We start from the raw sequence: 288,358 nt of genomic DNA on the forward strand, positions 1-288,358 counted from the left end.
ACTCCCCAGTCTGGTAGAGGTAGAGGACATTCCCCCCTCTGGGGTGGATGCCCCACTAACCTGGGAGTGGTTTGGGGAGCTCCCCCTCAGCACCCAGGGGAGAGGGCTCTGCAGACTCCAGGGGAAGGCCCCTCTAACTTGGGTGTTGGAGGAGAGCTCCACCCCCTCCACACCCAGGGGAGAGGGCAATCCCCCTTCCAGGGGCTAGTCCCCTCTAACCTGGGTGTCCAGGGGAGTTCCCCAGTGCAACCAGGGCACAGGGGAACTCCTGATTCCAAGGAGGCTGAGTCTCTAAACTGGGTGTCCAGGGGAGCTGCCTTGTGCACCTACCGCAGAGGGGCACTCCCCACTCTAACCCTAACCATAACCCTCCTTTGGGAGGCCTCTGGAAGCTGGGTGTTGGAGTAGGCGGTTGAGCTCCCCCTCCACCCCTCACCCAGGGCAGAGGGCACTCCCCCCTCCACAGGGGAAGCTTCACCAACCTGGCTGTCAGGGTGGGGGGTGGAGCTCCCGCCCCCACTCCGCACCTAGGGTAGAGTGCACTCCACCCTAGGGGGGGTGGCCCCTCCGACCTCTTTGTGAGGGGGGGTGGGAGCTCCACCTCAGCACCCAGTAGACAGTGCATTCCCTCCTGGGGTGGAGGCCCCTCTAACCTCGGTTTCGGGGGGGGGGATCTCCCCTGCACACCTGGGGAAGAGGGCTGTCCCGACTCAAAGGGGGAGGCCCCTCTAACCTGGGTGTGTGGGGGGGAGCTCCTGCCTCCATACCCAGGGGAGAGGGCACTACCCCCTGGGGGGGTGAGACCTCTCCATGCTGGGTGTTGGGGTGGGGGGAGGAGCTCCTGCCCCTAACACCTCACCTAGGGGAGAGGGCACTCCCCAGTCTGGTAGAGGTAGAGGACATTCCCCCCTCTGCGGTGGATGCCACACTAACCTGGGTGTGGGTGTGGGAGCTCCCCCTCCGCACCCAGGGGAGAGGGCTCTCCTGACTCCAGAGGAAGGCCCCTCTAACTTTGGTGTTGGAGGGGAGCTCCCCCACCTCCACACCAAGGGGAGAGGGCACTCCCCCCTCCAGGGGCTAGTCCCCTCTAACCTGGGTGTCCAGGGGAGTTCCCCAGTGCAACCAGGGCACAGGGAAACTCCTGTCTCCAAGTAGGCGGAGCCTCTAACCTGGGTGTCCAGGGGAGCTGCCTTGTGCACCTACCACAGAGGGACACTCCCCACTCTAACCCTAATCTTAACCCTCCTTGGGGAGGACTGTGGAAGCTGGGTGTTGGAGTAGGGGGTTGAGCTCCCCCTCCACCCCTCACCCAGGGCAGAGGGCACTCCCCCCTCCAGGGGCTAGTCCCCTCTAACCTGGGTGTCCAGGGGAGTTTCCTAGTGCACCCAGGACACAGGGGAACTCCTGTCTCCATGTAGGCGGAGCCTCTAACCTGGGTGTCCAGGGGAGCTGCCTTGTGCACCTACCGCAGAGGGGCACTCCCCACACTAAACCAAACCTTAACCCTCCTTGTGGAGGACTGTGGAAGCTGGGAGTTGGAGAAGGGGGTTGAGCTCCCCCTCCACCCCTCACCCAGGGCAGAGGGCACTCCCCCCTCTGCAGGGGAAGCTTCACCAACCTGGGTGTCAGGGTGGGGGTTGGAGCTCCCACCACCACTGGGCACCTAGGGGAGTGGGCACTCCACCCTAGGGGGGGTGGCCTCTCCGACCTGTTTGTGAGGGGTGGGAGCTCCACCTCAGCACCCAGTAGAGAGTGCATTCCCTCCTGTGGTGGAGGCCCCTTTAACCTCGGTTTGGGGGGCGAGCTCCCCTCCACACCTGGGCAGAAGGCTCTCCCATCTCAAGGGGGGAGGCCCCTCTAACCTGGGTGTGTGAGGGGGAGCTCCTGCCTCTGTACCCAGGGGAGAGGGCACTACCCCCGGGGGGTGAGGCCTCTCCATGCTGGGTGTTGGGGTGGGGAGAGGAGCTCCCGCCCCTAACCCCTCACCTAGGGGAGAGGGCACTCCCCAGTCTGGTAGAGGTAGAGGACATTCCCCCCTCTGGGGTGGATGCCCCACTAACCTGGGTGTGGATGGCGGAGCTCCCCCTCCGCACCCAGGGGAGAGGGCTCTCCGGACTCCAGGGGAAGGCCCCTCTAACTTGGGTGTTGGAGGGGAGCTCCCGCCACTTCCACACCCAGGAGAGAGGGCACACCCCCCTCCAGGTGCTAGTCCCCTCTAAGCTGTTGGTCCAGGGGAGTTCCCCAGTGCACCCAGGGCACAGGGGAACTCCCCTCTCCAGGGGGGAGGAGCCTCTAACCTGGGTGGCTGGGGGAGCTCCCTTGTGCACCCACCACAGAGGGGCACTCCCCACTCTATTCCTGACCTTAACCCTCCTTGGGGAGGACTCTGGAAGCTGGGTGTTGGAGTAGGGGTTTGAGCTCCCCCTCCACCCCTCTCCCAGGGCAGAGGTCACTCCCCCCTCCGCAGGGGAAGCTTCACCAACCTGGCTGTCAGGGTGGGGGGTGGAGCTCTTGCCCCCACTGGGCACCTAGGGGAGAGTGCACTCCACCCTAGGGGGGGTGGCCGCTCCGACCAGGGTTTGAGGGGGGGTGGGAGCTCCACCTCAGCACCCAATAGAGAGGGCATTCCCTCCTGTGTGGAGGCCCCTCTAACCTCGGTTTCCGGGGGGAGCTCCCCTCCACACCTGGGGAAGAGGGCTCTCCCATCTAAGGGGGGAGGCCCTTCTAACCCGGGTGTGTGTGGGGGAGCTCCCGCCTCCATACCCAGGGGAGAGGGCACTACCCCCTGGGGGGGTGAGGCCTCTCCATGCTGGGTGTTGTGGTGGGGGGAGGAGCTCCCGCCCCTAACCCCTCACCTAGGGGAGAGGGCACTCCCCAGTCTGGTAGAGGTAGAGGACATTCCCCCTTCTGGGGTGGATGCCCCACTAACCTGGGTGTGGGTGGGGGAGCTCCCCCTCCGCTCCCAACGGATAGGGCTCTCTCGACTCCAGGGGAGGGCCCCTCTAACTTGGGCGTTGGAGGGGAGCCCCCCCCCTCCACACCCAGGGGAGAGGGAAGTCCCCCCTCCAGGGACTAGTCCCCTCTAACCTGGGTGTTGTGGGCAGTTCCCCAGTGCACCCAGGGCACAGGGGAACTCCCCTCTCCAGGGGGGAGGAGCCTCTAACCTGGGTGTCTGGGGGAGCTCCCTTGTGCACCCACCACAGAGGGGCACTCCCCACTCTAACCCTAACCTTAACCCTCCTGGGGGAGGCCTCTGGAAGCTGGGTGTTGGAGTAGGGGGTTGAGCTCTCCCTACACCCCTCACCCAGGGCAGAGGGCACTCCCCCCTTCCCAGGGGAGGCTTCACCAACCTGGGTGTCAGGGTGGGGGGTGGAGCTCCCGCCCCCACTCAGGACCTATGGGAGAGGGCACTCCACCCTAGGGGGGAAGCCCCTCTGAGCTGGATGTGAGGGGGGGTGGGAGGTCCAATCAGCACCCAGGAGAGAGGGCATTCCCTCCTGGCGTAGAGGCCCCTGTAACCTGGGTTTGGGGGGAGAGCTCCCCTACCACCTGGTAAGAGGGCTCTCTGGACTCAAGGGGGGAGGCCCCTCTAACCTGGGTGTGGGGGGGGAGTTCCCACCTCCCCACCCAGGGAAGAGGGCACTACCCCCTGGGGGGTTGAGGCCTCTCCTTGCTGGGTGTTTGGGTGGGGGGAGGAGCTCCCGCCCCTAACCCCTCACCTAGGGGAGAGGGCACTCCCCAGTCTGGTAGAGGTAGAGGACATTCCCCCTTCTGGGGTGGAGGCCCCACTAACCTGGGTGTGGGTGGGGGAGCTCCCCCTCCGCTCCCAGGGGAGAGGGCACTCCCCCCTCCAGGGTCTAGTCCCCTCTAACCTGGGTGTCTGGCGGAGTTCCCCAGTGCACCCAGGGCACAGGGGAACTCCTGTCTCCAAGGAGGCGGAGACTCTAACCTGGGTGTCCAGGGGAGCTGCCTTGTTCACCTACAACAGAGGGGCACTCCCCACTCTAACCCTAACCTTAACCCTCCTGGCGGAGGCCTCTGGAAGCTGGGTGTTGGAGTAGGCGGTTGAGCTCCCCCTCCACCCCTCACCCAGGGCAGAGGGCACTCCCCCCTCCACAGGGGAAGCTTCACCAACCTGGCTGTCAGGGTGGGGGGTGGAGCTCCCGCCCCCACTGGGCACCTAGGGGAGAGTGCACTCCACCCTAGGGGGGGAGGCCTCTCGGACCTAGGTGCGAGGGGGGGTGGGAGGTCCACCTAAGCACCCAGGAGAGAGGGCATTCCGTCTTGGTGTGGAGGCCCCTGTAACCTGCATTTGGGGGGGGAGCTCCCCTCCACACCTGGGGAAGAGGGCTCCCCCGACTCAAGGGGGGAGGCCCCACTAACCTGGGTGTGTGGGGGGAGGTCACCCCTCTGCACACAAGGGAGAGGGCAATACCCCCTGGGGGGTGAGGCCTCTCCATCCTGCCTGTTGGGGTGGGAGGAGGAGCTCCCAGCCCCACCCGGCACCTAGAGGAGTGTGCACTCCACCCTAGGGGGGGTGGCTGCTCCTACCAGGGTGTGAGGGGGGGTGGGAGCTCCACCTCAGCACCCAATAGAGAGGACATTCCCTCCTGGGGTGGAGGCCCCTCTAACCTCGGTTTCGGGGGGGGAGCTCCCCTCCACACCTGGGGAAGGGGGCTCTCCCGTCTAAGGGGGGAGGCCCTTCTAACCCCGGTGTGTGTGGGGGAGCTTCCGCCTCCATACTCAGGGGAGAGGGCACTACCCCCTGGGAGGGTGAGGCCTCTCCATGCTGGGTATTGAGGTGGGGGGAGGAGCTCCCGCCCCTAACCCGTCACCTAGGGGAGAGGGCACTCCCCAGTCTGGTAGAGGTAGAGGACATTTCCCCTTCTGGGGTGGATGCCCCACTAACCTGGGTGTGGGTGGGGGAGCTCCCCCTCCGCTCCCAGGGGAGAGGGCACTCCCCCCTCCAGGGGCTAGTCCCCTCTAACCTGGTTGTCTGGCGGAGTTCCCAAGTGCACCCAGGGCACAGGGGAACTCCCCTCTCCAGGGGGGAGGAGCCTCTAACCTGGGTGTCTGGGGGAGCTCCCTTGTGCACCCACCACAGAGGTGCACTCTCCACTCTAACCCTAACCTTAACCCTCCTGGGGGAGGCCTCTGGAAGCTGGGTGTTGGAGTAGGCGGTTGAGCTCCCCCTCCACCCCTCACCCAGGGCAGAGGGCACTCCCCCCTCCACAGGGGCAGCTTCACCAACCTGGCTGTCAGGGTGGGGGGTGGAGCTCTGGCCCCCACTGGGCACCTAGGGGAGAGTGCACTCCACCCTAGGGGGGGAGGCCTCTCGGACCTGGGTGCGAGGGGGGGTGGGAGGTCCACCTAAGCACCCAGGAGAGAGGGCATTCCGTCTTGGTGTGGAGGCCCCTGTAACCTGCATTTGGGGGGGGAGCTCCCCTCCACACCTGGGGAAGAGGGCTCCCCCGACTCAAGGGGGGAGGCCCCACTAACCTGGGTGTGTGGGGGGAGCTCACCCCTCTGCACACAAGGGAGAGGGCAATACCCCCTGGGGGGGTGAGGCCTCTCCATCCTGCCTGTTGGGGTGGGAGGAGGAGCTCCCAGCCCCACCCGGCACCTAGAGGAGTGTGCACTCCACCCTAGGGGGGGTGGCTGCTCCTACCAGGGTGTGAGGGGGGGTGGGAGCTCCACCTCAGCACCCAATAGAGAGGACATTCCCTCCTGGGGTGGAGGCCCCTCTAACCTCGGTTTCGGGGGGGGAGCTCCCCTCCACACCTGGGGAAGGGGGCTCTCCCGTCTAAGGGGGGAGGCCCTTCTAACCCCGGTGTGTGTGGGGGAGCTTCCGCCTCCATACTCAGGGGAGAGGGCACTACCCCCTGGGAGGGTGAGGCCTCTCCATGCTGGGTATTGAGGTGGGGGGAGGAGCTCCCGCCCCTAACCCCTCACCTAGGGGAGAGGGCACTCCCCAGTCTGGTAGAGGTAGAGGACATTTCCCCTTCTGGGGTGGATGCCCCACTAACCTGGGTGTGGGTGGGGGAGCTCCCCCTCCGCTCCCAGGGGAGAGGGCACTCCCCCCTCCAGGGGCTAGTCCCCTCTAACCTGGGTGTCTGGCGGAGTTCCCAAGTGCACCCAGGGCACAGGGGAACTCCCCTCTCCAGGGGGGAGGAGCCTCTAACCTGGGTGTCTGGGGGAGCTCCCTTGTGCACCCACCACAGAGGTGCACTCTCCACTCTAACCCTAACCTTAACCCTCCTTGGGCAGGCCTCTGGAAGCTGGGTGTTGGAGTAGGGGGTTGAGCTCCCCCTCCACCCCTCACCCAGGGCAGAGGGCACTCCCCCCTCCGCAGGGGTGGCTTCACCAACCTGGGTGTCAGGGTGGGGGGTGGAGCTCCCGCCCCCACTCAGGACCTATGGGAGAGGGCACTCCACCCTAGGGGGGAAGCCCCTCTGAGCTGGATGTGAGGGGGGGTGGGAGGTCCAATCAGCACCCAGGAGAGAGGGCATTCCCCCCTGGCGTGGAGGCCCCTCTAACCTCGGTTTGTGGGGAGAGCTCCCCTACCACCTGGTAAGAGGGCTCTCCCGACTCAAGGGGGGAGGCCCCTCTAACCTGGGTGTGGGGGGGGAGCTCCCGCCTCCCCACCCAGGGAAGAGGGCACTACCCCCTGGGGGAATGAGGCCTCTCCTTGCTGGGTGTTGTGGTGGGGGGAGGAGCTCCCGCCCCTAACCCCTCACCTAGGGGAGAGGGCACTCCCCAGTCTCGTAGAGGTAGAGGACATTCCCCCTTCTGGGGTGGATGCCCCACTAACCTGGGTGTGGGTGGGGGAGCTCCCCCTCCGCTCCCAGGGGAGAGGGCACTCCCCCCTCCAGGGGCTAGTCCCCTCTAACCGGGGTGTCTGGTGGAGTTCCCCAGTGCACCCAGGGCACAGGGGAACTCCCCTCTCCAGGGGGGATGAGCCTCTAACCTGGGTGTCTGGGGGAGCTCCCTTTTGCACCCACCACAGAGGTGCACTCCCCACTCTAACCCTAACCTTAACCCTCCTTGGGCAGGCCTCTGGAAGCTGGGTGTTGGAGTAGGGGGTTGAGCTCCCCCTCCACCCCTCACCCAGGGCAGAGGGCACTCCCCCCTCTGCAGGGGTGGCTTCACCAACTTGGGTGTAGGGGTGGGGGGTGGAGCTCTCGCCCCCACTCCGCACCTAGGGGAGAGTGCACTCTACCCTAGGGGTGGTGGCCCCTCCGACCTGGGTGTGTGGGGGGGTGGGAACTCCACCTCCGCACCCAGTAGAGAGGGCATTCCCTCCTGGGGTGGAAGCCCCTCTAAGCTCGGTTTGGGGGGGAGCTCCCCTCCACACCTGGGGAAGAGGGCTCTCCCGACTCAAGGGGGGAGGCCCCTCTCACCTGGGTGTGTGGGAGGGAGCTGCCCCCTCCGCAACCAGGGGAGAGGGCACTATCCCCTGGGGGGGGCTTCCATCCTGGGTATTGGGGTGGAGGGAGGAGCTCCCGCCCATAACCCCTCACCTAGGGGAGAGGACAATCCCCAGTCTGGTAGAAGTAGAGGACTTTCCCCCTTCTGGGTGGATGCCCCACTAACCTGGGTGTGGGTGGGGGAGCTCCCCATCCGCACCCAGGGGAGTGGGCTCTCCTGACTCCAGGGGAAGGCCCCTCTAACTTGGGTGTTGGAGGGGAGCTCCCCCCCCTCCACACCCAGGGGAGAGGGCACTCCCCCCTCCAGGGGCTACTCCCCTCTAACCTGGGTGTAGGGGGGAGTTCCCCAGTGCACCCCGGGCACAGGGGAACTCCCCTCTCCAGGGGGGAGGAGCCTCTAACCTGGGTGTCCAGGGGAGCTCCCTTGTGCACCCACAACAGAGGGGCACTCCCCACACTAGTCCTGACCTTAACCCTCCTGGGGGAGGCCTCTGGAAGCTGGGTGTTGGAGTAGGGGCTTGAGCTCTCCCTCCACCCCTCACCCTGGACAGAGGGCACTCCAACCTCCATAGGGGTGGCTTCACCCACTTGGGTGTAGGGCTGGGGGGTGGAGCTACCGCCCTCACTTTACACCTAGGGGAGAGGGCACTCCACCCTAGGAGGGGAGGCCACTCCAACCTGGGTGAGACGGTGGGTGGGAGCTCCACCTCAGCACCCAGGTGAGAGGGCATTCCCTCTTGGGGTGGAGGCCCCTGTAACCTGCGTTTGGGGGGGGGAGCTCCCCTCCACAGCTGGGAAAGAGGGCTCTCCCGACTCAAGGAGGGAGGCCCCACTAACCTGGGTGTGTGGGGGGGAGCTCCCCCCTCTGCACACAAGGGAGAGGGCAATAAACCCTGGGGGGTGTGAGGCCTCTCCATCCTGGGTGTTGGGGTGGGAGGAGGAGCTCCCAGCCCCACTGGGCACCTAGGGGAGTGTGCACTCCACCCTAGGGGGCGTGGCCGCTCTGACCAGGGTGTGAGGGGGGGTGGGAGCTCCACCTCAGCACCCAATAGAGACGGCATTCCCTCCTGGGGTGGAGGCCCCTCTAACCTCGGTTTCGGGGGGGAGCTCCCCTCCACACCTGGGGAAGAGGGCTCTCCCGTCTAAGGGGGGAGGCCCTTCTAACCCGGGTGTGTGAGGGGGAGCTCCCGCTTCCATACCCAGGGGAGAGGGCACTACCCCCTGGGGGGGTGAGGCCTCTCCATGCTGGGTGTTGGGGTGGGGGGAGGAGCTCCCGCCCCTAACCCCTCACCTAGGGGAGAGGGCACTCCCCAGTCTCGTAGAGGTAGAGGACATTCCCCCTTCTGGGGTGGATGCCCCACTAACCTGGGTGTGGGTGGGGGAGCTCCCCCTCCGCTCCCAGGGGAGAGGGCACTCCCCCCTCCAGGGGCTAGTCCCCTCTAACCTGTGTGTCCAGGGGAGTTCCCCAGTGCACCCAGGGCACAGGGGAACTCCCCTCTCCAGGGGGGAGGAGCCTCTAACCTGGGTGTCCAGGGGAGCTGCCTTGTGCACCTACCTCAGAGGGGCACTCCCCACTCTAACCCTAACCTTAACCCTCCTGGGGGAGGCCTCTGGAAGCTGGGTGTTGGAGTAGGCGGTTGAGCTCCCCCTCCACCCCTCACCCAGGGCAGAGGGCACTCCCCCCTCTGCAGGGGAAGCTTCACCAACCTGGCTGTCAGGGTGGGGGGTGGAACTCCCGCCCCCACTGGGCACCTAGGGGAGAGTGCACTCCACCCTAGGGGGGGTGGCCCCTCCGACCTGTTTGTGAGGGGGGGTGGGAGCTCCACCTCCGCACCCAGTAGAGAGTGCATTCCCTCCTGGGGTGGAGGCCCCTCTAACCTCGGTTTGGGGGGGGAGCTCCCCTGCACACCTGGGGAAGAGGGCTCTCCCGACTCAAAGGGCGAGGCCCCTCTAAACTGGGTGTGTGAGGGGGAGCTCCTGCCTCCGTACCCAAGGGAGAGGGCACTACCCCCTGGGGGGGTGAGGCCTCTCCATGCTGGGTGTTGGGGTGGGGGGAGGAGCTCCCGCCCCTAACCCCTCACCTAGGGGAGAGGGCACTCCCCAGTCTGGTAGAGGTAGAGGACATTCCCCCCTCTGGGGTGGATGCCCCACTAACCTGGGTGTGGGTGGGGGAGCTCCCCCTCCGCACCCAGGGGAGAGGGCTCTCCGGACTCCAGGGGAAGGCCCCTCTAACTTGGGTGTTGGAGGGGAGCTCCCCCCCCTTCCACACCCAGGGGAGAGGGCACACCCCCCTCCAGGTGCTAGTCCCCTCTAACCTGGGTGTTGTGGGCAGTTCCCCAGTGCACCCAGGACACAGGGGAACTCCCCTCTCCAGGGGGGAGGAGCCTCTAACCTGGGTGTCTGGGGGAGCTCCCTTGTGCACCTACCACAGAGGGGCACTCCCCACTCTATTCCTGACCTTAACCCTCCTTGGGGAGGACTCTGGAAGCTGGGTGTTGGAGTAGGGGGTTGAGCTCCCCCTCCACCCCTCTCCCAGGGCAGAGGTCACTCCCCTCTCCGCAGGGGAAGCTTCAACATCCTGGGTGTCAGGGTGGGGGGTGGAGCTCCCAGCCCCACTGGGACCTAGGGGAGAGTGCACTCCACCCTAGGGGGGGAGGCCTCTCGGACCTGGGTGCGAGGGGGGGTGGGAGGTCCACCTAAGTACCCAGGAGAGAGGGCATTCCCTCTTGGTCTGGAGGCCCCTGTAACCTGCATTTGGGGGGGAGCTCCCCTACACACCTGGGGAAGAGGGCTCCCCCGACTCAAGGGGGGAGGCCCCACTAACCTGGGTGTGTGGGGGGAGCTCACCCCTCTGCACACAAGGGAGAGGGCAATACCCCCTTGGGGGTGAGGCCTCTCCATCCTGCGTGTTGGGGTGGGGCGAGGAGCTCCCGCCCCTAACCCCTCACCTAGGGGAGAGGGCACTCCCCAGTCTGGTAGAGGTAGAGGACATTCCCCCCTCTGGGGTGGATGCCCCACTAACCTGGGAGTGGGTGGGGGAGCTCCCCCTCGGCACCCAGGGGAGAGGGCTCTCCTGACTCCAGGGGAAGGCCCCTCTAACTTGGGTGTTGGAGGGGAGCTCCCCCCCTCCACACCCAGGGGAGAGGGCACTCCCCCCTCCAGGGGCTAGTCCCCTCTAACCTAGGTGTCTGGGGGAGTTCCCCAGTTCACCCAGGGCACAGGGGAACTCCTGTCTCCAAGGAGGCAGAGTCTCTAACCTGGGTGTCCAGGGGAGCTGCCTTGTGCACCTACCTCAGAGGGGCACTCCCCACTCTAACCCTAACCTTAACCCTCCTGGGGGAGGCCTCTGGAAGCTGGGTGTTGGAGTAGGCGGTTGAGCTCCCCCTCCACCCCTCACCCAGGGCAGAGGGCACTCCCCCCTCCGCAGGGGAAGCTTCACCAACCTGGGTGTCAGGGTGGGGGGTGGAGCTCCCGTCCCCACTGGGCACCTAGGGGAGAGTGCACTCCACCCTAGGGGGGGTGGCCCCTCCGACCTGTTTGTGAGGGGGGGTGGGAGCTCCACCTCAGCACCCAGTAGAGAGTGCATTCCCTCCTGCGGTGGAGGCCCCTCTAACCTCGGTTTGGGGGTGGGAGCTCCCCTGCACACCTGGGGAAGAGGGCTCTCCTGACTCAAAGGGGGAGGCCCCTCTAACCTGGGTGTGTGAGGGGGAGCTCCTGCCTCCGTACCCAGGGGAGAGGGCACTACCCCCTGGGGGGGTGAGGCCTCTCCATGCTGGGTGTTGGGGTGGGGGGAGGAGCTCCCGCCCCTAACCCCTCCCCTAGGGGAGAGGGCACTCCCCAGTCTGGTAGAGGTAGAGGACATTCCCCCCTCTGGGGTGGATGCCCCACTAACCTGGGTGTGGGTGGGGGAGCTCCCCCTCCGCACCCAGGGGAGAGGGCTCTCCGGACTCCAGGGGAAGGCCCCTCTAACTTGGGTGTTGGAGGGGAGCTCCCCCCCCTTCCACACCCAGGGGAGAGGGCACACCTCACTCCAGGTGGTAGTCCCTTCTAACCTGGGTGTTGTGGGCAGTTCCCCAGTGCACCCAGGGCACAGGGGAACTCCCCTCTCCAGGCGGGAGGAGCCTCTAACCTGGGTGTCCAGGGGAGCTCCCTTGTGCACCCACAACAGAGGGGCACTCCCCACACTAGTCCTGACCTTAACCCTCCTGGGGGAGGCCTCTGGAAGCTGGGTGTTGGAGTAGGGGGTTGAGCTCCCCCTCCACCCCTCTCCCAGGGCAGAGGTCACTCCCCCCTCTGCAGGGGAAGCTTCACCAACCTGGGTGTCAAGGTGGGGGTTGGAGCTCCCGCCACCACTGGGCACCTAGGGGAGAGGGCACTCCACCCTAGGGGGGGTGGCCTCTCCGACCTGTTTGTGAGGGGTGGGAGCTCCACCTCAGCACCCAGTAGAGAGTGCATTCCCTCCTGTGGTGGAGGCCCCTTTAACCTCGTTTTGGGGGGGGAGCTCCCCTCCACACCTGGGCAGAAGGCTCTCCCATCTCAAGGGGGGAGGCCCCTCTAACCTTGGTGTGTGAGGGGGAGCTCCTGCCTCGGTACCCAGGGGAGAGGGCACTACCCCCTGGGGGTGTGAGGCCTCTCCATGCTGGGTGTTGGGGTGGGGGGAGGAGCTCCCGCCCCTAACCCCTCACCTAGGGGAGAGGGTACTCCCCAGTCTGGTAGAGGTAGAGGACATTCCCCCCTCTGGGGTGGATGCCCCACTAACCTGGGTGTGGGTGGGGGAGCTCCCCCTCCGCACCCAGGGGAGAGGGCACTCCCCCCTCCAGGGGCTAGTTCCCTCTAACCTGGGTGTCTGGCGGAGTTCCCCAGTGCACCCAGGGCACAGGGGAACTCTCCTCTCCAGGGGGGAGGAGCCTCTAACCTGGGTGTCTGGGGGAGCTCCCTTGTGCACCCACCACAGAGGTGCACTCCCCACTCTAACCCTAACCTTAACCCTCCTTGGGCAGGCCTCTGGAAGCTGGGTGTTGGAGTAGGGGGTTGAGCTCCCCCTCCACCCCTCACCCAGGGCAGAGGGCACTCCCCCCTCCGCAGGGGTGGCTTCACCAACCTGGGTGTCAGGGTGGGGGGTGGAGCTCCCGCCCCCACTCAGGACCTATGGGAGAGGGCACTCCACCCTAGGGGGGAAGCCCCTCTGAGCTGGATGTGAGGGGGGGTGGGAGGTCCAATCAGCACCCAGGAGAGAGGGCATTCCCTCCTGGCGTGGAGGCCCCTGTAACCTCGGTTTGGGGGGAGAGCTCCCTACCACCTGGTAAGAGGGCTCTCCCGACTCAAGGGGGGAGGCCCCTCTAACCTGGGTGTGGGGGGGGAGCTCCCGCCTCCCCACCCAGGGAAGAGGGCACTACCCCCTGGGGGAATGAGGCCTCTCCTTGCTGGGTGTTTGGGTGGGGGGAGGAGCTCCCGCCCCTAACCCCTCACCTAGGGGAGAGGGCACTCCCCAGTCTGGTAGAGGTAGAGGACATTCCCCCTTCTGGGGTGGATGCCCCACTAACCTGGGTGTGGGTGGGGGAGCTCCCCCTCCGCACCCAGGGGAGAGGGCTCTCCTGACTCCAGGGGAAGGCCCCTCTAACTTGGGTGTTGGAGGGGAGCTCCCCCCCTTCCACACCCAGGGTAGAGGTCACACCCCCCTCCAGGTGCTAGTCCCCTCTAAGCTGTTTGTCCGGGGGAGTTCCCCAGTGCACCCAGGGCACAGGGGAACTCCCCTCTCCAGGGGGGAGCAGCCTCTAACCTGGGTGGCTGGGGGAGCTCCCTTGTGCAGCCACCACAGAGGGGCACTCCCCACTCTATTCCTGACCTTAACCCTCCTGGGGGAGGACTCTGGAAGCTGGGTGTTGGAGTAGGCGGTTGAGCTCCCCCTCCACCCCTCTCCCAGGGCAGAGGTCACTCCCCCCTCCGCATGGGAAGCTTCACCATCCTGGGTGTCAGGGTGGGGGGTGGAGCTCCCAGCCCCACTCGGCACCTAGGGGAGAGTGCACTCCACCCTAGGGGGGGTGGCCGCTCCGACCAGGGTGTGAGGGGGGGTGGGAGCTCCACCTCAGCACCCAATAGAGAGGGCATTCCCTCCTGGGGTGGAGGCCCCTCTAACCTCTGTTTCGGGGGGGAGCTCCCCTCCACACCTGGGGAAGAGGGCTCTCCCGTCTAAGGGGGGAGGCCCTTCTTACCCGGGTGTGTGTGGGGGAGCTCCCGCCTCCATACCCAGGGGAGAGGGCACTACCCCCTGGGGGGATGAGGCCTCTCCATGCTGGGTGTTGGGGTGGGGGGAGGAGCTCCCGCCCCTAACCCCTCACCTAGGGGAGAGGGCACTCCCCAGTCTGGTAGAGGTAGAGGACATTCCCCCTTCTGGGGTGGATGCCCCACTAACCTGGGTGTGGGTGGGGGAGCTCCCCCTCCGCTCCCAGGGGAGAGGGCAGTCCCCCCTCCAGGGGCTAGTCCCCTCTAACCTGGGTGTCTGGGGGAGTTCCCCAGTGCACCCAGGGCACAGGTGAACTCCCCTCTCCAGGGGGGAGGAGCTTCTAACCTGGGTGTCTGGGGGAGCTCCCTTGTGCACCCACCACAGAGGTGCACTCCCCACTCTAACCCTAACCTTAACCCTCCTGGGGCAGGCCTCTGGAAGCTGGGTGTTGGAGTAGGGGGTTGAGCTCCCCCTCCACCCCTCACCCAGGGCAGAGGGCACTCCCCCCTCCGCAGGGGTGGCTTCACCAACCTGGGTGTCAGGGTGGGGGGTGGAGCTCTCGCCCCCACTCTGCACCTAGGGGAGAGTGCACTCCACCCTAGGGGTTGTGGCCCCTCCGACCTGGGTGTGAGGGGGGGTGGGAGCTCCACCTCCGCACCCAGTAGAGAGGGCATTCCCTCCTTGGGTGGAAGCCCCTCTAAGCCTTGGAAGATTATGAATCTTGCAATTCTTAATCCCTGTTAGTCAAAACATCAATTTTGCCACAGAACCATTTATGTATAATAATCAGTAACCATTTACCCTATTATCTCCCACCTGAAATAGTCCACAGTGGCTAACCAGCAGTAAAAAGCAAAATCATAACCTTCTAGCACATCATCAAAGAGCTTTGTCAAAAAACTTTTTAAAGATGCCCTACTAGCCTGAACTATCACAAATGATTCCTGGCTATCCAAAGCACTCACTGTCCTGACCTCTATTACCCTCTCTACCCCAGACCATCCTCTCTGCCTTCTCCATGCTACTGGGATCTCTCTCTTACTTTGATGTGGCTGCATTTTATATTATGGTTAGCTTTCTAGCCAGTGTTTTCCTTTTAATTTCTTTGGATATAGTGAACTACTTTTGAGTTGAGGAGTCAAAGGATTGAGGATTCTGAAGGAACCCTTCCCTACCACGCAATAGGAAAGTGAGAATAGGCTTCATTTTTATTTTTTGTCTTGATAAGACTTAATTCAAATTCTTTCATTCATGGAATACTATGTTTTACCCTTTCTTATCTAAAGACAGAAATAACACACACCACAGGCTGAAACCTGTCTATATACTGCAGGAGGTAGTCTGACATCTTGCTAGAAAGCTAACCATAATATAAAATGAAGCCAAATCAAAATAAGTGACTCAGGCTTGTTTACTACATAACAGCATGATCATCTAAAGAAGACAAATTTATTTCAATATTCACTTTAATAAAATTTTATAAACTTTTATAAAGCTGATGCTGTTCACTTAAGTTTGTAATTCTGAAATTAAGTAAGTTTAAATTTTAAAATAACTCTAATCCAGTTAGAAAAATAAAAGACACATCGAGTTCTAGTCTTTGACACAATTTATCTGTACCAAATAAATTACTTAAGTTGATGAATTAATTTTCCTATTTGTAGTTGAAGAAAATATGTGTGTATGTGTGTGTGTGTGTGTGTGTGTGTATACACACACTCTAAGGTTTTAATTTAGTAATAGAAACTGGACAGTCTGAATGAAGATTCAAGTAAAGAAAGCTGATGGAATTATTTCAAAGGACAAGTTATTGGAAATACATAAAAATGAATTTAAATAATCTTTGCCTTTTAACAAGAACCACAGAAAAGCCCCAATTTATATCTAGAGAGTCTTGTGTGAGATGCCTAATTGTTTTTTAAAAAGAGCACATTTTAAGAGGAAAACATAAATAATCCTAACATAATGCTAGTGATAAATAAAACAAAACATATAATCCAAACTGAATCATCAAGGAGTCTTCAAACTGAAGTTTGAAGTTTCCAGGACTGAGAAACTGTTGAACACTGACAGCGACAGTTCAACTTTCCAGCAAGATTTATTTTATTTTTTGATTCACTAATCTCTCTACCATATTTAGATATATTTCATATGTGGTGCTGAGAATTAAACCCAGTGTCTCACACAGGCCAGGCAAGTGCTCCACCACTGAGCCACAGCCACAGCCCCTAGATATATTTCTTATTTCTCAATATTTCATTGTAAAAATAACTTTCTGTTCTATACCTACTCTTAAATTATGATTCTGAAACATAATTAGATATTAATCTGATCTTGGTGGAGAAAGGGTGGTTTTTCAACTTTTTAAAAACATGCTACATAAGAGGAAAGTACAGGGTGAAAAATCACTCAGGTAAAATGAAAAGATATGTACCTAAACTATGTCATTTCTCTGTTAAACTATCATTACACTTTTCTTCACTGGAAACCAAAAACAATACATAATTTGAAATGAAATTTTAGAATCTTTAATGTGCCTACATAGTTACCAACTGATAGCCAACAGTATTCCTCAAGACAACAGAGTTCACAAGTAAAACTTTGAGAGTCACGTTTGGCACCTTTGTGTCCAAGAAACATGCTACTCTTTATCTTAAAGATCTCAGCAGAACGGAAATGAAGTAGGGACATTACAGTCACTAATGCTGCATACAGACCAAACCACCTCTGCACTTGCAAATCACCTGAAGAGCTGGTGGTAGAAGGCTGCTGGCCCCCCAGTGGCCACTTTCTCTAGAGGCCAGCTGTGCTCATCACAATGTATCTATATCCAACTCTTGGCAGATCCCCTTCACCTGGAAGTCCCTTTGTTACTCTGAAGCCTATAAGAGGTTTGCATTTCTTTCCTTTAATTATCTGTTATTTTTTAATTAAACAGTTGTTACACTGGTCTAAATATGTAATATACATGTACCATTTAGCCGTCTCTGGAGTGCTTCTTCTTCTAGGGTAATAATATAAATTTGCTCATCCAGGTCTTCAAGAATCTAAATTTAAAGACAAAACTATTCAATTATATAACATTACAAAGTTCTTGTTTATTGACTATTTAAGCTACTTGGTCTATTATTTCAGATAATATATTCACTCAAATAACTAAGAACCCAAAATAAAATGTCCAAACTATTTTATTTATAAATTAAGCATGTTTTATAGACGTTGTATTTATTTTCTACAATTTAGTGTATAAATAAACACATCAAAACTTTATTCTCACAAAATCTACATTCATATAAATTGGATATTGTTAAACTAAAAACATCTGCAGTTTTCTCGATGGCAAACAAATGTATGAATTTTAAAGAGTCAAAAAGCTAAATATAGCAAATATGTCTTCATGCCAAAGCTGTTATTTTAAAGCCGGAAGGAATGATCATCTAGTCCAACACTTGTCCTCCCATTTATATTTACTGACAGAATTTCTAGTTCAAGGAGTCTATAAACTACATCAGTAACATGCAGAACCTTCCATTTATGTCATGTCTATACATTAAAAACACTCCATGAATATTGAACACTGATGATATCAAAATCATCTGACTTAGTATTGGGAATAATATTAGCAAATTATATTTTTATATTGTGTACATCGCAAGTATGAATATGTAACAAATTCCACCATTATGTACAACTATAATATACCCAAAAAAATGTAGAAAAAATATGAAAATAAAGTCAATATTTTTTATCATCTCATTTGGACATGACCATTGCCAATATGTGCATATATAGAAATATACTGATCCTGTTAATCTATACAATGTTAATAATTATAATCTTTTAAAAATTTTGAGACCAAAACAAATCATCCAACAGACAGAACCCTAGAGAAATGGGTGTTTTTACTCACTATGAAGCCATACAATAGTAAGAAAAGAACCTCACTCATCAATTACTGATTGTATGGCATATTACCTGCACTGTCTTAAAAACTGATAAAACCTAATGCTTCCAGTTCTGCCTTTGCTAACATAACCATCCTTCTATGAAAGGGGAAAACATGAAAGAAACCCAGAGCTGGTATCAATGTTCTCTATCATTCAAACTCAAAACTACTTACTCAATCATGAGGGGTTGGTGAACAAAGTGCAATAGTGGAAACTGTGTGCCCTTTCAGCTGCCTAATATGATATTCCTAAATCACTCAATCCCTATCACACCTGGAATTTTAATAGTTTATGTTATATTCATGTAAAGCAATCCAAAAATCCCCAGTCTTTCAATAAGTACTTATGGTCCTAGAACTAAGCTAATCAGTGGGTGAACATACCATTTCTTCCCCCAGGAAGCCTAAACCTGAAGGGGGCAACAAATAAATAATTAGGATCAATTAATGACGAATAAATAAATAATGACAATGAATGACTGTCCTATGAGGGATAAGGAATGGGAAGAAGGGGAGGAAGTCTTCTCCAGATAACCAACAGTGAGGCCTATCCAGGGAGACAATACTTAACCTGAGACAAGTGGCACATGCCAGAAAGTGTGATGGTCCTAAGGGAGCAACAGAGTGGCCCTCTGACAGAACCAGTTGGATAACAAATCAGAGGTGCCTACACAAGTGGACAGGGGTATACCTGTATGGATCATGACAGGAAGGCTCTCTCCTATCAAAGCGTTTCATCAGTTTCTACTGTTTCGATTAGAACTGACCACTTCTGCTTGTTTTACTTGCAAATTACTGAATGTTACGTACCATCACAGGTGCTGAATGAGTGACAGCATTAGCAGGACAGAGGTTCATATGTCAAGTGCCCATGAGCATCATACCCTTGATTTCTACAAAACCATAAAAACACTCCCACCATCACCATTTTATACTCCAAAAAAACAATGGCTTCCCAAGAAATGCTCTCTGCCTTCAAAGCCTTTGCTCTACTATGTACTAGTACGAGGGCTTAAATATGGGTCAGACATAGTCTTTGACCTCAAATGGTAGAAGAGGTCAAATGAATTCAAAAAGTAATTATAGGATTAAAATCAATGTCAAAAGCGAGGCTTAAATAAAATGTTCTGAAAGGTTGGAGAAAGAAAGATTACTGCCAGTTAGGGAGAAGAAAGTCTTGGCCAGTGTGGCTGATGGCTGGAGCACATCACCCAGTGACCTGAACTGACAAGAGGAAGATAGGCCTTTCAACAAAGGAAACCATACAAGAAACACAGAGGAGGAGAGGTCCACTCTGCAGGAAAGCAGCAATGTGACTCTGGAGCTCAAGGAGGAACAGTGCTCCAAAATGGACTCTGAAGCCAGCCTCTGGGTTCAAACCTACTCCATCACAGTTCTGTGACCTAGGACATGCCATCTCCCTGAACTGAAGTTTGTTCAGCCATAAAATACCACCACCTAACTCATGGGTTTCTCATTTATAATACCACCTAACTCATGGTTTAATCATCAGGAGACAATGAAATTTTGTGTCCGATACAGTGCTTATCACTACAGGTTGTATAACGAACCACTGTTATTATGTGTTAGGAGTAAGAAAGAGGCAAATATAAATATGGCTTTGAGGAGGTCATTAATAAGAGACGGGTTTGGGAGACAAATTAGCCTGAGGAGGGGAGACAAATAAGGAGTTTGGTTCTACATGGTTCTCCATGAGGTACTGGATAGCATTTGAGGTGCTAAAGGCTATTTCCAATGTCCTCTCATTAGAATCAGACATTTAGAGGTGAGGTCAGAGTGGCAGGGGTGGTCCAGAGCACCCAGAAGAGCATTAGCAGAACTTCAGAACACCAGAGGACCTTCGGCCTCTTTCTATAGGAAGCAGGGAGAAACTATAGGAATAGAGTGTCACAAAGCCTCTCTAAGATTTGACAGCATGTGTGCTGTGGGTGTGCATACATTTATATAAAGTTAGACTTTATTTTTTAAAGAAGATATGATGAGATTATAATTTTCAAAATTAAATAAGCATTTACTAAATGATTATCTACTACAACATTTCCTCAGGGTTTTCCTTTAATGAATCACCGTGATAGGGGTGATAAACCCATAACTAAAATAACGTAGTATTAGTCAGTTAAAAAGGTGAATGTGAGAAGTGCAGAGGAAGGAGTTTGATTCTCGGCCTAGAGCAGAAACACGAGGTGCAGAGCCTGCGGCTGATGCTGGAGTAGGTAAGAGGGACAAAGGCATGACTGGAGGGGAGCGGCACAGAGCCGTGCGGGAGCTAGAGAAAGACTGCAGAGGGGTAGGAGAGGTCAATCAGAATGGGCTAGGAAAACCCAAGAGCATGAAGGGGTTAGAGTTGAATCTGTCAGCAATGACAATCCAGTGAAAATAACTTAAGTGGCAAATTCCTAATTACAACCAAGAAACTATTTTCTCATTATTAAATATCTGACAAAATAGTTAAAGATAGAAGAAACTTAAGAACAGGTCATCAGAATTACTATCAATTCAAAATCATTTTTAAGGGCCTTAAGACATTTATTTATTGTCTTTTGAGTCACATATTTTATTTTTTTTCCAATTTTGTATTGGTTCTTTTTAATTATAAATAGCATTAGGGTTCATTTTGATATAATTATAAAAGCATGGAATATAATTTGTTCTAATTCAATCCCCAGTACTTCTCCTTTCCCTCCCCTCCTCCCTCCTCCTGTTCCCTTCTCTGTACTCTACTGATCTTTCTGCTATTGAAAATCATTTTTCAATGAATATAGAGAGCTGGGCAATCCCTGCAACATGGGAGGTTGAGGCAGGAGGAACACAGGTTAGATGCCAGCCTCAGCAACTTGGAGATACGCTCTCTAAAAATAAAAATCTCTGGGGAATGTAGTTCAGTGGTAGAGTGCCTCTGGACTGAATCCCCAGTACCACCAAAAAGAAATAAATAAAAGAATAAGCAAAGTATAATCCAATTATAATATATAATGTGCAAATTTTCAAAAGCATTCTGCTTTGTAAATCAAAACATGCAGTTAATTTTCAAACAATAGAATTGTTTGATATAAAGCAATGAATATCTGTAAATATCTGCAAAATTTTCTCTTAAAATTGCCTAGCCAAATTTTTACCAAAGTGCCTATAATTAGTACTTTTAAAGCAAAAACAAATATGGTTTCTAAACATAAAAAAAAGATTTTAAAAAATGTAAAATTTAAGTAATAAACCTACAAAAATACTCTATTTCTAAAGGCTAATTCACAATCTAAAAGAAGTTCAAATGTAAATATATTTAATTAATAAGTCAAATAATTTATAATAGAATACTTACTGCTGGCTTCACTAGCCACTGGCCCATTACTGTGAACATGCGGGAAAGGCCAACTGGTGTACACACTGCAGAAATGGGAAGACCACCAACAGAGAGATATATACTTTAGAGCTCAGAAAGATAAAGCACAGAAAACTAAAACAACTCAAACAGCATTGTTTTAAGTAAATTCTTGACTCCAACAGATTCTCCCAGTTCTCTGTCAGAAGGTTCTTGCATTTCATCCATGAAGAGGCTAGAGGAGCAGTGTGAGGGGAGGGCAGCATGACATCAGATGAAAGGTAGTTAAGGCGAGAGAAGGTTCAGGACACTTAAGATTCTAACAGTGGGATGACAATAAGTACTTTTGTTTAAAATAAATTGTATAAAACCAAGCAAAGAACAGATTAAATTTCATGTACTGGTGGAAGTGAGAACCTGAAAAGAATATTTAATAGTGACAACTATAGTCTTAAGTCCTTTGAAATACATTTAACAACTAATCCCTAAGATAGGATGTGATGCCTCAAGTAAAACAAAACAAGTTTTGAAATAAAAAAAATCACAAATTCATCACATATTAACCTACCATTTCCATTTAAAAATAGACTCTAGTGCTCTGAATGGGTTGGGGTGGGGTACTGAACATGTGAACAGGAAGCGAGCAAGACAGAGTATAAGAATGTGTGTCGGAGGGTGTCCCTCTTTCTTTTTCCAACCCAGCAGAAAGGCTTTCCTCAGAGAATAAAAAAAGCATATTATTATTTCAAGATTTCAGTTTATCGAATTTATCTTGAATAATTAAAAATTCTCCAAGTTGTTAAGGAATCTCATCAGGAAGCTTTCTCATAATTTCCCAGAATACAAAACAACTATTCTCCTATCAATATCAGGTCAGAAAAATACTTACAGAGAAGTAACAAACATCCCATCAATGATATACAGGAATATAAATAGGGTAGGTAGAACTCCCAGAGGTCTATAAAAAATGTAAATAACTTTAATAAGTTCAAAATACTGCACATTAAGATGTTTTATCTTAATATAGGCTGACTATATTTAAAGTATAATAAACACTGTAATTGCTTATTTGAGTGTACTAAACCATATAATTTCTAAATTGTATGAATAAAAAAATATAAAATAGAAGGATAGAAAATAACCCTTTTGCAAAACCTGTTTGGAGGAAGGAAAAAAAAAAGAGCCTCTCTAAAATTTTAAGAACAGAAACCAATTAATTAAAAATAAAAGGCTTCTTACTCATAAAACAAACGTACATCCATTTCTTAAATACATATAGCGTCTTCTTAATTCTGTGAATCAACATCAAGGGTGAACTATATAAAGAATTATTTAAAATGTTATTAAAGTCATATGTGATTATATCCCAAACTCTGGTCTCCATTACAGAAACTGATTAATATAAGTAAATCCGCACCATATAAAGATTCCATGCTTGCAGCATCGTTGTCAATCAGTGCTGAAGCCACCCACACTATCCCAAGAATCAGTAATGCCAGCAGCAGCAGCATGACCAGAGTTTCCAAGATGCGGGCTCGTATTCCCTGAAAATGTGTAAGAGAGATGATTTTAATATTTTATTTCATTTCATGAACAATTAGGCTTCAGTCCATATAAAAGCCTATATAATCCTTTGGGAGGAAAGGAAATACTTTATTAGATTTATTTATATATTTATGAAATTTACCTTGTTAATTTACATAATGTTTATTACATCTAAATTTATTTAAATTTTTATTTATCAAAAATTTAATATAAAATGCTTAGTTTATAATGAATAGACTGAGTTTTCAAAATTATAGTAAATACTATCAAGCTTGGAGTAAACTACAAAAAAAATTATGAAAACACTTTATGGAACCATTTTGAATAATTACTTTCCTAACACTTTTCACAAAGAAAATAATTTATGAATTTCTGCCTATGATTCTAGTCAAGGGGCTCCAAGGCAGTTGTTGCAGCAGAGGGCCAGTCTGGGGAACACAGCTTGGTGGGAGCATGGTGCACCAACTCCTAAGGCAAGAACCCACACAACAGCTCGTGGCCTCCGGAGCCCTCTAGCGTGCAGCTGCAGAACTACTTCTTGCAATCCAACACCACAAACTCCAAGGGTACTATGGCAACTGCACATACTTCCCTTCTCATATTTGATAGAATTTGTGTTAATTCACAAGGCTGGAATATAATAATCATTACGTACATTTTCAAATGTAAAATAAATTCTGACCTAGGGACCAAACCAGAGGCCAGACTTTTAAACTTGAAAACAAGACAAACACAGAAACTTCTTTATACTCCTGCAAAGTCACCAAATAATTGTTTCTGTACCTAAACTTAAAGATGTATATTATTGTTTTATACCTATAACATCTAACACAACAAAATTATAAGTATATATGTGTTTCTCAATAAATCATGTTATCCTTCACTCCATATTATAAGTTAAATAAAGACCTAAAACATACATTCATTTCAATTTTGTCCTAAATATTCTTTTCTATTATCTCAATAGCAGAAATAGGATGCACTTAAATCACAGTAACCCTAGTTACACAAATTCAATATAGAGAGGAAATGTCTTAAAGCCATGGAGACTTAGTCCAAGGCTTGCGTGAGAACCTGAGACGAGTGGCTTTCTCTTGCCAATCCCTCAACAGTGTCATAGCCTTGCCACAGGGTTGCCCTTGGCAGACTTGAAACACTACATGGGATGTGAACGCCAGCTCACCTGAAGCGCACACATTAAGGAAGGCTGCAGAGCCAGGACCAACCAGGTCTGCATTTTAATACATGAACTCTAACACCAAGCAGCTATTGTTCACCTGAGAAGAAACTGAAAAAGTCATAAACTGCTACAGCCAAACATAATGGCCAGCCACAGTATTTCTTTACTGGAGAAGCTTTTAAATCTCCACTTCACAACTTCATACACCAAAACACACCATCACCTTTCACCCTCTTTTCCTCCCACCCTCTCTTCTAATCAACAGTCGATACACATTAAACATTCTGGTGCCTATACACAAAACAGGTAAGGAGAGAGGAGGACTTTGGCAGTGTGTGTCATGCCCTCCCAGCTACCTTTTCTGCCTCCAGCCTGTCCCCAGAAATATGTGAGATAACCAGCAGGGTTCCCAAAACATGTAACTCGTGGGTTTTAAGAATCAGGATATCTGAGCTAAACAGTTTAATATTGTTGGATTATAATACAGTAGGGCTCCTAGGACCTGTCTGAAACTTAATATTCAAAAAAATTATAAAATTAGGTAGAGAGAAGTGATGGGAGGGGAGGGGAGGGGAGGGGGGGATAGGAAAGATAGAATGAAATAGACATTATTATTACTGTGTGTATATAGGTGACTGCATGACCAATATGATTCTGCAACCTGTACACTCAGAAAAATGAGAAATTATATCCCATCTGATTCAAATGTATGATATATCAAAGTCATTGTACTGTCATGTATAACTAATAAAACAAATAAAAAAGTTTTAAAAATTACAATTATGTTAAATAATTATAATAACATAAGTATAAGCATCATGATAATAAATTTTGGGAAGCCAATCACAATAAGACTTACAAACTTCTCTGGCTGTCAGGTAAGAAATATTTGTTAGCAATTCCACTTATTTTCTTCAAACACACCCCTCAGTCCGGAGGCACCTCTCCTCAGTCTCGACACCTGACAGAGGCAGAGACAGTCTTATTCTGGGCTGCCTTCTTAGGATGAGTATAATAGCACTCAGCCTTCCATCTGGACTGTGCCCTCTGAAGCAGAGGACAGACCTGTTTACTGTCCAGGACAATAGAGACGTGACCTCCAATCACAGGTCAGACAGGCTTGCTTGCAGCCCATAATGAATGCTGTGGGCTCCCCAAGCCTGGGTCTCCTCAGCTGTGACCCATGCCCACAGTGGGGCAGGCAGCCTCTACCTAGCTGTGGGGCTCAGGGTAAGAGGAACCTCCTCAGGAAATTTTTGCCCTTACTGTGCTGTGCATGACAAAGCCCTCTGTCTCTGACCCAGAAATCTCAAATATCCAGCCAACATCCACAAACCTGGCAGGCTGTCAGCTCCCAAGCAGGAAAAAGTCTCAGAGCCTTCACAGGACTTGTCAGTTTTGGCATTATCGAAAAAAAAGAACAAGCACCCATCCAAGTTGGGTTAAGGAATATGAAAAGACTATTCAGATCTAGCAATGATCCCAAACAGTGGGCAAGCTGACAAAGATGTCCATGCACCTACTGCTGGTGCACATCAGAAGGCTGTGCCATAGAAAGGATGTGGACAAACCCATGAGTGCCATGACTAGCAGGATGGACGTCACCCTGACTGGAACAGTAAGGCCAGCAATACCAGCTTAGAGATCTCACAGGCATGATGCTGAATGAAGAAGTCCTACGCTCAGTAAATGGTGCCAAGAATGAGGCCACAGAGCTTTGTGTCACCTGAAGACATTAGGAATTTGGTTTGGCCACAAGCAGTCATAAGGTCACTAGGGATAAAGGTTCCTTGCTTAACGGGGCAGGCCATGGCCTTCTCCAAGCTCCATTGTCCCTCACACCCTACCCCAACTCAAATGCCACACAAAAAAGGACATGTGGGCTAAAGTGGCAGTCTCTCCGTCCTGAGGGGAAGGGAAATCACACATACCCGCAGGAGTATGAAAGGGACTGCAGGCAGGAGGGCCTCAAACTTCTATGGCTCTGCTGACTATAGTGGCCCAGGGCACCCTTCTAACTGGGCCTGGGAAATGGCTACACAGAACTGCTGGTAAATGATGAAAAAAAAATTTAAATAGAGACAAATATAAATAATTACCTGTTTGGTTACACACTAAAATGCAATGACAAAAAAAAAATTTTGAAAGAAGTGATTTAATGATGATAATTCTAGTCATCTTACCAACAACTTGATGTTTAGATAGAAGGAGAAAAAGAATTCAAGAAAACCTCCATTTTAAATAAAAGTCATTTAAATTATGTCCCTCTTTATTCTGGTAATAGAGAAATTGAAATAATGCTATTAAACATTTAAGATTAACACTAATCTTACTAATATCAAAGTCACAGTACTGGGCTGGGGTTGTGGCTCAGCGGAGAACGCTACTCTAGCACATGCAAGGCCCTGGGTTCAATCCTCAGCACCACATATAAAACATAAATAAATAAAATAAAGGTATTGTGTTCAACTACTTCTAAAAAATAATATTTTTTTAAAAAAGTTATAGTACTAGGACCTGGTATCAAAAGCAATATTACTAAGATTTTATAGAAAAGAACAATCAACATAATAAAAAGCAGAAAACAAGTTTAGCAAAATATTAACAACAAAATATATTAAAAAATACTGACACAGAAAACATAAAAACCAAATATACCCACTATAACTATATAGGAAGATTAGGTAAAAAAAAAATCAGCTGTATAAGCCATATCTATAATAAAACCATACTAAAAAAAAATCAGTGAAATGGTGGCACATGCCTGTAATCCCAGTGGCTAAGGAGGCTGAGGCAGGCAGATAGCAAGTCCAAAGCAGCCTCTGCAAAAGCAAAGTTCTAAGTAACACAGTGAGACTCTGCCTCTAAATAAAATACGAAATAGGGTTGGGGATGTGGCTCAGGGGCCAAATGCCCCAGAGTTCAATCCCCAGTACAAAAAAAAAAGAAAAAACTCATAGGGCAAAGAAAATTTGTATTCAGACATTCAAATAAGTTTTATTACTAAGGAAATAAAGTGCTCAAAATTTACAAAACCTGGACTGGAGTTGTGGCTCAGTGGTAGAGCGCTTGCCTACCAAGGCCCTGGGTTTGTTCCTCAGCACCACATAAAAATGAAAAATAAAGACATTGTGTCCACCTAAAACTTTTTATTTAATATTTATTTTTTAGTTTTTACGTAAACTAAAAAATAAATATTAAGAAAGAAAATTTGCAAAACCTAAAAAAAAAACCTAAATAAGACACGATAAAGGAAGAAATTAAATGTAGCAATTAACAGGGGAAAAAAAGCAAAATAGTAAGAAAATTAAAAGATGGCTCTTTAAAAAGGATTTAGATAACTATCTGGCTAGAACAATTAAGAAAATAAAAGAACAAAACAGTAGGAATGAGAAAAAATACAAACAAGATACAGAATACATTTTCAAAAGAATACCAAATACAATTCTCTTGTCAATGAATTGAGAAATAGGATGAGATGGGTAGGGTCCAATTCTAGAAAATATATGTTGTTAAAACTGACTCAAGCAGAAGAGAGAGAAAAAAACAAAAGAACATTATCCTTTGAAGAAACTAAAAATATTGGCAAAGAACTTTTTTTTGGAAAAGCTGTTAGCATGATTGTTTTACAGATGAGTATATTTGAAACTTCCAAATAACAGAATTTCCATGCTAATTTTATTCCAAAAATAGTATGAAAAGTTTCATAAACAATTTTTTCAGATATTAAAGATAAGCATATATACACACAAGATAAGCATATATACCTACACATCCAACTATAAAAGACTGAATGAATTATGACACTTCTGCAGAGTAAGAAGCTATGTCTTAAACTATGAGAAATGTTCATAACACAATTCCACCATGTGGAATTAAAGTCTGCAGACCTCAGTCTTTAAAAGTACATTCAGAGCAAGCAAGTGTAATCAGTATTATACTAACAGTCTTTATCTCTAGGGTTACAATTTTGGAGAGTTGTTTTTCTTATACACTTTTATGCTTTTCTATTTTTCCAAATTGTCTATAGTGAGTATATATGACTAAATAATTTTTAAAACAAACTAATATTTCAATTTTTTTCTTATAAAGGTTAAATTCCTCAAGATTGTCACCCAAAACACAACTTAAAATTTTCCTAGTTCAGTTTGTAAGCTAGACAGTACAGTAAGCTGGTTAAAGCCTCTACTCTAGCAATTGAATTGACCGCTGGGTTCAAGTATTGCTTCTGCCACTTAGCATATAACCCTGCAAATTACTACATTTCGGCCACTTAGCATATAACCCTGCAAATTACTACATTTCGGCCACTTAGCATATAACCCTGCAAATTACTACATTTCGGCCACTTAGCATATAACCCTGCAAATTACTATATCTCTTTGTGCCTCAGTTTCCTCCTGTGAAGAAGGGGATATGAAAAGCACCCTCACCTCACAGGGCTGCTAGAAAGATCAGATAAATTAGTATGTGCAACATGCTTAGCACAGTATCTGGTACTCAGTCAACACAATGTAATAGTTAACACATGCTTCACATTATCACTTCTGATAATTATCACTTCTATTTCCAAATCAATGTTTTACTACCCTCAACTACCATCTTATCATCCTCTTCTCCTTGTCTCTGCCACCTACAAACCTGTAAGAAGCAACCCCATCTTCCTTCATGACTAGGAAGCCACCTAGCTCCTAAGTGGCTGCCGTAATGTCCTCTACCTTAATAAAGTATAGTACAAGCTTGGGTCCAACTAACTTAACCTCCATTCTACCATAGCTGCCCGCAAATGTGCTAATAATGCCTAACATTTTCAACTTCGAAACTGCTCTCAGTTCACAACTTCCCACTGTTCTCCAGTTTCAGACCGCTGACCTGGCCCAGGTGCTTGTGATCGTAATTTCTTCTTCCCTGACCTCTCCAATCCTTCCATCAGGCTGTTTCACTTGCCTGCACTGTGAACTAGTAGTGCGTTTTTGTGACAATCCAGTCTCAATGATGCTCTAGCAGTCCTTGCCCCACTGACTCCCACCAGGCCAGCTTAAACAATTCCTTGAATGACTTACTCCTTGAATTCTCAACCCTGTGAAAGAGATTCACAAAACCATCAGAAACCTTGGCTACAACATTCTAAAATGGGCCTCAGAGTTACTTGGCTATCTTAACACTGGCTTTTGGCTGGTTTTAACAATTCCCATCATGGTTTTTAAAGCATTTTCCTTCCTTTGTGATCCATCCTCTTCTTTCTTCCAACTATAGCTGACTTTATCTCTACCTCAGTAGGATACGGCAGAGTGGCCTGTGACCCCCTCGGCTTTCCTCCTCTACCCTGCTTCTGTATGGTTTTCTTTGATCCTATAAAAGAAGACACTTTGGGTCTCTTTCCTCCCATAGCTCAATCCCAGATGGTTATCTCTGCACAAGCGATTATTAGAGTTTCTGAAACAGTGGCGTGCATCAAAGTTACAAGGGGCTTGCCCTTTCCTGAACACTGATCCTGAAGCAGTAGCAGCTCAACTAAATCTGGGGAAGATGGTTCACTGATACACTGTTCTTTCCTTATATGCTCTGACCAAGGCCCATAAAAACCAACTGCAATCTTTCCTAAGATACACACAGGTACCCTAAACTTATTTCTAGAATCAACTCATCATTTTATTCCCTGTATCTGCTCCTCCTTCAGTGAAATGTACCTCAACGGCATCATTACTCACTTTGTTTATGCCAACATTTGTGAAATATCCCTGTCACCTACTTTCCTGCACCCCCATTGATGAGCTTTCATCCAAACACCAAGTCCTTCTGACTCTACTGTTCAACTCCAGAACATCCCCCCTCTTCCCCTGCCTCCACACCCACCCAAGAGACGCTCCAGTATCACATCTCTACAAGAACATCAGGAAGAAATGCAGTCACATGCCTTAGCTCTCAGGCCAGAAACATTTAGACAAGAAACAAACACCACTCTCTCTGTAGTAGAACCATATAAACTGCTCCAAAATTTATTTCAAATTGGTCAATATTTTTTTGTTAGAGCAATATAATTACACACGGTATAGTTGGTTCATTTTGATAAAATCATACACACACAAAATTTTATTTCAATCCCATTCCTCTGCCTTTCCCTCCCCTTCTTCCTCCCCCTAGTCTCTATTCTACTCTCTATTCTTCCTCTACCCTTCTGACCTTCATTTCACTTTTTTATTTATTTACTTTTTTTGGATTGGTACTTTCTACATATACATAAAGGTGAAATTTCTTATGGTATGCTTATATGTGTATACAACATGATTGTTAAACTCATTCCATATTTCCTCCCTTTTCCCGCACTTCCCACCCTTCTTATCTCCTTGTTCTACTTATCCTCCTATATCTTTATGAAATCTGATTCCCCTCACTACCTTCTTTCCCTTGTTTTGCTCTAGCTTCTACATTAGAGAGAAAACATTCAATCCCTGGTTTCTGAGGCTGGCTTATTTCCCTAGTGTGATGTTGTTCATTTCCATCCATTTACCAGCAAATGCCATAATTCCATTCTTCTTTGTGGCTCAGTAAAACTCCATTGTGTATATATACCACATTTTTTTGATCCATTCATCTATGGATGAAAACTGGGTGGATTACATAATTTGGCTACTATGAATGGTGCTGCATAAATACTGAAGTTGGCTGTATCATTATAGTATGCTGATCTAGGCGTGAGATAGCTGAATCATATGGTGGTTCCATTTCTAGTACTATGAGGAATCTCCATATTGCTTTCCAAATACTAATTTGCAGTCCTACCAACAATGTATACCTTTTTCCCCACCACATCTCCAGCACTTATTTGTGTTCTTGATAACTGCCATTCTAGCTAATGAGATGAAATCTTACTGCACTTTTGATTTGCAATTCTCTGATTACTAGAGTGTTGAATATTTTTTCATATATTTGTAGGCCATTGTGTTTCTTCTTTTGAGAATGTCTGTTGGGTTCATGTGCTCATTTATTGATTGGCTTGTGTTTTTTGGGTTTTTTTTGGCATGTGTTTTTTGAGTTCTTTATATATGCTGGATATTAACTCTGTCAGGGGAAGAGCTGGCAAAGAGTTTCTCCCTTTCTGTAGGCTCTCTCTTCATGCTATTAATCCATTTCCTTCAGAAGATTTTTAATATGATAGCATCCCACTTATTGACCTTGGTTTATTTCTTGAGCTTTAGGGGTCTTATTAAGGAAGTCAGTGCCCAAATCAATGTGCAAGAGTATTATTCCTGTTTTCTTCTGGCAGTTCAAAGTTTCTGGTCTAATTCCTAATTCTTTGATCCATTTTAATTTGACTTTTGTGCAGGATGAGATAGGTATCTAATTTCATTCTTCTAATTATGGATATCCAGTTTTCCCAGCATCACTTATTTAAAAAGCTATCTCTTCTCCAACACATACTTTTGGCACCTTTGTCAAGTATCAGATGCTGTAAGTATGTGGATTTGAATCTGTGTCCTCTATTTTATACCACTAGTCTCCATGTCTATTTTGATACTAATACCATGCTATTTTTATTACTATAGCTCTGTAGTATAATTTGAAATCAGTTACTGTGACGCCTCCGGCTCTTATTCTTCCAAATGAATTTTTTTTAAAAAAGAGAGAATTTTTTTTATATATTTATTTTTTAGTTTTCGGCGGACACAACATCTTTATTTGTGTGCTGCTGAGGATCAAACCCGGGCCGCACACATGCCAGGCGAGCGCGCTACCGCTTGAGCCACATACCCAGCCCTCTTCCAAAAGAATTTAAGGACTGTTTTTTTCTAGTTCTGTGAAGAATGTCATTGGTACATTGATGGGGATTCCTAGGACAAAAATCTCAATTTTCCCTATTATTTCTCTGCACCCACCCCCCAGCCCCCTGCAGTACTGCTCTTCCACTATACCACTGAGCTATATCCCCAGCCCTTTGAGTTTTATTTTTGAGACAGGGTCTTGCTAAGGTGCTGAGGCCAGCCTTGAACCTGCAATCCTCCTGCCTCAGTTCCTGAGTTGCTAAGATTTCAGGTGTGCACCAGTGCCCCCAGCTTCCCTATTATTTCTTAATATCAGTCACTGTACCTCTCTGGTTATTCTGAAAAGTAGGAATAGTCTTAAATAGAAGTCATCAGTGGCCACACTAGGAGGTATACCTCCACTAACCCTCCATTTCTTATCTGCTACTTCTAAGTCACTCTACACAGAATCATTAGCTTCAAATAGTGAAAGCTGACATTTTCTTAATCCCACATAAATATTGATAAAAAATACCTTTAGGAAAGTACTACTTCCATTCAATTGTAACTTTTTATTCCCCCTGCTCTGCAAAGGCAGCTTCATGACAAGTTCTACAGCCTCCCCCCTTCTCAGACTTCTGCCTCTAAGCACCTATGTATGGCATAAAAATAATCAGAAGTCACCAATGCTGGAAAGAATGAATTACATTCTTCTCCCTTTCCCTCAACAAACAGTGAACTCCTCCCTGTAGTTTAGAAGTACAAGATAATAGAAAGTATGTTTAGCTCAAGGGACTCCCTTTCTTCCACCATGTGCATGGAGAGACTAAGATCAGGAGAATTATGTGAAAAGAGTAAAAACTAGAACCCAGAGCATATGATTACCCAGAGGATGCTACCTACCACTGTCCCTCACAGTTGCCTCTTCGTCACCTGTTCATCCAGGCAGGCTCTGCCAGAGTATGTTGCTTAAATGCTGAATAAGAATCAATATTGTACAGTGAATCTTTCTATTATATTTGTCCCAAGAAATAAAATTTAGACAGATTTTTTTTAATATATCAGTTTGCAAATACTCTTCCTGCCCTATTATGCACTGTGGAAGAGAATAAATTGCTAAGGCAGTAGGGAAAGACAGGTGATTCACAGGAACAGGAAGTAAGGTTCCAGAAGAAACAATGGGTCCCTAAGCCCTTAGGTCCAGATGCAATCTTTGCTGTCCAAGGCTTAACTCGCCATTGCCAACCAACCCTGGAATGAATGCATGGCAAGCAGGAAGCACACTAAACTCAAAGTCTGTGCCTAGCACTGACTCCCAGGGTGACTGCAGGCACTTTGAGCCTTAGTTGCCTTCATTTACAAAATACGAAAAAATGTCATCTACTGTCTGATGTCATTTCTTAAAAATGAGATAATACATAAAACGGTCACTATAAAACCTTCCTCATAGCAAGTACTCAATAAATGGAAGGTGAATTTTAATTTGGCCAACTGATAAAATATACAGGCCAACTTCTTTTTGGTTTTTCATCTAATAAATTGTCATGTAATTCTCTTTCAGAAGAACCTTTTTTATCATCTCTTCAAATTTTTCAGCATAGAAGACAAGGATCTTCACAAACCAGCTCCAAGCCAACCCTCTGGCCTTATAATTGTAAGCCACAACCTAGGCCTCAACCAGGCTTATCATTCCCAGTTGTCATTACACATCTGTCGTCTCAATAAAATGCTGGCTTCCCTCGTCTTAGCATGGACAATCCCTAGCCATGTTTCAATACTTTGCAAACATAAAGGGTCAACTCCGACTCATGAGCCCCTACAGCAAATCCATTGACAAGTTGTCTGCTCTATGTGCAGGACCCACTCTGTCCCCTGCACCTGGGGCCTGGCTCCTTAGCACTGCCGAGTCTGGAGCTCACATTAACACTGCTGTCATGAAGCTTGATGTGGATCATGAGAGGCAAAGTGACTGTTTTCAGGAGGCATAAGAAAAGGCATTTTTCCTATTTTAAGTGATCCTTCCAGATAACTCAATAACCTGATGCTTGATATAAATAAATACAGCCTAACTTTGGTGAGATAGCCAGGAACTCCAAGCAGCAGAATGCTAATATGAAAAAGATGGAAGGGCTCTTCTTTCACTAGGCATCTGACTTCACTCAAGTTTTTCACCACTTCATAAAAACAGGTCCACTGCTAAAAGACTCCAGAGTGTGGTTAAGAATTATAATTTTAACACTGAATTTATGTCTAGCTGATTTATTTTATTTAAAATTTTCCATGATGAGTGGAGAAGAAAAAAAAATGATTAAATAAATGTTTCAGAGTAAGAAATAGCAATTTCTTTTTTATACCTGGTGGCCATGCAGTACCTTTATTCTTAACATTCTTTTTGAAAACCATAGCATTAACATGTCATATACATTATTATTATAATGTAGTAAATGAAGATGTTTTAAGCTATTTTCTGCAGTAATTAATAATTGTTATTAATGTAGATTTTGTGAAATTAAGATAAGTGGCTAAATTATTCCATCCCTCAATAAAGAGGTATTGAGCATCTATTTCCCAGGCCCCACAGAAAATGGAGATAAAATCATGAGCCACGATCACCAAGAAACTACAAATATTTGGGGCCAAGACAATGGAAGTGGAATAGCTGGGGTCAACTATGACATTAGCAAATCTTATTGGGGTCTAGCTTCAAAATATACCTACACTCTGGGCTGGGGATACAGCTCAGTTGGAGTTCTTGCCTCACATGCAGAAGGCCCTGGGTTCAATCCCCAGCACTCCACACACACACACACACCCCTAAACTCTAAGATTTCCAGCACTTCCCCTCTCAGCACTGTTCTCAGACACCATCACCCTTCACAGAGTGCTGCAATAGTTGCAAGGTGCCTCCCAATATGACAGAGAACACAAGCACCCCATCTACTCCACTGTATTTGTCAATGTCCTTGCAGTCAGGCTAAGCCATGTTCCAGCTAATTAAATCCAAGTGGAAGCGACATGTGCTATTTCTGAGCCAAAGCAACAAAAAGTTCACACAGATCCCTATCCATTCTCCCTTCTTTCTCAACCACAGCAACTGGGAAGCGTGCAGGGCCCAGAGGCCAGCGGCTGCTAAAACAAACGCAGAGCCTCCACCACCCTGGATCATAAGTGATTTTTATGCCATAGGGTCTTTTACAGTCTTTTACTGAACTAGGAAAATGAATATTAACCTTCTGACTGTTGAGACACTAGACATACCTAAGCCTATTCTGACATACACCATGTACTAAGGGTAAGGCAATAAGTGGCTTTGGTTTTCAGATTAGATGTTGCAAAAATAGTTGTTATGCTATAATGAACTATTTCATAAAACTATTGTCCATGGTAATTTCAGGTGCAGATCATATCCCTAAGGAACTTGTGGCACCAGAGACTGGAAAATGGAACATTGATAATATGTGTTGGATGTTACAGGATGCTGTGGTTAACTATCACAAGAAAGAAATGATATTGTTCAGACTGTGTGTAGGACTGAAATGGAACTGTGAAATAGCAGAAATTCAAGGGCTTATGGGGTTAAAAAAAAAGTAAATCTAGACCCCAGTAGTAAAAGATAAGATTGAGAATCCACAGATAACAAATGCCAGGTAAAACCTTTAGGAGATTAAAGTGCTTCAGGGAAAGATAAACCAAGGGTGTGACATCTCGTAAATTTTTTTCAATTGTCCAAAATGACTCAGGGCAGAGATTCAATTAATGATGTGATCTTCCACAGACACCTGACAGCTTTAAGATAGCTCCTTTTAAATTGAGAGACTATGTATAGGGTGATACACTAAAGATATATAGTATTTGAGAAAAATGTCTCAAAAACAAATAAGCAAATAAAAAGAGCCTGGAGATGTGGTTATGGGCATGTGTTGGTAAAAAATATCAAATATGTAAGAACTCTACTAAATTTCTGAGATAGTGGTGCTGCCCAAGAAACCAGAAGCCTGGACTAAAGGTGACTGTGATTGTTGGAAACAACACTTGGGCCTTCAACACTCTTCAGGCAGCTTTCAAAGTGGGCTCAAGCCTCTAGCATCACTCCACATGTGGCTACAGAAGAAAGTGGAAGAGAGTTCCCTGGCAGGTAAGCCTGAAGTCACGGGGCAAAGGTCAACAGGGAGGCCCCTGGAAAGCCCCACACAGACCTAATGCACGAACATTACCTGCCTCAACAGGTATCCCCACAGCTGCAGAGCAGACAGTACTGTCAAGAATCTCCTGCATCCTCCCCTTCCAAGGTGTTTGACAGAGTTACCAGAGCCTGCTTCACCATATAAACTGTGTGTCCCGGTAGGTATGGGAAAGCAAAGCAATAGGTTTGCCTATTTAACCCACAAATTGGATCAGAGTTGGACCTGATGCACAGCCTAAATGTACAGTAGCAGAAGAATGGCAGGTTGTAGGAATCAAAAAGTCATTCAGGAAAAGGTATGAGGACATCAAACTACTGATGGCTTTCCAATTATTCATTCATTGGACATTCACTGAATACACACTGTGCACCTGTCTTAGGCTAGGTCCTAGTTACAAACAAAATTAAATAAGTCTCTGTCCCTAGATATGTCGAAATGCAGTTGGAAATAAAGATGAGACACCAAGAAAAAGCAAAGCTATCATATAACTTGATGCTGTGGAATCAGATGCAGTAATGCATGCCTGTAATCCCAGTGACTCAGGAGGCTGAAGCAGGAGAATGGTATTTTTACTGCATTGCTGAAAGGGCAGTCACATCAAGGAGGACGTATGTAGCTCTTATTTCTTTGTTGCTACACAAAGGACAACAAATAGAACAGGTGAAAGTGGATTCCATGTAAGAGAATAACACAAACATCTCCAACAAATTTATAGGCTGCCTCAGAAAACTGTAGGCTCCTATCTAAGGAAGAAAAAGATTATCATTTGCTGAAGATCCCTGACACTTGAGCAGTAAGACTAGAAGTGGAATTCTGGCTCAGCTACTAACTTGCTTCTGACCTTGAATAAATTACTCATTTCAAAATGGAGATTTTAATATATATGTAACAGGGCCACTGTGATATTTACTGGAGATAAGGTAAAGTATTGAGCCAGTAGCTGACACATTATTAGTCAGCAATAAATGGTAGCTTTTATTATTACTCGACATAGTACATATTGTGATTTCTGTAGAAGACAGATAACAGTTTTACAACTGTTACTTTGACACCCAATTTGGTATGTGTGGTAATAACCATTTTCTCCTTTTTGGAGTTCCTACCTTGACCCATATAGCAGGAAGCTTGTTTCGTGGGTCCCCAAAAGGCAAATACTACTTCATTCTTCACCTTCCACCTCTCAGGAGGAGACATCTAACAAATGACATGGGGACAAGAAACAGCTGAAGGGTAGCTAGCCCTATCCCTTTTCTGTAGATCTACCTGACTGTAAGAGGAGCACACTCTTCTACTCCTCTTATCCCTCCAGTGGAAAAACATTTGTGGGTAAGGCCTAGGCTTCTGCTCTAGAGCAGCATCTCTGTCCAACATGCTTATGTGGCTACTGAACACTTGAAAGTAACTAGCTTGAGTTGATACATGTATTATATACACATTAGACTAGGATACCTTCACCTATTTTGTTTCATTTCTTAAATGTGGCTACAAGAAAATGTCAAATTCCATAGACGGCTCACATTATAGTTCTATTGGACAGCATTAACCACAGGCTGCCTCTAGGACCCATGAACAAGGAGGAGGAAGCCCTTCTGACAGTGTGTACGTGCTGCAGTCCCGACCGTGTGCTTGGCAAGGCTGTCTGAAGATCCAGTAGGGAATTATACACAGCAGGCAGATGACTCAAGAATCAAGCATGCCTCCCTCTGATTCTACTAACACCACCACTGAAATTTTGATTTCCATCTACCTAATTCTAATGACTGGTTGTAGCTTGAGAGAGGAAGAACAGCTGCTCTTCTCCCATCGAAATCCAAAGATATGATGGAAATATTTCTAACATGGAAATGGCACAAGCACAGAAGTCAGTGAGGAGCATGAAGCAGAGGTAGTGGACTTCTCTAGGCCATGAGGGACACAGCTGTCAAAAGCATCTGGATTTCAGTTGAGACATTCACTGAGGGCAGTTTTCACCTGAAAGAAATGAGGTCCTGAATGGAAAACTGTCTGAGGAAGTAGCATTCTCAATCCAGTGGGATTCTACAGCCAAAATAGCATGGCTGACGGGGGCATGGCTTAAACTAGAAAATGGCAATTAAGAAAGAATAGTGACTACAGACAGGGATGTGCAAAACAAATCCACCTCAGAGAGGAGAAAGTATCGATGGACAGATTTCCTTTCCTTCAAGGTGGGCATGCGTCAGTTAGCCTCTGGATGGTCTCGGGACAAATGGGGAAGCCCAGTTAAGACTGTCTCTGCCTATTCTTCCCTCTCATACCACACAGCCACCTCTAGGGGCTCTAGCATTCCACTCATGTGAGTTTGGAATAGACTAAGGATCCAAAGAATCCTTTCTGGGAGCCTTATTTTGCTTAGTTCCCATCTCAGGGCTGATGATCTGCTTTATTTTCCAAACTGCAAAGATAAGGAGCTGATGGTGATACATCTTTTTCTATTATTGAGAATCTTTGAAAATGATGAAAACCTGTTGTGGGATTAAATTAAGACAAAGAGGAGCAGAAAATTCTGCTTAATGAAACTTACTCCACCCAGACACCCAAACCAGACCTCTCTGGCTAAGATGGAACAGACACTAGGAAAATTAATCTATCAGTTTCACTTTTGGTGAGTTTATGAATTTCAGATTTTCATTTAATTGAACTTTAGCTGAAAGGGTAAGAGGATCTAATACTTAGGAAGTTAATTTCTCTGAGAATTTAATAAAAGGAATTGAAATTTGGGGCATTTTAAAGTTGCTGACCTGCAGCCTATTTTCTGCTCTCACTTATTAAGCTCATTGCATAACTTCTGGTGGGTTTTAATGATCAGTGCAGTGGGGCAAAATGTGAGATGGGAAATAGAGCTTCTAGAAGCAGAGGCTAAACTGTCCACTACTGACCTCAGGAGGACACTCCAAAGACTAGCAGGTACGGAGGACTTGTTGACGACATAGGACCTGCAGGGCCAGGTCCTCACAGATCCCAGCTGTCTTTCTCCCTGGCTGGCAAATGGTTTCATGATCAAGCTTAAACACTTAATATAACAAAAAGGTACTCCCTGCTTCTCATGCTTGCACTATGAGGAGAAAATTCTTCACTCCAATCCGCAGAAAACTCTATAAGGAAGGAAAGAAGGCATCTTCTTCCTTCACCACACTCTTCAACGCAGGATGAGAAATGGCTTAAAAGCTAAGTGCTGTGTGGCTGTACCCTCTCCATCCAGTCAGTCACTCTAGGCTTCCTGACAGAGTTGCTTTCTGGAGCAGCTCCACATTGCCCAGTTCCACTAAGTATACACGGGCAGGGTCCAGTGGTTGCAGAGCAGGCCGATCTCCATTCCACCTCTTCCCAAAATATTATTTACTTATCATTGATTTTTTGTTTCTATCTTTCTGAAGTCTAAGAGTGGGAGTGAGGTAGGGAGGGAAGGAGCTGTGAGTAAGCATCACCCTCAAACTCAGAAAAGATTCACCTCTCCTTGATTTGCTATCCTGACCATGAAATATCAAAAAGCACCCCTCGGGGCTGCCCACTTGCTGTGAGCCTCTTCCTGTCTTATACTTTGCTCTCTCATACAGATCCCCACTAATCTTGATTAATAGGAGAAGAGGTTGGGGAGGAATTAAAAACTTAAAGGCTAAAATTTATAGAAAAAAATGCTGTATACTGAGCAGTTCATAAAATTGAAAGGTGGTATGAATAAAGCATCCAGCAGGCATTCCATCTTACAGTTTCAAATTATTTATAACACTTCTTACCTCTGGAAAGCTGCTTAGGAATTAATCTATTTTAAGAAATTGAAATTTTAAGACTACCTTTTATGTACTTGCCAGAACATATTCTTATTACATTATAAATATTTAGGAAGTTGGAATGATCTTTCATATAGTCAAAGATGGTTGTGGTTTTGGGAAATAATAACCTGTGACACTGGTTCTCAAAGAGTGATCCACAAACTAAAAGAATCCCAAGACTCTTTCAAGGGATCTGCAAGTTAAACTTGATTTTATAACAGCACTAAGATATTACTGACCTCTTTCTACTGTGTTGACATTTGTACTGAGGGAGGAAAAGCACAGGTGGATGAAGCTGTGAGTACATAGCACAAATTAAACTATGCCATGAGTCACTATTTTTTATTGTCATTGTGACGTAAAGTTCCAGAAAAGAACAAAAATTATATATTAAATAGTAAACATTGAGTGCATTTTTTAATGATTAATGATTTCTTCTATGTGAAGAAATAAGATCTATACATAGAGTACTTTATTATGTACTGAGGTAGCAGAAGAAAAACTAAAATTATGTGAGTTGTGAGCTGAAGTAACTGTTTTTACACACAACACCATTTTTGCTTGAAAGAACAACTGACAGACTATGATTATTCAAACTTGGATATTTGCAGACGTTTAAAAAATTTAGGAATGGAAGGACTCTCTCCAAAGTGAACAAAAAAACCTGTCACTTCAAGGAAACCAGTGCACTATATCCATTGTCAATAATGAAATTTGAACTTTCAAGCATAAATTGGAAAATGTGTTTTCACTACTGTAGGCTTGACTATATCCCAATCAGACAGATTTATATGATGAGACCGGTGCTCATACTAAGGCATGTCATTTTTTTGAGTATTATATAATGCCATGTATCAACATTTGAATGATCTGCATAAATCAGTGAACCAATTATTTCCAAATGCCTAATGCAATTCTATTACAAAATAATGTCTGAGTAAGAGATTGATTCAAAATGCAATCTAGACTAATGGTTTTAATGTTAAAGGATACAAAAGGTTCAATAATATTTTTTTAGATTCCACATTATAATGTTTAAGAATCTACCACTTGTTGAGTTTCAGTGTAGTATCAGAGTACATACCAAATTATAGGCTATTAAACTACCAATCTCGTATCTGTGTAATGCTGGATTTTCTTCATGTGCATCAACCAAAACAGGTAAATTACAGAAACAAATATGAACTATGTTATATTAAGCCAGATATACAAATATAAAACAATTTTACCTTTTCATTGTCTTTTGTAGTGTCTAGAGACAGTGATTTGTCATTCAAATATGCCCAGGTGCCCATCAATAGATGAATGGCTAAACAAAATGTGGTATACATACACAGTAGAGTTCTATTCAGACATTAAGAACAATGAAATTTTATCATTTGCTGCTAAATAGTTAGAACTAGAGAATATCCTGCTAAGTGAAACAAGCCAGACTCAAAGTCAAAGGTCAATTTTTTTTTCCTCTCACATGCACAAGCTAGAGATAAAAATGGAATAAAAAGGAGAAATCTTGTAAAAACAGAAGGAAGATCAAGAGAGTAAAAAGTAGAAGTGGGGGCCCAAGGCACTAAACAAAGTTTTAAAATATACTATTCACATCAGTCTATAAGGGGTCTATTATTAGTCACATTAATTAATGTTAAAACTTTGTTTTCAACTTCTAATATGATAAATACTGATAAATAGAACATTTATAAACCAGAGCTCCTTAGGGTTCTCAGTAATTTTTAATACTATTTAAGTATCTCGAGTTCAGAAGTTGAGAATATATGATAATAATTAATTAAATGACTACTTCAAGAGTACCAGCTTCATACCATGCTAGGAAGTAGGGAATTGAAGATAAAAGGCATCATCCTTGCCCTCAAAAACATCTCTAAATTCAGCTCCGTCTCCTCATGTGTCACCTTCACAACTCTCGGTACATGATTATTATTATTATTATTATTATTATTATTATTATTATTAGCCACGATGTTATGATTCAGCAGGGAGGTCCCACCAGATCTCAGCAAATGCTGACACCATACCCTTGGACTTCCTAGTCTTTAGAAAGGAAAAAGAAAACAGATAAATTATTTTCAAAACCAGCTAATTAATCTCAAAAGAAGAGGAGAGAGAGATGAAGTACAGAGTCAAGATAAATCACCTCAAGGACCAATTTTAAGAAGATAAGGGAAAAAATTAACTTGAAGAATTGATATATGAAAAGAAATACTGAGGTGAAGGTTGCACAGACCTAGAAAATGATGCAGCCAAACAGGAACTCTCTTTGGAAGAGGCCGAGATGACAAAAGTGTGGTCCTTTTTTTCCTAGGACCCCTTACTTAGCTAGTGCAGTAACAGCCACATGACTCAGCAATGTCTGCAGGTAAATGCAACTGAACAAAAGGGAGGCTCTGGAGCAATCCCTGTGCAGTCCTGTGATTTCATCTGGCAAAGAAAACCTGGGCTGCTATCTTAGCTGCTTCCCTAATCTTGAGAACTTCTGATTCCCAACCCAGCTGGAAACGACTCTTGGTATGTGATTATTGTTCTTACAGAAACAGGATGAAAACTAAATAAGAGAAATGGATTCATTTGGAGACTGAAATATTCCTAAGAAAGGAGCAGCAGAACTTGAGAAGCTAGAGTTCTGGATGGAGAAATCTGACAAAGACACAGATATGAAAAAGGATTGTACTCTTAAAACTGCAAACTCCAGTGTATTTGAACACTTCCAGAACTTGCAAAAATGTTAAGGGAGTATGAACAGGTCATCACTGAAGATGGCACAGGATAGAAGACCAGGAAGAAAATAAACAGGATAACTTGGAATTAAAGAGCACCATAAAGCCCCAGGTCTGGTTGTAAGGCACTGTAATAGGGGACAAAACTGATGGTTTCAAAATGCCAAAGTAGGAGAAAGACGATGGATTCCAAAGTCACAGACCAGAACAAACCAAAAAGCAAGAAGTAATCTAGTCTTCTGTGTCTTTTCCTTTGTATTTTGGAGGTGGAAAGAGGACCAGGTGGAGCAGGTAATATTCTATACTGACAACTCATCAACAGGTTATTGACTTGGGACATTCCCAGGTGACATCTGGCGATTTCATGATCCCTATTATATTGGTTTCTGAACCTTAAACTAGTATGTAGGAATTCCTCGTATTTTGAATGTTTCTGAGAAGAAACGTTTTGGGTAGCATTGTGAATATTACTCTCACCAGGAAAAATAAAAACAGTTCAATAATTCCTATGTGTCTGAATGTGATTTTATCCAACTTAACCATAGTAATATAATGCTTCTGAGCAAAACTGAAGCATTCACTAGGAATTACAAAATTATGTTTATTAAATGATGCTATAGTTTGGATCTTGAATGCTTCTCAAAGGCCCATATGCTTAAAGGCCTGGTCCCTGGCTTGATGCTGCTGCAGGGGTAGAAATTTTAAGAGGTTGAGCCAAGTAGGAGGTCTTTGGGTCACTGAGGGTCTGCCCTTGAAGGTGAAGAGTGACCCTGCTCTCCTCCCCCACTCTCTTCCCCCTGATCATAAGGTGAACAGGTTGTTCCACCTGCCATGAGTGATAAGCTGTCACCACTGTCCAGTTGATCATGCACTGCAATGTCCAAAACTATGAGCCAAAATAAACCTTCTCTCTTTATAAGTCTATTATCTAAGGTATTTGTTATAGTAATTTGAGGATTTGTTATAGTAATGTGTCTAACATATTAGATACCCAGTAAAGATTAAATATGCTTCAGTTCTTGTCATCATTCCAACCTCATGAAGAATGTACTTCTCAAATTGTTTTACTATATATTTTTTAAAATTTAAGTTTCTTTCAAGCATGTTTTCCATTGCTTGATGTCTCTGATGGTAACTACTGAGGTATGGGACATAACTAAACCTGAACTTCTCATGTTCAATCTGAGACTACATAAACTACGTTTGATTCATGCATCAGAAAATTATATGTCAATCCAGGTCTGGTGGTGCATGCCTATAACCCCAGCTCTCAGAAGGCAGGAGAATTGTAAGTTCAATGACAGTGTGGGCAACTTAACGAGACCTTGTCTCAAAATGAGGGGCTGGGGTTGTAGCTCATTCGTAGAGTGCTTGCCTAGCATGTGTGGGCACTGGGTTCAATTCTCATTGCCACATAAAAATAAATAAAACAAAATAAAGGTCTGTTGACAACTAATGTTTAAAAAAAAAAAGAGAAGTGTTGGGTATGTAGTTCAATGGTGAAGCACCCCCAAGTTTGATCCTCAATACCACAAACAAAAAAGGGCAGTTAAGTGGTTTAGCATTTGCCTAGCATATGCAAGGACCTGAGTTCGTTCCCTAGTAAACTCTCCCCAATCCCCATGTCATGTATCATCCTATGCAATTAGATAATACACTTTATCTCTTTATCTAAACATTTTTATATAGACCACTTAATCATTATGGTGAAAGACATATTTCTATTCTTAGTTAAAAGACAATATTAGCATAGCAGAGACTCACCAATTACAATGCAACCCCTTGAGAGAAGTAAACTTTAAAAAAAAAAAAAACATGATTTGACATAAACAAATTTTACTCTCCCCAATTTTTTATGCCAAGTTGTTCTTCTATCCTATTATGGAATAATAGGATAGAAGAACAAAGAGTTGCTTATTTCAAGAATTTGAACAGCTATAATATGAAAGATGCCCTTCTACTGTTTCCATAGCTTCAGAGGCAGAACCCCAAAGTGGGGACTACAAGGAGGAAGAAGGGGAGAAAACAAGAAAGAAGCAAGGAAGGACAGACGGGGGCTTCATTATCAATAGAACTGGTGTCCGAAGGCCAGAGGGTTGACAGATACATAGTTTCCAGCCATTTTTATGCTCCAGTTCAGGAGAGACAATATGTTCCCACCAGGAACAGTGGTTTACAACAGCAGTGACTTGTCAGTGGTGCAAGCTAGAACTCGAGGCACCTGAGGGACCAGGGGTGAGGGGAGCAGGAAATGTCTATCCCATTCCTGGTTAAAAAGTACTGGGAAAGATACTAGAAGGCCTTTTTAAAATTCCATTGACACCAAAGGGTACTTAAAGAATTCCAGCAAACTTCTTGATAGATTTCATAAGTGACAGGAGTAATGTCCTGCCTATGGATGTGGCCACATTAGTAACCAACAGTAAGTAGAAAACACAAGGGCAGGGGTTACACAGATGTTTCCCGTATCTAACCACATCAGGTCTGAACCAAGCAATGCTGTTTAGACCTGCCTTTCATCTTCTCTGTCTTCCTAGACTTACCACCTACTAACGTGCTCTCTGTCCTTTCCATGATAATTTCTTTAATGCGAGTTGGATAAGCAATAGGAGAGCAACTCTAACCTGACCAGATCACATAAAACAATTGGGATTTGCAGCAAAAGACTTTAAACATTTCTGTCCTTTTCCCTTTTGCACATTCATCACCTCAAATGACATGAAAATCATTCTCTTGCAACAAGACGTTAATATTGCTTTGTAAGTATTGCCCCCAGAATTTCTAAGAATTCTGCTGATGTGAGTGTTAACTAAATGACTGTGACCAGGAGTGCGGGAGCCCATCCTGCTGTATTACCTGGACTGGGCACTCAAGGTTTGGGATATTCCTGACTTCCAATATCTGAACGATTACTGCCTTTTTTTTTTAATATACTCTAGAATAAGCTTACTACTTCTGAAAATTTGGTTCTCAATTAAATGTGGGTACACATTTGAAAACTGAACACTGTATGAATAGTACACACTTATTTTACATTTTTAACATCATGTACAAGCTGTGGGAACATCTGGTGTTTTGCAGATTTGGACAAATCCAGCTGCATTTCCTCTTCCAAATGTGTCCTCTGACATTTGTGGGTTGTGTTTCATTTTTATATTCTCTCTATATAAATAGGACAGCAGTGTGTGGCTTTAAACATTTACCTAAATTTTACACTTTTCCTCTCTGATCAGAAAATTAAAAGCTTGCTGATTAATAAAATGAAAGCAAATACTATAGCTAGACTAACAAAAATTACTTCTAGATGTAGTAGTCTAAACACTCTCTATATATCTACCTGATGATAGAAAACCATCTCTTGAGAACAGCTACAAAAAACATCTATGCTTTGGATATACCATCTGAGCTAAGAGGAAGCAACAAAAGCTGACCGACTTCATCTTCACTGAGTCAGCCAGGCATTTTCTCCTCAGAAAAATACAAACATAGGAACAAAAGATTATGCCATCCATTTTCAGATGGTTGGTAGACATCTTAAAGTGCAAGATTACGATTAGATGAAGCGATGAAAATGTGCTGTAACTTAAAATCAGACTCAAAACATAAATAACAGCTAAAACTCTAAGTGAACCCTGTACCACAGTCATAAGTTTAATCATTAATAAGTAATTGCTGCTGAAAGGTCTAAAACTGTCAAGACACACACCTCCATATACATGCTCAAATTAGCATATGGCCTTTGCTAACCAGTCCTACACCCACATAAAATATTTAAAACCTCCTTTAGCCTGAAGTGGGGCTGAGAGATTGCCTTAGGAGGGGACTCCCTCATTGCCTCGGCTGGTCTCCTTGCTTATCTGCCTTTCAGCCAGGGCTTAGGCCCCAGCTCTGCGGTTACTTTTCTAGGATACAAACTGACCACATGGATCTATTCGTTCCCATATATTATCAGGCTCCTGCATGGCCTCTCTCATTTGGACCCAGACTTGCTATGGACATAGCCCAGGACAGTCTGTTCTTTTGGGTCTGAAATGCTTGGGGTTCTCTGACCATCGCACCCTACCCGTCTCTAGACTGGCTCCAATGATTTGTTCTATGACTTTTGAGGGGTGGCACAGTTCAGTGACGAGGCGTAAAGGCTATGGAGGAAGTCAGTCTCCCTCGAGTTCAATTTGTGGCTCCTCATTACCAACTTAGCTTTGTCTATAAAGTCAGAGTAATAATGTTATCTTCCTCAGAGATTACTCAGCCCTGACTCTGCCTTGGAAAAGGCAGAAGACCTGAGGCCACACTACATAGCTGATATGTGACAGATTCAGAGTTCAAAGCCAGATTTGCATGACTCCAAACTTATGATTTTTTTTCAAATATACCACAGCATTTTCCTTTAAAACAATTCTTACTTTCTTCCTTGAAAGTAACAAAAATGATTATCTCCTTTTCAATGCAGTGCTTATAAAATTGAACCAAGTTGTTAATTAAATTACTTGGGTTACAACAATTTAAAAAAAAAGAAGTCTTTGGTTATACACAACTGTGCATCTAGTTAGGTAAAACCTAGCCTTCTCCACAGAGAAGTGGTGTTTGATCCACTCCTATGCCAACCTTCAAATGAATGGTTTGTATTCTCTGTAATTATCCGATTTCCAGGATACTAATAACTATAATGAAGCTGACTTGGGGTAAGGAGAAAGCAAAGATGGGCAAAAGGAGATTTTATTTTTAAAAAGGCATTCCAGAGACAACAACTTTCTGTAGAGGCTGGGAGATTTTCCAGAGGAGAGAACACCTGGGGCCCAAGCAATGAGAAAGGATATTTTCCTAGCAATAAAACCTGGGTGAGAGAGAGAAGGGGAGAAAGACCTCCGCCATCTCTTCTGAGGGAAAGTACACATTGCTGAGGGATTGAGAGCAGCTATTAAGATCAACTCCAAGGGTTCAGATCTGAGCATGAAAAATTGGAAAATGTGACAGGCAGTATCTATCTCCAAGCCATATGCTGTGTGATTTTCAATGTGAAATTTTTTAAGGGCTCAATTTAATACAGACAAATTGTTAGTGTGAGTTCTGAATAAAGGTACTCTTGGCTTGACAATGGAGTTTCTTTACCCTTGAAAATGTATTTTAAAACGATATATCATCAAAAACTATAATAAGTATTAAAAAAACCATGTAAGTTAGAAAAGGTGAAACTGATTTTCACTATCTAAACATCTGTAATGGAGAAAAATGATCCCAATTAAAACCTCATGCTTAGCAAAATAAATAAATAAATAAAAACCTAAAAGAAAGAAAAAAAATCAAAGGACAAGCAATCTACAGACTGTGAAAACAATTTTCATTTCTTCTAAACCACTCAACATACTTTCTATCTTTTGGTTACCTTGGCCACAGCCTTTGGAGAGAATGTAATTGCATCCACCACAGCAATGAGGTCACCTGGGTGGAGGCGGTCAAAGTATTTCACGCAGATATCATAGGCATGAAGCCACTCTGGGGAGGACTCTGGGATTTGCTTGATGAGGTGAGGGTCTCCAGTCCAGAATAACTTCTGTAACCAAACAGTATACAGAGAGCTGGGCAAAAGCATCCATCCCTCCTTTGCAGGGATTTTGGGAGCAAGCTTGGAAATAGATATTTTGACTTGAAAGAACTGGCTCCAGTGCATCAAGAGGATTCTTATTTTCATCTGTCAATTTTTTGTAATTAAGACCTAATGAGAAAAGAAAGTGGGTAAGCGGTTCACTCAGATATATACACACACACAGAAACAATCTCCCATTTACACTAGACAGTTGGTTTCATTTAAAGATCAGAAGATCTGAGAACTGGTCCCAGCCTGAAACTTGATTAGCTCTGCAATCCTAGACAGGCCACTCTGTGTGCTTCAGTTTTCTCATGTGTACACTCAGGAAGGCAGTATCTTCTCACCTCCCCAGACTTCCACAAGTCCTAAGTCTTCTCCATACTGCATTATATTTGTTTGTTACTTATCTAGCATTTCACCAGCTACCTATAGACAGGGATTGATCTTAGCCCTTATTCCTTTGTAAGTGGAAAAAAAAAACCCTGAAATACATTCTCAAAGCTGTTATGAATATCAAATAAATATAGACATGAAAGTGCCATGCAACTTATCACAGATTTAACAGTAGTATTAGCATGTTTAATTTCTTAATTATGAGCACAGGGACCCTATTCTAAAGATCTCCACAATTTATCAAAGATGCAAAGGCTCTTTTTCAAGTGTTTCATGCATATTTTTAAATAGGCTCCATTGAAGTGAACTTGAATGTCTTAGTCAATGGAAACAGGGATAAACCTCTGGAACAGGAGTTGAAGCTGTGGGTTTAAGGATTAGGTTTATCAGAACTCACTGTAGGACTTTCAATAGGTCTCTTACTTTTTCTGATATTTAATTCCCTCAGCTGTTAGGGAAGGAATTGAAAAAACAGAATAGTAACTACAGTTGATCAACTTCAATATTCTGTGTATATAATTCTAATTGTGTACAAAAAAACCCAAGTTTGAGCGGCGACATGAGCATCCTACCTGATGCGACAACTTTAAACTTCTTCAGAAGCCGAATGTGGGTTTCTGGCTTAATGGCATGTCTACCTAAGTCTGCACATCCACAGTTTTCCAGAAGAGTGAAATAATACAGCAGCCTTTCGTGATCAAGGCCACCAATAGTGGGGTAAATATACTTGGCCATGTGCTTCTGAAAGGCTTCAGGATCAGTCTTCAAAGTCTGGAGGAGATGAAGGGCTTGGGCCGCTTTTCAATTTCTCCTGTGGACAAACTGAAATTAAGAGCCAAAGAAAGTGTTGAGATTTGGTTCCTTTATCCAACAGCATAATTTTTTAAAACTCAGCTGGAAAGTCTACTTCATTCAGATCCCTTCCTCTTGCCTAATCAAAGACTTTCAGCCAGCAGGATCCAGGAAGCTCTTAAGAGAGGATAACAACACATGTCGGATGCCGACCACTGCACCGCACGGCCCTCATATCACGTACGGGCCCAGCAGCCCTGTGAAGGAGGGCGTCCCTGCATCAGAAGGGTTGTTCAATGCTTCCCAGCTAGAATACAAACCAAGATCTATCAGCTTCCACTGTAAATCATTTACCCATGTCACAAGAAAAAAATTTAAATCTGCACTTCAGTATAGAAACACTACAACCTTATTTCAAGAATTCAGGAAACAGCGAGGGGAAGAAAAAGTCCAAACTTTCAGGCATAAGTGTTATATCTAAGAGTCTTGAATTGATATTCTATAGATCCCAATTTTATACTGTGTTCAAATAAAATGGCAAAGAAGAAATAAGTGTATTTCCTCTTGAATTAACTTTAGTAATACTACTTGAACAAAACACATATCTTAATATTTTCATACTAATGTAAATGTCTTCATAATATAATAAAAACCATTTAAGGTTAACTTATTGGGGTTAAAAAAAATCAAGCATTTTTTTGTTTGTTTGATCTGTGTTTTGGACAGAAAGGAAAGGAGTCCACTTTGGTCTACGTTTGTCCCTGGATAGAAGTCTCAGGTCTAGTGTCACCACAATGGCCTAGAGAAAACATATTTTTAGTGCTCCAATTTTAAGGGTCCTTAAGGCAGCCCTACAAACTAACAGAAACGTCCAGTTTCCAAGATTCCCACAGGCAGAAATAAAAGTATCTGGGGGCAACAATGAGACCCTGGGCAAGAAAGTTAGATTTCAGATGACTTTAAAGCAACCTCTCTGAAATATGATACCCTGTTTACTAGAATTACCATTTTTAGAAAGTGCCAAAGGGGATATGTGTTTGGTTTTTGTACATGAACAATATAAATTGTGTTTAAAAATTTTATGAGACTATAAAAATTCTTGGGATAAAAGAGACAATCTATAAAATCAAAATATAATTTTAAAAACGTTTCTTTTTACTTTCACTTCAAGAGAAATGTTATTTTCCATTAAGACAGTTCGAATACTTGCAAAAATATCCCTATCTATAAAATTTTCCTTCACTGCCTCTTCTGAGTCACTGACATGCTACATATTCTGATACCCATAATATATATAACTATTATACTATGATGGCATAGATCACATTACATCTTGTTTAACTTTATCAGTACCAAGGTCCAGTGTGTGATACAAAAGAACCATTCAATAACATGACTTACAAATGTATGAGTGGATGTCCTCTATAAATAGGTGTCATCTACATACAAAGCACTGTGCTCTGGGAAGGATATAAAGATTTACAGCACAGAACTCTCCTCCAGGTCTGAAAATCGAGTTTAGTTATACGTACTTGGCATTGAACAACAATGCAAACCAATGGTAAGTGCTGACAAAGGACATAAAATTGTATTCTAATTAAGATAAAGACCACTAAAAGCTATGACTGCAGAAGTAGAAATCAATGATAACAGAAGACAAAGAAGTACTTGAGTTTGACATTGTAGAAAGGAATGAAGCAGAAATAACATGATTCAAAGTACCACAGCAAGAAAGCACAAGGCCTGATCATGGAACAGGACAGCAGAAAAGGCAACTGTTCGGAAAATACTCTTGACCCTATCATTACTCTTAATTGTGCAATGTCATCTCTGGGGGAAAAAAAAAACTGCATATGGTAGTATAGGAAAGTGACTCACAGTAACTTGCAAAATGAGGTCTGAAGACAATGAGGAGATAAATAATAAGCCATGTAGCCCCGATAAGATGATGCATATTGACAAAGACTTGCAAGCAGAAAAAGGTGCAGAACAGAGAAGAAAAACAAATTTGCCTTGATTATGGTGACAGCTAGGCTAGCAAGTTAAAACTGGATCATTATCAACTCATAGTTAAAGAAACTGCTATCAAGATAGGTTACATGACTTGCCTAAGTCCAAGCATCCCGATCTGTCTGGACTCAAAAGTCTTAAGTTTGTCCACACATCACACAGCAGCCATTGACTCAAGAAGGTGAAGTGTCCAAACTAACAAACACTTGAGAAACAGCACAGAAAGCACTGCTGCAATGATCTCGAAGGGCTCTGATGTCACACTTCACTCCTAACACCCTGATAAACAGTATTCAAGACAGATTCATCCACAAAATGGAAAACAATGACTAAATCATAACAGTCTATTTAGTTCATCTGTGTTTGACTCGATTTTGGATCTAGTCTGTCTCAATCAACATTACTTTTTCCTGTGCCCACCCACTTATTCTTCTGTGCCTACAATTCAGTTTGCCTCATGTGCAATTTTACCTAATTATCTTGTCAAGACAGATAGTGGAATACCTTTACTGACACTTTATAAATACCCAAACCTCCCTTTTCAGTAAATTACAATGTGCTGAGATCTTTTATAGATGCCAGTAATCAATAGCTGTTTTAATAGTTTCCATTGAAAGACGCTGTTATCTTCCCTTTGGAACAAGAAATGAAATCTCTGCCTAGAAAACAATTCCAAAGAACTTACATTCAAGAGAGTAGGAAGAAATACCATGAAACCACTATGGACTTTTCAATAATCAACTTAATGATTACCCTTAAAAACAGTTTAAGTGCATTTTCCTGAACCAAGTTTAGGTATAAAGCAACTTAAACATACAGTGCATATTTAACTTTCAAAAATTAACTACAGGAAGAAGCTAGCGTTAGCTGTACTCGATGTATAAGGGATAAACTTTTAGTACTAATCCCACCATCAAGGTGTTCTGTAACGGCTTCAAGTTGCCAATCACCCCAAAATATGACTCAAAATCAGCAAGTATTGAAAGTTAGAAAAGAAGTTTATTTAAATACATTTTTCTGTACTCAGTCTAAGACTGAGTGATAATGCAATTCCATTAGCTGACTGAAAGGGATACTTAGAATGTGAGAGGGAGGAGGAAGAAAAAGAATGGGAGAGGGCTGCAGGGCGAGGCTGAAGAGAGCAAGGGGATGGGATTTAAATGGAATTTAGCAATAACCTGCCAGTGCTTCTGCCCGATTGCCTCGTTTACTCCTCACAGTAACTCTCTGCAGAAGACCTCATTATTCTTGTTCTCTGAGGTAAACCAAAGTACAGATAAAACTCCCGTAACTAGTAAGAGATGGAAATTGATTCCAAGTTGGGTCTCCCAAATTCAGATCTGTTTTACTCAATAAAGCAACAGAGCCAATATTTTCATATGAGATTGTATATGAGAGAGACAGTTCAGTAGAGTACTTATGGCCATTTCCCCAAAGACTAGTCAGTCCCAAAGCATGGAGGTCTACAAATCCACAGGAATGACCAGCATGCTAACTTACAACTACTCGTGCAAGGGGATCAACCCAAGAAGGGTAGGGTGTGAATGCCTCAGGATGACCCCGACACGGCAGCCCGGGGCTGCAATGCAGCTTGCAGCAGCACCTGTGACTACTATAGGGAAAATGTAGGCAAAATGAATGTCACCAACTTTAAAAAAAAAAAAAAAAAAAAAAAAAAAAAAAAAAAAAAAAAAAAAAAAAAACACCCAGAGAGTTGATGGAAGAATCAGCAATGAATATCTCAGACTAGTTTCTGTCACACTGATTCTCCATGAGTTCGTTAATAGAACATTTTCTGCTATGAATGGAGTGGTCAAATTAAAAGCAATGGAAATTAGTTATCTTCATTTTTTAAGGCCTTGTGGATTTGTGTGTGTGTGTGTGTGTGTGTGTGTGTGTGTGTATACAAACAACAGTTCTGGTCAAGTTCTCTCTCCTTAGATCAAAAGAAAAATCAAGGGCTGGAGATGGAGCTCAGTAGCAGAGCATTTGCCTGGCATATATATGCAAGGCCCTGGGTTTGATCCCCAGCCCTGACCAAAAACAAAGAAAGAAATTAGAACCAAATTTATGGTTCAATTTTAAAAACCCTGAAAGGCCCATGATCTGAATATCTACATGCAACATTCCCTACTCTAATATGTATCTTTCCTGTTCCTGGATTTTTGTTTTAATTTTCAAAGTTATAACAAGCCTTTAATAAACTGAGGTACCTTAAATTCTAGGAAATAGGTATGGCTTTAAATCTCCCCCCTTCATATACTAATCACTCTGATACCACCTCCTCAATTGTGTCAGGGTCTTCAAGGAAGAGGAACCTGGAGGAGGTAGACAGAATACTTTACAACATGGCAACCTGGACACAGACCTCACTGAATGATCAATAACAACCCCAAGTCATAAATTTGGTCTCATCTGCTTCAACTTAGAAAAAGGCAGATTCACTACAATTTGTTCTATCTTCTCACAGAGATACCATGTTCTTGCCCATCTCTGCATTTGAGATGAATGAATCCTCCCTAAAGAATATGAAATTCACTATGAAAAATAGCACAGCACATCCAGGGTCCCTGTGAAGAGGAACCCTTTTTATGGTACTTACTAAACTTGCAATTTACCTTTGGGCTATTTTAGGGGACAGGGAGAAGAAGGGGTCCCTATTAGGTTATAAGCTACATGGGGACAAGAATGTGACTCAGTACATTGTGCTTAGAATACAAAGATACTAAATAATACCATCAACAACATTAATAGATATAGTTCTAGTATATCAGACACGTAACTCCAGTATTTTAAAAGGATCCTGTGTCCAAAACTGAGAGACACTCATGGAGTCAGCAAAATTAACAAAAATTACAGAAAGAGAATTAACCAGAATAGTACTGAAAGAATCACCTAGGTACACAATTTCCACAGATTTCTTCCAATCTTCACAACCCTCCAGGGTAAGAATAATAGTCCCTATCACTAAGAAAACGGTGACTTAAGAGAATTAGGAAACACTCAAAAGGCTGCACAGTTGGTGGGTCTGGCCAGTAGCACTGGATCTTAAAACTTGATTTGATTCCAAACCCCATGCTGACCCATCAGGTCACATGCCCACTGAGAGCTCCCGCTGTCTGTAAGATCCACCAATGTCTAGTGCAGCCTCAGGGTGAAATGGATACTAAATCTGCAGTGAGTGACAAGTCTACCTCGAGCCTCAGGGCAGAACATACTCCAGCAGGACTAAGCAGCCATGAGAGACTGTCCAGCAGTTGCAAGTGACTTAGGCATGACCATGGAAAAGCAGTAACTGCTTAAAACAGTATAAGAAGGGGGAAAAGAAACCAGGAACTCAAGTATGGGTGTTTATGAGAACTCTGATAGGAGAGCTACAGGGAATAACTGCCCTTAGTGAGGCACTGATCATGCATTGCCTGCTGTAGGTTCAATATTTTACTATTAAATCATTTTATTATTCCTTAAAGTCAAGAAAATGAACTTCAGGGAAGTGAATGTTCTGGTCTAAGGACACAGAGATAGGATGACATCAATAGGATCTAATCTAGCCATCCGACTGGAGGCTCATACTCCACAGGCTGAGGACATTCCACCACACCCGACTATGAAGCTGCTGTGGGGGTCACACCTCCAAGTCCACCAAGAGAGGAGGGAGAAGGTACAATGACAGGGGGATGAACTCCATGGAGGAGAGGGGTGATTTTTTTTAAAGGAACAGTTTTATTTACTAATTTACTATTAATTCAACCAATTAATGATGGGCAATTTTTGTATTAACAAGGCTGATTTCTAATAATCAGATTGCCAAGTTTGATTAACTAGTTGTCTGGAAGAGGTGATGCACACTTATTGCCCCAGTTACAAAAGAAGCTGAGGCAAAAAGACCACAAGTTCCAGAACCGCACAGGCAATTTGGCAAGACCTTGTCTCAATAAAATTTTTTAAAAGGCCTGGAGTTACAGCTCAGTGACAGACTGCTTGCCTAGAATGTGCAAGGCCCTGGGTTCAATTCCCAGTCCACAAAGGAAAAAAAAAAGTTTGAATAGTAAGGCAAAGGGTTTTAAGTAAAGAACACAGAGGACCTAACACACTTGCTAAATCAATATCAAGTGCTTTGCCACTCACAAGTAATGATGCCAGGAGCTAATGATTTCCTGGTTTGTAATTGCTGTGCATCTGCATAATCACACTGCTATCAGGTATAATGACATGCCAGGAACAGTCTTGTACATTACTCAACTGCCTGATAATTTATAATATATTCAGAGACCAATGAAGCTTCCTGTTTTTACAGATATGGAATCCTTTTATGTAACAAAGAAAAAAAAAGAATTAACAAAATGCCATGATATTTTTCTAAATGCCAATATGCACATCAGAAGAAACATTTATTTGAACATATTATTATGCCTCAAAAATAGTGAGGCCAGGGCAGTATTTATCATAGATAACAGTGTCACCATGTAGTAACCTGATGAATACTTAAAATGAAGTACTTAAAATTTCACTGACTAATAAAAATTAAAGATGCAACATCATAAGCATCTCTTGACCCTTCAGCAGGATTTGACCCCACTCAGTTCTCCCTGCTTCTTAAAAGGCTCTGGCCACGATACCCTTCAGCACCATTCCTGTTCTCCCCCTCCCATCCTACTGCTCTCCCCTAATTCTTTTTCTAGCAGCTCTTGACCAGCTACTATGAAGGCCCCCATGGTTGCTTCAAGCCTGCCTCTTTGACCATACACTCCTCTCCAGAGCGCGCGCACACACACACACACCTTCTGTACCAGCGACATGCACATAACTCCCAAGCCAGTTCCTCTGCCTCACCTTCTCCTTTGAATTCCAAATTGCTAAGTTCCAACAGCTGACTGCCATTTTTGGGGGGACAGGGGTGTTTCAGTACATATAACTTCCCATTCTCCACCCTGCTTGACCTCCATAGAGTGCTTCATCTCACTGAATGATGCTACCACCCAAAAGGTGGACCAAGTAAAAAGCTGGGGATGAGAGTGGGTGGGGGGATTGAACATAGGGACAATGAGCTACATCCCCGTTTCTTTTTATTTTGAGACAGGTTTTTGCTAAGTCAGCAGTGTTGGCTTCCAACACATGATCCTTCCGTCTCCCCTCCAGAGTTGCCAGGATTACATGTGTGTACCACAATGCCCAGCTGGGATGATTCTTGATGTCTCCCCTTTCATTTGCCTTTATATCTAATTTATTCTTGTTAATTAATATATTAAGTTCCATCTATTTTACCTTTTAAATATCTCAAACCCATCTTTGCCTCACCTACACTTTTAAAGCCGTACTCCAATCTATGGTCACCTGTGGTGCAGACTATTGCTATAATAGTGCCATAAATAGTCTGTATATGTCTATTCTGATTTCCTTCAGATCTTTTCTCAACATAGTCATGAAAGTGATCTTAAAGTGAAAATCTGGTCATACCATCTTCCCATCCTTCATCCAAATCCTTAAATAGCCTACTATTTAAATAGCCTACTATTCTTACGAAGAAGTCAACAGCCCTTGCTGACACCTCCATGTTCTTGGTGCATCGTCTGGCTTGTCTCATTTCGTGCCACGATCCCAACTCACTGGACTTCACCTACCCTGTTCCTCTGCCAGGCTCTCAGACTCATCATGTTCCTCAAAGGGCCTTGGCACTTACCATACTGTCTACTTAGGAAATGATTCCTTTATCCTTGTAATCAATTCTGACTCAATATTTAGGTCTTAGCTTGTAATAGTCTATTTTGCATTACTATAATGAAATTCCTGAGGCAGGCTATCTTATAAAGAAAAGGTTTACTTAGCTCACAGATCTGGGGTCTCAAGGGTCCACATCTAGCAATGGCTTTCTTGCTGGTGGAGTTCCTAGGCTGCATACAGCATCACAGGCAGCACACATGTGCATCTATATCCTTAGGCCCCTCTTTTTTCTTATGTGGCAACCAGATTTAACCATGGGGACTTCATCCAATCTTATCTAATCCTGATCTATTTTTGAAGGTCCCACCCTCTAAACACCATAGCAGGATCCCATTCTCCTATTTACCCACGATGGGTGTTAAATTTCAATATATGAGCACCTGGGAACACTCAAACCATGGCCAGATCATAGCACAACTCAACCCACATCTCCACAGTAAAGCCTTCCCTAACTATGCCAAATCGCATAACTGGGCTCTCTTACATAGTACCTGTCCTGTTTTTAATTTCACATTTGGTTATGTCACTACTTGATTGTCGTCTCTCACTGTATACCCTATGTTCCAAGACAACCAGGATGCCTGCTTTTGCTCTCCACTGTATACCTACTAACACTGTGAATCACCACTGTATACCTACTAACAATGTGAAGAGTCTCAACAGAAACTGCTGAATGAATATATAAATGAACAGTAAAGTATCTAACTCAAGGCTCTTATTACTAAAAAACATGAATAGGCTATTGCTTAACATTGGTATATAAAAAATGTGAAAGGGAGAGAGTACTAGGAAAGTAGTCTATTATAGCTGAGAAGTAAACCTGAAGTTGTACGCTGTAACTTCAAGATTTTTTTTTCTAATAGACTCTGAAAAGAAAAGCATGGACATTAAACATTCATATGAACTTCATGCTTACCCACTGTCTGTGAACAGGAACTCCAAATGGGTCATAAAAACTTCCCAACGGGAGATGCTATACCGCTGTGCCAGAGAAAGAGCAATGTTGTAGACATTTTCTTCAAGAGTCCTTTAGAAATGTCCACCATGCACAGGAAAGAGAGAGAAGGAACACGTTACCTTAATCGGCAAAGACAATTTTCATTGGGATTGCTCTCCAGCTGTGAGGGTAGTCACTACAGCCCTTAATAAAAGCCATTTTATAAGAATTCAGAAAACGACTTCCAAGGAATCTGATTGTTCCTTTTCGACCGAGTACACAGCAATTTACCATGAATTAATCTAGACCAGTAGTTCCCAACTCTGAGTAATTCTGTGACCCAGGGAAGATTTAACAATGTCTAGAAATATTTTGATTGTCACAAATGGTGGATGGGAAGAGTGCTATTGGCACCTAGTGGGCAGATGCTAGAGATGCTGTTGAACACCCTACAATACATAGGACAGGCCTACCCATTACCCCGCAAGAAAGAATTATCCAGTCAAAATGTCAGTAATGCTGAGGTTAAAAAATTCTGTTCCAGATTCTAGAGCCTCTGCAAATAGTATATCTCTACAGTGAGGTAGCTCTCTGAGAAGTCATAGTTACTTACTCAATAAGCATGTTTTCTCTGTTGTGACAGGTACTGTGCTGGTTATTTAGGACATAAAAATAAACAAGGTATTTCTTAAGGAACTCACAGTCTACTAGATGATATGAGATGTGAACCAGTAGTTAAATACCATGGGGATAGAGTTTAAAAAAAAAAGACTACTAAATGCTGTGACAATAGGGATAGGAGAGTAACGAACTTGAGCTGGAGGCTGAAACAAGCATTAACTAAGCAGAGATGGTCAACAGGAAGGAGAGACAGATGGAACTCTGAGAAATGAAGCAGAAAGGGCTCCTGAAGTTTCTAGGACATGTACCTCATTCTATAGGTAACTGAAAGTAAGTGGAAGGTTGAAACCAAGGAATGACATCACCAGGGTTGAGATTCTCTAGGCATATAAAGAAGTACAAGAAAATGGTCCATGGTGCCCACATTAAGGTCTACTGCAAAACCTCTAATTCCCAGCAGAAATGCAAGATGGAATTCTTGTTTGGCAAGGTATGGCCCAAATCAGCAAAGTACAAATGAAATCTCTGTTATTAACAATTTCTCAGACTATATTCACCCTAAGTAAACCATGACATATATGTTTGATTAGCCAGGGGCTGGTAAACATTTTCTGTAAAGAGTCATATAGTAAATATTTCAGCTTTACTGCCATAGTCCCTGTCACATAGCCTTTTTATTGTTTTGTTTTCCACAAACCTTTAAAAATATGAAAGTCATCCTTTGCTCATGGGCTATAAAAGAAGAGATCCAGGGTTAGATAAATTTGTCAACCTAGGGATTAGGTCACTGTCAACTGAAATCTTTTCTTATTTTTTGAGTACCTGTCTCACATGAGAGAATGAGAATCTGTTGCGAGTAGGGACCATTATCAATTCTAGGCATATAAAGAAGTACAAGAAAATGGGGGTCTATTTTCCTATTATGGGGGTCTGGCACATCGCCTGGCATTGGGACATACTGTGTTTAAGTACCGGTATTTTTTTATCACTTGATAAAGATGGGAGGGAACAAATAGTGTCATATCCTCTTCAAAACCACCCTGTCTGACCCCTGAAAAGGTATTATTGTAGACATGTGTATAATGACTGACTTACAAAAAACAACTGTGAAATAGATACACAACAAGCAAGAAACTAAAGAATGGTCACATTGTAATACAAGTGAAGAAAGAGGAGCAAAACAAGAAATGGGTTTTATAAATCTATACAAGACACTGAAATGCCATCTCTAAAATCAGAACTGGTAAGGCTGAAAGCCTTAGAAACTTTCACCACCTTAAACAAGCCACCCAAAGACTGCTGTATACTTTTCTAAGCAACTCAAAGTACAGAAGATTCTGTACTTATCAAAGGCATGTATTTGTCCTTTGATATATACTTCAAATAGCATAGGCTAACTGAATACTTTAAAAAGTAAATAAAGGACAAACACTAGCAAAATGTAACTAATGACAGAAGGCAAGCCTTACCTTATGAACTTTTATTCTGCATAATAATCCTCTTCTATGAAATCATGAACACAGCATTAAGGATTACAAAATGCCCAAAGGAAAAGCACAGTGAATTTAGAATTAGAAAACCCAGGCTCATCTCCTGCTGTAGGACGCTAAGCAATTCCTTAAAGCTCTCTGATTCTCAAATTCCTCCTCCAAAAAGGAAGGAGACTGAACTATAAGATGTCTTATGTCATTTTCAAATCGGACATTAAATGACTCTGAAATTATGAACTTCCAGGAGGATAGAGGGGAAGAGAAAAATATTCTATATTTCTCCCCTTAACTGAGAATGGCCGGGGATTGTTTCCATTATTTTTTGAAAATTTCTGCACACCCTGCCTGTTTTTTTTAAAAGATAATCTGGAGTGTCTGATAATAAAATTATCAGAGAATATCAAGGCTACTTTTCCACTTTCTCAAGGATTTAAATGATACCATGAAAACTGACATACCATTACCATAATCAAGACCATTTTTGTTATTTTGAAGGAATTTGCCCTGAGAGATGAATGACCACTAAATGTGGCACAATTTAGCCTTAGTTTCAAGGTTGGAAGCCGAGACTGCACTGCACACTTACTGCCCCTTGAGAATGCAACAGGATGTAGGGAAAGGCCTGTGGTGTCGTGAAGATGCAAAGGCTTTGACACATGACCGATCCAGGGTAAAGTCAGACTAGCAATCTGTACCATCAACTGAAACTCGGGCCAGTTACCTCCTACTCCTAAGCAACATCCAGCTCAATGGGGATATGGGACAACATCTGAACTCATGAGGTTATCTATGATAAGATATTTAAAGTTTACAGATCACTTTATGTAGTGCCTTGCCCATAGTAAGCACTTAAGAAGTTGTGATGTTAAAAACAAACTGTCTTAATAACCATAATGTGTGAACATACTTTCCCACCTCCTGACATATAAACACTTCTCATCTGATCTAAACTCCTGAAACAAAAAACAGACATCAGTATTAAAACCAAAAGGAATTCCATACCTAGAAGGCAACTCTTACAACTGTCCCTTGAGCTGTACTGTCACCTCATTCAAGGCCTTGCTCTTCTCTTGAAAGGGTTAAGGCACAAAAGGAAAACTGGCAGCTGCTCCTTGCCTCTGACAAAAGAAAACTTGTGCCAGGCAGCTTCTCTTTTCTTAGAGGCCCAGAACCGATAAAGGCATCTGAACCTATGGCATGGGGTCTTCCTTAGCTATCAGTCAACTGTCTCTCATATTAACATACTGGAGAAATTAAATTTGCATGTACTTTGGAAAGTGAGGTTCCTGACCAGGAATACTAATTTGGTCATAATCTTGGTATTGGACTATTAAAGTCATGGTAAACTTTATAAAAAAAATAATAATCCCACTGCTTACTATTTAAATCTGTGGCTTACGATGTCTGCATTTACTGATCTTTTGGGAAGACACATACATTCCTCATATGAATGGAAAAAGTGCAGAAAGTCCTGCTAGTATCAACCATTAATGTGAATCTTCGAGGAACTGGAACTAATAGTCTGAATTTTACTTGTGCTCCAATTTAAATTCATCCCTCATAAGACAAAGGTATCACTTACTCTGCCAAGCCAAGGATAGTTTCCCTTTTATACTGGTCATCCGCAGTGAACCTCTGCACATCCACCCCCTTCCGAAGGCCCTGAAGTAGTCATGCCTGAGTGAAGTCCAGGAGGCGCTCATTGTAGTAGTGTAACTGCTCAGTCAGTGAAACAAGGTCTTCAGGCCAGGCTTCATGTCCATGTCCAGTCACATGCCTGGTGACCGTCTTGATTAGCTCTTTGGGATCGACCTGAGAAAGGCATGGAAAGATTACATTTTATACACAATTGCACAGGCATGAGCAAGTAAGTAACAAAGAGAAGATAATGAAGTCCACTGGGCAGCCTGGTTGGCCCTTCATACTATGGTCTTTTAATCAAGTCTCACAAATGCCCTGGAGCCGACTGCAGAGGTGGTTCTTAAACTACTCTGAAGACTACAAAGATAGGACAGAGAACAGAGTCCAGGAACAGGTTTCTGGCTCACAGCTCTAGAAGAAGTTTTCATCATCATTGCCTCTGACTAAAGTTTTGTGGACCACAAGTGTTCTCCACAAGAAAACTGCAGTTCAATAATTCCATTATAAATGGCTGGAGAGCTAAGGAGAAGAGTGTTTTCTCCAGGGATAAGTGAGGGCGGGGGAAAAAAACCCCACCCTAGCCCCCAAAGTCAGAATCTCTTCTAGTCATCTAAGAAAGCAGCCAACCAATTTTTACTCTGCTTGATTTGAGGCTCAATGGGATTATTGTTCCATGATTCTTAGCAGTTTCTCTAATAATAATAAAACCATTCAAATAGAACAAACCCAGAATCCAATAACAGGAAAGGAGAATAAGTGATTAAATAGCCACATTTATTTATATTGAAGTTGGTCTGGGGTGTCAACGAAGCAATAGCAACTCAGTCATGATACAAGAATTATTTAACGGGGAGCGTAATAATTGAACAGCATAAACTCAATCACAATTGAGGCTTTCTGCATGCTTTCCCCTGGCTCCTTCTGCCTTTGACCCACACAGGTTTCCCCATGTGTAGTATACCATGCCTCCTATTTTGGGAATTTTAGTATCAATCTCTTACATCTTAACAATCATTTCCATGCCTGTGTCTCCCCCCATAACTGAAGAAAAACAAAATCCCCAGCATTTTAGAACAACCACTCAGACAAAACCTATGAATACACAATGAATTTCTGGCCAACAAAATCAGGTAGAATGATATACCAGTGCTCCAGAGCAAAGGCCTGCCAGGAAGTAGAGATTGCCAGAGAAGTTCTCACTGTTCTTATGATCATGCCACAAAGAGTTCAGGCATGTGACTCAAAGTAGCAGGCATGAGTTCATTAGAAAGGACGGGAAAAGGGGACACGCTCGATTGAGTGTATGGCAGACCTCTTTGGCCCTCATATTTTACTAGAGGGTTACAGGGGAGTTTTCAGAGAGTCCCTCTCAGGTCTACCTCTTGACTCTTGGCTGCCAGCTGTACAATAGCAGCGTTTCAGGTCCCCTGTGTGCATAACAACTCTAGGTCACTTTGGCCCACGCTGACCAGTTCCAATTGGAATCTGTTCTCATAGATTTCTTTGGTTAGAGAAAATTATCCCTATCTCCTTGAGTTCTGGGATCTAATCTGTGTAAGGGTTACAAAAGTACCCTCCACCCCACTCTTAAAGAATCACTTGTATGCTTATCATCATTTCGGGTCTGCATTTCTCCTTCAGATAACAGGGTGCTTCCTAAGAAATGTAACATATCCTATTGACTTAAGGCAGGCAAGGATGTGGGCGATTTGTTTTTTAAAAGACAGTTATGTCAAGGGCTAGCACAATGGGCCCACTTTACAGAATTATTCCTTTAACCTTGTATTCCCAGAGCTCCAACTGTCTGTAACTATCACCAGGAGGAAAAAACATCTTCAGAACTATAAAGTCCTAAGATTTGAGTTTCAGCATTTGGAATGTTTTGGACATCAGAAGGTTATGTCATACACATATTGTATATTACATGACAATGTCATCAGAGTGATCTGGAAGAACCCAGTAATCAAAGACATTAATATTTCTGTTGCAAAATATTTGAACACTCATACTAAATAGGATAGGCAAAGGCTATGAATAGACTCAGATCAATTTAGTTCAAGTTTTGAGGCCACACAAGTTACAAAGACCCTACTGGTTTTCAGAGCACCTTGGATATTGGGTTTTGGCATTTTTTGCCTCATATGTAAATAAGGATTAAATGAGGGAAACACTTTAAAGTGCACATCAGCTCTCTAGCATGTAGACAACACCCAGTAGATTCCCTTCCTCCCTCCATAAACAAAAGACTTGAGAAAGCAAAAATTTTATTTAGGACACATCTGATTTGCCCCTGAAAATGACTGATAATAGGTTATTCCATTAACCACCATCACAGTGGTAACAACGGTAATTCTTCTATTTTATACAAATCATAATTACTAATGAATAAACAACTGCATTTAAGCAGGAAGATTACTTTCACTCAGAAGAGATGACAGGCTTAAAGAGTAACACGTGATTAACTGATGCAGTTCTATTACTGCATTTATTGTTACTTTGTAATTGTTATTACATTTATTGTTAGTTAGCAGCTTCTCACAAAGCATTCAACAATTATGTTAATTAGCTACTCCTCAAACATTGTCCGTGGAAGAAGTTGCGGTTTTCCGTGTGTGTGTGTGTGTGTGTGTGTGTGTGTGTGTGTGTGTGTGTGTGTGTGTGTGTGTGTTGTGTGTGTGTGTGTTACATATATATTTAATACATAAGCATATATGTTTAGGACTGCATAAAAGAAAAATAATTCTTCCCTTGGAAACTAGCCATTCTAACAAATTCAGTAGAGCAGTGACCTGGATCATGATCTCCGACTATGCCTCATGGCTGCGTTTGCACTAAGAATTTCCCATGTAAAAGTATAGGTCAAGATTGCCCAGTTGCTATGGTGACACCCAGCCTGAGGAAACTGTGCAAAGGCACAGAGTTCTGTCAGTCGGGACCTTGAACTCAGTTACCATCTCCTAGGGATGAAGAATTCTGAGCATAAAAAAATAACCCTACTGTCTCACCAGTGCTGTGTCCCTCAGTCTACCTGCTTTGCAGAAACTTTCCCAATCCCCAATCACCCCTTGCAGATTTCTGGCTATGGCAGAGAGGTTGCAGCAACAGTCTCCTTTCTTTACCTGCTAAACTTTATAAATGAATGATCTGGCCCACTGTATCCACTACTATGACACTCATTCTTTTTCCAAGTCCTTCTGTCCCAAAATCCAATTGATATTGCTCCTAAAGGTTGCCAAACTCAGTGATCTTCCTCTTTTCTCATATGTCATTGGAGAACTAGACACTCTTAGATAGCTGCTCCTTGGGCTTCCAAAATATTAATTCTCCTGCACCTATGCTCAAGTAATCCTCTGTGTGTGGCCAGATCCTCTTGCTCCCCATACCCCATGCTTCTTTTCCTTTCCCCTCCCACTACAAGTGCTCACTGAGGGTATTCCATTGTTCTATCACTCTCTCTCGAGTCCCACTTAAGGTTTTCTCTCCTGCAGACCTCAACTACAGTCTTAACTTCTACAGCACCTTGGTCTATTTTCTCAGAATTTCTTTCTATATTTAATCCATCTCACAAGACCAACATTACCAATTATTTATTGGACATGGCTGCCACTCAAATTTTTCACAAATTCATCATTTTTTTGGGGTGTGGTACTGTGGATTGAACTTAGCAGTGCTCTGCCACTGGAGCCATATTCCCAGCCCTTTTCATTTTTTTTATTTTGTGACAGGGTCTCACTACATTGGGTAGGCTGAACTCAAACATGTGATGCTACTCCTGCCTCACAGACCTGAGTCGCTGGAATTACAGGCTTGTGTCACTAGGCCTAACCCAGATTAATCATTCATTACCCAATCTTTCAAATTCTTGAAATAGTGCACTGTGCTGTCCCAGCCAAGCTCAGATTCCAGAGTCATCTTGGACTTCTTCCTCTTCTCTGCTCCCAACATGCACAAATCCTGCTGAATCACTTCCAGAGAACTTACACACATACTTTCTATTTCCACTCCCACAGACTCAAGGTTAGCTTTTCATTGTTAATACAATGGACTCTTTAACAACCTCCCAACCTAACTCTATATAGTAACTTTGGTCTTTTTCCAATCCCCTTTTCACACAGCAGATCCATATTAATTTTAAAATTTCAAAAACTGTCATTCTCCAGCTTAAAACAAAACCAACCTCTTCACTAGTTTCCCATTCCCTAAAAAATAAAAGTAAATTTTATTATTTGTCATTTAAGGGTTCCATTAATATGAGACAAACAATTTGTGCTTTAAATTGCCACTGTCCCTACACTATGTGCCAAACAAATCAATCTGGTATCTAAGCTCTGCCTATGCTCATGTCTTTGCTGTATATAACAAGAACAAAATTATTAGAGAACAAAAATACCCATAAATTTGAAATATCTTCTCTGGTGAACCAGACACAAGATAGGTACTTTGTATGAATTAGCTTAAAAAATCCTCAAAGAACATTATCTTGAATTTTTAACACGAACTTGGAAACTTATGTAAATTGACCAAACTTAGAAAGGTAGTTCTGTGTTCTAACATGAAACAAGATATCAAAATAAGACTGGCATCTTTCCCTAGCAGTAGTTACCAGGATATTGACAATTCTTACGCTATTATCATGAACAAACGTCCTTTTTATTTTTAATGTGTGTGAACAAATTCATAAGGTAAATTCCTAAAAACAGAATTACTGGATCATGCAATACACACAATTGTAATTTTCAGTCACTACCAAATGGCCATGTGTTCTTTAAATTTTCACTTCAAGCCTGCTGCTGGTTGGCAGAGTTCTCCACCTGAACATACCTGGGGTCCATTTCCCGAGAGACTCTTGACATCTATTTTAACCGCCTAAGCAACTTGGAGTATGTCCAGAATTCTTTGCACCAGGCAAGGCTTCATTCATAAATTGACTCCTTGGAAGTAATCCTAGGAAAAAAGGCATCTGGGCTTTCTATTCCTCTTCCTAGAAAACTACAACTCTGAGTTTAACCCACAGTCATCTGAGGAACCACAGTGACCAGAACAGTAACTATTTAAATGCTTCCATGACCAGGTTCTCTGTTTTAAAGAGCCCTCCTGCAAATGAAAAGTACAGACTTTTATTTTTATACTTTATAGTATTAAAAAAAAACATGTGTCAGAAAGCACTGGGAGGTATCAAAAGAGACAGAAAATTTAAGATAGTTGCCATTTGGAAGAATGAATGGCATTGTAAGTTTTCCATTTTTACAACTTCTGACCTGAGGGCAAGCCACTATCCATTCCATATTGGGCAAGTAAAATTCAAATAGAAAACCAGAGCCCAAAAAAAATCACAACAGCTAGAAAGAAAGTAGTTAATAAAACTAAACAAATGCACAATCTTTGACTAAGCAATTCCATCCTAAAAGAAATAAAAGGATATGTTCACAAAACAGTGGTACCAGAGAGTGCAAAGCAGCTTTCATAACAGTTATGCTGCTACAATCCCAGCATCCTTAACAGAAAAGATAAACTCATTTATCTACAATGAAATACTACTCAGTAATTAAAAATGAAATATGCAAACAACTACTGATAGATGCAACATAGGTGAATTTAAAAATCTTTGTTTTACATAAAATACTACCTAAAGTCTAGAACAGTCAAAATTAACCTACAGTGGGGAAAAATCGAAATGTGGGCTGACTTGTAGGGAGAATGGAATGGATGCTTACTAGGAAGAGTCTGTGATAGTAACAGGCTGCATCTTGACGGGGTGAGGAGTAGAAAGGTGCTATGGGAACTTAAATAGTCAAACAATTAAGATTTTTGTATTGCACTATTTATAAATTTTATCTCACATAAAAGTAATAAATATTAACTGATTAAAAACATGAAATAAATTAGATTTAGTGGGTGGGAAGGGGGTGGGAGTATAATACGTATAGTAAATACAAATTGTAGGATCTAAATGGAGGGTCTATGGGAGTTCAGTGTAGAATTTTTTCATCTTTTTTATGAATTCTAAATTTTAATAGAATGCAGAGAAAGAAAACTTATCTGATAACTGTCAAATGTTTAAGGTCTCTGCCTGTTATTTTTCCTTCTGAACAAGTTATATATATCTCTTCTCCAACACTGGGCCTGCTGAATTTCTGGCCACACTAAGTTCACAATGTTCCAGCTGCTCTAAGACATCAAATGTGCCACCCTCCACTTGACTCCCTAATCCTAATACAAATGCTGTTGAATTATCCCAGGGTATTTTTTTTTTCTCCCATACAAGGTCACAGACCTTTAATCTCTACAGCTGCATGCTAGGCCAGAGCCCTTCCCAACTAATAGATGAATGGTTAAAGAAAACTGATGGGAGAATGAAGGCACAGGAGCCTCAGTCACTATTCTACCCTTGGGCATTTTATATATCACTCTTCAATTCTACTGCATTTCCAACAAATATTTGATGTTATAAAATAGTCAAATACATGTGTTCTAGATGTATTAGTGTTATCAAAAGATAATATATATGAAAATGCTTCCTAAATAATAAACCCAAATGTAAATAAAGGAGATAATTATTATGTTTTTCATTTTTTGGTAGTACTGGGGATTGAACCCAAGGACACTCTACCACTAAGCTGTAACCCCAGCCCTTTTTATTTTTTGAGACAGGGTCTTGCTAAGTTACTGACACTGGCCACAAATTTGTGAACTTCCTGGCTCAGTCTCTTGAATCACTGGGATTGCAGGCATGTGCCATTATACCTGGCCACAGATGATTACTAAAATCACCTGTATATTCACTATACATAGCATATTAATGGTATATATATATATATATAATATACATCTTCTTAATTCTGAAAATATTTTTTTTTCTATTCAATAATACTTGACATTCTGGAAAATTCATTCACAGACTTGTATCCCAAAACAATGATGCAAAATAGCTTTAATACCAGGGCATGGGAAGCAGGGAGGAACGGGGCAAGACCAGGGAGTGATACTGGCCACATATTATTATATTGTGCGCATATACAAATATGTAACAACAAATCCCATCATTGTGGACAACTATACTATACCCATTAAAATGTGGGGAGAAAAAAGAGGCTGGGGATGTATCTCAATGGTAAAGTACCGATGGTTTCAATCCCCAGTATGGGTTGGGGAGAGGGGAGGACCTTAAACTTCCAGTTACCCTCTGCTGAAATATAACTGAAGTCTTTTTTGTAATTTAAATCAGTCCTTGAGTTAACTTACAGGACCCCCAGGGCATTCAAAGATAATACAGCACTGGACATTGTGCAATTATTCTGCAAGCCAACTTTCAGGTTAAAATCTTAAGTTTAAGCAATCACTAGAAAACAGTAACAGTAAGTGCATTACATCTTAAAAGAAATTACCTTTTAAAAACAACATTAAGGAATAGTAGCCCTTTTTCCTAAAGATTTACAACAAAAATAAGTCATCTCCAATCAAATTTATTTTGCAGAGGTAGAGGACAGAATTACATTCTAATTTATAAACACATTTAGAAAATACATTTACGATTCACTATACAGATTTAAAAGTTGAAAATTATCGAAGTATCTCAATGTTTTTCTTCACTTTTACCTAAACAAAGATTTCCCTTTTTAGTAATAAGAATAATGCAAATAAGTAATTTTAAACATTCTTAGAGCCTAGTGACTTACAACTTTTAAGCACAGATTAAAATCTAGGATATACCTATGTTTATTTTAACATGGTTCCAAGCCTCTATAAATCTCAGGAAAAACAACAAAATTATCTGGAGACCAGGTGTAAGTAAGATGTGCCAAATCACTCTGCATATGCAGATCAACACCCAAGCCTAAAAGTATTATATTTGGTGAAGGCAGCAAGGGAAGCCAGATGATCCCCAACTTATGCAATATCCCTTAATATTCTAAGTTTCCAGTAGCTAGAGTTAATAACAATGATTTCAATCTGAACTATCAAAATCCTTCAGAGTGTTATGGTTTACAAGCAAATTTCATATGTATCAATTCATCTATTACTAAAAAGAATGCTATAGGAGTAAGTCTGACAAGAACTGTTGACTCATTTTAAAGATAAAGAAATTCAAAATCAGAAAAGATAAATCATGCATTGACTAGTGAGCCAGCTGACTACACATTAAAGACCTCACAAATGGATATGTCCTGTTACTCTCCATTTGCCTTCTACCTCCATTCAGAACTGACCTAGCAAAGTATGCTCTGAACACCTCTCTTCTCCCTTGTGCCATTTGACCGGGAGCTAACATCCCTAAACTATATACTACACACTTCAATCTCAAGATGCTGGTCTCCAGAAGAACATGAGGTGATAATACTAGAATGTAATATCTACACAGGCTTACAGTCTGTCACATGCCAAAATCCGATTATAATACGTAACATTAGTTTGGTAGTAACATGGTATTTCATATTTGTCCTCGTCTCTGGGAGTTTCAAATGGAGACAAGGTTGTTGAGCAAAGCAGGATACAGATAGTCCTTGGTCCCTAATACTATTAGAACTACAGGTTCAGTTTCTAAAATAAACAACTATTTCAAATTGATATTGTTATCCTAAAATTGTTTTTAATTTAAACAGTACATATTGCGAACATGGCACTAAACCATGACTTTTAAAATTTTGTATTGAGTTCAAGTGGTTCCGTTATATTTTCAAGATTTAAAAATAAGTTGAATTTACTTTTATCACCAGAAAAAAAGGTTTAAATAGATTTCATTTTTTTTTAATTCAAGGTTTTCAACATGAAACAAAAAATTGTTCGAGAGAAGGTAAAATTCGGTTTACAGAGAGTCACATACCAAGCTTCAGGCAGCAAAACAGAGTATTCATGTGGAGAAGTTGTTTCTGGAAAGTTGGAGAGAATTGCAAGGCGATGAGGAAGAAGGTCAGAGCCATGATAAGTAAATAGAATGTCTAATGCTTGGACATTGCTTTCCTGTATAAAAGGGAAGAGGTGAGTTTCTAACATGAATCTTAAAAATAAAGCACTGATTTTCTATGACATTCAAAAATTTAACTTTTATGCAATTCTGAAAAAGTTCTTTGAAATATTGCTGAATTTTTCCTAACTTGTATCATGTTTCTCAATTTAACGGTACAAAAATGATTTTTAAATCTCTGAAGAAAATTTTTTAAAATGTAGCTATGTTCTCTACATTCATATTACAACAGAACAGAAAATGTAATGGTATATGCACACATCAACATTAACTGCACAACTTCAATATTTACAAGTGTTAATAGCCACAATTATTTACCAAAAAAAAGAATTACCCGAGCATAAGTTCTTGCTGAGAGAACAATATTCTGGCTTCTAAACTTCTTAAAGAACTCAGCATCGTATCTCTGTCCAGATGCATGAGGCACTCCCAGGATTTCCTGAAGGGAAACAATAATTTAATGAATAGGCCTTTAAATACGGTGACAAGAAAATATTAAAAACCTTTACAACCCTGCCTGCCTAAATAAATAAGGCCTGAACTAATTAAACTGTCAACTCTTAAATAAAGTGCTATATCTGTATCCTCATCTTTGTTTTGAAAAGGGCCATATTTGTAAATGCAGTAATTTTTTCAAATCCAGAAGTAAATGAAATAGTAAAAATTTAATTACAGTAGGACAACCAAAACCAACTACCTGGTAAGAATAAGCAACAGTTATACAGTGCTGTACATTATAAGCACCCATCACATCTACGTAAGAATAATTAAATCAATCTAAAGTTCTTAAGAGTGACCTATGTTAAATGCAGATTGTAAATTGTAAATTCAGAATGAATAGGCTCAGAGTATCTACTATATGCTAGTGGTACCGTTATAGGCACTGTTAACTCACTGAACAATGTACTTTCCCTTCCCCTCCACGTAGCTTGAAATTCAGCGAAGAAGTGTATCAACTGTTTACAAAACGTCTTAATTTTTTAAAAGCATTTATGAGGTACATAGAAACATTGAATATGAAGTAGATATCATAAGAGAATTGCTACTAATTTTGTTAGAAGTAACAGCAGCCTTGTGGTTATTTTTTTTTTTAAGACCTAATGATTTAGATATTTGTACTGTAGATAAAATGATAGAATTTCTGTGATTTGCTTTTAAGTGAAAGAAAAGGCAGGAATGTAAAGGTGGAAAATAAAAGACAAGATTGGCAAACTAGCTGAAACTGAGAATGAAGACATCAGATTTCTTAGTACTGTTCTCTGACATGTTTGAAATAGTTTTTAATAAAAAGCTAAAAAGTAAACTAATAAAACTCAAGACAACTATACTCAAATAGATACTCAGTGTTCTTACATTTCCCTAAGAAGTTTCCTACTATTAGGAACTTTTTCACATTTTCTGATCCTCTAGACTGACATTCTATTCCCCAGCCCCCTACTCTCAGCTAACAACCTTGCTTTTCTTAATTGACTATTAGATGGGAGGTCCCTAATTTTCCAACCCACCAAAGCTGCAAATCTGCCTGCATCTATACCAATACAATTTTCCTTCCTTCCGTTACAGCAGAAAGGAATTTTCATACCTAAAACAGTCTCCAAACGCCACTGATGCTCAGAATCCCATTCTCCTCCTCTTCCACTATTAACTAAGTATTCCTTTTTCTTCCACTGAATAAATTCCCTTTCACTCTTCCACTGTGCATTCCCGTTAGCATGCAACCAATACTACTACTTCCTTCTACTACAAAAACGACCCTTATTGGGGCTGGGGATGTGGCTCAAGCGGTAGCGCGCTCGCCTGGCATGCATGCAGCCCGGGTTCGATCCTCAGCACCACATACAAAGATGTTGTGTCCGCCGAAAACTAAAAAATAAATATTAAAAAATTCTCTTAAAAAAAAAAACGACCCTTACACATACCTAGCCACCACCTCCTTCACCATTTTCTCTGGCCCAGCCTTTTTCTCAATAACACTTCTTGAAAGAGCTGCCCACGTCCAGTCTCCACTTCCCCACTGAACCTCTAAGAAAAACTCGATTCCTTAAATAGGATAAGTAAACAATTCTAACCATGTTTCCCACCTTTGTTCTGTGCCACCTCAATCCCCACATCCTACGCTGACTATCAAATGTTCTCAAGAGCATGTCACCTTCTTCCATGCCAACAGGCCTTTATCTAACACTGATTATTAGCAGAGCCTGCTCAACAGAGAAGTTCTTGCTTCCTAGTTATTTAGACAAACTGATAACCTTCTCTAAGCTTCTATAAAATTCAGAGGATAGTACAAACTGCCTCAAAAAACTGTTGATAAACAATCTTGAATAAGTACATGAGACAAGAGCTGACAGTCCTCAACAAACGTGCTGGTATTTCTTGAGGTCTTCTCTTTGCCCACTGGGTCTTCCTGCTGTGCTTCCTCATCAATTTTTCCTAACTTTATCATCACTTAATGCCTATAAAAGAAAACTGTTCTTTATTCATCTCTCCACCTCCAGAAACAGCCCAATAAAATCTGGCATACAGTAAGCACACAGGTAAAATTTAAATGAATTTATTTTTATCCATTTATCATCATTTGTAAAAAGCATGTCCTCTGATGAAAATGCAATGCCTATCTCTTATACTAACAGGTTAATCATTATACCTGAAGATTTTAATTCATTCCAAGTCATCTACATTCCAAAAGCTTAGGTTTTCAAAAAAGGGGGGGGGACTTATATACTTTAAATGGACTGTCACATGGGAAATAGCCATTCAAAAACCAAAGAGTAACAAAAGAGGCCTGGGAGTGTAGGTGAACGGTAGAGCACTTGCCTAGCAGGTGTGAAGCTCAGGGTTCAATCCCAAGCACCACAAATGGTGGTGGTGATGATGATGATGATGAAAGAAAATTAACTGGATCGTCAAGCTCTGAACATTTTTGGGGGTAGCAAGGGGATAACCTGGGATTGAACCCAGGGACTTACCCACTGAGTCACACCCCTGGCATTTTTTCCCCCCTAACAGGATCTTTCCAAGTTGCTAAGTCTGGCTTTGGAACTTATGATCCCCCTGCCTCAGCCTACTGAGTCACTTGTATTACAAGTACGCATGCACTACAGTATGCAGCTAAACATTTTACATATTTTTTTGAAGATTTATATACTTAGCCTTAGTTTCATGAATAAAGTACATGCATGGATTTCTATAGTATGGAATGTGCTTATAATACATTACCTCAAAATATTCCAGAACTCAAACGTTGTAAAACAATGTTTTAGGGCAGTATGACCATCTGCCAGTAAAACTAATTGTACTTATATATAAAATTTTCGGGAATTCTTCATAACTTGTTTGCATTAAGTGGTATATTCATTACCAATGTTTTGTAATATCCACAAAATTAGCCCTCTTAAGTGTCCTGTTTAAAAAGCATTTTAACTACATTAGCAAGGTGGGGGAATCAAGTGCTTCTGGGTCCATTTATACACAGTCACAAGTACAAAAGGCTTCCGTTATTCTTGGGATGGGCACCATATTAGCAGACATGACACTGAGCACCTACTACTGTGCCAGTGTCATGACTGATATGCCTACACAGTAGGGAGGCAAGTCACAGACTAAAGAAATAACTTCCATGTGAAGCCAAACTTCGATAGTTGGAAATACAGTTTAAAACCTGAATAACTTCAACTATGAAGGTCATTTAATAAAGCAATCTAATCTATTTACGGAAATGTGGCCAATTTCCACTTTTACCTTTAAGAGTTTATGAATTGTTCTAATAGTTCAGAGTACTACTGAAATCCCCAACATGGGGCCATCTGTACTTACATCTCTGAAGACTTGAATACAAAACATACTATTTTTAAGTTCAAGTGTGGCCCTAATTAGGATCAACCAACTAAATTCGACCCAACAAATCATACTCATCTTAAGATTATTTAAACTCAGTAAAAACTGAAAATTGGTACTGAGAACAGCTAAGTGTCATTAACAAAATATAAGAAAAAGAACCGTAAATCTACAAGACTTAGAGGCATTGAAATGGCTATACCTTTTTTATTCCCTAACCTAACAAAATAACTTCTGGCCTTTCATGATCTTGAATTTTTACCAAAACAAGTTATGAGAGAACTTGCTTCTGTAAGAAATTTTTCCCATATAAACAGTTTTAAGACAAGAATATCAGTGACCGATCAAATTCACATAATTGGACTGAAATTATTCCTTACCTCATATGTTGCAAGTCGATCCAAGTAAGTTAATAATTTCAGTCTACAACGGCAAAGTTCTTTTTGTTCCAGCGTCAACCTGTGTTGAATAACTATATTAGGCCATTTATATTTACATAGAAGTACATTTCTCTAGGAGTTAAAATAGAACAAAAATGAATAATATTCCACTGAACCCAAAGCTCTTGGAACAGTTTACTAAATAAAGCATAAGGGTAAAACAATATTAGAACATTTAAGTTGCTGCAATAATTATCACAAGTAAAAAATATATACTGAAATCATTCGTTATTTTAAAGAGGTTACCGAATGAATAGTAATGAATCATTACTTTGAGAAGTTCACTAATTTAAGTAGTTCTCGTCTCTTCTTGAGCTCTTTTTCCTTTTTATTCTTGGCAGGCCGTTCATCCAGTGGTGAAAGATCCTCATAGGAGATACTGTCAATGTCTACTTCACCAGGTAATGTAAATCTGCAAGATAAAAAAAAAAAAAACTTGAATCCTTTTTCAGTTTTTTTAAACTTAAAAGCTGTTTATTCCTATTTTAGCTGAATTATTAACTTCCACAGAAAAAGAAACAATTTTTTTTTTAATTTTTGCCATTGTAATCCAGGTGATCCACTCATTATATCCATAAAATAGAAAAATAATAATTAATATGCACAGAAATGCTAAGTTCAAGAAAATGAAAACTGTTTAGGAAAACATGTAGTATTATATTCACCTAATGAAAAACAGCCCATTAGAAAATGCTGCCTAGAGTTTATAATTTGACTCACTTCCATTTATGATCTTAAAATAATTAGCAAATGTTATCATTTAAATTATTCACTTTTCAGATATATTATCATTTATATCTCCTCCAAAGAAGTCCCAAATGTCTGATGAGCAATGACCCCTGTCAAGTAACTATTACTATTATTACTGACATTTGAATGATGCTTCAAAGTTCAAGAGGTGCTTTCACAAGATATATAATTTAATCACTGAAAGTAATTCTGTAAAGGAGGTATGACCCTACAGGTAAGGAAAGAGAAGTCAAGACTCCAAAGATTGGTCAACTAACAAGGAAGCCAACTTAGGTTTGTGCCAAAAGCCCCAGCCTAGCAAGGGCCAGCATTCAATAGATGTTTCTAGAATGGCTATTTCCTCAAATCAAGCCATTACATGCTAACACTTAACATAGGAACAAAAGCCATAACCTAATGTAAGAAAGCGCTGATCAAAGACAACTGCCTGGATATAGAGGAATTTCAAGTTTACCTGGCCCAGGGTCTCAGCTTAGAAGTTTTCACCAAGTCACTTTTGTTTTGAATTCAGATTTTACTGTAACCAACCTGCCATCATCTGCTCCTTTCCCTATTGCTAGCAGAGCCTCCAGATCTGTGCCTTTCAATCCATACTGAAGCAGTTCTTTTGCAGCATCCACATTATCAGGCACTCGCTCCAAACACTCATGGAGAACCCAGGATCGCTTCTTTATTTTACTCTAGATAGAAAACATAAAACAAGGATAAAGAATGCATGGCATCTTATAGCACCTGACAACTGCCTTCTAGAATTATAAAGCTCTATGTGAAGTGGTATAGTTATTTAACAACTGGGCCATAGCTCAAGAAAACACGAACTGTTCATTCTCTAATGTTGATTCCAACTGGATAAAGAGCATGTGATTCCAACTGCTTTTGCGTCTAATGAGCCTCAAAGAGACAAAAAGCTCCATTTTCATATCTGCAGCCTACACATCAGTCTAAGGCATCAAAATTCAACATCTGGGACACTATAGGAGTTCTCTGCTCCTAGCAGGGTTTCCTACACCATTCCCTTCCTACTCCAGTCCTCTTTTACACCATTTGCCTCTGCAATCCCCACAGTCAAAAATCCACAACAATTTTTCACTACCTAAAGAGAAAAGCCCGAGTCACCACAAGGTTTCAGCATCCTCCCAAATCAACACATTTTTCCACCTGTATTTCTTCATGTTCACTACCTCAAATAGCATCTCCAACAAACGGAGTGAATTCATTTACCCATGAAATGTTTACTGGGCACCTAGTATATGCAGGCACTGAATGGAACATGAGGATACGACAGTGAATTAGATTGGGTCACTGTCCTCATGCCCGTTGCAAGTTGCTCATACCAATACCATTTGTCCTCTTACAAATGCCTTTCTCTTTTCAGACTCCCAAATTCCTGTACAAAATATCTTCACTATACAAGGCCTTTCTTCTACTCCTGCTGAACGTACCATGATCGCTACCTTCTCCAGGCTTCTACAGTTCGATCTCATGTATACTTAAGCAAAAGGTTTGTCTCTGGGAAGACAATCAGCTCAATAGCCACAGCCACACTTGGGCCCCTGCTGCACCTCCCCATGGTCACCAGTATATTATTTGTACTCTTAACTATCTAGATAATAAAATTAAATACGTCCCCAATTAAAAATTTACTTCTGTTGTCTCATAATCATCTTAGCTCCTTTATAGTGACCAAAACTGTTCTTTATGTTTCAAAAAAAAAGCAAGTAGATATACATGCATTCATGAGTCCACTTGGACTAAGGCATAAGAAAAGATAAGGTAGGCTTGGTGTCCTAATTTGCTAAAGAAAATGGTAAGCAACTTTGTCTTCATTTTTCCATCAGCTCTCATGCTCCCTTGTCTGAGATATTACTTGTATTAACAGTTAACGATCCTGTTTGGTTGAAGCATCAACATCTCCCAACATTTTCAGATGGTGTTTTTATTTTTAAAAACTCAAAGTACATAAACTTCTAAGGAAAACAATCACCATTAAATTTGCCCATCATTTCCTAGGGTCTTCCTAAGGGCAAAGAGGTTTTCCTTTCTAAATGTCAGATCAGAATATCAGGATTTCAACTACTTCCTTACAAAGATGCCAAGGGTCAAAACATACAGGCTTGCTATGAGTTGAATGTATTACTGAAAATTCAGATATTGAACATATGACTATATGGATCAGTAATCCTCCTGTGATTATTTACAAAGAGTCTTTCAGAGGTAACTAGGTCAATAAGAGTAGGGCCCTCATAATATAATTAGTGCCCACATAAGAGACTAGGCATGAGCTTGCTTCCTCTCTCATGTGCTCTCGGCCATATAGGGACGCAGCAAGAAGGAATTAATCAACAAATCAGAAAAGGGCCTCACCAAGAACTGAACTATCATTTTCCCTGTGAACTTTCACCTCCAGAACTGTGATAAATGAATTTTGTTTTAAACCACCCACGTCTATGATACTTGTGTTATAGCAACCCACGCTAAGGCTGACTGTGGCTACATAACAATTTTAATGTGAGGAAACCGATAGAAGGAAAGATACAGTTGTGGGATATAAGTTAAAAAAGGAATATTTAGTAATTTTGGTATGTCAGTTGCCTATTTATTATCAACTCCAAACTTCCCCTCCAAGCAGGCGCAGTGATAGCATTTTTCATTTGCTGCTTGACACAGTATGTTAAGCTTTATCAACAGGAGTACTAAAGGGCCACAATAAAGGAAGAAACTCTTGTTTCAAGAACTTATGTTCTGGTTCTTGGCAGTCAGCAAGGCCTGAGATGAGGTGGGGAATACAGTGATATCTCCTTCTCTACCTTTCCTCCCGCCATGACAACTGTCCCCTGAGTATCAGTGGCACTCCCATGAACCAATTTTTTCCCAGTGAATCTCCCAGGAAGCTGAACAGAAAGATTCCCAGACTGAGCCTACCTTACAGGAGTAAGGGTTTTCTTGGCCAGTCCCAGGTTAAGGCCTCCTCTTTATCTACCAACTTTAAGCTGTGTGCAGCTGCTGGGGGAGCATCCTAAACAGGATGCTTCTAGTATCAGAGATTTTCTGAAACACAACCTTAGCTCACTGGCACCCTGGAAATAGAGATGGATATCAAAGCTGGTGGTCTAACTGCCAACCAGGGTCACTGGAGACCAGCCCTAGCCCGACACAACCCAGAGAACTTTTCCATCCAGTGTGCTGCAACCAATCCTTGTCTAACATTGTCCAAATCCCAGCCTAGAGGAAGATGCCCCTCTTCCAAGCGCATTCCCTCCATGGGCGTGTTCCTTCAGCCCAAGGGTATTCCATGGAATTCTCTTTACTCCTTTAGAGTTAATCTCTGTTGACTACAAAAATTCTAATTGAAACTTCTGCTGTGGTTCCTGAGTGGACCCTGACAACCGTGAGTGAAGAAAGGTAGCTGATGCAGTGAAGAAAAGGATCAGGTCTTTGTTCAAACATCTTTACCATCACAATTCAGTTACACAGGCAACAGATCCTGATGAGAATTTTTCCAGGTTAAAAAACACTTCACCACCTATAGAAAAGTCAGCAACATCAAGTACCCTAAAATAAAACCTATAACCAAAAGAATATTCCATGAACATGAATTTACCACATTACCAAAATATTTTAACATACCAAATAATTCTGAATTGAAGCAATGTTGACTGCTGACTTCCTCCACTGCCTCTGATACACGAGATCAGTATCCAGGCCGTAGGTGTGAGCCAGAGACAAGGCTTCCTCATACTCTTCGCTTTCAATCTTTTAACAAAGAAAGAGAAATGGTGGGAACGTTAATAGTGTAGAACTATCCACAGTCACTATGATTAGAGAATGGATAAGAAAAATGTATTGACCTAATACAGCATGGCATGCCATTTTGTACACTGTGCCACCGGAAGCTCACTGACATTTAGACAAGATAAATTTAGTGTTCGTACAACACTTTAACAAAGATGATAAAGAGCACTTGCTTATAGAATCGAACAATGGCAAAACCAGGACCAGAATACTACAGCCCGATTCCTGCTCCAGGGCTACAGCCGCAGCACTGCCAAATGGCACAAGTAACTCCAAGGTGTGCGTGCAGGCTCTGTCACGTGGGCTTCCCATCAAAATCCCTGGCTTGTTTCCCTCAATATCTTTAGCTTGTAGGCCAAAACCAAGTAGTTGGCTGGTTCACTAGTGACTATTTGTTAACCATCCTCTGTACCATCATCTTCTATCCCACTAAAATGGGGATAAGGAGGCACTAAGCAATTCCGTGAGACTCTGTCTGTAAATACAATGTAAAAATGGCTCAGTGGTAAAGTGCCCATGGGTTCAATCCCCAGCACCCAAAAATAAGATAAAACTGATAATTCTAAACTGTTAATGATCTAACACCTCTTTCTTTAAATTTTTTCCTTTATTGAAACGTTTGCTTTTTTTCCTGGGTGGGTAGGGGGGAGTTTGATTCCTTAATCCTTTGGTAGAAAATGGATATTCTCACCTTTCTCTGATAAAGCTCCTCTGGAGTTGTAGAGCGCAAGCTGACAAGACGGTAGTTCTTGGTAATGGTTCGTGGGCATTTCCGCGGAGGTGCAAATCGCTCCATTTCAGTCACCAAGTAAAGACCCTGTTTTATGTACCCAAAGTAGCGAGCCTTGGCCGATGTTTCATGATCAGAGTCAGAATCCTCTCCCCCCTCATCATCTTCTCCAGCCCTCATCTCCAAACGAGATCGTTTGGGGGCAAGTTTAATCTCACACTGAATTGAAAAATGAGGTATGAAATTAATACTGAGGAAGTAAACAACCTTTTAGAATTAATGAAAAACAAAATTTTCAACTTTACTCTGGCTTGATTACGATGCAAACTGGAACCCAAAGGACTGCAACAACAAGCATATACATCAATTTCTGCAGAAACATACATGGACATTATCAGATCCAAATCTCCAAAACTGAAGGGCTATTTTAGTGACAGATCATTAGTAGTCATAAATATATGCCTAATTATTTTAGAGAAAGAACTTGAGAATGAATTGCTTTTACTTTTGATATTCCTGTACTTGCTATGGACAAATTGGATGACAATATTTTACATCTATTTAGAGAATGAACATTAAGGTATCTATTTGCTTCATCAAAAATAAGCTCTCTCCCTGCCCCTTTTAAAAAGTCTAACAGCTTAACAAAGTTCCCTATCTGAAAGCCTGGTTATTAAAGATAACTTTCATTTCAGGCTTAACAGAGCTGGCTTATATTTTCAGCTATTCTCTTTAAAGAACATCTTTAGACTCAGTAACAAACTTGTTTGAGAAAGAAAAATAATCCTGGGGGGTGGGGGGGAAGCCATGTAGTGAAGCACTTGTTTCATGTGTGCCGAGTCCTAGATTTGATTCCCAGCACCACAAGAAAAAATATATATATTCCTTAGCCAAAATTTAAAAGAAAAACTCAAGGTAACAATTTTTTTTGTTTGTTTTTACCAATTAAGTAACAATCAGCACATTTCTTTAAAAATACATCTTGATTTATTCCCCATTTATAAAAATATGCACTCATTTTGAAAATAAATTTTGAAATTGGAGATATATCAAGAAATTAAAAAGAAAGCCCTGCCAGCCTAATCTTAATGACCTCCTACCCACAAAGATCACTCTTCAGCTTACCAGTTGTAGACCTTCTACAGCTATCTTCTCCAGAGGTATGTGCAAAGATGTGTGCTTCTGAGCATTGACCTGTGTGCCATTTCAGGGCTGGCTCTGGCAGGAGACCTGTGCCACAGACATTGGGCTCTGCCTCAGCTTTAAGGGAGGCTCAAACATCAGAGCATTGAGTCTACTGCCTGGTTCTAATGCTGTGAACTTCTGGTGTTTCTTCCACAGTCAAGCAAAAGTACCTAGAGACTTTACCATCTAAAGAATACCTTATGTAATAAGAGCTGTCTCTTGAGGTTTTAACAATCATTTCTTACAACTCACCTTTTATTTTTTTTCTCTTCTCAGTTAAGAGCCTCCAGTTAGGATTAAGGTCATCATAGCCTGGCTAAATATGAAAATACACATGACTTCTTGAGTCAACTATGTAAGAAAATTGTGAGCAAATCATCAACAGTTATGGAATTAAATTTTAAATAACCAAATACAGAGATGATGCTTTTCCATGATCTTGGTTACAATTAACTGAAATCTTCAACTTAGTCGTCTGGAAAAGCAATTTTTCTTAGAGTTCACATGGGCACAGGCAGGTATTGTGACTCAGTTTTATAAATGAAATAGAATGCATAAGAACAATAAGTTAACAAATGTACAATTAACACAAATGAAAGCAAAATACAGTAAGAATTCACTCTACACACATACCCCACCCACCCTATATAATAGGAGGAAGACAGCAATGTTGTTGTGACTCAACATTAGCCTGGGTGGTCATTCAAATTCAGCCCCATATAAACTGAGCAACCTCTCCAGGTCTTGGTCTTCAGAGCACAAAGACCTGACTGGACAACCTCCATGTTGTCCACTAATTCTAACTTTCTATGACTAAAAATTTACTAAGTAAAAGAACATAATCATGCAATCTTCAAAGTTAATCCATTCATATTCTAAAATCAAGGCAACATGGTATTATGCTTTGGGAACATAATGGCATGTCAATCTCTCAAATATCATTAAGTCAAATACACTATTGGCTCCATGTTCCTTACTTCATCTCCAAAGTTACAACAGCATGGAAAAGACTAGCAAAAAAAAATCAGTTTTTTTTATTGGAAATCTTAAATCTTAGAAAAGAGTTGCCAATAGGTCTACTATAGTTTACAACAATTTGTTATATGTTAAGAACAAAAAAAAGTTTGGAGATTCCCAACATAAAGAAATGATAAATGTTCAGGATCCTTGAGATGGATATCACAATTGCTCCAATTTGATCATTATCTATTACACACATGTATCAAGGTATCACACTGTACCCTATAAATATGTACAATTATTGTGTCAATCAAAATTAAAATATTGGGAGTTTATCAATTGTTTGTGATCCAGGAGTCATCTTGGGACTGCAGTGTGGTGGAGCCTATGGAAACTGAAACCCAGATCTGTGCTGTTAATATTGATCTCCCTCTCAAAGGCAAGATACTAGAAACCTTCAGGGACACTATAAGTCTACAGGGTAGAAACTGTACTGCCTCTGATGCACACAGATAAATGGGAAGAGATACAACAAAAAAACAAGGGAATAAAACTCTCCAAACAAACCAAGATGCTCCAATAATAGAATCCATTGACAGTACAGTAGAAGACATGTCAGAAAAGGAGTTCAGAATGTACTTGGTAAAACTGCTCTGCGACTTAAAGGATGATATAAGAGCAAATACAGGTAGCAAAAGATCACTTCAATAAAGAGATCCTGAGAAGAAATACTTGAAATGAAGGAATCAATAAGCCAAATTAAAAATTCAATGGAAAGCATCTCCAACAAATGAGACCATCCAGAAGATAGACGTCAGGCAATGAAGACGAAATATATAATCTTGAAAATACAGTTGACCGCACAGAGAAGATAAGTTGCGTAATATTCCCTCACCCAGACACAATGCCTGAACAGCAACTGCTAAAGCCAACAGAGTAGAGCCATTGTGACTACTTCTGGGTAGTAGTAGTACTTGGGCCGATAAGGAAAAAACTGCAAAGCAATGGCACCATGGCTGGGTTCGAACTGGTGCTCCAAAAGCAACTGAAAGGCAAACAGATATAGAAAGAAATGTCTGAATTTGTCCAACAGAGGATAAAGATTGAAGAAGAATATGCAAAGAGCTTGGCTAAGCTCTCAGAGCTCCTTGGCTGTACTATAGGAAGGCTTTCTGGGAGAAGCATGGCCCCAGTTGAAGAGGAGTCTGGCAGATGAAGCAGAAGTTCATCTCAAGATCTCTGCCAAGTGTCTCTGCGAGGTACAGAAGCACCTAATGAACTTTCATGAGAAATTCAAGACTTGAAAAAGTATCTATGACCTCTACAAGCAACTTGCCAGTCACTAAGCATCAATAGAGAAGGCCCGGGAAGCCCTTAGAGACCAACTGAAGAAACTCAGTTGACTCTAACAGATGGGAACAAGGTCAATCTGACCAGCTTGATCTTAAATATCTAGCAGAACAGTTATAACCAAAGCACAGTCCATCCTTGGCATTCAAAAGGAAAAAAATAGCTCTTCTAATGTAACTTAAGATGTACACTTGTTAACCCCACAAAAAAAACAAGACTGGAGACTACAGAAGAGAAGATTCTTAGGCAGGAGTGCCTGATCACTATCAAGAGAAACTGCCAGGGTCAGAAGGTTTTAGTCAGTTTAAGGCCCGAGATCTTCCCAACCTCCTACACAGGTAGACTTAATCAATGTTTGCTAATATGATTATCTAGCCCTAAGTAACAGAAATAAAGGGATCTCTACTAAACACAGGAGGTCATACCAATAAAAACATTTTACAAAAATCAGATAATATTAAGTAGCTTAACTACATCTATGGGAAATCTGTGATAGTAAAAATTAAGTGTTGTATTTACATTCCCAACAACTCTGGCAATGTTAAAGACTTACATTTCCAAATAACCTTGTCCTCCCCCAGCTTTGTTATAGGGACAACTTCTCACATCTTGCACCTCCTAGTGAGCGTTTATTCATGTCTATCATCTGCATGATATTCACTAACATGTTCCAGATGCAACATTTATTCTATATTGATCTCATATCTTTTTGTTCCTATCTCAGAAGAACCCACCCCCAGATGACTTTACAACCTGTTCTTTTGGAACCAGAATTTTTCCACGGACCCCTCCACCAACCCAATTTCTAAAAGGGGACTCCAAACTGTTTGCCCGACCCTACATCAACCCCTCTCAGCTTGAAGCAGCAAGAGTGTTTCATCGCCCTTTTTCCTTATAGTAAGGTGTCCCTAAAATTGGATGGGGGAATGAAGCAAAAATTACAGATAGGCAGTCAGTGTAGATAATTGGGTCAGATCACAAAAATGGAGGCCAGTTTGGGTCCAGAAAGTTGGAGTCCACCTCTGAGAGAATGAAATGTTAACGTCTCCAGAGCCTTTTGATTACCAAAATAACCTGTGTATACTGCCCCTCCCTTATCCATCCTTTGTCAAACCTAAACAATATACTAGGAACTAAAATGGAGCAAACTATGTTATGAGCATTTATGAATATGTCACTATTACATAAATAAAATGCACTAATAACAGACCACTTTTCCTGGATCTTAGGTCTTCGTTTCTGAAGGCTCCAAGACCCTGTGAAACTTTGATTAAATCAATGTTCTTCAGGTGGGGGGATTGAACCCCAGGGCACTTGACCACTGAGCCACATCCCCAGCCCTTTTTTAAATATTTTATTTACAGACAGGGTCTCCCCATTAGTTGCATAGGGCCGGCTTTGAACTCAGGAACCTCTTGACTTTTTGTTATAGGAGTTTCAGCTATAACCCTTATTCGACTCCATCAGTTTGTTGCCCACTGTGGGTCAGTTGACAAGGTCTACAGATGAAATCCTGGAACTGCTACTGACAAAAGTCAGCAATAAAAGGAACTCTTTTACCAACTCCAACCCTTCTGAATCTGCCCATAATGCCTGGTTAAGAACAAAAAGTACAAGCTGTCTCTTTCCAAATTCTAGATACCAGGAAAAAAAAATCATTTGTTATTAAATGAACCTGTCTGTTGTGACATTCATATAGTGAGGAAAGGAATCACCCTACTGCCCCAATATATTCTTGCTACTGCATATCTACAATCATGCTGCCATCACTTAATGCAGCAGTAGTCTAGGGGAAGGTCCTAAGAACATGGATAGAGGTTTTATATAGAAAGGCTACTAGGACTAAAGCAATGCTTTTTTTTTTCCATATCTAAAGATTGATTTATTTTTACAAGTGGAATCTAAATATAATAAAGTCTCTACCCTCCATCAGACTCCTGAAAGGAACATTTCAAATGAATTTTTCATTCCACATTTATTAGTATTTAATATGCTTTGCCTAAAAAATTCTGTGGATAAAATACATTTCATGAAATACTTAATGGCCATTCTCAAAGAGCTCATAGTTTAGGAAAGTTGTGAAAATAGCTGTGGATTCTATCAAGAATCACAAACTGTCATCTTCCCATTGATCCTTCACTGATTCATCCACTTAACAAAGTTAGTCTAACACCTACTATGCTTAAAGAAATAAAATGGGAAATATATTTGTCTATTCCCATTTCTAGATCTACAGAAATACAAATAGGCAAGTATATAAAACATTAGAGGAAAATTAAGGCCAAAAATGAGAGATAAAGTTATAAATATAACATACGGGAAATGTTTAAAATGAAAATCATTTAAGCCATTTTATTCTATTCCAGACATGAACAAAATTTAAGACTCAGATTTCTAGCCAGATGGATTTTCATATTGACAATGAAAGCTGAAGCATTTAATCAACTCAAAACTGAATAGAAGTAAGTCATAATAGGCACTTCCATAACTATCTTTAATCATTAAGTTTTGCAGAGAAAATACTCAATCACACAAAGTGTATTATAAAAACTAATAAAGCGGCAAGTTGCATGAAGAAAGCCCCAAATGAGCTGAATACAGAATTTGGGAATAGAGGCTCAGGGCAACAGTCACATTAGTTTCTTCTGAGGCAACATTTGAGCTAAAATTATAAGCTGACTGTATTTATATTACCAGATAATCTATTATGAACTAATTAGTTTATAATCTGTCCACTGATTTCCTAGAGCAGCCATTAAAAGAGGCAAAGCTCTGCTCTACTTGGCTGACCCAAGCTCACCCGATTATGGCAAGAGGAATGAGAAAACTCCAGCTACGTCAGTTTTCAAAGCCTGCATTTATCTTTAAAGGAGACACTACACATTTGGTAAGCCGGTCTTACAGTTTTCACTTATTACTCTAAACTTGCACATGTCTAAGTCCTCTGCATAATAAACTACATGACTCCAGAAGATGTTGCTCATATATACTGCAAAGTGATAACTCTCCCTGGTGTTCCCTTTAACTCATATGCCCATGGGTAGAGGGGGGAAGATCAGTATTTTATCTAAGCGTAAAAAACGAACAAAAACTTAAATCACCAGTTAAAGCAATAAATAAAAAGAAAGGCCAGTGGTTGGGATAGAGTATTGGGGACTGAAACAGAATTGTATTCCAGCATGTATGATTATGTCAAAATGAATCCCACTATTTTAACTAAAATGCACTAATAAAAACATTAAAAAGGGATAAAATTAGTTTAAATATGCACTGGAAGAAGTGATGAAGTCAGAAACCTGAATCAAAATGGAATCTTGATTCTAATAGTGATTTTAGGTTACTCTTTTAGCACCATTCTCATCTATTAATATGGGTATAAAACATCTTTTTATGAGTAGGAATGCTATGAAATAAACCAAAATATGAAAATTACTCTGTAAATAGCTAAGCCTTACTAAAATTTCCAAGAATTTTTCTCCTAGCACTACCTGTGAATTCTGTTTTTTTTCCCTCCAAGCTTACATTTTCATGATATTAACACGTTATTTTACCTTGTATTTATAATTTCCCTTGCAAGACTATGCATACCTCAAGGTTAGTGTACTTCCTACACTAGAACTTAGTAGAAATTCAGTGAACAATTTAACTTTTTAATTTGGTACCAGGGATTGAACTCAGGGGCACTCAAGCACTCAGCCACATCCCTAGCCTTATTCTGGGTGTTTGTTTTGGGGGGACAGTGCTGGGGATTGAACCCAGAGCCTTGTGTATGCAAGGCAGGTATTCTACCAAGTGAGCTACGTTCCTAGCTGAGACAGGGTCTTACTGATTTGCTTAGTGCCTCGCCATTACCATTGCCGAGGCTGGATTTGACCTCATGATCCTCCTGCCTCAGCCTCCAGAGCTGCTGGGATCACAGGAGTGTGCCGCTGCGTCCAGCTGAACAGTTCAACTTTTATTTCACAATTATGTTATTAAGATTACAGAAACAAAGTATTTATAAATTACACTTAACACACTAGATTTTATTCACACATACAGTGAAGTCCCAATTGAAAACAATTACCGACCTGGGGTTGTAGCAAAAAATTAGAGAGCACTCACTTAGCATACATGAGGCACTGGGTTCAATCCTCAGCACTACATGAAAATAAAGTTACTGTGTCTACCTACAACTAAAAAAATAGTTTAAAGAAAACAATTACTTATTTTCCTGGAACACAAGTGGAAGACTCAGTAGTTATACAAACTCCTCTTGCTGGAAAATAGTGACCACCTCCAACCCAGGCCCCACTATGTCACAAGTCTCTACATATCTATTATAATGCTAAGCGTTTGCCAGTGAGAAACTTTCTCAATTATTAATTCCAATACCTGGTACACACTAACTTCTTAAGAGCTGAGCACATAAGAGGGCTGCAAAAAGGTCTGCATTGTATTCACTGAGAAAAACGATTTCTGTGTTTTTAAAGATTAAATAAGAATCAATGCCAAAAATGAATCAAACAATATAATTCCTGCTTTCTTAATCTATTAAAAAGAAATCTCATCTTTCAAATAATAGAGTGTTCCTAAACTGTAAGGACATGCCCAATACTGTGGGAATAAAAATGTGTGTTGGACATGCTGGCATTCACTGGCTTAAGTTTTTCTCTCACTTTTTCAATATATTTTCCCACATGAACAGAGTCAGAAAGTTGAAATCAAATCTTAGCTTGCTACATAACATAGAACAAAGCAAATGCTCATTAGATAACAGCTGATGTTATCAGAGTAAATTTTGTAAAAAGGAAAAAAAATCATACGTGCACCTTCATCCTTTTAAGCTATAAAGGTCCGAGATAAGCGTAGTCAAAGAAACCAGTGTGTCTGTGAAGAGAATGAAACCTCAGAGATAATGATGGAATGAAGAAAACTATGATCAAACAGTAGAAAAGCTGAGACAAAAGCAGCAGACAGGGAGAGGAGGGTCCAAGAGTAAAGCACTTGACGATCAGACTAGAAGCGATGACAAGTCAGAGGAGTTTGCATTTTTACCAGTCACAGGATTTAAGAGAAATAAATATAAATGCCTTCCCAATCCCCAACTCTAGACCTAAATTTCTTTTGAGGCTAAAACTGGCTGGGATCTCAGAGGGCAGAGACTGTTCTATCCAGATAGCCTTTGTCCAGGCTGAGCAGCTGCTTGAAAAGGGAAGGCTTGGCACCCCTAGCCTGTGGTGCTGCACAGCAGGGATGGCGATCCCATCAGGACTTGGTTCATTAACTAGCTAAGCTCCCTAAGCAAAGGGCATCATAACCTGCAGAATGGCAACCAAGTCAGTTTCTAGTTCTGAGACTCCCAAGAAGCTACTTTTTCCAGTTTATGCAGACATTAAGGGGAAGAATCTACGTCAACCAAATCAGAACTGACAAATAACACTAACAATTTGTAAAGTTTTAATAAGTGACGCAACTAGCTTGAGAATCAAGTTGCATCCCTCCTGACAGATCGACTTAAAAATATTCTATCTGAGCACTGTTCAGGGAGCAATTGAATCAAAAGCACAGAAGGTATGTGCTCAATTATCAAACTATGGCATTTCCTACTGGGTTCCCCTTCTAGAAGCTCAGCATACGCAAGGATGGAGTCAAACTTATACCTTGAACTTAAAAATATTCTATCTGAGCACTGTTCAGGGAGCAATTGAATCAAAAGCACAGAAGGTATGTGCTCAATTATCAAACTATGGCATTTCCTACTGGGTTCCCCTTCTAGAAGCTCAGCATATGCAAGGATGGAGTCAAACTTATACCTTGAACTCATCTCTTCTTACCATGTACCTCCTTACCATGTATTTTTGAAATCCCCTCCTTTTGTTTCCCGTAACATATCTGAATGCATGTTTTAAAACCATGGGGAAAATTACATTTATTCCTTCCCAGGTTTCGAGGTTTTTAAGCGATGTTTTAAGTTTCTTTCGTAGTCACTATAAAAATTTAATAACATTAAAAAGTAATGAATCATAAGGACACTGATTGGCAATTAATGACAAAAAAGCCTAACCACTCAAAAAGTTGAGTGTATGCCAATAAGATGCAATTTATCTTTGCAGGCAATAAAGGGGCCCCAGAATCTCAGTAAACAAAAGAGCACACTAATCAATTTTGCAATGAATAGTTCTTATACTGTATACATGACATTCTAGGATACTCAGAAGATGAAATATTAAGAATGCTTCAGAAATTGATATTTTTATTAGGTAAATGAAAATAACTTAGGAAAACAAAGCCCAGAGGGGAAAACATCTATTATTCAAAGGTTTTCACCATTTAAAAACATGTTACCCAAGCATAAAAATTTCCCAAATATCAAAAGAACATCAGGATCCTCCCAAGGAAGCTGAATACTCTATCACCACACATTAACAACCATGAAAAATACCCAATATTTTTGGATCAATTACCTAAATAATGTCTTTTTTTTCTGAATAAAGATGGAAAACAGACTCCATATATCAAGCCTCAGGAAGTACAACATGAAATATGTCAGATAAATTAAACTATAATCCCATCTCCAGACAGTTCAACAGTTTGGTGAAAGCTCTGCTGCCTGACGTATCTTGCTAAAGATGTTAAGCAGTTATGACAGGTGATCACTCCACAGGGAAAAAATAAAGGAACTTAGCTACAGTTATAATTTCAAAGAAGAAAAAAATGAATGTGCCTTATATATCGCTACCGAGACCATAGGCTGAGCAGCACCTCTTCATCTAAAACAGATCCAGTAAGACAGAACAGTAGATGTGTGGAAACTAAATTAATTGAAGGTGAAGGGAAGCTAGGAGGGGAAAAAAATCCTCCCTCTATCTGTGTACAAGAAAAAAAGGTGGGGGCTGGGGTTGTGGCTCAGCAGTAGGGCACTCACCCAGCACATGCAAGGCCCTGGGTTCACTTCTCAGCACCACATAAAATAAAGGCATTGTGTCCATATACAATTAAAAATTTTTTTTAAAAATTTTAATCTGAGAATACAGTAGAAAAGTGTAGAACATTAAACAGCGACAAGAGGTGGGAGGGAAAGGGAGAGAGAAGGGAAATTGCATGGAAATGGAAGGAGACCCTCATTGTTATACAAAATTACATAAGAGGAAGTGAGGGGAAAGGGGGGAAAAAAAGGAGAGAAATGAATTACAGTAGATGGGGTAGAGAGAGAAGATGGGAGGGGAGGGGGGATAGTAGAGGATAGGAAAGGCAGCAGAAAACAACAGACACTAGTATGGTCTACCACGCGGCCTGCGCAGTGGTTTCATTAATGAGGTTCTAGGCATAAAGTAAGTTAGAAGAGATCGAAATAAAACACACAAACCAGTTACCTTATTTATATTGCTAGGTCCAAGACGGCTCACCTCCCTGGTTCCCGCCTCTAGCCGCCCAGCAGGGCAGCGAGGATTACTCTGGGCTAGCAGGAGAGAGAGAGAGAGAGAGCGCGAACACACCTGGGAGTAGCCTTTTATTTGGGGAACAAGAGATTCAGGGGAGAATTCCATCCAATGAAGGTTGAGGGGGGGCTGCACTCCAAGGTCAGGGTCAGTGATTGGGTCTCCAGGGTCAGTGGTCACGCACACCCCCACACAGATGGGCTCTCTCATCAGGAAAGGGTCGACACAGCCAGAGCGCCTCAGGCCCTTAACGGGAGTCACCCAATCACGTGTCAGAATGGCTCCCCACAGTATGGCAGTATGTAAAAATGTGGATGTGTAACCGATATGATTCTGCAATCTGTATACGGGGTAAAAATGGGAGTTCATAACCCACTTGAATCAAATGTATGAAATATGATATGTCAAGAGCTATGAAATGTTTTGAACAACTAATAAAAATATTTTAAGAAAAAAAAGTAGAGTAACTTTCTTTTTCCGTTATTCTGAAAAAAAATTAGTAATTCTGACATTGATCCATTCAGATCATTCAAGAAATATACTCTAATTTTAGAATCATAAAACTATCCAAAGATGGATCTCTCCATGGGCAAATGGTGGGAAATTCAAGATGAGAGTAGAATTAATCCTTAAAATGATAAAATGTAAAGCAACCAGAGTACAAAAGATTTATATCATACTACAGGTAGTTGAGGAAAGATTTTTCTTTAAGCCTCCGCTATCACGATGTATGGCTATAAGCATGTTTTAAAACCACGGGGTTTTAAACCAAGTTCAAGTTTATGATCTAACTCTACCTTCCCCTTATGAATTTAAATTATTTATAAGTGCTAATTCAACCCGTTACTAAAAAACAAAAACCATCTAATCCTTGAAACTGGTCATTTCAGGACAATAAAAATGAAAATGTTCCATCTTCGTCTATGTTAGGGCAACTCATCTTTGAGTTAAAAGAAGGGAACTCCTTTCAAGTCTCAAAGCATATGATTAAAATTAGCAATATGTATAAAGAATTGTAACCCTTTAAGAATTTTACCTTCCAAATCCTTGACCATACTGACTCTTGCTGAAATCTTAACATTTTCATTCTGTATTTTTAGAATGTAAAGGGTGGTGGGGGAGAACAGTTCAACTAATAGACAACACCTGGTATACAGAGTGTATTGAACCACACATTAAAATCAGTGTGCATGCAGCTGGGCCCGGTGGTATACACATCTATTCCAAGCAACCCAGAAGGCTGAGGCAGGAGAATCTCAAGTTCAAAGCCAGCCTCAGTAAATTAGAGAGGCCCTAAGCAATATCCTGTCTCTTAAAAAGTAAAAAGGGCTGGGGATATGGCTCAGTGTTTAGCACCCCAGGTTCAATACCTGGTACAAGGAAAAAAAAAAAACCAGATTTTTTTTCCTTATACACAGATTTAGGGAGGATTTCCCCCCCTCCTAGCTTCCCTTCACCTTCAATTAATTTAGATTCCACAAGTCTACCATTCTGTCTTATTGGGTCTGTTTTAAATGAAGAGGTGCTGCTCAGTTTATAGTCTCAGGGAAATAAAAAGGCACATTTTTTCTTTCTGCTGTCTATTATTAATTTGTCCTACTCTATTGACATCAACTGATAGTATAATTTAACTGAAAAACAAGACAGTTTTGGAATGATGAAACTAATGTGGGTGCTATAAAAAAGAAAATTGAACAAACTGAAGTACTATAAGAGTACTCACTCATAAAAGACATACCTGCTCATTTTGATGCCACATTCCTTGTTGCTTCAGAGACGGGATGGCCCAGATGCTCAGTTTCCCTGAGAAATGAGTGGCTGCAAGGAGGCTTCCTTGTGGTGAAAGGCTCATCTTGAAGATTCCATCCTGTACAAGTCATAAGGTCAGAGCAAAGGCACAAACAAATCTCAGAATCGACAGTCATCAGGGGTGCCATGTTATAAATGATTGTTAGTCCCTGGGAGTTCTACCCACTTCATATGCTTGTGCTCCAGCCTATCCCCTGACCTTAACAAGTTTTTGTCTATTTTATAGCAGCAAAATCAACACAAAACCCTAAACCCAAATATGCAAATATTCTAAAATTATCATGAGTTATCAAAAACTTAAGTTTTTAACAGATTATGAATTCCTTAAAATGCAGACCCACATATGGGAGTGATGGTTAAGGGATAGAGGGTCATTTTCAGGATAATAAAAATTATAAAATTAATAAAACTAAGATGGTTACAAAGTTCTGTGCACACATTAAAAATCAGCTAATTGTATCCTTGAAATGAGTGAACTGTAGTGTATGTGAATAATATAAAGCTGTTCCGAAAAAAAGGCATTAAACCACATGTTTGCTTAATGAAATTTCCTCTAGCTTCCTGCTGACATTAAACCACTAGCTCAAATGTCCATCTGATTTTTTTCTTAATTAAAACACTAATTAAAGCTTTCTACTACTGGCAGTAATATTTAGAGTAGAAACTGTACCTTCTCTCAAATATTGTATTAAAACTTATCTGTCCTTTCTGAGAGGGGATTTTTTTAGTGTCAAATATCAGATCTCTGTACTAAAATGAATTTAAACTGCTTCACTCTCTTCAACTGCCCATCATCTACATGGAATAATTAAAAAGGAGTGATCTGTTTTCTATGCCTTTTGATACACATGCCATATTAAAATGAAAGTACTGAATTCTAGGTTAAACACTCAACATTCTGAATTACTACCTATTTTTAAAGAAATCTCAAATCAATAAAAGGTTATTTTATAACTATAGCTCTTCTAACATCCCAGAATTACATATTAAATATTGCATATTCAAGAATAAATATTACATGCCAAGTACTGTTGTATACTCTGGGAAGTCAGTGAACAAATTCATGCCCACAAAGAGTTTAGTACACATTTTAGCCAACTGATTTTGAAGTCTCATTAAAATAAATTTTTTAATGTATCCTTAAAATTAAGAGAAAAATCATCTTGAAAAGCCTGGTTAACAACTCAGAAAAAAAAAAAACACTGTCAAAGTATGAAAAGAAAATGTAAAAGTATGGAAGACAAAAGTTTTTAGAATAAAACAATTTTCTAAGCCAATATCTTCTATAATACTGATTATTAATAAATCCTTTAAAAGATAATATATGCCAGTGAGACATTGATTATTTAAAGGCATATAAGTTTTGTGTACATTAAACCACAATTTAAAAGAACCTGTAAGCTACTAGTTCTATAATTATGGATATAAAAAATAGATCAACAGCTGCCACCATCATTTATTGTTAACATGACAACCAGTGCCCTTAATGCCCTCAGAGTGTGTGTGTGTGTGTGTGTGTGTGTGTGTGTATGTGTGTGCGTAAAACCTCTGATATTGTGCAATTTTCTATTTACTTCTTGGTTTTGCTAAGAGGAAAAATGAACTAAATATTTACAATATAGTTACTACATAGGAAAGTAGATCCCTTTTAAAAATGTATTAATACTCAAGAAGAAGACAGTGTAACAGAGAAACAATTACCAAACTTGCTACCAAACTTGAGTAATAAAATAGATCATTCCTCGTGAAATAAAAATATATAGCCAGGCATGGTGGTGCACACCTGTAATCCCAGAAGCTCAACAAGATGAAGCAGGAGGATCACAAGTTCAAAGCCAGCCTCAACAGTTTAATGAGGCTCTAATCAACTTAGGGAGACCCTATCTCAAAATTAAAAATAATTTTTTAAGAAGGGCTGGGGAATACCTAATTAAAATAGTTTTTTTAAGAAAGGGCTGGGGATGTGTTTCAGTGATTAAGCATATCTGGGTTAATCCCTAGGGTCCCTTCCCCGAAAAAAGTAATATATAGTCTTGGTTACTTTTAAGAACAATAAATCTTGGTTTCTGTTTCTTCAATTATCCAACTAAATATTTAGACAATAGTCAGAGAGGTTATAGAAAAAGCACTGATTGTGGGCTGGGGTTGTAGCTCAGTAGTAGAGCTCTTGCCTAGCAAGTGTGAGGCACTGGGCTTGATCCTCAACATTAAAGTAAAATAAAGGTATTGTGTCCATCTACAACTGAAAAAAAAAAGCACTGACCACAAGCAGACCTAAGACCAAACCCATTCCTGTTACTATCTACCTAAGTGAACTTGGTAGGCCATTTGTCTTAAATCTTCAATTTCTTCACCAATAAAAAACGGGCATCATGATGCCAGTAATGCCAGTTTCCTGTGAAGTTGTATGGAAAGTGCTGGTCAGAAAGAGTTCATAATTCTTAAGATATTCTCTATGAGCCCTCAAAAGCTCTAAAATTGCTGCACTAAAAATATGAGCTGTAAGTATTTCTAGGCTGGAAACTTATAGGTACAAAATAAGATACATAATATTCAGATGTTTACTGGGAAGTACTGGGTTTAGAATGTTAAATTTGAAAAGTCTTAAAGTTCAAACAGTTAAGGATGCCAGTACAGTATGTTCATAAGCGAGAATGAAAATACAAAGAAATTAATAGTTTGCTTTCCTTTTGTTCCATCACAGAGAATCTTAAAAGTCGAGTTCTATTACAAGAGAATAACCAATAGCACAGGTTGAAACTACACAAGCTGGAGTTCAAAGGAGTTGAATGGGATCAAAGGAAGATGGTCATTTACAGATTGAACAGACTTACTCCTGCCTAATGGTATGCCAAGGCAATTAATAAACACTTTGAATGACATACCAGACAGGATATAGAGAAGAGCTGTGAATATCAAGCCCCCAAATAATTCCTGTTCTAAACATTACTAAACCTATCAGTCCAAATAAAATAAACATGGAAAACAAAACAAACCGATGCATTCCAGTGATGTTGTCTGAGCGTATCCCAAACTCTACTTCTGTTACAAAGCCTTCCCCTTTCTGCCTGAGGAACTATTCCTCCCTTCACCATTAGAACAAGTGTCACCACCAGAGTTGAATGCTCCTTCTGTAATGCTTTGTGAGAGGGCAGGTCACAGAAGGCTCTTGTCTGAGTCTGTCTCTCTACACATAAGGGCATCCTTCTATTCTCTAGCTCCGAGAAAGTGCTTGCTGACTGATGAAATAAATGAATACTGAAATTCCACATTCTCGCTTAATTACAGTCAACAGATTTTTTTAAATGAATATTTTAATTTTATTAAAAATAAAGTTATTATTTAGATAATACTAGGAACAATGAGAAAAGGATCCAGGGAGAAAGGCAAGGTAATGCATCTTTTCATGGTAATGAAAAGACCAATAGAGGCAACACAGTAAATTAGAAAAAATGAACTTCAAGGCAAAAGCCAAGTCATTTAGCCTTGCCTATGTTTCTTTGTCTACAAAATAAAGAAAACTTCATGAAATAATTAAAAATACAGAGCATGGAGGCAGTAAAGATGGTGGAATTAGATGGATACAGCTACCCCAGGTACATGTATGACTACAAAATGGTGTGACTCTACTTCATGCACAAAGTGAAACATTCTGCTCCATTTGAGTATAATGTATCAAAGGATTCTGCTGTACTGTATAACTGATTAGAATAAAATATACATATAAATTTTTTTAAATCCCAAAAATTATAGAAGACAATATGGATTTTATTATGGAGTACCAGATTAGCTTCATTACATTAAAAGTCCTCACAAAATAAAATAAATGAATGCTAACTAGAAAAGAGTTCAAATATGCAAAGGACTAAGAAAAAAAGTGACTTTCTAGACACAAAGAACAGTAAGGGCTTTTGCTCATCACTACAGACAGAACGGCAAATCTATCCAGACTACATGATTAAGCTTAAGTCAATGGCAGAGAAATAGGACCTAAAATTTAAAATATATGAAATACAAATGGTGAAACAGAATGCTTATTACATTTCTCCCCTTGGCTCAGTAAATAAATTGAAGTAGAAAAATCAGGCTATTTGATTCTTCCTATAACAGGAGTAGGAACTGATTCTCCCTTGTAGGTCAAGATTCTTTTGAGAGTCACACCGAGAGTAAATATAACCAGATCCCCTGGAGGCAATTCCGATATGTATTACTAATATTCAGAATGAAACTGTCCAACTCAATTGTCATGGACCATGCTTCTCTAAGTAACAAATCAGTAAAATAAATGATACCTGAAACCCTAAATCAACGTGGCTCCTTCTCATCTCTTGGAACAGTAATGTCAAACTTGAGGATTATTTTTTTTTAGTTTTATGAGAAGCCAACAAAAATGATCTATTGTGAAAAGGAATTTTTAAAACTCCACAAGATTTTTTTAAAAAAATTCATAGATGTTAATATTCTTATGCTCTTCCTGCTCTGTTCTTAGTTGCTCTCCTTATATCAAAGAAGATATTTGGCTTTTTTTGGGGGGGGGATTGGCTAGCTTCACTTAGCATAACATTAAACAGGTAGGAGAGGTGGGAGGGAAAGAGAGAGAAGGGAAATTGCATGGAAATAGAAGGAGACCCTCATTGTTATATAAAATTACATATAAGAGGAAGTGAGGGGAAAGGGAGAAAAAACAAGGGAGAGAAATGAATTACAGTAGATGGAGTAGAGAGAGAAGATGGGAGGGGAGGGGGGATAGTAGAGGATAGGAAAGGCAGAATACAACAGACACTAGTATGGCAGTATGTAAAAACCTGGATGTGTAACCAATGCGATTCTGCAATCTGTATGGGTGGGGGGTGGGAGTTCATAACCCACTTGAATCAAATGTATGAAATATGATATGTCAAGAGCTATGTAATGATTTGACAATAATAAAAAAATTATAATTAGATGTTAGATCTGTATTCAGTAGCATCACCAATTCACTTAAGGGACATCTGTTACATTAAATTTCAGCTGTTTTTGCAAAAGTTATTGTTCTCCGATTAGCAGAAATTAGAAGTATCTTGTTTCACTTGAATCTTTAATTTTAAACATTTGAAGAAAATGTTTATATTACAACAAATTTAGACAATATGGTTTAAAAATCAAGATACAAATGAATTATATGCTGTCATTCATGTCTCTATATATTCAAAAGTCAATGGAAATAGTGGTACCATTCTCAAATTTTACATAGCAGTTTGCAGAATGGGACATAGACTTGTATACGTATTTGTGAGTCAATATGTATATTAAGGTTTTATTTTTGTAAAATGCTCCATGGCATCAGTGTCCAAACTGTGGGGGGAAAAAATGTTTCTTCCCGATTCTATAATAAGATGAGGTAGTGTTGCCATTGGGGGGAAAAAAACAAATTCATAGATATATGTATGCTTCTAGGAGAATTCTTTAGGCTGTCTTCAGAACCCAAGGAAACTAGGCTCATTCTCTATTTCTCTTTAAAGTTTTTTTTTTTTTTCCAGTTGAGACATACTAATGAATAACTAAGTTTTTACTAGTGCATATATCTGCATAGTGTATAATTATGAATACACCCGGATGAAGATCTATAATATTCAAAGTTCACTCAACTTTTAACTTTACGGGTACTCTGGTGAAAATGAGAAGCACAAGGTTAAACAAATTTGCATTACCTGTTCTTGTCCCTGGCGACTGTAAAACTTGACACTTAACATCCTTAATAATCCTAGTGTCTTTGGTACCTACAAAATAAATGCACATTATACAAAGAAAAATTAATGAAAAAATTTTTCACTGTAAACATTCTTATAAAAACAAATCTACAGCAAATCAAGTATATATATATATATATATATATGTTTTTTTTTTTTTTTTTTACAATTGTTAAGAAAATTTCCAACAGGTGTCAAGAATCTTTGTGAGATTCTTTTCAGTTCAGGGGGCGGGGGAACTACCAACTGGTAAAATGTTACAAAATATATCCAACATCCAATGGTTTCTTAAAATATAAAAAAGTCTAATACAATTTATAAATATTACCATCTACCACAAGCTCTTAACTGAGGCTGTCCCAGATTACCAGTTATCCTAGCACCACTACAGAAAATTTCAAAACTTCCAACAAATTTTATTCATTAAGAAACTCATTCTACACTCTTAAAATACTGGAGAAAAATTCATCATTTAGAAATCAATATTTAAAATAACAGTATAAGAGGCTGGAGTTATAGCTCAATTGGTAAAGTGTTTGCCTACCATGCATAAGGCCCTAGGTTCAATCCCCAGCACAAAAAAAATGAACAGCACAAGATTAATTTGTGTTTAGATTTAAGAACTATACTTACAAAAGCAAGAAAGACAACTAATTTAAAAGCCGAAAAATAAGTGTTATTGAGCATGTCAACAATTTGTAACAATTATATATCACTAGTGGGAACACAAGGTACTATAGTCATTGTGGAAAAGTTAAAGGGAAAATTATCATATGACCTAGCAATTCTTTTGTAGATCTATGCATAAATTAGAAACAGGTATTCAAAATACCTGTCCCTGAATACTCAGAAATATTGTTCACAATAGCTGAAAAGTGGAAACAACCCAAATACGCATTAATTAGTATATAAAAACATGTTGTTTATGTAAACCTATTATTCAGCCGTAAGAAGGAATGACGTAATGGTTGGACCTTAAAAACCTTTAATAAGTCAAAGAAGCCAGCTACCTGAGATCACATAAATGTATGATTCCACTTTGATGAAATATTCAGAAGAGGTAAAGTCTATAGAGACAAAAAGCAAGCCAGTGGTTTCCAGGAGCTAGGGAGATGAGGGAAAAGGGATCAACTGTTTGATAACAGGTTTTCGTTTGGGATGGTAAAAATGACTTTAAAATAGATGGTATTGATGGTTTCACAACATAGTAAATGTACTATCACTGAATTGTATACTTTAAAATGGATATGCTTTATTTTATGCTATATGAATTTTGCCCTAGTTAAGGGGGGATAGGGGGTGGGCAAAACAGATACTGTTAAATTGACATTAAAAAGTGGTGAGAAATTCTCAGTAGCTGAAGTAGTAATGGCCTAGCAACATTTCTCCCACTATATTCTTTAAAAAAAAAAAAAAAAAAAAAACACCCTCCGATTATTAAGATACATGAAAACTCACCTTGAAAATAACTGCATAAAATGAGAAAAATCGCCCTATCCTGTTGTCTCACCTTGTTTCTGCTCACTCATCCCCACCGCAACCTCCACCAATGCTTGGTGGCAAACAAAGGCAGATTGAAACAAATACTGTAGGGCCCAATGGGGGCACAGTCAAGGAAGCTAGCAAAGTCAAAAGTCTGTCAAAATCCACAGCTAACACGATTCAATTTACTGAGTCTGAAAACAGTTAAAAAAAAAAAAAAAGAACCATCCATATCCATCAGTCAGACTGCTGATAAGGAACTAAGTGTCAGTGTGATGTGAAGGACCAATCTTCTGAACACCGATTCTGAAGGAGAACAAGGGTTAAAAAGGGAGAAGCACACTTTGCAATTGAGTAGTGAAGAGGAAAGAAGCCCAGGAAACAGCAAGCAACTAGAGAGATCCACAGACCCATAGCTGTTCTCCACCACCAGACAGACACCAACCAGTCAGAGTACCTAACTATGCTACACTAGCCAAAGAGGGCATCACTGGGCTGGAAATCTTGTAAAGCAGTTTAATATCATTTAAAAGCACTAAGAAAAAGATTTACACATACATTGCAGAAAACCAGAATACAAAATTTCACATGTATCAATAAAGGTACATTACATCTGGAAGAACAACCATAAACCAAAAGAAAACTTAAACCTAACATTCTAAAGAGAACAAAACTGCTTTGTCACACATTTGAGGGCATAGAAAACTTAACCTTAATCAGAAACTCAAGAACTCAGAAAATAATTAGACAAGAAATCTTTTGTAAAAGTGAACAATAAGGGGCTGGGCTGGAGTTGTGGCTCACCGGTAGAGCACTCGCTTCGCATGTGCAAGACTATGGGTTCGATCTTCAGCATCACATAAAAATAAGTAAAGGTATTGTGTCTAAAAATAAATATTTTTTAAAAGCGAATAACAAGCAGCTTATGTAATTTGGGAATAAGAAAATCATCTTTAAAAGAGGTATGCAAATTTTGAAAAAAAAATTCATCAACTATGAGCCTTCTCAAAACATCTCTAAAGATTAACTTCAGTCAAGAAACAACTGGGAAAATTTAAGGAGCTTTAAATAAAGGCAAGAAAACAATACATGAAAAGGAGATGAAAATTAAAAGGAAATGAAATAGAGTAAAATCTAAAAAACTGATTACCAGAGAACCTGAAAGAAAACCAGTGCACAAAATATCTAGAATTATAATCCAAGAAACTTTCCAGAAATAGAAAAAGATCAGAGTCTCTAAGTCATAAAGGCAGACATATCTGGGGAAATTAGCACTGAATGATGAGCTCCAGCATTCTAGAAAAGTTATTAGATTTCACAGATAAAAAAAAATCTAAAAACCTCCAAGCAAAATGGATTATACAAAGGGGGAATGATTTGATTAAATCAGACTTTTAAACCCTGCATACCAAGAAAATAAGAGTAGAAATTCCTAAGGTTTTCTGAAAGTGAATCAAGATTCTATAGGTAGAAAAGGTAAAATATCAAAACTCTGGAAAAATAATTTTGAAGTTAAAAAAAATCAGCTATGAGCCCTTCTCAAAATATCTACTACAAACTTCAGTCAAGAGATGACTGGGAAAACTTCAATGAAAAAACTAACTCCAAGCATTTTAAAATGCATAAATGCATATCTAAGACTAAAGTGGAAATGAGAGTCCAAAGTATGTGTAAATAGAATATATTGTGACAAAGAAATAATCCAAATAAAACGGAGCAGAAAGTAAAGGGAAAGGAAAATAGAATAAGCTTACTGATTTTTTTTTATCTAAGCAACTATTAGGAATTTAAGCATACCAATAAAACTGACAAGACATTGGAGGATAGATAACATCGATAAGAATATTTTAAATAAAAAGATGGAGCTAAATTCCCATTTAAGTGAACTGGAGAGAAAATGGAAAGGACAGAGTTGGAAGCCAGCAGAGCCAACATGTGAACACTTTAAGGAAAAGAAAAGGGACGGAGGCTGGAGGGCAAGGGAGGCCAAGAGTTTTATTAGAGGAGGAACAAAAGCATCTTATAAGTTGGTAAGTCTATGAGACAGCAAAATCTTAGTGTAGGTGAACATTCTTCAATTATCTAGGCAGATCTAGAGGACAAAGGGACGGCTTGGCCTTAGAGCAAGGACAGCACCTGCCATGACAACAGAGTACACACGTAGGGCCCCAGGCAGATGGTAAAATCTCATGGAAGACCTCTTCTCCTTATGCTTCTATTTTCTCAGAAAAATAGGAATTTTTAGGTAAACAAGATTCCAAAAAGCCTGTATTCTTTCCACTATAACAATGTAAATTGAAAAAGCAGCATCATATAAAAAGTCAGTCTTCATTTTTATATATTTATCTTCAAGATTTTTAACTTTAAAAAAATAGGCAATAATATTTGACCCTGTAGAGCATCTGAGTTTATCAAACACTTTCACATACATTTCTCCTGTGGATCCTAGACAAAGCCTGAAATGGCAAGGGATGAGCAGGAATTCAATATTAGCCTCTGTCTCTAGAGCCTGCACTTTTCCTTGGTCCTCGTTATTAGAATCTGACCTGGTATCTTTTACAGCTTATTGTACTTATCTGTGGACAGTTATACTAATATCTTTATATTCGTAACACTTGGAGCAGTGATAGGTAAGTAAAACTATCTCACATATGAGACACTAACATTAGTTTGGAAACTAGTCAATGCATATGTTGAATTTTTCATAGTTTCTCTTACAACCTAGCAGCCTAGAATACATGCCCCACAGCATTTTTCAGTCAATATATACCCCAGCACAACAGCAACTCTACAGATTAACAGGCAGTTCAATGAGAACAATACCCGTCCCCTGACAAAAGGAACTATAGCTATAACCTCAAGTTTTTCGGAAGTAGGTGACACCTGTGGAGAACATTTTTAAGTTTAGCTGCAAGACAAATTTAAAAGCCACTAATTAAAATACACTTGCAACATTTCAAGAAGTTAATCATACAGAAGGGCATTCAATTTGCAATTCAATATTTTTCCCAACTTATTTTGTCAGTGCAAAAGCTATTTTCTTTTAAGACTTCAATATGAAAGCCTCAGGCCAGAGATGAGCAGTGACTATATAGAGCACAGTAGCTTCTAATACATCAGCAAGGAGCATAGGGATAGCACAAGAGAACTCCAGCAAGTCAGGAGAAAAATGGTTTCCTAATATGCAATAGAACTCCATGAAATCTCCTTTCCTGGAATGCACTGTCACAAATACGCTCGACTACGGGTACAAAAACACTCACACTTTGCCTGCTTTACCTCTCCTAGCATCCTCCACACTTACCTTCCCCCCCCCCGTATTTTTTATTTTGTCAAATTTCATAGCTACAGCATTGTACAATGAAGCACCAGTATCCCTTTCATCTGGGTTGACCAATTATATACATTTTGTCACATCTGTGTATTATCTCCCTCTCTGTGTACAGACTTTCCTAAAGATTATGTTTTGATTGAACCCCTGGAAAATAAGCTTAAGACATCATACCTGCTTTAGGCAGATTTGAGAGGAGAAATTCCTCAACCTCTTTCCAAGATCTGCCCTTATACATCTTACATATAAAACCAGAAGATGGATATGAGTTAATTCAGAGAAATAAACACAAGTAATAAGCTACAAACAAAAAATAATGTGTGAAGTATGTATAAGTGACTCCTACTTCACTTTTATTTGATAGGATAATCGGAGTATAAATTAGATATGTACGTAATTTCATATGGGAAGGAAGTGCTAAACAGGGCCACAAGAACTGGCCTATCCCCTTTTCCATCTTCAGTGCTTAGACTCTCATGAGCTTTCAGCTCCTTATCACTGCTCTGCTCCCCAGGTTAAGCAGGCAGCATAAATGAGTAGAATAGGTAGATGGTTAATAAATGGAAGTCAAAGCACAAAGCCTAGTACAAAATAAGTTCATCTCCAAATCTAAACTGATTCAAGGTCCGATGCCATATAAACCCATAAGTCATAATCACTTTTTAAAAAAATTAAAATTAGTGAGATGTAGTGTTGCACACTTGTAATCACAATAACTCAGGAGGCTGAGGCAGGAGAATCCCAAGTTCAAGGTCAATCTCACCATTTATAAGACACACAGTAATTTAGCAAGATTGTGCCTCAAAATAAAAATTTAAAAGGGTGCACATGTAGCTTAGTGGTAGACCATTTGCCTAGCATGTGTAACACCACCCTGTGTTCAATGAATTAAAAAACAAAAAAACAATTACAACTTTGTTGGATTAAATCCCATTCAGACATTTCAGTATATACCAAATGCTAAAACACAATATTACTAATGAAAGTATATAATTGCTAGTATTTCTTTTCGAAAATACTTATTTTTCAATACCAAGTCATTGTTTTATAAGGTTAAAGTCAATAACATTTTAAGAAAAAAAACAATACATTCATCATTGAAACAAACAGCCTAACACATTCACTTACATTGTGCCATCCTTAAATTTCTCAGTTTCTTCCCTCATCTGAAAAGGATCTAATTGCCCACTATGTAACAAATAATGTGGTAAATGCTTGTTTTCATACAGCCTACAGAAATACCCAAGATATGTAATATTACAGGGTGGGTATTCAAGATGGTAAACACAATCAGTACTCACCCATACACCTAGTTCTTCTCACCCTTCTGAACATAAAAGTACTTACTGGTGTCCCTTTATAGCTAGAAAAGAGGTTATCTTCCAAGAATCCTTTCTTCACCAATTAGAACAAGTTGTCCAGAAGAATCACAGTATCAACATCAGGCTTTGCCACTGTGCAAAGCTTTACCACAGCTTTGCCACAAATAAATAAACTTTCATGGGGTAAGCCACTGAGATTTTAGGCCTTTTGCTTTTCATTATTTATGTATGACAGTAGAATGCATTATAATTCATGTTATACAGCACAATTTTGCATATCTCTGGTTATATACAAAGTATATTCACACCATTTGAATCTTCATACATGTACTTGGGATAATGATGTCCATCTTACTCCACCATCATTTCTAACCCCTGTCTCCTCCCTTCCCTTCCCACCCCTCTCCCCTGACAAAAGAAGCTATCACAATAACCTCTAGACAAACCTATCTAGGGTTCGTCTATTCCTCCCATGCTCCGCCTCCCTACCCCACTATGAATCACCCTCCTTGTATCAGAGAAAACATTTGGCATTTAGTTTTTTGACATTGGTAATTTCACTTAACATATGCAAATGCCATGATTTTACTCTCTTATTGCTGAGTAATATTCTATTGTATATAAATGCCACTTTTTTAATCTATTCATCTACTGAAGGGCTTCTAGGTTGGTTCCACAGTTTAGGTATTATGAATTGTGCCGCTATAAACACTGATGTGGCTGTGTCACTGTAGCATGCCGTTTTTAAGTCCTTTGGGTATAGACTGAGGAGAGGAATAGCTGTGTCAAATGGTGGTTCCATTATCAATTTTCCAAGCAATGTCCATACTGCTTTTCATATTGGCTGCAAATTTGCAGTCCCATCAGCAATGTAAGAGTGTAACTTTTTCCCCCCACATCATCGCCAACACTCGTCTAATAGCTGCCATTCTGACTAGAGTGAGATGAAATCTTAGTGTAATTTTGATTTGCATTTCTCTAATTGCTAGTAATTATGAACATTTTTTCATCTATTTGTTGATTATATATTATCTTCTGAAAAGTGTCTGTTCAGATCCTTGGCCCATTTATTGACTGGCTTGTTTTATTAGTGTTTAGCTTTTGGAGTTCTTTATATACCCTGAAGATTAGTGCTGTATCTGATGTGTGAGGGGTTAAAATTTGCTCCCAAGATGTAGACTATTTACCTCACAGATAGTTTCTCCTTAGCAAAAGAAACATTTTAGTTTGAATCCATCCCATTTATTGATTCTCGATTTAAATTCTTGCACTAAAGGAGTCTTAAGGAAGTTGGGGCCTACTTCCACATGGAGATTAGGGCCTACTTTTTCTTCTATTAGACGCAGGGTCACCAATTTTATTCCTAGGTCCTTCCTTGATCCATTGAGTTCTGTGCATGGCAAGAGGGGTTTAATTTCATTTCCAGTTTTCCCAGCACCATTTGTTCAAGAGGCTATCTTCTCTCCAATGCATGTTTTTGGTGCCTTTGCCTAATATAATTATAATTTTGTGGGTTAGTCTCTGTGTCCTCTATTCAGTATTATTGTTCTACCAGTCTGTTTTTATGCCATTACCATGCTGTTTTTATTACTATTGCTCCGTAGAATAGTTTAAGATCTGCTTCACTCTTCCTGCTAAGGATTCCTTTAGCTATTATGGGTCTTTTATTTTTCCAGATGAATTTCATGACTGCTTTTTCTATTTTTCTATGAGGAATGTCATTAGGATTTTAATTGGAATTGCATTCAATCTATATAGTGTTTTTGGTGGTATGGTCATTTTGATAACATTAGTTCTGCCTATCCAAGAGTAAGGTAGATCTTTCCATCTTCCAAGGTCTGCTTCTTGACAGGATTGTCTAAATCATCACAATACAGCCTAGCCTATTACTATTATAGCCTATTATGTAGAACTTGAATGTCTTCCAAGGGACCACTAAAGGTTTGGTCCCCAGCTCATGGTGCTACTTAATGGCAGTGGAACCTTTTGTGACCTGCTTCTAATAAGGTGATCCCGAAAGAACTCTCCATGCAGAAAGGCCAGTGAAAGGAAGTCTGGGGAGTGTACGCTCGAAGGGGCTATTGGGACACTGGCCTCTTCTCTCACTTCCCCATGGGCCATGAGGTGAGTAGCCTCTTCACCATGTGTTCCAACCATGACTTACTGCCTTAACGGGGACAAGCCACCATCGTGTAAAACCTCTGAAACTGAGCCAAAATAAGTTTTTCCTCCTTGAATGTTTATCTCAGTATTTTGTTGCAGCAACAGAAAGCCAACTAACCCAAAGGGTGTCTGACGCAAAACAGAAGCCCAATTAATTATACATAACAAATAGTTCATAGAAAAAGGAACAGTATTGAAAGGAAGCACGGCATGGCAGTTAAGAAAATGGACTGGTGAATTTCTGAAATTTCTATTCTGATTTTACCACTTGCTAGCTAGGTAGCCCAGGGCAACTTAACCACAGTTTCCTCATGAACAAACCTTCAAAGAGTTACTTAGGTAAGCTAATACATGCAAAAGCATTCCACATAGTTGCCATAACATAAAAGGTGCTTGATAATTTTTAATGTCTAAAAAGGCAAAAACAAGTAATTAGACTACTCTCAGGTTGTTTTTCTAATATCTGAAAATATTACTACATAGAACCACAAAAAAATTCAATATACTCTGTTCAACTTGATATCTGAAAGAACTGAAATTGAATTAGTACCAATTAACCTTCCTCATTTAAGACAAAATTATTTCTTGCATTAAATCATAAAAAGGGTTTATTTGTGTAAGAACAATTAGAAAAGTAAAAGGTTGTAACTAATGCTTACCGTAGTAACCCTATCTCCACCATTAGTGACCTGCTTGTAATAAGGTGATCCCGAAAGAACTCTCCATGCAGAAAGGCCACAGCCAGCTGCTGTTGTTGGGCCCATGTCCACAGTCTCACATCCACCAACCAGAAGAAGTCTAGACAGTAGACAAATAGAATTGATGAACTGCAAATATGAACAAAATAACAGAAAAATACCAAGTACAAAAAAGCTTCTGTAAAGAAAGCTAAATTATTATATATTAAGTTTAGAAAATTTCAGACAAAACAATGAAAAGAAAACCAATTGGAATGTCCCTTTCACTTGAGAAGGAAAGCCTATACATTCAAGCACCTGAAATCAGATGGTACCTGAGAAGTGAAGGGAAAAAATGTCTTAAGGCTGGCAACAGCATATTGGAGAAACTGCCTGTGTCCTAACAGTAAGCATTTGTAGAGTGATGATAGAGTGGCAGAACAGTAACTGAGATTGGGAGTCTACAATGAGACGTCATAGCTGTGGCATGCCTGCTACCTGGGAATGTTCCTGGTACACGAGCAACAGGATGCCTAGCTGCTATAGTTACCAACTGCCAGAGGAGTCTCCCTGCAAGAGTTTTGTCAGTTTAGGCCTTGATCTCATGCACATAGCTCCCAGGGATAAAGAAATTCTCATGCAAGACAACCACAGCGTTTCACCAGTTCTGATACTCTTGCCCACTTAACAGTAACTTTAAACAATGGACCTCCTTGAGTACTGCACAAAGAACATTGTACATTGCAACTGTGCAAAAGCTGCTTAGCTGCTTCTAGTTCTGTAAGTTTCATGAATACAAAGAATAATGCTTGCATTGTCTTTAACCTGATAATGAGACATGTAAATAAAGATTGCTGGTGTAACTTTTTTTGTTGTTGTTGCACTGGGGATCAAACCCAGGACCTTGTGCATGCAAGGCAAGCACTCTGCCAACTGAGCTATACCCCCATCCCCGATGGCATAACTATTTAAGTATGCTTCTCCATCAGAAAGCAGCACTCCACTTGATCCCAGCTTTACCTTCATATCTGCATGTGTGAGTATTTTATAAACTTCCATCACACCTTGCCAGCAGCAAGCATTAACAGTTGTGTGGCTTCATATAGATACACGTATTAAATGACAGCAACATATGTGATGCACTCAGGGCACAACTCCACCACATCCAAGAGAAATGACAGCTGTGAGTTCTTGAGGCAAAGAGCCATGTGGCAACGACTCTTTAGAAGTAAGACTGCACATTATGATCGGTGTACTTTTCCGTGAACCAATCAACAACTGGAGACAAGTTACCAACATGGCAAACAGCTTAACATATAAGAAAAGTTAAAAGATGTTACTGGATTAACATTATATAAACTGAGCTGACCAACAATGGAATTCAAGTAGCCAAGACTTTTAAAGTTAAATTAGGTTCAGTACCTCTGCCAAGGTCCTGTATAACAATCATTTGTGGTAAATAAATAAATAAATAAAGTTAGCAGGCACAGTTGCGCATGCCTGTAATCCCAGTGGCTGGGGACGCTGAGGCAGAAGGATCGTAAGTTCAAAGTCAGGCTCAGGAACTTAGCGAGGCCCTAAGCAACTTAGCGAAACCCTGTCTCTAATAAAAAGGGGCTGAGGATGTTAAGCACCCCTGTGTTCAATCCCTAGTACCAAAAAAAAGGGAAAAGGTTAGAAAGTTTTGATACATTAAAGAAAACACTAATTGTCATGAGTTGTTCCCGATGAAAGTACACTCGAGAGAGATAACAGGACAAAAGCCATGAACTTATCCAATTTTTTTTTAATAAAAAAAAGTTTCCCCCATGCTCTAAAAACTGCCTGCTGCCCAAGAAACAGAAAAGACTTTCATGCAGAGATTTCTTTGGCCATGTCCACATGGTGGACATCTACCACTGCCCCAAAATGACAGAAAACTGCATCAAGCCTCTCTACATCAATATTTACAAACCTGTCTTCACAAAGCTCCTGTTGTATACTCACAGGAAAAACAAAACTTGAAATTTATAGTTTTTGGATAGAAACTGAAAGAGGAAAGAAAACAACACTCAATAAGGTTCTTCATATCGCAAGACTGAATCATATGGCCATATTAACTAAAGGTAACTTTTAAATGTTATACAATTATCTATATATCAGTACATGATGCAACATCATGAGCACCTCATTTTCCCTTCATAGGTACATGCCCCAGGATGGTCAAACAGAACAGTATTACTATAAAAGCAACATCTGACTTCTGCTCTTTCTACCTACCTTGTGAGGTAGACAGATAATGCCAATACATATAAGATGTGCCCGCCCTAATCCAGGGAACCTGTAGATATATTATGTGAATTAAAGGCTGCAGATAGAACTAAAGTTGCCAATCAACTGACCTTCATATAAGGAGATTATCTTGGATTTTCCAGGTAGCCTCAGTGTAATCACTAGGTTACTTAAAAGTGAAGGGAGAAGGTAGAAGTCTGTCAGCTTGATGGGAGGTGATATGAGAAAGACTCATTTGGCCATTTCTGGTTCTGAAGGTGGAAGGGGCCATAAGATGGGGAATCTAGGCAGCTTCTAAAATCTAGAAAAACCTCCAGAAAAGAATATAGCCCAGCTGGCATTTGATTGAACCCAGCAAGATCCATTTCAAACTTCTGACCTATTAAAATGTAAGATAAATTTGTTTCATGCCATGATGTTTGTAATAACAAACATTATTACAGTGGCCACAGAAAACTAAAATACACCTTGTTTCATTCCCAGCCCCAAAACACAGAAGATCTATCAGACAGTCCAACAGCTCCTCTCACTTGATCATTTAATTTCTAATAAAAAACCTAATCTCTAACATATACTCTTAAGTCTAAAAATTTCTAAGCTACATAAAATCCTGCCGAGTTTAACCAGAAAGCTTTGCGAAACTCAAAATCCATGAAGTCATTTAAATGAACTTTAACCACAGAAACACAACTTGAGCCTTCACTTATAGTTTTCTTCCTATTGTTTTATTATGTAGAGCTCTTCCAACTTTACCCCAGCAAATGGAAAATAGCAAATTATGGGATGACAGCTTGAAACAACCTGTTTAGGTTATTTCTAACCAAGGCAAATCCTTAGCACAAAAACAATTAACCTGTTCCCAAGGACAAAAGATTTTGGTCCAAAGTCAAGCTAATAGTGCAAGTATTACTTGGCCATAGCATTCATTCTGTTCAAATAGATGACTGCTACAATGAAGTTATTTCCCCAATTTTATCTAGTACAGATAAAATTATACTATCCCTCTAAACTAACTACCAATTTAGACAAAAAAGATGAAGAAAACTGTCAAACACTAAAAAGACATAACAAATCTAAAAGTTAGAAACATACAAAAGTCAATGATGTGGTTTCTTAAGAACTCATACAGCAAGAAAGCAGAAGAGAGGAAAACAGAAAGATGAGTCATCTCAGCAAGCAGAGGCTGGTATCTGAAGATGTAGGCAATTATTTTTCTCTGAACGTAATAATGGTATCATTCGGTAGAGTCCTTATTTTGTAGAAATACTGAAGTGTTTACAAATAAAACATGTTGTCCAGGATTTACTTCAAAATAGTTCAGGTGAAGGGATATCTGGGATCAAGATGAAATGAGACAGGCCATGAGCGGCTGAAAATTCAATGGTAAGTCTATAGCTCTACAAGAATCCTACTCTACATTTGTATGTGCTTCAAATTTTCCATAAAGAAATTTTTCCCAAAAGTCCAGTTACTAGGATAAACTCTGAATAGAAAACAGGTAACTCTGAATATTTATAGTTCCAATCCAATTATAATATTTTTCAAAGGAAAAAATATTATTTATAAAACAGCTTTAAAAACCAGTACCTTATAATAAAAATTACACTAAAGGATGGGCATGGTGGCACACACTTATAATCCCAGCGGCTCAGGAGCCCAAGACAGGAGGATTGCAAATTCAAAGCCAGCCTCAGCAATGGCAAGGCACTAAGCAACGCAGTGAGACCCTGTCTATAAATAAAATAGGGCTGGGGATGCAGCTCAGTGGTTCAGTGCCCCGAGTTCAATCCTTGGTACCAAAAAAAAAAAAAAAGCCACCACTAAGAATACTCAACAAATCCCCCCAAAAGGCCATAATAAAACAATTCTTTGATAACTGAAATAAGTACCCTCTCTGATCAATTGCAACATATATATTAAAAGTATGTATACTATGTTGAATATTTTAATGTATTCAATACATAATTTCCATTATATTAATTGTATTTATAACAACAAAATATGAAACTCTTATTGACTACTGAAGGAGTTAGAGGGGTAAGAATTCAGATCCCTTATCTCCTGTTCTTAGTCCTGGAAGATACTTCCTCTCCATTAATTTTGACAAATGACTGTGCATAGATTAAATTGGCTACTACAGATAAGCTCACTGAGAACAGAAGAGATTCAGTACCTGCTTCCCACTATTTTTATCTTAGTCAGCTTTTTCACTGCTGTGACTACAGGATCTGACCAGAACAACTATAGGGGAGAAAAAGTTTCAGGACTCAGTTTCAGAGGTCTTAGTCCATAAAAAGGTGGCTCCATTTCTAGGGTTCAAGATGAGACTGAACATCTTGGTAGAGTGTGTGGCAGAGGGCAGCAGCTCACATGGTGACCAAGAAGCAGAGAAACTCCACCCACATACAAATATACACAAAGAGACTATGCCTTAGTTCCCACCTCCTCCACCCACACTACCACTTCAGTTACCCCTCAGTTAATCCCCATCATGGGATAAATTCACCGACTGGGTTAAGATTCTCACAACCCAATCATTTTTCCTCTGAATTATCTTACGTTGTCTCAGGTGAGCTTTTGGGGGACAACTCACATCCAAAACCCTTTTCTTCATTCATACCAGACTGAAGAATAAGTGGAAAAACAAGCAGAATGATGACCCTAATCATGTGCTGTTCCCCACTGAGAGGGCAGCTTTGGGACACCAGCACTTCAGCATTCCACATGCATTAGAAGAATGCACATGTGCACATATGCAAGCAGGCTTGACTGTTCACATGTTTCAAGGGAAGGACACTGAAATGACTCCATACACCCACAGAACAAGTAACTGGTAACTATTGTGTGCAATGCAGCGAACAGAGAGATGAGCAATATACTCGCTCTGCATTCCAAAGCTCACAGAGGGCAAAGAGTGAAAAGCCAGGAGAAGCATGGGATTAAGTGGCACAGATGACAGCTGGTAGGTGATAAGCCCATTTCAGTCTATTGAAAGATTTTCTTCAGTTATACATGCCATGGAAGATCAACCTCAATTCAAGTCATCAATTTAATCCATTTGTTTTCAAGATATACAATGTTGGCTAAAGCTAACTTACAAATGATTAATAAAAGCAGGCTAGCCGTGATGCTTGGCCAAGCAAATAAACGTTCTCCAACATGTTCGCTGTGTTTAGAAGAGGCTTCCAGGGCAACAACGCAGTGGCCAGTGAAAAATTAAGTTCCATCGGTAAAACTATGCAATTTACATAAAATCAGACAATGGAAATGAAAAGACAGGCATCTCAGGCCCAATACAATATACTCAATAGATGTTTCACAAGTGACTAAAAAGTGAGTCTCCAACTTTCTCCTTAAGCAGCACAGAGTGAAGGTACTATAGACTGTCATGGTTTGGTTTGGATATGAAGTGTTCCCCCAAAAGTGTCTGTTTCAATGCAGGAATGTGATTAGATTAAAACTATAACCTAATCAGTCCATCCCAGTTTGAATAGGCTGGGTGTTAACTGTAGACAGGGGGACCTGGCTAGAGGTGAGTCACTCAGACTGTACCCTGGAAGGCGGCATCTTCCCTGTGGCCCTTTACCCCCATCTATTTCTTGATCCTGACATGAGCAGAGCAGCTTTCCTTTGCTAGGCCCCTCCCCCATGATGTGCTGCCTCATCTGAGGCCAAGAACAATGGAGTTGGCCATCTGAACTGTGGCCTCTCAAACTATGAGCCCCAAATAAACTTGCCTTCTTCCAAGTTGTTCTTGTCAAGTATTTTGGTCACAGCATTTAAAAGCTGGTTAAAAGAGACCCCCATCTCTTCTCTTGCCAGGTTTCAGCAAATGAGGTAGAAAGGAAAGGAGCACAGCAACAGGGGTAGAAGGAGGCGAAAGTCACATCATTAAAGAGGGCACCAGAAAATGTTTAGCCAAGAATGCCATAAGAGCAGCATCAAGAAAGTGCTTGTGAGAGATGTATGAGGACATGAGTGAAGACACAAGAGAACGCCTTCTCCTTTGGACTGTCGATACCTTCAGGCTGACAGTTCCTCTTAATGGAAATCTCAAGCAGTTTCAAATAAAATCCTATCAGAATATTTTACAGAACTGAACAAACCAATTTAATGAAATTAGGCAAACATAAGATTCACCTGAGAGGAGAATGTCAACTCAGTCCCTACTGATCAGTCTTTCCCTTGCTGAGCTAGCCTTTGTGCACCTAGACCTAGAAATATTTTCCTACCCTTGCATCATGAAGACATTCTCCTTGAAATTGACTATTAAAAATTAAAACCTCGATCTATAATAACAAATCATATCCAGGAGAAATTATCCATAACACAAGCCTTTGTGCACCTTGACCTAGAAATATTTTCCTGCCCTTGCATCATGAAGACATTCTCCTTGAAATTTACTATTAAAAATTAAAACCTCGATCTATAATAACAAATCATATCCAGGAGAAATTATCCATAACACATAAAACAGCATGTTAGTAGGAAGAATTTATAAAATCTTCCATCAGTTCAAAAGAAAAATGATGAGTAAGTAAAGGCAAATCACAAGAGGAGAAATCCAAAGAACAATAATACAGATTAACGTAAGAGCTACAACAACTATCCTGTAGAATGTTTAGGGACAATACAACTCTTATTATACTACTAATGAGTTTGCATTGAGAATGAAGATATTTCGAACAATGTTTATGAACTCAACCAGATTGCATTTACAGTGTAAAGATGGCAAATGTAACTAATTGGAAGGTCACACATCAAAATCATCATAGCTACCTGTAGAGAAGACCAAGACAAAGGAATGGAGCAGAAAATTGTACTGTTCTCTCTCATTTATAGATCTTCATGTGTGAATCCACCTAGATGCACACACATCTGAGGTTAAAAAAAGTTGTAAATTTTATGTAGTACTTAGGTATATATATTTTTTTTAAACTTTAAGAATTAGAAATGCTGGGCTGGGGATGTGGCTCAAGTGGTAGCACGCTCGCCTGGCATGCGTGCGGCCCAGGTTCGATCCTCAGCACCACATACAAACAAAGATGTTGTGTCCGCCAAAAACTAAAAAATAAACATTAAAATTCTCTCTCTCCCCCTCTCTCTCTCTCACTCTATCTTTAAAAAAAAAAAAAGAATTAGAAATGCTATGTCTCACATTAGGTACATAAACTTCTGAACTTAATGATGTCCAGAAGACAAAAATTCAATAAGTTGGCTTTAACACTGTATCAACCCACAATTCTAGTCAAATACTAAAAAACGGAAATTAGCATATATTTTGCTGTGACATTTGGAGGTTGTTTATACATTAATGGTTAAACCTTAAGCATTTTCTGGCTTAATACTGAAATAACTGACAGATTTCAGTAGAAATTAAGTGCAGAAACACAATAAGCAATTTATTTTGTGAATGTTATTTACTACTGCATTAAGTTCTTCCACCAGAATATGTATTACATTTTGAACTATACTAATATTAAAGTGCTAAATTTTAGAATCACATGTTGAGGCAATTTGAGGGGGGGTGCATAACAGGGTATTGAACCCAGGGTCACTTAACCACTAAGTGATATCTTCAGCCCTTATTTTTATTTTGAGATAGCATCCTACTAAGTTACATGGGGCCTAAGTTACTGAGGCTGTTTAAACTTGCAATCCTCCTGCCTCAGCCTCCCGAGTTGCTGGGATTATAAGTATACACCACCATGCTCGTATAATTTCTATTCTTAATCATCATATAGACAAAACAATTTTAGAGTATCAATTAAGTTCTCTATACTAAAGTACATGTTATGTAGGAAGTAACAAAACTATTTACCGATAACAGGAAAAAAAGTAATTATCTTTCCCTAAAATCTTCAACCTCACATTCTGTGGAAAACAGCAAGAAATATTATAAGTCTCGAAATGAGGGGTAACAAGTTGCAATATCTTTGAAAAAAGATTATAGTTAATCTTGAGACATTTCTTTCCCTCCCTTAGTAATTACTGTACAACAACTATGTACAAAGCCATGAAGAAATTAAAGAAATGCCCTAATAGATCATTTCTAATTCTCCTTGGAATCAGTTTTCAATGTAACTCATCTTCCATAGTTCACCAGTTTGAAGTGGCATGCTGCTCAGGGGGGCAGAGTCTTTGACATACTCACACACGGGAATGAACATGAGCTGGCTCACTATAGGTGAAGTAACTAGGAACCACTGACCACAGCTGCATAGGACCTCTGCAGCAACCTCTGTAGTATGTACAAAAACAGCCTGCAAGGCATATTAACTGCATGGAAGAAGTCAAGAAAGGCTTCACAGGGAAGCACTAGCAAAGGGTTCACTCGTTAAACAATTTCCCAGACAGATAAAGGGTGAAGTAAGAAACACTAAGCCAAGGGAACATGATGAACAGGAGCAAGGGCTGAGGCAATAAATGGTGTGTTCGGAGAGTATAAGAAACACTTTTGTTAATTCCCACATATCATGTACTTTAGTGTAGAGAATTTAATTGATTCTCTAGCAGTTGTTTTAATTTATGTCTATAGGATGAAGCAGCATCGAGAACAGAACAGAAAGTTCAGATAGGTCCTTTGCAACACAAATATCTTGCTCATTTTCTGGGCATTTATGTTCTGTCTTTTTTGATATAACAGCTACTTATCCCTATCTCTAAACTTGGAGCCATTTTGAGGGAGGGACTGTGTCCAGTTCATCTTTGTATCCTTTAAAACATTTATTACTGATGTTCCACTTAAGTAGCATTTATCTGGGCACTATGTGAAAAGAAATATAGCTACACAAAGATAAGGAAGCCAATCCTTGTACTTGGCTTAACCTCTATAGACTTCACCTTTCCCATCCAAGAAATGAAGGAACTGAACCAAATGATGGATGAAGTCCGTTTTAGTGCTGATACTCTACAAATCCAAAACTGAAAGCAGGAACATAGGTATCAGGGAACAAGAATAAACTGATGGAGAATGAGCACGCCACGCACACAAGTGAATTAAATGATCCAGAATAAAGGCAGAGACCAGAGAAGAATAGGAGACAGTAACACATAGGTGGTCAAAGCTGAGAAAAGTACAGACAGGATGCAAGTCCCTAAGCATGTTCCAGTAATGGAATGAAAGTTACACTAAAAATTGACTCCAAGAAAAGTTTGGAATAATTTATTAAGACTTTTCAATTTAATAACTGTTGAAAGAATCTGCCATCTAGTGGCTTAAAACTCCTTCAAACCAAGGAAGTAAGTTCAAAATAATTTCTGTATGTTCTATCCAATGACCGGCATGCTTAGGTCATACAATAGGGAAAAAGAAATGAAGGGAAAACATACTCCAGGTCCCCAAATTTTGGGGTTGGGTTATGGCTCAGTGATACAGCACTCTCCTGGCATGTGTGAGACCCTGGGTTAGATCCCCACCACTACAGAGGAGAGAAAAAAGCTTAAACACCAGATTGGTCAAAGAAAGAGCTCAAACGTTATTTAATATCTCAGAGCTAGAAGCCATTCTCTTTTGGAAAAGCAAATATTCCTAATTCATTTTAGTATATACTAAACATTCTTTACTACATAAAGTCCAGCTAGTTTGACATTTTAAAATTCTTACATTTTTAAATAAGAATAAAACCATGACCCTTTAAGTAGCCATTCTGGAATCACCAGGCTTAACATAAACCTCTGGGCCACTCTTCTAGAGCTTGATTCGGTAAGCAGAGGGTGGAATCAAAGCCTCTGAATTTCTATAGCATCCCCAGTGATCTTCAAAGCACCATACTTTGAGGTCTGATGCTTCATAGCACCATTGAATATATTATGCGCTCTAGAAGACATTTCATTAAGGAGTCAAATTATGAAGCATTTAACTATTTAATCAATATGTGCTTATGGATGATCATAGAAAGTTTATTAAATGAGTAGTTATTAAAATAAGGGAATTTTTTTTGACTCCTTAGTTCAATAAACAAAACATTTTCCTGGCTACTTGATAATTGAGCATTCAGTACACTTAAAATTTAGTGCCTGGCTATCAATTCCTTAAAATTTAGAATTTAGAATCAAAAAGTATGGAAAAAAATGAAAGTTCATTACTCCTTTCTTTGCACCACCTAAGTAGAGCTAAGTCACTTATTCCGAGATGGCATAGACTTGGGATCAGCAAATGAGTTCTCAAAAATGGGTCATAAATATTTCAAGCTTTGTGGGCCACCCCACCTCTTTAAGAACTATTCGTTTATGGTATTAAAAAAAACATACAGCATTTTTTTTTAAGTGTGGCTATGTTCCTATAAAACTTTAAGGGTACCGAGATTCAAATTTCGTATAATTTTCATGTGTCATAAAATATGTGAGTTGTTTTTCAAATGTCTAAAAAATGCAAAATATATTCTGAGAAACAGGCCAGACTCGACTGTCTACAGGTGTCAGCCACTTTCAGAGAAAAGCTCCCTAGGCATGGAATCAACGACATGAGTTTACCGCCTAATACACCATCAGATAGTTTCATAAGCCTTTGGGAACTTCAGTTTCTCCATACACACAACAGCAGTTGTGATACCATGTCACAGAACTGTGATGACTGAGATTTAGCACATACAAGCATCTGGTGAACAATAAAGGCTCTGATTTTCAGTTGAAATCTTAGGTCAATAGTATAATTGATTTCTTGAAGTGTTTAAGTTTTGCAAGGTACTGTGCCAACACGAGAAGGTAATATAATGCTATATAAGAGAGCCAACATTTCCCTGCCCTCATGAAGTTTATAATGTTGTGGGTTAAGACTAATTTAAGCCAAGAAAAGTTTGAACAAATCTGTTTTATAACTTCAAGTTTCTCCCCCAAGTTCTTAGATTTTAATTCGTCCAAAGTCAGACTTTCATGGACTCAAAAATGTTTGAGCAGGTCCTCTTCTGTATGCAAAGAACAGAGCCATAAATAACAGATAAAGTTCCTGCCCTCCTGAAATTGACATTCCAGTGTGTCAGTCAGCTTTTTCATTGCTGTGAGCAAAGGCCTGACAAGAACAGTTTTAAAGGAGGACAAGTGTATTTAGGGGTTCAAAGTTTCAGAGGTCTCACTCCATAGACACCCAATTCTGTTGCTTGGAACTCGAGGTGAGGCAGAACATTATGGAAGAAGAGGTGACACAGGAAAGCGGCTGGAAACAAGGCACTAGGCTACCATCTCCAGTTTTTTTGTTGTTGTTGTTTTAAGACTAGCCAGGTCTTGCTAAGTTGCTTAAGGACCAAGTTGCTGAGGCTGGCTTTGAACTTGCAATCTTCCTGCCTCAGACTCTGGAGACACTGGGATTACAAGCATGTTCCACCACACCTGGTTCTTAAAGTATTCATAAACATCTAAAAACACATTAAGAATTTTTGCATCTCATCAGGGATATTGCTCTGAAATTTTCTTTGATAACAAAACCAGATAGACGTATCAGACTACTACTGGCTCCACAGAATAATTTGGCAAAGTTCCTTCCTTTTCTATTTGACGGAATAATTTGAAGTTCTTTAAAGATCTGGTAGAACTCAGCCGAGAATCCATCTGGTCCTAGATTTCTTTGTTGCAAGACTTAATTGCTACTTCAATTTCATTACTTGATAGTGAAAAGTTTTCTATATCCTCATGGTTCAATTTGAGTAGGTCATGTCAGAAATCTATCAATATCTTTGAAATTTTGTAGCTTATTGGAGTATAATTTTTCAAACCTGCTTCTAACGATTCTGGATTTTAGAAGTGTATCTGGTGATCTCCTTTTCCATCTCTAATTTTGCTGATTTGGATCTCGGTTTGCTTAAGGATTTAATCGATCTTATTTACCTTTTCAAAGAACCAGCACTTTGTTTCATTGGTCCTTTGAGTATTAAAAAAAGCAGTGCAATTTCTGAGTTTATTTCCTATCTTCTATTCATATTGGTATTTGTTCTTTCTCTACAGACTTGAGATGTAACATTATATTTGGTATTTATTTTTAATGTAGGAACTTGGTGCTATAAACTTTCTTCTTAGAAAAGCCTTCTAGGACAGTATGAGATTTTGATGTTTTATCACTACTGAGGAAACAGATTTGAGAAAAAAAAAATCAACAAGGCTAAAAGAAGTTAAGAACAAGCTAAGAATTATCTAAAGTAAACCTTAGGTTTGGGCCTCATGTAAATACATTGAGATTTGGAAACACAGGAAAAGCAGGTCTGAAGAAAAAAAATGAAGATAGACTGTAATGAGGGTGAGGTACTTATGAGCCATTCAAGAAAGTTGCTAAGTAAACGTGTGTTTAGTAATAGCTCTACAGCCCAGGAGTGACTTCTGGGATTCAAATGTGAGAAACATGTGCATTTAGGTGGTTTAAAAAGCATAAGTTGAATAAGTTCCTATAAGAACATAAAAAATTATGACTGAAGGATTCCACTAGAATTAGTAACTAAGTTCATCAAGGTAGTGGGAGATTAAAGATCAATATATACAGTTATATTTCTATATACTAGCAATGGATACTAAAAAAGGATAATTGGGTAAAAAAGAAACATAACCAAAACTACAGACACTAGCATACCCTTTCAAATGATTTGACATACAAAAGCTGTTAATATCTTTTCCTGTCTTCATTTAAAAAAATCAAACTTCAATTTAGTTTTACCAAAGCACTACTCTTAAATTTTCCTTTGTCTTAAAAAAAAACTATTAAAGATTTATCACAGTATACCTAAAGCCACTATGTGTATGCCTGTCACACCTTGGGAAACATTAAGCAGGATAATAACACCTCAAATGCAGGGATTTCTTGGCTGCTAAGGTAAGGATGGGGATTCCAAACTGACAGGAGTGCGAAATGCCACACAGGCTTTTCAAAGGCAGACCTTCTGCAGTAAGAATCACCTAGAGAGTTTTTTTAAGAGAATTTTTAATATTCTTTAGTTTTTGGCAGACACAACATCTTTGTATGTGGTGCTGAGGATCAAACCCGGGCTGCCCACGCATGCCAAGTGAGCACGCTATATCCCCAGCCCACCTAGAGAGCCTTTTAATAAAAAAAAAATCCAAGACTGAGCCTTTGGGAATGAGGCCAGTTATGCTTAGTTTTCGAATTCCTCAATAGATGATTCTGCTGTCCATTCCCTGTTAAGAACCACTGACCTGACAAACAGAATGTCAATGAAAGCACTAAGGAATACGTTAAATTTCTTGGAAGTCCTCCCTAGCACCTTCCCTCAACCCATAGCTAGTGCCAACAATCATCTGAAGACTTAATTTCATCTAAAACCCTGGGATACATTTAAACAACTCCACTACAAAACCATGTTCACCACCTCTATACAGTCTACTTATTTCAACCAGGATTAAAGGTTTGCATGACTGTCCAGTTTCTAAAACTAAACCCCCCTTTTCAGCCAATATTAGCAGTTTAAATTTTGGAAGTCATGCCCCCAGGAAAAGTAAGTCTTGTCTCTGAAACAAAGCTCATTTTTTGTTGAAGCCTGCTAACTACTGTGGGCCAGGTAGGTATCCCTGACCATGGCTCCTCCTACTATGCCTACTACCAAATTCCCACCATGATTTTCCTGTTAAATGCTACCTTGTAGCCTCCTCTGGACATGCTTGGTGCTTGCAAAGCTTGCCAGAAACATCACCTTTTCTCTGTCCTCAGTGCAATACCAAGAAAGAGTAACTGATTGTGGTACTGATGAACCCAGCCCAATTCCATTTTAAGATTGGGAGCCATCTCAAAGTATGAAAGTTCCTTTCTATTTTACCATAAACTACTTCATTTTCTAAAATTGCTTGGAATGCCTGCCCATGCCTTGAACTCACCCATGCCTGGTTTTCCCTGACCGGATAACCACTCTCTGAAACCTTAGTGGCGCCTCATAATTTCTGATGCTGGGAATCTGAATTTATTCCCTAAGTGCTGAACCATTTAGACCATTAACCTACCTGCCCTTGTATTATGCATGTCAAAATCCTGTTATTTGTAAGTTCAAGACACCCTACTTTTTTGCAAATTTTTGTGCTATAAAACTGCGCTCCTAGATAGCTGGAGTACTGTCCTCTATTACACGGATTTCAGAAGAGGGACAGTCCCGGCTGGTCGGAATTACAAGCTTGCTTTAATTTGATTTAAATTTAATTGGTGGTCTTTTGTGTCGTGGTTTAACAGTTCCACAATTATCAATACAACTAAAAAAAAATTCAAGATCCTGTCTCTTAATCCAGTGCACATTCTATTCCAATTTTTTCCACTATTTTTTTTAAGAATGATAACTGATGAAAGAAGACTATTGAATAACCTTTGTCTTTTCATTCTCCATGTAAACCACAGTAGTCAGCATCATTCATAGCATAAGAAATTCAATCCAGCCAAACTAACTTCTTCAGATTTCCAGAAATCTTTGCAGAGATTGTGAAGTAGTTCGTAGAGTACAAAAAGCAAAAACAAAGAAAATCTGAGTAAAAAACCTTAAGATCAAATTAACATATCAAGTTAACCAAAAAGATTCACCTGAACAGATTTTAAGAATTTATAGTCTTCAAAAAGCTTACTTAAATGTGGCTATGACAAGAACTACCCCGTCCTATGAAGGAATCTCCTAGAATAGGAGTCAAGGTGTCAGTGATTCCCAAGTTAATATTTTTAAATGTTAGCCAAAAAAGGATCAAACTAATGAAACTGACCAAAACACTCCATCACAATTCTTTTATTCCCCATCAAGAAAAATAAGTTGTGTTCTATTTAACAAACATTCAGCTAAGAATTGCTAAGAACCAAGATTCTTCTGACCTGTCTACTGACCTTTAGCATATTCTGGAATGGTCAGCCAGCATATAAAGAATAAAAATAGACCACAGGAGATAGTCCACTTCCCTCCCTCTGTAGAACCCAGTGCCCCTGTAATCAAAAGTCAGTCTAGAGAGATTAGTAAGGACCTGAAATCAAATCTGAAGATTTTTATTCCTACCAAGACAATGTAGTTCTATGGACAAGTTATCTCCTCGTTCCTCTTCAAATAACCAATCTGAGCTTATAGAAAGGACTTTCTCATGTTGAAGAAACCGAGACACAAAATGAAAAACTCATAAGGTCAACTCCATCACTGATATTCGTAGTTCCCAAATACAACGCTGCACACTCACCTCTCCAACGGCAGCAGTGTCTGTTATCAATGGTGAAACGCACTCCCTCTCTGCATGAGATAATCGATGATTAAGACTTTTCCAAAAACAATCCTTCATGTAATTATTAATCTTATCTAGCTAGAATTTATGAAAAATGTTCTAATGCAACTTATACTCAATTGCTCCTCTGTCAATATGGAATATTTTCATATATCACTATTTTGAGTCTCGAACACATTTGACTTTAAAAACAAAAATTTCATAGTAGAACTGCTATGAATGTCTACTGAGTAGTTTGCAAAAGTATCTCGTAAGTCTAGATGGAACTTACAGTTCATAGAAGGAAACTGCACTTGGGAAAATCTTCAAGACGGGAATCCTCAACACTATCTTCCTCCACAAAATAAATTTAAGCATGTGTAAGACCAAACCACATTTCTCAGGATAAGGATGATGTATTAAGGACAAGTATGACTCTGAAGACTCTACTGCACCCCATCCCATTCTACTCCAAAACTGTTTCCCTCCATTCTATGTCACTTAAATTACCATGGTGTCACATGAGAGCTCTTTCATACAGTAAGTATTTTTGACTCCCTGCAGTTTTAACTATTTATTTGAAATACCTACTTTATCCCAAGAGTAAAGACATTAGAAATCTTGCATTTTAAATGTGTACGGTTTTGTTTAGGAGAAAACCTACATGATATTAAATCACTGTGTAAATGACAGACCTTCAACACTCGGCATGCAACCACTTAGACATCTTCCAGTCTTCCCTAAAACGGCCTTCTGAAGACTATGTCCTGCTCCACCTCCTGAGCCTTTCAAGCAAAGTAGTAGTCTTAATAAGTGTGTGCTTAGAAGTAATTACCTAACCACTCTTCAATAGTGAAGTTCACCCATGTAACTATAATGTACTTTAAGGCAAACTGACACCCTATCCTATAATTCCCTGTAAATTTTATTTCAAGTTTTTCCTACAGAATCTGCATTTGGCCCAAAACAATACTTGGTATAACAGAAATTAAGTCATTGAAATGCTGGGATTCTCCATTTGTACAACCTTGACATGAATTAGTCATTCATGGTAGTTACACATAGAAAATATACTCATGTTTTCATACAGTCTAACAAAAATAGAAGTATTCAATAAAAACATAAATGTGTAAATCAAAGAAAAAGCCCTTTAATTTATAATGCTGTGGTCTGGACATGGCTCCATGTGTAAAATTTGATGCCCACTATGAGGTATTAATAGAAACTTAATCTAAACATATTAAGAGGTAAAACCTTTGGGAAGTGATTAGTTTAGGTCATGTGAAGCCTTCATGATTGAACCCTATTGGCTTTTTAAGAGGGAGAGAGACCAGATGGACACACTCAAAAGCAAGCTTCCCGTCTCTTGCCATGTGATACTCTGCATTGCCTCAGGAGCCGGCCCAGAAGGACATCAGATGATGTTCAGAAGCTGGATTTCAGAACTAAGCCTGAATAAGCTTCTCTTTATGAAGTAGCCTGCTTCAGATATTGTTTTAGTCATGAAAAAAGGACAAATACAGCTTCACTGACATGACATACATCCACAAACTTCAGACATGAAAGTTATTTATGGATAACAGACAAAACTGATTATAATATTACACAAATCTATACAATAAGAATCAAATTGTACACTTAAATTTGGTATCAAAGTCATGAATGGCTTCTTAAAGAATATGCCTACTTTCTGGGAGGAGCTATCTTTTGACTATTGAAATGCAAATTAGGGCCTAGTGTTACCTTCAAAGAGTAAATGGTTACTGAAGAACTGTTGAAAATTCAAAGCTAAAAAAAAAATCAGGTTTTGCTTATAACAATCTGCAACATTAGGAACAAATTTTTTAAAAGTTACAAGTTATTGAAGACTAAGTATACTTTAAAAATCTATACATAATGTCTATTTAAACTTTAGTTAACTGTCCTTTTTTGTGAATACATGACCATAAAAGTCTCCAACTCTTGGAAAGCATGGGCAATCTATGAATCTCCTGCAGTAAACATAGTACCCACCATGTACTAAAATGTGAAGGAGGCAAGAGATTTCTCAGCCAGAATCCAAGTATAATCTCAAAAAGAGCAATGAGAACAAGAAAGGAGTGTGGTATGGCAAGGTATACCTAATACTACCAACTACTCAGGAAGCTGAGGCAAGGTGATTTATGCCTATAGTCTCAAACTGGGCATGGCAGCACATGCCTATAATCCCAGCCACATGGAAGACTGAGGCAAGGGGACGGCAAGTTTATGGCCAGCATGGCCAACTTGACAAAAACCTGTCTCAAAATGACAAGAGGAGGTACCGATGTAGCTCAAAGGTAGAGCACCCTTGGGTTTGATCCCCAGTATGGTCAGAGAAAGAGAAAAGGTGGTTTCAAAATGTTCGAGTGGGTGGAGGACAGAACAGGACTGGAGCATAAGATACTCCAAATGCCTAAGGACATAAGATACATTCATTCAGCCTCAGTCAGAACATATAGGTAGCAATCAGTATACCCAAAGCTTATTCTATACTTCAATTAGTTTGTTTCATATTACCCAATTTACCAACTCAATTTTTCTTCTTCAAAAATGCTCACAACAAGAACAATAAATTTCATAAAACCCTGAATTTGTATATTACCAATTTATTCTAATTCCACTCTGGCTGATTTCTCATTTATAAACTCCTTGTAGATAAATATCACATGTTAACTTTACTAGAGAAACTGGAAATAAAAATGTGATAAATATTTCACCTTGCATTTAAAAAGGACCACACAATGGAAAATACAATCTAGCAAAATGTTTATCACCTACAAACCGACATTTATACATATTCCTTGCTTTATAGCTATTTTCATTCAGAAACAATGTGGTCATCCATCTGCAAGCTGACTGCCATCAAAAGTTATATATGATTGCAGAATAAGCAATCTCCTTCCTGGTTTGGGAATATATTTAATTTTCTAAAAATTTTATATAAATAGACTACCCCCCCAAAAAAATACCCTCAATTGCTTAGATCCTGGTCCAAAAAGTGTGAGTCTTACAGTAATAAATATAATCTGACTTAGAATTATCATGTAATAAGTACTCTAATAACTACAAACCTGTAATTGCCTTCCTGAAAAAAACACTAGAAAGACTAATATTCATTCACTTTGGTAATAAGTCAATGTAGTGGAGAAGACACTGAAATAAACTAAAGAAAAACAGCACATGACGAAAACATTAAAATACCTAGTAAGATCTGGATCTTAGATGTCCCTCAAAGAATACGGAACAGGCTTGGTCATCAGCCTGTGGCACTAATGGAAGGTGGTGGAAGCTTTAAGAGAGGAACTCTACTGGAAGGAAGTTAGGTCACTGGGTGAAGGCACTGGGGGGGGGGGTTGGGGACCCTACCCCTTCATCTCTTTACTTCCCAGCCACCATGAGATGGGCAATTTCCTCAACTACACACATCCAGCATGATGTATGGTGCCTCCATAGGCCAAAAAGCAATCAACCAGAATAAATCTCTGAAACTGAGCCAGAATAACTTTTCATTCTTTAAGGCGACTTATTTCAGGTATTTTTTCCACAGCCACAGAAAACACAACATCCTTCTCTTTATGGGACAAGGGAAAAGAAATACAGAAAACAGAAAACAAAATACAAAAATAAAAGGGGAAGAGAAAAATCAGAAGAATTAAATGATAAATAACAACTTCTTCAGTTAAGAGAAGTTATCTAAGGTGCCCCAAGGGAGCACTAGTCAACATACAAATAGAGCTCCTTTACTAGATGCCACGAATTTTATAGACATACAACACATACTCCTTGCCTTCAATGTCTGACATTCAGATTCCAGTTATGGATTATGTCTCAGTCCATTTGTACTGCTTTAACAAAATACCCAAGACTGCAAAATTTACAAAGAACAAATTTTCTCAGTTCTGGAGTCCAGAAAGGCTAACACATGCCAGCATGCCAGCAAGTGTGGTTTTCTGGTAAGGACTGCTATCTACTTTCAGAATGGCACCTTGTTACTATATTCTCCAGAGAAGAAGATTGATGTATCTTCACATGGCAGAGGAAAGGACAAGAGAATCAAGGGCTGCGTAAAGCCTCTGATAGGGGCCTTATATCAACTCTTAAGAGTCATAGGACATAATTACTTCTTAAATTCCCCATCTTTTGTTCCATTTTAGTAATATTGGAGATTGAACAGGGCCTTACACATGCGAGACAAGTGTTCCACCTCAGTTATACCCCCAACCCTTCCGATTTTTAGACAGGGTCTTCCCAAGTTGCCCAGGCTGGTCTTAAACTTGTGATCCTCCTGCTTCAAGCTCACATCTGAGAATACCACCACATTGACCAGTAAGTTTCAACATATGAATTTTAGAGGGAACATTCAAACCATAAACATAGTCAAACTGCAAAATGAAGTGTGGTATATCTAAGCAGTGCATATCCTCTCCCTTCTCCCACACACCTCCAACTACACTGTCAGCCATGCTATACCACTTCAAATTTCCCCAGATATATAATGACTTCTTTCCTCTTGCCATTTTTCCTATTGTCACTTTGTCTGGGATGTCCATCCTATCCAGACTGTATCCATTCTCCAAAGCAAATACAAGTGCCACAAGTCAAGCTTCTCTGATCCTTCACAAAAGTAATCTCTCCTTTATCTGAATCCACCACATCTGCAGTTTTAAGACCCTTACTTTCTAACTTAAGAATGTGAAAAAAATATATGTGTATAATATATATTGTCTAGTATACCCTATAACAAATATGCATATATTTTATGTTATTTTTTATCCAAGAATAAAAACTTGAGGTCAGGACTGATATTCATCTTTACATTGTGCACAACATGTAACACAATTTGCCTCACACAAGTAAACAAATAAGAAAATGAAAGCAGGCCAGTTTTAGAACAGACATTCTACCTCAATCTTCCTAACACAGACAACTCATCTCACAGAATGCATGCACATTTTAATACAGGTTAAAATTTCAGAAGAGAAAGTTTACGTGCACTGAGAAAGGAACATATTAATAGCTAGACATTAAAAAAAAAAAAAGATCAGGTGAACTGTCGACAGCTATCCATGGCCAGTATGAATCAAACCATCATTTTAACCAGAGAATAGGAAAATCTGCTATCTGGGAACTTCCAGTGGCAATCTTGCTGGTTAAGAATGGACAGATACATGCGAGTTCTATTCAGCTATTCCAGGTTCCACACAGCACCAGAGATGAGGTAACCTGTTGCAGCCACCTAGCCACACAGACTCCCAGAGATAGGCATGGCTTCAAGATGCCAATCAACCTGTTGACTACCAGACACCATGAAAGACTCCACCTGCTGAAACCTTATCCCTGCCTTTGAAGCTCTTCCTTTAGGGAAAAAAAAAAAATCGGAGAGCCACCTGCCCGTCACCCCAAAGGAGGAATTGGAAAATCAAATACAAGAGGCTTACAGGATACCGAATGCACAAATTACCACAGATCCATAGCAAATTATACTATAATGAGAATGCGTAGCATACAGAATAAGGATAGGATTAAAAGTCGCAAGATTACAAAATAGGGGGGAAACCAATTCAGATCTCAGCAGACTTTTCAACCCAGACCTTCAAAGCTAGGAGATCCTGGAACACTTACCAACTCTGAAAGAAAATGTATGCCAACCAAGAATCTTATACCAAGCAAAATTAAGCTTCAGGTTTGATGACAAAATAACCTTCCATGATAAGACAAAAATTAGAAGAATTTAACAAGAAAGCCCACACTATAGAATACCCTTGGCAAAAATATTCCATTAGGAGGAAATGCAAATCAGCAAAGGCAGAACTATGCTAAAGGAAATTCCAATCAAAGGAGAAACCAACTCAAGTTTAATAAAAAAATGTACAGTAATGACCAGAAATACAAACTGTCTCAATAACAACTTTTAATGTTAATGCCCTAGACTCGGACTGGATCAAAAAAAAAATGATCTAACAATACGCTGCCTTCAAGAGATTCATCTCATAGGAAATGAGATCCACACACTGAAGGTGAAAAGATGGGAAAAAACATCACTCACATGGGCCACATAAACGGGAGTTTCCATCCCAATATCAGATAAAGTGGATTTAAGGTCAAATCCACCAGAAAAGAACGGACATTTTGGGGGCTGGGTGGCTATGATAGAGTGCTTGCCTAGTATGTGCTAGGTTCATTCCCTGGCACCATGTACAAAATAGACAAAGGTATTGTGTCCATCTATGACTAAAAAACTTAAAAGATTTTATACTGCTTAAGGGAACCACACCATCAACAAGACATATCATAAGTATCTGACCCAAACAATGAAGCACCCATATAAATAAACAAATCCTTAATTTCAAGAAGCAAATCGCAACACAATAATACTAGGTAATGGAAGAATGGAGGAACTTTGGATTGGTCAAAGGGGAGGATGAGAAGGGGTTATAAGGATAGGAAAGATGGTGGAATGAGATGAATGGACATCGTTACCCTAGGTACATGTATGATTGTAAATGGTGTAGAGACACACCATTCGTGCAATCAGAATTGAGATGTTGCAGTGCATTTTTGTACGATGAATTGAAATGCATTCTGCTGACATGTACAGCTAAGTAGAATAAAAAAAAAAAAACTTTTAATAATTGGAGTAGTTTTCTAACTGTTCTGTTCCAGCTCCTATCAGGACTGGAAGGACCTATCAGGAGCTCCCTTGAAACTAATTCCGAATTTGTCTCTTATTTCTTCACTAATTACTTTAGAATATTTTTCTCTGGTGGCTTATCCCCAAGCCCCTGGTGAGGGGCTGGCTATGTGGTGATAAATATATACAATGAGGAAGGAAGATATTAATAGCTAGGTATAAAGAAAACATCAGTTGAACTGAACCAAAAAAAAAAAAAAAACACTTGACTAAGAGTAAACTTTGTTTCAACATAATAAAACACTATCAAAGAATATGTGAGCATAAAGAAATAGGTTATTGTCAAGAAAAATAAACTAACAATCATTGTGGTCTGGGAGCAACAAATATGGTCAAGGCTTGAGACTTGCGGTTTCTACAAAGGGCTGACAGCTCGGAAGAAGAGTGTGCTCTTGATTCAGTAGCACACCGTTTGTTGATTCACAGCTATTACCCAAGCTGAATATGTGTTTTGCTCTTATTAGTATCATTGTGTATTTCCTTATAAAACTTTTTATAACTGCAGCCTGCTGGTATTTGCAGAAGCACAGCTTCTAATAGAACAACCTGACTTGAGACAATAAGCTGTCTCATCTATGACAGGATATAACACTGACTTCTAGTATAAATACTGACCCCAATTAATTATTGACATTAAAGTTAAAACCCATGGGCTGGGGAGGTGGCTCAAGCGGTAACACGCTCGCCTGGCATGAGCAGGGCACTGGGTTCGATCCTCAGCACCACAAAATAGTAAAAGATGTTGTGTCCACAAAACTAAAAAAATTCTCTTAAAAAAGTTAAAACTCATTACTCCTACTTGAAGACTGGTGAAGCTGACCCCCTAGATGTTTAAAGCCCAAACCTGGAAACCAAAGTTAGAAGTAAAAGGGCCAAGGAAAAAGCCAACATTTTGGCCTTTGCCCTCTAAGGTCAGCCAGGATCCAGGGAACAGGACCCCTCTAAAGGCCTTCCAATTCCACTGAGCCACCCAAGCTCACTGTCAGCAGGATCATGAGGACCCTAGAGAACAGAATGCCAACCAGAATTCTGCAGATAGAAGGGTCACTGGAGAGGGAAATGCCCCTGATGCTCTTATTAAGGGAAACCACATGTGCTCAGCAAGACCCTGACCCATCCCAGCAGATGTCACAACTAGTAGAGGAAAAGCTAAAGGAGCCAATTGGCTTCTCACAAGTTCCCAAGATTGCTCCCTGACAAATCTCAGCTAACAGTAGATAGGAAAAAGGACAATTTTGACAAACAGCCTTAAACACCTGGCAGGAAAGTATAACCAAAACACAGGCATACATGGACATTTAAAAAAAGACAATGGCTCTTATTTTTACTTCAGATGTACATTTGTTAGTCCTTCAGAAAATAAGCAAAACTAGATTATAACGGGTTTTTTTAAACAGGAGTGCCTGAAAATTTTCACAAAAAGCTCTGTCAAAGTCAATAGTTGCTTAGTGAATCTGGAACTACAAATCTTTCTAACCTCGCGTAGGTGACCTTTTTGGGTGGATTTTTTTATTTTGGCTGGTATGATTACTATAAGCTGCTGCTCAGACTCCTCTGGAGTTCACAATTCATCACTTTCAGCCTTGTGACTTGGTTTCAATCAAGACCTGGAAAGAAGACAAGCTTCCACCAAGCGGGAAAGGAATTTGCCAAATGCTGAGTATTACTGGGGCAGCTATCCAAACAGCTAAAAAGGGAGAACTCATTATGGGTGATCTCCAACTCAAAGTTAAGATCTCTAGGATGGGTGGCAATATCAGAGGGTACAAGAACAAAAATAAAATGAAACCAAGAGGTATAAAGAAAAGCGGAGGGAGGGGGTTGTGAGAAATATAAAAGTCCTGCAGTCCATTTTTAGAATATATTATGTAGCTTTGAGATGCAAGAGTCAATCACACCCATTTTAACTATAGCCCTTCCCTCTACCAGCCCCAATTTTAAAATTAGCCAATCACATAGATTGTAACCCAGAACTCCTTATCAGAACAAGATGCAGTGCTGAGTTAGGATAAAAATAGGTAGAGAGACTGAGCATCAAGAAAAACTAACCTGAGTACCAAGAGGAAATGGATATCATGAAGCTGAATTTCTCAATTTCCACTAATTGGCCTGTAACAGTCCCTTGTAGAAGCATAGAACTGAAGCTTAGAGTACTAGGAACTGAACCCAGAACTTCACACACTGGCAAGCAGTCTACTTCCCAGCTACACCCCAAGCCCAAAACTGATATCTGAGACTTCTCCATGGAAGAGTGTCTGATACATGTGTGGCATCCCAGTCTGGAGATAAGACCTCTGCAACCCAAGCATGAAGGAAGACATATCTGCCTGCAGGAAAGACCTCTTTTGACTTGGCCATGACACCACCTCCCCTGGAAAGTCACATCTCTGAGCAGTTGTGTTCAGTAGTGTAGCTACTCGTGGGGAATGAAAAAGTAAAGAAAGCCAAAGTTGGCAGGTATGTACCGTATGGGAATGGAGTTGAGGCTTGGAAGATCTGGATTCTAGCACAGATTCTGCACCCTCCTGTGTCACAATGCTTTGCTAGCTTAAGCAAGGAAGAAGTTTGTCACTTAAGTTCCAAGTTAGGCTGTGGTGAGGATATGACGACCTGGCACTCCACACCCATCCTCTTTCTAGTGGTCTTTCCACTAAAGGCAAGAAAACTAAACACTAAATTTCTCTGGTTCGCAGCTGTGATTTGGGAGAGATGATGTTTTGGCAAACCAGATGCACACATATGGGATATGGAGAGTGGAAAAGGAGGAGCAGCTGCATTTAAGCAATTATGAGGGTTGCCTGGTTTTCCTGTGCTGTGTCAGCAAAGTCTCCATGACCATCATTGATTTATAAGAATGAGGCGGCTAGCTATGGGCCATTTATTTTGTAGGTGCTGATGGCAGCTAGTGCACCATGATCACCATCTTTTCTGCTTACACCTGTGGTACTACAGTCCTGATTTACAGAAGAGCTAGCAGCTCTCGTACTACAGTGTGACATGAGGAGTCACTTCTGGATGGTTGACATAGTGTGCACCTTGTACTAAATCCCTATTTAAAAAAAAAAAACCCAGGCAGAGTACCAAGTGTGGTTCTTGCCAGATTCTTCAGTAGTATACCCTTCTGCAAAAGTACAGTTTGCTTTGCATGTGTTTGATTCCTCATGGCAACCTGGTATTTCTAACAAAATGTAGGGATTACGAGTACCCAAACTAAGGGGCCAGAGTGGTAGATACTAAAAACCTAGTCCAACTGATAGCATGGTCCAATTTCAGAACACAGGAGGGAAAAAATCTTAACTTCCAGAAAAAGGGGGAAAAAATAAAAATGGGCTTCATTCCAGAATGTTAAAATTTAAGAGTAATACTGGAAGCTAGGGGGAAAAAATACAGCAATACCTCTCAAATGGTAAGGGAAGATCATTTCCATCCTACAATTCTGTTGGCCAAACTATCAATTAAGCATGCAAATAGAATAACACCATTTTCAGGCATCTGTGACTTCAAAAAATATACTCCCATGTGCCTTTCCGTGAGGCATTATAGGAAGTTGTGAGATTCGCCAAAATAGTGAGATAAACCTGAAGACAAAAAAACAAAGATTCAGGAAAGTTTTAACAAAACAGAAAAAATTCTTGGGATGAGGGTAAAGTTTCAAGACAATCGCTATGCAGCAGGCAGAAATCTAAATGGGAGCAGATCAGAAAATTCTGAGATACCAATTTAAGAAGGTGAAACTTCACACCACTAATGTATGTGATGTACTGAAGGGAGACTTACACCCAGCAGAGTGAGTTTAGGGGTAATTCTGTGGTATGTACATTTAAAAGCTTTAGCAACTAGAATATTAACTGTAAGGAGAACATAGGCAGAAAGTAAGAACACATGTCTGAGTGGCCTGCAAAGCCCTGCAGGATTCAGCAATGACCATTACTCTTCTGACCTCCACTTATTACTCTATTCAATCTGCTTCATCCAAACTCACTTCCTTGCTGTTCCTAAAAAATGCAGAGCACACTCCCAACTCGGGGCCTATGCATTTGTTCCTCCCCTGCATGAAACCCTCTTCTCCCAGATATTCAAATAACTACCCTCACTTTTCACAGGTCTTTGGGAAAGTAAATTTCAAGGAGAACAGAGACCTCCCACCTAAAACTGTCACCTAAGCCTACTTTCCACATTTCCAATCTGCATCTCTGATCATTTTCTTGCCATAGCACTTATCAGCTCTCCACATACTGTGTGTTCATCATTCATTATCTGCTATCCTAGCTAGTTTCATAAGGAACACACATCCCAAACACCTGGAATAGTTGACAGCAATAAGACACTAATAATGTTTACTGAAAAATAACATTGAAAAGCTATCATGGAATACCATATAAACTTATCTCACCTGCAAATATCTAAGTATAATACTCATCCCACAAATTGTAATATTAGAGACCAAGCAAAGAATTAGAGTGCATGCATGTGGTAAAGTGAATAAGAAGCTTAGTATCCATCTTCCAAGGGGAAAAAATGCAAAGTTATAAATCAAAAAGTAACAATGGAAGCATTTTATTTAGATGCATGAAAGCAACCAGAAGAATACTGCTAAAAGTGGACACCAATTTAGTTAGTTTTTAGAACCATTTAAAACTGATATATGCACATAATTTCAAATATTAAAGTAAATCTAATAAAAATGGTAAAAAAATTAATCTCAAGATCATGCATATAACAGATCCAAAATTACTATACAGATCATACAAAAATGTCAACATTAACTACCCAACAAAAAAATGAGTCATTTTATAAATCACAATAGAGTGGCCAATAACAAAGTTGTACAACCTCAAACAGCAACCAAAGAAATGCAAATTGAAACCATGGTAAGATTCTTTTATCCTTATCAATATTTAGAAGTCTGACATCATTCCCAACATCAAGATCATTGAGAATGAAATAGAAATTTTCAGACTGGTGATGGGTCTGTACAACGTTATAAGTTCTAAGGAAAATACTTGACTTTACCTTGATAGGTTTAGGATGCACTTTCTCAACAAGTCAGCAATTCCACTCCTAGATACTACATCCTACAGAAACTTACAGAAGGTGCTAAGTGTACAGTGATTTTTTTTTTACCACTATACTTGTGTTTATATCAAAACCTGGAAACATTTTCATCTATGGGAGAATGGATAAATGCTACATACTATTCAGAAAATAAGATATTCTCATAGTTAAAAAATAAGTGAACAAGATAAAATAAAAAGGCAAGTCAAAGAAATACCTACAATGTCTTCTGTGTGATTCCACTTATATAAAGTCAAACAGCAAAACTAGGAATAAGTGATAAAGAAGCAGAGGATGATACACACGAAATTCGGTACAGTGGTTATCTCTGGGAAGACACCAAGGATGGCATCAGGGAAGAGCACAAAGGGCATTTCAGTATGGGGGTAGGGGTATGTATTCTTTTGCAGAATAAAAGTAAAATTATGAAAAGATACCTATGACTGAATGGTACACAAAACTTGAACACATGTTCAGTCGATAAAGAATTAAGTATCCTGAGGGTCAGAAAGTTTAAAGACTAACCAAAAAACAAATTAGTCACAAAATTCAAAACAAGTTAGGTTCACCTGACTCAAAATTTGACACTCTTTCAATTTAGAGAATCAAACAATTACCTTGGCTAACTTATGAAATATGTAAATTTCATTCTCAAAATTAAAGAGGAGAAATCACTGGAAGGAGAAAATGCCAAAAGCTCCTAGTAAACTTCAATGTAGATGGCAAATAATGGAGAAGTGGAGTCCCTGAAGAATGTGTTGCTATTATTGGAAGGAACTATGCAACCTATATTCAGCCAACCTAGCACTAATCTGCAAGGAAAGGAGAAGTAACATCTACTGAGGCCCTTCTGTGTGAAAGCACTTTATATGTAGTACTTTAATAGTTCTCTCAATGCCAAGAATTAGGTATAATACTCATCTTACAAAAAGAAAAGATCCAGAGGGCTAGAGGAAAGAAATTCCTTAACGAATATTCCCAGTGCCCTATCTGGCTTGGAGAAGTTCAGTTCACCAGGGAGATAAGCATAAAATATCAGAAGATGACTACAACAATATTACAGATATTAAGCATAGCTATACACAAAAGTGTGGAATGAAGCAGCCAAAGAAAGAATCAAGATAGACCATTTCTTCTCATTGAATCAAGATTTCCATATTCACCCAATATTCCACTAAATATCAGAGCAAATGGTTCTTACCTATGACCAGGGTGGTAAACAGTGTTTATTCCATGAGGATAATAGGTACTGAAGTTGAAACTGACTTTCTTGGTAGCTCTGATTTGTTCCCACACTAAATTTAAGAAGATAAATAAAAAATAAATACCATTAAACCACAAGGACATCATTAAATGTCAATTTATAAGACTGGGGACTGGAGTTGTAGCTCAGTGGTAGAGCGCTTGCCTAGCACACGTGAGGCAGTGGGTTTGATCCTCAGCACCACAATAAATAAAAGGTAATGGGCCATCTACAACTTAAAGGATTCCAATTAGAACCAGTCAGCATGGGCCCAAGTGACCTAGAGTTTTCCTGACAGTGGGGACTTGAAAGTCTCAAGTCAAAAGTCAAAAGGTACACCTGGACAGGACTGTATGGAAACTTCTCTGGGATCTCCAATAAAACTGGAATGCTGGAGAGGCACACAGTCCCTTTGTTCTGAGAGGATCCACTCTCTCCCTTGAGAATATCTCCTTTTTCCTATTCCTTCAGTAATCTCATGCCTGTTACTCTGAGTGACATGTATGAAATCTTTGCTTTGATCACAATAATGGGGGGTTGAAGCGAGGGTCTTTGTGCTGCCTCACTATAAGGCCTGAGCCCTGTAACATTGGGAAAGATACAAGGGAACTTTCTTGCATGATAGCAATTTTTTGTATCTTGAGAAGGATTTGAATAGCACAAGTATGTACATTTATCATAATTCACCAGAGGTTACAATCAAGATTCGTGCTTTACAATGTATGACATTTTTACCTGAAAAATTATAAGCAAATATGGAATTCTAATTAATGAAATGCATGCTAGAGTATTTGAGTGCTGATGTCTCCAACTTATTTTGAAATACACTGCAAGATTAATAGCTAGAGACAGAGGGACAGATGTTCAAAAAAGTGATATAGCAAGTAAATAAAATCCTAGGTATAGAATCCAATGTGAAATGTGTGTTCACCACACCATTCTTTCAACTATCGTATTTGCAATTTTTCTTAACATGCTAAAAGAAAAAATATATCTGACACTAAACCAGAGAAATAAACATTGTATCAAATATGACTTCCCAAAGTATATTTTTACCTCACAAGGTAACTTCTAAGTTCTCCTCGGTAATTGATGACCAGGAGTTCTGCAGACCACTGTGCACTTGCTTTGTATTCTAAAAATATCAACCCAGCAATGGCATAGCTCAAATCACCTACAAAACTAGATGCCTGTAGAAGACAAATTAAGTTACTAAAATAGTAGTTAAAAGTTAATACATGTTTATCTGGAGGATATCCAAAACACTGGCTTTGACACCCTAATCTAGACCAATTCCCAACCTCAGCAGCCTCTTTGAGATGTTCACACAGGTTAAGTAAATTTCTATTCACAGAGAGAAAGGCGGAAGGGTGAGAAGGTCAGGAGGAAGGAAGGGCCACCACAGACTCTGAACTCTAAATATAAGCTTTCAAGTGTTAATTTCTACTGCTAGCAGTATCCTAGGCTAAAAACAAAACCAACTCCAATTACTTTCCAGGCTATACTGCTAAATACATGAAGGTCTGAGCACCTTGGGAAGCATGCATAATAAAGTTTATTCCCTTAGAGTTGATCAGAATATGTCACTACAAAATACGCCACTTAGGCATAGAATCATTTTGATCAGAAGGCAACTGAGAACCAAGGGATGCAGCAAAGTTCTCTGCCATCTCCTTACTGCCTAAAAAGGCAAAATTTTCTCTTTAGAAAAGTGCTTCTGCACCAGGAAGGGACTGCAAGTCATACCAAAATGAGTCACAGAAACAGACCTCATTAACTAATGGAAGATGAGGGTTATTTAATTTCACATTTCCTAGGCACTTTCCCACAGTTTATAGACCTTTATTAAGATAGTATATAAGCCCCCACATCTACTTCCTTTAGTTTTTTATGAAGGTCCAAGCATGCAAAAGCATTAATAAAATTTGTGTATTATTTCTCCTGTTAATCTGTCTTGTCAGTTCAGTTTGCAGTCTCCCAACTACTAGATTTCAGAGTACAGGGAGTTTTTTCTAACACTAAATGGTATCTTGTAGTCTAGAGCCACTCACTGAACACCTGATACATGCAATTTCTAATTGAGATACTATAAATATAAATATATACATAACATTTCAATAATTTAGTACAGAGGAAAGAAAATATCTCATTAACATTTATGATTACATGTTGAGATGGTATTTTGAATAAAATGGCTCAATAAAACAAAGAAATTTTACCTTTTTATTATAGCTACTATAAGATTTTAAAAATTACATTTGAATATATGTATGTGTACACACACACACACACACACACCTTGTATTATATTCCTAATAGATTAGATTACTAGTTTCTAGACTAAACTCCTTCATGTGGTTCCAGAGGATTTCCATAATAGAGGCCAAAGCACTTTTTCCAAGTTTTTCCATTCATTATTTTTGAATTTAAAAAAAAGTTCTCAGCTCTACCTCTCAGAGTAAGCTGAAAATCTTACAAATATTAATCCTCAGCTCCTACACAGATCAACTAGATACAAACTCCCCAGTAGAGCCTGGGCAATCCTATAGTGCATTTTGGTTTTGTTTTTATTTTCCTTATAAAACTCCCAGTTGATTAGCCAGAGTTAGAACCACTGTTCTACCTACCCTGTACCTTCACTTAGGGATATAAACTAAAAAGCACTATAATCACTAAAAAAAGATTAATAACTGGGCTGCCCTGAGAAAGTCATTTTACTTCCAGACTAGTTTTCTAAACTGTAAAATGGGAATAATATCTTCCCAACATACTCAAAGGGTAATTTTGAATATTAAATAATAGACTTAGTCATTAATATAAAGTAGCCAAGAAATACATGTTTATTTTTCCCCCCAACCATTATTTTTCCCCCATCCACTTCTTTCAATTTTTATCCCTTTTAAAGGTAACAAACTCTAGTTGTTCCAGTCTAGGGTACATTCTGCACCACGACAAAAGAATTATAGCCAGGTGCTGTGATGCATGCCTATAGTCCCAGTGACAGAGGAGGATGAAGCAGAAGGATCAAAAGATCAAGGCCAACCTCAGCAACTTAGCAAGAGGCTATCTTCAAAACAAAAACTAAAAGGAGTACAGCACCCCAAGGTTAAATCTCTTATAGTAAAAATAAAAAAAATAAACTAAGATATCCTGAAATTAGGAGGGTCAGAGAATGGAAGGGTGTTGGAGAGGTAAGGGAAGTTAGTCAATGAACAGATGTAGACAAAAAACAACTCTAGGCTGACACCTTGACTTAAATCCCATCATGGCTGCCCACCAGGCCCTGTTTCTGGACTGTTACTCCAACCAATCCAGAAGCAACTATTACTTCTCCTTGTGGTCTAACCTCTTGTCCCAAGCTTCCCCTCCTTCACTGTTCTCTCTCCTCTAGTGGCAACAGAAGTTCAATGTAAGAATTGTGCTTTCCTTCCCCAAAGAAAATACGGAGCTCCAGGTTCAGCAGACATTTTCAAATTCCTACCTAGCCTTGTTGCTGGAAGTTGTGGGAACTTGTTCCAAGACTTAGTTTTTCCTTCTCTGGGTAGCCTGTGTAATGAGGCTCAAAAAACTCCTTTATTTCATACATCCCTAGATCTCAACAGTCTTGTTTTTAATAATCTCTATTTAGTAGTTACTTACCAGGTGGTTTTCAATCTGTATAGTGCCTTATAAATACAAGGAATACCACAGATAAACTTCTAAGTTTTGGGGTATCTTAAGTTCTTAGTTTTGTTTTGTTTTTTTTTTTTTTTTGGTGGGGGGGCAGGGAGGTACTGGGGATTAACTTAAAGGCACTATCACTGAGCTACATCCCCAGCCATTTTCTTTTTTTCAATCTTTTGAGACACTACTTGCAATCCACCTGCCTCAGCCTCCCAAGTTGCTAAAATTAAACGCATGAACCACCATGCCAAACAAGTTCATAGGTTTTTCTGATTTATATTTACTTGTATTTCCCCTACGGTCACATTCATCCATTCAGTCACTTATACATAGAAAGCAACAGACAACAAATGTCAGAGGTTGAAGGAATATACGTACCGGGGAAATGACAAATAGTTCACTTCCCACGAGATCAAATACCCTCACAGTTCCTGTGCTTTCAGCATAGGCCAGCAGTGTGCAATCATAACTCCATGCTACCCGTCTCCACTGGGGTTTGGGATCTTTTGGAACTAGAATGAAAAGAGGTGCTTTTAACAATGTCATAATGATAGTTAACATTTTAGTCACTGCAACTAAAATATTCAACTATATTACATTATCTTCTAAGGATCTCTAAAATTTCATTCAATAGAAAACAGTTCCCAGAAATCCATTTCAAGTAAAATGTAAATCAAATATTCTGCCCCATTTATTTTAGAAGCAAAGCCTCTGACACCAGAGGCCTGATGAATGCTAAACATACTCTCGTGTCTGGTAAAGGCTCAGAAATATGCCTCAAAAATAAAATAGAGCAAAAGTCTAGAAAATAATTCTAATCCAATGAGTTTGGCCCCTCTAAAAGCAAGATTTGAGAAGCTTAACAGATCCTTTAAATATATCAAATACAGATGCCAAGAAAATACAAAATAAAAGGAATTCCATACAGATACACACATTTAGAAAATTCACTAGAGCAGTTTTTAGTCAATAGTAAGATTTTTATAAGCAACACCTTAAAGTAATTCTAATAATCCAACACTGGGATTTTTTTTCTCTGAATTTTTAAATAGGAAGGATATTGGCAATGAGGGGAAAAAAAGGTTACGAAACTAAAATCTAGGTTTTGTTTGAAGTTTGTGTGTTTCACTGGCTTCTATTTCTCCTCATTAAAATCTCAGAGCTGAAGAGATAGGTAGGATAAACACCCTCTTGTTAGAATTCCAAATAATCAAGCGACTCAAGGTACCACCACGGGTCAAGAGCAGAAAAAACCTGGAACCTCAGCATCCTTCCTGCCCACACAGAGCACTTCTCATTACGGCATGCTGCCTCAGTCAGGGCCTTAGGATTGCTTCTGTGGGAGAGAAAAATAGGCCACCCCAAATCCAACCTCTTCAGCATATTTTGAGCCAGTTACTCGAAGATAGATTTCTACAGACAAAAGAATGGCTCCAAGAAGCTGTCCTTTTAGAGAAAAAAAAATTACGTCTATAAAATTGTGTCTATCTAGCCAGGAAGAGAGGCACAAGCCTCAACACCACCCTCAGTCCCAACTCCAAGCAGCATTCAAAGAAATGCCTCCCACCTGGTAGAGAAGGGGGAATTAAGTCCAGGCCTTAGACTTGAAATCCAGTGCCAAGCAGAGACCCAGACTCTAACCCCCTGGTCAATACCCACAAACTGAGCCACTGGAACTGCATTAGCCAGGCTGCAAGTAAACTGCCTCCGCTACCCTTCCTCCAACCTTGGGCAACAGGAAAAAAAAAAAACTACCAACTAGGAAGCAGGTCATGGAAACTAGCACAGATCTTTAGTCTTGGAGCTCGAGACTCAAAGCCAAGGCAAACCCCAAAGGCCATATACCTAAACCAGAGCTCCCAGGTGTAACCTCCACATCTGTACTGGCATCAGGCAGAGAACTGCCCCAGTGGGACAGACTTCAGTTTTGGCCTGCATCACTGCCAGCCTTACAGTGTGCCTGGCACACCCAATCCCACAGACTCCCAAGTCCCTGAAGCTGTAAAACTCAGGTATAACAGTAGCATCAGCCTTGGTAGCCAAGGGACTGTCTCCACATCCTATCCCCTTCAGACACCACAGCTATCCTCAAGGCCAGTGCTTGCAGAGGAGCTGCTAAACCTGCCCAACACCAGGAGAGATTTGTACCCTAGTAGGATGGAGTCATGTTTCAGCCTGCATCCCTGCCAACCCATAGCATGGGCCTGGATCACCCCTGAGGCCATGCAGATTCTTGTGGCTGAGAGTCAGGCACAAGCCAGCTTAGAGTTAGACTTGGAGCCAAAGAACTACCTTCACTATCACTACTCACCTTGGACAGCATAGTGTAGAGCAAAATGCCATTCATTCACTGACAGTAGAACAAGGCAATCAGCACAGAACTTGGCCTTGAAATGCAGTGCCAGGATGGTGAAACGTAACACAGGAGAGAGATCTTAACAGTCCTCACCAATAGGCCAGTGCCCATGGCCAAAGCTTTTGAATGGCCCCAGTTCTGACACAAGAGAAGATATATAGCCCCAATATATCATAAGCCTAACCTGACCAGGATTACCTGTGGCTAACTGCAGCCAGCTTGAGCAATAAAGACTCTGGTGATAGGCAACGAGAGCAGTGTAGGACTTGGGCTACCCAGTGCTGGGCTGGTCTTGGTGGATTACAGACTCTGTGTGAAACAGCTTGGCAGTTTGGGTAGCCATAGGTGTGGCTTAGGGGCCTGAGACTAGCCTCTCCATAGTGATTCTGCCCAGAGTTGGGAGATTTCCCAGTGGCTGTAGATAAGGTGTCTGGGTCTACTACAGTCCCACAGAGAGGCTTGAAGTGATGGAGTACCCTTGTTAGGTATTCCCCCAGTTCATGCTCAGCAAAACACCAACTGCAGAACTGCAAAGTTATGCCTAGATAGCTTTCTAGTATGAACAGACAGCAAACCAACAGAGTATTCAAACAAAACCCGGAGTTATGGCATCACATTTTCCTTCCCAAAACTGAGTCATGAAGAAAGAGAAAATGTGAATAGACTAATAAGTAATGAGACTGAGTCAGTAATAAAAAGCTTCCCAAAGAAAAGCCCAGTTATAAATGGCTTCACTACCGAGTTCCAAACATTTAAAGACTAATTCTCTTTAAATTATTGCCCCCCCCAAAAAAATGAAGGAAATTTTTCCAAACATTCTACAAGGCCTGCACTGCCCTGATATCAAAACCAGACAAGCACACAAAAGGTTACAAACCAGTATCCTTGCTGAAAAAAATCCAACAAAAATGCTAACAAACCAAATTCAATAGTATATTAAAAACATTAACCATGATTAATTGGAATTCATCCCAGGGATACAAGGATAGTTCCACCCACATAAATCAATACCACCTCAACAGAACAAAGGACAAAAACCATATGATCGCCTCAAAAGAAAGTAAGGGGTGGGGGGAGATCCTAAAATTTGTATGGAAACAGAAAAAGGGTCCAAATAACCAAAGGGATTTTGAGGGGCAAGGGGGAAAAAACAGGAAGTTCAACATCCTTTCATAAAAGCAGTTAACAAATTAGGTATATGGCCTCAATATGATAAAGGTTGTATACAATAAGCCAACATCTAACATTACACTGAGTAGTAAAAGGCTGAAAGTTTTCTAATTAGTGGAATAAGACAAGGATGCCTAGTTATACTACTTTTCAACATAGTACTATGAGTCCTAACCAGAGCAATCAAGGAAAAAAATAGCCAAGGAAGGTGGCACATGCCTCCGATTCCAGTGATTTGAGAGGCTGAGGCAGGAGGATTGCAAGTTCTGTGACAATGATTCATTTTATGCTTTGAATATAGTAGCCCTTGAGCTCCACCATCTTGGCTTATCTTAAAATGGGCATATTTTTTTCCCTCTTCTCCCTATCCCAAATTAACCAGTGAATCACAATCCTCCTACAGAGAACACCGTGAATGCAGACTTGGAATAGCTTCTTTAAAAACCCCCTGTTCTCCCTGATGGCAGAATTGCATCCTCTGGGACAGGAGTCCCCTGTGCTTCTCCTTTGCTTTATTAAAAAAAAAAAAAAAAAAAAAAAAAAAAAAAAAAAAAAAACACACTTTTTTTCTCAAAATCGTGTCCTCCTGACAATGATGTAAAGAAAAGGGAACTCTGCACACTGTTGGTGGGTATGTAAATTAGCACAAAAAATTAAAAGTAGAACTACCATATGATTCAGCAATCCTATTCCTACCTACACATATCCACAGGAAATGAAATCAGTGCATGAAAGAGACATCTGCACTTCCATGTATATTGCAACATTATTCATAACATCCAACAAATGGAAACAATCTAAATGGAAAAAACAAGAATGAATATAATGCATGTGTACATTAAAAACTATTCAGCCATAAAAAAAATCCTGTCATTTGTGACAAAATGGATGGAGATTATGTTAAGTGAAAAACGGCAAGCAAAGACAAGAACTGCATGATCTCACTCAGGTGAAATCTAAAAAAAGTTAACCTCCATTTTACTTTCAAGTTTCGGGAGATCATCAGAAGCTGGGGAGATAAGAGGGAAGGAAGGGATGGGGAGAGGCTGATCAATGGGAACTACAGGGAAAAATAATTTTCAGAAGTTTGTGGCCTTCCCTGTAATTATTTGCTAATATCACAGGTCAGTTTTTATCATTTTTTTTAACTTATAAAATAGCTTCCTAACTGGTCTTCCCATCTTCAGTCTTTCTCTTCCTCCACTACCCAAAGAACATTTTAAAATAAAAATGAACAAATCAAATCCTTCGGCTACTTTAAAATCCCTGATGGATTTTCATTCCCAACAAAACCAAGTCTCAATACCTCGCTATACAAGAAAGTCCCTTACAGAAAGCCCTATCGTATACGTTTATAGTTTCATCCCATACCACGTCCTGTATCACACCCCTAACACCACCCACACATACCACCTCTGCCTTTCATACACACGTATGCCTTAACATGGACTGTTTCTCTCCAGTCTTACTCATCCTTGTAAGCCTAGTTTACCTGTTACCTCCTCCTTCCTTGACACTTTGAAGCTGACTGGTCTCGTCTAGTGCACCAAATATGCCGTACATACATTTTTCATAGTATTGATCACCTCGTACTATGTTGTTTACACAACTATCCTTAAAGAACACCAATTAAGTATGCATTATACAACTGGGGTCTTTTCTCTACCTGAAAGAGAAACTGTGTAGAAGTCAAGACTCCCCTTGCCTTCAGTAATATATTTTGTATATATGGGTGAAGTATGCCAAGTATCAATGAGTTCATTTTTATTATCAATAGGTAAAAAGTATATTAAAAAATCTGAGAGGTCCTTGAACACAGGAGAGTCTAGGTAACTTTATTCAGTCCTACCAAGACACTACATAAACTAAGAATTTTTTTTAAACACAATGAGTGTATGATGAAAAACAGTTCCATGTCTTCAGATAGCTGAAAAGTCAAATGTGGAAGCAGACACAAAATGATGAACTCAAAAAGCTACATTTGCACAGATGCTACATAAAAACCAGCAAGACGACGACTTTGCCTTAAAAAATATTTATGTGCTGAGAAAATGCTGCAAACATTTTTCTATTACTATTGTCTCACCTGAGAACAGATTTTTCACTCTTATTTCATTTTGATGGGATAAAGAGACATATGCAGTACATTCTGTTTCTGTCTAAAACAAGTTCCTTCTAAAAGGGATTTGTTTGTACTATTACTTCTAGTTATAAACAGTAACTCCAGAAAATTCGGCATGTGTTTTGACCCAGATAAAGATGTGTTTTCGTTACAAGATTTCACAGAACCATGTGAAAATAAAGTCTATCGCTGGATTTTTCCAGCTATCTGTGTGGTTTGGGAAAGGAATGAACAGTATACATTTTTACAAGACAAATGTCAGAGTTACCTAAAAAGTATTCAAAAAGGCTGAGAGTACAACAGCAACCTGACAACTGACATTTCAAGGTCAAAATGTTCACACCTGCCCACATTTTCATCCACTGCTGTACCCGAAACCTGCCCAGCTGCCAAACTCTCCCCCACTTCAAGTTTTGTTAATGTTATTTTAATGTTATTTTCTCTGCTTAGAGCATCCTTTCCCTGAACCCTTCACTGGCTTTTTCAAGTCTCACGTCCTTAGGAGAGCTTCTGACGACTATGCCCCACTATTCTCCACCTTTCCAAAGATTTCATTTCCCTCAGCTCGGTTTGCAATAATTAAACATTTGGAATTCAAAATTGAGAAGCTGCATCAACTTCATTCAGAAGTTTTATCACCTGTACCTTGTTCTGGTAGTACACAACAGGCACCCAAAGGTTAAAGGGGTACATTTCAATCCAGTGCCCACTTGTACATACTGCAAATGCAATGGCAAGAACTTTAAAAATAGGGAACAATGGGGTTGAGTCTGTTACCAGAAACAAGTCGAGTATGGCTTTGGGGAGATTATGGGGGCCTCTGTCTCCTTACCTGCAATATGAAGAGTGAGGAACAATTTAATATACATCCTAATTTCTAAGTCAGGAACCAAAGGAGCAAGTGCAAATTCATGGGAATAGGAAGACAGATGCTAAATTATTTGTTTAAAATAGAGTCACTAAAAGATACAAGAAAGAATTTACAATTCTACAATAAGGTCTAAACATGATAAACCCTCAAGTTTATTTTTCTTACAAAGTGGCAAACACTACTAAAAAAAGAATAATTCTCTATGTAAAAGAAATTTAAGAGATTTCAATTGGGCAAAAATATTTGCAACATGGATGATAAAGGGATAACATTCGTGCTATACAGATACTATAAACCAAATACAAAAAAGCCTATTAAATCCAAAAGAATGACCTAACAATTTTCTCTAGAGATACACACACACACACACACACACACACACACACACACACACCCCTAAAACTAAACATGCAAATTGAAAATGAGATATTTTACCCTTGCCTGTGAGCATGGTGAATATTTAAAAGAGGCAATATATAGTGTTGAAAATGGATAAAAGACATGGCCTCAATCATACCTTTTTCATGATTTATTAATAGGTATAACTCTTTGAAAAGGATTATAGCAGTAGCTATCACATTTTAAATTCTATACCCACAGAGTGACTTTTCCAGCATTGTTAGGATGGGAGATGAACAAAAACAGGTAAAATAAAGAGAAGACTGTTATCCTAAATTTCTATAGAGAAGTGGAATAGGAAATGTGATTCACATTTTTATACTCAAATACTGTGTCCACATGAAACAGACTGAAATTCTTTAAGAAGTCTCCACCCCATAATATGTCCCCCACGTAGCAAGTGGGGGAGCAAGGTGTAGAACCAGATATACAATACCATGTCTCATTACACCTGAGTAAATGCCAGCCCATGTATATAAAAGGATTAAAAGCTTTTATGAAGATTGCAAATTTAAAGAATCATTCTTTCCTACTTGTGTACTGTTCGAATTTGTTACAAGTTCTGCTTTTGTTACTAAACAAAAGCAGCAATTAGTCTTGAACCTGATCTCCCACAAGAGTGAATGAGTGTGTATAAGGTAACTTCAGGCAGTGCAAGACTGACATCACTAAGAGGATGAAAAGAGATGACAAAGCCATCTGCTATGCACATACATCTCAATCAGGGTTCCGAAATACACAGAACTGAAATGTAAATAAATACACCATTATACAGAGAATTCTACACTTTCCTCAGGAATTGAGAAAGGAATAGCACCATTACCCAACTCAAACAAATTTATAAAACACTATTACACAATAACTGCCCCATAGCCAAGAACCAGATTTAAAATATAAACAGGGGCTGGGGATGTGGCTCAAGCGGTAGCGTGCTCGCCTGGCATGCGTGCGGCCTGGGTTTGATCCTCAGCACCACATACAAATAAAGACATTGTGTCCGCCGAGAACTAAGACATAATTTTAAAAAAAGAACTAATAATTTTTAAAAATTCTCTTTAAAAAATGATATTTAAACATTCATGAAGACATAAATCAAACCACAATATATTAATAAAAGTTGTGTATGTTCTAACAGAAATTACTTATTAAACAGAAACAGATGCATATATTAGAATAGGCTTAAATGCGAAATATAAAATGCTAAATATAAAAAAATATTTAGTCTAAACTTCCATCTTCCAAGCCAGGCATGGTGGAGCACACCTATAATCCCAGCAACTGGGGAGGCTAAAGCAGGAGGATTGGGAGTTCAAAGCCAGCCTCAGCAACTTAGCAAGACCTTGTCTCAAAACGAAAAGGGCTGGGGATATGGCTCAGTGGTACAGTGCCTCTGGGTTCAATCTCTACTATGAAAAAATAAAAGATCTTCCATCCAGAAAAATAAAAGCTAATTAAATCCAGAATAAAGAAATCAAAGAGAAATAAAATAAAATTTTATTATTTAATATTAATACACTGATAAATCTCCATCCTGTCAGAACACAAAATTATAAATCAGAAACAGTAAATATGCTATAGACAGTAAAAGTATAAGAATATTATAGACAAAAGATAGCCTATTCAACAAATGGTGCTGGCAAAACTGGAAATTCATATGCAGCAAATGAAATTAAACCCCTCACCATAAGCACACATGAAAAGAACTCAAAATGGATCAAAGACTTAAGCACTACAGAGACTATGCCCAACAGAAGAAAAAGTAGGGCAAAATCTTCATAACGGCCTAAGATCTGACTTCCTTAACAGCACCCCTAAAGTGTAAGAAAAAAAAAAAGAATCAGTAAGTGGAATAGATTGAAACAAACTTCTCAGCAAAGGAAACAACCATGTGAAGAGAGCCTTAGCCTCAGTATAGATTGGGAGAAAATCTTTACAACATACCTCAGATAAAGCATTAATATCTAGGATACATAAAGAACTCAAAAAACACCAACAAAACAAAACTCAATAGTCTAAAATGTACATTTATTAAATAAATGTACAGACTTCACAGAAGAAATACAAGTAATGAGAAAATGTTCAACATCTCTAGCAATTAGAGAAATGCAAATTAAAACTACATTGAGATTTCCTCTCACTCCAGTCAGAATGGCAATCATTAAGAATCCTGCCAACAATAAATGTTGGCAAGGATGTGGGGAAAAAGGTGCACTCATACATCGCTGGTGGGACTGCAAATTGGTGCAACCAATTTGGAAAGCAGTATGGAGATTCCCCAGAAAACTTTGAATGGAACCACCATTTGAACCAGCTATCCCACTCCTCGTTTTATACCCAAAGGATTCAAGAATCAGCATACTATAGTGATACAGCCACATCAATGTTTACAGCAGCTCAATTCACAATAGCTAAAATATGGAACCAGTCTAGATGTCCTTCAATAGACGAGTGGATAAGGAAACTGGTATGTATACACAATGAAATATTACTCAGCATTAAAAGAATAAAATTATGGTATTTGCAGGAAAATGGATGGAGTTGGAGAATATCATGCTAATCAAAATAAGCCAATCCCCGAAATCCCAAAGCCAAATGTTTTCTCTAATATGTGGATGCTAATTCACAATAGGGGAAGGGAGGACTAACGAAGAATGATTACCTTAGATTAGGTGGAGGAGAGGGGAGGGTTTATGAAAAATACATTACACACATATACACACATATATATACATATAACTATGTACATGTTGTAGAATCACACTGGCTGATCAGAAAAATGATAAATTATACCCCATCTATGTATATCCAACATACATAAATGCATTCTACTGTCATGTATAGCTAATTAAAACAAATTCCATGAAAAACTAAAGATCTGAAAAGTTTAATATATCCAATTTTACGAATTTGAAACCTAATTAGAAAACCCAAGTTTCTCTGGTGAATTCCATCAAACATTTGAGGAAGAAGTAATTCCAATTCTACACAAATGCTGTCAGAAAATACAACAGGAATACTTGCCAACCAATATTTTGGGACCAGCACTATTACAACATCAAACCAGAAAAGCACATTACAAGCAAACAATCTACATACCAATATCCTTCAAATAGAGATGCAATAATCTGCTACTTATGCTTTTCACAATTATCTGCCTAAAGGCCTGATGATGGCTTCACCATGCCTGTGAAACCAAGTACAACACTGAGTTGCTTACTACTTGAGATCAAGTTCATAGGCATCTTCTTGTGTTACCTGAATAGTTTGGAGACCTATGTCCTGACATTTAGGAAATTGTCCAGCAGAAAATATAGGGAAAAAAGATACTTCAGAAAGTCTTCTTTAGACTTCAGCCTAAAAAAGTATTAAGCCAGGCACAGTGGTACACACTTATAATACTAGCAACTCAGGAGGCTGAGGCAGGAGGATCACAAGTCTGAGGCCAGCCTTAGCAACTTAAGTCCCAGTTTCAAAACTAAAAACTAAGAAGCTCAGTGGTAAGTGTACCTGGGTTCAATCCCCAGTACAAAAAAAAAAAGTGCAACCTATCATTAACAAAGCCAATTACAAAACATTAATGAATACTATAGAAAAATCGAAAGAACAGAAAATGTTGATATTTGGTATATTTCTACTTTTGCTCCTTAATTTCTACTAATATGAGTTTTTCAGTAAGAAATAAAATTTATCTAAAAATTTACGAAAAGGGGAAAAAGATTATATAATCTGAAGCTCCTAAGTCACTTTTGAAATAAGTTTTTTCATTTCAAAATGAGCATTTCAAATAGATGCTTCCCAATCTTTTTCATGGCAAAATAGAATGTCATGTTGCATGGCATCCACCAGCAAACTCATGAGACTGCTGGAAGCCTGAGGCAACCAGTGGATCTCGGGCAAAGTGCCCCAGCCACTGGCGGGCTGGCAGGCCATCGGCTGTCCTACAGTAGGCAAGCTGCTGCTCAGTTAAACTCCGGCTTGCTACATTTCAAAGTCAGAAATATGAGGAAAATCTCTTAATTAAAATACAGCAGCTTAATAATTCCACATGGATTTTTAAGTCACTGTTCAAGATGAAAAGAGAAGACTGAATGACTTAAAATGGCATGGCAAATAGAGTCCAAACCAGTTGCAATGCATATTTAAGACCTCTCTCAAAGGGCTTATCTTTTATAAAACAATAATTGAAAAATATCAAAGTGGAACCAAATAGCTCCTATTTCAGTTTGCAGACTCTGCAGTATGTAGTTTCAAAAATACATTAACAATCTGGCTCCTTTTCTCCAGGCACGCACATGAAATATCATTTGGCATATGGGAGTTATTCCCATAAAGATGAGTCAGATAATAAGCAAATGATCATTTCCTCACATTATACGAAATGGAAAGAAGCCATTAATGCAGCATTAAGGGCATAAACTTCATACATTTGGAAGCCCACAAAATAAAACATTAGTTCTCAAAGCATTATCTCATCTATACTGCCACATTAACTGTGTACTCTAAAAATTTTTAACAAGTATTATAATTTGTATGAAATACAGAACAGTTAAGCTTCCTATTTTCATGTTAACTTGTAAATTTCTCAGTTTATTTACTGGCCAAGAGGTTTCTAAGTCCAAAGCTCAAAAGGACCCCGTGTGTGTCTAGATCTTCCAACGTTTTGAGCATGCTCCTCAGACCTACCTCAGAGTTCCCAGGCTCACACCCAGCTAAGGGCCACACTGGAAAGTATTCAACTGAAACTCCCCCACATTATTCTTTTGGGGACTTTACAAACCATATATATTATGTAAGCCAAATAAGGTCTACTTTGAAAAGCACTGGTGAGGAAACTATAGAAGTTCAGGAGATTCTGGAGCTCTTTAAACATTCACTTTTATAAACACTACCTCTCTTCATGCTATTTTGAAAAGGATACTATGCAAGCAGAGCTTCTCAACTACCTTTACTGTTCCATTCATGGTATGTATACACATTGGTATGTTAATAAAAACCAAGACTATCATGACAATTACTCAAATGAATATAAAGATGTATATAGTACATATAATTAACACATATTCTCATGTATTTCTAAAATTCATCTACAGGAACTAAGCACATATACTGTGTTCATAAATTAATAAAATTCATTGACTAGTTCCTAAGTACTTACTCGATAAGGTCAAAATTCATGTGCCTATTATGTGTCAGGCAGCTCTAATCAGTAAAAATCTTAAGTTCCTGAGTAAGACAGGAGCCCTGGGCCAGGCGTAGTGACACACACCTGTAATCCAGGGGCTGAGGTAGGAGATTTGCAAGTTCAAAGCCAACCTCAGCAAAAGCAAGGTACTAAGCAACTCGGCGAGACTGTCTCTAAATAAAATAGAATATAGAGCTGGGGAGGTGGCTCAGTGATCAAGTGCCCCGAGTTCAACCTCCAGTACCAAAAAAAAAAAAAAAAAAAGACAGGAGCCCTGACTTCAAAGAACTTAGTCTGAGAATCAGACAAGCAAATCAAAGACTAATTGAGATATCAGCACAAACAAGCACCAGAGAAACAGAAGAGGTATAAATGGTGAAGGTGGCTTTCCAAAAGAGCTGATGCTTGACCCAACGTATACAGGGCCAATATATAGTGCAAGGAACCACCTGTAACAAGGCACAAAAAGCACAACGGGAATGGAAAACTTGACATGCGAACACTACAACATAGAACACAAGGCAGAGGACTCACAGAAGACAGGCCAATTGTGAAGGGTCTTACATCCGCAATTAGGAAATATGAATTGTATTCCACAGTCAATATCAAACAACTGATATTTTAGGTAGAATCATAGTAACAGTAGTTTAGTATCTCCTAAGTACTTATGCATCAGGCATTGTGAGAATTTTCATATTCTTGTATTTTGTATTTTCTCCACAACTCAATCCATAAAATTATGTGAACATTACAGATTTAAGACTGAGGTTCACAGAATGTGTCAGCTTTCCATCACTGACAAAATAATGAGACAATTTATGAGAAAAGATTTTGAGTCATGGTTTCAGAGGTTTCATCCATGGTCACTTGGCCCCGCTACTTTGGGCCTCTGGTGAGGCAGAACATCATGGTGGGGAGCATGTAGGTGAAGGAGCCAAGCCGCTCACCTCATGGAAACCAAGCAACTAAATAAAGGGACCAAGGTCCCAATATCCCCTACTCAGGCACACTCCCAATGATCTAACTCCCTCCCACTAGAACCCACCTCTTCAAGGAATAGCGCCCCCCCCCAATAGGCTGATGACCAAACCTCCACTATGAAATTTTGGGGGACATTTAAGTTCCAAATCACATCAGAGAGGTAAAGTTACTTGACAAAGGTACATATAGGAGGCAGTACAGCCAAACATAAGAAAACCTGATAGAATCCTGCTTCTAAAATGATCAGTTTGAGGCTAAGAGCTCAATGGTAGAGGGCCTGCTTAGCTTGCAAATAGCCCTGGATTTGATCCCCCAGCAACGCCCAAGGGGAAGGGAAAAAAAAAAAACACCTTGTCAAGGAGTGTAAGGAGTGTAAAGTGTGAATTGAGAAGGAAACCACCAGCCAAGTGTTGCAAGAAACCGAGTAAGGTGTTAAGAACCTGAACCAGGAGTGATAAAGGGCAGAAATGGGAGACAAGAACTTATTCACCAGATCCCAGGGCTCTGTAAAGCCCAATTTTCCACTGCAGCACTTAGTACAATGTCAATGAAGTATTTGTCCTCTTCTCTCTTCCCTGATAGACTAAACTCAAATCTAGGAACCTATATCATAACTTCCATTTATACATTTAGTACCCAAGACAGTGCCTGGCACATAGAATTATGTGTCAAAGGAGGAAGAAAAAAGAATTTCTAGTTTCCTGGCTTGGGAAACCTAAGGATAATGGTACTACTGACCATCCAGGGAATAGAGCAGAAAAAAACAGATTATAAGAGGAAATATACATTTATATAAATATGTAGGAAGTGTTACATTTGCTACTGTTACAACATACAGTATGTATAAAAATAACTCCATAGGAACATTACTTTATCCACCAATATGTGAAATTGCATAAGAATGATAACTGACATACTAATAGAATTTCACTGTTATGGGAATTCAGTTTTTTTTTAAATATTTGATCTTTAATTTCCTGAACACACTTAGGTGGCCGAGAAGGACAAAAGTGAGAAGCAAACAGGACCTAGGCTACCAGTGGTACATCTGACAACAGCTTAACCCCACTATTCCCACACGTAGGGGAATCCTCTATTAGCACCACTGTATAGCCTCCAAAACCACTGATGCTTCCCTCCTCCTCATTCTTCCACTGTCAAAGACTCTTCGTATCCTAATATTGTTTTAAGATAAAATATATGCATTATTTTCTTTCAAGTAAATGAGAAAATGCATGTAAAATACTACATATCCTGGAAAACAGTAAGACTATGTTTGTCATGAACAAGATGACCCATTATCACCAATTCCTACAGGTATGGCACTATTAAACTGACCAGATCTGACAAGGACCCCAGGTCCTCTAAAACATAGGTAAAGGACGCATTTACCTCATCAATTATTTTCCTAATAATGTTTTCTCTGCCTTTTCATGCACTGCTTCTGTAAACTAAAATCCAAACCACTACCTCCATCTTCTGCTGACCTCTCATTCTCATGTGTTTGCAAATTGGCTTTACTCTTTAATACTGATGCATCATAATTATAAATAGGATTCATTATGCCATATTTGTACATGCACATAATTTGATCAATGTCATTATCCAGTATCTTCCCTATCTCCTCCTCCTCCCTCCTCCTATTCTGCTTCTTCTATTTCAATTAATGCATTATAGTTACATATATAAGCAGGATTCACTGGTATATTCGTGCATGGACTTAGCAAAATTTGGTAGATTTGTTCCCCAGTACTTCCTTGTGTCCTCCCCTCTTCCTTCCTTCCTTCCTTCTGCTCTCCCTTCTATTTTCATGAGATTCCTCTCCTCCCCCTCAGCTTTCTTTTCTGTTTAGCTCCCACCTGTGAGAAAACATTCAACCCTGGACTTTGAGTCAGGCTTATTCCACTTAGCAATCTGTTCTCCAGTTCCATCTATTTTCCTGAAAGTGCCATAATTTCATTCTTATGGTTGAATAAAATTCCATCTTGTATGTATATAATATTTTATTTATCCATCAACAGGCACCTAAGCTGGTTCCATAACTTGGCTATTATGAATTATAACTTTGCTACTATGAATTGGAAAGTATGTATCACTATAATATACTGATTTTAATTCTTTGATAAATACCAAGAAATGGAATAGATTGATAATATGATGGTTTCCTTCCTTGAACTGAGGAATCTTACTGCTCTTTCTAAAGTGGTTTTATTAACTTGAACTGACTTCTTAAAATTGATTTCCAAAAATCACTTTCTCAACACTTATCTCACACCCATTAAAAACTCACTGTAAACCGTTTCCTTCTAGATTCGTCTGTTTCTAGTTAAATATTTGATTGCTTCACAGAGGACTATACCTTCTTGCTGACAATCATGTCAAATACCCAGTAAAACACTTCATGCACATAAATTGTATTAATTTTTGCTGAATGTTTCTAAGAATGATTAAGTCAGACTTTTCTTTTTATCTGACCAACTCTTGCCATAAATGTTTCTTCAGTGATCCAAAATAAAAAGCTACACTTAAATACTTTAAGTCTAAGTCAGTTTAGCGACAGTTTAAATTTCATATTCTTCTAAAACACATCTTAAAGCAAAATATTTAAGGTACATAAACAATTACAATTTTAATTATTTCAATAGTGAGAATAGATACTAAATATTAACAAGGATTATTATAAGTTTAACAAATTGTAGATTTAAAATTTTCGTTTTATATCTTGTAAATTCTTACCTTGGCATTTCCCAATAATGGAGGTAAAGTCATCTTTGGCAGATCTGTAAAATATGTGCAAAGATCAAGTTTTATCCTTAAATACTACTGTGTAAGTCTATAAAATACTAGATATTATACACTTCTATATTCAACACTGAATCACTCCTTTCATAGAGAGTCTCATGAGGCATAACACTTTCATTAGAGACAGTATTTTCTTCCAACCTTCTTATGAAATCAGAAACACGAATACAATGATATAGCACAATGAGTTTAAGCATGCTCTTTTAATATGATAGAAAAATCTGGCCCCATTCCCAAAGGTTCTGATTCATTAGATCAGGGCTGAGCAAGGTGGTACACACTTATAATCCCAGCTACGCAGGAGGATAAGGCAGGACGATGGCAAATTTGAGACCAGCCTGAACAATTTAGTGAGACCCCAACTCAAAATAAAGAGGGCTGGGAGTATAGCGTGTAGTAGAGTGTACAGCACACTCCAGGCCCCAAGTTCAATCTGTAGAGCCAAGGGGGGGGGGGAATGTATATATATATAGGATGGGACCCAACAATACCTTTTAAAGTTTCAGATTGATCCTAGTTAAGAATCACTACTTTCTATCGTACTACAATTTTTGATCATGAAAGAAAAAGTCTTATTTTAATAAATCAAATAGCCCAAACAAGTCACCATATTTAAACCAGTGACATTTAAATCTGATCTTGAAATAGAGTACTATAATTATAAAATATGTTCAAAAATAAGGCTAAATCTAGAAAAATTACTAAAAATCACCCAAAACTTTCATCTCTTTAGCATCTGACCCAATTCCACTTCTACAAAGTTATCTCTGGGAATAACTACAGATATATATGAGTGTTGAGAAAATTAATGCAGTCTAATTTATAAAAGAAAAGTACACCCAGAAGATTAAATTTTACTATGTACATGCATGAAATATTATGCAATTACATAAGTGATATGGAAAGATGTTGACATTTCTTAATGGCCTTTTAAAATTAAGAATACCAAGAATGAAAATTAAGTTTACAGATTGCAGAAGCAATTCATGAGTCACTATAAAACAGAAATATACAATATTATTCCACTAAACAGATACAAATAGAAAAGGTTCAAAGGATATACAACAAAATAGTAATAGACAATTTTGGCTAATAGACTAGGTAACTTATAGTTCTTTCTACTTAACTGTATTTTCTACTGTCTTTAATATAATCACTAACAGTTGCTATTTTTGCTGGGGAAGAAAAGGCAGGAAGATATAATCTGGTTTTGTTAAACCTTAATAGAACTTATTCACCCAAAATAGTTAAGCAAATCCTGGGGATGAGAGAATTTATGCTTGTTTCCTGTAAGCATTCCTTATTTTAATGTGTTCTGTTGTGTTCTATGATAGTTTCCAATTAGTTCCTATTTTATAACAGCCCATAATCATAATTATTTCACTACTTGGGAAATAAGGAAACATTAACCAATTCTAATCTATAGCTGCTGACAAATTACAAATTAAAGCAATTCACAAACAATTGTTTCACTATCCTCTCCATGGGCAGCCCCACAACAAGTGTGTCATACTAGAATAAATGATCAGTCATTTACCATGACCACAAGAATAAAAATGGGAACAGCAACTCAAGTTCAAATGCAAAAGACAGCACTCTCTCAGAAATTAAACTTTTATAGCTTTTCATTTTTTCCCCTCAAAATCTATTTCTTTATATATTATTTATATAATAATATTTGATATTTTCCTAATATCAAATAATGGTGAGAAACTAAGAATATCTTTCATATTCTAATCCAAGCAACAAATGTTTATTAAATACCTATTGAGTACTAACTGCCATTACTACCGAGTCAATCTTGCATTGCACACGTCCTTTACTATGGCAGAAAGGATGAATACGGAAAATAACAAATGACCTTAAAATTCAAGGACAAGCACTAGTCATAAGAATTTATTTTTAGAATCTCTTGTCCGTTTTCTTTGCTGATCATTCCACATCTTGCTCAAACACACCTGCTTTTAGGTTACTGCAGAGTCAGTCTATATGCTCCTATATTTAGTCAACAAAAGCAAATGAATGCCAACTGAGCAATGCAAGGCATAGGTGGCTATGCCCTATAATGCCTTCTCAGCCCAATTCCCCTATTCCACTTGCAAACACCCCGTGCTTATTCACCAAACTATTAATCCCTAGGTATGTATATTGAAATACAAGCTGGGAAAAACAGGAGTCTCTCCTGCAAGGAGCACATAACTGGAGCTACAGACTCCAAATCCCATCTGTCCCAAGTTCCTGGTAAATGGAACACACTGAAGTGCAAAGCAGTAGCCTAATATAATAGGGAAACATACAAGCATTCTTGGCTAAGCATGACATAAGTGAAACGTAATACAGGTTTGTGGCTAAGAGCATAAACAGTGAAACTAAAAGCCTACTGCAAATCCTTGGGGAGGTTATTCAACTAGATCATGCCCACTTTATTATAGAAAAAAGGGAAAATAGCAATACCTACAGCCTCACAAGGGATTCTATCCAGATTAAATGAGTAAACATGCATAAAGCGTTTGTGATTGTGCCCACTATTAGCATCTTATTATTAAAAATAGAAAAAAGTTATCATAGGTTCCTAAAGGATAGATGATTAACCAATGTATGGGAAGAGGAGACTAATGAAGGGTATATTATCAAAGGCTTCCTAGTGGAGTTAACTTTTCACCACGTAAGCCTCAAGACATACGTTACAAAACATTTTCAAATTATCTTTTCATCCATGAAATCATTGGTCAAATGGTCCCCTCCCAAGCTTATTATCTTGATCACACACATGCACACCCAGACTAACACCTAAAATCATTTCAGTGTTTTCCTTTCATGGAAAAGTGGAAATAAGTCTGGCCTACTAACTTATTTTTAAGTGAGTCACATTATGAGCAAGCAAGTTTCTCTAAAAGACACATTATTGCAACGAATGGAATATGAGGTGCTAGCCCATTCCTATGAACAATTTAAATTCAAACACTGTGCTGATTTGATGCTTAATGATGCCGTCAAAAAAAGCAATCACAGGCATGGTGGCACACGCAATCCTACTGGGTAGGGATGCCGAGGTAGGAGGATTCCAAGTTCAAAGCCAGCCTCAACTTATCGAGGCCCTCAGCAACTTGGTGAGACCCCATCTCAAAATAAACAAAGGGCTGAGGACATAGCTCGGTGGTTAAGCACACTTGAATTCAATCCCTGGTACAAACACCACTCGCACACACCTGCCCATAAATTTGCATCAAGTTAAATAATTTATTTTTGAATGGCTGTCATCACTGTCCATCATTACTATTCCTGATGGTTTTAGAAGGGATAAAAAAGCCTTCCCAGTTGAAGCCAATGCCCAGGTGGGGACAGATCTTCTGTTTTCTATCCCTACCCCCTAAATTTGAAGAGTCCAGTTCTGCCTGAATACATGAAAGAAAGAAAAGACTGAAAACTGAATGATCATTAATATCACTTTTCTTAATGAAGCAGCAGGAAAATCCTGACTAGCATCTAGACCTAAACATCTTGAAAGTTTTGTTTTCTTTTCAAGAACCAAGAATGAATTAGGGCTTTCCTAGAAAAAAGTAACCCTCAATTTAGAGTTGCCACACATTTAATTTGCTGCTGCAAATTTCCCAAAGAACTAGTTTTTCTGAATTAGTTGTTGTAATTCTTTTACAATTAATGTAATATTTTAAAATAAAACACCAAGAAAACCCAACTTAGAGAACTCTTTCATTGTCAAGTAATGTGTAACCTTGGTCTTTCACAAACCCAAATTCGATCTACAGCTTGTGCCAACAGAACAAAGCTGTCCCCTCTCTGACACCTTCCTGAGCATCTCCGATAGAGCAGTAACTAGTCAAACAAGGGTGATTTCCAGAGTCTAGAAAATGAGACATTCATGTGAATGTAAAACTCAGGAGACAGCAGAGTGGCCTGGGGAAGTCAAAATATGAGTAAACTACTCTTAGAAAGCATCACTCATAAGTTGGCATTCGATACTATTAAGTCACTTAATTTTGTGAAGTCCTTATGAATATTCCTCACTTAAGACTAAAAATCTTAGCTCTTGTTTCTCAAGTAGAATTTTACTCAAAGGAAATTTTACATATGAATAATATTAACAATTACCTTATCTCTACACACTGATCTTGAACAGCAGCCAAAAGCTTTCCATTGCTTTCATGAAAGAAAAAAAATATATGAATATTTGTCACAGCCTTCAACACAGATGGAATTATTTTAACTTAAATCATTGATTTTTCTATAATTATTCATCTTTTGACCTTATAATTCAATGAGTCCCTAGGTACAAAAGCAGAGAAATTAATACAGCTTGAATTAATATTTAAATAATACTGATCATAGGTCACAAAGGGAATTTATATATCATAAAAATCAAGAATGAAAGCCATAAAACCTTAAAATTAATGTCAACAATGAAATTTAAGAGCTAATCCAGATATAAAAGTGTGAATTTTACACATCTTACCTTGCAAGTACCAAATGCCAGTTTATCTGTTTATTAACCAATCGAACCAGTCCATCAGGGAGCAAAAAGGGTGTGGGGCTGAAACCACAACACATCAGTTACTTAAAATCAAATCTAGGTAAATATTAATACAGGTTTTTAAAAAGATTTTTCCCATTATATCATAAAATTGGAATATCAACACAAAACCAAAAGTTACTAATTGATACCTGAAACTTGACCATATTTTATATATATATATATATATATATATATTTTTTTTTTTTCTCTATTTCCAGAAAACATGGTGTGTGTTCAAAGATACAGATCTCACCCTTTCCAGGAAAAACGTATCTAGAATATGAATAAAAGAGCAGAGTGTGTGTGTGTGTGTGTGTGTGTGTGTGAGTTTATGCCAAATCCTTTCTGCTGTGACAACCTAGAAATTCTGGCTCAACAAAAACAAATTCCAAGATAGTTAAATTCACCGTAGAAAGGTAAATTTCCAAGTAGTAACAATAAAAAGATACCTGAAAGCTAGAACTGGTCAAGGGAAAAAGATGAGAACCCCAAACAGGATTTGCTATACAGAATAGAAAACAAGCAACTACATCAGAGAGGACAGGAGTTAGAAGAGAGATGCACAGTGCTCAAGTGTATGTTCCAGCAATGAAAGAATAAGGGCCCAGAAACTAATGATTCTCTTCTGCCTGGAACTCTAGTCTGTGGAAACCGAGTATGAAATCTATCAAAAATCAAAAGCCCCAAGCTGGGGCTAGAACTCGGTGGTAGAGCTCTTGACTAGCATATACAAGCCCTTGGCTTGATTACCACCATCAAAAAATTTTAATAAGTTTAATAAAAGTTCAAGCCTACATTAAGTGCAAGATCAGTCTAAAGTTTCACTATACTCATATGATACAGAAATCCCCAAGCATAAGTTCACTATAAAGCCATTCACAAGACATGAAGAAACTATCCACAACCAATGAATTAAACAAGTAAGGGATACTTGAAGAAAGACAATAGAAAATTTCTACTGAAACAATAAGTTTTAGAGAAAAATGATTGTTTTGTTATTAAAATGTTGAACTGAAAAAAAATTGCAGGAAAAACAAGGAAATCGGAAAATACAAAATCGTATTTTTGGACTAGAATATATAGTTGGTGTTATTTATGCTCATTTTTAATATAAAGACAGGAAATATACATGAAATGTGAATATGAACACCATCTACACAGGATAATTTTCTCTTGGAGGGACGGAAAAGGAAAGACATGGGGTAAGGACTTGAAATGTGACATTTTGTAGAGAGAAAAGGAATATCTGAAATATGGCAGAGTAGCAACAACTGCTTTAATTCAAATGTAGATACAAATCAAACATGTTTATTATATTGTATAGAATTCAGTATTTTTAATATTTTTAAATTAAATGGAAAAAATTTTTAAAGAAAACTATACTTTTAATATTAGATCCCAAACCTTCAGGTTTAATGATCATAAGCTCAAGAGCACTAATTGAAATACAATCCTTTTGAAAATAAGATGAGGAAGATAAAGACTTCATAATGCATTCACAACCTATATTATGATCAACATGGCTGGTATGGTTTAGACATGAGGTGTTCCCCAAAAGCTCATGTGTAAAACAAGAAAGTTGAGAGATTAGATTAAGGTTCTCATAATCTGATAATCTCATCAGTACATTAATCCACTTGACTGCATTAACTGGCTGGTAACTGTAGGCAGGTAAGGTGTGGCTGGAGGTGGTGCGTCTCTGGGGGCTTATCTTTGGGGTATATATTTTGTGAGTCCAGTTCAGTCACTCTGCTTCCTGGTACCATGTCCTGAGCACTTTCCTCTGCCATATTTTTCCTCCATGATGTCCTGCCTTACCTTGGGCACTGAGGAATGAAGTCTGCTATCTATGGATTAAAACCTCTGAAACTGAGCTGCAAATTAAATTTTTCCTCTTTAGTTGTTCTCATCTTTTAGCTATAGCAGCAAAAAAGCTGACTAAAACATTGGCCAGTTTAAGGAATAGGACTTTCCATGAGAAAAGAGGATACTTTTTGATACCTGATCTGAAGGTAAGGTAATCACATAAGGATTGCATCAGAGTGAACTTTGAGCCCTCAACAAATGGAATCAGCAATGTGTGTAGACATTTTCTGCCTACTCTGTCCACGGTGTTCAAGATACCTTCATATTCTCCCATTTACCTACTCTTCCTTCCTCCTCATTCATCTCTACCCTATCATATTCCACATGCTCAAAGAAACAAATTTAAAGAAACCTATATAAATTTGCATATATATACATATAGATGTACACACACACACACACACACACACACACACACACACACACACACACCAATCCATAGAGAGCTTAAAAAAAATCTGGAGGAAGTCCTAGAGAAGAGCAAAGGTCTATTATGCAAGTATATTATCTCTGGAGCTTTCAAGATGAGGAAAAGGCAATCTGTAATAAGTAATTCTATAAACAAGTTCCACATATTTCTAGAAGTATAATTACATCCTTTGAGATTACTTCATTCCTTTTAAAGTTAAAAATCAACACTACATCAGAAGAATTAAAAAGTACACAAGAACTGAAACCTAAAGAACATTCTGATATATAGCAACTGAATATTAACACAGGAGAGTGGATCTAACAATAACTTTTTAGATATGCAAGCCACACATCCACCCTGTGTGTTCAAGATAATGCTGAGGACACAGATGAAGCAAAAGTAATGAGATTCTTAATGACTACAGAAACAAAAATTACCAAGTCTATCCTCACAATTTATGCCAAAATATTAGAGATGTATACTTTTTAAAATTGGTCACCTTAATGTCAGCATTAATATCATGATCTGGGGCTTATTTATTAACATTTAAATCAGATAATGTACGTATTTGATGTCCATACTGTTTCTCTGAAGAACTGAAGTCTCACCTGTACCAGATGTATTGGCGTAAAAATAGTAAATGATCTGGAATAGAAAAAAGCCAAATATAAGTCAATTGTCCTTTAATAATCATTTTCAATTTAGGTTTACAGGTGACAAGTCCAGAAGGTACTACAGTCCGAGTCATCACAAAACAATATTGAGAACATAATTCTTAAGATGAAAATAACCTAATATACAGTTTTAATAGAATTTAATGTGAACAAATATGATTCAAGTTTGTGTATTATTCAAGATTTCAAAGTACTACCTAACAAAAAAAATAAATAAAAATCTAAGAAGCTTCAATGAAACCATGACTAGAAGTCATAGAAATTGACCTTTAAAATCAGGTAAACTATTTGTATAAAAATTAAACCAAAGACACCAATTCACACTTTATAACAAAGATAAATACTAAATGAGGAAGCCATGGGTGGGGGTTCTAATACAATACTAAATGATTTATATGATTTTTTAAAATACCTATGTGTGGTATATACATATATGAATGTGTATGCAGCTAGGTGTGTATCAATATAAAAAAGTCTGAAGATAGATTATCTCTGAGTTGAAAAAATATTCCGATTTGTGATTACCTGTATTTTCTAAATTTTCTACAATTTTTACTATTGTACGTTTTCTAAAATTTCAAAGCATATGAGATAATGAAAATTCAATGTTACAGCTCCTTGTATAAGATAAAATTATAATTTCAGCCACTCGACACTTTTGAAACTGAATCTTCTTATAAGGAGCTCAAACCTCCCAAAAATAAAAATGGACTTTGGAGGCAGAATGGTCACATTAAAAAGAAAAACCGGCAAATTTCCTCAGCTGAAAACAAAGGAATAACAGCACCTCCCCACTACTCTGGTAAAAGGACTATTTAAAGTCTCACAGTCCACTCAATAAGGATAGCACTCAATTCTTTTTCAGACTCTTATTAGCTCACATGTAAAGGCTGTCAGTAGTGGCATGAACAGATTTTTTGACCAGTTATATCTGAATCATTTTTAAAGTAGTTTTCCAGCCTTTTCCCCTTCAACATCCATAGTCTCTCCAAGACTTACACCAGGTTAGATTTCTTCATTCCTTATAGAATACATCCGCAATAGTTAAAACTAGGGTACACCCTCACCCTACACTGCATTAAAGACAAATGTGGAAATACATGTATATGCATCTGCATATAAAGATAAAATTAAACTCAACATGTATGTCACTTCCATCATCTTCCACATCAATAGTCTAAAGAACACATTTTAAAACACCCAAGCTTTCTAAAATAGCAGTTGTAAATGAAATGGGGGAAAATTAACTATTACATATAGAAAAATAAATGAGCTATATTTACCTCTGATTGCTTTTGTGATAAACGATGCTCCATGCTTTCGGTTACCTCTAGGCTACAATTTGAAAAACAAATCCTTACATTTGAAAGTGTTACAGTAATACTTGTACAACTTGTCAACTTATACTTAACTAATGCTCAGAATTAAGAATATTCAAAACCTAGAGATTGACAGAAAAGTATTATCAGGACTGGGTATAGTTGGATAAAGGTGAGCCTGGCAGTAATAAGCACATGTCAACCTGAACCTTGCACAAGAGCACAACAGGCTGCAAACTTTCCAAATAAAAACAAATTGAAGACAAGAGAAATCAAGGGCAAAGAATGTGGCTGCTGGTTCAGGATAGTCTATGTGGGTGGGCTGCAGAAACCTAAAATAAGGTTTGCTTATAGGAAAAGTGATCACATGGATTAGTAAACTCATCCCTCAAGGCAAATTCATTGAATATCTCTATGCCCATAAAGGCAATGCTACTAACAGACATAACTGCTATATTGAATAATTCCATTCTGTAAGTATAAACTGAACACTACTGAATGTTCATTAAACAGGTGTTATATGTGAGTAAAATGCACTGAAGGGCTGTCAAGAAAATGTGAAGACAACATTAAGTGCAGATAATATTTTTTAAGAATATGTAAACATTATTTGACTCAACACAGGTGATCATCAAGACACAATTTGGCCCCACGGAGACAGATGAATCCGATAGTGGCCCTCTAAGAGCTTATGGTTCAGCTGCTGACATCAGAATCCCAAAAAAAAAGAAGAGGCAGCAAAGCACTTCTAAAGTTTCAATATAAGTTGCTGCTGTGCTTATTTTTCTAAATCAACTTATTATTCTGAACATCACTGTAATTAACCATCAGTATTAATGAGCAGAAACAGCCTGTAGAACGCAAAAGGTAAGCCACCTGTTAGGCTAGCTGTATAACCTACAAAGTACTTATGTTATTCAGAACAAATGGAAAAATACCAGAAAAACTATCTGCAGAATTTTGCCTCCCTACAAAATGCATTAAGCAGAAACTGCAGTAAGACTGTTATAGAGAAAAGCTATACACTTTATAGGAAGGTGAGCTGTACAATAAGCAAACACTCACAAAAGACATGGTAAAACCGCGTTCTTATGAACTACATTTTCCTTAACGATCCTGTTTGAGCTTGCTGCTTCCTCCAAGTCTAACAGTGACAGGAACAGTTAGATCCTTTAAGTATCTGTTGAGTCAGGTTCAGTAGCACAAGCCTATGATCCCTGCCACTCAGGCTGAGGCAGGATTGCAAGTTTGAGGACAGCCTCAGCAACTTGATAAGACTGTTTCAAAATAAAAATAAGGGTTGAGGATTTACCTCCTTGGTAGAGCACGCCTGTGTTCAATCCCCAGTCCCCCTCCTCCCAAAACATGCTGAATAAACCCGAGTCTGGATCTTCACCCTATGCATGGAAGGTCCTGCCCGGGAAACAACTGATAACCCCAGGATCCAGTTCATAAGCCACCAACCAACATAGAACTCCTTTCCTAGCAGGGCTCCCAAACCAAGTCAGTTGCTCTCCTCTCCTCACTTCCTTGGCATGTCACGAAAACCGCTACGCAGAACGTACAGCACCAGGTTACAGGAAAGTTCACCTGGTTATCGCCCCTCTAGACTGCAAGTCCCAAGAGAGCGTAGTATCCTCTGCGTCCTCAGCTCCTCGCTGGGACGCGGAATATAAGACACGGACACGGTTTTACTAAACGCTTGTTTACTGAAAAAAACTAGCGCGATTCACCCCACGTGGGGGGAAAGGGTGAGATCCCGCGACCCCTGGGGGCCCCAGACGTAGAGAAGCCTCTGGCGACCTGGGAAACTCCTGCCGCAGACAAGGCAGCCCAGACCCGGCCTCGCCAGTCCGCGGGAAGGGATCCCCGAGAGTCCGGACAGGAGGACCCCCAGCCCCTCTCCGCGACCTCCCCTCTAAGAAAAAGTGACAGCGACTAGAGAGATCAGGTGCACGGCCATCGCGCGCCGTCCCGCACAGATATCCGGACTCCAAGCCCAGGAGGAACCCGAGACCCGTGCGGGCGCCAGGTGGACCGCACACGCCGCCCACCCGCTCCCGCTCCTCTCCGCTATGTGGCTCGGGCGACGTGGCTCTGCCTGCCAAGCGCCCGCGCTGCACGGCCGCCACTGCCGCCGCCGTACAGGGGCCGGGCTCACCTGTACTTCTGTCTCGGGGGGCCACTCGGTGTTGACCAACAAGTCATAGAGGATCGTCTCCTCCTCGCCCTCTGAAGTGCCGGAGCTCAAAGCCAGCCCTGACTCGGGGGCCGCCATGTTCGCCCCGGACTGAGCAGCCGAGGGAGTGGCGCTACGGCGTCCCACGCTGGACAAGCTTCCCAGGCTGCGGCCGCTTTTAATTCTCCAGGATGAAGAGATGGAAAAGTGAAATGAACTGGCCACCAAGAGAATGCTGTTAGATATGACAATGACCATTGCGTTTGGAGTAGGACTTGGGTCCTGATCCCCTCGTTATTTCTGCGTGAGAAGGGCCAAGTCATTGAATCTTTCCTATAAAAGAAAAGCTTCTGTAAAACAAAAAAGTACTTTCGAGTTGCTGGTTTTAATTTAGGTTTGATAGAACCCACGGTTTTTAAGTGGGTAAACGCCAAAACAAAAATTACCCGAATCAAAACGTTGAGCTAAAGATAGACATCAGAAGCTTAAGAAAAGCAGTGAGGGTCAGAGGGTTTGCAGGAGCTTCCTTTCGCCCTGGGTCTTTATAGGTAAGTTTGAATCCCCGCGGAGGTGGTCTGAGGCAGGCACTTCAATTAGGGGGAAATGGAGTGAGCAAAGAAAAAAAGAGCAGACAGACTGAACAAAACTTGAGAAAGGGTGTGGAGAGCGTCAGTGATGTAATAGCAAACTGAGGACCAGACTCGTTTGTGTACTCAACGAGTACCTCCAAGTAGAAACACCCGTACTGTAAGCAGAACCTATTTTAATTTGAACTAATATGCAGTGCACGAAGTATTAGCACTGCGTCACATTCAAAACAAGCACAACTTCAAGATCTCGAGGATTACATTGTATAAAGTCTATCAAGATAGATTAGACAGTGATGCAATTAAAATCCACTACCAGGAAGCCTCTAATGGCTCCCATTTAAATGACCTCAAAGCCCTATGTCATCTACTTGGCTTCCCTTAGTTTCTGGCTTCCCTTAGTTTCATACCCCATCTGTTGCCCTCACTACCTTCAAACACTGACTTTGCCGTTTCAGAGTCACCAGAGAGTCTTCCTTGGCTGCTCCCACTAGTTGGAGGTTTACTATCTGCTGTTTGCCTGGCTCTCATTGCCCTCAAGTTTTTGTTCAAATGTCACCTTTCTGAAGTCTACACCGACTGCTCATTTTTAATTTTGTAATCCCCTTCCCAACTCCACCTGTCCAGATCCCCCACTTTTCCAGCTCTGTTTTTTCCTCCTTAACACTTGGCATCATCTGAAGTGCTCTGCAGTTTATTAGGGTTGTGTATTATCTATCCCCATTCTTTAAAGTGGAAGCTCTGCCATGGCACAGTGCTCCACCTATATACATAACAGATTCAGTACACGTCCCTGCTATATCCTCAGCATCTATAACAGTGCCCAGCACACAGCACTGTGGAGAAAAATATGTTATTTGAATAAATGAACGATTTCCCCAAATAAAAAAAAATTTGAGACAGGGTCTCCCTATGTTGCCCAGGCTGACCTCAAATTGCTGGTGTCAAGAAATCCTCCTTCCTTAGCCCTCCCAGTAATAGACTACAAGCCTATGCCACCACACTAGGCTTTTCAAATCAAGTATTTTTCACAGCAGCTTTGTCTTTTCATCAAACCTCTCATTGCAAACACCAGCATCTCCTCTCCCCCTTCCTCACTCAGCAAGCTGCACACCTGCAGAGAGCACACATTGCATGCTGTAGAGGCGGCAGCAGGAACACCATTTCCAGGGATAGGCAGCGTGAGGGTGGTGGATATGATCTTACAGTGCCTCAGCAGCCCCACCCTCTTCAGTACATCAAGGTTCCTTTACCCCTCACCCTTCCTTATCTAGTCTTCTGACAGATATCGAGATTGCTTTCTGCATCATCCATTCTCTTCACCCAATCACACAGCAACAGATAGGAGGTAGCTGGTCAAACTGGCAAAGGATGCATGCTTCTTGGTTGGAATGCGAATGAGACGACTGAAAATACATCACTAGGAATTTTTTTTTTCCTTTTAGCGTCATTATATTTACAGCTCTCTGTTCCCACCCTCACCCTATTTGCCACAATTTGTACAGAAGGGGAAACAGAAGAACATGCCTAGCTGAACCCCAAGAGCTTCTGTCGTAAAGAAAACAGTTTCTCTGGCTAAAACCACTCTTTGGAAAGGGTACATATATAGCTGTAGAAATTCCCAGAAGGAACATTCTGCTGCCAGAGATGCACTGAGCAGACGGACAGGTGGTTAAGCCTTCACTACTAAAAATCCCGAGGAAATTGGGGGTTCATAACCCACTTCAATCTAATGTATGAAATATGATATGTCAAGAGCTTTGTAATGTTGTGAACCACCAATAAAAAAAAAAAATCCCGAGGAGTTCCTGGAACAGGGAGAAGGAGTTGACCAGTCAAAAGGAGACGGGAATAGGAATGTATGGGTCGTAAGAAAAGCACCCAATGTTGGTATCAGACCCTGGAATTGGAAAACAAAAGGCAGGTAATCAAAGTTCAGAAGAGTCCAAGCAAAGGCTGACTTAAAACAGGTCGAGTATCTGAAGCCAAGTTGCTAACTGGTCTTATTTATGGTGACTATATAGTTAACTGCTCAAACAGGACACTTTTGAGACTAGCAAATATGCTAGTAGCTGGTAGGAGAACAGGCAAAGCAGTTGTCATAGGTACAGAGAGAGAGAGTGGTCATACCAATCTGAAACGACAGAGTGGTTAGTTTAATAAGACATTGAGCATTTCAGAAGGATAGAGACTTCTAATCCTCCTTGCCTCCCTCACCCTTGTAATGACTATTGTTTTTGTCTACCCAATATTTTTGCTTCATTTGGAACACTGTACCAACTGTTCTTTTCTCAAGTCATTAACTTCTGGTGGGGCCACCTGTCCCCAAACTCTGCTTCTTTGATACAAAAGATTCCACCCCCCTTATTTCAAGCACTGAATTTAGAATATTTACCTGGGGTTTCCTTTTAATAATAAAAGGAGAGGGAAAGAATCCTTGATTTGGGGGATCACTGGATCATCTTTTCTTGGTGAGACAAAATACCTGAAAAAAAAAAGAAACACTTTAAAGAAGAAAAGCGCACTTGGGCTCACAGTTCCCGAGGTCTCAACCCTTAGTTGCTTGGTGGCCTGGCTGTGGCTTAGTAGCGAGACAAATAATCGCATGAGGCCAGTGTGAGAAAGAAGAGCTCCGCTGCCGTCAGCTGCTAAGAAGAGAGAGAGAGAAGGAACTACCTGTGGTGGGCCAGATATACTCTTGTAAGTCACGTCCCCAGCAACCCTCCCCAATCACGCCATCTGGGGACCAACCGTGTAGCACGTGAGCCTCTGGGGTATGGACCAGATCCCAACAATCATAGAGATTGCAGAATACGAATTGAGGATTGCGAGCAGCTGTCTTATTTACCACTTAGAGAACCTGCACAATGAGGGAATGCAACCAACACGTTAAGAGAATTAGAAAAACTTCATTTGACAAAAACACATCTGAGAGAAGCGACACCTGAGTGTTTCCATCTTCCCGGGCGAGGAATCAAGTGCAAGACTTTTTATGCTTATGCTCCTTTGAGTTGAGTTTCTGTGCCTCAGAACCATCCCTCTCATGTTTCTACAGTGGGTTTTGCATATTTGCCTAACTTCAAATCTGTATGTAGGATATGGATCATGACAGTGTTGCTTCCAAATTGACAGATAACAATACCTTTATGGTATTCATTGTGTGCAGAGAGGACTTTCATCCTCACAGGAGCTGCTGAGAGGAAAAGACAGAAACTTGGAATTGAACTTGGATCCCTCCCCATTCACAGACAAAGAAATGGAAGCGTAGAGAAGTCTATGATCACAGCGGAGCTCAAAACTCAAAACACAGTTCTTCAGGTTTGGGTCTCTGCTCCTTTCTTCATAAGGTAGCACATCACAGAGAATTGTGCAGCAAAACATTATTAAATAATTCAGATGGAGCACTTAGAGGGTTGAAATAGGAAGTAAGCAGTGACACGTGGCGGTACTACCAACCTGTTCCATCAGGAAACCTCAATATGTGATAGGTAGAATTTACTTATACAATCTCGTGGTCATCTAATCAGTCTCTTATTTAAGTGCTAATAAGTCTCTTATTTTCTGCTATGGTTTGAATGTGTCTCCCTAAAATGTACATGTTGAAAAAAAATCTGCAGTGTGGTAGTATTAAAAAGTACAGTTGGGGGAGGCAACTAGTGTCCTTACACAAAGGGACTGAGGGAGCTTGTTCCTTCCTCCCACCATTTGAGGACGCAGTGAGAAGGTGCCATCTGTGAGGAACAGGGCCCTCATGGGACACCAAACCATTTGGTACTTTGGTCTTGGATTTCCCACCTCAAGAACTGTCATCAATAAAGTTCTGTTGTGTGTAAGTTACCCAATCTAAGGGATTTTGTTGATAGCTACCCTAAGGACTAAGAATGCATCTCTGGTTGGAAGTTATTTTAAATCAGGCGTAAGTCACTTTAAAAAGGAAGATTATGTTTTCCCAAAGGCCAATGTGAACGGTAACTGCAAAGTGCTTAAGGAAATAAACACTGAGATAGGCGTCCTCATCTTTCTAACTGCATCGTGAGGGCCACCTCAGCATTTAACCCTCTATGCTTCTGCTCCAAGCACTATACCAAGTACTATTTTATGCCTTATCTTTGTTCCTTTCTACAACAGGATTCCTCGCCCGGGAAGATGGAAACACTCAGGTGTCGCTTCTCTCAGACGTGTTTTTGTCAAATGAAATTTCTCTAATTCTCTTAACGTGTTGGTTGCATTCCCTCATTGTGCAGGTTCTCTTGGTGGTAAATAAGACAGCTGCTCACAATCCTCAATTCTGCAATCTCTGTGATTGTTGGGATCTGGACCATACCCCAGAGGCTCACGTGCTACACGCTTGGTCCCCAGATGGCGTGATTGGGGAGGGTTGTTAGGGAGACACATTCAAACCACAGACTTATATCTGATCCACCATAGATATAGATATAGATATGTAGATATATAAATATGTAGATATACAGACAGATAGATAGAGATATATAGAGATATGGATAAAGAGAAAGAGAGAGAAAGAGAGAGATTAGGAACCCAAGGTTCTGAATCAGTATGACCCAACCAAGGTCACATGCTGGTAATGGTAAAGCTGTAACTGCAACACATTTTTTTGTCTAATGTTCAAATTATTAATAGAGAAGATACTGAGAGAGACATACCCATTTTAAACAGTAGCAATCTGATGTTTTCATACGCCTTTGATGAAAGGAAGAAAAAATAAGAAAGTTTTCCCATTTCTTATGATTTTCTTACCACACATCAAACGTACTCTCAACTAAAATATAATTCTTAATTTACTTTGCTGATGGCCATAGATATTTTTAGCTTAGAATCAGACAGAAAATTTTTTAACAATATCTCACAAAAGGACTCATTTTTCTCCTGTTAATTCTTCCATGCAGAGCTATCATTAACTGAAAGATTCATTTTATATGAGCTCAGCTTTTTAGCACCTATCAGCTAAAAGGCCCTTTAAGCTAAAAGCCATTAATGATTCAGCATTTAACCCTTTTATGATTCTACTTATGAAAGACTAAAGAGATTAGTTTATCACATGAAGTCGCTTCCATTTTAAATTTGAAATTGCATAATAAAATTGAATCGAGGCATTTGAATGCTACCGGTTATAGATGTCATACATTTGTACTTGATTGGATGGTGCACAAGATCTTCATGAAGAGTATAAATTTTAATCATGATAATAAAATAATATTGAGAGTAATTCAGAAATTCTATTTCCTCCAGAAAGCCTGGAGAATTCCAGTCAATCCTTCCATAAATATTGTAAGAGTCCCATAATATCTCTTGGCAGCCAAAATAGAGATCATAAAGTTCACACCTAGTTTTAGCCAAGAGATCTCCAGCCCTTGCTCATTTACTCTAATTTGCTACATATTCCAACAGGTCATTTTTCCCTTCATCTTCCTCTCTCACAAATTATATGCAACAACAAACCGGGGAATGACAGACACAAAAATCAGCAAGAAGAGCAAAAAGTGAGTAAAAATATGCTAAATTTAACAATGCTAAAAGTGCATTGGTAATTTCATCAACTATGGACTAAAAGTGAGAATAGCTTTTTCTTTTATTTTTTTTAAAAGAAAAGGTAGATGATTTGTAATATATTTTGAAGTGCACCAAAAACTAAAGTGGATTACTGGATAGGCTTAGGAATAAATAAATGGAAAGATATATACTAAAATATCATAAAATATTGATGATAGAATCTCAGTGATGGGTACATGAGTGTTCACTTACAAACAGTAACTTCGGAAATTTGGAATGTAATTTCTTCCCTGCTCTTTTCATTTTTTTTTTAAATCACTTACAGAAAATTTTCACTCAGTGCATCTTCAAGTATTGCCTGCCCACCATTCTCTTTAGACATAAGGATAGACTATTCTGTCCTCCACGAGGCACGGCCACCCTCACACTCTATATCTCCTTGTCTTTCTGTTTGATATTCAGTTTAATGTCTTCAGATCTCTTTTCGAGTCCCCCAGTTCACTTTTCAGCTTTGTCTGTATCTAATCTTCCCATAATGAATTTAATATCAAATATATAGGTATATGTACATTTATTTCTGAATGTTCTTTTTTTAAAAAAGAAGCATACAGGTCATCCAGTTACTTTCTCTGTTTTAACTCACACTTTAGAAACACTTGAACTACCTGATATTTCCAGTACCTGAAGTCTTTGAGACTCTATTGCTTTCCTGTCTACTTTGGCTTATGGTGGTTTCTTTCTTCATGCAGTATTTAAGTAGTCATGGACTCTAACTTCATGTAGAACTTCTCTCATGAACAACTATCCAATTCCCCTCTCTATCAGCCCCAGCCTTTGTTCCCAGTCTCCCCCATTCTATCCTGCCTCTGTTTTCAGCCCTAAAATCAAAGCTCTGGCTATCTGGTTCCCTAGATATCCCTAAAGCTCTCTTACAATCTTCCTCCCCCTCCCTCTTGTGTTCCCTCTGCCCCACCTCACTCTGTGGTACTGGAGATTGAACCCAGAGGCTGGTTTCAATTTGTGATCCTCCTTCCTCAGCCTTCCAAGTAGCTGGAATTACAGGCAGGTGCTGCCATGTAGGCTCATTAATCCATTTATTTTTTTATTTTTTGGTAGTGGTAGTTGGACAGCATACCTTTATTTTATTTACTTATTTTTGTATGCAGTGCTAAGGATTGAACCCAGTGCCTCACACATGCTAGGCAAGCGCTCTGCCACTGCCCCAGCCCCTCATCAATTCATTTTTTAAATTGTGGTTTTGTTTTTGTGTTTCAGTTAGCACTCTTGATAGTTTGTGGGAGCTTATATGGATGTCTTATTTGACAAATTGCCTGAAAAGAAACACTCTGAACCTAGCAGAGGGAAGCAAAAAGCGGGGAAGGCCGCCTTCGACATTGCTGCAAATAGCTCTGTGGCTGGCAGACAGCCGAGACCAGACAGCACATCAGCAATGGCTCCAAAGGGAAGCAATGGGCAGAGTCCAAAAGGAACTGGTACTTGTTTGCTGACATGTACCAGACACCTCTGGGGCTCCCCAGAATATTTGGTGGGGAATTTTATAAATGACTGAGAGTCACGTGTCACCAACTGAGAGCAAGTTCAGTGAAATTACAGTGTCTCATATTACAATGACTCAGTCATGTCCACAGACTTGGGGGTACCTAGAGGGTGACAGATAATGCCAATAATTCAAAAGTTCAAGGGGCAACTCCACAATCAAAAGATGATAATTCTTTATGGACAGGAAATCTCTGTAAACCCAACTTGAAGGTAGGTCCTGAATAAATTTGTAATGCCTGCATGGTTTATTCATGGCTAAATTGATGCTGTTATAGGTAAATCCTCATCAATTTCAAAGACCAACTGTGATCTTTAAAATCATTTATTTTGCCCTGATTTCTCTCACTTAGCAGACCACTCGTGAACTGAATTTTTTTCCTACTGTTGTAGTGAAGTTATGGTCAACTCCTTCCTTTTGTTTATTTTTTAGTTTCCTCTAATAAAAAACTACAGTGGAAATATTAGCCAAAAGAGCAAGGATTCAGTGAATCTGAGGAATAATTAATAATGTGCTTTGATTGTGTAAAGTACTAACTGAAATGGAGAAGTTATTAAATTATCAGACCAGACACCTTCTGCAGTGTGGGAAAGTCAAATTAAACACCAAGAATTGAAAACAAATTAAGGAAAGAATTATTCAATCTCTCAGTAAAACTAGTTTTAGCTCCTTCATGGGATTTCACGCAGTAAACTATTTCCTATTGAAATGCTTATCATTTTAGATTTCTATTAAAAATATGTACCTCATGTTAAACTCCTATAGTTTTAAGTTTAAATTATTATAATAAATTATTTTTTAAAAGAAGCATTGCAACCTAATTAAGTCCTGAAGGAATTAACTTAAAAAAATTTTAAAGACATTTAAGGGGAGACAAAAATCTCTGAAATTTAAATTGTGATATAAGAAAGTAGTATAAAGCCAAATCTGTTAATATTCTAAAAATTGCTCTAGGATTTACACTGAACTTGTGAAATAAAACTCAAATACAGTCAGTGTACATTTAAAAAAAATCTTTTAGTTGTAGATGGACACAATATCTTTATTTTTACTTACTTATTTCTTTGTGGTGCTGAGGATCGAACCCGAGGCTTCACGCGTGCAAGGCAAGCACTCTACCACTGAGCCACAATCCTGCCCAGTCAGTGTACATTTATAGAGTGTCATTCTGTATGATCTTCCAGTTCCTTCCACCTCTGCGGAAGGAGTAGAAGAACCTAGGTTTGAGTCACAGCTCTGTGATGGACTAGTTCTATGGCCTTGCATGAATTATTTAATCTATCTGTGTCTTAGTTTCCCAAACTAAAAATGGGACTTGGGAACCTAAAATAAAGCATGATTCTGTCAAGATTCTCTCCTTCACCAGGCTCCTCTTCTTGGCTATGTGTCAGTCTTGGCCTAGAAAAACTACAGACTCAAACTACACTGAGATTCCATCTCACTCCTGTCAGAATGGCAATTATCAAGAATACAAGTAACAAATATTGGCGAGGATGTGGGGAAAAGGCACACTCATACACTGCTGGTAGGACTGCAAATTGGTGCAACCAATCAGGAAAGCAGTATGAAGATTCCTTAGAAAACATGGAATGGAACCACCATTTTGACCTAGCTATCCCATTCCTTGGTTTATACCCAGAGGATTTAAAATCAGCATACTACAGTGATACAGCCACATCAATGTTTATGGCAGCACAATTCACAATAGCTAAGCTATGGAACCAAAACTAGGTGCCCTTCAACAGATGAATGGATAAAGAACATGTGATATGTATACACGATGGAATATTACTCAGTCATAAAGAAGAATGAAATTATGGCATTTGCTGGTAAATGGTTGGAACTGGAGAATATCATGCTAAGTGAAATAGGCCAATCCCCCAAAACCAAAGGCCAAATGTTCTCTCTGATATGTGGATACTAACCCAAAATAAGGGAGAGTTGGAAGGGGAAGAGTAGAAATCCATTGGATTAGACAAAGGGGAATGACGGGAAGGAAGAGGGATGAGAATAGGAAGGACAGTAGAATGAATAAGTCGTAACTTTCCTATGCTCATATAGGTTTTACATGACCAGTATAACTCCGCATCATGTACAACTGCAGAAATTGGATCAAAATTGGAATGGGTTGCACTTCATATAATATGACAAAATACACCTTACTGTCATGTACATCTAAAAGCAACAAATAAAAAGTAACATTAAAAAAAACTACAGACTCAGCACAAATGATTTTATCCACCTCTATTCTTTTCCTGATTTAAAGACTTAAACACCAATCATGACCAACTGTTAGTAGTCAGATTAGTGTCAGACTACGTGGTCCTCCTCACCCTCCAAACATCTGCTTGACAAACCTAGAGTCTACCAGAAGAATATGCCATTTTTTTCTAGCTCATATTTTTAGAGCATTTATTAAGAATGGTTACTATTGGGCTAAGAATATAGCTCAGTTGGTAGAGTTCGTGCCTTGCATGCACAAAGTCCTGGGTTCAATCCCCAGCACTGCAAAAAAAAAAAAAACTTACAATTGTGATCTTTCCTTTGTCCCTTTGAGATGTACATGTTTCTCTGACAATTCCAGAGTTTCTATCTGAAAATCCTGAAAGTCATTGCTTTGGAATGCAATTGCCAGGACCCTGTCCTGGGAGAATGGAATGCTAAATTTGATGATTTTCAGCTGGTGAAAGCAGTTGGTCTGATCAGCGTTTACACTGATCAACCTTTATAATTTTTCCTTCTCTGGCTCTACTCAAGCTCTACAGGTCACCTCACCCAGGATGAGTGCAGTTTACTTTGGACCCTCTTCCCTATTGCTATAGATTACTGATTAAAATCTGTCCCTACCAGGGCTGGGGCTGTAGTTCAGTGGTAGAGCACTTGCCTAACACATGTGAGGCACTGGGTTCCATCCTTAGCACCGCATAAAAATAAATAAACAAATGAAATAAAGGCATGCTGTCCATCTACAACTACAAAAAAAAAAAAAAAAAAAAAAAAAAAAAAAAAAAAAAAAAAAACTGTCTCTACCAGATTAGTATGCTGCTTTGCCTTTGAGGGTCCAAGAGATAGGAAATAAAATGGCATCTAAGAATAAAATCAACACAAAATCAACATGCCCCCATTGGTGAGCCCTAAAACAACAATATTCTAGAATAACCTTGCTCTAATAAGGTGGTTCAGGGAGGACTCCTGTATCGGAACCACCTAGAGGACTTGCTTAAATGCCTGTCCCTGAGCTGACCTCAGACTGGGGGGACAAAACTTCCTGTGGTCTAGACCTAGGAATCTGGTGGAAGGAACTCCCTGGAAGAGTGGTGGCCTGCTTGCATTTGAGGGTCAGTGGTATAAACAGTTGAATGTGGAGCTGCAATTTCTTTCAAACAAGTAGTTGGGACATCACAAATATCCGGTGTGCTTTGGCGTATATTAGGCAAGATATCTCATATGAAAACTAGTGGTAGGGTGGGGTGCTAGGAGGGCAGGTTTAGAATTCTGTCAGTTTGCAGTCGTGTAACGAAAAAGGGAGTGTAGACCAAAGGACTTCAAGTGCTCCAGCCCAGAAGCACAGCAGGCTTCCTGCGTCTCTTCGCCTAAGTGAAAGGTTTCTCTTTTAAGCTCGGGCTTTAAGAAGGCCCAGCAGCTTCAGTTTCCTCCCCCTTGGATTTCTGAGTTGCCAAGAAAAGGCCATTTTGCTTGAAAGAGGATCCAGGTGGAGGAGCCTTGGACGGAAGATGGCAAATGGAGGAAGAAGCTGCGGGAGGAGATCCAGGTGCCACACAGCCCCCTCCATCAGGTGCATTTCATCTCACTTGAAAACCATTGATTATTTTGAAAGCAAAGAAAGTATGGCTTACTCCTGTCTATATATCCTCAGCACTGCTGCAGGCTAGGGTACACAGGAGGCACTTAATATGTTCTGTTAGGTGAATTGTGAGTAAAGGATCCTGCAAAGGTATCCCAGGCACTAACACACAATGCCTGCTCCCTCTCAGGTCTGTCTCCATATTCCCATTTCTTTCCCAGGCAGAGACAGCTTCCAAGTTAGCAGACTGAACATATTCACGCGGCAGAGATAACCATATGCTCTGTGTCAGTGTTTAATATATGGTGCTGTTTCTCCCATAACCATGGTTCACAGGACAAATAATCAAGGGATGGGAAGAATAGGAGTGGCACTATATCACCTCTAGAACTCTATTAGCAGAGTCACCACTTTTTTCCTCTTAACTTTACGCTCTGGATGTCTGAGAAGGGAGGAATACTTCCCCCAGGAGATATGACAGCAATTCTATCCAAAGGGAAGTTAGGACTGCCACCTGGTCATTTTGGGATCCTCATGCCTCTGAACCAAAAGGCAGAAAAGGGACTTACTACACTGGCTGGGCTAGTTAACCCCCCCACACACACACCCCCCACCCTGCAGGAGGAAATGGGATGGCTACTCCACCATGGAGGTAAGAAAGAATATGTCTAGAATACAGGAGATCTATCCTTGAAAGTAGGCTGACCTTTGTAAATGTCTCAACTAATAGAATGAGGAGGAAGTGACACGGCTTGTTCTGAAGTGTGGCCATTAAAGACCATGTGGCCCTTGGGATGCTGACCTTTAGGACGCAACCACCATGTTGTGCAAGGGCCCAGGCCACATGAGATGCTGCAGCATCAAACAGCCCCAACTAGGATCCCACTGATATGTGCATCAACTGTGAATGAATGACTGAATCTTCGGATTCTACCCCCTCGCCTTGATTTTGTGGTGGAGGTGCTCCTGGGCATCGTAGAACAGCGAGAAGCCATTCCTGCTACCTCCTGTCCCAGGTCCCTCACCCACAGATTGGTGAGAAAAATAAATGGATGTCATAAGTCGAAACATTTTGGGGGTAATTTATAACGCAAGTATTGTAACTGGAACATCACTGTTCTGAGCTGTACTTGAAGCAGCCTTTGCAAATTCCCATCCTTATGATTGTAATGTCACTGGTACCAGGCTGTATCAATTCATAGATCCAGAATTATTGTCTCCAGGCATTTTGAAGAATTCTTGACCTTTTGAAAAATGATCTCCTCCCTTTTAAATATAGCAAGTTATCCTGTTTCGGCTGGTAAAACACTCTCAAGCCTTGTTAACACGAAACCCTATGATCAGTGTCACCCACAGAAGGTACAGTGACTGAGGTCGCTGGTGGGAAGCAGAGAAAGCAAGCCTGAACTCTGTGAGCTGGGGCAACGTGGCTTTCTACCACAGAGAGGAAGTTGGGGGTCCTCAGAGATTCTGGGCTGCTGTATTCAGAACATGTGCCAGGCACAGAGACTGTTCTCGAACCCTCCCACCTCCAGGCAGTAGACTCCCAGTGCAGTACTGTTTCCCCGAGAGCCATCAGCGTCACTCACAGGGGCTGATGAGCCCTCAAGATGGCGGGGATGGGGGAGAGAGCCACAGTCATGCCTGCCGGCCAGTCAGCACCCAACCATAAATCATGTTCCTGCCTGGCTTGCTTATAATGAGACTGACAGTAAGATGTCTTTTTTCTGTTTTACAGTCCCTCTGAAACTCCTCCAGGCCGCCCTTTGTCGCCCTCCCTCCATATATCTGGAGTGAAGGACTTTATGGCCACTTCTTCGGGGGATACAGAGTTATAGATCTCTGGATTTATGTCTCTTTGCCAGGCCCCCTCTGTCCCTGCACCATAAGGTGAATGCCAGGGCAGCGGGAAGGCTGTTGCATTCTAATAGATCTGGACCCGTTTCTGACAACTTATTTTGACAAAAGCATAAAATTCAATGATTGTTGCTCTGCTCAGAAGCTGCAGGAAATATAGATGGGAAAGGAGGATATTTAAAAGGGAGCCTCTCCATGTTCAACACTAAGTCAGGGAAATTATGAAAAACAGGGAAAGTGAAGCCAACAAGTGTAGTGATGACAGTGACCAGTCTAGAAGCAGCAAGATTTATCCCAGGGGATGCTTATGAACGTACTTGTTCCTGCATTACAGCTTGCTACGTGAACAGAATCTGGGGTCTGTTAGGGAAGCAGGGGCCTCTGGTAGCCTGCCTCCAAGATGGTTCCCCAGGATTCTCATCAACTGGTATCCACACTGCTATGGGTATAGTCCCCTCCACCGTTGAATGGGCCTATGTGATCAATAAGAGACTGAAGAAGTGACAGTGTGTGCCTTTGATGGCTGTACCATGCCATAAAAGATGTCACTCATTCTGCTTTGGAGGCTAGGATTGCCTTGCTTTGGCGGGGAAGTGAGGGTGAGGAGCCAGCAGATGAGTCCTGACAACACTGAAGTAGTCTAAGATGTGGCATGTGACATGTGGAAAACAGGTTTCCACTCACTTCATCACAGTCTTGTGAGTGCCCTACCTTTTAAAGCTGATCCTCCAGGCTGAGCCATATCTTTGCACGATTGCATTCCCCACCAGAAGTTTGACTGCCACAGTAAGAGGGTCTCTCAGTGGACCTGCTCAGCCACACTGCTCCTGAATTCTGTTCCACAGAAGCTGTGACTGATAACGTTTATTTTTAAAGTCACTGGATTTTGGAACAATTTGTTTTATAGAAACAGATAACTAGCAGGGGTATTTAAAATAGGATTCACTTTGGCTGTATGGTTCAGAAACCCCCAAAGGAAGAGAGTCTTTATTATCTCATATAAAAATTTGAAGTCATGCCAGGTGTGGTGGTACATACTTATGATCCCTCTCTCTCTCTCTCTCTCTCTCTCTCTCTCTCTCTCTCTCTCTCTCTCTCTCTTTAAAATAGATTTTTAGTCGTTGATAGGCCTTTATTGTATTTTATTTATATGTGATGCTGAGAATCGAACCCAGTGCCACACACATGCTAGGCAAGCACTCTACCACTGAGCTACATCCCCAGAAGTCTCTTTTGACACTTCTGTTTACTTATACACACACACACACACACACACACACACACACACACACACCCACTGGCCAGAACACTGGCTATATCTAGCTACCAGGAGGCCAAGAAGGAGGGAGTCTTTATTCTGGGCAGCCATATGTCCAGCAAAGATTCCAGATTTTAAGGAAAAGGAGAAATAAACATTCAGATAGCAGGATTTGTGGTAAGGTGCTCATTCAGCCGAATCCAAATGATAATTAGGAGTTCTTCAAGGAGATAGGTGTTGTGGGTGATATGTTATAAATATACCTAATGTGTTATAGAAGGTAAGTTTATAATAAATGGCTGTAAACTCTTTGTCATTGATTATGTTGAGAGGTAGAGTGTATTTCTTCTCCCTATGAGTTTGGGCTGTGACCAAGAGAATTAAACAGAATTGACACTGTAGTCCCTTTCAAGACTGACAAGAGATGTGCACATCTGCTTCTTATTTTTGGAACTCATCCTGCTAGAACCCAGATTCCATATAGGAGGTCTGTCTTCCCTGGTACCAATCCTCTGTGAGGAGGTCCAGGCTGACCACACAGAGGAAGCAAGGCCCTGTGGGGAAATGCTAGGGCACCACCCATGGAAGCGAGTCTTCCCAGATTGTCCAACCCAGCTGAGACACCAGCTGAACACAACTGAGTGAATAACTCCTGGAACGCCACGTGGAACAGATGAACCGTCCAGCTAATCCCACCAAAATGGCTGACCCACAGAGTCTTAAGCAAATACATTGGTGGTTGTATTAATTCACAAAATTTTGGGTAGCTGTAACACAGCAAGACATTACCAAAACTGGAGGGAAAGCTATTCCAGGGAGCAGTATACCATAAGAAAATGCAAAGCAGTGAAAGACACTGCTCTATTATAGACTGTTTGATTTTTTTTTCTGAAAGATTCATTATACAACATCCATAATGAGGAATGCTTCATCTTATTTCTTTTCTGTACTTCTCAGGAGTGTGTTGGGCTGCAGGTAAGAGGAAATTTAAGGAAACTTAACCAAGAAAGGCATTGGTGATCCATAAGAGATCTGCGGAGAGAGAGACATGGGCTGGTGATTTAGTTTGCCATCTTCATTAAGGAGCCAGTTTCCGTCTGTTTTGCTTCAGTAACATTAGCCTGCAGCTTTGACTTTTATGCCTCATTGCATTTGTACAGAGGGTTCCTAGAAGTACCAACCTGGGATCAACATTTATATCCCTCTAGGAAGAAATAGTTTTCAAGGCTATCTTTCACTACGAAGAAGTCTAAAAAGATGATTGTTTTCTCCTCATCTTGCTCCTTCCTAACTTCTTTTTTGTTCTTTATAAAGTATCCAGTCTCAGGTATTCTGTGATAGCAGTAAAAATAGATTAAGATGTAGGCTGTGTGTAGCTTTTGAGTGACCAATCTACAGTCTTTCACAAGGCCCATCTTATGTGCACTGTCATGGGTATCTGAAGGCCTTATTTTTTTTAAGCCTGTCTTTGCAAAACCATCTGTTCTGCAGTGGGGAATATCACAGCTTACTTGTAATATATAACACAGTCTCTCTGATGCATACTTATTATGGTAAAATTGTACTACAACATGATTAGTGGGATCCAAAACATGCAATTACATGAAATGTGGGGTTATCATGAGGTTAAAGAAATAAATGTTGGAGGCAAACCCAAATTAGGAATTTTAAAAGTCAGTCCAATCTCTTCCTATCCAGCTGCCATTAGGCACCACCTTCTAGCAGCCACGTTCCTACCTAACTGTGAGTTCTCCTCTGGACATGGAGGATTAGGATTCTGCTATTCTAAGGAGGGTGGGTGCAGGATACTCACCAACCAAGAGCTGCAGCAGAGATGAATGAGCTTATTGATGAAAGACTCCATCATGACAGTATTCAAGATCCAGGGCAGGAATTAAAGAAATCTGTGGTAGTAGGTCCCCATTTAATCAGCCTGCTCTGGGGACACAGACCCCACTAACCATGTTACTGGTGTGTGTGTGTTGGGGCAGGGCGCACACAACCTTTATTTTTTGGTTTCATGAAGGGATTGCCTGGTATTTCTCCACCTGGCCTTACCTACCTGCCAAAAGAGAAGTTAATCCCAGTTACATTCCAATTCCCATTCTTGACGATACTATAAAACACACACACATATTTATAATTATTATAGCAATATATTAAATGGGCTGAACTTCATAGGGCACAAACAGAAAATACCATTGATTATATGGAAATAGTTTCTGTAAGTTACCTTTTCTGCTCACCTAAATGAAGTGTCTGGCATCATCTAGAACTTTTTCAGTCACTCTCAACTAATGAAAAGCTATGACTGCTTTCAATACAATTACAGTCTCGAGTCCAGTATAGTGATCTAGATTCACAACTTTAACCAAGGCACAGTTTCTTCCTCCCCACCTTGGCCTATCCCAAGTCTGAGAGCTGTGTTTTCGTGGAGGTCAGTCTTCTCTGCTCTCCCCTCTCCTATCAGCTGTTGTCTCTGATTCCTGGGGAGGGATAGTCTAGAGAGTGGGGTTCCCATCTTCATTGGCTGGTGCCATGTGATTTGATTCTGCTCCTCCTTGGTTCAGTCACATTCAAGGCTGATTCTTTCCCCCAAAGGGCATATTTTGTGTTTGCCTTGGGGATTCTCCTGCTGGTGTCCTCCAAGTGGCTCCACACAAGGCAGGTAGTATCTCTCCTCCAGCTGGATGGTACAGAAACAACAGGGTCCTTTGAGGGTCTGTCTGCTGAACAATTCAGCTTCTCTAGGCAGCTCTCTTATGTACATTCCCTTTGAGGGAAGCTTCAAGTTCATTTCCGACAGGTTTGTTTAGCCCTTGGGAGGAAAAAGAAAAAATCACAGGTATCCTTCAAACTACCGTAGGAAATGTAGTTTGCCAATCCCTCCTGCCAGCTTTCTCTCTCTCTGTGTTTTCCTCTCCTCCCATCTCAGATCTCAACTTCTTGCGATCGAAACTCTCTGAGTAGACCCTGGAAATTGCTTTCTCCCTTGAGAAAGGAAAAGCACAACAGCACTTCAAAACTTTCTTTAGAGAAACTTTTTCTATTTGTTTGCATCTTCGATACGTTCATATGTTTAGGGTGAATGTTAAAGACACAAACACCAGATTTCCTTTTGAAATTGCTGTTGTATAATGCTCAGTATCATTTATATAAAACATAACAAGAATATAGAATATAATGCGAGTGGTGCTCTCTTGGAAGTGTGAAACTGCAGACCTGAATGTATTGTCATTGGCTTTTGGAGCTTCAAGTAAATTCTTAATAATAATAATAATAATAATAATAATAGGAATAATACTTTATATTGTTTTCATGTACTATGCACTCTTCTAGATGCTTTATATATTTTATTTAATCCTCCTAACAATCCTAAGAGATAGATGCTATTATTGCTCATCCCTATTTTAGAGTTGAGCAACCAGAAGCCCAGAGAAATTTCACAACTTGTTCAAGACGACACAGCTAGCAATTGGCACAGCTAGCATTCAAATCCAGAGGGTATGACTCTCAAACTTGTATTTCTAATCATATCTGGACTTAGGGTTTCACTTTTCTCCATGACATCTGGGACAGACTATGCAGAGTACAGAATGGGCCCTGGAGTCAGCAGAGGTGGCCCAGATCCCAGGTTGCCATCTAGTAGCTCTGTGGTATTAGACAAGTTACTAACTTTCCTGAATCTCAGTGTATGCATCTAAAGATTCTATTACTACCTGGCAGAGTGGGTGGTGGGATGCATTAATATTCCTTTACTTGTACCATCTTTCTGCAAAGAGAAAGGAGTCAAAATTGCCTAGAAGTCAAGCCTGAAATTATCAAAGCTACATCAAACATGTTTGAAAGAAAAGAAAGGAGACCTAAATCTCTACTTATTTCCGTCAAAAATACGTAACAAATATCTAGTGTGTGCCACTAGTCTTGATGTGAGCTGGAGACGGGGGTAGGGGTGGGGGTGGGGGGAGAGGGGTCTGAGGGAGGCAGCCAGTAGGGCAGTTTTGCTGTTAGATCAGCCCGGGTCCATGGTTTGACCATAATCCTCAAACATCTGCTTCCTTGAATGAGGAAAAGTGATCCTGATGACACGTGGCCTGCTCTAAAGAATTGGTAACCACCAGGACGGCTAGTGACCGGTCCTGGCTACTTCGGGAAGGCACCGTCCAGTTGAGCTGGGTCTGCGCTGGGGCTCAGGGTCGAGAGTGGCAAGCCGGGTGTCTTTTCCTCGGTCGGAACCGTTCTCCCGGGGCCGAGTCCCTGCCCAGACTCGGAACGCGAAGCCCAAGGGCCGGAAGCACGCACTGCCGCGCCCGCGGTGTCAGTAGGGAGGGAGGGAGCGAGTGAGCCGAGCCACGGAGGACAGGCGAAGATGGTGGCCTTCTCCGGTGCGTTGGTGGGAGCTGGGGGTCGTGTGGGCGGCTCGCTGCACGCCTCGGCCCCGCGGCGGCTGGGGAGGAGCTTTAGGGACTGCAGGGCGCAGTCCGCTGCAGCCCCCGGGGCCCTGCGCTGCTGGGTCAGTGGCGGCCGCCGAGAGGCCGGTCCGCGCGGCCCCGCTTCGGGGAGGGCATTTCTCGCCAGGTGCTGCCGGGGACGGCACTGCCCCTGCTCCTTCTCAAGCTTCTTTCTCTGGTCACCTCGGCTTTCCTGCCAGTCCGCGCGAGGCGGCGGCAACCAGGCGGCGGCGTTGTGCCAGCTGCTAGCTGATGGCCAGGTTCCTGCCCCTTTGACGTGGCCCTGGCGCTTTGCGACTCAGGTTTTGCCCGCATCGTTTCAGGTTTTGGCCGGGCCTAGAAGCAACTGGGCGTGGGGAGGAGTCATTGGGACAAGTGACGATCTTGCTTCCATTCAGTTGTTTTCAGGCCTTTCGAAGTTAAAAAAAAAAAACCCACACAAGGATAAACCTGCACTTCTATTTGTTGTTAAGGACACTGTATCAATATTAACATTAAATGTCGAAGCCAGAGGGAAAGCATTTTCACTCATGTTTAAGTTAGCCCAACGTAAAATTTGAAAATTAATTGTTAATTTATTCGCCCATGATACGCCATTATTCCAAACAGGATTTGATTTGGCTTATTGAACCCAGTAGTTGGGGTGGAGGGTTAATGGAAATTGAACCCAGGGGTCCCCCACTTCGGAGCCACATACTCAGTCTTTTTTATTTGTACTTATTTTATTTAAAAAAAAAAAGATTTATTTTTTAGTTGTAATTGGACGCAATAACTTTATTTTATTTATTTATTTATATGTGGTGCTGAGGATCGAACCCAGGGCCTTGCACTGGCTAAGCAAGCGCTCTACTGCTGAGCCACAACCCCAACCCCTTATTTTTTTATTTTTAGAGCTGCTCGCTTACTTGCCCAGACTGGCCTTAAATTTGACATTCTCCTTTCTTGGCCTTCTGAGTAGTTGGGATTACAGACAGGCCTGTACGCACTGGGCTGGGCTTCTCCCTTCCTTTATCATTCTCCTTTTTTGCAACTACAGTTTTATAAAGCTATAATTAGCCTTAAGCATACTAAATACGATAAATTTATATAGTAATAAATTGTTAGGCCTACTTTTAATGTTTTAACCCATTAAAATGACATCAGATGTCACATATTGTATAATTTTCAGTTTTCTCCTGTGAGAATATTAGGAATTCCAAATCTCTAGTCATGTGAGAAATTTCAGATCACCAAAATTACACCTAATTAGAGTCCTGGGGAAATCTACTTAGGGTGATTGCTGTTTTTCTTTTCCTAATTCTCAACCTAACATAGTTTTGGAGCCAAGATCTGTCTGTAGAGAAGTTCTAGTTTTTTGTTTATAAAATGCATGTCTTTGTAAGTTATGCACAGATTTCAGTAATGTTGGGGCAGAGAACTGGGAGAAGAGACTGAAATGATGAAATAAAGGCAAAAATAGGATTAAATAACATGAATATTCTTCTTTTTCCTGTAACTGTTAAAAGTGCTCAAAGAAAACATGCAGAGCTATGACCAGAATGGGACAAGAAATTGTCTGGGACTTGCTGAAAGCAGTGTGTGGTTGCTTTTTCCAGTATTATTGTTTTGCAAGCAGCTTAAGCTTGTGTATATGGCATATTTAAGACCATCACTTCCTTTTTTGAAGCAGTTTGTATTTTAAGAGCAAGAATATAACTGAACTCTAAAGTGGGTAATGCTTAGAAAGATCATCCCTTTAGAGCTTAATTAGCTTCTCTATCTGGATTTTCCTGGGGAGATTTAAAGTTGTGACAGCCTTCTTTTTGAAAATGATGAATCTGTTCACCTGATACAAAATAAAAGTTGCTTTTATAAAGATATATATTTTAAGATTAGCTATATGCTTTTTCAAAAACTGACAAGAATTACAAAATTTTAAAATTTTGTAATTTCTGGGGCTTGGTAAAGTTTAACTTTTATTCATTTTTATAGTGGTGTATACTTTTGTAATAACAGCAACAAAAGTGCTTTTTATAAATTCAGACTTAAAAATCCCTTCTCCATCTGGAAGGAAAATTGAAGTAATCCAGCTGACTACTCCTTTTATTTATTTATCTTTAAACATTTTCTTTTTTAAGAGAGAGGGAGGGAGGGAGGGAGGGGGAGAGAGAGAGAGAGTGAGAGAGAGAGAGAGAATTTTCATATTTATTTTTTAGTTATTGGCAGACACAACATCTTTGTTTTGTATGTGGTGCTGAGGATCGAACCCGGGCCACACGCATGCCAGGCGAGTGCACTACCGCTTGAGCCACATCCCCAGCCCAGACTACTCCTTTTAAACTTGAGAAAGTTTACTAAAGAAATGATGAAAGGAGAAAACTTAATTGGGAATAGCTTAATCTATTCATTTTGGACTTGCCTTGGTATAGAATTATTTAAATATTTGCAGAGTTAAGAACAGAACTGATCATTTCCAGTTGCCCAAAAGTTGCCACCATTGTCAGCTCCCTCTTCAGTTAACCAGAATTTTGATTATGGCTGCCAATACATGTGGGCTGTTCATTTTTCTCAGATCCTTGAGGGTATTCAAATGGTACTGGAATAGGCAAGGTACCTAACTGCCATATCACTTAATGAAGCAACTGAGATGCTGGTTTAGAACCCTAACTGGCAGATTTTTCACTAGTCTTCTCGGAGGTAAACAGCACTGTGAGTACTATGTGCCAGGTGCATTACATTATTATCACTAATCTTCCTATATTCATACCTACAAGGTAAGTCATATAAGCCTCATTTTCTGTGAAGAAAACAGATTATGGCTTTGCTCAAGGTCACTTACTGGTAACTACAAGCTTGAATTTGAACTCAAGTGTGTCTCCAAAACTTGGACATTGGACATTTCTCAGCAGTTGCTATACTTAGTGGGTCTGATATCAATGAGCCATGCTTTAAAGTCTACCCAGTTCTGTGAAAGGAATCTTAAGAGCAATATGATTTATGATAAGTTTAGTTGTATGGATTTTAAAATTACTTTTTATTTTCAGAGATGGGTGTTATGCCTGAGATTGCACAAGCTGTGGAAGAGATGGATTGGCTGTAAGTACATAGAATCTAAATGCATGGTAACAAGAGTGTTTTATCATTTAAACATTTAGTGACTTTATCAAATATTTTTTTATTCTAGTTGTAAAGTGACACATGGTTTTTCTGGTGATTCTTTCAATTATGTTTCCTTTTTTAACTTGGGCATAATTCTAGCTGAAAAAAATGGTAGCATTTACCAATAAAATGATTTAGTTAGCTTAGGTAGGTGATTTTCTTTTTTTTTAACTAAATTTCTTCACTTGTTATTCTTTTAGCCTCCCAACTGATATCCAAGCTGAATCCATCCCATTGATCCTAGGAGGAGGGGATGTACTTATGGTATGTTTAAATATGATTGTAAAGGGGTGTATTTGTATTGTTTGTGTAGCCCGATTTAAGAATTCCATAGGCTTAAGAATGATATTTTTACCAAATTAATTTTATTCATTTACCAACACTTATGATACATATGCCATCCAAGTATTGAGTAGAAGCTATGGGGGCACAAGGGAAGAAAGATACAATCTTGGTTCTTGAAAAGTTTAAACCAAGTAGGGGTAGGAAGACGTGCAGAAGTAAATGTCATATGAGAGAGTGGGACACCTACTTAGGAGATGCATAGTACTACAGGGTTCAAGTGGAAGTCAATTTGTCCTTTGGCTTGAGGAATCACAAGGGACTGTTTGGAGAAAGGGAAGATTGAAGAGAAAAGCTCCAAGAAAACCAGTAGGTGGGAGAAGGGGGGATGTGATCCTGGAGTAGTTCAGGTAGATGGGAGCATAAAATACATATTCCTGGGTGGGAGGTGTAGCTTGGTAAAATAGGAAATAATATTGTGGGTTGAATTTTTTGGACTTTTGCTCTAGTGTCTTGTTAAAGAATTTGGACATTTTTTGAAAGTGGAAAGTGTGTTAAATAGGTGTGGTACATTGTCAGAATTAGGTTTCTGAGAAGCCTGCTTTGGACGCAGATTGTAATATTGCTCTGTGGGGTTAGATACTATTAGGACATTGTCATAATAATCAGATTAGAATGATGAAGGCTTCAGTTGGATTGGTGGCAATGCAAAGGAAAGAAAGATCAGATTCTTAAGGAATTGAATTAGCAATAGTTAAAGTTGTCTGGGGGAAGTCTGGGTAATCTTGAAGTACTGTGAAAATAAAGGCAGCTAGTTAAGTGTTAAAGAGTTCTACATGGTTTCATTTTAATTTCATCTATGTAATTGACAGTTTTATGTAAATCAATTTTTTCCCCCAATTCAGGCTGCAGAAACAGGAAGTGGAAAAACTGGTGTAAGTAATACATTTAAATTAACATTTCAATTTAATTAAGAGCTGAATTTTAAAGTGTCTTTGAACCATAGTGTTATTTTGAAATATTTACTAAAACAACCACCTCCAAGGCTGGGATTGTGGCTTAGTGGTAGACTGCTTGCCTAGCATGTGTGATGCACTGGGTTTGATTCTCAGATAAATAAGTAAAATAAAGGTCCATCAGCAACTGAAAAAATATTAAACAAACCCCCAAACAACCATTTTCAAACTGTAAGCAATTGATGGCTTTCCATTGAGTAATGTCTTTGTTGTCAACAAACTGAACATCTACAAGAGTATGGCTTTAAGAATATAGATTTAAGCTTGGCTTGGGAATTGTGGTATCTTTAGTGTTTACACTCATTTCAGAATTTTAATGCAGTGGTTTAGTGATAAAGAAATGTTTTACAGTTGGCCTCGTCTAGAGAAACCATTTGTTAGACTTGATGATACTTTTTAGTTTAGGTTTGTTCTGAAGGGCCTTACTGTTTATGTTTTGGGTTATCAGCTGCCTTCTGCTTTGTTCATTCAATAACTCCCTGTTATCTTACTGGTGTTTTGGGTTTGGTCAAATGAAATTAGAGCAGCAATCTGGAATGCATGTAATTATTCAATGTGTATGTATAACCTTTGTCATTCATATTGATAATTAACTTATTAATACCTGACACTAATAAAAAAAAAACTTTGTTTCTTTGATAGGCTTTCAGTATTCCAGTTATACAGATAGTTTATGAAACTCTGAAAGACCAACAAGAAGGGAAAAAAGGAAAAACAACAATTAAAACTGGTGCTTCGGGTAATTATTATAGATGGATGTTTTCTTTTGTGTAAATCATTAATTCTCATTCTGACATTTAGAAGTTTGAGGTTTGGTATGCCTTTTTATTACCAATACCTGCAGTGTAATATTGGAATTTGGTGTCCTGGAAAACAGGGATGCTAAGTGCCATTTAGAACCCACGTAGTGAAATATTGTCCCTTGTAAAATAAGAACAGTGTTTTCTTTGTGAAAACACTGGAAGTTTGGAAATTACATTTAGTTATCTTTGTGTCTTTTTTAACCTTTTAATTTTTTATGTCTAATATTAAAGATAAATTGGTACAACATTTTGCAAAGGAAATATTGAAGAAGGATTTTACAGATAATTTATAGAGTAGAAACCCATGATGGTGGGAAAAGAAGTGTGCTTTTTTTTTTTTTTTTGAGGTTGGAAGGAAGGAACCCAGAGAGTTAAAATGTAAAGTATAAATTTTATAGTCAATTTTTTTTTCAGTTCTGTTTCAGTTGGTTCTTTTATTAAGTTTATGATTCTTTCTGTGCCATGAACAATCCTACTTTTATTTTACATTATGTTGCTTTTGTTAAACACTTTTTAAACTCTGTTTTATTTTAGTTAATCTGTGGTTTTGTTATAATTTAACAAAACTTATATTTCAAAGTCACTTGTGTCATATTACAAAATAGGATTGTGACAAAATAGCAAGCTTAAGTAGAGTGAATGGGCATATCACATTTTCTTTTTGCTTGTTTGAAAATAACAATGTTATATAGTTCATAGAATTCATTTATAATTGAATTGTGAAATAGAAAATGGGTATAACTATTTAGACTATTGGTTTATTATAAAATAGTTTCAGAATTTGTCATAACTGTATGTCATCTTTTATTTGAGATGATTATAAAAGAGAATTCTTCTAAAGCAGGACAATTAGAATGGTGATGTTTTGAAAAAAATCATGTCCTCTGAGAAATAAAAAAGATATAGAAATATGGAGAAGTACAAAAGGAGATAGGGTAATTGTCAACTTGTGGAGGAGATCTGCAGAGAAAATAATTCTAGAAAGTAGGACTAGGACCAGTTCAAAATAATCTGCATGATTTCTGTTTAACTTAAGTACTTCCCAATACCTAGATTGAGCCAACAATGGAGGAGAGAACCTCCAGAAAGATAGTTCTCCATTAGTCCAAGTATTTAAACCAATGATGGAAATCTTTTTTTTAAGCTCTTGATGGACACAATATCTTTATTTTTATTTATTTTTATGTGGTGCTGAGTATAAACCAAGTACCTCATGCATGCAAGGCAAGCACTCTACCACCGAACTACAACCCCAGCCCCATGATGGATATCTTTTGATCAGAAATGATCTAGAAAGGATTTCTACCTTGGGCAGGAAGTTGGACTAGAAAATAAGGTTCTCCTTAGCTATCATAATTCTTTATTCATAGACTATTAAAATATTTTAGAAAAGGAAAATTTCAATCCCCAAAAAACAAAAATGTGTGACTTTTTAATATGACTGAATTAAGATAAAGGTCTTGCTTTTCCTTTAATAATAATAGAAGTATAATTATTAGACTCTGAAATACAGGCCAGTTATTGATATTATGATTGAAGTCAGCATGCTTATTTACCTAAATTTCATTTTACCAACCATCTAAGTAGGAGTGAGGACAAAGATCAAAGTCACCTAATAAAAAGTGCACTTAATCAAGTAAGAAAATAAGAATTTAATCCTAGATAAGCCAGTGATTACTATCTTTGACATGTTTTGATTTTCAACAAAAAAGCTCTAGCTTTATATATATATTCTAAATAATGTGTGTGACCATATTGAATCCTGAGGAATTAAGATATCATGTAAAATATAGCATATGTGCTTTGTTTTTTTTATAGAGTATTTTTAATGTCATACATTTCTGGGTAACTTTTCTTATTGTAATTGGTTTAGTGCTCAACAAATGGCAAATGAATCCATATGACAGAGGATCTGCTTTTGGTAAGTAGACAGATTTTACCTGCTCCTCTGTAATTCAGAAACTTTCTTTTGAAAAATATGTGAGACTATTAAGAAAATTATGAAAAAGTCTAATAAATGATCTAATTTACCAGATATTGGAAAACAGTTACTACAATTAAGCAGTATAATACTGAAATAGGACTAGACAGCAGAATGTAATGGAAATAAATCTCAGTTAATATGCAAGGAAAAAAATAGTGTTTCATTTCAGTGAGAAAAAAGGATTTATTCAGTGAAGCCTGCTGGCACAATTGATGATCCATCTGGAACAAGATAAAATTGACTTCTGTTTCATATCAGAATTAGAAATAAATTCTATATGTGTTTAAGATTTAAATTGTGTGTGTGTGTGTGTGTGTGTAATCATATATAAGTGTAGAAAATCACATACATAATTTACTGGTGAAACATTATTAACCCAAATAGGAATCTCAGAAATTATAAAAGAAAACATAGGTGTAGTTGTATAGTTTTTTTTTTTTAATGTGAAGAAGATATCATAAAAAGGTAGTAGACAAGTAATAGATACAGAATACATGGAATGTTGATGAAAGATGAGGAATCATTATAAATTAATAAAGGTTCATTGTGTAGCTAGCAGATAAAGTTTTATCAATTTTGGTAAGAAAGACACAAGCAATAAGAAAAATTTGCAGAGGGATATAAAATTAACACCCATAAATCAATTACGTTCCTATACATCAGTAATGAATCAACTGAAAGAGAAATTAGGAAAACTATCCCATTCATAATAGTCTGAAACTGAATAAAATATTTGGGAATCTGTCTAACAAAAGAGGTGAAAGACCTCTACAATGAAAACTATAGAATACTCAAGAAGGAAATTGAACAAGACTTTAGAAGATGGAAGGATCTCCCATGTTCTTGGGTAGGCAGATTTAATACTGTTAAAATGTCCATACTACCAAAAGCACTCTACAGATTTAATGCAATTTCTATTAAAATTCCAATGACGTTCTTCATAGACATAGAAAAAGCAGTTATGAAATTAATTGGAAAAATAGGCCCAGAATAACCAAAGCAATCCTCAGCAAGAAAAGTGAAACAGGAGGCATCACAATACCAGAGCTACAGTAAGAAAAACGGCATGATATTGGCACCAAAACAGACATGAAGATCAGTGCTTCAGAATAGAAAATGTAGAGACAAACCCACATAAATACAGTATCTCATACTAGACAAAGGTGCCGTAAACATACATTGGAGAAAAGATAGCCTCTTCAACAAATGGTGCTAGGAAAACTGGAAATCCATGTGTAGCAAAATTAAATTAAACCCCTATCTCTCACGCTACATAAAACTCAACTCAAAATGGATCAAGGACCTACACATTAGACCTGCACTATAAGAAAAAGTGAGTCCAAATCTCTTATCATGTCGCATGAGGAACTGAATTCTTCAATAAGACTCCTAAAGTACAAGAAGTAAAATCAAGAATCAATAGATGGGGTGGTATCAAACTACAAAGCTTTTTCACTGTAAAGGAAACAATTAAGAACATGAAGATTGGGGTAAAAATGGGAGTTCATAACCCACTTGAATCTAATGTATGAAATATGATATGTCAAGAGCTTTGTAATGTTTTGAACAACCAATAAAAAAAAAATTAAAAAAAAAAACTTGTTCCAAACAATAAAAAAAAAGAACGTGAAGAGAGAGCCTATAGAATGGGAGAAAATCTTTGACACCTGTACGTAGAGCATTAATTTGCAGGATATATAAAGAACTCAAAAAACTTAACACCAAAACAATAAATAACCCAATCAATAAGTGGGCAAAGGAACTGAAAAGACACAGAAGAAGAAATACAGTCAATCAATTAATATATGAAAAAATGTTCAACATCTCTAGCAATTAGAGGAATGCAAATTAAAACTAAGCACTGAGATTTCATCTCCAGTCGGAATGGTAAGTATCAAGAATTTAAGTAACAATGTTGGCAAGGATGTGGGGGAAAATGTGCACTCATACATTGCTGGTGGGGCTGCAAATTGGTATCACCACTCTGGAAAGCAATATGGCGATTCCTCGGAAAACTTGGAATGGAACCACCATTTGACCCAGTTATCCCACTTCTTGGTTTATACCCAAAGGACTTATAATCAGCACATCAGTGACACGGCCACATCAATATTTGTACTAGCTCAATTCACAATAGCTAAGTTATGGAACCAATCTAGGTACCCTTCAACAGATGGATGGATAAAGAAAATGTGAATAAAGGGAAGGAATGGGGATGGATGGAATGGGAATAGGAAAGAGTAGAATGAATGTGACATTACTTTCCTATGTTCATAACATGAATACACTACCAGTGTAACTCCACATCCCATACAACCGAAAGAATGGGAAGTTATAGTTCACAAATGTATAATATGTCAAAATACATTCTACTGTCATAACTAAAACCATAAAAAGTTAAAAAAGAAATCTGCAGAAGATATTAATAGACAGCAAAGCAAAACATTCAAATGTTCAATAAATATTCAAATTATCAGACGTACAGGTAGTAGAGAAATGGAAATAAAATTCAAAAGGATGACTAACCTATGAATTATTGTGTCTGGAAAGCAGTATGGCCTTACCTACAAAAATTAAAGATATATATATATATATTTTTTTATTCTTATTAGAATAAAAGTACTGTTATGCAAACATAATTGTATAAAGCTATTTGTTGAACCACTATTTGTAATGGGAAGAAAACTGAAAACCTGTCAACAAAGTAAATGCTATTGCTAGGAGAGCAGTTATCAAACATTAGTGTATATCCTAGGACTATTGTGCAACCATTACAAAGAATGAGTCAGAATCTCGAGTTGGGGAGTGTTCATCTGCTGTTGCTGACCATGAAAAGTAGGATGCAAGAAATGTAAGATGGACATGATGAGGAATCATGCCAAAACAGCCCACCCCCAAAACCAAAAACTGCTAATTTTTATCACACACCATTTATATGAAATTTTTTATCTGTATGTTACATAAAGAATTTTAAGGGATGGGGTTGTGGCTCAGTGGTAGAGCACTTGCCTAGCATGTGTGAGGCACTGGGTTCGAGTCTCAGCATCACATATAAATAAATAAAGGTCCATTGACAACTAAAAATATAGTTTTAAATATAAAAATTTTAAGGAGATATATATCATTGCTAGAGGACTTTTTTAAAAGTTCAGAGTTTTGTATAACTCGTTATCGTATCATGAGTAAGCATTTGTACTTTGAATAATTTAATCTTTTGAAAAGGGAAGTAAGATATGTGATGAAGTGGTTTCTTAAAAAATTTGTTCTCCAGCAGCTGGGCATGGTGGCGCATGCCTGTAATCCCATCAGCTTGGGAGGCTGAGGCAGGAGGATTGCAAGTTCAAAGCCAGCCTCAGAAACTTAGCAAGGCCCTGTCTCAAAATTTAAAAAAAAGAAAAATAAGAAGGTTTGGGGTTGTGGCTCCGTGAGTGGTTAAGTGCCCTGAGTTCAATCTCTAATACAAAAAAAAAAAATGAAGAAGCAAAAAATATATTTGTTCTACATTCAGGTACTAAATATGAGTTGCTGACAAGAACCAGAGTAGCAGCTATATTTTCTTTCTAGTATAGACAAAAACTAAATTTTTGCTTGACTTCAGTAAGCATTTACTATGTGGACATCACAGTGACCAACTGTGGTATATAATATAGAACCTTATCTTTTATTAGATATTTTAGCGTAACATACATGTTTATATGCTATTTCCTACTTTCCCACTATGATTTCTGGGTCCGTTATCTTTTAATATAGTGACCACTCAGGTTTAATGTCAGCATAAAATCAGGGCTAGAAATGATGGATGGGTACTGCATTATGCTTGAGTGCCAGTTTCTTTAAAGGACTGTAGAGAATGGTTGCCTAAACACATCTGCTGGTGATGCAAGTCAGGTTAGGGCCTTTCTAGATGTGTTGCTCTGAAATCTTTTCCTCTTTGACAGTGTAGAATCTAGCCCTCAACATAGCCAAAGATATCTGGGTGATGAGTAAGGGCAGTTAGTTTTAGGGAAAGTCCTGGCTATCACCCAGGAATCAACAAGTCTCAATTTTCTGGAACGTTGTAATACAAGTGAAAGAATTATTAGTCAAACTTAAGATATTTATTTCACAATGCATGATTTATAAAGCTTGTACTGACGAGTTTTTTCTCAAATCCAGCAATTGGGTCAGATGGTCTTTGTTGTCAAAGTAGAGAAGTGAAGGAATGGCACGGATGCAGAGCTACTAAAGGATTAATGAAAGGTATGCGAATGGCATTTTTACTTGTATAACCCTTTGAAACTCTATCAATGCATGAATTTCCCTAAAGTTACTTTAAATCAAGGATCTGAGATTTTTAATTGTAAAAAATGACTTTGAATTCTTCATTTGGTACATACACATTGTTGTTATGTAGTAAATGAGTCATATATGTGATTTACATAAATCTAAAATGTTTTGCCCTTATAGGGAAACATTACTATGAAGTCTCCTGTCATGACCAGGGGTTGTGCAGAGTTGGGTGGTCTAACATGCAGGCCTCCCTAGATCTAGGTAAGTGTCCCTAAAGTAAATGAATTGGTTGAGTTATTCATGGATTGTTAACATTTTATTATTTTGGGGAAACAAAATAATAGACTTAACTATAAAAGGTTTATATTTTAAAGTCCTAGAAATAGAATTTATGTGTACTTCACTCTGTTGCAAGAAAGATTTGAACTAAGCAATTCATATAACAGTACAAAATTAGGGGAAGTAAGATTAAGAATATGATTGGAGTCAGGGTGAAGTTAATATGCATGAATACATCCACACATACTGCTTAGATGCTCCACATTCTTGTTAAATTGTGTCTGAATTTCTTAGTGGCCAGAGCGAAGTGGGATGGAGTGGTGCATATGTCTGTTATGTCCAGTGGTCTCCACAGGCTAAGAGTGCTTCAGTTGTTCCCCAAATTCAGAAATTTGAGTGAAGAATTTCCTGTGGTTTGTTGAAATGAAGATATAAGATTACTTCTTGAACAGGGCTTTTAATTTCCTACTTACTCTTACTACATACTTAAGCTACTTTTAAATCTAGGTACAGACAAGTTTGGATTTGGCTTTAGTGGAACAGGAAAGAAATCCCATAACAAACAGTTTGATAATTATGGAGAGGTAAGTAAGCTATGCTGTTATTGATTTAAGCATAGCATTAGTGAGTTTTGTTGCATGCTTGATTAGTTATAACTGAAGGTATAGAAATTATTCTCAAACTCAAGTATATTTTCTATGTATTTTCCACAGAAATTTCAGATGTGGATTTCAATGAAGATATATTATAAAACTAGATAAATATGTAGTAATTATAACTTTTCTTTCATGCCATTTATTAACCCCTCCAAAATATATTACATAATTTCCTCTTTTTACCCATTCTGGTTTTGGCTTTGGCTCTTATATTGTTCCCGTTTCTTAGTTTTAGTTACGGTGATTCTAAATATAGTTGTTCTGGTGATCTTAATGTTAGTGAGCCTAAATATGTTGATTTTAAAAGGCTGTCAGGTGAGTCTGCCATTATATATGTGTAATTCTTTAATAGACATTTTTAATACCATGTAGACGTTATTTTGAAACACCAACATGCTTTTGATGCAGCTATATTTGAACTTTTAATGTCATTTAAGATATTGCTTTCTATTAATAACACTTCACTTTCTGGGTTTCTAGGAATTCACTATGCATGACACCATTGGATGTTACCTAGATATAGATAAAGGACATGTCAAATTCTCCAAAAATGGTAAGCTCTCTGTGGATTTTATTAGCAAAAAGGTATAATTCAATATTGTGAGGGTTTTTTTTTGCCTTAATCTTCTTACCCTGTATTTCAATTCTCTGTCTCTTCCACCCTGTCTTTAATTTGAACAAATATTTATTGAACATAGGCTATGTGTCAGGACCCCTGGTAAGAACTGGAGATAACTGCAGAAAATGGAATAGACAGACAAGGTTATGTCAGTAGAACTTGCATGTTAGTGAGAAGAGGCAAAGATGTGAGTGTTAGGTGGTAACAATTCTACGAGGGAGACTATAAAATAGGGGAAAGAAGTAGACAGTGGTAGCAGTCTGAAGATGTGTGCTTTTCTACAGGGTTGACAGAGAAGGTTTTGCTGATGATGTGACATAAGTAGAAGCCAGAGTTGGGTGGTGGGCTCTGCAGATAATCTTTTTTTTTCATTTTCTTGAAAATGCATAATTTCATTCTTCTTTTTTTCCCATATTATTTAGGTTTTAATTTGTTATATATGACAGCAGAATGCATTACAATTCATATTACACACATAGAGCACAATTTTTCATATCTGTGGTTGTACACAAAGTAAAGTCACAGCATTTGTGTCTTTATACACGTACTTAGGGTAATGATGTCCATCTCATTCCACCATCTTTCCTACGCCCATAACCTCTTCCTCTCCCTTCCCTTTTCCCTTTTCCCCTTTGCCCTATCTAGAGTTCATCTAATCCTTCATGTCATCCTTCCACCACCATGACATTATGTATCAGCATCCTTAAATCAGAGAAAACATTTGGTATTTGGTTTTTTGGGATTGGCTGACTTCACTTAGAATTATACTCTCCAGTTCCATCCATTACCTGCAGATGCCATGATTTTATTTCTTTTAATGCTGAATAATATTCCATTGGTATATATACCACATTTTCTTTATCTGTTCATCTACTATAGGGCCTCTAGGTTGGTTCCACAGTTTAGCTATTGTGAATTGTGCTACTATAAACATTGACGTGGCTGTGTCACTGTAGTATGCTGTTTTTAAGTCCTTTGGGTATAAACTGAGGAGTGGGATAGCTGGGTCAAATAGTGGTTCTATTCCCAGTTTTCTAAGGATTCTCCATGCTGCTTTTTATATTGGCTGCACCAATTTGCAGTTCCACCCGCAATGTACAAGTGTGCCTTTTTCCCCACATCCTTGCCAACACTTGTTGTTTGTATTTATAATAGCTGCCATTCTTCAGATAATCTTATAAGAGCATTTTAGGTAGAGGAAGCAGACCTGAAAGGCCTTGAGATGGAGTGTGCTCTAGGGACCTAAGAGTGAGTAGACCCATGTGTCTGAGCTTGCAGGAGGTGGTAGAATAGTGAGGGAGGCTATAATACAAACTTTGCTTTTTATTTTGAGTGAGAACTTTACTATGGTTTTAGGCATAGGAATGGCATTATCTTACTTTAGTTTAACAGTATTTGCTTCTGTGTTGAAAACAGACTGGGGGATGAGGAGTGGGTTGAGATCACCTAGGGAATAAGGGGAGATAAAGAACAGAAGAGATCTAAGGCCTGGGTTCCTGTGGCTAGAAGTATGCATACTGAGGAGAATCCAGCAGAGAGTGAGGAGAGGAAAACCAGGAGGAGCAGAACCAGGGAAACGAAGGTCTTAGGGTCCAGGTGAAGAAAGTGTTTTAAGGAGGAGGGAGCAGTCAGGGTTGGGTCCAGTGCTGCTCAGGGGTCTTGTCTAGAAAGATATGAGGAGTGAGAATTAACTGCTGGATTTGGTGGGGCACATCAATGCTCTTGACAGTTGTTTTAGATGAGCAAGAAAATGGGTGATGGAGTGGTTGAGCTGATTGGGAGTCAGATCAATAGAAAATGGAAGAGAAGGAAGTGGATATACTAAAAAAAAATGGAAACCCAAAAGTTTTACTTCTAAAAAGTGAAGGAAAAAGGAAGATAAGTAAAGTGGAAATGGGCTCGAGGGAAAGTTGCTTGTGTTCTCATGTTGAGTATGTTTGTATGCTAAGGAATGTCTAGTGGCAGTGGTCTGATGTAGGGGTAGGGGAGGGACAGTTTAGGAGTAAAGGAGAAAAGCGAAGAGGTTGGCCTGAGGCAGCACAATTTATCCAGGGGTTCCAGGGGGGAAGCATTAATGCGGACACATTTGTAGATTCGATGGTGTGAATATGTGGAAGTTCTTTTCTCATTGTTTCATTTTTTGTTTTCTTGTTTTTTAATTTTTTTTTCTTAAGGGGAAGATCTTGGTCTGGCATTTGAAGTACCACCACATATGAAAAACAAAGCCCTCTTTCCTGCTTGTGTTTTGAAGGTAATTATTTAGGAAAATTTTGGTATAATTATAATCTGCTTGATATTCATTATTTTGTATTAAGTTAATTTTTAAAATTTTGTCCTTTATTCAATGCTAGAATGCTGAACTAAAATTTAACTTTGGTGAAGAAGAATTTAAGTTTCCACCAAAAGATGGTTTTGTTGCTCTTTCCAAGGCACCAGATAGTTACGTTGTCAAATCACAGCACACAGGTATTGCATCTGTGCGGGTAAGATTTTCTAGATTGGGGCATTAGTGAAAACTCTAGTAAGTAGGGTTTCTCATAGTGAGTCACATATCCCTTTCTTTCTGTTTACTCTTTCTTTTCTATTTACTCTGTAAAATTGAATTTTAAAACCTAATTCATAAACCCTAGTTTCAGTTTAGGCATTTAGGGCATCTCAGTCATGGTGGTAAATGACAGCTAACATGTGTGGCTTGTGCCATGGTAGAATGTTAAGTGCTTTACATGGGCTATTTGATCTTCACAACAACTCTATAATGTAGAAGTCTTTCCATTTTACGGACAAAGAGCCTGAGGAATAGGGACTTGAAGTAACTTGCCCAAGGTGCCAGGGCAAATAAGTGGTAGAACTAAATTCAAATCCAAGCAATCTGGCTTCAAAGCTTATGCTTTTACCCATTGTATTGTAATATGTTTTATTTATTTAAATTAAGAACATTCCCTAGCTAGTTTATCACAAAACAAATAAGTCATTTCACAGACATATCAATTACAATCATTTCAAGTAGGTTTCATTTAAAGAAGCCTTATTTCATTTTAGGAATTTTAGCCTTATCGTATCTTGTTTTACTTTCACCTATACTTATTGATAATTTTTATTAAAAATTTTGATGCTGGAATGCTCATCCTCATGTTTTACAAATAATGGTATTTTTAGGCATGATTTAAAAGTGTTCTAATACTTTTTATTCTCCAAAGGTAATGCGCAGGTGACACAAACAAAGTTTCTTCCCAATGCTCCAAAAGCTCTCATCGTTGAACCCTCTCGTGAATTAGCTGAACAAACTTTGAATAATGTCAAGCAGTTTAAGAAATATGTTGATAATCCTAAATTAAGGTAAGTTTTCCTTTTATACCCAACTGCCTGTTATCTTTAGATTGGAAGTGTTTTGGAAGAAGAGTAAAGTAGAACAAAAAGAGGTGTGTGTGTGTGTGTGTGTGTATATATATATATATATATATATATATATATATATATATATATGTATATATAGTATACATGTGAGGTATATAAGTATACTTTGACATACAGTAACAATGTTTGCATATAAAACTTCATACATTTGGTAAGTAATGGATTTGATTTTTCGTGGTTAATCAAACAATGTTAGAGTGAAAATTAACTTTTTTAAAGGGAGCATTTCATTCAGTGTTAGATTAATTTTATCCCTTCATCTGCATGGAAAGTTACTGCTCTGGTTTCTAGCATGGTTTTGAACTTCTTTCCCATGGTGGTGACTTATTTCTGTTGGGCATTCAGACACAGAGCTCTTTCTGCCATTGGAAGAAGGCCATAAGCTAAGTGATCTCGTGGAATTTCTCGCTCAGTAGCAATCCCTTTGCTATTAAGAAAGGCATAGCATATAAGTAGACTACTCTCTGTTAATTTGAAACTTGCTTTTTGTTAATCTTAAGAAAGGCATAGCAAGTAAGTAGACTACTCTCTGTTAATTTGACACTTACTTTTTGTTAATTTTTCTTTTAATTAATTTTTTCTTGAAACAATCCACACCATAAAATTCACCATTTAAAATTGTACAATTTAACAGTTTTTAGTATGTTCACAGGATTGTACAACCATCACCACTATCTGAAGTCCAGAAACTGAATTTTTTGACATCACAAGGTTCTGACTTTTTAATAGTGGATTTTTTTTTTTTAATGGGTGGAGGGCGTTACCAGGGATTGAACTCAGGGGCACTTGCTCATTGAACCACATCTCCAGCCCTATTTTGTATTTTTTTTAGAGACCGGGTCTCAATGAGTATTTTAGTGCCTCGCCATTGCTGGGGCTGGCTTTGAACTTGAGATCCTCCTGCTCAGCCTCCCGAGCCGTTGGGATTTAATAGTGTACTTATTGATGAGTTAAGCAAATTGATTGGGATAAATTACATCTGTAATAATAATTCCTAATTTTAGTTTGAGGATTATTACTTATTTGGGAAATATTCAGATATCTACTTTGTGTGAAGTCTTAGGCTAGGGACTAAGGATACAACAAGGAGAATTAATCTGTGCTTTCAGAGAACTAAGTGTGGAGCTGTGGGGTAGTGTGGAGGGAAAACAAAAAATGAGTTTGGTAAATGCTTGAGCGTGTGTGAGGGAAAGCCACCCCAGGAGCACATGCACGGCCAGGGCGACTGCTCAGTATGAGACTCAGAGACCTCTTCCTGCGAGTATTTTTGTAAGATTATAAAATGCCAATTGACTTGATCTTATGCTGTTATGTATAAGATATTATGCCTGTGAACAAAGGCTGGGAGGGAAGAAGAATAAAAACAATTCACTGGTGAAGTTGATAAAATTGTGGGTTACCCATTTGGTATTATACAAATGAACCTTTTCCTTCTTTTAAAACCCAGCAGAGATCCTGATATTTCCAGGAAGCCCTCCTGGTTGTCCCAGCCCAGTCCTCTCTCCCTGCTCCTGTGTGACAGGCAACGTCTGCCTCGCTTTCCTCCTATGTGGTGTCATGTGTCGGTGTTCCTTGTTTTAAATGTAAAAAACTTTCCTGTTACTCAGGAAAAGGAAAAGGCAGTGGTCCTTTTATATTCTTCAACTCTGCAGTTCTGTACATAAGAGCATACATTGTTGTGTATGTGTGTATTTAACTTCTGTGAAGTTTATAAGATAAATATATCAGATTATGAAGGAGGACTTACGTATTGTGGGGCAAGAAAGGATAGCTTTAGGATAATAGTTGAAAACAGGAACTTGGGGGCTCACATACAAATCTATTGGTTCCATCCCCTGGCAGTAATGAATCAGAATTTCTAGGGACTAGGAATTAGAACTGTTTTTTTTTTTTTAAGAAAAAAGGTGCTTCCAGGTGATTTTTAGGTAGCCAGTCTGCTTTTGGGCATTGCTGGGTTTAGGAAGCATAATGGCTCTGGTGTGATGGTGTTTAAGGAATGTGGCAAGATGGATTAGGAATTATTTATTTTGTAATGCTTTTTTTTTCCTTTTTTCTTTTATTTATTTATTTATTTTTACGTGCTGCTGAGGATTGAACCCAGGGCCTCACATATGCTAGCCAAGTGCTCTACCACTGAGCTACAACCCCAGCCCTTGTTCTGCTTTATGGTAGATTTTGTGATCTATGTTGCTTAAAATAAAGGTAGGCATCCATAAAGCTGATTTAAAAAAAATTCTTTTTAGTTGTAGATGGACACAATACTTTTATTTTATTTGTTTTTTGTGGTGCTGAGGATTGAACCAAGTACCTCATGTGTACTAAGCAAGCACTATCCCACTGAGCTATACCCCTAGCCCACACAAAGCTGATTAATTTTTAATTAGTCATATGATCATTAAACTCATTGCTGAAACATTCGTTTTCTTAGTGTTTTCCAGTGTTTTAAAAATGAGTAATCAAAACAATAAAATTAATAAAAGAATATACTTCTGATTGAAAGTTATATAGTTAGCTACGTGTGGTAGTACACCCCTATAATAATACCAGCAACTTAGGAGGCTGAGGCAGGAGGATTACAAGTTCGAGGCCAGCCTAAGAATCTTAGTGGGGCCCTCAGCAAGGCACTGTCTCAAAATCACAAATGAAGCTGGGTGTGGTGGCACATGCCTGTAATCCAGTGGCTCTAGAGGCTGAGGCAGGAAGATCACAAGTTCATAGCCAGCCTCAGCTACTTAGGCCCTAAGCAGCTTAGTGAGACCCTGTCTGAAAATTAAAAAAAAAAAAAAGGTTGGAGGTGAGGCTCAGTGGTTAAGTCCTCTGGGTTTAATCCCTGGTACCAAATAAATAAATAAATTAGGTGCAGAATGTGCTTATTGGCCATTTGTATTTTTTGAAGAAATATATGTTCAAATCTTGTCCATTTTTAAATTGGGTTGTCTTTATATTGTTGATTAGTAGGACTTCTTTATATATTTTGATATTCAGTGGTAAAGAAAAAGAAACTTACGTGGCTGCCTCAGGAAGTAATTTTGTCTGCTCTTTATTAAATGATAATTTTTTTAACTAGCTATTTTGAGATACAATTCACATTTATAATTCACCCTTTACAATGTAAGTTTGTTTTTAGTTTTGACTATATTCACAGACTTGACTGTAATCACTCCCCTGTAACTAATTTTAGGCCATTTTCATCATTCCCAAGAGACACTCTGTGCCCATTGGCAGTCAGTCCCATTTTCCCCTAACCCTCCCATCCCTAGACAACGACAAAGACAATTTTCTCTCTTTGTAGACTCGCCTGTTGTAGACATTTTGTATACATGGAATTGTCTGTTCTTTTGTGACTGGCTTTTTTCACTTAGTATAATATTTCAGGGGTCATCCCTGTGGCAGCATGTATCAGTACATCATTTTATTGCGGAAAATACTATCAAAGTATCTATTCCAAAGGTGTGGAAGATCCATACTTTGGTTTATCCCTTCGTCAGTTGGTAGGCATTTGGACTGATCGTGACTGTTGAGTTTGAGCTACTACGCTATAAGCATTCATGCACAAGTTTTTGTGTGGACATGTTCTCATTTCCCCTGAATATATAGTCAGGAGTGGAATTGCTAGGTCATGTGGTTAGGAATCAGCATTCTAAAGTGGCTGTCCCACTTTTGTTCTAATAGCAATAAATGAGGGTTCTAATTTCTCTACATCTTCAGCAACATATGGGGTCTATGTTTTTGAGTGTATTTATCCTAGTGAGCAAAAATGTTATCTTCCTTTGGTTTTTACTTGCTCTATCATTATTATTAATAATATTGCACATTATTCATGTGTTTATTGCCCATTTGAATATTTTGAGAGAAATATATTTTTAAATCTTATCCATTTTTAAATTGGGTTATCTTTATATTGTTGTGTTGTAGGAGTTCTTTATATAGTTTGGTATTTTATTCAGTATGTTAGATACATGATTTGCAAATATTGTCTCCCTTTCTGTGAATTATTGTTTTCCTCTCTTGATAGTATCCTTTGAAGTTATTAATTTCTCTGAAGTCTAATTTATTTTCTTTTTGTCACTGTTTTGGTGTTTATATGTAAGATAGTGTTTGTCTAAACCAAGGTCATGAAAATTTGCTCTTGTGTTTTCTATGAATCTTATAATTTTAGGTTCTACTTTTGATCTCTGATCCATTCTGAGATAATTTTTGTGTATGATATGAAGGAGGGATTTATGATTATTTAGTCTTTTGCATGTGCCCTTTTGTTGAAATGAGAAAAATTTAAACAGCACAAAAGAATATATATATATGTATTTTTTATTTTTATGTGGTGCTGAGGATTGAACCCAGTGCCTCACACCTACTAGGCAAGAGCTTTACCACTGAGCTACAACCGCAGCCCACAAATACTATTTTATAAAAGTTAGTCGTCTTTCACTTCATGCTTGATCTGTAGTTATCCTTACTAGCGGCAAGCTTTTAAAATGGGTTTTTATCTCTTCTTTCAGAAACATTTCCCACATGTAAGAAGTGCACGTGTGTATATATAGAAAAAAGTCATAGAAACCACGTTAGAGAAGCTTGAGTCATTCCAATGTAGAAGGATATGGAGATGGGGACCAGTTTTTCTGTGTTCTGAGCTTTCACGCATACTCTTCAGTTGCTTTACTGTGCCTTAGCATTGTGTATGGCTACCAGAAAGGAAGTGCTTTGCTTCTGACCTTATCTGTACTTACTTTATGGTAGATTCTTTTTTTAATGACTTATTCCCACCAAAAAGAAACATGTACAAATCAGTGTAAAGCAGACTTTAATGTTCTTTCTACATTATCATTTGATATTTATTTCAGGGAGCTTCTGATAATTGGAGGTGTTGCAGCACGGGATCAGCTCTCTGTTTTGGATAATGGGGTGAGTTGTGCATATGTATGTATAGAGAGAAAAAGGTCAATAGAAATCAGGTTACAGAAGCTTGAACCATCCTAATTTTTAAAAAGTAGCATTATGTGTTGTCATTTGGCAATATAGGGCAATTAATTAAGAGTCACTCTTTTTTGGGATAATGGGGAGAAAGAACTGGTGTTGAAGATAAAAATGCTAATAAGGTAGATGCAGAGTAGAGTAGAAGGTTTTGCAGTGACCCTTGGGAAGGATAAATAATGTTAAGACAGTCTATAGTGGTTCCATTGAGGAGAGAAATGAGTTCATCTATGTGGAAGGCTGTGCTCAGGCATGTCATTTTGAAGTACAAAACTAAGATTGTGTGATGATCCCTAGTAGTGTGGAAGAAGTTTGGAAAATTCTTAACTGCTGGTCAGTTTTATGAAGGTTAGTATTTTATATATACACCCACATATAATATTGAAACAATTTTTTTTCTTACTAATTTTCCTTTCCAAATATTTAATAATGTAACTTAAACCATCTGATACTATTTCATGACAGGTATGTTACCCTCCAATTCCACTGGTGCCCCTGTCAAACTAAATTTGATACTGAGTAGACTTAGATTTGACCTGGTCTGGTATATTAAGAGCAAGGAGACATATTCTTATACTCATTAGTACTATTCTGAATAATATTGCTTTGATATATTTTTATTTAGTGTTATATTTTCCTTTAGAGGTTTGTAATACAGATTTAATAGGCTTATTCCTAGTTTTAATTTCTTTTAACCCAAACCTAATTTTTTCACAAGATAACTAAATTTCTCATCTCCTATTTTCTAGCTGCAGAACTTTGAGGGAATTAGATCTGCTTTCATTAGACTTATTTCAAAATTAGATACTAACTGAAGCCAATAGCAAAGTAAAAGCAGAGTTATTCCCTGGCTTTCTTGGCAGAATTTGATTTTATTCTACTTCTTAGGAAATCTGATATGTTCACCTTCTGCTCTTCTTCCATTATACATTTTCTCTGTTATTTTTCCCCATCCCTCTTTTGGGTCCTATGTTGGGGTACAAGTCAGTTTTGGAGTTACAGAGTAGAATTATTTTAGTTTGTAACTTTTAAAGTTGATATATTGTGTACCATGTGCAGGTGAGGCCACATGGAGTGATTAGTGCTATTGTACAAGTCAAATATTTCTTTCAGACTTTTTTTTTTTAAACCTGTGGTTGTTTGTATCTGTTTCTGGTCCACTTTACCTGCTGAAATCAAGGAGGGTGGAAACTGAATGGTTCAGTCCTGTACTAAGGAGATGTTACGCACAGTGCCCGAATGCTGTTTTGTTCACTGATACGTACAGACCTCTCGTTATGCTTGGTACATAGTAGATTGTTAATACATTGAACAGATTTTATTTTCACATTTTCAGATAACATTCTCAAAGTTGAACTGGCTTCTCATTATCATTATAAATGAAACAATGGTTCATAAATATCCATTTCATTTTTCATGAGAATATAAGTTCCTCATACTAGATCGCTGAAGTCCCTTCAGAATGGTGCTCTGTTTGTCAAGGGGTGAGATATTGAAGCAATGGGACTGGAGGAATAACTTGGTTAGGAGAAAGCTATGTTTTTATTCTAGGTTGGAGAAAATAATAAAAAAGAATAGAAGTATTTATGATTTCTCATGTCTATCGATAAATAAGTTTTGAGTTGTCTAATAAATTAAATGATTTTATGTGATAACCTTATTTGTTGGTTCACACAAGTAGATCCACATACGCATTTAAAAATACCTAACTATGGGGCTGGGGTTGTAGCTTAGTGGTAGTGTGCTTGCTTAGCATGTGTGAGGTACAGGCACTGGGTTTGATCCTCAGCACCACATAAAAATAAAAGTATCGTGTCTGTTTACAACTAAAAAAAATTTAAAAAAAACCAACTAACCTTTATTGGCTGTTTTTTTAGAAATGAGCCAGGCACTGTGCTAAGTGCCTAACATTTTCTTATTTAGTTCTCACAATAGCACTCTGAGATGGTACTCTTCCCCATTTTTACCTATTTGAAAGAGGGCTAATACCAAATATTAAGTAACATGCCCCAAAATGAACAATTCACAGATAGAGCTTCACTCTGAAGCCATGATCCTCATCACTGTCCCTTTGTATTTGACTCTAAGACAAGTGTCGGAGAATGCAGAGTATTTTTTGTACTGGCCTGGAGGTTCCCTGTATTATTCTCTTTTGTCTATGTTTGGAAATCTTTATGATAAATTCAAAATGGCTGTCATTTGAATTTTGAACTTTAGGTTTGAATCCCAGCATGAGTACTTACTAGCTGTGAAATCTAAATGTGTCTGACTTTAGCATTCTAAACTTCAGTGTCCTTATTTAAAAATAGGAATAATAGCTGGGTGCAGTGATGCATGCCTATAATCCCAGTGACTGGGAGGCTAAGGCAGGAGGATTCTAAGTTCAAGGCCAGCCTCAGTAATATAACAAAACTGTCTCAAAATAATATATAAAAAGGGCCAATGATGTAGCTCAGTTGTAGGACATTCCTATGCTCAATCTCCTGTGCCGCAAAGAATAAATGTTAATATTTAATAAATATAAATTAATATTAATTAATTTTATGTAATGGTCACATGAAATGAAACTTGTAAGACATTAAATGTATAGTGCCTATTCATTATAAGCAAGTGAGAATTAGTAATTATTAGTGTTTTCTTGGACAGTCTGATCACCATTACTGTTAATTATATCCAAGTTTATTGAGCACTTGGCAAACTAAGCATCGAGTGCTTTATGTGTCTTCTCAATTATCACAACCATCTTGCAAAAACAGATGGTATTCGCCCCACTAAAAACTAAGAAAATTGAGGGGCTGGGGCTGGGGCTTAGTGTTAAAGTGCTTGCCTCGCATGTGTGAGGCACTGGATTTGATCCTCAGCACCACCTAAAAATAAATAAAGATACTGTGTGTTCATCTACAACTAAAATTTTTTTTTTTTTTAAATACGAAAGTTGATACTAAAAGATACCAGAGAAGATAAGGTCAAACAGCTGAGTATGTTAGAACTGGGACTTGACTCCTGATTTTTTGTTTTGTTTTGTTTTGTTTTAGTAGTGGTTTTGGTAGTACTAGGGATTGAATCCTGGGCCTTGTGTATGCTAGGTAAGGACTATCTCCCAGACCCTTGAATACTGGTTTCATTTCAGAATATATGTTAATTTATCTGATTTTTTTAATGCTTAGAAAATACAAATTTTATATATCAGGCTTTTATAGTTAAGGTTGTCCAATCAGTTGACAAAATCTTCACATTAATTTCCAAATATAATTTTATTATACAGCATTATCTATAGCTCCTTTTTTATAAATTGACTGTGACTACTTCAATATACATGTTTTTGTTGTAAGTAGACAATTATTGGTTGCCATTTTAAAGTTATTCTAATAGTTCTTCAGTTCTCATTAGGTGCTTCTTTTGCTATTTTGCAGGTTGATATTGTTGTAGGCAACCCAGGAAGACTAGATGATTTGGTGTCAACTGGAAAGCTGAACTTATCTCAAGTTAGATTCCTGGTCCTGGATGAAGCTGTATGTTGAAATATAGTCATGCTTTCAAAAGAACTTTGCTTATGCTTTTTTAGATAAAATATGTAAAGTGAAAAAACACAATTCAGTCATGAGCTCACTAACTAAAGATAATAATAATTGTTAACAGTTTGGCCTATTTTCATCCATTCTTTATATTGATATAAATACAATTGATACCTTCAACACTCCAGCATATAGGCACAGGCAACTTTCTTGTTAGGATGCCTAAAGCTTAAGAAATAATGCCAAGAGTTAATAAGTAGGATGGCATATTAAAAAACTTCCACATAGCAAACAAAACAATTAGTTATATGAGGAAAAAGTTACAGAATGGGAGATAATCTTTGCTAGCTACTTTGCTGACAGATTATTAATGTCTAGAATATGTAAAGAACTCAAAAACCTTTACACCAAAAAATCAAATAACTCAATTAGTAAATAGAATAGATACGTCTCAAAAGAAGAAATACAAATGGCTTGCAAATATATGAAAAAATGTTCAACATCATTAGCAGTTAGGGAAATGCAAATCAAAACTACACTGAGATTTTATCTCACCATTCAGCATGGTAGTCATCTAGAATACAAGCAATAATAAATGCTGGAGAGATTGTGGAGAAAAAGGAACACTTTTATACTGTTGGTGGGAATGTAAATTTGTATAACTACTTATGTAAGTCAGTATGGAAGCTCCTCAAAAGACTAGTCATGAAACCACCTTGCAACCCAGCTATACCACTCCGTGGTATTTGTCCTAAAGAGTTAAAGTGAACATACTACAGTGATATATGCATACCCATGTTTATAGCAGCACAATTCATAATAGCCAAACCATGGAACCCATCTAGGTGTCCATTAACAGATGAATGCATAAATGAAATAGTATATAAACACAATGGAGTTTTATTCAGCCATAAAGAAGAATGAAAGTATGTCATTTGCAGGAAAATGGATAGAACTAGAGACCATTATGATAAGGGAAATAAACTAAATTCAGGAAGTCAAGGGTTGTATGTTTTCTCTCATATATGGAAGCTAGAGAGGTAAAAGAAAAAGAAAGGTAGGGGTGGATCTCATGAAAATCAAAGGGAGATCAGTAGAGGAAAGAGACCAAGGGGTGAGAAGTGGGGAGGAAAGGGGGAAGTGTTGGGGAACGATATTGGCCCAATTATATTTTTATATTGGGTGCATGTACGATAAGTAACAATTCCATCATTATGTACAACTGTAATGTACCAATAAAATAATGTAGAAAAAGAAAATTCAGAATATTCTATTAGAAAAAAATACAGTTGACGCTTCATACAAAGTGCTCTTTTAGTGCCTCCACCCAGCACACCAACCACCAAGGCACTGTCACTGGCCAAGGTCTACTAGGGGATGAGCCAAGAGTCGGGCATGCAGGCCTCCTGAGCAAACACAGAGCAAGAGCAGAGGCCCTATTATTCTTAGCATACTCCTAGGATTGAGTCTGACCTCCAGCCTGAGTTCACTTCTTACCCTCCCTCAGAAATGCCCAGGGAATTCCCAGGCAGAGTGCCAGGGACCCTTGCAAGAGGGATAAATCCTGCCTCCACCTCCCTCCCCTGGGACCTTATCTCACCACCCACCTGGCACAGATGGAGACATCTAATGCAAAACTGGTGACTTCCATGGGGACTTGCTTTTTAAGTGCCAAGGATGGGTCTCGTGTGTGCATGCAAGAGGGTATGTGGTGTGGCCTGTGCAAACAAGGATGGGCAGTCACATGCCCAAGGAAGACAGATACCCTGTAACTCAGAAGGGAATGGTAAAGCAGGCACACCTGGGTCCAGGAGGGAAACATCCATATCACCTGCATCACACTAGTCTCTTGAGTCCTGGTGTCAGCCTGAGTGAGGGATGAGCAGGTGTTCTGAGATAGGTGGCAGGCAGGATTATGATGGACAAAAAGGGGTGCAGAAAGGAACTGTGGCTTGTCCACAGTTGTAGAGAACAATAGGCAGGGCCTGACCAAAGCCCAGATAAGGGATGTACAAGCTGGGTCTCACTTCACACATGGGCCACAGGTGACTCCACCCTGAGCACTCGGGAGCTGGGTCCTAGGCAGAGATTTGGTGGTGGCAGCTTCCTAGGTTGTGGTTGGAGCAGAGCCAGGGGTGAGTATCCTCTGCAGGACCCACAGAGTAAAAAAGGGGTTAAGCACAAGGCAGAGTGGACAGTGACTCTGGTCTTAGGCATGTCACCTGGCCACTCTGAAGCAGGGACAGCCTTAACTCAGTTCAGGCCTCCAGTCCACACCTACTCACACATCCCATCCCAGGCTGGGATTCTTTCCAAGGCCTTCCTTCTAGAAGGTTGGATGGTCTGATGGCCAGAAGATGAAAACCACCTGAGTTTCTTCATGCAAGGGGAGCTTGACCCATCACCAACAGCCAACCCCACAGGAGAGTGGGCTAATAGCCCAGAGCACAGGAGAAACTTGGCACCCCAAACCCGCCAAGCACCGCCCCCCCCAAAGAGTCACCAAGCCACTGGGGGAGCCACATGCTTTTTCTTTTTGCCTATTCAGGCTCCTTATGATCTCCTCCAGTTTACTTCTGTGGCCTTCTAAAATAGCCATTAATTAGAGCCTGGTAATTAACTTTCTGGTTCAAATAATATTTTGCAAAGGAATTCCATTAAAGAGTTGATTTGCATATCCTCAGACGTGAGGCCTGGTAATAGGCAGGGCTACTTGGGGAAACTGGAGGAGATCCCACTGTACCCTCAGGCTGCCTGGCATCCAGTTAAGAGGATAGTCAGAGAACTTGGGATATTCTTCCCAAGAAAGTGGGCAGCTTGTTCATAAAACCAGCCAACAAAGTTTCACATGCCCAGACAGAAAATGCACCATGTACAAAGATATGCATGCATGGGGACCCAAAGAGATCACGCTGCACACTTGAGCACAGCTGGGCATATGTAAACACTCATGCACACACTGGTACACACAAATACAAGAAGAAAGCACACAATAATAATAATTGTAACCAACACTTAACTGAGCACTTACACTGAGTCATCTACCTATATTTAATCTACAAAAATAGCTACTTCATATGGCCCAATCTGACATGACGTCATATTGGTCTGTTCCAAAAGCTGTACATGTATTAACTCATTTAAAATGCACAGACATGTACAAGAACATTTACATACCACATATAGACACCTTCACAAGGACAGGGGAATACTAGCAAAAATACAAAAACATGTACACACACTTGTTCAAAGAAAGGGTTCTCCAGCCTTTGAAACCCCAATCTGGAGCTGATCACATTCTCACCAGCTAATTTCCACCATTCCTAAAAATACTGCCCAGTTCAGATCTCTGGAAGGTACACAAGGGAGCTGCAGATATAAAAGGAGGGCAATAAAAATGAGAAAGCAAAAATAAATTGGCTCTTCTATGTGTCCAAGTCGTGTTCTGTGGCTTTCCCCTTCCTCTCTGGAATTGAGGCTCAGAATCAGGTGCTCACAATTATGGCTCTGGTCAACCCTGCCCCCACCCCCAAGGTGCCCATAAGGCTCCAAGTTAAAAGCTGCAGTCAGGAGGGGTTCTGGTTAAAGGGCCTGACTACTCTGAAGGTCCCACCTCCATGCCTTTGAGGGCATGCCTCAGTTTCCCTGGATCTAACAGTACCTTCACTGCCTATCTCCCTGTAGGGCAGAAGAGCTCTCACAGTGCTATATAAACACAAAGCCTCCTTAGAACAACTGCTGTATTAAGAATTAAATCTGATTCCCTTGTGGAGAGGCAGGGAGAAGAGAGTAGAGGGAGGGCAAGGCCCAGCAAGCAGTCCTTGCAGGTAATTAATGAACTCCCTGTCCTACCACTTATCTGTAGAGTTTAACAGGCCACCTACACTGGCCTCTGGGCGCTGAGGAAGTCCAAACAAGGCAACCAAGAGTTCTGCAAAGGACTTGTGGGAACATTCTGGAGGCAAAGGACAGGAAGAGACAAGTCTCAAAAGAAGCAGCACCATTGACCATTAAACTTGGGAAAGCAATATTCAATAACAAACAACTAAATGGAAAGATAACAGAGAAATACCATTTTTCTACCTATTCATGACAGTGACTATTTTAATGATAACATTCAATTATTTTAAAGAGTGTAAGGAAAGAGGTAGGCACTCTCAAAAATTAGGGGAGAGTAAATAATTACAGGCTTTTGGTGATAAGTATTTTTATCAAAAACCTCAAACTTCATATTCTTTGACTTAGTAATTCCATTTCTAAAACTTTATCCTTTGGGAAAAAGTCAGAGATAGACAAAAATTAATACCCAAGAATTTAATTCCCCACATTATTTTTAATAAAGAAAAACTGGACATAACTAAATGCCTAAATTATTAAAAGTAAGGGTGGCTCAAACATAAGATAGAACAATGAAACAGGGCATGGTGGTGCACACCTGTAATCCCAGTGACTTGGGAGACTAAGGCAGGAGGACCACAAGTTAAAAGCCAGCCTCAGCAATTCAGCAAGGCCCTGTCTCAAAATAAAACATAAAAAGGCTGGGGAGGTAGCTCAGTGGTTAAGCACCTCTGGGTTCAATCCTTGGTGCCAAAAAACAAATAAAGATAAGGCAATGAACTTTTTTTTTTTTCTTGGTACTGGGGACTGAACCCAGGAGCTCTCTCCATTGTGCTACATCCTCAGCTCTTTGTACTTTTTGAGACAGGGTCTCACTAAGTTTCCAAGGCTGGTCTTAAATTTGGAATCCTCCTGCCTGATAGAGCATCCCTGCAGCAATGAACTTTTCAGATAGACTTTTAAAACACACAGAGGAGAGATTCACTTCCCCAGGTATAAAAAGGAAGAAGGGTCACTTTGCCCAGCCACTTCTCATGTTCAAGGTTAATAAAGATCTTTCTGGCTTAATTCACTTTATCAGCCACAGCAACATCTATTATCTCTCTTGAATTTTAGAATGACACTGCATGGTAACTTCTTATTATTCCCACATTGTAGATAAGAAAATTGAGGCTTACCAAGACAAAGTGACTTATCCCTAGCAATATTAACTAAGACTGAAAACACACAACACTTGACTCTTTCCCACGGAATTTTTTATTTAATAAAATTTTAGAAACATTTTAAGAAATGTGAGAGACCCAGTGCTAAATGCTAAGGAAACAGCACTGAATAGGACAGATACTTTCAAATAAGTATGTGCTGAATGTATTAATATTAATGTCTCCAAGGACATTTTCATCATTGTGCCCATTTCACAAGTATATAACTGAGGCTCAGAAAGCCTAAGTGACTTGCCCCAGGAATATCTGGCTTCAAATCAAAGATCACATACTCCCATTACTTTTGGTGTGGTCTGAACCGCCCTACCATCTCACCATCTCCATGCTTCACAAACCAGCCCCAAGGGAAGGTGGAGAAGGACCAGACTCTCCCTGCCTACAGTAGGGGATGAAATGGGAACACATCCAGGCCAGGGTGCCCAGCCCCTTCTGAAGGACTGTACACAACCAAAGCAAGAGAACAACTTCTACCTTCCTTTCCCCCTGTTCCTTACCAAGCTTCCTCTCTCTCCTTCCTTCAGGGACTGCCTCACCCCCAAGGAACAGAATTGACCTCTGCCTACTCAGGGCCGTTGGGGAATCCCCAGAAGCCCCCACCACAACTTCCAAGTATCTCCCCTTCCTAGTCCTCCATCATCTGTAATCCCACCATTACTAACTTTTCCAACAGCCCACACATTCCCTGGAAGAGGCAATGCATCTCTGCAGAACCAGCCCTGCTCACCTGCACCAGGTTGTGTTTACGAGTAAAGTCTTGCACTAGGCCAACTGACAAGAAAGGGAATGGGGTACTGCCACTACAGGGATAGAGACCAGTGGAGAGCCAGAGGAGACACAATCTTAGCACAGTATCAGGAGGAAAAAGGGATGAGGAAAGAATAATAATGCCAGTTGACCCCCAGCCCCTACCCCGCCACTCCTCAGGAACATTAATAAATTAATGAGTCACTTAGAAATCATCATCTGGGAAGGCAGAACCACCACATCCTGTATCACTTTTACCAACATTAAAACAGCCCTGTAAATGAACCACATTTCCAGCTTGCAAAATGAAAATGCTTTTGCCAGCACACCTTTCACCTGGAAAGCGCTCTGAGCAGCATTCATTTCTGCTATCCATGAGAGAAATGATTACCTGTCCTTGGTGCTTATTGCCAAAGCCTCTAAAGGAGAAATGAGTGTCTAAGGAGCCCAGGGACTATGCAGACCAGCTGGGAACCTCCCCCAAAGCCAGATTCAGGAGAATAAGTACAAAGGCTCAAACCTGTCCTATGGCTCTTGAGTCCACCAAGCCCCAGCTAGCCTAACTCCAATCTCACAATCAGAGAGCAGCATTTCCACACCTTAGGTACATTCCTCTCCCAGGGAGTAGAAAGATCGCAGCACGGAACCAACTGGTTCCCAACCTCTGGATCAGAGAGTTCAGTGCAAAAAAAGAACCTCCCTAACACAGCAGTTTGCAGAGCACACAGGCAGCATGGAACAAAGCTTCTTCAGTTACCATATAAATCACAGATTCACCCCAAGGTGGATTCAAGTGGCCACCCAACAATGCCCCGGGCTGTTCATCTTCATGGGAGGGCCACGGGGAACAAGGCTCACACTTACCACCCTAGAAGCCCTCAGCCCCTTTCCCATCCCTGTCCCCATCCACTCTCTCAGCACTTACCCCAGCCCCCAAGGAGAGACATGGCAGCCAGTGGAGGTCTTGTGGAGACAGGATTCAACTCTTCCTTACTGCTAAGCCAAACCAAAGGCAGCCTATTCTCTCCTCCAGCCTTCACTAACACAACCAACCCACTCGAAGAGTAGGAGTAGGTACCTCTCCACTAACCAGGTTTGACCATGAGAAAAGAAGAGGGGTCACCATAGTTAGTTTTACTCACTCAACTCCAAATAGAAAGACTCCAGGGACTGCCCCAGAGAAATATCTGCCTGCCCACCCACCCCAGCAGCAGCCGGGCAAATCTATTCCTAAGCAAAGCAACAAATCAGGAGCCCTCGTCTTTCAGCTCCAAGGCTGGGTAAAAGGATTTCAAACCCAGTCTCTTTGCCTGTTCATGGGAAATCTAGATTCCCTTTCTGTGCCAGAGAAGCTACCAAGCCAGATTTTGTTTACGGAAAATTAGTAAGACAATTCCACCACTGCCAGTGACATTCAGCTCCCACCTCTACCATTTACCCTCAATTTCAAAACCAGGCTTGTAGTTTCACTCCCAACCCCCACTCTGCACCCCCTTAACATGTAGCAAGGCTGACCTAAAGCCAGGACGGGGAGGACCTGCACGAGGTCATCTTAGCCATGCCCTGACCTCCCTGCCAGGGTTGCCAACCAAGCGCTTGCCAGTTGGGTTTCATAGCCGGCTTCCCGCTGGAGGGAGGTAAACACGACATGCATGCCGCCTGCTCCCAGGAGGGGAGACACACTCAGAGGCCGGATGCCTGCTGTCTCTTCTGCTCCCCAACAACCACCACTTGCACACAAAACAGGTTAGTACACAAGCCCCCGCATGCGGGTGCAGAGGGTCCTGACCCCTGCCAAGGAAAGCGCAGAGAAGGGCATGTTCCTGGGGAAGACAGCTGGAGGTGGGGGCCGGGCGGAGGGAAGGAGGCAGCAAACCGGGTGGCCTGCCGCCCAGACAATAACAAAGATGGGAAGGCGAGATTTTCAAAGACGCAGTAGCTGCACCCAGCACTGAGCTCTGGCCTGGCTGCATCTTCCTGCCAGGGCACGGCTGGTCCCCTGGGGCACCACGGCCATCAGAGAAAGGCTGAGGGTCCTGCCCAGGGTTGGGCTTGGCAGCTGGGGCAGGGAGCCAGCTGCAGGCAGTGGTGGGGATGGAAAGAGCAGCTCTGGGCTGATGGAAATTAGAGGTCTGACAATTCTACTGGGATGTGGAGGGGTACTCTCTGGTAAGATGCTAGGGTCAGTTAAAGAAGACACTCAACCTTGGGCAGGAGTTAGGCTATAACTTGCACTCCTTTGCCGGCTGGAACCAAGGAGGAGGGGAGAGACATTTTCATTCTACCTATGCTTCCCCTACAGGGAGTGCCAATCGTACACACGGACACAGCCCAGTGAAGGCAGCTGCCAGTGGCCTGAGATGTTGGGGCTGAATGCTGAAAAGCTCCTTGGTGCACCCCACTCTTTCACCTCCACAGGCTAGGCAGGGACACGTTCTAACTGGTAGAAGAATCCAACGCTCTGCCTGAGCAGAGTGGAAAGGTGCCTCTGGTTGGCACCACTCAAGGAGGAGGACCCAGTCCCCAAGAGGCTGTGCCCGCCCAGTGCCCCAACGTGCGTGGCCAGGATGGCTTGCCCTTGCCAGCTGTAGCCTGCTCCACTGCCGGTGACTCTCCAGCAGGCTGAACCACCTTCTTCCTCTCCTCTGCCCCACGGGCCACCTCCCTCTGGAATTTCCACACCTGCTCCCTGCTTGCCAGGAGCAGGAGATACCCCTGGGAGTATAGAGGTGAGGAGGGGAAGCAGCTGCCCAGGCTGGGAAGGCCCTTCTTCCTGGCCATGCCCCTGAACTCAAGGCCTGGGCACTGCCCGCCCCAGCTCCCAGCGGAGCACGTGCCCTACTTAGAGCAGATGTGCCCCCTAAGCGGCCCAGCCCCCTGCTCCTCCCCTCCAGATGTTCACCCTTTTCCTCACCACCGCGCGGCAGGGTCTCAGCAAAACCCAGACGAAAAATGTCTTTTGTATCGGACACCCGGGGGGCTCCCGAGGCCAGGGGATGGGTCCTAGGGGTGGAGGCGCCACTTCCGTCCCCAGCTCCGGCACTGCACGGCCCGGGAAACAATGCCCACCTCGACCTGGCGAGACCGGACTTCTCGGCTAGCGCACTTCCCGCCGGCCTCGCCCTGGGCCTCGGACACCCCCTCCTCACCTCACCCAGCGGGGGAAAGAAAGAGTCCTCGCCTCGGGCCCCGGTCCGAGGTGGTCCCCACAAGTTCCTGAGGGCGGCGTGGGGTCCCCCCCCCAGGTAGCGCGCCTGAACCGGGGCTCAGGCTTTGTCCCCGCGCCCTCGGGGCGCATCCCGGGCGGCGGCGCGGGGAGGCCGGGCAGGCGGCGGCAGGCTCACCTCTCATTGTCCGCGGCGGAGGCGGCGGCGGCGGCGGCTGCGCTCCGGGACCCGGCAGGATGTGGCGGAAGCTGTGGTTGCGGTCCAGCTTGGGCTGGCTCTTGGTGCGCTTGATGGAGCCCTTGAGGCGGCGGCTGAGGAAGCCCTGCGCGCGGGGCGACAAGAGGGGGAAGGGGAGGCGGGGTTAGCGCGGCGGCGGCGGGCCGGGACCCGCGCGGGACCCGCACCCTGCTGGGCGGCCGCGCGGCCGAGGGCGGGCCGGGCTCGCGCTCGGCCCCAGCAGCTCGCGGCCAGCGCCGCCCCCGCCCGCCGACCGAGCGCTGACGGTCCGGCCCGCGCAGCGCGGCCCAGCCCACCCCGCGTCGCCCACCCGCCAGCCCAGCCTGCCACGTCGCCCCCGCCCCCAAGCCGCTGTTGCCATGGCGACGCCGAGCCGAGCAGAGCCGACCGCGGCCGAGGCCGCCCGAGCCCCTCGGCGCCGGGGCGAGAGGGGCGGGGCCGAGGGGCGGGGCCGTGGAGGGGCGGGGACCCCCCCCCCCCCCCGGGGGCCTGGACAGACCGCCGCCTCTCACCTCTGCCTGGCCTCGCAGCCTGTCGCGGGGAAACGAGGTCACCTCCCTACCCACCTGGAGCAGTACACGCCCCCTGCCCCGTCGAGGAGTGATAAAGCGCTTTCTCCACCTGTGAGGCCGTGCTGTCAGCCCGCGGTTCACAGATGGGGCGAACTAAGGCTCAGAGAGCAGGCGCGTGGTCCTCTGAGGGGCCAGCCGACCGCCACCTGGTACCCTGACCACCTAGACCTCTAACCCGAGTGGCAGCCTCTGACTGTGCAGGTGGAGTCTGACACTACTGTACCCCAGCAGGGACAACCACCTTGGGGACAGGAGCCCTAACACTCAGTTTAGGGCGAGGAACAAGGGACTGAAGTGCAAGGTACCCCTATCATGTTTTTCAAGATTGGGGACACCCCATTGGGGCCATTCTTCCATTTACCAGGCTGCATTGGAACTCAGGTTACAGCTTGAAGCTGCCCCATTCCAAGTGCTCTGGACTAATGGAAGAGCTGCAGAGAAGAATGGGTTGCATCAGTGCTCCCTTTACAGGTGATGGGGACATAGGGACTCCAGAGGCTACCCACAGCCTGGGTTCTGCAGGGCTTGGAACATGAAGGCAGCTCAAGGCAGGAAAACTGCAGGGAGGAATCCCTGAGGGAAGAAGAGTTTTCTGGGAAGGGTTCTGGCACACACTGCCCCTACCTCCAAATCCAAGTGATTGAACAACACAAGTGAATGGAAGAATAACTTATTTTAAAGTTGATGTTGTACACAATCTGAAAACTATATTTCATCCACCATGCAATACGGGTTGCCTTGGCAGTCCTCTCTGGGTCCAGGGAGTGGGTTGGACATTGGCTGTAGAGCTGAATTTGTCCAGCTCTAGGGCCAGAGAACCATAAACACAACAAGGTCAAACCTTAGCTGTATGAATTATCTCCTATCAGTCACACAAACAAAAAACAACAGCAAAACATTATCTGCACATGAAGCCTTGCTCAGAGAGGTAAAGTGATTTACCCAAGAACACCAAGCCTCCAGGTCTGCCTAATGCCAGAGATTTTTCCATAAGACATCCCTCTTTTGCCCACCCTCTTCAAGCTTTCCCATTTCCTATTTTTCTCTCCTTACTTATTCCTCCTCAACCTTTCACATCCATAGGAGACCTATCCCTGTGATCACTTGTCAGCATTCTGCACATCCTCTAACATCTGCCTGACATATCACCTCACCCAAAGGCCTTCCTGAATGGTGGAGTCCAAATGCATCTGACTCTGCAGCCCAGCATTACCTGTCAAGGTATTCAAATGAGCTGCAGCTCAGCAAAAAATCTCTCAGTATCAGACGTGGCAGAAGGAAGCCTCCTTCAGAAGGGTGACCGGCAGGCAAGGCACCGCAGACTTGGAGCACCAGACTCTGGAAGACAGCATGCAGGCAGCGATCTGCACCTCTGTGTAAACTCTGGGCTCTCCCCACCTCAGCCTCACCTGGATTGCCTGCATGGAACTGTCCCAGGTATTGTGTCAAGCAAGCTCCCCCAAAGGCCTTGTACCTTTTCCTTGGATTTTATTTTCTACCCTGATGAAAATGTCAGTTTTTACACTCTTGTGGTACAAAGAACCACAAAGCATGTTTCACAATTTATGGGGCTCATTCTGCAGCAATATTGACAGCTTGATCCTATTTCTGAGTTTTAAAAAAATAAAGTCCTCTCCTCTCCAGGAGGGTGGGTGAATGTGTGCCACTTCCTCTTCCCCACTCTTCCTCCTATGAGACACTTAATGCTTCTCTGACAGCAGCTTCCTCTTTAAAACCTACCGTGGGTGGCATCTAACCCCCACTGGAAATAGCAATGACCTTGGGACTCAATGCTCTTTATAACATCCACTCAGTCACCTTATTGAGAGCCTGGTGTGCATTAAACACAGTGACCCTGACAGTCAAGAACACTATGGAATAAGCAGTGTACACTAGGTCCAGGAGCTCAGATCATGGGGAGAGTGATTTCTCAGGAGAACAGGGAGGGTTCCCTTTGGCCCCACCACCATACCCCATATCTGCCCTACAGACCTTGTTTCCCACAGGGACCCAGCTCAGGTTCCTGCATATGACAAATATTCATCATCCTGAAAGGGGACTCAGTTCCAAAAGACTGCATTACTGAGGTGACTGAGGCCTAGAGACAGGGAGGGATTTTTCCAAGGTCACACAGCATGGTGAATCAAAGACCCCAGACTCTGGTCCCCTGTTCTGCCCAAACTCACAGCTTGCATTCTCTCCTTCACCAGGATAGAAGGCCTGGCAGGGGTTGGGGGAAGTCCTCACCCAGCTCTGGATGAAGGGAAACAAGGCTTTTCTCCTGTCCCTCGGAAGGCAGTAGCTACACCCCCGAACTCCAGAGGACAGGCTGACTGATCTTCAAGGGACTGGGGAGTGGCTCAGTGGTAAAGCACTTGCCTAGAATGCAAGAGGCCCTGGGTTCTATCACCAGTGCTGCAAAAATAGATAGATAGATAGATAGATAGATAGATAGATAGATAGATAGATAGATCGATAGATAGATAGATAGATAAATAGACAGACAGACCCAAGTCAACTTTTAACTAGTGGCAGTCGGGAAATCATGCACCCTTTCTTTCAGAGTTCTTGCTGTCCTCTTCCTGAGCTGTGCTGGAGCGTGCTGCCAAGCCGGTCAGTGGCTGAGAAGACTGGTATGCAGGGTTGCAACCCAGCGGCACAGACCCCTCACTAAGAAATGCCAGACAGGTCCCCTTGTCTCTGTGAAATGGGGGAGCAGGCTGCACTGAGGACCAAGGAGGCTGGTAAAGCTCTAGGCTCAGCGTGTAGCACACAGTAAGTGCTCTCAGGAAAAGCCAAATGTTATCTCACATCAAATTCCCACACGAATGCACAGGCTTGTTAAACTCATTGCTGTAACATATGCTATGTCCAGCTCATCTTGAGGGTGAGACACGGTTTCTACTATTACTCCCTAGCCCACCCAGCCCTACACGCTCTCGGATCCTCTTAACCACAACGCTCAGGACCTGACTTTATCCCCACCTCTCCAGAAAGCTGCCCCCCAGTACGGGGGCTGGCCTTGCTGACCAACCCAGTTCTCCCACAGCACCTGGTTCAAATCTTAATTCAGACGACCTGTGTGGGGGCCCATTACTGGACCTTTCTGAGCCTCGGTATCCTCATCTGTAAAACAGGCTAATGATGATGCCTACTGTATGGGATTATAGGAAGGGTTAAATAAGGTCCTCTATCACCAGGAAAACAGTAAAGATCAAGCAAGTACAGAGTTGCTAGCTTTATTATCACTATTACTGATGTTGGTTCCAGTACAACCACCTCTTTGTGTCCCAAGGGGCACATGACCACCACAGGCAGGCGTCTATCCTGGCTCTCCCAGGAGCCTGAAGGCCACCTGGCAGTGAGGACAGAGACATGAATGAACATGCTTGCAAAATGATCCTGGAACCACAGAGTGACATCCAGTTTGGAAGTTCTGAACTCTTTGAACAAGCACGTTCTTCTAAAGCAACCTCAGAGACTCCCTGGGTGCACAGGGCACAGGGTGGGCACGACTGCTCAGGTGACGCCTCGGCTTTCATCCCGGGGAGCAGGGACTGATGTCTAAAGCGCAGCAAGCAGCCCCCAGAGTTCATGGGAACCACACGGCTCTGTCCCCAGATGGGGCACTCCACCTCTGAGAGCACAGCCCTGTGCCTATGCGCTAGTCAGGCAGCTGCGCTGGTTTCGGAAGGCCCCAGGGCTTTTGTGACAAGCTGTGCCCTCAGCCTGTCCCTGATGACTGGGTCTGGCCAGCTGCGTGGCCTCTGCCCTTCTCTGAGGATGGACACAGCCCCTTCCCAGCTGACCCACAAGCCCCCTGGACTTCCTTCCATATCACTGACCAAAGCACAGGGCAGACCAACATGGGAAACCAGGCCCGAGGACCGCTGGGTCCCCAAGCCGCTCCCCACACCAGCTGCAGTCATGAGCCACTGTCCTGAAGTCTGGCTCACGCCCCGCTCCTACTCAGGAGCCTCTCCAGTCCTCGCGATTGCAGCCGCCTGGTTTCTTCATTCGCCCATTTAAATCAATTCCAAGTGATGATGATGATGATGATAAATGACCAGCTATCGAGCTCTGGTTCTGCCAAGTGGCTGTGTCCCATAGTAACTCACTGCATACCTCCCACTCTGGGGGCAGACCACCCTGGAGGCCCAGGGCCTCTAAAAGGAGGAGTCCTTAAGAGGATGCAGGCTGCAGAATTGAGACTGTTTGGGGTTGTCAGGACAGGAAATGGGGGCTTGGAGAAGCAAAGGCACTAGCTGAGCTGACATGTGGTAGAGCTGGGACTCTAACCAGGAAAGTCCTGTTCCTGGGTGAACAGGGGAGAGACCCCTCCACCCCATGTGAAACTACAGCTCAGATCATCCTCCATGCTCCGACCCAGGTAGAAGGGGAGGCACACAGGACCCACCTGGAAGCTCAGTCCTGTCCTCATGTGCACCTGGCCCTCAGCCCAGGCGGCAGCAGCTAGGAAACCACGGGCTTGCGTTCCAGCACCACCACCCACACACCTGGGAGCCCTGCATCGAGACACCAGTCTCTGCACCACTGTTCCTCCCTCTCCATGGAGCATGGAGCACGTGCCTGGCACACAGCAGCTATGCAAACAAGGCAAATTCCAGTTCCAGCATTTCCAACCCCTGCATCTATTTGATCTTGCCTTTTCTGCCCACGGCCTGCCTTCATCACCCTCTCCCCTTCCAACAAACTGACCATGAGGCACTGAAGATGGAGTAGGGGGGCTGACACAGCTTTGACTCCCATTGGCTCTTCAACTGCCCACACTGGAACCCCAAGACAGTGCTCAGCAAGCCCAGAGACAGAACCCATGGTCCTCCTTCAACAGAGGCCCAGCATCTAAGGTCCATACTCAAACAGAGAGCCTTCAAGGAGGGAGGCTGTTTTGACAGACATCTCTCTTAATATCTTACTGAGGCTTTGTTCAAATGCCAAGAATACATCTAAATCAAAAGGAAAGGCACAGAAAGATCCAGATACTGCCACCTCTCGGCCCCAGGCACACAGGCTGTAGGCAGACCTAAAACATCAGCAGGCTGCAGGGACACCAGGGCGGGGAGTAGTGGGGGTCCTGCCTCCTGGGTCACAGATTGAGAGCCAAGAGGGCCCAGAGACAGGCCAGTACCACATGAGGCCCCTCATGAAGCCCAGAGAACAATAGGACTTGCCCAGAATGCACAAGCTAGGCAGTGGCAGGACAGCAGAACCCAGGCCCCCTTGTTCCTCAAAACCCTAGCCACTGACATTTCAAGAATCGACCAGGCTAGCCAGGTATGATAATGCACACCTGTAGTACAGTGACTCAGGAGGCTGAGGCAAGGATCACAAATTTGAGGTCCACCTGGGCAACTTAGAGACCTTGTCTGAAAACAAATTTTATAAAAAGGGGGCCTGGGGACAGTTCAGAAATAAAACTCTCCTGGTTTCAACCTTGGTGCTGAAAGGAAAGTGGGGTCTGAGGGGATCTCCCAGGTTTCCCCTTTTGCAGGCCTCCGCCTTCCCATCTGTAGCTAAGGGGCTGGGTTGGGTGATCATCCAGACCTTCTCAGTACTGACATTTGAGGTTCTCTAGTCAGAGCAGCGGCTAGGGCCAGGCTGCCTGGCTTTCCCGAGCTTGACGCTAACAGTACACCAAGGAATTCTCTGGCTTGGCTCGTGTCCTCAGATGGGCCACTCTCCCACCCTTCTTCCCAGGTGCTGGGGCCCTGCCCTTAGCAAGCTGTCCATCCCTGGCCTCCTACCCCGGAAGGTATGTGCCATCAAAGAGGATCCCAACTGGGGGATGACTCACAGAGGACAGAATGTCAGACATTGTGACAGGTGAAGGAGGGAAGGCCTTTAAAGCTGGATTAAGTTGGTGCTTTCTGATGGCCACCCACTCACATGCCCCCCTAGGCCCTCAGAACCCTGCCCACCCCGTGCCAGCACTCCATCAAACACAAAAACCCCCATGCTCCACTTCGCCTTGAGAGGCAGCCGGACTACTTGGGTTCAACGAAGAGAACCAGTGAATAGACTATGAGGGACACTCGAGGGTCACTCTTCCCTGAAACACTGCCCAGAAAACCAAAACTAAACACCTTCACATGGAGAAACACATACGCCAGAAACACGCAAGTTCAAGAAGAGGCATCCACACAAATACACATGTGTGCCCGCCTGCAGAGAAAGGCTCACGCAAGCATACGCGTCTCCCCAACACAACCGCGCCACAGACACGGAGATCCATGTGCACATGGGACAGCACACACACACGTACAGACACACAGGTTAACAAGCACAGTGAAACAAACCCACGTGTATACACCACGCTCAGCGTCAGCACGACACGGACACATGGGCCCATCACACCAGAGCAGAAAGGAAAGGTGGCCCAGAGGTCAAGGAGCCGGGAGCCCAGAGCCTTCAGGGTCCTGTGACCTGGCAAGAGCTGGAGACCCCTGCCCCAAACACAGCTCCTCCTGCCCATCAACACCCCGGAGATCGCACCCTGAGCACACCTGTGAGGTCCGAGGCACCTCCATGTCTAGGAATCCCCAGGTAAAAGGCAAATGCCTCCACTGCCCCCTGAAGAGGGGAGAGCACAGGGCTCCACTGCTCAGTGGCTCTGGGACCTTAGGCCAGTGGCTGAGTGTCCATGGCTGTCTTCTTCTGTAAAATGGGGACAAGAAGCAGTCCCAGCGGTGATGTGATGAGGCGACACATAGAAGGACCGCAGCCCGCTTCCTGGCACACACTCCATCCTGCCTGCTGACATGGTCACTTTGTCGTTTCCCTGTGACCACCAGCCCCGCCACAAGCCAGAGAGCCCCTTGCACCACGGGCTTTGCTCACCCTCAGGTCCCTCCCCTGGCTGGGTCTCCCCAATACCCTTGGGCCAGGCCAGGTCTCTCTGCCAGCTCATCGTGGTTGTGATTATCCATGAATTTGCTTAGCGTCCCCACCCCCTCTGGGCTGTAAGAGCCCCAGAGAAGGACCATGGCAGCCCATGGCAGGGTGGCAGATATTTCCTAAATATTTCCCGAATGAATTAAGACATGTTTATGACAAAAGAAAAAGGAGAAAGGGCTCGGAGAGGCCCTTTACAGGATCCCACTTTGGAGCAATCTGAACGGGATGGTGGAGGCGGCAGCTCTGGAGGGCAGTTTAGAAACAGAGGGGGAGACAGCAGGTGCCCCTGCCAAGAGGAGCAGGGGCAGGACAGCCTCACAGAGGGAACCTGAGCCCAGTCGCAGCTCAGGCACAGGCTTCGGGGAGGCAGGGCTGAGTCTGGCTGCCTGGGAGGCCCTGGAGTAATCGTAGGGCTTCCAAGTGACACGCAGCATCCCAGCCTGGGCCCACCACCTCCTTCCCCAGGGTGGGACACACCCAAGGCAAGGGGGCCCTCAGGAACCTGGGAGTCTGGAGGGGAAGGAGAGTGGAGCCCAGTCACTCGAGGGGCGGAGGGTGTGAGGGGCAGGGGAGGACAGCAGAAAGCCCTCCCAGTGGCCTGCCAGGGCCCGGGATTGGGGGGGGGGGTCAATGTATTCCTGAGGTCTCAGCCAGGAGCGGCCAGGGTGTGACTCACTGTTCCATAAATCAATCCTCCATCAGCCGGCACTTGCCTCGGGGTAATAAGCCCCTCAGAGGTTTGAGGGCCACAAGCACCTCATCAGCTCTGCAAGGTCTGGGCTAGCCCTGGCCTAGGGGTCAGTTGGGGACAGGGAAGCCCGCCCACTCCCTCAGGGGGACTCACCCCTGCAGCAGGGGCTCTCCTAGTTCTTTCTCTCTCTGCACTGGGCCAGGCCCTGTTGCTAAGGTCCCACCTCCAGGCCAGTCTTCCTGAGTGACTCACTGACTTCAGTGCTTGCTCCCTACCCTGTGCCCTCTGATACCCAGTGGTTAGACCACGCTCAGGGTCAAGGACACAGGTCCAAACCCAGCACTGCTATTGATGACAGTGAGAGCTATTCCAACACCCTAACAAGAATGAGTCCATGTGAGTCCATGTTATCCTGATGCTTACTTCTGGCAATGTATTAGAGCTTTATGTGAATTTTCTTTTGTTGTTTAATTCTCAAAACCCAGTGTGCAAATGAGCGAGCCAAGGCTCAGAAAGGGCAGGCAACTTGCACAGGGCCACACAGCCAGGAAGCAGCAGCTGGGTTCAATCCAGGTGGTCTGCTCCAGAGCCGTGCTTCCTACATGATTCCACTAGAGACCCCAAGGCCCTGGGCAGTACAGCGAGCAGATTGGTCTAGCTGACCTCTAAATCCTTTCTAGCTTGGGCATGCCTCCCTGATGACTCATTTGCAAGTGACAACAAATGACAGGGACCTTCTGGGGACAACAGCTTGCCCAATGGAGGTGTGCTAATGGTAGATGACCCTGCCTTGCCCTCCCAGGCATCCAGCAGCCCAGGCCAGCAAAGCCGGAAGTGGTGTTATCTGATTATCCCTGGATGAAGAGCCAATGGGAACAGCAGACCCCCAGGCGCTCCTGGCCTTGGGAAGAGGGTGGCGAAGGCCCCCTAAATCCCTGAGTGAGTGAGCCGTCCACACCAGGGACACCAGACCCACGTCAGGAGAGGCCCTTGCAGGCCACTGTCCTCCCATTGTCAGGCCAAGCTCCCAGGGGAAGTCCAGGCCTCCAAAGGCTCACGGGAACCCCCGGTGCAGGGTCAAGGTCAGTGTCCAGGCCTGGGCGGTGTCTCCCTGGGGTTCTCTTCCCTGCTCAGCCCACTCACTCCATTTAACCCATTAACTTCCACCAGCCCCTCCAGTGCCCACTAGGGTCAGGCCTTGCCCCAGTGCTAAGGGCTCAGATGAATCAGAAACAGCCTCTGCCCTCGAGAAGGTCACCACGGGCTGGGCTGATGGGAGAGGGACACGTGGTGGTGGATCGTTAAGTGACAGAGTCCTTGAGAGAGGTTGTGCAGGCAGAGTTGTTCTGGAGACTGGGGAGGGGACTCTTGCCCAGGTGAGGGCGTCACAGGGGAGGGAGGGAGCCCAGGATGGCCATGAGGGACCTTTGGCCGAAGGACCAGCCAGATCCAAGGCACAGGGGCTGGGAAAGACGGTGGGTCCTTGAATGCCAGGCTGGGGAACCAGATCCCCCCATTACTAGGGGCCGTCTCCGGCACTGGGGCAGAGAAGTAACAACCATGGCTCATTTTAAATGTTCTTTAAGCAATTCCACAGGAAAAGTCACTCATCCCGAAGTGAAGACTTGTGTCAAAACAGATGTCACTGCTGCCACCTCCACAGAGGGCTTCCTGGCTTTGGAAACAATTCCCACCAGAGAGCTCAGATATAATTATGTCTGCAATCCCAACCAAATGCCACTTGATCGCTTTATCTTCCTAGCGTGAGGAGGGACGAAGGCATCTGAGCCTTGCCCTCCAACATCCATGCTCCTGGTTCCAGGAAGGAGGGTGGAGAAGGGGGGAGGGACTGCAGGGCCACAGGGAAGGGGAAGAGAGGAGTATTTCTCTCTACCCAGGGTGTCTGCCCAGCATAGATGCCTTCTAACCATCGAACCAGGCCTGTGGGATGCAGAACAGGACAAAGTAAGGCAGGGAGAAGGGAGGCCCATATTCAAACACCAGCTCTGTCTGCTCTCTGTGTGACCTGGAACCACACATCTCCCTCTCTGGGCTTCAGTGTCCTTATCTGTAAGAAGGACAGGATAACAGCACTGGCTAGCAAAGACTGGGCAGGGGGCAGCTGCCAGGCTCTGTGAGGACTTCCACATCCGGGCTCTGAGCTGAGCAAGCCTCGGCCAGTTCTTCCCTCTCTGTCTCCCACCGTTCTGCCACCTTTGGGAAGTGGGGTGCCTGTGATATGCCTCCCGTTGTAAGGATGAAATGAGACAAGATCTAGGAGTGCCCAGCGCCTGCCCTGGGCAAAACAGGCTTCAGGATCCCCCCTACAGAGAAGCAAAGAGTAGTAGAGACGGGTTCCAGCCGGGCCAGCAGGCCTAGGCTCTGAACACCACCCACCTCTCCCAGAATGTCCACCTGGCTCCCTCCCAAACCAGTAGTAAGGCTGGAACAAGCTGCCTGTCAATTGTCAAAGGGTGGCAGTGGCTGAGTATCCACTGGTGACCACAGCACTCTGGCCACCTGCGCCTGTGCCCTTCCTCATGGGAGGCTATCTTCATCCCAAACCTTCCCCTCCAATGTCCCTGACCACAGTCTCCTTTCAACATTCCAGCTCTCTGGTCGACCCAGGCCTGGCTGGCTCGGCCACGCCTGCTGCCAGGCCCAGCAGTGGCCAGCTGATGGGGTGCTCCCTGACTGAAGCGGATCCCACCACCTAGCAGGTGGCTCTGCGGCTCTGCAGCTCTCAGGCTCCCTGGGCCGGCACACAAACCCCCAGAACATCACTGGGAGTAGCCACCCAGGTGGCCACTCGCTGCCCTCTGCTGCCCCCAACTGGCAGGAAAACACCCTACACAGGCACCTCCAGTTCTGTCCATCAGGACTGGCCATCTGAGAACTTTGTGGTCTCTGGTCAGTGAGGCCCTCACTCCCCATCTCTCTCCACCTCCTGGAGCCACAGCTTAGCCTATAAGCTCTTGGGGGGCGCATGGTGCTGAGGGGCAGTCGGTAAAGATGGGGGTGTTCAGGTTCCCTGGAGCTCCGGGGCAGTACTGGGCAGGGGTGCGCCCCTGTGCAAGCAAGGGGTTGTGCCTCCCCTGTGCCAGGTACTGAGCACTCATGGCTCCGGTGTTCGTTTATAGATGGGGAAAGAGAGGTTCAGAGTCGGGGCAACTTGCCTGAATCACAGAGGGGACAGTAGCCAAGATTCGAATCCTGCTGGAGGAAGCTGGGGCCCAGAGAGCGAGTGAAGAGTGGAAGGCAGAGCCCCCACAGCCTCCCGCCCGCTGCACTGAGCCTGCCTGGGCCCCGTTAGTGCAGAATAAAGTTGACAAGGATCCGATTATCTGAGCCCTTGAAGGGCAGGGCTGGGAAATGGAAGAAGGTCTAGGAGGTGCCCCCGAAGATCCCAGGGCAGAAGAGGAGGGTGCGGGGGCTCCCTGTTCCCTCCCCTTTCCACACCCTCCTGGGCCAAGCTTGCACACCCAGGATGAGAAGAGAGATTCCAGGGTACCTGGAAGTGGGCTCTCCCCCCACGTCTGCCCTCAACCCCCTGCCCAGCAAGGACATTCTAAGCCCAGGTGTTGGGGTGGGAAGGGCTCCCAACAACCTGCTTGAACCTATCCTGAACCTGCCACCCCAGTTCCAGTCTCTGTCCACTGAAGGAGGTCCTGCTGGCTCGGTATATTCCTGGGTGAAGCACATTCTGCACCCCAGGTCTGCTCTGACGTACTCTGGTTTATCTCAACTCCTTCTTTGGGGACTCCATGCTTCTGTTAATACAGCCTCATATTCTGTTTACTCTGTTCACTGTCATGGGTCTCCTCTCACTTATATTCCAGCCATTTCTCCACACCTCAGCCCCCAAACTGCTCTCAGTTACTCCTGATGTTTCTCATCTCCTGACCTTCACAGGGGCTGTCGTGACGGCCTGGAATATCCTTTTCCTCTCCCTGCCTGGAAATTATAAACCCAGCCAACCCCTCTACATTTTTGCAGGGAGCAACTACATTTTTTTTTAAAGAGAGAGTGAGAGAGGAGAGAGAGAGAGAGAGAGAGAGAATTTTTAATATTTATTTTTTAGTTCTCGGCGGACACAACATCTTTGTTGGTATGTGGTGCTGAGGATCGAACCCGGGCCACACACATGCCAGGCGAGCGCACTACCACTTGAGCCACATCCCCAGCCCCGAGCAACTACATTTTAATCCTACATGTATCCTCAGTGCCCAGCACAGGCTGACACAGTTGACACAGATTAAAAATTTATTGAAAGAAAGAAAGGAGGAAGGTGGAGAGGGCTGAGGGAAAGTGAGTGAGTTCACAGCCAGGAAGGACCCAGGGACTGGGGTGCTGTCTGAGGCCCCCGCTCTGCCACTGGCCAGTCTTATGACCTTGGGCCTGTCCCTCCTCCAAGAGCCTTGGGAGAGGAGCCTCGTGCAGCAGAGCTAACAAAACCACCTTCCTGATTATCAGAGGGGTGGGTAACCCCCTAACCCTGCCAAATGTCACCGTGCCACCTCTGTCCTGGCTCAGACTCTGGCCTGGCCTGGCTCCAAATAGGGAAGCTCCCATATCCCTGGCCCACACTCCTGCCCTGGCCACCCTGGACAGCTCCTGCATCTGGTGGCCTGTGACAACATCCCCACCCCCTACATTCCCCTACAGAAAGGGGCCTCTTCCCACAGAACACAGGCCCAGACGGAGGACAGGGACTGTCCCTTCAGGTTTGAATAGCTTGCTAACAATTAAGTCCCAGGGAAGGCAGGGCTGGAGGGGCTGAGGGTGCTGGGACCTGTTCTCCCACCGACTCTCACCTGCTGACCTCTTGCCAGACACCAGGTCAGCAGAGTCCAGCTCCTAGCACAGAGCAGAGCAAGGGACATGAGTCTCGTGGGCAAATTCCTCATACTACAAAGTGGGTGCTGGGACCCCTCGTGTGGGGCCTCAGCCTGGGACTCAGCACAGCTGCCCTGCCACAGGCTTCCATGTGTCCCAAGGGGTGGTGCATTTGAGATGCCAAGGGCAGTCCCTACTGGTGCAGGAAGTCCCCGAAGGGGACCTGGCACGCCTTCCCTCCCTGGGCCTCAGTTTCCCTGCGTGAGGGCAACCCAGAGCCACCTTCATGGAGAAGGGGCATTGGTGGGGGAATGTGCCACAGAGAAAGCTGCTCTCCTGTCCCGCAAGTCACCCCTCCTCTGACAGGCAGCCCCCGACAAGCTGTGGGTCCAGGGCCAGGAGATGGGGTTGTGCCAATGAGAAGGAGGAGGCATTGGGGCCTCCTAGGGCACTGGGACCCACAAAGGGCTATTCCAGGAAGCCCCCCACTGCCCGGAAGTGATGGGAGCCGGGGGGAAGGCCCACTCGGAAGCAGGTGGCAGATGTCCAGTGAAGATGGGGTGTGGTGAGCCCTGGGCTCAGCTCCAGGCCCTGCCCCAGACAGGCCCTGTGACTTTGGGAAAGGACCTTCCCCTCTCTGAGCCTCATTGCCTCCTCAGTGTGAGGAGGGTTGGACAGATCGTTTCTGTCCGCCTTTCCATGCTGGGCAGGGGTCACCCTTCAGTCTGCTAGCGGGACTTCGCCGGGAGCCTTGTCCCTGTGGCTCCTGCATTCTGGAGAAGTGCAAAGGCTTTATTACCCACCCCAAAGCCCCTCACTTCTCTCCCCAGGCCTTCTCCCTTATGCCCCCAACCCATCCAACACCTTGATCACCATCACGCAGGTCCCTTGGCTTGCTCCTGCTCAGTTAGATATCCATTTAATTGAAATATTCTTCTCCTTTTGTTCCTGAAAAACTCCTACACATCCCTCAAAGTCCAGCCTCAAAGATTCCTCCTGCAGGAATTCTTTTCCCTCCTCCCCAGGCAGAGACCCCTTGTTCTGGGTTCCTGCAGCACCCCAGGCACACCTGTCACGCCTCAGAAACAAGCACCTGGTAAAAGTGAGTTCTTGAAAAGAACCAAAGACCTGCTTGTGGAAGCATCTGCCATCGACCTGGTACTGAGTCCATCTGCAGCTCCTGACAGCCCCCTGGGCCTTCCCCTCTCTGACACTTTTCCTTCTCCATCTCGCAAAAAATAGCCCTGAGACCTAATTTCAGCTAAACCTTCAAACACCACTCTCTACTTTCAACTTCCCGAGAAGGGATCAATTGGCTGTCAAGTTTCCCGGAGCCTCTGCCACATCCCCACCCAGACCAGACCTGCAGGAGCGCCTCAAGGTCGGTGGGAGGGGGCGGGGCAAGTGAAGGAAGGGAAAGGACTCCACCCACAGCCCAGCTGGGAAGGTGGCAGGCCGAGGGACTCTCCAGAGACCAGAAGAGTCACCAGCTCCCCCCTCACCCCAGCAAACTGGGATCCCTTGCAGCATGCTGTTCAGGGACTCCAGGGCCCCAGAGGCACAGTCTCTGCAGATCCAGGGCCTCACTTGCCACCTGACCCCTGCCCTCCTCCCTCCTTCCCTCCCAGGAGAAGGCTCTGGTCCAGAGAAGACAGACTGGGAGGAATCTTTGCAGCCTCAGAGCTGAAGGTAGGAGGCCTCTCCCAGACCCTCCAGCATCCTCCCATTAACCCAAGGTCCCCTGCAGCTCTTGTGGGCACATGCCAGTCTCCTGGCCCTCTGTGGCCCTGGGGAAATACTGTCCCGTCCCCCAACCCCACCTGTAGGTAGGAGGAAGTTACACCAGATGGGCAGGAAGGGTCCACATCTGGTCCAAGTCACAATGAAGGTCTGAGGCCATGCAGGGGCCTCAAAGTCACGTCAGCTGACCCTCAAGCCCTTTCTTTTATCGGCTGCACCAAAACATTTAAGCACCTACTGTATGCCTAAAGCACATGCTGCCTTACAAAGTCCATCCTCTTTAGTTCACAAAAGGGGAAATGAGGTTCTCCCTGGTCACAAAGTCTCTGGGGGCGGAGAGGGAGGATAAGCACCAGATCACCAATGCCCTTCAGAGGGGCTTGGGTCTGCACTGATGCACGTGCATGGGACAAGCCAGGCTTCCAGCACTTTCAGATGACCTCTGACCAGTCCAGGCCTTCCCTGCCTTAGTTTTCATGGTGCAGGGAACAGAAGGAGACTTAGAGACCTTAGCCTCTGAACTAAGGTCTCCCAACGGGGCACCTCAACAAGACATGGCGACATCCTCACTCCTGGGTTTAAAATGACAGCAGCAGCAACAGTGACTCAGGTACATGCTGTGGTGTCTCCTGCCTCCCCCAGGCAAGACCACGTTCCCCGGGCTCCCTCGGGGTCTACATAGAGCAGCTGCCGAGCTTGTGAGGATGGAGCCGGGGAACAAGCTCGGGGCTGGGCTGTGCTTCTGGCCCTGCCACAGGCTCTGTGTGCAGGTCTGTCCCCAGGACATGGGCCCGGCTCACCTGGCTTCCCCCAAAACACCATCCTCTGCCCCTGCCCCAGCCCTCCCCATATCTTCACTGGTCTAAAAGGGAAACGTGACTTGAATGAGAATGTTGGATTTCATCTGTCAAGCACCGCCATAGGATCAGGCCTGGTGGCACGCTCACAGTGAGTCTTCAGGACAGCTTGCCAGCTCCACATGTCACTGTTGAGGATACAAGGCTCAGGGAGGCCAAGTGCCTCAGGAGGCCACGCAGTTCATGAAAGGGCTCCCCAAACTCAAGCTCTCCAGTGCCTCCAGCTCCAAGCATCTGGCCCAGGATGGAGTCTCAGTTCACACCCCTTTCCTTAATGGCTGAACACAGAAAAAGGACCAAGGTCCCCAGAGATGCACACAAAGCTGAAATGTCCCACTGTTTCAGCATCTCTGCCTGCCTATCACTCAGGAGCTGTGTGACACCAGGAAAATGACTTCACCTCTGTGAACCTCAGTTTCCTCATCTGTGAAATGGTGATATTTATGATACCTACCAACAGGGTTGCCATGAGCAGTGGGCAAAAATGACCACCTTAAAGGTGCTCTGCAGACCCTCCCTGGGCAGGTGGGCTGTGGGTGCAGTCCTAGGGGCTAGAGGCTGGCAGGCTGTCTCTGACTCTGATCCACAGGTAGTTTCCACCTAGGAGACCGAGCAGAGACACCACAACGGGAAACCCGCCAAGCCCCGCTGGCAATTACAGGGCTGCAAATTCCAGCAACTCAGGTGTGCTGGCATGCTTATTAGAGCAGCAAAGAATGGGAAGCGGCAGAGAAAGGTTGCTGATGGGGCTCCTCCTCCTCAGCCCCAGGAGGCGCACTCTTTCCCAGTCACAGCTCTGCCTCTCACCTCTACTAGCACTTGGAGCTCGGACAAGTGCCTTAACCTAGCTGAGCCTCAGTTCCCTCGCCTGGAAGATGGGTAACCAAAGCATCAGCTGCAGGGCTGTCGGAGATCAGGGAGATCAGGGATGCAGGACAGAGCCACACGCAGCAGGTGAACAATCAGTGGAGTGGACTACTGGATTATTATCCATAGTGCCCTGAGGTCCCGTGAAGGCTCACCCTGCCCACTGTGGCCTTGGAGACCAGAGAGGGTGGGATTTGGCCTCTGCTCCAGTGGGTGGGAATGGGTGTCACCCTAGATAAGTTCCCAGGGACCTACTGGCCATATCCAGAGGCATGACCCTGAATGCTCTCAGCACAGGCTCCTCCTCCATGCCAGAGGCCCCGGAACTCTGCACCACCTGTCAAGGGAGCTTGGTAAAATGCAGATGCCCAGGCCCAGTGAGCCGCAAGCTTGAAGGGGCCCCAGGACCCATCTTCAAAGCATTTTTCTGCCATATAGACAGGCAGAAGGGTCAGCGGTCCTGGGCAGGGCACCACCTGACCTGTCACAGCCTGCTCTCCAGCCTCACCTCGCACCCAGCCCTTCAGTCCCCTCACGCCAGACCCAGCCAGTGTCTCAGCATCCCTCAGCACATCCATGTCACAAGTCCCCTCACAGCCTCTATCAATAGCCAGTTTCCACTGATCCTGCAGGACCCAGCTCAAAAGTCAGCTCCAGGGAGTCCCTCTCCCACCTACTGGGACAGTCAGTGACTCCAGCTCCCCTGCAGTCCCCGAGTCAGGGTACAGCCAAGTCTGCCACTCTCTTCCCTGCACCTCTGTCCTCTGCCAGCCACAGGGCTGGTTCCTCGGCCCGTAGGCCTCAGTTCAAACATCACCTCCCAACCACACCACCTCAAACAAGCTTCCTGTTTCCCTGGTCTACTCAAGAGTGGGCACGAGGGGGCCTTGTCCACCGTGCTCTCCTGACCTGCGCCTCCGCTCCGCCCACCACCGGAACGGGCCTGGCATGGGACAGGCATGCCACAACTCTCCAGTGAAAGAGGGGATGGTCACACCGGCAAACAGAAGCTCAGACACAGACCTGGGCTCCCTGGGGAAGACCACGTGCCCGCCACAGCATCGGACTACAATGCTGTGCTTGCTGAATGAGGGAGGGAAGGGACCGGACCCTCTGTCTGACTGTGTGGCAATACCAAGAGGCACGGAAGTCCAATGTCGGGGGTCCCTGGGTTCTGTCTCCACAAAGTCATTTAAGTTTGTAAAAAAGAAAAGAAATTATGTGGGCGAATGGCCTAAATTCCAAAGCTATAATATATAGGCTGTGATCTGTCAATTCTAAGGCATCATCGGTTGGAGAATACAGAATTATTTTATTTCCCACCAAGACAGAACTGAATTATGACCTGCCAGGGACTACCGCACGACAGACCTCCAGACACCCAAACGACACCCGCCCCGTCAGGGTGGGGAAGCAGCATGTGTGCGTGGAGTGTGGGGGACCTAGCTTAATCTCTTCTCTTCCTGGGCCAGGGCGCTCCATGTCTGGTGGTCTTCAGGGATGCCTGTCCTCCACCTGACCCCTCCCTTGAAGAATGGGACCCAAGTGGCCCCGGGGGCAGGGCTGAGCCACGGAGAAGGGAGCAGCCAAGGGATTGGATACCTAGAGCAAGGGAGGCTGGACGCTCTCCCGGTCCATGAGGCTCCAGGAAGGGGGACCACGGGGTCGCAGAGCAGCACCCCGGGGCCAGGTGGTGATGGTTGGTGGCAGTGTCGGTGGTGGTGGTGACGCAGAGATAGTTACCGTGACCCGGAACGGCGAGGCAGCTGAGGGCTCCATGCTGGGGCTCTTCTTTGAGAGGCTGCCGGGCAGGCTGCGCCGGGAGCCCGGCCTTTCTTGGGGTGACTCTGTCGAGAGAGGGAGAAAGGAGGTGAGTACATCCGATAGCTAAAGCACATCCACGGAGGCCTCCCTGCCACTCACATCCAGCCACGCACAACAAACAAACTGGTCCCTATAAAGTGGGGCAGCAGAAAAGTCCAGCAGAATTAAAGAGAGGATTACCATCCGAGGCAGCAGCTCCACTCCCGTGCAGACACCCCAAAGAAGGGAAAACGGGGACATGGACAAACACGTGCGTGCAAATGTTCAGAGCAGCTTTGTTCATGACAACCAAATTGCAGACACGACTCAGTGTCCATCGACAGATGATTGGATAAACACAACATTACAGACATGCAAGGGAATGCCGCCTGCCCAGAGGGATCAGGTTCAGAAGAGAGTCACAGTGTGGACAGACCTTGAAGGAGCATCATGCCAGGTGACGCACACCAGACACAGAAGGACAAATATGGATGGATTCCACCTCAGTGGGGAATATTTAGAATAGGCAAATGCACTGGGACAGAAAATAGATCAAAAGTTCCCAGGAGCTGGGGGAGGGGGACGGGAAATGGTCACTGAATGGCTCAAAGTTTCTGTCTGGGAGAATGGAAAAGTTGTAAAAATGGATGGTGGCAATGGTTATACAGCATTGTAGATTTTTTTATTTTTTTGGTGGTGGGGTACCAGGGATTGAACACAGGGGCACTTGCCCAATGAGCCACATCCCCAGCCCTGTTTTGTATTTTATTTAGAGACAGGGTCTCACCCAGTTACTTAGGGCCTCACTAAGTTGCTGAGGCTGGCTTTGAACTCATGACACTCCTGTCTCACTCAGCCTCCCAAGCCCCTGGGATTTCATGTGTGTGTCACGGTGCCCGGCTGTAGATGTTCTTAATGCCACTGAGTTGTATACTCAAAATGGTTAAAATGAGCTGGGCATGGAGGTGCACACATGTAATCCCAGCTGCTCAGGAGGCTGAGGCAACAGGATCGCAAGTTCAAGGCCAGCCTCTACAACTTAGTGAGCCTCTGTCTCAAAATAAAAGTAAAAAGGGTTGGGGATGTGGCTCAGTGGTACAGTGCTCCTGGGTTTAATCCCCAGTACCATCCTCCCCACCACTAAAAAAAAAAGTTAAAATGTATTTTAAAACTATTTTTTAAAGTATTCCCCCAAAACCTCACGTCTTGGGAAGTACTGAGCTCCCTGTTCATGGAAGTATACAAGCAAATCAGGCCTCTCCTGGTCAGAAGTGTGGAAGACACCCACCCCCCCAAGCAGGCAAAGCCATCTACCCAGGCCTGGACCACTTCCTGCAGATCCCTTCTGTCAATGAGAATCGAGGATCTCTGACTTCCAATCCAGATCCTCTTTTGCTGAGGCTTTAAGCGTGGGAGGTCTGCAGAGGCCAGGCAGGTGAGGAAAGCAGCCTGGCTGATTACTGCTACTTCACAAGAGGGAAAATGTAACCAGAGCTTCCCACGGCTTCTGGCAAAGCCAGAAATCTGGGATTTTATAAAAACACGAAATATTCAGACTTTTACATGGTGACAGCTCAAGAGAATCTTCAGCCACCTTCTGATCATACCCACTTATGACCTCCTGGGCCGGCCCAGCCTGGCTGCTTCCCCACTGGTCCCCCACACCATGCTGGGCTGCCTCTTCTACTGCTCTGGAGTGGCTCCCACAGAGGACTCCCTTCTGGAGACCCTTGGTGACCCCCTCCGCCCACCACTCTCAGCCCCCTCTGGCTCCTATAGCAACAGCCAGGCCTGGGCCTCTGGTCTAGCCCTCATTTGCACAGTGCACGCATGCGCACACGTGGGACTCCGGACTCCCACACCTAAGCCGGCTGCATCTCCACATCCCGGCACCCCGCTTGGAGCGTGGTGTGTGTGGGTGCTCGGGAAAGACCTGTTGACTCACAAGGAAGTCTGAAAAGGATGGGGCTGGGGTTTCCCTGGTCCCTGGGGACACGCAGGAGTGCAGAGTGAGAAACACCAGCAAGGTGAATGTACATGTTCCTGTTCGTGGAGGTGCTGAGTGCACACCCCCAGCCCACCCCAAGAACACTGGAGGTGAGGATGGTGCCGTCACGGCAAAGCACAGGGTGCACACAGGGGCTGGCACAGGGTGCACACGGGGGCTGGCTTCTGGGGCCAGGGGCACCTGCTGCATTTCCTGCTCCGTTCTCTCCATGTAACCAAACAGGGGTCCCCAGAAGCCTGAAAGGACTTCAACTAGAACAGGCTCTGATCCCAAGCCCTGGACAATGGCCAAGCAGGCGAAGCCATCGACCTAGGCCTGGACCACGTCCTGCAGGAGCCTGGGTCCCCACTGCTGCCCGTGCAGCCCTGGCTGCTTCCCCTGCTCCGCACCGTCCCCCCCTCCTCCACTGCCTCCGCCAGGCACATGCCAGACACCCACTCTTTCTAGAGGTTTCCCTAGGAAATCTCTGCCCACGCTCCCAGTCTGCCTTCTCTCTCCTCCCCCAGCCTGCCTCAGCACTGCCTGTGCTCTGAGACAGCAGGCATCACTGCCACCTGGGGCGTGTCCCCTGGTAATCTACCGCAGCTCTTGTCATCACCACCTGGAGGGGATCCACAAGTGCTCTGTGACAGTGCATGTCACCTCTACCTGGGAGATGTCCTCTTGTGCTCTGTAATAGCAGGCCACCTCCACCTCGGGGTCCCACCCACGCACAAGGCACTGTGGTAGCAAGCGAACATGACGCCCCTATTAGGACAGATGCAGAAGATGGGGGGCAGTCCCTAGCCCCAGGTGACACGCTAGGAGGTGGCCACAGGAATGAGGCCCAGGTGTCTGGACACTGAGTCCCTGGCTCCTTCAGTGCTGAGCCCCTCCATGTCCCAGTGCCCAGCCAGGGGACTGACACACAGTAGGCATGCAGCTCATGGTGCAAGCCTCATCTGGAGCAGCCCCCTGGTCCAGCCACTCTCCAGGGCAAGGGCAAGGGACGGAGAGAGCAGGACGGGCCAGGCGCAGCCAGACCAAGTGCCCTCAGAGACAGCACACCCCTCATCTGGCACCCAGGGTCACTCCATGGCGGCCCTCTGGCGCTTCTCTTGCCAACTGACTTCTCCAGCCTTCCTTGAGGCAGGGCTGCCCTGTCACACCTTCACCACACGTCTCCCTAGCCGGCTGAGCGGCCTGAACAGCTCCCGTGGGAACACAGTCATCCTTCAACTCTGGGGCAATGTCCCCGTCACTGCAGGCAGAATGACTCACCCCCTCTCCACATCAGAGCCTGGCAGACTTGCCACTTGTCTTCCTATCTCCAAGCCACCGTGAGGTCACCTCCACCTCTGGGTCCCCTCCACGTGCCAAGTTCTGTTTCCTGCACACCTCCTAGGCCAGGCACCCAGCCACGCTCAGTCAAGGTCTGATCACCTGCTCCTCATCCATCAGTAAATATCCGTCCCCACTGAAGTCAGTGGGCAGTCAGGCCTCGCCTAGAGGGTCCCTGGGGTCACCAGGACAGTCAGGGCCCCCAGGGCACCACGGGAACCTTTAGAACCATCTTCCCTCTCCCAAGAGGCTTGCACAGGCACGCACGCACGCGCGAACACACACACACACACACACGTGCACACACCTGCACACACCTGCACACACCTGGCTACAGTTTCACCTCCTCTTCATGGCAGGTGGACCTGATGGCTCTAGGCAAGAGGCACATGGTGTCACCTGGTAGGGCACAGGTGCCCAGCGATGCTGACTCACCCCTGGGACCCCGACTGATGATGACCAGAACCTGCCCAGAACCTGCCCCTTCCCTCCTGGGTCAGAGCCAGGAGCTCCTCAGAGGTTGCTTGGTCCAATCTCCCATTTTGCAGATGATGAAGCTGAGGCCCGAGGGAAAGGAACCTGTTCATTATGTCCTGGAGCAAAGACCCTCTTGGGTGCTCCCCAAATAGCTTTAAGGTAGCCTGGAGTCCTGGGCCAGGGCAGGGGATCTCAGAAAGAAAGAACCTTCGGGGCTCGGGCTGCAGCTCGGTGGTGGAGGGCCTGTCCCGAGTGTGCGAGTGTGCAAGGCCCATGTCCTACCCCCGCCCTGCGGGTGAGAGAGAAGCCCACTCTCCCCCAGGCAAAGCAGCCAGCGCTCCTCCCTGCCTCTCGGCCTCCAGGCCCACACAAGAAACCTGAGGGGGGACCTTGATACCTCCGGGGTCACTTTGGTCTGGCCCCGGGGCCAATCTGCACCCTTCTCTGCCGGCCTCCTGCTCCAGCTGCTGACCGTATAGACTGAGTCCTGGACCCTCAGCTTCCGTGGGACTCGGCCAGTGGGGAGCCCTGGCAGGAGACCAGAGGAGGGACAAGATCGCCAGGGCTGGCTGCCCCCTCCATGGAAGGCCCCATCAAGATGGCCCTGCCTCCTAGGCACTCACCTCCTGGGACCCCCCTCTGCACCTCTGAGGACCTCGGTGGAGCAGCCCCCGCTGGGCACTGCCACCACCCAGGAAACAGTCCCCTGGTAAGCCCTCCTCCAATCAGCCCAGTCTGACCCCAGGCACACGTACCTGGAGGGACCCTGGGGCAGCCAGAACGTGCCCAGAGTGTCACCACTCAGAGTCTGAGTCCACCTCCAGACAAGGAGACTGAGGTTTCAAGAGGCAAAAGTGACTTCCTCTGTGCGTCCTTCAGGCAGGGCTTGAGGGGACCTGCCAAGAGTCCCTAAAATGATCCCCCAAACCTTAGGGCTTCAGGGAAGGCAAAGGGGACCTGGAGCATGGAGTCCTGGTTGGGGGGACTGGAGTTAGCCCTGACTCTGCTGTGTGACCCCAGGCCAACCCTGCCATCTCTGAGTTTCTGATTGATCCTCAATCCAGTGAGTCAGGAGTAAGAGAGTGACCACTTCCACTCCCCAACACCAACCCCCAAATAGAAAAAAAGACTTCTATTTACACAGGAAGAGAAGGCAGGGGGCTGAAGCCCTGGGTCTTAACTGCTCTGTCTCTGCCTCTGGGGACTGAACCTCAGAGTCCTAGACCTTTCTCCTTTGACTTAGCAGCAAAGCTGATGCAAACAGAATCCCAGAGAGGTTAAGCGAATCTGCTAATATCACACAGCATGAAGGTGGCCTTGGTGCGAAAGGATCATGGGAAGGGAGACCCAGCACCTTCTCGTGAGGCTCCCTCAGACCTTGGAGCATGGTCCAGGAGTCTCTGCTGAACTCAGTCTCACTACATGACCTCTACATGACCTCCCAGGCACCCACCTGGCAAAACTGCCTCCTGGGATCAGCTGATGCTGGATCCCCTTTCTACTAGGTCAAAAAAGTCTCCACTCTACCAGCAAAACCAGGCTGCCTTCCTATTCTTAGAAGCCACAGCCAGAGAGATGCATTTTAACCTTCATGTGTTTGCAAAAAAATAAATAAAATAAAATCGGTTTCATTCAAATGCTGCTGGCTTGGTTGCCATGGATACCAGCTAATCATGAAGGATGACTGTTACTTGTTCCCATGGAAACACGGAGGCCCAACGAACATCCTGTAATTTCAGACAAGACACCACATTTCAGTTGTCGGATTGCGCTGTCCAGACTTAATGCCTGAGAGCAGGTGGAAGCAGCAGGCGGCGATGCTGGGGTCTGGGCCGAAGGGGCCGGCGAAGGGGCCGGCGGGGTGAGCAAAGAGCAGGTGCTGGCCGGGGACCAGTGGCTGTGAACAGTGATCAGGAAAATGCAGATACCATCTCCCGCCTTTTGGCTGGGTCCTAGACCAGTCCAAGATTTAGAAAGGAATCAATTAAAAGAAATTAAGAAGAAACCAGTCCAGAAACGAAAAAGAACCTTTCTGACTCCCAACGCTGGCAGAGATGTCATGACACTCTTTCATCTCAGCTGGTGGAGGGAAAGCTTCAGAGAACATTTAGATAATAGCTACTCAGAACCAAATAAACATACACTCGGACCTGAAATTTCCCTCCTGTGGATCCAGACTAGAAAAATGCTCCTTCCTGAGTGCATGGATGCTCACTGCCATACTGTTCATAGGAGCAAAACAGTGGAGGCAGCCTAAATGTCCACCCACAGGAGAACAGACCTTGGAAGAGTCACTTGGAGGAATACTATACAGCAAAGAAAATGGAAAGCTCTCAGGGGCATCATTCTGTGGAGGAAGATGGCACAACAAAGGACCCAGATCTAAACAGGTCAATACGAATAAAACTCAGAAGTGAACAAAATCAATTGTAAAAGAGATAGAATGTGATCCACTTAGATACTGGTTTTTTTTATGCAAATGTTCACAGCAGCTTTATTTGTAGTAGCCAAAAACTGGAAATGATTGAACATTCTCCAACAGGTAAACCCTAAACAAACTGTGTAAGACAGAATAATGGCCCCCAAAGAAACCCACACCCTGATTCCCACAGCCTTTGAACATGCTACCTAACATGGCAAATAAAGGACTTTGCAGATGTGATTAGGGATAAAGATTTTGAGACGGAAGATGATCCTAGATTATCTAGGTAGGGACATCGAATCACATGTGTCCTTAAATGTGGAAGAGGAAGGCAAAAAAGTGAACCAGAGAAATATGACAAGACAGAGGACTTTGACAGCACAGGATGATTCCCAGGTGGCTCTGTCAGTGGATCTAACCCTAACCCTAACCCACACACCAAGGAATGTGATCACCTCTGGTGGGGTCTGAAACATCCCTCAGCTGACAGCCGGCAGGGAAATGGGGACCTTGGTCCTCCACCATGTGGAACTGAGACCCACTAACAAGGAATGAGCAATGACGTGGATTTTCCCCTAGAGCCTTTGGAAAGGATGACAGCCTACTGATATCTTGACTTTGGTCTGTGAGATAATACACCTGTGGTTTTTAAACTGTGAGTTTTAACTGTTACGGAAGCAAGGAAGACGACCCAGGCTGTGATTCAGGGGCAGAGTGCTTGCCTAGCATGCATGAAGCCCTGGGTTTGATTCCTAGCACCACCAGAAATAAAAAAGAAAAGGATTGTGTTTGCCATGGAATACTACTCAGCAATGAAAACAGAATGCACCATCCATCCACGCGACAACTTGGATGGATCCCAAGGGTGTCCTGCTGAATGAAGAATGCCAATTGGAAAAGGTCCTGAGGTATGTGGTTCCCTTTGTGTGACATTCTCAAAGCAGTAAAGTGATAGAGATGGAAAGCAGCTTAGGAGTTGCTAGAGGATGGGGAGGGCCGGAGGGCGGATGGCATGACCATCAAGGGGCAACACAGGATCTAGATGGTCACACACATCTGGGAGGTCTTTGCTGTACCCTTATAGCAGGGTGGTTTTGAAGCTGTGCATCTGACCACATGACAGAGACGTGCACACACACAGAAAAGAAGGGGGGGCAGTCCAGCACCCACCCATGGCTAAGCCACAATCTTCTCCTTCCGGACGTAAACAGTGTCAAAGGGCACTAGACAAGGGGACTCTGAGACTATGACAGTGAGACACAAACAAGGCCACTTCCCCATTGTGTCTAAGCAACCCACAAAGCCAAGGTCGCAGTGCCACCCACAAAATACCAAGCCTCCTCCTCTCAGCTAACACGAGAGGCTGCCTCTCCACCAATGAGCTGCGGCTGCCCGCAGGTCTCCTCCCCCTGGAGACAGGATTCAGGACGCCCAATCCCAGCCCTGCCTCTGCTTTCCATCAGCAGCCAATCTGGAGGGAGGCCCACTGCCTTAGGCAGACCTCCCCAAACCACGCAGCCCAGGCCCAGGTCTCCGTAGCACACTCCGACGTGGACGCCCTGGGTGTCCTGTGTGTGCATTCGCCCTGGCCACAGTGGCTGATAAACACCCCGGCCCAGTTGAGGAGTGTTCCTGGTGGGCTGCCGGATGGAGGGCACAGAAGCTGGAGGGCAGGTACCAGAGTTATGGAAGGTGCAACCACTGCGGGGGACCCAGTCCTCCAAGGACCTCTCTGTACCATTTGCACAGGGACCTGTCAATCTGTACTTATTCCAAAAGTCAAAAGCCAAGGCATACCATGGAAAGTAGGCTGAAATACATTTGATGTCTAGATGACTGAAAACTAATGTGACATTTTCTGTGTGCGTGTGTGCAGTCACATAGAAAAGCATCATAAACTTGCGGGGCGCAGTGATGAACACCTGTAATCCCAGCTACTAGGGAGGCCAAGGCAGGAGGATCACAAGTTGGAGGCCAGCCTGAGTCACTTAGAGGGATCCTGTCTCAAAATGTAAAATAAAGATGAGTCAGGTAACTCATACCTATAATCCCAGCGACTTGGGAGGCTGAGGCAGAAGGGTTGCCAGTTCAAAGCCAGCCTCTGCACATTACTGAGGCTCTGAGCAACTTAGTGAGACCCTGTCTCTAAATAGAAAAAATAAAAATAAAAAGGGCTGGGACGTGGCTCAGTGGTATGAGTGTCCCTGGGTTCAATCCCTCATACCAACAAATAAATTATTAAATAAAAATGGCTGGGGGGCGGGCAAGGGGATGTGGCTAAGTAGTAGAGGGCCTCTGGGTTCAATTCCCAGTACTGAAAAAAAGAAAAGAAAAACATTATATGTTTGTCGTCAGGGCTTCTCTTTGGAGAACAGGACGGGCTCTGGGTGGGGACAGAGGCTACCCCACTTACTGAAGGAGAAGCGATTAAGACTTCCCCAAACTAGCAGTAAAACTGAAATGAGAACAGATGATACAGTGACTCAGTACCAGCTGTCCTCTCTGAATACATTGGAAGAGAAAGCAAAAGAAGCACGAGAAAGAAAAGCAATGCATCCAAATCAACGCCAGCCCAAGTGGCCGGCCAGAGAACACAGGTCAAGAAAATCGAGAGAGAGAGAGAGAGAGAGAGAGAGAGAGAGAGAGAGAGAGAGAGAGAGACTTGGAAACAACTGTCTGGGTGAGGAAGCTCAGGTCCCACACCTGGCCACTGGACGGGCTCCTGCTCCCTGAGGCAGTGGCCAGGTGATCCGAGCAGGGAGCCCCGGGTAAAACATGGCAGATATCGGGGAGTCATCGGATTGTTAGAACTTCCCAGTCGGAGGTCCTGGGGGGCACCTCTGTGAGTGGCTGTCTGCCTGCGTGTGTGTGTGCGCGCGCATGCGCTGCGGCAGAGAGGGCTGTGTGGACACGGTGAATGGAACACATCCACACTGCTATTATCTGCTTTGACTCCAAGTGAAGAGTGTCCGCAGAACAGATAAGCTGCCACGCCGCACGTCTCCCAGTCCAGCCTTTGTCCATCCATCTCCGGAACAGGTGCTGCTTAGAGGTTATTAAACGTTTCTCCTCTTCGACAGGCAGAAACATGGTCCAAAAGTGCCCACGTCCTAATTCCTGGAACCCGTAAATGTGCTCCTTTATATGGCAAAAGGGACTCTGCAGATGTGATTAAGGATCTTGAGATGGGAAGATGATGACCTGGGTGGACCCAATGTCATCACAATGCTCAGAGAAGGCAGCCAAGACAGCGAAGGCTGTGTCATCGTGGAACCAGAGGTGGGAAATGTGGGGCCAGGATTCAAGGAATATAGGCAGGTTCTAGAAGCTGGAAAAAGCAAATGGACTCTGCCTTAGAGGCTCCAGAAGGAGCACAGCCCTGCAACGCCTTGACTTCTACTCAGCAAAATGGACTTCAGACTTCTGGCCTCCAGAACTGTAGAACACATTACTGTTGCTTTAAGACACCATGCTTGATACAGCAGCCACAGGTACCCGGTTCCCACTGGTACCAGTAAAGGCTCAACAAGTTCTAGTTACGTCAAACTAGAGATGAAGGAATGGAGAACTGATCATTGGCCAGTTCAGATTGTGGATATCTGAGGATTCTCATGTCTCCTCTTCCAAATCTACAGCTGCCTTAAAAAAGAAGAGCTTAAGCTGGGCACAGTGGCTCACACCTGTAATACCAGCAGCTTGGGAGACTGAGGCAGAAGGATCACAAGTTCAAAGCGAGGCACTGAGCAAATCAGTGAGACCCTGTCTCTAGATAAAATATAAAACAGGGCTGGGGAAGTGACTCAGTGGTTGAGTGCCCCTGAGTTCAATCCCCAGTACCACCCCCAGGGATCCAGGATCGGATTTAGAAATATAATAATTATACCCATATTTAATGTAACCTTTCCTTCTTCACATGCTGTTGTTACTAAATGACATCTGAAAGGGCCTGAAACCCACAAAAAAATAGATAGTACCTTTGTTGATTATTTCAGAATATAGCTTGAAGATGTTTTCACATCTGTACGCAGAGAACATATCATCCGCACTGTGTACTTTATCCTTAGTGTAGAAACTAATTACATCAATAATACTTCTTGAAGGCATATAAATTCTAATTATAATGCCACAGAGGGAGCCAGGATTATCAAAACCTAAATATTCGGGTATATTATTAAATTCATCTTAATTCTCACTTCATTCAATAATCATAAACTATTTCTCTTTCCCAAGAATTCCAGCTTAGCACTTAATGTTCTGTGCTTCTGTATACAAACCATATTACCAAATTAGATCAACACGGCTAGACTATGTAGCAAGCTCATCTTTTCCAGCAAAGGAAGATAAGCATACAGTTTAAAGGGTATATAGGTTCATTTTCTAATATAATTGTGTGTGTGTGTGTGTGTGTGTGTGTGTGTGTGTGTGTGTTTGCTGGGGATTGAACCCAGGACCTTGTGCATTCAAGGCAAGCACCCTGCCAACTGAGCTATACCACCAGCCCTTTACCTTTCTGTATTTGACAGGTTGGAATTCAAAGTTTTAAATTTTCCCGAAATTCCTAATTTAATGATGTAATACTAAAGCAAAACTGAATTTCAGTTCTTTGTGTAATTTTTAGCCTAAGGAACAGTTGACTCATAGATTCTGGAAGGGACATGAGGTTATATTGGAAAAATAGCAGAGCAGAGCATGTTATGTCCTATCATAGATCACCATTTTAGTTTCTAGAATAGATCACTTTATGTTCTAGAATAGCCCCAGGACTCGGGGGAGAAGAGACTCAAGGCAGATGTGAATTCCATGCTGCCTCCTAGGCCATGAGTCACAGTCCTTCATCTCTGATGCATGCAGGTATCTCCTGACTTCTGCAAGCACCCATAAAATTCTACCAGGCTAACTCGTTAGCCCACAAATTGGGTAAACATCTCAGACGCTTCACAGTGATCAACAAAGAGCATCAGATGAACACCTGTAATCCCAGCTATTCCCTACGATCCCAGCTACTCCAGCTATCCCAGCTACTCCCTACAATCACAGCTACTTCAGTAATCCCAGCTATTCAGGGGCCTGAGGCAGGAGGATCACAAGTTTGTGGCCAGCCTGAGCAACTTAGTGAGACCCTGCCTCAAAGTAAAACTTTTTAAAGGGCTGGGGATGCAGCTCAGTGGCCGAATGCATAAATGCAAAGTCCTGAGCTCAATCCTCAACACCACCCATGCACAATCAATCGTGAAAAAATACTTAACAACTTTAACATGTACAAAACTAATAATTTTTTTTAAATGCTGCTAAAAGGTATTAACCAAGATCTAAATAAATGGACCATGTTCAAGGATTGGAAGACTCAGTACTGTTAAGATAGCCTGTCTCCCCAAACCGACCTACAGAGCCAATGCAATCCCAGTCAAAATCCTAACAAGCTTCTCAAAGACCCTGAAAAGCTCAATTTTAAATTTAGATATCAAAGCTAAGGACTTAGAATAGCCAATCAAGCTTGAGAAAGAAGAAAAAGGTTAAGGGACTTATATTAACTGGTTTCAAGTTGTACTTTACAGTTTCAAAATAGAGCTAATATAAATAAGACAGTGAGATATTAGCATAAGGATAAGTGCACAGATCAATGGGACAGCACAGAGAATCCAGAAGTAGACCCGCACACATGTGGTCAGTTGGCTTTTGAAAATAAGTAAAAGATGAGATTTTTTTTTTAACAAATCACGGTAGAACAACTGGCTATCTGTATGTAATAAGAATGGAATCTCTAGGAAAGGTGGAGAAACCAATTTAGAGACGCAGGGACTGTGCTGTGTGTGTTTCTATCTTACAACTGACTCCTGAGATAAGAAGCATCAGCCCCAACTTTAACAGGAGGAAGCTGACATTGACATCGCAATCTAGGGAAGGAGCCCAGGGATCTCTGAATCTGGGGGTTGCCTCAAGGCAGGAAAGAAACCACGGTGCAGAGATGACTGAGAGGACCACGGGTCCCCAGTCACTCAGGACGCCAAATGTCCTCTCTGCCCTGGGCTCTTGACCACATTCCCCAGCCATCTCTGCCCCCAGCCCAGCCTCCAGTCACCCCAGCTACAAGGCAGAAAGGGATGAGCTGTCGGGGGGATCTCACATTTTGTTTCCACCGTGTTGGTTTGAGGCCTCCAAACTGTGACAGTTCATTGTCTCCTGCATGGAACCGGGACCAGAGTTCAACTTGTCTCCAACCCCAGAGTGTGGTTCACATTCAGGGGGTGCAAACAACACAATCCCCTGCTTTTGGAGTGTGGGGGATGGACTCTGGTTGGAGAGAGGCACGGGGACCACATGGAGGGCTCGGTGTGCAGGACAGCCGTCCCCATCCTGAAGGTCCTCAGCCCTTGGTGAGAGGTGGGCACATCATCTCCTCAGAGAGGACCTGGGGTCAGACTTAGAGCTGGTGCCCAGGAGGTGGGAAGGAGAAGCAGACCAGACTCATTCTTTCCTGTTGTATCCCAGGATCCTGTGCAGAGCTTGTCAGAAAGGCCAGGGCAAGGCCTCGTACCTCGACTTCTGGTTGAAAACCACTAGTTCATTGTAACGCCTGTGGATAGACCCTGTCACCAGCTCTACCCCACTGCTTCAGCTACTAAGAGTCGCTCTCAACAACACATGCTCCCAACTCCTCATCCAGAGAAGCCTCTCATTTATAAAGAATTCCACTCTTCTAGCCGGACACCGTGGTTCATGCCTATAATCCCAGCAACTTGGGAGGCTGAGATAGGAGAATCATGGGTTCAAAGCCAGCCTCAGCAACTTAGTGAGGCCCTAAGTAACTCAGTGAGACGCTGTCTCTAAATAAAATACAAAAGAGGGGCTGGGGATGTGGCTCAGTGGTTAAGCACCCCTGAATTCACTCCCTGGTACCCACCCCCCAAATTCCCATTCTTTCAGAACCCTGAAATTCCTGGCACACCAAAGCACTGGCCTGAAGGCTTCTCTTTCCTACACTCTCTGAGGACTTCTAGGAATTTGAGTCTTCAGTGGGAGGACCCTCTCCATTTCATTCCTGTTTTCTCCTGTGCCCCTTTCTCTACAGCTGCAGGCCTCTTCCAGGACCAGCGGAGTTGACCTTCGTTGAGTTGCTGGAATTGGGGAAAATAAGGGCTCCTTAAGGTACCTGTGCACTTCTCTCTGCTGTGTGTGATTTCTGTCTGTCTGTTTTTAAAACACAATGCAATACTACACATTTGGAAGCAAATGCACATGTAGTGAAATGAAAGCGCAGACAAGATACACACCATCTTTAGGCAGCTGGCTTCACTCCTGAGGAAGGAGCCAGGCTACAGCTGCATCTCGGGGACAGGGAACTTTCCCCTTAAAGGGCCAGACAGCAAATATTTCAGGCTCGAGAGGCCATCTTTTCAGCATGAAAAGCAGCTAGGGGCAATTTATAAATGAATGAACAAGGTTATGTCCCAATAAAGCTTTAGTTATGAACACTTCAACTTGAATTTCACACGTTAAAAATATTATTCTTGGGCTGGGGATGTGGCTCAAGCGGTAGCGAGCTCGCCTGGCATGCGTGCGGCCCGGGTTCGATCCTCAGCACCACATACAGACAAAGATGTTGTGTCCGCTGAGAACTAAAAAATAAATATTAAAAATTCTCTCTCTCTCTCTCTCTCTCTCTCTCTCTCTCTCTCTCTCCCCTCTCTCACTCTCTCTTTAAAAAAAATATTATTCTTGCTGGGTAGCGCACACCTGTTAATCCCAGTGGCTTGGGAGGCTGAGGTGGGAGGATGGCAAGTTCAAAACCAGCCTCAGCAACTTAGCGAGGCCCTAAGCAACTTACTGAGACCCTGTCTCTAAATAAAAATTTAAAAGGGCTGAGGTGTGGCTCAGTGGTTAAGAACCACTGGGTTCTATCCCCAGTACCAAAAATCTTTTAAAGATCAATCTTCTTTTAATTTTCATTCCAATCATTTTAAAATGTCAAAAACTATTTCTAGCTCCCAAGCCATGTGAGAATAGGTGTGGAACAGGTCTGACCTGTGGGCCATTTAATGACTCCTGCTGTCTCTCAGTCATTTTGTGTCTAAGAAAGAGAAGGGGAGGGGAGGGGAGCGACGTCTGAAAGGTGATACCTGCAATGCCATTCACAATGATTTTCCCTGCTTTCCAAATATTTTAGGATTTTCAAAAACTTAAGGAAAGAAAGGGAAAGGCTGGAAATAATCCCCAAATGTTCCCAGAACTTCTCGGTGAGTGTTGGGATTAAAGATGATTTTTATTTGCTTCTTTTTCTATGACAGATAGCTATTATTTTTGTCCTTTTCAGAATTGGGGGGGTCCTTAAAAAGAGGGGAAAAAAAAGAGGAGATGCAGGAGTGTGGCCCATAACTGGGGGTCTGTCCCCCGCACCACCACCAAGGACTTTCAGTAACACACAAGAGCCTCTTCTGGAATGTCCCTGTGAAGCTGTCCCGTCCCCTCCAGGCGCGGCACACTCAGGCCCTTTCTCTGCAGGCAGTGTCCTCTGAAGGTCAAGCTCCCTGAAGGCCTGGGAGCGGCTGCTGGTGGGGGGAGGTGCTGGGCCTCACCCTGTGTGCGGCTAAGCCTACAGCCCTGAGCAGGTCCTGATCCGAGGTGGGGGTGGCACATGGGATCCCCAAGCTCTTCTCAGACCCCCTCACCCGCCATCCAGGGCTGCATGTTGCCACCCCACCCCAGCTGCTGGACCACCCCAGCTCCAGGACCTTCCACCTGCCACAGGCCGCAGCACCAGCATCCAGAGCAGGCCACTGGGCCCCTCCTCCCCCCCCACCCCCCCACCCCCCCACCCTCTCCACCTTGACCCCTGACCGGTTCCCTACACCTTTCCAAAAGCCTGATCCCACCAGCAGCTCCAAGCCCTCTGGCCTCAAAGGTGACCCCTGGCTTCTTAGGAGTGCCAGGCTCCTATCCTTTGGGAATCTCAGGAACCCGTTCATTTATTTATTATCAATAAAAACCATAGGGCAGGACTGGGCTGTGGCTAAGGGGTAGAGCACTTGCCTGGCCCGTGTGAGGCACTGGGTTCGATCCTCAGCTCCACATAAAAATAAATAAATAAACAAAATTTCTTTTTTATTAAAAAAAAAAAAACATGGGGCAACATGAGGCAGGAGTGGGCAACACGGGCCCTGAGCGTCTGTCCTGCCAAATACAAAGATGGCCGCCTAATAATTCATTTAAAAAATGTTCTGACTCCCAAGACCACCACCTCAGAATGAAGGGGAGGAACTGAAGCGGGTTACTGCAGTGAGGTGGGTGGCATGGGAAGCTCACCGGGGTGGCCTGGGGCTGTGATTCCGCTGCAGGCCAGGGACTATAGGCAGCAGGAATCCAGCACTAGTCCCCTGAGTTCACCCATCCAAACCCGTCAGCCTCTCTGCCCCACCCCACGTCTCTGCACATCCTTGAGGAGTGGAAAGACCTCTTGCCCCACCTCCAGGACACCTCCCCAGAGGCCATGGCCACGCCCACTCCAAACTGCTCCTGTCCCTCCCTCCCTGTGCCAGCTCGGACCACTGGGTGGCCGACAGTCGCGGTGGTTTCTGCTGCCCACCCTAGCCTCCACCCCACCCCAGGGAGGCTTGCTGGTTGCTAAGTTCTTTTCCTAAGTACAGGGAGGGCTACCAACCGGACTCTGTCACTCGGCTGCTGGGTGATGGCAAGCGAGCCACTCGGCCACCCTGACCTGCAGTTTTCTCTTCCACACAAGGGAGCAGGTAACAGTGTCCATGAGGACTGAATGCAATGGTGCTGATACAGGGCTCGGGAGAGCAGCTGGCACTGCGTGGGCACTCAAGGAACAGAGGTCACCATCATCGCTGTTACTGCTACTTTCGAAGTCCTTCCTTGGTGGCGGGGGCCACGCCTCTCGGTCACCATTCAAGGCCCTGACTGTCGTCCCCATCACACCATCTGCTAACCTGATCACAGCACCTTCCCTGGGACTCTGAGCGCCACCAGGCAGGGGCTGGCTACATCGTCATATCATGGCAGCCCCTGGCCCAGAGCCTGCACACAGTAGGTGACTCACGAAAGCCCTGCTGCTCTCAATAGCAGTTATACTTGTAGCAGCCTCTGGGGATGCCGAGGAACCATCTGGATGGTTCTAATCCCCACAGGTGTCTTGTTGTACCTTTACATCAGTCCTAACAGATTTGTAACCAGCCCCTCAGGCTTTGGATGGACAGATAATAATGACAAGTCACCCAGTCCACAATGATATCTGACACTGTGCTGCATCTAGTTGTTAGGTATGCTTCTGAGCCCAGAGAGATTCAGTGACTTGTCTGAGGTCACACAGTACACCCGGCCCCATTCAGGACCCCTGCCTTGGCCATACTCCTGAACCAAAATCAGTGTCCCCAGAATAGATGTATAAGTGGAAAGAAAATCACTTTTTTTTCCCCTAAGATTATTCCAGATTGCCAGTTTATTGGTGTCCAGTCTCTAAACTCAAGCTCCACAACTCTCCATACCAAGGGGAGGACACCAGGAAGGAGCCCCAACTGCCTGCCAGCTCCTCAGCCAGCAGCTCTGGGGAGGGGCACCAGGCTCACACCGCCACATCCTCCTGCCCGCACTCTGCCTTTTCCATTCACAGCCATGTCAGCCCATCACCTCCACGGGCCTCAAAAAAGAAATCACACAGCCCGGGTGCCGCCAATATTCTCCTGCCTGTCAGAGGGAAGAGAGAAATAAAAGCTAACAAGACTTGCAAAAGAAAAATCCCCCAAACCACCGTGCAGATACCCAGCAGCTGTCAAAGTCAACACAGGAATGGGGTGATGCCGGGAAACCCGCTTCCCATACACTCAGGCAGCTGTGAAGTCTGACTGCACAGACCCAGCGGCGCAGGGCCCACGGCCTCATGGGCGCCCTCGTTCTGCTAGGTCCAGAGGGCACGTCTGGACCCTAAATCCAACACTGTCCGTTGCAAGTTACCGAGTCTACTTTTCCCCCATTATTATTTGGAAGGCCATTGACATCCCCCTTGCTTCCTTATTTATGCAATCAGAGGAAATCAGAGCACAGAGAGGCGCTTCCAAACCCAAGGCCACGTGGGCCAATTTCAGATGGATAATTAAATATTGAACAAACGCTGAAATGCCTCTACTGGATGGGGATGGCTAAAAATAACCACCCTGCCACTCCTAGAGCCGGCTCCCAAACACTACCAGCTCGCCTGCTCGTCCTCAGACCCCCCCTCCCGGCACCGTCAGGCCCAACCTTCCCAGGAATGGCAGAGGGGGGGGGGGAGCCGACTCCCCAAATACCTACTTAACGGAAAACAAAACTTCAGCTCCCAGCAAGCTCTGAATGTTCCTGACCAGGAAATACTCTCCCTTTCCTGACATTTAACCAAGTGGCCCCGAGAGGAAGGTGCAAGGGAAATATCACAGCATTGCTTTTCTTTTAAAAATAGTCAAAAGGCTGCATGTCATTTCCAAAGCAAAACACGTAGGGAGTCCAGGATGTGAGCGTGTCCCTGTCCAGTTATGCAGGAGCTCCACCCCCCAGCTGAGAAGACCCAACAACAACAAAGAAAACCCGGCTGCCTCAGTTTCCCTCTCTGTGCTAATCTTAGGAAAAAGGGACAAAGGGAACCAAGACTTGAAATAAGATGCAAAGGGGTCTGGGTTCCGGACCGCATCTTTCCTTGGCATCTTTAGGGAACTTCAGGCAAGCGGCCACGGCTTCTTTGGGCCTCAGTTTTCCCAGCTGTCAAAGGGACCCCCAGTATCAGCAGCAGAGCGAAGCAGGCTCCCTGTCCCTCTCTTTACCACCGGGTCTCAGTAAATACAGAAGCAGAATGAAAGGGGGCAGAGACCGAGCTCCGAGGAACCAGACCGCTGCACCTACCCTGCTGAGATCAAGAGCAAGCAACACCCCAGGTCCATCACACTCTGAGTCACACCGACCAAAGAAGGTGGTCTGCACTGAGATTCCCAGGGCGGCTCTGAGCACAGCCTTGCAGCCCAGTGGCCTCGGTTTTAACCTCACACCTAACCTATACCATCCTAAGCCATTTCCTCACCTACCAATGTAACCGTCCCAGGTTCAAGGAGGGTGGAGAGTTAACCTCTGATGTGAGATGGCGAGGTCCCCGACACAGGGCTGGCCCACATGCAGCTTGATGAAAGGGAGCTATTGTTATTAAAGGGGATGAGGACAGCCCAGGAACACCAAGGCCAAGTGGCTGGCACTCCAGCAGGTTAACTGGCAACTCCAGCCTCGCTCAGGACCTAGAGAGCTCTGGGGAGTGGGCTTCACCCCAGGGGACCCTGAACATTCCACTCATCACTCAGGAAATTAGGGGAGAAATAGGGCTGAAGCCCTGGGACCTGTGAACAGCACAGGGAAATGGGCCAGTAGCAAAGTATGAATGAGAACTAGGTACAGGGGCACAGGGGCTGGGCCTGGGGAAGGAGGGGTCCCTCCTGGGCTATTCCACATAGGTAGAGGAACCAACCAGGAGGAATGACTACCTACAGATGGCCCACCGAGTCCCTTCCCCTGCCTCCCCCGACAAGTGACAGCCAGGATTGTAGGAAGTGATGGCCATGAACAACAGATGGAATTGCTGACTGTGCAAACCATATAGGAAGAGAGCAGGAGGCCTTACCAAAGCCAAGGTCTGACCTCAAGCTCTGCCTGCTCAGGATTTGGAGCTGGGCAGAGTGAGGCTCCATCAGTTCTGAGCTGTGCGACCGTAGGCAAGGATCTCACTCTCTGGGCTGCAGTTTCCTCATCTGTAAAATGAGGATAATACTGGTATCTACCTCATGGCATTGTTCTTGGCATTAAAGAGGTAAGACAAGTGCTGAGTTAATCTCACCAATGGGAGCTGAGTGACACTCGGCAAACAGGATGCACCATTTTAAACATTACCACAGCCCATGATAGGAGTGAGCTCCCCACATCCTAAGGTATGTAAGGGTGAGGATGGTCTGGAGAAGCTGGGTTCAAGTCCCAGAGGCAGGATTGTGTCCTAGCAGGAACAGAGGACCAGAGAGGTGGCAGAGGGTAGAAGGATTTCAGCAGTCATCCAAGGCAAAGCCAAAACTCTGCATGGGCCTCCGGGGGACATTTGAGGGTTAAGGATCACAAGATACAACTAGTTCCCAACCTCGGGGCTTTCCCAGTCTTGCCCAGCTCAGGGGGTCCACGCTGTTGCCCCAGAGGCTCTCAGCAGGTCTCACTGAAGCCAGGACCCCCTGAAAAGGCCCCAGCCCCCTGTGCTTGCTGCAGTTGCTTAGGGGTCCTTCCCTGCCCAGGGCTCCCAGGTAGGAACCAGCTGCATCCAACAAGCTCCCCAACTCTGCCACCATCTTAGAGGCCAGCAGCCGTGGGTTTCACACTCAGTTCCATGAAGGTGGCCGTGGACGAGCCATAGCCCCTCTGTGCCTCACTGCATCTCCAGGCCATCCCCAGCAACCGGATCACCCGACTGCCATGTTCTGAGCCTTGGCGGGGGGCACCTCCTCAGGAGGTCAGCCCCAGCCCGTCTGGGGTTCCACTGTGTGGCCCCTGGCCTTCATTCTACAAAGTGTGTTGCAGGCTCCTGGGGCCCCCTCCTGAGGCCCACAGCCTCCAGCAGGCCCTAACAGGAAAGGCACACAGCTCCCCAGGCCCCAGGATATACCAGAGCCAGAGGGGTCATGGCTGAGCTGGGAGGAGAGCCCGTATGTCTCCTATCACTGCTCAACTCCCCAGAAAGGGCCCCGTGCCCCAGTGTACCCCCAAAGCTGGCTTCCCCAACTAACAGGGGCTTGGAGAGGGCAATTCATCTCCATGTACCCTCAGCACCCAGGCAGAAGCCCAGCACACAGTAGGTATTCAAAAGGTATTTGCTGGCCAAATGAAGGGCCATGAATTTATCCAGGGTCAGGGGAAAGGACAGAGCTGTCCTTAACCCCAGTGCAGGTAGGTGGGGAGACACTGGTTGGTGACACTTTTCTAGGGACAAGACCCCTCAGATTCATGGGCCGTGCCCAGCCTTCAAGAGGACCCAGGGTCACAAGGTACAATGTGATATGGCCAGATGACCCTCACCATGCAAATATCACCAGTTCTGGCCTCTTGTTATCATCAAGCTTTATAAACAACCACGGGGCTCGCTGTGCCCATTCTTCAGACGAGGACACCAAGGCCCAGGGCAAGGGACAGCCTAGCTTGTCTGCCCCACCCTGGTCAAGCCTGGGTGGCTGCAGCCCTGTCCCTCATTTGCAGTCCTGCCAGGGACAGTGTTCTGCTCTCAAGTGAGCAGTGTGCCCCCTGCCCTCCATTCAGAGAAGGAGTAGGGGACAGGGAGGGTTAGGGAACCTCTTCCGAGGTGCTGGCCTGGCCATCTGGAGGTCCCTGTCACCAACCACATCCCCTGAACTCTCCTACTTCAGAGCACACACAGCCTGAGCTCCTGGTTGGTTTCCTTCGGTGCTAGTGGCAGAGACCAGAGAGGGCCAGACCCAGGCTGAGGTGCTGTGTGCCACCCTTCCTCTGGAGTCTGGTGCCACCACCGTGGGGCCAAACCCCAAGGACCATGGGGAAAAGGGTATCCCTCAAGGCCAAGAGTGGTTTCCCAGCCTGAGCTATCACCTGGGCAGGGCTCTGTCTTCAAGATGGGGAGTGGCCCTGGAGCAGGGTCAAGTGCTGGGGTTTCATGGAAGGAGGGCTGTGGCGGCATTGGACACCTCTGCCAAGGTGGGCAGGAGCCCAGCCTCTGCCTCACACCCTGCCTGCAGCTCTCACCCAGCAGTGACTCCCCATCACTGAAGGTCCTTGTTTAGGGCCAAACTCTGTCCCCTGCTATTCCCTCCTCTCCACTGCCCTCCCCCATCACAGGATGAATGAACTAGGTCCACACACAAGACACTGTCCTTTTCCTGACTTCCGCACACTGTTCCTTCTAGCAGGGAAAGGACAACAGTTCACACTCATGTGTGTCCCTAGCCAGGCACAGGCTTCCAGCTTTCTGCATTCAATTTATCACACGAGGTCACGGAGGCCTGGAGAAGTAACTAGCCAAAGGATAGTTTTCTGCAGAGGTGGGATTTGAACCCAGACCTGACTCATTCACTCCCCTGCCAAAGGAAATCCGATCCATCCGATGAGGCATGCTCCAAATGTCACCTCCTTTGTGAAGCACTCTGATTTCCCCAGATAGACTTCTGTTCCAGGACAGTCCCCTCCCACTCCCAGCAAGGCTGTGAGGAGGATGGGACACCAAGCAGAACTCAGGCACCCTTCGGGCCTTGGAGCTGGATCTCAGGTGACAGCCTGACACATAGATGGTCCCCTGCACCATCTGGTTGAACGGAAGGAGGAGTTTGGGTACTCCCTACACCTGCAGTCAAGGATGGAGCATCCCATAGAACAGGTCAGGGTGTGTACAGGAGAGCTCCTGGTGGCCAGAACATGACCGGACATTTGTACAATTTCCATTTTTCACAGCATGAAACTGTCTCCTCCAGGAATCCTTCACCTACAGCTACTGCCATTTTATGGCTGAGAAAACTGAGGCACTGAAGGCCCTGTCCAAAGTCACAAAGCTTAAACCCAGATCTCTGGTCTCCCACACCAAATCTGGGGCCTGGGAGTAGCCTGAGGCCATTTCAGGAAAGGTAAAGGGCAGAGGAGAATCACTGGCTTTGAGAGACCCACAGGTATAGAACTCCCAGCACACACCTGTGCACACACCCGGCCTTGAACTTGAACTCTTGTGTGCATGGGAACTCACTACTTCCTGAAGAAGCCCTGTACATCGTTGTTCCCGGACTGAGGGAAAAGTCTTCCCCATTCTGGGGGGAAGTGACCAAATGTGAACTGCCTGTCTGCCTCATCTACCCTCACACTGACAAGAAAACTGAAGTTCAGGGACAAGGGGACCCAGGTCACAGGCCGGTGGGAATCTAAACCCCCTGGGCCTGCCAGACTGGGCATGGCCTTTGCTCAAACCCCTCTGCGGTCAGGCTAGGCACAGAGCCAGCTTGCCCGCTCCCCAAGATAACCTGGCCCCCTCCTCCCTCCAACCTCAGGGACACCCCCATGGGGCTTTGCAGGGCTCTAGCCTTCCCAGGGCTCCTTGCCCTCCGACTCCCAGGGGCCTCCCTCCCACCTAGCCAGGGAAGGAAGTCCCCAGGTTCACAGCATTTCCAGCCGAGGATCCTGTTACTGGAAGAGAAAATGCGGGGCACACCTCCCCCTCGCCTGGTCCTGCTGCTCAGAAGAGGAACCTTTGCAAGGACCCCTCAGGGGGGTCCTGGACAGAGGCTCCACTCCTTCACCTCACCTGTCCCTCCACCAAAGTGGTGGGGAGCTGTTAAGTCCCTGAGAAAGAGAGAAGTTCAGGGCCGGATGGTGGCTAAGCTTGGAGCTGGGCAGCGCAGCCTGGTGAGGGGAGCCCAGACCCTCTCCACTAAGGAGGTGCGGTCTGAAAGGCGGAGGAAAGAGGCCCCGGATCCCAGTGTCCCTTGTCCTCGCAGGGCCTCGACTTCCCCAAGAAGCAGGATAGGGTCAAGCTGGGGCCATGCACATCAGGCAGACTAGGGTCCCAGCGAGGAGCGGAGGGGGCCCTGGGTCCCTGGGCCCCAGGCCCTCGGTAGGGAGGACCCGGGGTCTGGGTCGGGGTGGCGCCTACCCCTGGCAGGCTGGGTCCGGCTGCGGGAGCGGCTCCTCTGTCGCTGCAGCCGGGGCCACCGCAGCAGCCGGTAGTAGTAGGAGGACCTCCCGGTGCTCTTCCTGGCGTTGCCGCCCGCGGACATGCTGCCGCCCGCCGGGCACCGGGCGGGCCTGGGCGCTCACTCGGGCCCCATCGGCCGCTCCGGACCGCCCGGCGGGCGCCCCGCACTCTCCCGCGCTGCGCTGCGCCGCGGCCGCCGCCGAGGCCCAGGCTGCCCCACAAAGTCGCCCAAACTCCTCCCTCGTCTCCCGACCCTCCCCCGAGCAGCCGGCCCCGCCGCGGGGGCCGGGGACCGGGAGGGCGGGCTGGCACCGGCCCGGAAAGTCAGGGCGGGAGAAATCGCGGCCTGGAGTCAGCCGGGCAAGGCGGCCCGGAGTGCCCCCGACCCCAGGCGGGACCCCTGGAGGGGTGCACCCTCCCCCGCGGGGCGCAAGGGGCACCCCAGCGCGCGGGCAGGTGTGAACGGTGCACACCCGCGTGTGCGCGGCCCCGAAAGATGCCTGCTTGGAAGCCAGACGGGCACCGTGCTACGGGAACAGCCACCTTAAATTAGGGTCCCAAAGAGGCTGATGGCCCAGGCTGGTTCCTGTCCCAAGGGAAGGAACTGAGCTGAAAACCCTCCCGCAAACACACAGCTCCACAGGCCCGCGTCCCAGGCAAGTGGAAAGCCTTCCCTTTCTGCAGGATAGTTGTCTAATCTCTCCATTTTAAAGGCTGCCGTCTAACACAAACAGTATTCCTACATCATTAAGATTACAGTGTGTATCTCAAGCACACAAGAGTCCAGACTATCAGGAACTTCAGGGGGCTTTGCCAAAGCTGTACATTTTGTTCCTTTTGATCTGGACCCTTCCCCAAATAAACCATCACAGATCCCTAGTCGTCCTCCCACTGGGCATGGTCAGCAGCTCCGCAGGCCTGAGGGGAGGGCAAAATGATCCCCAGGCTACTCTGGGGACCATAAGCTGAGCTGAGAAGGGAAAGTGCCAACCCCACTCTCTGTATTGCTTTGCCTGAAAAACTTTCTCAAAGTCTCTCACTCTCTAGCTCAAGAACCTTCCTTGGCTCCCCAAAGTGTAAGGGAAACAAGTCCAAACTTCCTTCCTTGATATTTGGCCCCAACCAGACCACCCTTCAGCCTCATCTCCACCTGCTTCTCCCTTCTCTTTGCTCTACACCCACCAGGGACCCTCCTGCCTCCATTTCTCCATGGAGCCCAAGTCCACCCTTTTAGGTCCTGTTGCCCTCCCTGACCATCCGGGCCATCAGCAATCTCTCTCTCTCCCCCCTCAGCAAATTTATCTTTTAAATTATTAAAACAACTACCTATCTGAGCTCCTCCCTTCAAGGACAGAAGGGGAAACTGAGGACGCGAAGGGAAGTCTGAGTTCCATCAGTCACTCATTAAGTGACAGAGGCAAGGGGCCTTGGCCTGGGGCTGTGGACATGCACACTCAGGGGTGGCAGGTCAGTGTCTGAGGCTGTCTGGGTGTCTCCCTCCAGAAAGGAAGGGAAGGTGGGGCCTGGAGGGGTGGGCAGCCTGGTGGGAATCCGGGCCAGGTTTTGCTCCTCACTGGGGAAGCCCCCTCCTTAGCTCCTGAGCCTGGAGGGAGGGCCCAGGTCAGGAGGAGCTGGGACCACAGCTGGAAGCCAGGCGCCTTCCCAGGACCAGGGGGGAGGGGTGGGAAGTGTAAGGCTCCTTCAAACCCAGTCTGGGGAGTCCAGAGCCATCAACTCCCCTGGCCCCTCTTCCCAGAATAATGGCCAATCCCACAGAAAGATGGAAAACCACAGTGTCCACGGGGACATCAGTAGCCTTCTTTGGGTTAAGCATTGCTCCATCTCATTCCAACAGCAGAAACGCACAGGAACGGCTTTAGAGACCCCAGGTAGAGCCTGCACCCAGCTGCTAGGTGCCTCTCCAAGCTGTGGGCCTTCCTTGCAGGCGCCTCCTCTGGCCAAGGCACCAGAGCCCAGAGGAGCACCTCCCATGCAGGTGGGGCTCAGAAGCCACCCAGTTACACCCCAACACTTCCAGAGGACAAATAATCTCCACCAGTTTGCAGGATGAGGAGCCCCAGGAAGTCCTGCTCAGAGTGGGGACGACAATCTTGCTCCCAAGGCCGGAGCTCCTCTGGCCCAGTTCTAGCTCCTTTGAGGGAATGGAAGCTCGGAAGCTTGCTGCTAACTCTGACTAGTGCTGGGGACAAGTGGTCTTGGCCTGCCCCCCAACTGGCAGCCTCAGACCCTTGTGTGGCGGGGCGGGAGGGAGCAAGCCCATCTCAGGATCTCATCTGTAAACAGTTGGGTTCCAAAGGTCTGGCCCAGTCTCTGCTTCAGCATCTCCGGTCCTCTGTACCTCAGCTTCCCTGCCTACCTAGAGGCTTGGTACCCCTGACCTAGACCCCTGGCCAAACTGCCTGGAGGGGAGTCAGCTAGTGAATTCCTGGCTTTGGGATAGGATGGCTATTTACCCTGGTGGCTGGGTGCTGTGTAGGAAGGGGGAAGGGCAGGATCTACAGGCCTGGCCTTCCTGGCCCAGGACCCTGTGGTGGGCAGGCAGACAAAGACAGCTCCCTGGAAGCCCCAGCAGAGCATCTGGAATGGATCCTGCTGGTGGAGCTAGCCACCCACCCCCTCGGCCACCCCCACCTCCTGCTGTGAACAGGAACCCCAGGCCTCCTCCCCTGAACAGCTCCCTATCCTGACACAGCCTAGGCTGTGGGAGGGGCACCTGAAAAGCCTGGTCCATCCCTTCCACTGCTTCCTGTGGCTGACAGACAGACCTACCGACAACAGGCCAACACACACACCAGGGGCAGCCCCCTATGATTGCCTCAGACAGAACAGGCTTCCCAGGCCCTGCCTGATCCAAGAGCCCCCGGCCTAAAATTCCAGTTCTCCCACCTGGTCCACCTCCAGAGGGGCTCCTGAGTCGGTCCAGTTCCCCACTCCACAGCATGCTGCTCTGAGTGGGGGTCAAGACTGCAGCCCCCAAATCACCCCAGCTTATCCAACGGGCATATTCCCAGGTTTCCTCAAGATACTTGGTCTGGTAGGTCTGAATGGGGCCTAGAAATGTGTGCGTTCAATAAATCCCAGGCAGGGAACTAGGGCTCACTCACTACTCAGTCACCCAACCCCAACACCGTCAGAGCACCTACCTCTGCCACAAAGCAGCCACCCCCTCTGCAGGTCCTGTCTCACTCCTCCATCCAGCCTCCAAGGCTCTTTCCAACCTCTGGTCTTTCCCCTTTTATAGGACAACACCACCAGGCTCTTGGGAAGGCCCAGGACTGATGGACACAAAGAATTCCCCTCTGGGCAGAAAACTCAACACCAAGTAGAATTACACCATTGGGAAGGAGATGGGGGTGCCTTAGAGCTGGGCTGAGAAGTCCGGGTTCACCAGGGGCCAAGCAGGGGCAGGTCAGAAGGTGCTGCAGACGCAAGGGGGCTAGCGCTAACCCCCTGCGATGGCGCCTCTTCCTGAGATGTTAGGTTGAAAGTCAGAGAGCCAGGAGAAAAAAAATCATATGGCCAAATTTACCTTTGAAAAGCCTTAAATTGCCCATAAAGCAGTTTTTCCTTGAGCACTGGAACGGATCACCCATTCCTTCAGCAGAGCACAAGGCGAAAGGGCCTGGACTACATTGAGGGACCCTGTTGTATTGGGAAACACCACCATTGGCAACCAGGTATCTATCTTCAAAACCTAGATTCTCCAAAGGAGGAGAGATGGCCATGCATGGAGGGGATCACAGAAACCAAGACTTCCCAACAGCACAGAGGCCTGAGCTGGACCTCGAAGGGCTTGTCTGAGGGCAGAGTTTGGCTTTAATACTAGGTAGCTGGACTGCATTTAGCAGGTGCCTTGCCCCAGATCTTGCTCTTGGCATTCCACACACATTATCTCACTTAATCTCACGGCAACCCCAGTGGACAGATGTTTTTTGTTTTGTTTTTGTAAAAAACAGTGGAGACACAAAGAGAGTAAGTTCCTTAAGGTCACACAAGGAGCCAGGATTTGAACCCAGGGAACTGGCAAAAGCAAAGGTCATTATAAAGTTGAGCAGGACTTAATGCGGAGGCAGGGGAAGGGCAACAGTGCAAAACTTCCCTGGTCAAGGGACAGCAGGGGGCTGGGGGGACGGGAGTCCTGACCGGGGAAACAACCCACACCAGGCTCCACACAATGGGTGTCTGGAGGGCTCAGACCTGTCAGGTTTCCTGTCGGGACAAGGGTGGGGGGCAGTAAGCAGGGAAGTCCCCAGCCAGGCGGTCCTGTAGACATCCGCCTTCCAGCCAGTCTCCACCTCTGTCCTCAGAGCCCTAGATGGGGCATGGGGGGAGTGCCTGGCACTGAGGGTTCAGGTCACAGCCGCTGCCCTCAGAGGCCGCCTTGCTGTACCCATCCTGCCTTCAGAATGAGGCTGGACCCGCAGGCGGACCTTCACTGGGGAGACGGGGAGGCTGGAGACCAGTTCGCCCTGTGCAGGGGAGAGCAGAGAGGCCCCATGAGGCCAGACAGGGCACCCCCACCCCACCCCCACCTGCCTCCCAAAAACCACCAACAAATTTAATGACATCCTTTGCAGAAAATGGCCACAGCAGGGCCAAGATGACCCTGGGCTCGAAGGGCTCTGCTTCTCACCTCAGACGGAACTGGGGACATTTGAACACACACAGACAGAGCCTCCGGAAATGTGAGTGCTTTTTCAAACAAGTCACCTCCTGCTGGGAGTGGAGCTGGGGAGAGGCCTGGGCTCTGACTGGGGTGGGGCTGGGAAGCAGCACAGGGGACTGGACCTAGGACCTTGTTCCCTCAGGTTCCCACAGGCCACCTCCCCGAGAGTCTATCAGGATCCAGAACCCAAACTCTCTTCCAGAAGCCCGGAGAAAAGGAGCTTCTCCCTGGTACCTACCAATAGCCTATTTTAAAATCCTGGGTCGTCAAATGTAGAAAGAACCTGAGGATAAACGATAGGGGCTGGGAAAGCGTGGCCCAGAGGGAAGGACAGCACCGTCCTGCGGGAAGGCCCTGCCTAACCCTGGGCACCCCCCAGTCACAGAGGGTGGATGGCCCTCTTACCCAGCGCCAGCACCTCGGGGGTGGTCAGCAGGGCTCCTTGAAGGTGAAGTGGCAGGGTCAAGGGAGGGCATGACCCTCCCAAGGTCACGTGTAGGGGAGAGGCTAAGCCAGGACTCCCCCTGGGGACCTAGATCCAGCTGCCCAGGCTGCCTGCCTGTGTCTGCCCTTCCGTCGCGCGCCCGTGCATTCTGCCCACAGGCCCCTTAACTTCCCCTCCAAGCTGGCTGCCCCCAAGCCGAGGGTCCAATCCCGTGGCCCTGGGGAGGCTGGGATCCACTCTCCGGCCCGTCCTGGCCCTCCCTTGCCCACCCCCAGCAGCCGGTGTGTCTGCCCAGATGGCCAGGCCTGGAGCCATGCTCTCTCTGCACTTCCTCTCCCTGCCCTGACCCAGAAATTCTGCCAAGTTCCAGGTGGGCCCCGGGCCCCAGCCAGGCTCAAGGCCCCTCCTTCTCCCTGACCCAGCCTGGGGCAGAGGCTCAAGGTCTCTGGGCCTCTTCCCCTCCCCCTCACCCAGTGATGGGCCCAGATTGCTTCACCCCACTGGGTGGCCAGAGGGGGTGGCATATGGTCCCAATGTGAGGTCAAGGAGCCCCCTCCCTTTCACAGGCAGGCCTGCCTGGTTATCTTCAAACCACTTCATGGTTGGCACTGGCCTCGGCTCCAGGACCTAGGGCCTGGCTAGGTCTCTGCAGAGCTCATGAGGAGGTCAGCTGAACTGGCCCAGTAGCAGGCTCCTAGGAAGTTCTGGCATAGGCAGGGAGCTGGAAGGGCATGGGATTTGGAGTGAGGAGCTAATGCCTTTTAGCTGTGTGATCCCAGATCAGTGCCCTCACGTCTCTGTGCCTCTATTCCCTGGAGCTCTATGAGCGCTCTATGAGCGCTTGGGAAGGTCAAAGATCATAGCGTATTAAAGCCTTGGGGATACACTGGGCAGCACCTCCAGCTCTGGGCTATTTCTTTTGTCACTCATTTGTAGGTTCTTTAAGAGGACAGCCCAGAGCTGGTCGGATCAGTTCTTGACCCAGAGCAACTTAAGACTGACTGGGAGAGAAGGTGGCAGCATTAGAAAAGTGGTGACTGAGTCCATCGGTCTGGCATCAGCCCTGAGAGAACTGAGAGGAGGAGGAGGAAGTCCTGGAAGGCTGCCTGGAGGAAGAGGCACTGGCATTGCGCTGGAAGGCTGAGTACCAGTGACTGGGTAGAGAGCAGAGAAGGAGAGGGGAGAGAGTATGGCCAAAGGCCCAGAGGTGGGAGCCAGCAAAGTGTTTCACTAGGGACAGTGTGTAGAGCTGTGAGACTGGAGCAGACATGGGGTGGGGACTTGTGGGCAGGCTACATGAGGGGTGAGATCAGGGGAAAGCAATGGAGAGAGATCCAAGTGGGGGCGAGGCCCAGGCCGCCCCTCCAGAAGGGCAAAGAAGAAGTGGTGAGGACAGAACCCTGAGAAGAGATCTGGGTTTGAGGCTTAGATCTGTCGCTGTGTGGCTGTGCACCTTCAAATAAGTCACAGCCCCTCTCTGATCCTCACTCTGCCATTATAAAAAGAGGGGCTAGCTCCTAAGACAGGCCTGAGGTGTGGGGCAGGGCTGCATGCCCATGAACTACACTTGGAGCATTCAGAAACAGACGCCGCGGGGCCCCATTCCCAGCATCCCTGAATCCAATCTTGGGGACAAGGCCCAAGGAATCTATATTCTTAAGAGAGCTTGCTAGCAGCTTTTTGGGGGAGCCACTGGCTAAGACGGTTCTGGACTCTGTGGTCCCACCCCAGGTTCTTTGCATTGCTGTCCCTTCCACCTCCTTCATGCTGACCAGGTCTTCAGAGGGTCACCTCCTTCCCATTGTTCAGGCCTCAAATATGACTCCTTCAAGACCTTCCCGGCCCCCTTAACTCAGGCCCTAATCTCCCCCACATCTGCCCACAATGTCTCGTTGTTGCCTCATTGGGTTTTCTTCAGCTGACCACAGCCTCCTGAAACCATCTTATCTGTGTAACCTGTGTCCACCAATCATCTCCCCCAAACTCTAATGCAGAGGGGCCCTTCTCAGCCCGATTCACGGCCACATCCCCAGAGCGCAGATCAGCACCTGACATTTGTTTGATGAGGGAGGTGAGTGGAGGGAGCTGGGCTCAAAGTCCCCATTCTTTTTTGAAGACTGGCAGTCATGGGACCAGGGACAAGAGACTGCCTCTCCGGACCTGGGCTTTTCTCCCTGTGTCGCAGGCTGGAGGGTTTTCGTGCACATGGCAGTCCGGGGCCAGTCAGGAGGCTGGGGTGCAGTTCCTGGCTCTGTGCAGGAGCTGGCATGGGGGTGGCTCAGAGGACACACGAATGGATGAATAAATGCCCTGGCTCTGTTCTCTGCCTCTGGACAGGCCTCCTCCCAAACACGGCCTCAGCCTCCCCTCCTGTAAAATGGGCTTGGTCTGGTGGGTCTTTCAGAGACCTTGAACACTACTTGAACACTACGCTCACAGTCTCTGCGCTTAATCCAGAATACAAGTGGGGTCCACAGAAGGTGTCAGGGGAGGGGTAAGCATTGCCAGAGCCATGGGATCCCACCTAACCCACGGTGACATCCTAAGGCCACATAGGTGAGAAGCAAATACAGCTTCTGCCACCTTTTCCCCTCAGGTCCCCTTCTGAGTCAGAACAGTGAGACTCTGCCCCAACCCTGGGAACAGCATTTCGCCTGGAAATTCTCCGGGGGAGGAGGAAAGGTTGGGGACCACAGTTTCTGCACCTGCTCAAACAGGAAGTGGCTGAAAGTTTGGGGCCAAGGAAAACAAGTTCAGGGTCATCCTGGAAATCAGTCCCCATGGCTAGGGACTTGCCCATTCCCCAGATGAAGCTATCCTAGTGGTTAGTGATGAACTCACACAGATGGAGCTCAAGGGGGAATGGCCCTGACCACGGGCAAAGGCCTAAGAGGAAGCCAAGTCTGCCCAGCCTGTTCCAGCACACCTTTGGCCATGGGGAACTCACTACCAAACCAGTTCCTTGCCCTTGGAAAGTCTGAAAGTGAAGCTGTGCCCCTATTAGAAACTGAAGAAGCCACGGGGTGTGACTATGCACATGTAGAATCCCAACTCCATGGAGGCGGAGGCAGGAGGATCACAAGTTCAAGTCCAGCCTGGGTGACTTAGCCAGATCTTGTCTCCAAAAGAAAAGGAGGAGGAGGAGCAGAAGGAGGAAAAAAGAGAGGAGGGGGAGGGGAGGAAGAGGAGAAGGAGGAATAAGTAGATTTCAGAGGCTGTGAGGGATCTAGTGGTCAGCTCCCTCTTGAATCAGCACTCAAGAGGCTCAGGACTTGCCCGGGGTTCCTCATGCACCCCAGGGTCCTGCCTCCTTTCCCAGCAGCAGCTGTGGGCACAGTGAGATGATGCCAGTAGGCGAGGGCTGGAGTCGGGGCTCCTGGCCCAGGTACCTACTCCTGACTATAATCCCGGGTTAGGTGTGGGGGCTGACTTCTAGCTAACCCTTATTTGAAATGCCAGAAGACACAGGCAAGGATCCCAAATTGTCCTCGTGCCCCTGAGAGCACTGGGGTGCAGCTGGGCTACAGAGGCCTCTACACTGCCCTTAGATGGATGGCCCTCTCCTCTCTCCTGTAGCCCAGGCCTGAGGAGGCTGGAAGGTGGTTTCAGAGCTTGCGGGGCCTGCTTTCCCTGACCTCGAGTTTGTGCGCTCCTGGTGCCCTCTTGCTCACACTCACCACCCTTACGCGGACTTCCATGCACACACACACTGACTCCCACTCAGGCCCATCCCCCACCCCAATGCTGGGCTTGCCAGGCCCAGGCCCAGGCCCACACAGCCGCCTGGAGCCTCACCCGCAGCCAGGGCTGCCCCTGCCGGGCTGGGGCACCCTGGGACAAAGTCCTTGCCCCAAGCTCCACCATGGGGAGGGACAGACTGGGGAGCCCTTGCTCAGAACTTCTGTGTCTCTAGGACTGTGCCCAGGGTGAGCCCCTGAGTGGCACAGCTCAGGGCTCCAGTCTGCTGAGTGACTTGGCAAGGCTCCCCCCACCCTTGGCCCTGTTCTCCATGGTGCAAAGAAAGCGACAGTCCAGAAGCACAATTCTCAGACTCTAAGACACTTCAGGGAGCCAGGCATGTTGACACACGCCTGTAATCCCAGCAGCTCCGGAGGCTGAGGCAGGATGAATCTCAAGTTCAAAGCCAGCCTCAGCAAAAGTGAGGCACTAAGCAACTCAGTGAGACCCTGTCTCTAAATAAAACACAAAATAGGACTGGGGATGTGGCTCAGTGACTGAGTGCCCCTGGGTTCAATCCCTGGTACCAAAAAGAACAAAAGACCCTTCAGAGGCGCGTGTTAAAATGCAGATGCTCAGGCTCACCTTAGAGAGTCAGGTTTAGCCAATCTGGGGCAGATTCCAGGAACCTGAATTTTCATGCAGCAGGAAGTGGTTACCCCGGGTATTTTTCTTTAGAAGTGGGGATTGAGCCCTGGGGTGCCCTGTCACTGGCCGACAGCCCCAGCTCTTTTTATCTTTTGAGACAGGTCTCAACCTGCCATGGGAGCCTCCTGTCTCTGCCTCCTGTTGTCACAGGAGTGAGCCAGCAGTTCCACCTGTGGGCTCTTAAGTTCCCCATGGAATCCTCAGCAGAGACAAAGGGGCCATGTTCAGACTCCAGCTTGCTCTCTTTCCTGGAACCCAGGGCCCACAGGCAGGCAGGGGTTATGAACCTCGTGGTGCAGAAGGGCCGACAGAGGCCCAGGCTGCAGCTTGCACACTCCCTGAGCCACCGTGCAGGCTCCAGCTCTGCCTCTCTCCCCAGATTCCCAAATGCAGTCTGCAGCCTGGGGCCCAAAGGGTCAGCTCAGGCCAGGCAGCAGCCCTGATTGGCACCTCTGTCCTGGTCTTGGAGCCCTCTGACTTCATCAGGTCTGAGCTGATGAAAAGATCCCCTCACGTCTCTGATAGGCATGGTGTCCCCTTACAGGACTGTGAGGGACATGGTCCCATTTGAGGCAACACAGCCTGCTTGGCCCTTCAGAGTTGATGCCGCTGTCACAAGGGAGGCTGACACACACGCACTGGGAGAAACGGAGGCACAGAGAGGAGAGAGCCTTGCCCACACTTGGCAGCACCCAGTGCTCGCTGTGTGCCAAGCAGCGTGAATGCAGCTAGTCTTCACTGCAACCTGAAAAGCAGATACTAGGACTGTCCCCACTTACAGACACAAGGGTTGAGGAGTGGAGGAGACTCAGCCCCGCAGCTGCCTCCATGGTAACTCCAGGCCGCTACAAACGGTCTCCCTCTCTCGTTTCCAAGTAACTAACCTGCCAACAACCCCTTTCCAAAGGACAAGAGGATGGAGCATTTGTAAAAAGGTGTCCCGGAGCAATGAGGCTGGGGGCCCTGGCTTCTGGTCCTAGCCCAGGAGCGCAGTCAACAGATGTCCCCCAGTAGCCCACGGTGCCTGTCTCCACTGCCTACGTCTACCCTTGCCCATGCCCCCTGGGTCTCTCCTCCATGCCTCTGCTCCTGCCATTACCCCTCTGGGACACAGGGCACAGCGTAGGCTTCCTAGACCCTGCATCTTGTGACCTCTGACCTCGTCGAGCTTGTGTCCCCTTCTCTTCATCTCTACTGACACGACCCAGGGCCAGGGCAGCGCACCTCTGAGAAGCTCCGGGGACTCCCCACCTCCCAATTGCCCCCACTTCTTCTCCTCCCTCCAGAGTCTATTCTCCACTAAACACCCAGAGTGGACATTTGAGAAGCGGCCCTATGTCCCAAGCCACCAGGAGCTGGCTGGCTCCTGGCTCCTCTTTCTGGCTTACCTCTCCCCAGCCACCTGGCCGACTCCCACCCACTCTTCCTTTCTAGAAGAGCTGCCCCTTCCTTCCCAAACTCACCACCAGCCCCCACGCCTCCCTGCACCCTCTTCTCCAAGCTCCCTGCCCCTTTCCCGTCTCGTTGTGCCGAGGAGGACATTTTTGGATGACTCATTTCACATCTGTCTCTCCTGGCACACCGTGCACTCTCTGAGGCTCAGTCCCGTCGGCCTGGCTGGGGGTCCTACCTCCAGGGCCCATCCCAGCACAGTCACAGGACAGCTGCCAATCAGGAGAGGGGGCGTCGCAGGTAGCATTCAGGAAAGCACCGTCTGGCGCACAGACTCTGGAACTCCCAGGGGATCCAGGCACCATGCAGCTCCGGGGCTCTCAGGAGAACAGGACCAGAGGCCCCCAGCCCCACCCCGGTCACTGCTCAGGGCTTCTCATTCCCTCCTCTCAGGTTTCAGTGCTTCTCATTCCGTGATTTATAGCCCATCAGACGAATCCCCCGATTATCTCTCACACCCAGCGCGCTGCCTTTCTGCCGTTTAATAATGCCGGTGGCTCGCTGGGCCTCTCCCTGGAGAAATCTAAGGTTTGCCTGTGCTTCAGGAGCAGGCCCACAGGCCCTTGTGGGATTCAAGGGCTCATCTCAGACCCCAACTGGAACAGCAGGTCAGCGCCTCGCACTCAGGGCTAACTGTGCGCGGGCCCCATTGCTCTTGCCTCCCTCCCTCCAATAGAGAGCATAGCAGCTGAGTGCCCATCCCAGTGACCTGAGCATCCTGGTCGATTTTAGGGCAAGGTTGGAGACTCTGGCACTCCTCCAATAAGCAAGGTCACCTCCAGCCCTGTCTACCTAGCGGGGGGGTGGGCTTGCTGGGCTCAGACACCATGGTATCTTCTGTGCCAGGCTTGACTTGAATTATCTCAGCACATCCTCCCCACAACGTTCAGAGGCCCAAAGCACTGCTATGCCCATTTTACAGACGGGAAAATCAGTCCTCAGAGAAGCAACGTTGTGCCCCTTGGTGTGTCCGGAAAGCAGAAGGCAGCTCCCCGGGGGGAAATCTTACTGGAGAGAAGGTCAGGAAGGGTCTAAGGCCATAGGGAGCTCATGGCTCCCTGCTCAGCTCCCCACACAAAAGCAGAGGATGCAGGAGGCAGTAAGAAGGCAGGGCCCTAGGGTCTGACAGCCTGGGGGTTGCAGTTCCACCTCTGGGGGTCCTCAGCTGTGTGACAGGGGCAAGTCCCCTATCCTGAAGTGGCCCCTGTGCACACCTCCTGCCCAGGGCGATCCTGCGACTGGGCTGAGAGAACTCCTGGGAAGCTGCCTTGTAAACTGTCGGCCGGGGCGTCACTTCTGCATGTTGGAACCGTGGAGTCAAGTCGTCATGCGAAGACCTGCAGGGGAGCCCTGCCCTCTGGGCGGAAGTGGGGCTGTGTGCTCAGAACCAGCTCAGAACTGTGCCAGGATCTGGGCAGAAGACGAGGCCCCTCCTCAGGCCACAAACGGCTCGCCTCACTCTGGTACCAGCCCGCTCACCAGCCCAGACTTGGGAGAAGCCGCACAGCCCTCCTGGGCCTGGGCCCCGAGAGCACAGGTTCCAGCGAGGCCCAGCCAGGGGGCCGGGTGGCAGGACGTTCCAGGTAGCTGGGGCCAGGCCTTCCCACTCATGCTCCCCTACTGGGTCTGCTCCCCTCCCCCTCCTGCTCCTGAAAGTTTCTGCTTCCACTTTATAGTTTCCGTGGCAACCACCTCTCTTCCTCCGATTGTTTTCTTCTTCTCAGTCACTTTGCCATCTTATGCTGAAGGGAGAATGAGAGCGGGTGGAGCAGGAGGTCTGGCCAGGAGACAGAGGACAGTGAGGGACACAGCTAAGAGCAGGGTGACCTCTGGGGTGCAGCCAGGGGTTCTGCAGCCCTGGTGTGCCTCCCAAGGACTTCTGGAACAGGCACTGTCCTTTGAAGGGTTCTCGAATGCACCCCCCAGGGCAGCACACCTGCCTGGCCCTGCAGGGGATGCCTGTGGCTGGGCACGCCAGGCGTGGCAAGCTGGCTGGACCTAAACCCACTTCCCACTACCTTGTCTTCACCCACAGGACAGCATCTGACCCTGAGCCCTGCCTTCTCTATTCAAGACCTGCTTCCTTCTCAAGGCCTGGTTCCACAGTCCCCTGCCTGTCCCTTCTTCCAGGAACCTACCACCCCCACCCCTCTGAGAGCTCTTCTTCTGTGTGTCTACCTCTCCTGGTCCTGACCCTTCTCTCAGGTGGGCCTCTCCTCTGCAGGCAAAGCCAAGACCTTCCTGGTTCCACTTGCAGGTGCCCAGGGCTCTGCACAGCACCTACACACAGGAGGTCTGCAGGGGGCAGCACCGAGCCCACAGCCAGGCCGACCCGGGCTGCCGTCCAGTTCCACCACCAGCTAGCCTGGAACGCCTCAGAAATCTGTTCTAGAACTCAATGTTCCTGGTGGTAGAAGAAAGACAGAACTCACTTCCTCGCAGGGTATTGAAGACTGGAGGGAGTCTGTGGGTCTGAGAGAGCCTAGAAAATTCTGAAGTATTATACTGAGTCCGGGATTATTTTTAGACCCTGAATTGTGCCATCCAATGAATGGCCCCAGTGCCCCTTGATGCTCAGATCTCATGGCTCTCTTCCTCCACCTGCTGACCTCCTGAGGCACTGGCTGCTGGTGTCCAGCCAGCCCCACACCACAGCCACCCTCTACCAGCTCCTCCTGCACATGCACGCAGGCGCACGTGCACACGAACACTGTCCCACAGCTCTGCCAGCACACAGCAGCCCAGCTCATGAGGTGGAGCAACAAGGTCTTCCCAGGCCAGCCAGGGCTGGGCAGGACCACAGGGCTGTCCTCTGCTTTCCCTATTGCCACTTCCCCTGAGGCTGGACCACCAGGACCCCTTCCCTTGAGGTCTGGGATGACCCTGCCAGACAAAGGCTCCCCCTCCCAGCCCACCAGGATAGGTCCCCCTCTTTCCCCCACCCCCACTGCCTGCCCAGGCTCAGACCAGCCTCGGAGGCTTCCCTTCCCGACTGCTCACTGAGGCTGCACCTGCCCAGACTTGTGCTAGGATGGGGCTGGATTCCATGCAGGAGGGGATGCAAGGGCCACGTGGCCCAGGGTGGGGCTCCTGGGGATACTTGAGGGCCATCTCACCTCCTTCCAAAGACCTGCAGAATCAGACAGCTTAGCAGGAGAAAAAAGAATAAGCCCTCAAATATCAGAACCAAGAAAGTAAATGCAGGGCCAGCTGTGGCCAGTCAGGGTTTCTGCCTCCACACTCCCTCTTCTATCCCCACTCTACTCCTGCCTCAAGAGCCTAGGATTCCCACAGCTGTCACTGGGAAGTCAGGCCTTTCAGCACCCACCCTGGTGTGCATGACGGACACTTCCCAGGGGCTCGCATTTGAAAACCACTGCAGTCCCTGAATGCAGAGAGTTGTCAGCTGGGCGAAACACATGGGCTCCCACAGGGACTCAGAGAGGCAGAGAAAGCCTCAGAGACAGGGCAGTTGAAACCAGGGGAGGCTGGGCCTTTGAATAGGATCCCTCAGGCAGAGGGTGTGGTGCCTGGAGCGAACCCACTGAGATTAGCAGCAGTCCAGGCCCACAGGAAAGACCTTACTTGACCTCTCTCTAGGTCATAGTGAGGGTTTGGGCTTAGAGGATGCTGGCCTGGTTCCAGGGCCTCTTAACCCAGGGCAGTGTTAAATCTCCCAAAATGGCCCAGAATGAGGCACTTTCCAGACTAGCCCCTGAAGCCAGATCTGCCCTGGTCACTGATCACAGGACAGTAGCCCAAGAGTGTCATGAAGCTATTGGGTGGTGGGCGCTTCCCAGGTCTTGAACCCTGCAGAAACAAGTCTCCTCGAGTTCCCTGAGCAGCCCATTCCAGGATTTCACACCACCCCACAGTCAGCCAGGAAGTTCTTCCCCCTATCTAACCTACATCTCTCTTGCTGAAATGTACACCCACCTCGCTTCGGAGACACAGGAATAACAAAGCACAGAAGCTGAAGCGCCTCATGAGGCACTGGGTTTGCAGCAGAGGTGGGAGCTGGGGAGGCTCGGGGGAGTCAGTGGGCAAAGACACAACCCCCAGCTCTGACAAGAGTGGACAAGGCCTCTTTGTGTGCATGATTAATTTATAGGCCTGGGGAGGGCGGCGGGAATGTCCTCTCGCTGGGCCTCGGAGGCTTCCCTGACCCAATTTAGAAGCTGTGTTTATTGTGTTGCTCGTGTCAAACCTTCCTGATGAGGTCTCTATTCCCAGCGTGCTCATGAATTTTCCGGGGGTTTAATCGTGCACAATCTGAGAACAATTTATTAAGAAGATTAAGCCCCCAAAATATGCTTCTGCATGCTCAACAAAACAGGGCATATTTATTCTCCGCCATCGGTAGGCTCCCCCTGCTCAGAGCAGCCCCATCTCTCAGTGGAGTTAACGCTTGACCCCCTTGACCTGGGCGGTAGGAAGCCATGTGGAGTGTCCAGCTGCTGGGAACCGTCTGGGTTGAGTGTGGGAAGGTACACATGGAAGTCCAGGATCCCAGGGTCCTGGCCAGGTGTGCCCAGGGCTGGGAGACCTGCTCCTGCAGAGTTTGGGGTTTCAGACCCTCCTTTGCTCATTTGCTCAGGACATGCCTGCTCAGCAAGGCTCCCTGGTTGACTCCAGAGAGAATGGTTTAGATGCTTCCTGCTCGGAGGCTTGGAAACCAAAGTGGAACTCCTGATGTCACTCTCTGAGCTCTCTCTCTCACGCCCCACACCTGCCAGAGCCTGGGGACTCCTGGATGGAGAGAACTGGTTTAGGTCCTGGGAGGTGCTAGAAAGAGACAGAAGTCGTTTGGTTCTTTCTGGGGACGGGGGCTCAACTGGAGGGGTCAGAGGAGGGTCAAGCTGGGCAGGGGAGGTGAGACTAGGGAGGAGGTGTCCTAGGGGGAGACAGCACCTGGACACCTGGTCTGTTCTCAGATGCCAACTGCAGAGGCTCAGGCCCTGGTTCCAGTCTGAAACCTCAGGCTTGGTCCCCTCCTCCTGTCTGTTGGTCACTGGGGCCATCTGTTTATTACTGGTCATAAGCAGAGTCGTGCTGTGGCGTGCCTGGGCTCACTCCATTCCAGGCCTGTGCTGAGCTTTCAACTCCTGTCTTCTTGCACACCGAGCACTGCGGACAGGTGCTGCTATCACCACTGAGTCTCAGAGGAGGGGATAGACCTGAGGAGCATCATCGATGTGCCCACAGCATACAGAGCCAGGATGCAGACCTGAGCACCTGAGGACTGAGCCTCCCGCGCCTCCACCTCATTCCACAGGTGGGACGACTCCGTCACAGGTCCCCAAGAGGACACTCGGTCTGGGCTTAGGTCAACTCTTAACACCCCCCCATCAGATAACTGCCCACCTGACCTCAATCCCAATCTCTCCTGTCATCCCTTCATACAGCAACCAGGTCTGTCCTTGAACCCAAAGCTGACCTTCCAAAAGCCATGCCGTGGTCCCTGGGCCACCAGCCCTGACTTACCCGCTCCTGCCTCACATCCTCCATCCGGCTCTACCTTCCAGTGAACCCGCCTCCTCCTGCAGCCCACTGGCTCCCTGGCCTTTGGCGTCCATTCCTGGGCTCAGCCTTGTCCCCTCCCCTGGCATGCCCTCCTCCATGTCTTGGAAGTCCTCAAGGCCAAACCCAGCACCGGCTCTTCCACGAAGCCTTCCCAGGATCACCACACAGGCTGCAGCAGCGGAGGGGTCTTCCTCTGAATCCCCAGCAGTGCAGGGGCTCACTGTCCCCTCACATAGCCATTTGTGTTCAGGGCTCATGCCCCTTGCCCACAGCCCCTGGGGCTCCTGGATTAAAGGGTCCTCTCCCTGCTTGTTCAGTGAGGACACCTGACAACAGGACACCTCGGTCCTGTTACTGCACATGGCCAGAACAGCCTGCAAGCACCCTTCCCCTGGCCTCAGCACGACTCCTTTGCCTTTTCTGGTGCCCATGGACCCCTTGGGCCTCTGCTGGGGACTAAGAACCCCTTTCCAGAAAAAAAAAAACAAAAACTGTTTAATTGCATTAAATAAAATACTAAAGATTACCACTTTGCTCATTTATTAAGAAGATTAAGCCCCCAAAATATGCTTCTGCATGCTCAACAAAACAGGGCATATTTATTCTCTGCCATTGGTAGGCTCCCCCTGCTCAGAGCAGCCCCATCTCTCAGTGGAGTTAACGCTTGACCCCCTTGACCTGGGCGGTAGGAAGCCATGTGGAGTGTCCAGCTCACAATTACACTGACATACAGTCATCAAGATATTTCTGAGTGCCATGACAGTACTGCACCTCTTTATCAATGCCTTCAGTAACGAGATCTGGGTCTGTTATTCTGATGTATGATGAACAAAATCATCATTTCAAGAAGTCCACCATCCTATGTCATGAGAGCTTCTGAGATTTCTATAATTTCAACCAAATCAGAACAGCCAAAGCTATTGTAGGTTACCGCCTGCATTTGCAATTGAAGAAATTACAATGTGGCATTTAATTAGATGTTAGTGAAAATAAAGGTAGCATATGTATTCCACCCGGAGACTCTGTAGATCCCTACTCTGTAGATCCCGGGAGCTCTGGCCAGGCGCAGTGGTGCAGGCCTGTAATCCCAGCCACTCAGGAGGCTGAGGCAGGAGGATCGCAAGTTTGAGGCCAGCCTCAGCAACTTCAAAAGATTGTCTCAAAATGAAAACTAAGACCAGCGGGGGCTTAAGGAAAAAGGGCAGGATTTGTCCTGGAACTTAGATTCTGGCTGTGCTGGTGGCCAAGCTCTGACCTTCTGGAAGCCTCCATTCCCACCCTCCCACCTCAGTCCCAGCACAGAGGAAGGAAGCCTGTGCCCACAGTTTGGTTGTTGCAGCTGATTCCAAAGCTCCTGGGTGGCTCCAGTTTAACAGAAGCCCCAGAGAAGGATCCCGTGGAGCTACGTGCCCCAGACTGGCCCTGCTGCCTCCCAGGGAACTTGTTTTATGTCTGAAAGAGCAGGGATGACAGAAGATAAATGGCCGAGGAAGGCTGGGGTGGGCTGCAACTGTCTGCACAGAGCCTGCCCGGCCGCCCCCTTAGGAGGAGGAAAGCACCATCAATTCCCCAGGAAGGACGGGTGCCATGAGGGCCACCCCCACGCAGCCACATTTCGACCCAAGCGCCAAGCCCTCCATCTGGCTGTCCACCCACCTCCCGCCGCGGTCAGCAGCCGGGCTCTCCTCCTCCCCGGCGTCCAGGGCCACATCCAACCCAGTCCTGCCCCAAAGCCTCGTCGCCTGTTCACTGTTCCCAGCAGAGCTGCTCTTTGCAGACAGGTCTTCTGGTAGATTGAGGGGTGCCCTGAGAGGGACCAGGACCCCTGTGTCACCCTGCCCCTCTGCCAGCAGCACCTGAGGCCCACTGCTGAGGCCTGAGGACTCCACTTGGGAAATCTCTCTGGCCTCACTCAGACCCCAGGGCCTACCCCTCATCAACTACCTGATACAGATCTGTCCCAACCACGGCTGCCACGAAACTCAGGCAACCTCGCACCTGTCCTGAAGAGGCAGGAGCTATTATAATTCCATGTTAGCGACAGAGTAACTGAGGCTCCGAGAAGTTAGATGACTGCCCCAAGAAGGCACAGCTGGTAACTGATGGAGTCAGGGTTCGAGCCCAGTGGGTCGAGCTCCAAATCTCCCCATCAGTAGCCTCCGGCCCCGAGTGGTCACCCTGCAACCACAGCAGCCAGAGAGTTTCTCTAAAGGAAGTTTGCCAGGCCCTCTGCACTGGCTCCTCCTTCTTCCATCCTTTCCAGGGCTCCCGCCCAGCCAGGCCTCCTCATCTGGAATCCTCCACTGCCCCACCCACAGGAACCCCGCCTGACTCCTCCCTCTGTAGCACAAAGCCTCCCAGAGCTCCCAGTCCTTAGCGGAGCAGTCGGGGGGGGGGGGGGGGGGTCGCCAGCACTTCTGGAGTCTTTTCCTCATCACCTCTCACCACTACCCTCCCCCAGGGAACCCCTGGGGCTCCTTCAAGCCTGGAGGAAGATCTTACTGGCAGACGAATGGCTTGATGCAGAGGCAGGTTCTGGGTCAACCAGAGCTGCTGAGGGGGCTGGGAACTGCAACACAGCTGCTCCCTGAGCTAAAGGAACCCCAAGCCAGCACCTCCACCCAGCCGGAGGCACAAGTCAGTAGATCCTCTGCACTCACAGGGGGTGTGAGAAGGCCTCCGTGGCTCAAGTGCAAGGCCCAGGCACGACCTCTGCTCTAGGCTCACTTAAGAAGTAGCATCCCCACCAACTTCTATTTTCCTAATGAATGTGCTTATTCCTCTAGACAGAGGGACACTGGCACCTGGGCCCAATGAGGCCCAGAAAGGATTTTCCCTGAAACATGGGAAGAGCCTCAGAAAGCCTGTGGAGGGACAGCTAGATCAACCTCAGCCTGCAGATAGCTCCAGGCAGCAGACAAGAAAAGCAAGGAAATAAACTAGGAAAAGATTCCAATCTACCTTACTGAGTCAAACAAGCAAGCAGCAGGGTGATAGGCGACTTTAAAAAAAAAAAATTAAACAGAAACACATACATTCTACAGAGCTGAGTGTGTGATTCAAGTGCAAGACAACACCATGAGAAAACACCCTCCAACGCCCTCCCCCTCAGGGCCACCCAAAGGCGACTGCACTCCCAGATCAGCCCCAGGCTTGAGACCCAAGGAGATCAGGACCTGCCAACTCTCAGCATCAGCAGGAGTGTGAATGGCCTCAGCCTTTGTGGAGGCCATGTAGGCAACGTGTAACGAAAGCCAAATCCATCAAATGTCCACTTTAAATCCACAAGGTCCCCTTCTCTGTGCTATCCCCCAGGATAAGCTCTCACAAGCGTGTGAGAACAGATGCACGAGGGTGTTGGTGCAAATCTGCACGGCAGCAAGGGTAGACACTGGAAGCAACACCCATTCCATGAGCGGAGGCCTGGCTGAATGCATTGGGGACCCTCCTGAATAGGGAACCCCAGAGGGACCCCTGTGCAGTGGAAGGTGGAGATGCCACAGACACGGTGCGCTGTGAGGGTACAAATGTGTGCGAGGCACTGCAGGACAGGTGGGATGATCTCCTGCACAGGTAGGTCCCAGAGAAGGAGATAAGAGACTCGGCTTGCAGTCTGTCATGGCTGATTCTTTCTTTCTTTTTTTTTTTTTTTGAACCCAGGACCTTGTGCATGCGGGGCAAGCGCTCTATCATGAAGCTACATTCCCAGCCCCAGTCTAGAATGTGTGACTTCCCATTAAATAAATAAACGATGGAATACACTCTTATATATAGACATGATAAAGCAGAGCAGGGCGCGGGATGCTGGGGACAGGGGAGGCAGCTCGTGCGTGGTGCAGGGAATATATAGGAACTCTCTGTACTTTCTGCTCCGTTTTCCTGGGAACCTAAAATTGCTCTGGAAAGTAAAGTCTATTAAAAAAAAGGAAACAGATGGAAAGTCTTTAGAAATTAAAAGCAGAAGAAAACCCTGTCCCCCGAAGTCAGGCTCCTCCACGATGAGCCTCCCCAGGCTGTCACCGTTCTTGGGCAGCCTGGCTTCCACCAGCGGAGGAGCAGAAAGGTTTCCTAAAGCTCTGACCAGGGCTCTCCTCTCTGACGCTTCCTTCACGCCATCTTGCCATCTCGTCTGCCTCGTTTTGACATTTTCATTTCGACTTGTTCAAATGTCCTTCCTGAAAGTCATTTGTTGCAGAAGCCCTTGTCCCCAAAATGCAGGTTCTCTGTGGACACTCTGTGTCCTAAGTAGCTCTTTGTAGCCTCCAGGGCTGGCCAGTGCCTGGCACAGGGCAAGGGCTCATTAAGCATGACAGGGCCAATGGATGCCCTCTGGAGCACATTAACATTTCTAAAAGCCCTAAAGCCCTGCCTGGCTAGACGGCTCTTGGGGGCCACTCATCTGGCCTGGAATTATAATTCCACCCACTCTTGTTAGCAGCATTAGCTTTGGGGAGGTGGCTCCCAGGACCCACACCCTGATGTGTGCCCCAGGCCTGTGGCTCACACCACTCAGTAACCACCAAAGCCAATGCCAGCAGGAGCCAGGAAGGGAAGGAATGCAGTCGACAATCGTGGAGGGTGAACACCCAGCCCACCCCAGCCCACCGCAGTCCCATGGAGGGCCATCAGCTGGACAGGTGAGCCTATTTTAAGAAAAGCTGCCAGATTTTAACATCAAAGCCTCCTAGTTGTCAATGTAGGCAACGAATCCACACTGAAGAAAAAACCAACAGGGCTGGGGTGTAGCTCCGTGGCAGAGCACTTGCCCAGTATGTGTAAAAACCTGGGTTGTATCCACAGCACGAGAGAGAGAGAGAAATCAAACACACACACACACACACACACACACACACACACACACACACACACACCATATAGGTCACATCAAATAGGGCTGCAGGCCAGAGTCAGCCCAGGCGCCCTGCTTCTGGTGGCCTCTGAGAACTGCAGCTCAGAATTCAGAGCAGATATCTATCTATCTATCTATCTATCTATCTATCTATCTATCTATCTATCTATCTATCTATCTATTGGTACCAGAGATTAAACTCTGGGGCACTTGACCACTGAGCCACATCCCCAGCCCTATTTTGTATTTTATTTAGAGACAAGGTCTCAGTTGCTTAGTGCCTCACTGTTGCTGAGGCTGACTTTGAACTCGTGATCCTCCTGCCTGAGCCGCTGGAATTACAGGCATGCACCACTGCACTGGGCCAGATATAATTTTTTTTTTAGGAAAAAAAAAAAAGAATCCAGAGGCTGGGGGTATAGCTCAGTTGGTAGAGTGCTTGCCTTGCATGCACAGGGCCCTGGGTTCAATCCCCAACACCACCAAAAAGAAAAAAAACATTCTTTGGGGGCTGGGGTGTGGCTCAGGGGTAGAGTATTTGCCTAGCACTGGTGAGGCCCTGGGTTTGATCCTCAGCACCACATAAAAAACAACAAAACAACAAATAAAATAAAGGTTAAATTCTTAAAAAAAATATCTGAAAAGCCTCATTGGTCCTGCCATGCCATTGGCCAAATCAGAGCCCACATCCCAAGACCTACTCGCCACAGAACTCAAACCTCACACCAAAAGGGACTCAAAGGTCAGCCATTCTGGGTCAGGGTGTGGGCTCTTCAGCTACCAGCTGTGTGTCCCAGGCAAATGGTTTCACCTCTCTGAACTTTGGCTTCCTCGTTTGTAAAGTGGGGGGTGAGGGAGGGGAATGCCAAAGCAGTACCTGTCCGGGGGAGTGCTGTGTGAATGCTTGGTAGTTATGAAGGGAACTCCTGGACAAGCTGCCACAGCCGGGCTTAGCAGGGTGGGGGGTGTAGACATGCCACAGAGGTACTGGACAGCAAAGCAGGGCCCTCCCTGCGGGTCTTCCATGCTCCAGGGGACAGGGGATAATTAGACTCAGAGCTCTCACCCGGGAAGGTCTGTTTACAGCAGCACATACCTCTCCAGACTCCCAAATCACCACACAGCAGAAATGAACACTTATTGAGAAATATCACATCCCTGGCACTCTGCTAAATGCTTCTGAGAAGTCCCTGTCTTTTTGCCTTCTCAGCAATCCCAGCAGGTAGTAATTTTTACCTCCCTATTTTATTCATGTTTTTACTTGTTTATTTATTTATTTATTCTTTTGTTTATTTATTTATTTTGCAGTACTGGGATTGAAAAACCAACTGCCTTTGGCAGGTGAGAGAATGGGTGGATGGTTTCTTCTTAAAAGCATTTGTAGATTAGAAGACAAAGAAGGAGAAAAACAGATGGTGGAGGTAAAGGAAACTCAAAGCCTTAAAGCTAGAAAGTTTAAAACTTGCCCTTGGGGTTCCCCAGTCACCAAGAAGAGGAGGCCTGTTGACATAGGTAAAGCCCTTTCTGGCCTGGCATCACCATCCTGGATGTTAAATCAGAAGGGGGTGTCACTAAGCTCCAGGGAGGAGCTGCCATGCTGTGTCATAGCAAGGACCCTGGCTTGGCAATCTGGAGCTGACCTTGGACATACCAAGCTGATGTCATCTGCAAAATGTGGGAGAGAAAGCTGGTTGCTGGCTTAGAAGGGACCATTCAAGGCAGATAGGACCCAGCACCCCTTGTGCACAACCCCAGGGACCCCCATACTCCTCAGGAACGTGTCTGCCCCTGACTTAAGGCTTTGGGCGTAAAATTGCATCAGGACCTGGGAAAACCCGGACTTCCAGGGAGGGTGAGCGAGGTGAGCAGACCTTCCTGACCTCCCTGAACATTGTTGGTTTTAAAACTCAAAGTCCCACACCCCTCCATCCTGGGCAAACCAAGACAGCTGGTCACCTCAAGAGAGGCCAAGTCATCTACTCTTTCATGAGTTCATCTGGCAAATATTTACAAAGAACCTGGTCGGGGTTCATGGTGGAAGGTGTCCAGGGAGCTGCCCTCACGAGCTGTCAGTCCAGTGGGAAACACAGTGTTTTAGTTAGAGCAATTTTAGAGGAGGATAAGTTTATTTGGGCTCATGGTTTCAGAGGTCTTAGTCCATGGAAGACTGACTCCATTCCTCGGGACTCAGGTAAGACTGACCATCATGGTGGAAGAGTGTGGCAGAGGGAACACTCACATGATGCTCAGGAAGCAGACAGAGGTAGACTCCACTCAGCAGATACAAATATACCCGCCAAAGGCCTTCCCCCAGGAACCCACCTCCTCCAGCCAACCCTACCTGCCTAGAGTTACCACTCAGCTAATCCCAGCATGGGATTAATTTGCTGATTGGGTTAAGACTCCCATAATCTAATCTTTTCTCCTCTGAACCTTCTTGCATTGCCTCACACATGAGCTTCTGGGGGATACCTAACATCTAACCCATAATATCCACAAAAACAAACAAGGGTTAAAAAAGTATAAACTGTTTCCAGAACAGCCCCCCGTTTACTGTGTGGACAGACTCAGGCTCCAAAGCCCTGAGCCATGCTGTGGATGAGGATGAAGATGGTGCCATGGGTTTTATCATACTTCATTTCTCCCTTCCCCTTACTTTCCACCATTTCCGTTAAGTGAGGAAATGGTACTGAGGATTGAACCCGGGAGCCCTCCACCACTAAGCTACATCCCCAGCCCTTTCTATTTTTATTTTGAGAGAGGGTCTCACCAAATTGCCGAAGTTGGTCCCCCTCTGAACTTGCCATCCTCCTGCCTCAGCTTCCCAAGTTGCTGGGATTGAAAATATGTTAACGTAATAAATAAATAATGTGTGTATACATGTAAATTAAAATGTGATACACATTATAATGAAAAAACACAAGTATTCAGGTGGAGACTAACTGTGGGGAGGTCACTGTCTTTCAGACATACGGTCAGGAACAGCCTGGCACTTGAGGTGCCAGCAGAAATAGGACATTCCCCGGAGGAGAGGGGCCAGGCCAAGGGGCAGCAGTGGAAAAGCCAGAGGCGCCTGTGGTCATGCAGCTCAGGACAGCTGCCTGGCCTGTATGGAGCAGGGCAGCAGGACCATGGACTGATTGGTGACATTCCCCAAATGCCAGCCACCTTCTCCTCAGCAGCCATCACCCTCACCCCAAGAAAACCCCCAGGGAATCAAGGTAAGTCAAAGCCAGAGGACCCGGAATGGCATGATCTCCACCCCATGCCCACACACCCATGGTACCTGTCACTGTCTTGGCCAAACCTGTCCCAAGTGGGCTGTGAAACAATCTCTTCCAAGGGGTCAAGTGACATTGGGTCTCTTCCCTCCTGTGGGGAGGGGGTGGGGTGGCCACGGTATTTTAAAGCTATGAACAACTGACATCTGTTAATTATTATCTGTCTGCTTCTGTTTTGCTTTCCCACACCCTTGCTCAATCTAGCCAGCAGCCCCAACCCTGAGAGGTGGAAATACTGCCTCCCAACAGAGAGAGAATTTGGGGGTACAGAGGCCCCTTATGTCGTAAGTGGAAGGCTCCTGGCCACATGGTCTTCCAGATAGTGAGTGGGGAAGAGTAGAACTCAGGCCTGCAGCAGGCACTAGGGGTCCTCATCCCGGCCCCCCTCAATCCCACTTATCTGGAGGTACCCACTTCGTGCCTAAGAGGTGGCCATACCCATCAGGCCAGGCCTTCTGCTTGCAGAGCCCCGAGATTTCCAGGCTGACCTCCAGTCAATCAAACTGTAAATCTCACGGAGTCTACAGAATGAGCACCCCAAGGAGCCAAGGGCACGGGGAGACACACAGAGCCACGCTGTTGTGGTGGCAGGCAGGGGTGTGCGGCACGGGGCCTGCACCCGCTCTGGCTTTGTGAGGGGACTGTGTTCCAGGCAGGGGAACTCTGAGAACAAGGGCGTGGCCATGGGACAGGCGGGAGGACTCAGAGTGAGTATTCAGGGGGCTGAACCGGGGCTCACAGGAAGGAGCTGTGGGCAAGGGGTGTTGGGCCAGAGAAAATGGGGAGTGCCAGAGGATCAGGAGAGTGACCCCATCACACCAAGGTTTAGAGAGCTCCCGCGGGACAGCACGAGAGGAGGTTGTGGCTGGGTCCCCCACAAGAAGTGAGGGCAGGGATCGGGCACAGGGATGACGCCCAAGGGGAATGTCCAGACTTGCATGTAGCAAGAGAGAAGGGACAGGAAGGGGGAAAGCCACCTGCCCAGGGTTCCCTGGTGGGGGCAGGGTTCAGCAGCCTTCACCCACAAGGGGCAAGTTGTGGGCTGGGAGAGGGCCACTGTGAGGAAGGAAAGCGGGACGTGGGAAGAAAAGGACTCCACACTGGACAGGTGGATGGGCCTTTGAGCATCCAGTGACAATCACTTCTCTCCACCTGGAACGCAGGAGAGCAGGTCAGAGGCAGCAATTCCCACCCGGGACTGGGAGCAGTCCAGGTTCAGGAAGCCACGGACACCCGAGGCGTGAGCAGGGCTTCCAGGTGAGGACTGGCAGGTGAGGAGAGGACAGTACCCAAGATAGGACCTTGGAGAGTCAGGAGGCATGCACAGAGAAGATGTGTGCAAGGACACTAAGGGACAGTGATGGGGAAGGCCAGAAGTCCCCAGCTGGAGGAGAGTCAGCACTCAGCAGGGCGAGGCTGGCTGGTCTCAAGCAAGAGGATCACAGGATCAAAGTTCTGGTGCATTGAGCTTCTTCTTCATGCCAGGCCTTGAACTAGAGGCTGATTCGGATTAGCCACCCTGAGGGGACGCTGGGGTTAGTACTGCTATCCCATCCGACAGATGGGAAGGTCTGCAAAAGACAGCTCAGTAACTTGGCTGGCCAAGCCCAGTCCTAAACCCACACACCCCAGTGGCCACCATCTGGAGAGAGGTAGATGGTCAACATTTACTGATGGGTCAGAGGCCAGGATTTTCAGAGGGGAAGGAACTAGAAGGTGAACGGGTGGGGCAGACCGCCTTTCCTACAGCCCAGAGGAGCAGGAGCCAAGGGGTGTCTGGCCGGCGCTTCAGCAACTTCCTGCAGAGCCAGCCCAGGCAGGCAGAGAAGGGGCCGCCCATCAGAGCGGAAGGATCTGGAAGACTACAGCAGGGGGTCAGAGCCAGGAAGAACCTTCAGTTCTTGTTCTGCCTTTAGGATCCAAACTTGGAAAACAATGACCACTAAAAGCGATCTGATGACTAAAAATTTTAACTATTACTAAGTTTAGCGACCAGGGTGGAGTCCGCAGAGTGACGTGTAAGTGCAAACTTTGTCACTGCCAGCTCCAGGTTGTACCCTGCTCCCCTATTTAACTCCATCTATGACCACCCCCACCCCTAATAGGGGGTCCTGTCTTCTAAGAGCCTTGTCATGGGAGAGAAAAACAAAGACTAACTTCCAACCCACGGAGGACTTGGGGATGATTGAGATCATCCCCATTCGGTGTCCTCTCAGAACCTAAGACGTAAGCTAGAAAGAGCCGGGTTTAATTCAAAGGAATCAGTCACTAATGGTGGATTTCCGGGCACCAGAGTTAATTTCAGGGAGCTTGTCAAATCATTACCAAGATCATACCACACTCTGCTCAAGTGTAACGGCATCTTCAATTCTCACCAAAACCTCACTAAAAAAAAAAAAAAGGAATCCTAAGATCTGCCTCCTCCTCCAACATCTCTTCTCTCACAAGCTTGGCCTTAAACAGTTCAGTGGGAGAATTTCTCAGTTTCATTAAAACAGTGCCTGGCGCATGGTAGATACTCCATATAGATGTGTTGACTCTGTCACTGCAGAGAACAGTTCAGTTTTGTCACAAAGCACTTGAAGTCCTCCTCAGATTCCTCAGAGTGCCAGGAGCCACACCTTCCAATAATCACCCTTCTTCATGTGCTTTTGCATTATAATCCTCTTGGTTCTAGAGGGTGCCATTGCACCTGGACAGAAAGGGCTACCAAGCATGCACATTTGGCCTTTAAAGTTTGGAAGAAGCTGCCAACATTATTTAGGTTCAACCCAATTGTTTTCAACTTTTCTTTATTTCTTTCTTTTTAATGGTACAGGGGATTGAACCCAGGGGTGTTCTACCACTGAGCTATATCCCCAGCCCTTTTTATTTTTTAATTTGACACAGGGTCTGTCAAGTTTAACAGATTGGCTTTGAACTTGAGATCCTCCTGCCTTAGCCTCCCAAGTAGCTGGGATTACAGGCATGTGCCACAGTGCCTAGCTATGGTCAACCCTTAAAAGAACTTCTATAACACCCAAACTCACAGCAGCCAGGCATGTGAGATGCGCAGCACCCACTCTGCCACACCCTACCCTGCAGCCCGACACAAGGCTAGGGCACATCATTAACCAATCATGGGACTCTTTTCTGCTGAGCCAAGGAG

The 288,358-nt window shown here is 43.5% G+C and overlaps 3 protein-coding genes and 1 long non-coding RNA gene across 5 annotated transcripts; 1 reads left to right on the plus strand and 3 right to left on the minus strand.

Moving 5' to 3' along the window:
* Positions 1–20,951: 20,951 nt before the first annotated feature.
* On the minus strand, positions 20,952–24,833 carry LOC308640462. Its single transcript, XR_014020285.1, has 4 exons — positions 24,518–24,833; positions 22,351–22,477; positions 21,823–21,891; positions 20,952–20,998 (listed from the first exon to the last, which is right to left on the minus strand). It is a non-coding gene; the product is annotated as an uncharacterized lncRNA (long non-coding RNA).
* Positions 24,834–47,472: 22,639 nt separating this feature from the next.
* On the minus strand, positions 47,473–166,334 carry LOC308640438 (NBAS subunit of NRZ tethering complex-like; the record flags this gene model as incomplete). The annotated part of the gene is given in 30 exon segments (XM_081312357.1): positions 47,473–47,737; positions 47,739–47,817; positions 48,657–48,878; positions 48,881–48,906; positions 57,524–57,634; positions 61,238–61,326; positions 61,330–61,467; positions 61,605–61,653; positions 70,118–70,254; positions 70,593–70,697; positions 74,473–74,551; positions 74,804–74,944; positions 75,811–75,962; positions 78,910–79,035; positions 79,766–80,058; positions 80,061–80,218; positions 81,235–81,305; positions 92,459–92,587; positions 98,220–98,288; positions 107,216–107,354; positions 135,625–135,684; positions 135,686–135,718; positions 136,723–136,856; positions 139,708–139,841; positions 155,147–155,190; positions 159,323–159,370; positions 159,684–159,761; positions 162,630–162,666; positions 163,979–164,030; positions 166,176–166,334. Coding segments are annotated over 30 exon segments (3,315 nt in total). The 5' UTR covers positions 166,293–166,334.
* A 388-nt stretch (positions 166,335–166,722) lies between these two features.
* On the plus strand, positions 166,723–210,187 carry LOC308640431 (ATP-dependent RNA helicase DDX1-like). Of its 2 annotated transcripts, XM_081312352.1 has the most exons (16): positions 166,723–166,741; positions 172,190–172,281; positions 188,244–188,295; positions 188,559–188,622; positions 189,546–189,575; positions 190,299–190,395; positions 192,333–192,380; positions 196,599–196,682; positions 196,890–196,973; positions 197,499–197,575; positions 198,128–198,200; positions 200,441–200,517; positions 200,618–200,732; positions 201,464–201,602; positions 206,522–206,582; positions 210,065–210,187. In XM_081312352.1, the coding sequence occupies exons 3-16, from the start codon at positions 188,246–188,248 to the stop codon at positions 210,170–210,172; spliced, it is 1,107 nt and encodes a 368-aa protein (XP_081168478.1). In that variant the 5' UTR covers positions 166,723–166,741; positions 172,190–172,281; positions 188,244–188,245; the 3' UTR covers positions 210,173–210,187. The 2 variants fall into 2 exon arrangements, with proteins under 2 accessions (XP_081168478.1, XP_081168477.1); XM_081312351.1 differs by lacking the exons at positions 166,723–166,741; positions 172,190–172,281 and adding an exon at positions 185,077–185,154.
* An 8,786-nt stretch (positions 210,188–218,973) lies between these two features.
* LOC308640439 (disabled homolog 2-interacting protein-like) lies at positions 218,974–260,670 on the minus strand (the record flags this gene model as incomplete). The annotated part of the gene is made up of 4 exons (XM_081312358.1): positions 260,546–260,670; positions 237,596–237,699; positions 219,315–219,459; positions 218,974–219,119 (listed from the first exon to the last, which is right to left on the minus strand). The coding sequence occupies exons 1-4, from the start codon at positions 260,667–260,669 to the stop codon at positions 218,974–218,976; spliced, it is 519 nt and encodes a 172-aa protein (XP_081168484.1). The 5' UTR covers position 260,670.
* Between the last annotated feature and the right edge of the window lie 27,688 nt (positions 260,671–288,358).

The sequence above is a fragment of the Spermophilus citellus genome (assembly GCF_964194105.1).
Source record: "Spermophilus citellus genome assembly, contig: SCAFFOLD_58, whole genome shotgun sequence".
NCBI classification, from domain to species: domain Eukaryota; kingdom Metazoa; phylum Chordata; class Mammalia; order Rodentia; family Sciuridae; genus Spermophilus; species Spermophilus citellus.

Excerpts from the sequence above, each read along its gene's own strand:
- LOC308640431 (XM_081312351.1), top strand. Across the intron at positions 188,623-189,545 it reads GAGGAGGGGATGTACTTATG|GCTGCAGAAACAGGAAGTGG; the intron begins GTATGTTTAAAT and ends CCCCCAATTCAG. Across the intron at positions 200,518-200,617 it reads TTCCTGCTTGTGTTTTGAAG|AATGCTGAACTAAAATTTAA; the intron begins GTAATTATTTAG and ends ATTCAATGCTAG.